We start from the raw sequence: 221,865 nt of genomic DNA, 5'->3' as shown, positions 1-221,865 counted from the left end.
CGCAAACATTTTTATTTCGACTGAGCTCATTTTACAGACAGTGCCTATTGATGCTAGCTAATCCACTCCAAATGCATATCAAAGTGATGAGACGTATAAGCTTTAAGTCCAAACCACGTTTTGAACGACCTGCAACTTTGGCGGTGACCGCGTTCTTTATAATTGCGCACACACCGACACATTCGTTTTCCAGCGCCGCGCCTGGTCACCTTATCAGGCGCACACTACTTTTTAGAGGAGAGCTCAGGCTCCAACGCGGGCTTGTGCGTTTTCTTCGGCTGTAAGCTTGGTCTTTGTAAGCTGGCTCTCCCGCATTGCGTTTTTCCGGTGGCGCGCACGGACACCATAACATCCCGGATCCTAGAGCCACAGAAGCCTAATGGGGGCACAGCTTCCCTCCTCCCCGTTTTTTGTATGACATATGACTCGTCGCACGCAACTTTCTCTAGTCTGAGGTCGTGAGATGCGTAGCAGTGACAGTAGTTATCGCGTGAGCAAACATTCTTCCCCGCACCAATTAAGTCTGCTGTCTGCTTACATGCTTTGAAGACGAAAGCCTGTTGATACGTACTTATCAAATACGTATTCACTGCTGCACTGTGCTCGCGTCTTTCTTCGCTTTTGCTTCTTCGCTTTTGCTTCTTCGTCTTCGGCGCGAATTACATCGGCAGGCTTCAGTACTGCTACATCGTTTTTTTTTTGCTTCCTTTTTTTTTGTATTTTGGCGCGAATTGATTCAACGAGAAGACTGGTAACACACGCCACGGCTTCCGCACAACCAGATTTCTTCGTGCCTGGGAAGCCTCTGCTCTGCTCACGTGCCATCACGTTCACGTGTCACGCGGAACGCTATATTCCAATTTTTAAAGCGAATCTTTAGTGTTCTCACTGATTGCGTCTGTAACACGAATACGCTCGGCAGGAAAGCCAACTTTCTCTGACGATGGTGATGATTGTGGGGGAAGAGTAGCAAAATTGAAACGCTTCCCTGCGAAGCTTGGCGACAACCCCGTTACGCACCCTCCGCTAAAGGTTGGTGTGCAGCAGACGAAGGAGGTGACGCAGGCGTGCGACAGCACGACGTAAATAGGCTTAACGTCATGCTGTGAGGTGAACATCGACAGCGGTTACCCACTAGCCGACGTAGAATGAGAATGGCGTTGCTCTGCGGTATACGCCTAACGTCACATCTCGGTGTTTCACGCCTTAAACTGGCACCCCCTCAAAAAGGTACTCAGTGAACGCCATGCAGCAGGTACCGATTCGCGCCGTTACACCCCTAACCCATACGGAGTGTATACACCCGAGAGTTTCTGTGGGTATTCTAGAAAAGTGGTGCGTACCTGCAGAGTATACAGTACATACTCGCAGTGCGGGATTGGCAAACCAAAGAATACATCTTTTCTCTCCTCCGCTGACCCTGCGGTTCCCCAGGCCTCAGACCTTCCTGACTGCTTCGCCATGACCGAAAATGAAAATACCACCATATCCCCGCCACCCGCATACACAGGTACAAACACGAAATGAAACTCCGACTCAAGCAATTTATACGCCGAGGGATCACGTTTCCAAGAACCCAAGAAATTTTAAATAATAAATTCTATACAGGTGCATCATTTTCCCCGAAACAATCCGCAAATAGTACTACCCCCACATCAACCCTAAATGTCCATACTGTCAGCAAGCTGTCAAGGCTGATTTTCACCACCTGGTATGCATATGCCCCAAATTATCTTGATACCGAAATTGCACTTCCCCACACCCAGATCCCTCAACCCATATCGATCCCCTCACACTAGGTGAAAATACCATGAACCTTATCAAACAGCTCACCACTAAGAGCGGTCTAGCGCGAGTTATATAGCCATGGCCTACACCAGTGAATATCATTCAATGCTGTACAACCCTCCTGTGACAAAACGCATGCCGCCTCCCTACGACCACGAACTGACGACGAACCCCTTTGATCCACGAATCCTACCCTCCCAACTCCTCCGCGACGCCTCCGGCCTTCCCGTTTTGAATAAAAGATTTAACAGCAGCATCACGAGAAAGCTTCGCGTTCAACCATAGCTGTGGTTAGACGGAGGGGTGCATGATCTTTGTTTCACCGCCGCCAACTTGTGGCTATAGCCCGGTGGCAACACACTCGGCTCCTGCTCTGGACACCCGGGTTCAGATCCCATACAGACTCAGCTGTGTTCTTAAGGCGATAGCCTTACTTAAGTTCCCCATTCTGTGCAAAAGCGCCGTTGTTTGTGTTGTTGTCCAGTCAATAAAATGGCTGCCGCAGTAACGAGTAGACCGATAACAAGGGTATTGTCCGATGAATTTTTAACCCGGGTGGGCATAGCAGCAGCCCAGTGCTCTCTCTCTGCCAACTGTGTTATCTTCCGCACTTTTCCACCTTAGAACAAGAACTGTTGTGGGTAGGTTAACTGGTTTATTCAGTGACGAGGTTGGAAGCCAATACGCCCCCGGCTTCTCCATTTCACGAAATGAAGAGTCATAGACCCGGTTAAATAGATCGTCATTGCTGCTCCTTTCTGCATCGCACTTGCTCACTTGGGGAATTATTGGCTTTAATCGGGAGCTCTGGGGGCCTAATGTCCAAGCTTCACAACATTCACACAACTGTGATTTGTAAACGGAAATAGTGCGTGCCGCGTGGCAGCAGAACGAGATAACACGTGAGTAGAACAAGTGCACACCAGCCACGCAGAATCCTGATTTTAGGGAAGCTGGGATGCGTGTCAGTCTGCTTGGTGACATGATTCGCCCCGTGAGACGAAAGGCCGCAAGCGAAAAAAGAGACGCATGCATGGTGTAGCAGAAAAGAGGGCGGTTGGAGTAATTTGCCCCAAAAGACAAAGCAAACAAAGAGATGGAAGCGATGAAAATGCGATGTTGCAGCAAAGAAGTTGATAACAAGTATCGCCAGGCTTGGGATTGTGTGTACTCTTCAGCGGGGGCCGTTGCCTGTAACGGACAACGAAGTTTTTTTTTTTTTCTTTCAGAATGGAGCAATTAAAAAGACCCTGCAACACTTTTTTCAACTTTTTTTGAAATCTGAAATGCTTGCAGAACACACCCAGTATGCGACCCAGATTATGGGGTCGCAAAGTACCTCAGCCAAAAATTACTGCTCTATGCCCATCAGAAAACTTGGAAACTCGCTCAAAAGATTTTTCTCTCTTTCCCGGCGTTGACGTTCTTCGATGGCCCGAATTACGTCACTGAGGCCATGTAGCGGCTGTTGGCCGGTTTTCCTGCAGTTGCAGCAATGAACGCTTTTCCATAGCAATTTTAAAAATAAAGCCACGAAAACAAAGCAGAAACGGAAGGCGTATCTGGTGCGACGAGCAAATCACGCAATGCCGCTCCGTGCTGACGATAACTAGCTTTCGCAGTGCTTCCAGACGCCAAGGGAAGAGTGAAAGCGTTTATCGAAAGTGTTGCAGGGTCCCTTTAAGGCTTTTGGTTTAGAGGGACACTGAGGTGTTTTTTAAACATTGTGCATCTGAGGTGTTTTGTAAACTTTGTGCATCTGAGGTGTAAACATCTGAGGTGTTTTGTAAACATTGTTTTGTAATCTCCTGCAGAATAAAGCCTCCATAGGCTATGTTTCGACCAGGCTGGGCGTGTGTACACTAATTTATGTATCTACAGAGGTTACTGTATGCCTAAAAACAATAGTTAATTCCGCTCTACAATCGTAATCAGGAATCGAATCCTGAAGCCGCGTCTGTGTTCATATGGTCAAGTGAGAATCACGAGTTAGTAACACAGCGGTCTTATTTGTGTCCTATTTACAATGTTTCTGGCTTTGGGATTCAGGAGAGGAATGGTGCGGGGAGGTAGCAGGATATTGTCACACGCTAACTGTAGTGGGGTGGGCGACGAGCAGTGGGGAAAATTTCCTCACGTGCGCCTTTTAGGTCATCTCAAAATTCAAATTCTGGAGGTTTAACGCGCCGAAGCTACGCCTGGGCTGTCTTTAGGTGCGCCGTAGTGGAGGGCCTTGGAATGATTTTGGCCACCTCGGGATCTTAAACGTGCTCCGAAATCTTGATGCGGAAGCGTTTTTTGCTTTTCGCCTCCATCTGAAAAGCGGGCGCCGCTGCCGGGAATCGAACCCGCCTCCCTGGACTCACAAGCACGACTCCTTATCCACTGAGCCACCGCGGCGGGTATTTAGTCCAAAACATAAACATAATCGTCATGCAAGACTTGTCGTTCAGTAGGTACACGCTTTTTTTCATTGTCTTCTCCTAGCTAAGTACTCCCCGCACCCCTCTCCAAGCTTCTGTCGAGAAAAACGGTTTCCTAGAAATATATTACGCCCTTCCATTTTATTTGTGTTCTTAAGTGTCTTTATTTTTTAATTGAAATCCTGCAAGTAAAAAACAACTGAACGATTAACACCCTATACAGATGGTGTTACATTGGCGAAGGCGTCCCCGTACCGAGCTTCGCCGCCTCTGTCATATTTATAGTGGTAGCATGAACGTGCGGCGAGCAAAGTGCTGTCTTGGTGCTGACGACAAAAAGGCGAGAGCAAAACTTAAATGGTTTACCGCATGGCGACGGATGAACAGCGACAACACAGGAACAGCATGGAGCCGAAGGGCCGAGCTGCGCTCTTAGTTTAGCTCCAAAAGTCGACTGATTCCAACCAGAGCCTAGAGGGTGGGATTTATACACAGAAGCGGCAACGGTTCCCCTACTTCCCCACTGTTTTCGCACACGGACTGAACAGAGCACAGACACACAAGTACACTCTTTCCCAGGTTCGTGAGAGCCGGCGCACGTTGAGTCTGAGGTCTGGGAAAGGAGTAAAAGGAGGTATCGGCGAGGGGAGTCTGCTCGCAGATTGCAATTCTCAATACGATTCTCGGTAGAACAGTTTGTGATTCACCGCCAGCGTGGACCCACGCCGCGGGCGCGCTCCAGCTTGTCGAAACGTGTTGGAGGAGGGCGGCTTCACCGCAGTACAAAGAGCTTCACTGCACTAACCCAAAATTGCAGCACGCACGCACACGGTAGTGGCGCGCTGAATCGCAACAACAGTTTCTTCATTCTCGACCAAGTCTGAATTCTGTAGATGGGGGAACATTTCACGTTCACACTGTTATCGAATACCGCGCTCAACACATGGGTTGGAGATCAGCGTCTGTTTCATTGTTTAGGGTATACCAACACTGACATTCAAACCTCGACTGCGGTATTCAAGGTCAACAAGCTGTTCCGCATGTCTGGTGACAGATGAACGCAGAGGCGCTAATGTGTCATCCAGGGCATTAGGAAGGCTGGACCTTCTGCCCTGCTAAGAATTGTCGATCTCGGCGATTGCAGCTCTGCTTTCAAATCAGTTATCGAGTTCTGGATTAGCTGCCGTCCGTCTATAAATGCAAACAAGAAACCAATCATACACAATAGTACATGTACCTGGACATGGCAGAGTGGCAAGGAACCTGCTACTAGATCGTATTGACAGTATTGAGCAGTAACAACTGCCTCAACGTAACGCGACGCGCTTGATAAACATACTGGACTGCACGTCGACGCGCCGCCGATTGTTGTTGTTGTTTGCGGTTATTAGAGAGGAAATGAAGTGAGGGAAAAACGCGGTAACTGTCTCTCAGAGAGGACACCTTAACTGGGTTTATGGCTAGGTGAGGGGGAAAGCGGAAACTTTGGAGACCGTGCTTTATAGGTGATGTTGCTGCTGTCGACCGAGGCGAGGCGTTGTGGTCGGGTTAAGCTCTCCGTACCTCGAGCAGAAGACGACCCGCAGCACCTCATTTGGCGCAGTACGAACACACAAGAAAGAACGAACAGCCGATATGCTGGTGTCGCAACGCGATAGAAACAGCCAAAGGGTACATTAACAAAATGTAAAAGTTTCGTATGGACGACGGGCAAACGGTTCACCAGCACAAACCGGCTGTATACAAGCGCGGCGACTGCTTCCGCGCTGTATGCACATCTTGTCTTTGTAACGACTTCAACTGAACACCTCCGGTGCCGCTCAAATGCAGGGTAAAAATAAAAAGGCGGAGGAAGACGGAGTAGAAGACACCGCCTTCTCGTTCGTTCCTTTCCTTTTAATCCCATCACGGGCACAATGAAAGTTTCTACTACTCGGAGCCCACTTGCGAGACCGTTTTGTGCGTGTGTGTGAGTATGTGTGTGTTTGAGAAAAAGGCGCGTTCACTCCACCAATGGAGAGACTCCTTTTTGTGGGGCCCCACGGCCCCCGCGACAGCATGCGACAGCGAACGCTTTGTTTTACATCCCGGCCTCAACCGTCGCATAACAATCCTCCCTGTTCTGTGGCATAACCTAAGAGTTGGCGGCGGGACGCTTAGCGAAGTGAAGGCCGGTGATACGACTTTGTCGGTGTTCGTAGACGCGAATTTCTGCCGTGTAAACTCCACTTGTGCCTTAGTGCCAGGAAGTGTGATGACCAGCGAATTGATGTGTTGTTTCTGTGTAGCATCTCCGCGAAACGTTCGTGTGTATATTATGACGCCTAGGATACGGCTTCAAGAGCCTGAAGATTCAGGTGATTCAGGTTCGTAGAGGCAAGTATTTGAAAATTGTGTCCTGTAACTGCCGAAACTACGATGAGTGTCCGTTGAATAGCAATTCGGGGTTCAAAAAATTTTGCTTGATATTTTTTTTTCTTCACAGCGTTCATCTGTTGACAAACGCGAACTTAAAAACTGCGGACGTTTTTGGACGTATATGTGCGTGAGGTTCATTGTTCACGCTTGTATCGCTGGACATGGCCGCTGGCCGGGCATCACCTCCTGTATGTTTTCAAGGACATGGTGGAGCGCACAACGGGAGCTGTAATTTTCCATAAATGGTTCCTCAGATTTCTTAGTGCCAGTGGAAAAAAAAAAACAGTTGGAATGGTGAAGATTGTTTCGGAGCTGAAAGAGTTGTACGAGTTGTACGTGATGTTCGTGCAATTTATGTTAGCAGAAATATTTTTCGCATATTTTACTAAAAAACTGTAGGGGTGAAATTGGGAAAGGCAAAACGGAAATGGCGCTTTGTACCGGGTTGAAACGGGAGGAAACGAAGGAGGAGGTTGGGAAGTCATACGACGGTTGGGTTCGGAACATTGTTTCAGTTCCTCGATTTGTCCTTTTCCATTAGGCTATATGTTCACACTTCTATTTTCCACACAGAAGTATTGGCAGTGATTTTGCCTCTTCGAAAACTTCAGCATAGATTTTTGGATGTTGTTATTGTTTCCGACTCCCTGTCTGTGTGTACAGCTTGGACGAACGAAAAGGGTCCTTCAATTCTCCGCACACTTCGTTCATTCGTTCCCCATCAGCTTCGTGGGAGTAGGTTAGTGTGAGTCCCAGGCCGTGCAGGGATCTTTTACAATGAAGTGGTTGACCAATTAGCCAGTCGTCTCTTGGTGGCCCCGCGGCTATGCGATGTCCAGTTGACAGCTTTGAATTGGGGGCGAGATTCAGCCTTTTTCAACTTCTAAGGGGTCATCGGCAAGCCACCCTTCTCTCTTGTACGAATTATGACCACCTCTCTCATTCATGGAAACCAATATGTTTTGTGAATCTGGGAAATGCGAGGTTGCAATCACTAAACTTGTGTAGAATTCGATCGTAATTTTTTTTTCATAAATCTGGGGCCTGGCTTCATCCCTTCGATGCTCTCTGTGCGACGAACCGGAAACTAGAACACTTTTCAATTGTCGCAGCTTCTGCCCAATGCCACACACGCATCTAGAAGCAACTTTCAGTAGGCTGCATCGCCTTTTTGCACTTCAGAAGTTCTTTTCACAGGCGCTTCCGCTCTGGGATCTTCACAGGGATCTTGTATCCGCCTTTCGTTCTTACGTTGCGGCGACTGGCAGGTCTTCCAGCTAGGCAGCTACTTCCTATTTATTTTATTCCCGACTGCACAGGATTTTTTTTCTGTGCTCTCTTTCCTTTCATTAGGTCCCTATATAAATTAGCCTGGGTCACAGCCTAGTTTGGCAGGCACCTCCTTGGCCAATCCCCCGCGTGGGTATGTGTCCATGACCTCGGATCACGGCACATATAGAGCCGCCTTCTTTAACGAATAAAGGTTTGCATTTTGTAACACACTGAAAGTAACCTTACCAACGATGAGAAATCGTCGAAGAAAGAAATGTAGCTGGAGCCGTCGTATTAACAGGGGGACTTGTCTGAATGCCAGTCGTCTTCTTGAAACATTGGCTTTATCGGTGCTTCAATTTTTCGTCGATTTGTCATTGTTTCAAGCCTATATTTTACGCTGCACATCGGTCTTAGTTTTTAACCGCAGAGATGTGCGTGGCATCGCTCAAAATGCTGTGCAGCAAAGTGGAGAGGATGAAAATGCTAGGCCAAGAAGTTGTGAGGGGAAGTGGCGAGGCGGTAAGGAACCGACGAGCACGTGTGGGAAGTGTGTATGCCGCGCTGTAGATTTGGGCCCAATTGAGCGTTTGGGGTTGTCTTTTTCAATTCCACTCATATTATCTATTGGCGCATCAAATTTGGGGTTTGCAAAAAGGGATATATATATAATTGCATTCAGAATTTTTTTTTTTGCTTCAGGTCGTTTGAATTGCTGAAGGGTGCTAATTAATGGGTAATTCGGGTTTAAGTTCCCTTTTAGAGCCTCTTTCCGGAAATAATTTAGTATTTTGAAGTCCCCACGTATTTAATAAACGATTTAGCCCTGGCCAATCCCCCCTTGTGGGTACATGCCAAATCTTTGAGGACATCATCATCATCATCAGATGTTCGGGTGGGGAGGCGCACGCCGGGGATTGGCTGCGATTAGTGATGTTCGCTCGGACGTGCTGGTGTTCTAGTTGAGACCACGTTAAAGATAGTGAAGACCAGCAGCTCCGCTGTTTCCTAAGGTGGCCGAAATTTTTAAAAAGACAACGAGGTCCTTGAAAATCCACGCACAGCCTTGAAAGTCCTTGAAACCCTTGAATTTTCGTTATATAAACCAGCATGAACCCTTGATCTGAGTCAACTAGCCAACCACCCACTGGAATGCGGAGGAGCGAGTTCTCGGCTGTGTGAATGGGAGGTATAGAAATTGGGTTCGTTGGTAGTGCGGCGTCAGCCGCGAACCCCACCGCCGGCGGGTTGAACCATGTAACCTTATTGTTGTTGTTCCTTTTTTTTTTGTGGCGCATACCCACTTGGGGGATTGGCCAGGATCGGGAGATATATTGGGGCTAATGTGCCCGATTTAGGAGACTAAATTTTGGAGAGAAAAAAAATATGGAACGGCGAAGTTCACGCGCTGGCAAGCTCCGCAGTAATCTTCATCGAATTGACAAGTGGGCACCACCTAGGAAAATGTATTACATACGACGGTATTTAAAAACCCGTTTTGTGATAAAAAAAAACATGCAATAAAAGTGCGTAAAAATGGTTACAACCATCACAGGTACCGTTCTCTGCCAAACGAAAAACAAAAAAACGACAATTTGAGGCTGGGTTTTTCTGTTGGAAAACATTTTTATGGCATTTATTTTGCAATTTGAAGTGAAATAAATGCTCAGGAACGAACACAGGAGACAGGGACAGGAAAAACAAATACAAAGGTTTAGAAAGTCTTTTTTTTTTAATAAAAAGAAAAGGCTGATAACACTGGTTGCTGACGCCGGCTGTAGCGCGTGGAGTTGACGTGTGCTTCTTTCACTGTTCTTCAAACGTCATTCGGAGTGTCTTGGTGCCCGCTGCTGCGTCCTCGCCGAGATGAACATCTTCAAAGCGGGTGAAGATATTCGGAAAGGGTCGACAGCTTATCGCGAACCGAGGCGCCTCGGTCCTGGTTTAATCCAGACCATGGTGAGTAAGCGGACATTTTTAGCGATCGCGGGGCCGCGGTTTAGAACACCCGGTATGTCTGCTAGGGTTAGTTGAGTGGCAGTTGGTGACACCGTGGAACTTAAAGTTTCAATTGCTGGTTGATTTTAGGCGCATCGGTTAATCCAAGGTTAGCGTCAGTGATGAGACTATGCTCGCGGTACCATGGTTCGCGCCAAATGTTTTTATGGAATTGCCGATTTACCGGCCGTGCCTATTATGACAGTGCCTATTCTCTCTAGAGCTCTTCTCTCCCCCGCCCTCCTCTTACGCTATTCTCCTTGTCTCGCTCCTGCCATGATGAACGCTGTGGAAGCTTTCTTCAATTCAATTTTCCCGCGCGTGTGATCTATTGGAACCACGGAGCAAGATGAACAGGAGCGCCGACTTCGCTCTCTCCGGCGGGCTCTTAATGTCCATAACTCGCGGAGCACAATGTAGATGGCGCAGCGAAAGGGACCTTAGCCGGCGGCGGCTAAGCGGCCGGCGTTCCCCGTGCGCCGGCGGGCGAGTTGGCGGAACGCATTCCGTCGGCTCTGTCGTCTGCTTCGGCGACGGTAGTTTTGGGCACGGACTGCTTTGGGCTTGCTTTGGCGCCGCTTCGCGTTCATTGCGCCCCTCCTTCGCACAGTTGATTAACTTGTTCGACAGCACCTTCCGGGTAACCCGGACCCGAAGGAATTGAGTGGCCGTACGGCAAAGATACGTTAAGGATTGGTTTCCATGGCGGGAAAACAAAATATAGAGACCACATACAAACATATGGCTGCTATACAAACACTACCTTTTGCGCGGTGCTTGCCGAAAATGTGGCTCCGTTTTGTAAATTTGGGAATACCAATTTGGCTCTGTTTTAACAGGTTTTACAAAAGGCGAAAGGAGTAACTGGTTCTGATCACTGGCGATTATAAAAGTTCCCTCAGCTTTCTCTCAGTTCTGCAACTTGCGTCCAAAACAGAGTGCGCCTAGAACACGGGCCGGCACTTATACGCTCATCAGAAAAGAATAGAAATGCGATAACATCACCCGCGACTGCCCGCGACGTAGCAATCTGCTCAAGATCAAGTCCCTGACAGTGCGGTCTTTTCACAAGCCTTCATTTCGCGATAACTCGCCGAAAGAAAAGGTTTAACGAGCCGGTTGTTTTGCTGGTCAGTCGCTTAACGAAAAAAAAAAAATGCCGGGAACCCTGGTAGGCCAAAAAATTGCAGCCATACAAATCGCAGCATTTTATTTGGAGACCGCGGTGTTATCGACGAGATAATACGACCGTACAGCGACAGTCAACATCGGGCGGTAAGTTGCGGCATGAGTTAAAATGAAGTATGCGTTTGATATTCTTGGGTTCCTTATCAAGCTGACAGTGTTTTTGTACAGTTGATACAACAGGGCAGCCGTCCAATTCAGTCATTGGCACAGAAATGTGCATCATTGCCGTTTGCCGATGGAGACTCCGGGCGACCCTCGTAAGCGTTGTTCGTGCGCAGAAGCAGCATAAATAATTAAGCACGCGGCCAGAGAGCGGGATAACAACAGAGGGTAACCTTTGCGCTGCATCGATTCGTCGTAAGCAGAATCACGCTAGACTATGTTGTGGCGTTCCATATTACTCTTGCTCATTTATTGGTGCTTCTGAAGTCGTCCTCGTTCAGTTGCGTCTTACATGTGCTGGGTTAGTACAATATTTTTAGTGGATATTCATAATGTCAGACTAAACGTTCCGGGAATAAGCGATCGCCATGTGTGCGGCGGCGTGCGCTTATCTGCGCCGTCTATTGCGGCCGCGCACGGGTGTTTAAATTCCGCGCGTGCACGCATGCCTCCTGCATAGTAGGACAGGCATAAGACAGACGTCGCTGCGCAAGAAAAGATGCCTCTGGGGAGAGCGAAGAAGGGAAGAGCCATGTACAGAGGCACAGCGACGAGAGGGCGAACGAAGGAGGAAGAGAGCAAAGGGAAAGCTGGGCGGCCGGCGGCGCGTGGACATTATCGGCCCGAGCAAAAGATTTTTTCTGGGCCACAGTCGGCGCTCCTCTTTATATCTTGCTCCGTGATTGGAACCTTTCGCTACCGTCTGATTTGGAATGCCGCCATTAGGATTAGGCACGGGCGCGAGCTCTTTTTGAATTTTTGGGTAAAAATATAACTTTCAACGCGTGTATTCTATTCGCTCTCGCAATCTCACGTCTATTTTGTGTCAAATATGCCTAATGTTTTCTTTTTGCTCAACAATGTTACGTATAAAGTATGCGCATGCGTGGGAGGGTGCGGGTTCGGTCGGCTGGCGATCAGCTGAGCGGCCGCTTCCGTCCCGGCCGCCGCCGCTACGCGAGGTGAACAACATAAACTGCGTTCCAATTCGCAGACAACTTGGTAGACAGCTTACGAAGCAGTCTAACTAGACGTCTAAAGGAATTCGAATTGGAACGGCGCAGCGGTCCCGCACGCAACACCAACGCAGACAACCTCGTAGCAGACATGTTGAGGAACGCCACCCGGAGGTTTCGTAAATATGACCGTTTTAAGTACAAAAATTACGTGAATTATAGATTAAGCAAAATAATTTTCACCACTAGTAAATTATACTTATCATTTCAATAAAAGGACGAGTGCTTTTGTTACATTATTACGCAAGATGGTGGCGCTGGCGTCACTTAATGTTTGCCAAGGGTGCGTACAATTTCCCCTTTTGACGGCTTCATTAACGTCTTCGCGGACAGTCCGCCAAGTTCCAGCAGTCTTCATTCCAGTGAACGAAGACTGCTTCGAGGAGACGGCATCAGTCAGCATCGACAACGATACAGGCTACCTTCCTGTCAAAACTAAGTGACGCCAGCCCCACCTTTTTGCGCATTATTGTTGTGACAAAAGCACTTGTTCTTTTATTGAAATATTTAGTATAATTTTCTAGTGGTGAAGATGTCTATTTATTTTTTAAATTCCGTAATGTTCGTAATAATAACGGTGATATTATTTACGAAACCTGTGGCTTGCGTGGCTCAACGTGTGTTACGAGGTTGTCGAAAATCCTCCCTGTTCTGTGGTTGTCGTCCTGTTCTGTGTTGTCGTCTGCGTTGGTGTTGCGTTCGGGAACGCTGCGCCGTTCCAATTTTATTGCTTTAGACGTCTACTTAGACTGCTTCGTAAGCTGTCTAGCAAGGTGTCCGCGAATCGGAACGCAGCCTTAAAATGGGCCTTGGGCGCAGCGCCAACAGCGGGCCCCGCGAATCACGCGATGCACTTCAACGTTCAAAGTATCTATAAACGTTGATGCACTTGGAGGGGCGTGTCGCCGGAGGTGTGTCTCCGGCACGGCCGCTGGATGAAAGGCGTGCGCTCTCATCCAGCGGCCGTGGTCTCCGGTCAAAAGGTTAACTTGCAGCCTCCGCGAAACCGCTGGACGAAAGTAGCACAGCTTTGCTTTAAAAATAAAAGCCGAATGAATGCCACCCCTGTCGCACGGGCACGGGTACAGGCGGCTGTCTCGTGAGAGTCAGGTGATCCCGGCATGTCCGACGGGTTAGGCGATTCAAGGTTGATTGCAGTCACGGTTTTCATTTGCTGGTTTATTCAGGCGCCTGTACGCATGTGGGTCTTCCGAGTTGCGGCAACTGCTACAAAATTTTCGGTTCCATAAATGCACTATTTTCCGGTAGTATTGCCCTAAAAGTTGCTACCTGCAAAATTTGGAGGCCGAAATATGCGTCGCTGCATCGTCAACGAAGATCAAAAACGCTCTTTTCAAACCGAAACTGGAAAGAAAGGGCGGCCATTACGGACGGCCGGAAGTGACGTTCTACTCAGGAATCGAGTGGGTGCAGCTGGTTTCTGTCCTGTGAGAAGACGGCGCGCATTCGATGTGTTTCGGGTCGTCCGTGTCTTCAAACATTTAAAACATGCACGAAAAGGGGTTGGGAAGTTCGTGCAACCGTTATTGCTTCGCTGTGAACTGCTGAGACGCGCGTATAGTCGTCCGGTAAACCGAAAACACAGGTATCGCGAGGCGTCGTGGAGGAGCTGGGAGCTAGGAAATGGGTACAGAAAAAGCAGTGTGGAGCGCTAGATGGGCGCTGGCACAGCCTGTATGCATTGTGCCGATCGAATCATCCTGTATTTGTGAGATAAAAGAGAAAAAAAAGCTACCGCGGGAGGAAAGCGTCGAAACATGCGGGCTAGCGCTCGGTTTCAGCGCGTTGTAAAAGTTCAAATCCAGAACTTTATTTTTGTTTACACGGGCACTTTTGTTCCTGTTAGCAGGGTGCCCGCGCCAAATCTTTAGATAACGATGCCTTGCAACGACGAAAACACCCCAGTGTCTTCGCTGGCGTCGTGAAACAAGTGACCTTTCCCGAGGCTGAATGCTACCAAATGTGCCCACCTTCTTTGTTTTTTTTTCCCGACTGGTGAGAGAAATGTTGCCCACAGCACTTAGTATGTATTTAATTGTTTTTTGACGAAGTTTGTTTGAACTGAACTTGCGCCTCGTTCTGTACTTGTTCCCGCCCCGACCGGCGCGATTACAGTGACAGCAGCGTATCGACTCGCGTCGGCCGTACTCGCGCTCCCGAAGAGTCGACCGGCCGCGATCGTGCAGTGGGCGCCACACAGCAGTCTGCCGTACTCGTTCACGGCCCGACCGGCCGCGACAACAGCGTCATCGTCTCGCGTCGGCCGTTCGTGGAGCCGCCCGGCCGCGATCTTGCAGTGCGCCTCACAACCGCCGTACTCGTTCGCCCGCCGACGCACTGACCAGCCGCGCCAACATCGCCTCGCGTAGGCCGTACACGCGACTCGCGTGCTCGTCGAGTCGACTGAGAGCCTGCTGCCACCGTCGCGAGCATGAAATCGGCCGTTGTGCAGCTGCTGTACTCGCTCGCCGACGGTGTATTGCCTCGCGTAGACCGGCCCCGGCACTCTTCGAATTTGCTCTTTACGTCTCGGTAACCGAGAACTACTTCAGCTTCTCGCATTACGGAAACACGTGAAAGCAATTATACATGCAAGTGGCACGAATTACACTGCTCACTCGCGTGAAGCCGAACGTAAAAGAAATACTGAGGAGAGGCGACGGCCGCACGGGAGTCCTGACTGGCACGTCACATCCGGAAGCTCGGCGCAGTGGCGACAAGTTGTAGCGATACTCCGCTAGGTGCTGTGTCGGCTGGCGTGTTTTTCGAACGGTTTTAATAAAAAAACTGCGCGTTTGTGGAGTTTAAAATTGGGTCACAAGATACTTTAGTGGTTCATACGTCACGTTGAAGCAGAATTTGGGGCAGGTAAATTTTCGTTGCAGTTGGCCTTTAAGCCTTCGGCTTGGCTGTAGGGTTAGCTCCACCTTCGGCAACGTGGCGGCGAGTCAACCAGCGTGCTTGGCGTGCATCGCAGAACTTTCGGTGTATTGACAAAAAGCGTAGCCTAGGCAGCTATGACATAAAGTTACCATAGATCATGTTGGTCGCGAGTTGGTTGTGTGATATGCTTTCATCGCTAGCCTGTTAAAAATATTCGGCTACGTGCGTCGCCGTGGCAGATAAATGTGCGAGCGTCGGCAGTGTGCCGTGTCGCTCACGGGCGGTCGCTATGTCTTCATTTCATGTCAAGTGTTTAGAGATACGCTTGACGGGCTTATCCGTAAACACGATATATCTTACACAGCACGGTGGCTGGCGCGATGTGACGGAACACTCCGATTCATCGTGGCCCGGCTCTCGCGCGCCAAAATGTGCTCCAGATAATTATGCTGTCGAGACTTACCATCAAGATCTGTTTCCGCACTTGGATCAACTGTAGTGATAACACAGCGTTCAAAATCGTGTCTTTGTGCGTCTCATCCTGCCATGCGTTTCATCCCTCGACGTGCCGTAGAGAGCGAGCCCACAAATGGCTCCCAAAACGTTGTTCTAATTTCCACCCCACCCATGGATATCTGCTCTTTGCGGCTGTCGAAGAGGCTCACTGCAGTTTGGGCCGGAAGCGCCATTTTGGCAGTAGGGCTCACTATTTGAGGCATTTAGCTTTACAGAGGCACTATTTGTGAATTAGCTTTGCTGCCTGTACGTGTTTTAGCCTGTTTGGTTACGATGGCTGCGGTGGCCTGAAGTTTTGCCTTTTTCTGTCGTTTATGTGATGGCTGAAGTTGTTCTTTTTTCTGTCATTTATGTGAAAGCTGAGATTGTTACATTGCGGGTGTATGGGTATTTCTGAAGCGCACAGGGGGTATTAAAAGAAATACGAACAGCACGCAGCCTCCGACGTGTGCTGCGCCGTCTGGCTGCAAAGTCGTTAAACTGCACGCATGCGTAGTTATTTTAGAGTGCTTGAGAGTGCAGCCTACTTTTATTGGAAGAGCTTGACCAGAAGCGACACCAATAATTTATTTTGGGGTGCTTTTTTATGCTGTGTCACGGCTGAGCAGGATGGAAGTACCTATTATCTACTATATTGTGGAGCCAAGCGCGCAGCAGGCTGATCGCAGCTAGCATGACACCCTTCAACGATCACCTTGTTCAGTGGCGACGTAGGGTGAAAAGACGCCTCAAAATATCATGCACACCTCCGTCAGGTGATGGCGATGGTTGAACGCGAAGTTTTCACGTGAAAGATTTTTCGGTTATCGTCTGTTTTCTAAACCCCTTTGACCATGTCGAAATAGAGCAGTCGGATAGACCAATGCCTCCCTTCTTTCTAGAGGATGCGGTGGATAGACGCTGGCTTCATAACGCGAGGGACCCAGGCTCGATTCCGGCCACGGAAAGCGTTTCATTTTTTTTCCACTTCGGAATTTTCGCGTTTGACGCCATCAGTGAGAACACCAAAGCTACGCTTAAATAAAAAACCGCGGTGGCTTCTTGATCAAGCATTTTACTTAAAAGTGGGCCAAACTCAAAGTTTATTGACCTTGCAGCCACATGGTGCAGCATGTGTCGGAGGCTGTGTGCTCCGTTGTTCGTATTTCTTTTAATCTCCCCTGTATGTTCTCTGGTTATTTGTTGTGTAGATACCTTTTTGTTTCCTTGGTTGATTTTTTTAAGGTTTGTTCGCTGCGTTGCGTATGTTAGTGCGGAGTGCTTTATATCGGCACGTGGGAAATTTGGCATGGTTGAGCCAACATATTTTTCCGTAGTTCCTCGTGAGTGTGTTTTCCCTAGTACTGGGCTAGTTCTTCCTACCACAAGGAGTGAGTCAGGGCAGAAAGAAGGGCCAAACTTGGGGGGAGACGCAGTGGTGGATGGCGTGTTGCAGGAGGTGCAGGAAATGACCGTGGTGTTCGCAGAGCATGCTCGGTTCGGTGCTGGTGGCCTGCCACGGCCCCAGTAGCGCCAGTTCTGGCATATTCCGGCTGTGGTGACCCAATTCGTACCAAATGGCGCAAGGCGCATCCTGTTTTCAATCAGTTTCAAGAACTTTTGAAGAGGTTTCAAAAACTTCTTGCAGAAGCCCCTTACCTACGGTTACTCAGGGCTTTCTCAGTGGTTTCAAGAACTTCTTGCAAAAGCCCCTTATCTACGGTTACTCAGGGCTTTCTCTGTGGCACCAGCTGTATGCTTTGTCAGTACACACAGGCTTGCCCGAAATATTGCTACAAGCTGTCCTCACAATTGTTACACCAGGCAGCTGCTTGTGGGATGCTCACTTCGAGTGCCCGCTGTTTGCCGAATAAATATCTTTGCTTAAACTGGTGCGCAGTTTAACAGATACTTAGTTGGAGAAGGGCTGGTCGCTGTCGAGTGTTCTGGAAGCAACCACTGAGCATGTCAATGGTTGACAGCTGGTGAAAGTTATCAGCCAGACAGCTAATTAAAGGGGCCATCTAGACAAAATAAGTTTGTTCTATTCGAAAGATTTCGTGCTTTGTAGTGCCCCAGTGCTTGTCCGGAAAAACTATGCTTTATTCACTGAGAAATTAATCATTTTAAGTTAAAATTTTGATTCTCTTGTCAAATTGTGCTTTCATGTCTGCAATGACATCACACGAACCGCTCTGCAGCCGATTGCGGAGCCTTGTTTACCGTTAGTCAGCTTAGATGGCGCCACCATACCGCAAATGGCCGTTTTCTGCCTTCACTTCGTTTTTGACCGTATTTGTACCTGGCTTGTTTTTGTTCAGGTAGAAAATAATCATTTCGTGAAGCATGGTGTTCGCTTGACAAATATGGTCACGTAAGACATCGTCGCTTGCGCCAATCGGCCAGTGTCTCCTAGCTGAGACAACCCCAAAGCGCCGTAGTACTGTGCAGCTAAACCAAGCAGAGTGTGCGCAGTACAGCTTCTATGTTTACATGTGCTTTCGTAACTCCCACTGTTTGTCCCACCAATCTTACTGATATAAAAAGAATGTGCCCTAAATTTAAGCGCAAATAGCTTGTTCGGCGAGCTTATAAGCTCTGCCTAATTTTCGTTTGCTTTTGCCGGCCACCGAAACTGGTCGATTAGCAGGTCACGGGTTCGATTCCTGGCCGCCGCGGCCGCTTTTCTGATGGAGGCGAAAAGCAAAAACGCCCGTGTGTACGAGATTTCGGCGCACGTTAAAGATCCCCAGGTGGTCAAAATTAATCCGGAGCCCTCCACTACGGCGCGCCTCATCGCCTGCGTTGCGTCGGCGCGTTAAACCCTACAATCAATCAATCAATCAATCAATCAATGGTCGATTAGCAATTTTCAGCCACATTTTCACTTTTTCGCCAGGTTTTTCATTCTGGTTAGCAGTAAAAAGCTGTACCTGGAGCGACCTGCGACCTTCATGGCTGCCATCTAGGGCTGATGTTAAATGCTGTAGGAGCACTCGAGGAAAAGAGTAGTGTCATGAAGATGGTCTTACTAAGGTACTCAGGTGCGGGTTTTGTTGAAACCGCTATGAATGACACCGTGCATAATTATTCACGCTGCAACAAGCCATCTATTGTGCCATTTTATGAATACTGGACCAAGAGGTACAAATAGCAGTTATTTACCTCAGGAAATGTGATTTCTATGTGTGGTAAATATTGCTAAGCCACAAGTGACAAAGCTCTAAGGTTTGCAAGCCTGTCAAATTGCCCTGCAGCTGTCTAAACAGCAACCCGCACACTATCGTCAAAGCACTTGATCTCCCAGATATGAAGCTGAAATTAAAACCTTTGCCACCTCCTGCTTGAACATCACTTTGACGGCACTATAAAAGACTCCCGAATACATATAACCCAGGACAAACCAATCAACGTAGCCATAAATATCCGTAGGAGCAATCTAAAGACACGAAAACTTGACACAAGGGCAGCAAGCACAAATTGCACACCTAAGGAGCATGAGGACTTGGACGCGCGTTTGCCTGAGGTGGCTTTCGTGACAAGGACTAAAATAGGTCAATGGGTTTGAAACCGGGCGCACCTAAACTTCGGAAAACTGGAAAATGCACTGCTGGATGCGACACCAGCTAACGCCCCTTCACTATCACAGTGCACGGCTGGGTGTCGAGAACGTCTTGTGGCAGCGTAATGCACGGCTCGGTAGAACCTTGGCGTGGCACGCACGGAGCAATCTGAGCAGTATAACAAAGGCCCTTGTCACCTTGTGTACAACATCGGTGACCTATAGTGCTAAGAAAAACGCACGCACTCGGCAACACTGCGCGCAGCTTCACTGCAGCGCTCGCACACAACTGGCAAGGGTCATGCTGAATTACGGCGTGGATAAATCTGCTCACGTATCAAATGCAGTCGCTGGAGTCACAAGCTGGTGGGTCTTGTGCACATTAGTGGTCTCAGTCCATCACATTCGCACGAGTGATGACAAACAGGTGGAAAGGGGGAGTCCCTCTTAGGAGTGGCGTTACCCGTAGCCGTAAAAGTGGTGTGAATTCAGCGCTTCGTTTTTTTTTTTAGTTCGGGGCAAAACATGCCTAAACTTAAAAGAATTGTTAAGGTGCACCTGGACTGCTTGCTGTTACAGGGAAATTCGCTTGCAAATGGCAAGAACGTAGCTCGATTGACTTCTCTACTGCCATTCTCCAATGATTGAAAAAGTTATGACTGTTCGTGGCCCATCACGGAATGGCCTTGTTGGAATGCCGAAATAAAAATGCCACCTGCCAATGATTTGTGTTAATTGGAACAGCTCTGGTGTAATCGATACCTGTTGGTGAGCGAAATAAATGCATGTAGCTGTTTCCTTTTAGTTGCTGCCGACGATCGAAATTGTCTCAAATTTTCCTTAATCCCTAGATATTTGTTTTTTGCATATGTGCTGCAAGCAGATCCTTTAATTGTAACACTTGGTTGTACCATGAAACGGCTTCATTAGCTTATAGGCTACAGTGCATGGCGATGCTAAGACTAAAAACTTGCATTCCAGCATGTTCCTTATGTTAGTGAGTAGTTGTTGGCCCAGCCCAGTCCCACTCTACAGGGATTCATTGCTCCTCTCACGGGGTTCTATGGCATGTTGTTTTACTCTAACTACTCATTCAGCACTGTCTCTCACAAAGAGTGGGATTGCATTTCCTTGCTTACTTCTTTATACGTGTTACTGGGGAGCAGCTAGGATGACTACCATTGCCTCTATTGATTTACCTGTTGAATTGTTGCAATCCTGTGACCAAATGAGGGTCAGCGTCGTTGGACAAAACATCATTGTGCGCCATTTGTTTTTTCAGTTGGAGGTAGGGAAGTTAACCAGGAGGGAGGTGCTTGTGTCGGAGCAGGAGGTGGAGGCTGTGCGTCAGCAGAGGGGGCACCTCTGGAAGTTTCGATCGGTGAGGCCCACCTTTTCAGCTCCCTTTATTTAAAAGCCAGTGGAAAATACCTTTTTATAAAAACTTGCAGTAGTATTCGGTGATGCCCAAATGTGCTAGTATACTAACAGGCATAACACATGTTGGAGTTATCTCATTACTTGGTTCGGCATGGAGTTGTACGCAATGAGGAGTTCCTATCTGTTGTCACTACATTGGCTTCTACGGGAGGTGTGCGGTTAGAGAAAATGGCTGGCGCTAGTGTTTCAATGGAACTTTCCTGAAACAAATTGTTCAACATTAGTCTGCTCAAACTACTGCAATTCTCAGCAGGTGCCGTGAGTAAATATCAGTCAGTTTTATAACAAACAACGTGAAGCCACTTCTTTTCAGCCATTTCAGTCACGTCACAAAGCTTCTGCAGACGGATGTTTTTGAGGATAACGGTGTTATTCTTTAAACTTTATAAAGTAATTCAGAAGAATGCAAAATTGCAAATTACAAACACTCGTTTTGTTTTTTGAAATTGTTTGGGCTGAGCCCTGACCAATCAAGAGTTGTCGGGCACTTTTTGACATTTCGGATCAAAGTAGTAGTGGAATAAATTATTAAATAGAATGGCGCGAGTCATGGAATGGCGCGCCCTAATTTGGATCCAGAAGATGGGCAGGGGTCCTTTATCTAACTTCTTTGGGGCCCCCAACTTATTTGGGGCCCCCACAGCCTTGCCCTCTGTGAGCAGTCGGGAGTTCTTGAACTGTTGGTCAATGAACTTGATGATTCTAGAGAAAGGGAGGCTCACTGTAAACAGACAAAAGAAAAGCCCCTGTTGCGAATATAATCGCCCACGGCGAAGTCCTAATAAAACCTTGATATGAAATCCTCCCTGAAGGCATAAAAAACTCGCGTTCATACATCGCACCCTGCTGTTTAACAGCCCCACTGTTAAAACGTATGAACACAGGAAATGTGTTCTAGCATATCACAGCATAACCTGGAATCCTATGAGGGACATCACTCATAGGTGGCGCCACAGTATGTCCTCAAGGCCAATAGTCATTAAATTCATTGGTGGCAAATTTAGAATAATGACAGGCAGTACATGCCAACTTTTGGACACAGTCGGTAGCAGACGAATTCAAGGGCTCCAGTTTTGAGGGGGGTGTGTTCCTTGTTGGGGTGAACTATGTGTAAACTGGAGTTGAAGCTGAGGGGCACTGTGACTTATAACTTCTTCAGAGCTGTGACTTTAGTGTTTCTAGTTGTTGCTATCATGTGCACAATAGCCATTGTTACCACTGATGTAATTGGTTTCAACTGCTCAGTAACTGCCAGATGAGATGGACTGACCCGCAACTTTGTCTGCTGTCGCGATATTTGCGTGGGAAAGAAAATACAGTCGAACCGGGATATATCGAACTACAAGGGGATCACGAATTAGTTCTATATATTGATAATTTGAAATATAAAATATGCCGATGTGAAGCTTATCCAAAAATTCCGCACATCACTTTCTGACAGCGGAAGAAGTATAGTAGCTTCCCGGTTTGTTCTTCAAAGCACAGAAAATACGAAACATAACGCGACAGTCACCGCACTTTATTTAGCACATAGAGGTCCATGAGCTTCGCTTGCTTTATCTTCAGCATCACGAACTGCCTTTAAGCTTACAAACGCCATTCAAACAAAAAAGCCCGGCGCCGTCCACCACGCTGCCGCTGCCACGAATTACGTTGAATGCTTATATAGGTGGTTGGGAACGTCTCAAGGGTCGCTAATAAGGACCGCTTATTTGGTAACAGCGATCCACACCGCGATCGCCGCATCGGTGTGATGTGCCACAGTCCGCACGTTGTCAACACTTATGAACTTGTGTGCTGTTGTGGCATCTGGAATGGCGCATGAAAATGTTGACAGATTTCTAATTCACTCTCAAGGCACTCAGCTGTCTTCTTTTGTATACGAACGCCTTTCGATTGGAGCCGCAACGAAACCACTTTGCTGAACTGTCTGGAACACGTGCATGCCATACTCCAGAACGGTCGAAGTGCGCTGCTGTCGTCTTACGTCAGCTTGTTCGGCAGTGTCGTTCCAAAACGTGCTGCGAGTCATTTCGAATGCCTTTGTAACCAACAAATACTTTTCTATGACCTGTACCGGTCTTAATGATGTCCGCCTTCGTCGCTAGAAATCCAAATTCTTCCGTTTTTCGTTTTTTCCGTGACCATGGCTCCGAAGACACGCTACCGCGAACAAAACACGCACCACATCTCACCGGTCTCCATGCCAGAAGAGCCGCCATTCGGTCACAACACTTCCATCACTTCCGTCGGTTTCCCCTCACCCTCCGCTTTCCCAACCAATCACTCCCTGCAGTCTCATTGTCATGAGGCTATCCCCATGCTAACGCATCGAGCAGGTGGTGAAGGGCACCCAAGCGAAACGACGCGCGTGAAGTCATCATCATCGCCCACACCTCCATCAGAAGCGCATTTGCACAGGCACTTGCGGCACGCCGTTCGATGCATCGAATGTGACAGTTGGCGAGAGTTCGATACATGCGTACAAAAGTGCTATACTTTCGCATTGCATTTCCCAGGGGATGCTTGGACTGTACAATACTTTGATATATCCGGGTTTGATATATCTGGGATCAACTCTATGCCTTCTGCTGAACTAGGGTGAATCTGACATTTGATACGAATGTTTTGTTATTGGGCATCAGGGCATCGAGGTAAACATCTGTTGTGAATTAGAGCTTGTTGATTTTCTAGCTTATATGATCGCATGGCATGAAGTGGAAGCAATGGGGGAAGCACATTCCCCTGGTCCTTCTCACTTACTCATTTTTACCCTCATTGTTGCTCTTCACGTCATGTGATCTGTTGGAAGGCTGAGTATGAAGAAAACATCTGTTGCATAGAGTGCTTAACATGTAAGGCAGTTTACACACAAAGGCTGTGGGATACATATTTCAGGTAACGTATTGGCCAGCCAGACGAAACAGTTTCAGTATGTAGAATTCGAAACTACAAGAATCGCATGCTTCCATTGTGTTGAAAAGTAGCAGTGAGAGCGCTTGATTTTTTTTTGGATAGCATGATTTTAGCCCAGTCTGCCACAAAAGATGTTTTATGATATGTGCTAACCTTGTGCGTTGTCCTTCTGCCTTGGCATGGAACAGCTGGGTGACGAGGAGGCCAAGTATGGACAAGAGGTAAGTGGCTGCAAACAAATACCGGGGTGTGGGCCTGACTTCTTGATCATGCTTGCCTTTGTGCTCTTCAAGGAGGGCTTTTATTTTAGTGGACACATTGGTTACTTGTCTGAGCTTGGTTACTTGTCTGAGCTAGTGGGGCCGTGTTTATTAATGTTAGGGCTCTTCACATGCTTGGGCTTCTTCAGTCGCTTGTAGGAAGGTGCCAACTGTGAGCTATGGAATGTTTTGTGAGCTATGAAATAGTTTGTGAAAAATCTGGGGACACATGTAGTACAGTGGAATCTGAAAGCCATCAGGACAGCTCCGTACACTTAACCAACAGGTGGCGTTGCTGTGTGTACAGCAGATTCTTAATTCTACCCTGTTGGGACCACTAAAGTGTGGCTGAATTAAACAGCAAATTCAGGTAACCAATGTTGAAGTACATTGTTTTACTATACACATCAGTACCTTTAGGTGGTGCTATTGACAGAAATTTGTTTTTGTATGTATTTTGGTTGAAAAAGAAGTAAAGCAACTGAAACCAGTCTTTCCCCTTGCCGTAAGCGGCCTCTATGAAGTCTCTTTTCTGTGGCAAGATTTGTCCCGGAACACTATTCGTGACTTTGCTTTGATTCTTATCGGATAGCTCCAAATGCACAAATGCCTTGGCTTGTGTACCTTTTTTGTTTTTGCAAGCAGGGGGTGTTGAAAAAATCAATTGCTATCGACATTTGTAAACCAAAGCCGCACTCAGAGAAACAAGGGTGTCGGTGTTTGACGTTTTTTCTGAAAACGGCTTTGTTTGGTTTTAGAGTTCACTGAAAAGGGGCTGCCTTTTGGTGGAAAGCCTTCACTTAAAAAATTTCAGTGTACATGCACTTCTGTTTTATACTTTCTGAGAGGATGCACTAAATATTCCAAGAGTTCAAGACTCCTTCATATCCTCCAAGCAAAGCCACGGAATTGTGTGTTTAGTCTAATTTTGGAAGATGCAAATGAGAACATTGTAGGTAATGGCGAAACCAGGCTCGCTGCAAAAAACCTGTGAGTTGAACATAGCGTGTTCAGATACTTGCAGCACTGAGAACTGCTTGTTGCTTAATTGGGCCAGTCTGCCATGCTCTTAATGTCACATGCGTGTGCACCTGTAGGTTCTTCGAACCCCCCGCCGCTTTTCCCCAGTCTTCTTCGGGAAGGTATGTCTCTAGTTCTTTCATCTGCCTGCAGTCATTAAGCTTGGCACCTTTGCTTACGCTCTTGCGCCCTTGTAGGGCTCTCAGGACGCTTGCTAGGCTGGTCCTGTTTGTTCTACAAAAGTAGTTCGTGACCGGCAGTCATGGTTTTTTTTTATCACATAGCAGAATAGCAAAAAAAAGTTTTGTTTTTGTTTTTGTAATTTTCTTTCATGTTTTGTGCTCCTGTGGTAACTGGGAAAGTTGTGTCCATTCACGCCTGTCTCGATGACGAAAGGGGCTCTGACCGTCGATGGTGGACGGTGGACTTGATGTTTCCCTTTTTTGGTGCTCTTATATCTTGCACCCAACTGCCATTTGACTGGCTTGCCAGGAGAACGAAAAACCTAGGTCAGAAGCTATTTGAGCCATTTTGTGAGCTATTGAAAAAAAAAAAAACTGCCGATTGAGGTAACTTTTTTACCTAAAACTTAAATGGCTTTCGACAAAAAAAAAAAAAGAGCAGAAGTAAGACTTAAAAGCTAGTTTTATATGAAAAAAAAAACCTACTGTAAAAGGGGGTAAGATGGTGAATTCAAGGAAACTTTACAGAGTTAAAAATGGGGCCTCTGAATTTTTAGGTCCCAGCGGGCCATGCAGAAAAAACACAAGTTTGGTTCATTCGAAAGATTGCCTCGTTAGAATCATACTGACACCACTTTTAACACACACTTCGCTCAAATCAGCGATAGAATTATAAATATAAATATAAAAAAAGGGAATGGCCATGCGACCCACTAGCTCATTTCGCAACAGAACCTAAGATGTCATATGTGCCCGGCTGTCCGATTGGCGTAGGCCGGCAAAAGCAAACGCAAATTAGGCACGGCTTGTAAGCTTGCCGAAGGAACTATTTGCGCTTAAATGTAATGGATATCCATTTTATAGCCGTACGAATCTTGCGGTAAGCAATGAAAGTTACGAAAGCTGATGCGCACTGCTGTTGGTACTGGGCGTACTATGCTTGTTTCAGCTACACAGCAGTCCACTGCTTTGGAGTTGTCTTAGACGACACTGGCCAATTGGCGTAAGCAATGTTGTCTTTTGTGACCCTGTTTGTTGAGGATACCCCATGTTTTATGAAACGATTACTTTCTGCAGTAACAGAAACAAGAAACAGTGAACAACGGTCCGTGGGTGAGTATGGTAGCGCCATCTGGACGACTGATGCCAAGCAAGGGTGCAGAGCCGAATGACGAGTGGAAGTTCGTTTGGATGCACGCACCTATGACTTCATTACTGACGTCACAAAAACCCATGATTTGGTGGGAGAATCAAAATTTTAATCTAAATTGATTAATTTCTCAGTGAATGCAGCATCAATTGCTGCCGGACAAGCACTGGGGGAACTATAAAACACGAAATCTTCCTAATAAAATTAACTTGTTTTGTTTGCAGAGCCCCCTTAAAGGGGCCATGCAGACAAAATACAAGTTTGTTTTATTCGAAAGATTTGGTGTTTTATAGTGCCCCTAGCACTTATCCGATACCAAACGATGCTTTATTTACTGAGAAATTAATCAATTTAAGCCATAATTTTTATTTTCCTGCTTAATAGTGTGTTTATGATGTCTGCGATGACATATCCAGGGGTAGTACTGAAGCGAGCGTAAGTATGCGGACAAGGGCTCCAGGGAGCGGCGGAATGCCTTGTTTGTTGTGAGTCCTCCTAGATGGCGCCGCCATACCACTCAGGACTGCTGTCCACCCTTACTTTGTTTTTAACTGTATTTGTGTCTGAATGTTTTCAATCGGTCGATAGTAGACGTTTCGTAAAATATTGGGTATGCTCATGCTCGACAGTCACAAAAGATGTCGCTTATACCAGTTAGCCAGTGTAAGCTCAAAGCGCCGGATGGCTGTGCAGCTATAACCGGCATATAGTGCGTGCAGTACACACTGGTGCTTCTATATTCACATGTGCGTTCGTAGCTTCCATTGCTTACCCCACCCTTCTTACTGCTGTACAAAGATTGTGCATTAAATTTAGGCCCAAATAGCTCGTTTTGCAAGCTTATAACCCCTATTTTATTTTCGTTGACTTTGCTTGCCGCAGCCAGTCGCACAGCTGGCCATAATACGTCATAGGTTCTAGCGTGGGAAATGAGCTAGTGGGTTGCTTGGCCATTCTTTTTTTCCCCCTAATTATATAGCTTAATTAAGCGAAGTTATCATTAAAAGTGAGGCAACCTTTCAAATGAACCAAACTTACATTTTGTCTGCATGGCCCCTTTAAAATGAGCTGACTTGTTGGTCTCAGCCCGAGGAGCGAATAACCAACTGGCCACCAGTATGGTCCTCCTGGCTTGTAACTTTATAGCCTCTAAAGTGTTCGGAGAGATGAGGGTTGTCCTAAAGGAGGGAATTATTGATCACTGGTTTCAGTATATGCATTGGTGAGTGCAAATCGAACTTTTGTCTTTTGTGTCACTTCTGAATTGAAGCGTGAAGTTTCCATCAGTGGAATTCCAGTGACTGCTGTCCAATCTGACCAGTGTCCGCTGTCCAACGAAGTTTGTTACTTTGAACTGCACTCAAAATTTTCGTTCTCCATGTTTGATCCAAACAAGTTTTTATTGTCGTAAAAGCATCATAGCAAAGTATTAATACCCACAACGCAATAATGTGTGACCTTTCCTAACCCTTCATGCAGTTTTTGAATAGCGCGTTGAAATTGACGGAATTGTTTACACATTGTTAGACTTCAGAAATTTTAGTGCGAAATTAAAATTAATGCCGCCTGTTTTTTTTAGAAATTCCTTGAGGTTACCCCCCTATATAAAACTGACTTTCATAAGAGCTGAAGGACATGCACCCCACAAAAATCGGTTGTCTGTCCCTTTAAGTTAGTCTTTACTATCTACTTCAGCATACCTAATAGTCCACGTGTAGCTTTGGTGAGTATCAGCTTAAGTTGACTATAGTGCGATGTGGTTACTGCTGCAATAGGCATTGGGTGTTTTAAAGCTGACCGCATAGGTAGCAATATGCGCATTTTCCTGAGCCAAAAAGTTTAAACGCTAATACGTACAGTGCTTCTACAGGGATAGCAAAACTTGGTAAATTTAAAAACATAATCGTTACTCCCAAGAATTAGTGTGAAATACACAGTTGCATTGTCAGATTACTGAGTTACTGGTTACTGAGTTGAGAATTGATTGGTTGATGCCCGTGCATTGCTTGTTAATTAGCAAAAGTGAGATGTTAACCAAGGAGTGGGCTAATTAAGTTGCTCTTCGATATCTTACGGAGAAACAGCGTTGTCAATTTGGCCATTTTTTTTTAACTTGCAACTCCAAGGCCTTCCCAAGCAACCACGGACGTCCGTTGGACGTCCGAAATACAGCCGGACATCCAAGGCCCAGTTTGGACGGCCACTGTACGTCCATTTTTGGACGTACATTTTCGGACGTACAGTGGACATCCAGAAACGGATGTACAAGTCCGAATGACATCCGCCAACGGACGTAAAAAGTTACTATGAAGCATCAAATAATGGCGTAAATTGAATATAAAAGCAAAAACAAAAAAGCTACTGCGCTTTTCAATTAAAAAGATTTTGTACATCAACAACCTGGCTTGTATGCTACAAGTTTCATTTGCATATTTCTAATATTAAGCTTAATTTTTTAATTGTTTTGAAGCACTTCACCAACTCCAAAGACGATCTCTTTGGGGAAGGATATATAAGAATTGAGAACCGCTAACGAAACGTGAAGCAAGTTCACTGTGTTCATGTATGCCGTCTGCCCGGTAGTGCGCTAGCCTTGCGCGGTGTACTGTACTGTTCGTTGTAAGAACATTAGCTTGTCATTATGTGATTCTGTAAATTTTTACTGAACATCCAAAATACAGCCAGTTTCGGACGTCCGACTGGACGTACGGAAGTGTTAAAACCGGACGTCCAACGGACGTACATGGTACGTCCATCGGCCCTGAAACGGACGTCATACGGACGTCCGCTAGAGCCGGTATGGACGTACGGCGGACGGACGACGGACGTCCGGTGGTTGCTTGGGTTCTACCCTGCTGAAAGTCGAATGAAAATGTAATTGCCGCATTGTCTACTTCGTTTCGGTTCGTAACAACACGATGTTGTTCTTTTTGCGTAGCTTCATTAGAGTTGGCAAAATATTGGTTCCAGCTCTTGGAGATGATGCAAAATTCACTGCCTGCCATGTGCATTTGGAGGATGCTATGAGTAGTCACCGATGCTGGCATGCCTGCTTCCGTTCTGTCACCCACTTCACATCCAGCTAATAGTAATGGCCACCTTTTTGTCAGTTTCGGTTATGAAAATGCCGATTTCCATCGGCCACTTGCAGCACGTGTGTTGCTTTTTCGAACGCAATGTTTTGCGGTTGCCGTTCCTCTTATGTGAACTACAGTATTTTTTTAGGTTGTTGAAAATTTTAGTGCAGTTGGCCTTTAATACCTTCAGTGGTGCTCAGCTCTTTAGGTTTTTCTTCATGTGCATGGACAAGCAATTAAAATCCTGATGGGGCTAAATCTTTAAATCTAGGGATGGGCGAATATTCGGTATTGTCGAATATTCGACCGAATAGCTCTCTATTCGTTATTCGCTTCGATCCGAATGCAGGTATTCGATATTTTCGAATTATTCGATGCTCCCGAATAGGCAGCTAAAAGCCAAGCTTTTCGGTCAAGCTTTTCGAGAGTTACCCCAGGCTTGGCTTAAGACCCACCAACGCGGACATTTTTATTATCAGTGCCGGCACTGCCGAGTTGCTGCCTTGCCTAGAGGTTCGACGAAGCTCTCGGCCGCCAGCACACTTTAGGTTAAAAAAAAAGGCGGCACTGAAACGACACCGCTCCGAACATAGCGGCACCAAGCCAGCAGACTTGTACAGGCCGCCATTTTGAATAGGCATGCCGCCATTTTGAATAGGCTCGCTCATTGCGGCAGTACGCCGCACTAAGCGAGCCTATTCAAAATGGCGGCCAGCCACTTGCGTTTTGCTTGGCTACGGCCGAGGATACTAGTGGCTACAATACTTCTTTTTTTAGCGGAGCTTCTAGGCGGCGCTTAACTCTGCGAGTTTCTAGGCGGCGCTTAAACTTGTGAATGAGCAGCCGGCGGAAACTGCTGCACCTAGAGCATGTGGCGCAACAGGCATTTCTTCATGAAAACTTGTGAATACAGCAAAGGAAAGCTGTGTGTAAGATTTTGCAATAAATGTTCAACTGGTAATAGTTTTACACAATGCTGTGCCTACGTGAGTTCTAATTATTAGAAAAAATTGTGTACATTAGTCAGGTCACAAGTTGCTCGTTTGTCTTTGTGATTTGCAATGTGTACTATTCGAACTATTCGATTCGAAATTATTCGACCAAATCACTATTCGCTTCGAATTCGCTTCGAACCTCAAAATCTATATTCGCCCATCCCTATTTAAATCTTCACGTTATGGAGGATCGGGCAGACTAACGGCGCAAATTTAGCAGTGTCCTCGAAGGGCCTAGGAGACACGGCATCGTGTGTTGTTATGGAGGTGATGGTGATATCAATGTTTTCTTGTGTCACTTGTTTGAGGGCTCCTTTTTGCAGAAGACTTCCTCATTCTGAAATATAGACTATCTTCTTTGGCACATTGCTGTGTACTGAATTTTTTGGGCCTGGGTTAATTAAAGGAGCACTGACACCAATTTTCGGCGTTAATATTATTGCACAGTTCGCTTCCTTCACTCAACAGAATACCCTGGCTGAAATATGAGCGGCCTGCGACGCGAAGAACATAGTTCAATTGGATCTCATTTATCGCGCCGACGGAGCAGCGCCCGGAGCGGTACTCGGCAAATGGACATCAGCGTGACATCACCCCGTGAAGCCAAAAGAAGGGACGCGACAGCGCTCGTCAAAAACTCGTGACGTCACTTCACGCGCGCGGCCCCACAAGCGGCGAGCGGGCGCAACACCCTCTCAAGCGGGCGCCTGTGACGGCCGCACAAAGCGGTGAGGTCAGGCCAGTATTCTGTCATATGCGCCGTTCGGGATGAAAGCGCGGGAATTTGAAACAAACGATTTAAAGGCCATTCAATGTAATTAGCTATCGCGTGCTGAAGTATTTGAATTGCTGTTTCATGTTCGCCAGACCATTAAGCATCGATAAAAGCAATAAAAGTGTAACATAAAATTTTCGTGTCAGTGCTCCTTTAAGATAAATGGCGTCTGTTAATTTTTCTTTTGTATTGGCGCAGAAAACTTCAGTAATTGTGTGCATCCCTAATTGTTTATTTTTTACCCCGCCTTCTGTCCCTACCAATCTTACCAAGAGTTCTGACTCACTGGATGCATAGTGGGAGATTCAGCATTGAAAGTGAAGAGATCCCTGAACTGTGGAAATGTTCCAGTTGCATTTTCAGCTGGAAATATACAACTGAATTCAGTTCAATAATCCCTGTTAGTGAGACACTTTACCGTTAAATTTTTAAAAATTCTGATAGAATTGTGGATTGTAACATTTCATTGTCAGGCTAAAGGGGGTGCTAGAATAATATCATTTAAAGAACCCTGTTTTTATAAATATGTAATGCAAGGGCAAGTTCTGCCGCAATTTTACTGTGATACATCAGCAGGAAGAGAGAAACTAGGAAGAATGATAACATGTGACCAATATTAGTTTTAGCAAGCCCTAAAAGAAGTTTTCACCACCTAGCGTTAGTGATCAAAAGCTACATAACAAATTCAGCGGCAAAAAAAAAAATGCTTATGATGGTACTGAGGAGCTCCAGCATTAACCAGTACGCACGTTTACTACTTCGCACTCTGCTGCAATATTTCCAAAGTGATTTTGAAAAAATTCAGCAGTGTTTACGGGTAGGAATGCAAACGCTGAGCAACTATGCCCCAGTACCTACACACCCCTTTACAGCGCTGTACTATCACAAATGCCAGCATACAAAGCAGCAATCAGCGTATGCAGTAGCTAAGCAATGGCGCCACAGTACTACCGAGCTGTTTCACTGTGCAGTTCCCATTGCTGAGGTGATGTGACTTCTAATATGATTTGTGTTGAGGCCAATGACGGAGGTCACTTTTCATGCTCACTTTTCACAGTTAATGAAACATATGAGGCTTTCCCTTGCCTGATAGCTCCTTGGTTTTGGGTGCAAAACATCTTTGGGCAGCAAACATTTTTTAGGCCGACCACATACCTTTGCAAAATGAAAATTGAATTATCTTGTCGTATGTGACAAGTAATTTGAACCCACTGTGGCAGCTCTGTGGCCGACTAATTGTGCTGCTCGGCACAAAATTGCAAGTTTGGTTACAGTCTGCGGTGGCTGTTTTTCTGGTGGGAGGAAAAAATTAAAACGGCTGTGTGTCATGAATTCGGCCCCAATGCCAAAGTCCTCAGGTGGTCATTAATTAACCATAGGCCTCCATGACAGTGTACTCATTGCCCAGGTCTAGCTGATAGCAGCATAGTTGATGTTGAATGAACTGTGGTATGCAGGTTCCATTGAGATCATTTTGAGAGGAGGTAGAAGAGTGAAGCAGAGACGAGTAATATATGCATGTCGCTAAAGCATGCAAAAGCTACGGCAAGCGGTGTGTGCAGCTACATTGCAGGTGTGGATGGAAAGCCCTTGTCCACATCCACTAGTAAAGAGCCAGCAGTTTCCTCTTTTTCCTGTGGAGAGGCGCTGAGTGTGTTTGTTCCGTGCCAGGTGGACCCTTCTTTTCACTGTTGTTCGGCCCACCAGCAGACCTGGGAGGTGATCGACCGCCAAAATGAAGGCCGGGGCGACACTATGGTGAGAGCCTCTTTCTCTTGCGGCCATTGGGCTTGTCGATATCCTTATTCAAGATAAGTGGCATGTGTGTTGGGCCAAAGCAACTTATCTTCTCGCTGTGAAAAGTAATGCAATTACAAAACACCATGGCTTCACTATACACGGCAGGGTTTTTGCATTACCCCAGCACATAAAAACACAGGCAAAAGTGTGCACAGCGGCTACTGTTTATCTCTCTGCTTGTCTCTTTCTTACCCTGACATGATTTTTGGTTGCCAGATATTGCATGACTGTTGGCCTCTTCTTTTGAAGCTCTAATTAGTTTTTGCTTTTCAACGTGTTTAGCGGTTGTCCTTAAAGGAGCCATGAAGACAAAATACAAGTTGGGTTTATTAGAAAGACTGCTAACAATGATAACAATGATACCAATATTATCGCAATCTTCAAACAAATAATGGAGATATTAAAGGAAACGTGTGAAGCAGTCGCGACCCCCAGCCAATTTCCCGCAACTTTTCTATGACGTCACACCTTGTTTGTGCGATTGGCGGCCGCCTAACTCACCTGTCGCGACGACACATGACTGGACATCTGTAATGGGGCCTCTAGTTCCATTTGACCACATCACTTGAATGCTAACGTGCAGTTAACGCACTAAAAATTGTTTTATTGTTGGCCCGTATGACGTCATTCTTGCTCATAACACGTCACTGTGGCGCAAAATTTGAAAGTTTTTAAATAATTCTTGCTTTTTTTTCGTTAAAAAACATATTTTGTGGCTGTAATGGAGCTGAGTGAGATACTGAATCCTAGTTCTTTCACATTAAACGAAGTTGTATTTTCTATTCATGGCTCCTTTGCTATGCTTGTTAATATCCATTCATGGTTGCCTTCATTCTACTGATTGCCTTGGAGGTGGCATGAATGAAAGACAAGCATTTTGCTGGACGAACGATGAAATATTTGTGGTTTATGATAGGTTCATCCTGCTGATTGCCTTCAAGGTGGTATGAATAAAGTGCAGGCATCCTGATGGACAAAGGATAAATATTTGTGGTTTATATGATCGGTTGTGAAATGTCGTTACCGCACTTATCACTTTATTGTTCATTTGCTAAGAATTTTGTAAGCACATTGTAAGCACATTTCGCATGTGCCAGAAAAACAAATGACGCTTAAGCCTAAGCTTTTCTTTTTTGCCTGGCAAGAAAAGCCATATTTTTGCTGGGTATTGGGTATGAGCACAACAGTTCAGAACAGAACAGAACAGCTGTTGGGAAGGCATTCTGTCAACAGACGTATGTGCCTTATGTAGTTTATCTAGTAGAGATCTGTGAATATTTGAGTTTGGAGCCAATCTAAGGTGATACCTCATCACTATGGCTTCTTCGTTCATTTCCTATTCTTTGAGTTGAAGAAGGAGAGTCATCACTATCTGGACCAATCAACCTGCAAACTTAATAAATGCTTCACCTTGGTCCTATGCTAATGTTTTTCACTACATTTTCTCCCGATGAATAGGTAGAAATTATGAGGGATGCTTGGAACTTCCTAAGAATGTGAAGGGGGAAAGCGTAGTTGGACCTTCTGTTAATCTGCTGTGTAACTTTCTGTTGAGCTTTCATGTTGCTCTTGTCAGGACGATAACCATTTCCTCTCGACGGCGGTCATGACAAGTGGCATCTTGAGGCGATGTTGCGACGATAATTGGAACACTTCATATTTTTTTCCTGGGTGAACCACTGCTCGGTTCGCTCTCAAACTTCAAACGAAGGTCGCATTTTGTGGTCTATTTTGTTTGACACCAGAACAACGGCAGTACTTGCCTGTTTATTTTGGAAATAAAAACGATTTTTGCCTATGGGAAAACGGTGGCGGATTTGGACGTGCGAGCCAGTGCAAGCTGATCTTGGGACTACGGCTTCGCCTGGGGTATGCAGAGTGAAACGGATGATGGGGATTCAAGCTCCTTCCAAAACAGGAAAGAGCCAAGTGGGATATCACAATCAGAAAATGTGAAAGCAGGTGAGGAAACAAATGCAACGTTTGGCAATGATGAACCGTAGGAATATTTTATGATTGGTATCAGCTGTTATGCAACTATTTGTGATCATCGTAAACTAGGGATGAAGGGGATTTTCTGATCGTCTGCTGCCCCATTTGGCTCCATCCTACCGTGAACCCCCATCTGTTTTGATCTGCATACCCTAGGTGGTGCCGTCGTTCCAAGATCAGCTTGCACTGGCTCGCATGCCAAAATCAGCCACCATTTTCCCGTAGGGGAAAATCGGTTTTATTTATTTTCAGAGTAAACAGGTGAGCCCCGGTGTCAAACAAAATAAGGCCACAAAATGCGACCTTCATGTGAACTTTGAGCAGGAACCGAACCACGGTTTGCTCACAAAAAAAATTTACAATTATCACTATAACACGCTGTATACAATCAATCAATCGATCAATTGATTTAGAAAGAGGTCATTCAGTGGAGCTATGCTCTGTGTTATGTTTGCCCATGGTTTGAAGGCTTCTGGTTGTGTAATGCCTGAAATGGGTGCACAGTCCCACAGGGTGTGCTGGACTCGCGCGTATTTGTTAGCACAAAAAATATGAGAACACAATAGAGTTAAGAATACAGACAGGACAGGCGCTAGGTCTGCATTCTTCTGTAGTACGTGTGAAAAAGACGAGAACACATTAACTCTTTCGCTACCGCCAGAAAATTGACTAACTTTAGGGGTCCAAGAAAACATTTTTTTTCCTGCTAAAAAATTGGTTAGGCACTAATTGCAGGAAAACAAAATGCAGATTATTTAACGGCCTTTCCAATAACACCAGTTTTCTAAAGGTTTTTATATACAGTAAAAGCTCGTTAATTCGGATCTCACTGTACCGGGAAAATTGTCCGAATTATCCGAATGCCGAATTAATGAACGAACCAGAAAAACATTAAAATCACGTTGGAGAAGCACACCTTTATTTGCTGAAGCATTTTGTAATAGTCGTCTGCTTTTTCGCGCAGATTCCGGCTGACATTACAATTTTTCTTAACTCTTCTAAGTGGCCAACCGCTCGAAAACTGTCGGAACTGCTCAGGCAAACGTCCTCCAATACTATCAAAAGCGCCTCCGAGAGTTCTCGTGAGGTGCGATGAGGTCGCGGCTGCACCTCCTCGCATGACTCTTCGTCAGAATCATGGTCTTTCTGGGCGCCCGTGACATCATTAATAATTTCTTCATCGGTCAAGAGACCAGCATTTGTTCGAATTAAGCGGTGCGGGGCCGAATTCTGACGAATTAACGAAGGTTTGGTCCCATAGACTAGCATGCGCTTTGGCCGGGACCAATAGAGCCGTCCGAATTATCCGAATTTCCGAATTAACGGGTGTCGAATTAACGAGCTTTAACTGTATCATAGTTGTAAAAAAAAATATCAAAATCAAAATTTTTGTCAAGTTGCCGAAAAAAAATGATTAAAAAGGAGTTGTGTTTGTCAAACCACCGGCAGTAGAAAAAAATTAGAATATGCATTTTGTAGGGGAACATTTCAAAAACACGCCCTAGAAAAAATGTCGACTTGCGCGGAAACGTTTGTCAGATATAAAAAAAAATGCTAGCATGCACGGTGCTCGTGTCATGCGGTGAAGCCCAACCTCCAGTTCAAAGTGTGCAATTTCGGGTGGTTTCCTGGAATAAACCAGGTGGTTTCTCATTATCAGAGGCACCAATTTGCCCCCACATAACGTAAAAACATTATGTCAATGGCTGACTTTTCATTTACAGCGAGCACAATATTTGGGACTAGCACGCGATGCGGAAAAAAAACATGCATGAAGTTGAAAACGGAACGCCGTGGCTGATGCTTGTTGCCGTTCACGGAAAACATAAAGCTGAGCTTTATTATCATCTTCTTATCGCAATTGTAGCCTTGCTCGCAAAAATGAGGTATGATGAGCTAGAATCGTGCCCTGCGATCTTTGGCCGAGTAGCAGTTGCGCGATGAAAAAGATCAGATCAACGAGCCTCCTCTATTGCAGCGCCACCTAACATTTTTCAAATGAAACAGTACAAAAACTTCTCGGAGACTCCGTCCGAATAGACAGTTCAACTAAGCAGAAACATTAAACACCCGGGTATACCCTCGCATGGAAACGAAACTGGAAGGCGAATAGCTGGCAGTGTAAGGCCGGTTTGAAGCGCTGTCCTTGGCGGAACAGATATCTGGCGACTGGGTGTGATCTTTTGACTTGCATCTGGAGTTCTTATCGCAGAAATCAGGTTAGGGTGGGGGAAATCAGGAGCGCCGTGCTTTGTTCGAGGATCAGTCGCGGACTCTCCAGGCGCCATGGCAGGTAGCCTTGAAGTTGGGTAACTGCGTAGTAGCGCTAAATATGAACTTCGGGATGCAGAAACGAAACCGAAACTGTTGTAAACTGTTTGCGAATGGTCCTGGGGTAAGTAGAACTACCACAGTACTTAGAACAACATGCGCAAAGGCAATAAAACTGCCTAAAATCATAAAGTAGCTTTGCAACCAGGCACTGCTTGACATTTTCAGACGACTTCTGGGATTATTACTGTCAGAGCGCGAACCGGACGATTGAAAATCGTTTGCTCGTTCACCATTCACGCTCTGATAGCAAAAAACGAACGCTGGTGCAGAGTAATTACGAGTGGCACACATTCTTCGTTGGTAGCGGTGACGCGCGATGACCACGCCCCTTTTCCACACCCAGGTGATTCAAAAGAGTGTCAAAAATCACATTTCCGTTGCAAAAATGAAAACAAAACTGATTTTGAAAGGCCATTTTCTGATCTAACTCCGAACAGCTTTACTTGTTCGAGAAACACGTGGAACGCTATGAACAGGCGCTCCCAAAAGTATCAATCAAATTGATCTATTTTGATAGGCGCGGTAGCGAAAAGTTAAATGTGTTCTAGTCTTTATTACGCTAGGAAATATGCATAAGTTATCCCAGTACCAATTTTCCACTTTCCCCTCTAATAACTGTGTTGTTCTTGCTAGGGAACTTGGTTGGCAAGAGTGTCCTAAGTGGTCAGTGCGTAGATGGGACCATTGGCTTGGTTTTAGGACTGTGCGTGGCACAATTCCCTCATCATTGTTGTGCAGTTTTGTGCAGTGTATAATATGCCTGTAAATTTGTTAAGGAGTATTTTGATGCGGTTTTACTGGGCATATAGTACCTTACTTTGTAAAGTGATTGTACAGAGGTATTGTCCACCTGCCAAACTTACGTTATTAATGCAATGCAAATAAAAAAGGCTGTGGCTAGCATTCCGTCCAAACGGAACGATATAAAAGTGCTAAAGTTCCGTCCAGACGGAACGGAGCGCTAAGGGTTATCCTTCCGTCCAGACGGAATACAACTGAGAGCTTAGCGTTCCGTCTAGACGGAGCCGGCGTGAAAATTTATACAGTTCCGTCCAGACGGAAGCAAAACCGGCTGATTAGACGCAATGTTCAGTCTTCAGATTTGGTGTAGAGGTTGCGCCTCGGATAATTGCGCTGCTGTACTGGGTTCGATTCCCCCCGGACATGCTTTTTTTTTTGCGTGGTTGCGCCAGTGTTTTGTAACAGATAACTTCGCGCCAACTTTACAATTGATGCGGTGAGAGCAGTTGGCCTTGATTTTGCATTCAACCGACCGCTCCGCTACCGCTCACTAGAGCCAAGGCCGACGTACCCATCGCCAGAGTTCCAATCATCTGTAGTTCGTAATGGGGATCACTAATTAACGGTTATTCCATCTGGACGGAAGGATAACCCTTAGCGCTCCCTTCCGTCTGGATGGAACTTTAGCACTTTTATATCGTTCCGTCTGGACAGAACGCTAGCCACAGCCAATAAAAAATTTTGGAACTTCTATGGGGTTTCCATTGTGGTAGTGTTCTGGGTTTGTATCTATGTGCATGTTGTATCACACAAGGAGGAACTAGCAGCCTTTAACTGTCATGCTCCCCCTTTTTTTTAAAAAAAAAGCCATCCCGGATGGCTTTAGGAAAGAGCCTTGAATCGTCGCTGCTCATATTCACAAGATACACATTGTGATAGGCTACCAGTACCTGAACATTTATAGGAGTGTCTTTTTGAACAGGTGTCACAAAAATTGGTGGCTTTTGGGAACATTTGTGCTGCACATGAATTTTGGTGCAAGCCTTCATTCTGAACCTCAATAAACCCTAATGCAAATGCCATGCTACTCCACTACATTTCTTACAGCTTTTGATTCAGATGTTTGTCGAATCGAATGATTGAGAAGGCAATTAGGGTGGTTAAATTCTTTTTCACACAGCCTTCACAGAACTTTTGGATAAATAATAATGCCTATGAAATAGTAGTTTATGTTAGAGAGGGTGCCGATAGCATGATTGGAATGTGCTAAGGCGTTGCGCTGCTGAGCACGAGGTCGCGGGTTCGATTCCCGGCCGCGGCGGCCGCTTTTCTGATGGAGGCGAAAAGCAAAAACGCCCGTGTGTACGAGATTTCGGCGCACGTTAAAGATCCCCAGGTGGTCAAAATTAATCCGGAGCCCTCCACTACGGCGTGCCTCATCGCCTGCGTTGCGTCGGCGCGTTAAACCCCACAATCAATCAATCAATCAATGATTGGAATGTGTCCTGAGCCCAGTCTGTCACAAGATGTTTTACGAGGATGACACGTGCTAACCTTGTGCATTGTCCTGCTACCCTTGCATGGAAGCCGCCGAAAGCTGAGGAGAGGGCCATACCCCCCGTACTTGTCCAACTGGTAAGTGGCTGAAGGCAAATATAGGCCAGGCCTCACTTCTTGAGCACGTTCACCTTTGGAGGGCTTTTATTCTAGTGGCCACATTGGCTACTTGTTTGTATCTTTCATGTTAGGGCACTTCAGCACACATACTTCAACTTCTTCAGTTGCTCACATCAACCTGCTGCTGAGTGTTCAGCTGCTGTTAACTGTAAAAAAGTGGCTTGCCATAGGTGCCCATACAGTTAAACCTCGATGTAACGAAGTCGGTAAAATTCAAAATTTACTTCGTTACATTGAAATTTCACTACATTGAAATTCGCGGTTATAATGAATGTTCATCCCATGAAGCGTTTTCTGCAAAAGAAAACGTGCTGCACATAAACGGCTGGCGCACTGTTTCTGTTTCTGTCGGAGCTTAATCGTCTACGCGGGCATCATCAGCGTGAACCGCATGGAGCGTTTTCTCCCCGCAAAAACACGCCCTGCAAGCCACAGGCGTGCTGACGCAGCCGCGGAGACTGCCCGCGCGATGTGGGTATAGCTCCAGCGACCGCTTCTAACCGCTCGCTGAGACGCAACTCGAGGGGCAAACGATGGATAATGTGGGGGAAATTTTCACTGTAAAACGTCATACGCGCCGCTTATGAAAGCGCCCATCAAATATTTTCCGTGGCGGTAAGCCTAATCGTCTGGCCAGCCGGCATCTCCGAGCGCTTCGAAGCTCCCGCCATAGGGTGCACGCCTCCCCATTGGCGAAACTGGTCAGGCTCCTCCCACTGCCGCGTGCAGCGCAAGTGACTTCCTGGCTGAGGCAGAAGCCGCCGCCGGCGCGCAATCGCGGATGCGGGTGGGAAAAAAAACGCGCGCGCAAGGCTCATACAGATTCACAAATGCTTGCTGGAACGATGAAACCCAACAAGCATGAGCGAACTCGAACGAAGGGCAAAGCGGTGGCAGCCCTGCCAGAGGCGATTAGGCTTACCACCACAGAGGATATTTGATGGGCGCTTTCGTAAGCGGCGCATACGTATGACATTCTACTGTGAAAATTTCGCCCACGTTATCGGCTTTTTTTTTCTCGTGTGACCCCATCATTTGCCCCTCGAGTTGCGTTTCAGCGAGCGGTTAGAAGCGGTCGTTGGAGCTATACCCACATCGCGCAGGTGGTCTCCGCGGCTGCGTCAGCACGCCTGTGGCTTGCAGGGTGCGTTTTGCGTTTTTGCGGGGAGGAAACGCTCCATGCGGTTCACGCTGATGCTTCCGTAGACGATTAAGCTCTGACAGAAACAGAAACAGTGCGCCAGCCATGTATGCACGCCACGCAGTTTGTAGGCAAGGGGCTCGCTCAGAGACTCCGTGGCTCGCGGCATCCACGGCATTGGGCCCGTGTTGCCGTTCGCATTTTATTGAGACCTATTTCGGCGCTTGCGTTTCGTGGCTAGTTCTCTACAAAACTTTGTTACATTGAAATTCCGGCAAACGGGACTTCTTGAAATACATGGTGAGAAATGGGAAATACATGGTGTGCATACACTTGAAGTTACGAAAAATTCCGTGGTTCGTTACATCGAGGGTTTCGTTACATTGAAGTTCGTTCCATCGAGGTTTAACTGGGTTCCAATGAGAATCTGAAACCCAGATAGCATGACTCTGTTCTTTGAAAACTTCTTTCTGCTTGTACAGTACTCTTGGTACTTCGACCCATGACCAGTAAAATCTGTCTGAATTGAGCAACAAATCCAGATAACCAAGGTCGAAGTACTTTGTTTTATATCCTAGTGGATCTCTAAACAGGGTTGAAGGAAGTTGTGGAATCTCATTTGCCAAAAAATTGCTGGCCACTGCTCCACTGTACTGAAACCATTATGCACTAGGTTTTCTTCGAGTACCAGCTGTTTTTTAAAATCTTGCTGCATGATAGCTGGGAATCCCTGAATATTTAATTAGACTTTATTTCTACTGATGGTTAAAAAGTAAGAAGGGGCACAATAAAAAACATAACTCTTTTTAGACAGGGAGCATTTGAAACGTTGAAGTAAAGTTTTTTTATTGCACCCCTTTTTCCTATATATATATATATATATAATAGAAACTGTCAGCTGCTGAAATTGGATATTTGCACAATCGTCAGCTATGCCACCTGACTGCTGTCAAGATTACTGAGTAGCATGCAAGCCAACTTTATGCCCTACAGATGCTCTTTGCACCTTCTCCTAGGCACCATGATTGCACAGCAGCTGTTTGCCTTTTATAGAGCCCAGTATGCTTCGTGTGCAGTCACGTGGTGTACTATTCTATGTCAAAGAAAAAATGGTATGTAAATGGGAGAAAGAAATGCCACCTCTGAATACCTATTTTTTAAACGAAGCACCGTTTATAATCAAACAAAATCCTGAGATGAGGTATCTTCACTTAAAAAGAGTTGTCCTTGGATTAGTCATCTGTGCATACAGCAGCTTCACTGAATATGGCTGTTAGGATGTCGTCATTATTAGGACATTATCTAAGTGGTTTTTACAAGCGCATCACCTTAATACCGCGTACAGTTGTAGAGTACATGAGGAGCTAAACTTGGGACCTTGGGGTTAGAAGCAGGATGCTTCGGCCACTGGGCCACCACTGAAGGGCAAACTTTTTATTATGTTCTTGCGAAAAAACACCCTTAGTACTAGTTCCACCCTCTAGCGCTTCATAGCCAAGTCAAGCTGTGGTGTGAAGCTCCAGTTACTAATAGCAACGTGTTCACTTTCAAATGAGCTGGTGCAAGCTGGTTAAATTGAATGTTTTTAGCCAAAGTAGTAGGTAGAGAGAAGTAAAATAGGTGTGTTGCAAAGCTTTGATAAGCGGTGTGTGCATGCAGCCACATTGAAAGTATGGATCAAAAGCGGTTGTGCATGTCCAGTAGTAACGAGCCAGCAGTGCCCGACATCCTTTTTTTTTCTGTGTAGAGGAACTGAGTGTGTTGTTGCATGGCAGGCGGAGGATCCTTTCCTTACCGGTCCCTCTGAGCCGCGGGACCTCTGGTGGAGGGAGCAAGCTCGTCGAAATGGAGACACCGGGCGCTCGTTGGTGAGGGCCCCTTTCTTTTCACTGCCTCAGGACCAGAATGTATTGTCATGCCAGCAAAGGGGCACTGGTGTTGGGCCAAAACAACTTCTCCTCTTCACGCAGTGAATAGGGAAATGATTCAAGGTACAGTGCTTACACATTACACCGTAGGTCCTTATGCATTTCCCTCCACACGCAGACAACAAAAAGGCCTGGCCCGACAAAAGTCTGCACAGAAACCACTTTTTTTCCTGTACTCCTTGCCACTTCCTGTCCTTGGTGTGATTTGAATGGGCAGGTATTGTAGGCGTTGTGGGCTTTTCTTTTTTTAAGCTCCTTTAGTTGGGGCCTAGGCTACTCAATAAGTTCAGTGGTCATCTTTTCTCGACTAAGCTTCACCTGTTGTAGTATATATCCATTTATGGTTCGCTTCATCCTGCCTTGAGCATCACAACCGGGATTAGCAAAGTAAAATATCTTTGGTGCAAGATAGGTTTTGAAGTGCCGTTACCACACTTTTAGCTCTTGAAATGTTTGTTTAAAAAATTTTTCTAAGCGTGTCCCATTCAGAAAAAAAAAAAAAATAAAACAATCAATTAAGTTCTGTTTTTCACTCAGTTTGGCTAATTGGACAGAAAAACCAGTGGGGCCAACTGAAATTTGTGCCCAGGTTATTTCAGAACCATGGAAGCCAGTCAAAACCAAACCGATTGGAACAACTCCAATATAGCTGACGCATTCGATTCGTAGCGGCAGCTGTGGCGTTCGAAGTGATTGAAGTGCTCGATTGTGGAAGTGGTTTCAGTTCTATTTGCAGCTGGACAGGCGTTAGTTCCAGCAGTTCCAGCAGAACTGAATCAATTCCATAATCTGCTGTTAACTGAATCATCTATGTCAATCATTTATGCGAGTTATCTTCCAAAGCAACCCTTGAAATCGGTATTGAAATTCCGGTCACAATTTGTTGATTACAACATTCATTATCAGTGTAAAGGCTGCACTACAGTAATTAAATTGCTTCATGGGCAGTCTTTCTTCAAATATTATCCAATAGCAAGTTCTGGTGCAATTTTATTGTGGTACATCCAGAAGTGACACTGGAGGAGAAAAAAATGAGTGTGGCGGTACCAACAATATTAGAAAGTTATACACGAAGGTTTTCGCTGCCTGGCATGAGTGATCGAAAGCTACAGAACAAATGCAGCGGCAAATCAGTATTGTAAAGTAGCTCCAGCATGCAGCAGTGAACATAACAAAATGTTTACCACTTAGCACTTCGCTGCAGTGTTTCGAAAGTTTTAGATACAAACCTTGTCTGCAAACCACTAAAATGCGACTGGATAATTTAATTTACCTTTCTCAAGGTATGCTTAAAACTTTAAAAAATTTGGCTGCCCAGCAAAGGTTTTGCATGCAAGACCAAAAAAGTTATGAGGTGAGGGGTTGAATTTTTTTTATTCGTAAATCACCTTACAGACATAGCATTACTGTGTAGAGCCACGCAAAACCTAGGATGTTCATTGGTTTATCCTGGAGCCACATAGGAATACCTCACATACCTTCAAGAAAGACGAATTAAATTAGCCCATCAAATGTCCGGGGGGGGGGGCTTCTCTGGTGGAGGTGAGAGGCGAAAAGCAAAAATGCCCGTGTGTACGAGATTTCGGCGCACGTTCAAGATCCCCAGGTGGTCAACATTAAGCCGGAGCCCTCCACTATGATATAGTATACTAGAAGGTAAGGTGTGTTGTGTGGGGGAGAAAAATCAATGGAGGGTGTGGGTCCCTTTTGCGATGAAAAAAATTGTATGGAGCAGCAGACATTTACCAGAGAACTCCTGTTGCAGCGAGCACCACCTACAAGTTTTTTAAATAAAAATAAAAGCTTTTTTACAGGTTTTATATATGAAATAAAGAAATAAGACTTTTTACCGCAATAAATAAGGATTCATTTAACGACCAAAACTTCTTAAACCAAATGGCAAACAGCGGCCGCCAGGGGCACTGCTTACAACAGGAGTACCTCGTTCATCGCAAAAGAGACCCACCCCCCCAATCGGCCCGAACAACGCACCTCTCTTCTAGTACACTGTAACTACAGCGTGCCTCATCACCTGTGTTGCGTCGGCATTTTAAACCCTCCAATCAGTCAATCAGCCAGTCAAATGTATTGTGGGTAATTTGAACCCACTGTTGTGGCTGAGTGGATAAGGCGTTGCAGTACTTTAAAAAAAAAAAAGTTATTCAACTTTTAGCCATGGTGGCTGTAATTGTGGTGGAAGGATAGAAATTGACTATATGCCATGATTTCGGCCCGAGTGCCGAAGTCGTCCAGGGATAACTTAATTGTAGCTGTGCACTAGAAGGTATTTATAGCCCAGGTCTAGCTGTGAAGCAAAGCCGCAACATTAAATAGCATGACCCAAATCCTGAAGTGGTCGCAAGTTAACCATAACCCAGCACTACAGTGCATTAAAAGGGGCCATAAAGACAAAATACAAGTTCGTTCTATTTGAAAGATTTGGTGTTTTATAGTCTCCCCCCCCCCCCCCCCCCCCCCCCTCCTCAGCAGCACTTATCCGGCAGCAAACGATGCTTCATGCACTGAAAAATTTAACATTATAGGCTACATTTTTATTCCCCTAAATCGTGTGTTTCGTGATGTTAGCGATAATGTTTTCTTTCAGAAAACGTGCCTGGGTCATTCTATGCCAAACGTCCCAGCCGTAAACTCGACCATCACGGATTTGTTCAGTAAAAATTGTGAGTCATCCTCGCATGACCCACAGTTCTCCCTCAAAGTGTTTTTGTCGCAAAATTTGTTCTTTCTGTAGTCGCCCTTTTATCTCCAGAATTTAAAGCGAAGTTACGTCCGTCAAAAAATTCATAAAAATAAAAAAAACACTTCTTTTTACTCTCCACCATTTTTTTTTGGACATCATGTTGAAAAATGCTGCTCTGTGCCGCATTTTTAAAATATGTTGGCTTTTTTTGCTGTGATTGCGTCATTCAGAAAATACGCGATGTTAAGCATCTTCAAACATCTCTAGCAAATACAAACACATTCTCTCAGCCAGTGAAGCAATTGTTTCTGTATTACACCATTGTGGACAATTGGTAAAGAATATATTCACACTGGAAAAAAGAGGAATGTGCAAGAAAACATTTGACAGAGAAATTCCTGTCTGGCCCATATTCACCCCAAAATTGCACATTCACCCCAAAATACGAGGCATTCGCTAGTACGAACGATTGCAGTTTAGTTCAGAAAGTTCAAATGGGCAGTTTTTGTTTTAGCAGAGAAAAAAAAATTTTCAATTTGTACACCGACACTACTTCAAGTTGTTCCACAGAGCGTCTTCTCTGCACGGCATGCGCCTGCCTGCATGAAAGACGTGCGAGCCAGCGGGTTTGCGCTGCAAGAATACATTTTTCCGCAATGGTATTTCGTAGCGTCAGAGCAGGAAATTCCTGTGTTGGTTGTAAAAGTACTACTGGGAGCTAGCGGTGGTGCGCCCATCTATGAGTACGCGTAACTCAATGGCTGGCTGGGTGTCAGATGTGCATTTCAAGTGTCGGTGTTTGTGATTCCCGCTAAAGCATACAAATAAATTCGTGTAACTCGATTACTCCGCCGGTATTCCGTAATGTTCGGAATACACAAAAGATACCACGTATAACATACCCTGATGCATTAAATGCCAGCCGTTGAGTTTACACGTGCTCATAGAATGGGCGCACCACTGCTAGCTAGTTCCACGTACTTTTCCCACCAACACGCGAATTATCCTTTTTCCCCGTTTTGACGCTACCAAATACCGTTGCACGAAAATGTATTCTTGCAACGCGAACCCGTGGATCGCGCGTCTTTCATCGAGGCAGGCACATGCCGTGCAGAGAAGACGCTCTGTGGAACAACGTCGTGAAATAGTGTCGGTGTAGAAATTCAAAGTTTTTTTTCTCTGCTAAAACAAACTGTTCTGATTAAACTTTATGAATTAAACTGCAATAGTTTGTACTAGTGAATGCCTTGTATTTGATATTTTTACGAGCGCAATAATGCTCAATTTTGAGGTGAATATGGGCCAGAAAGAAGATATTTCCAAGTTTGAGAAATGTTTTCTTGCACATTTCTCCTTTTTTTAGTGTCAGTATACTTTAACACGAAAGTGTTTTATGCCGGGATCCACCAAGATCTGCTTGATGTCATATCTGTCACGGAAATGACATCGCCAGAAAAACGCAGCTGCGCCAGGATTCGAGCCGGGTGCTCCGTTGCCTCAACGGGAGGTGCCAGACGCTTTACCGACTCCGCTACGAGCTGAAGCGCAGACAGCCCTGTGAATGTGCCATATATCTTTCCTATAACCTCCTCTATTTTGATGTTGCTGCCTTCTAACATAGGTGAAGCGAAGTAGTGCATCACGATGCTAATGAGCGCCCGACAGTTGGCGCCAGCTGAGCTCGTCGCAACGCAACCATCTGCCGTACACTCTCCACAGAGCAGGGACGCAGTGGTCGCAAATTTGCGAAAGGGACGCGCCAGCAGGTTGTCGCTCGCCAAGCACACCCACAAGACAGCCCGGCAAATCATGCTCTTTCGCTGCAGCGGACCGTGAGTTCACCAAAAGATTCGCTGGCAACCCGTTTGGTTTCGTTCGCAAGGATTGCGAGCGCGTGTGGTTTCATTCGGGTTTGCGCAGTGCTCTAGCGCGTGCAATCCAGTGCCTAATGTTATCTGACGGTGTCATACCAACGAAATATAAATAGCAATGTGCAAGTTAAAATCGATGCAGAATAAACATTCAACTGATCCTGTGAAGGCACATCTCACTTTCGCGTTTTATCAATTCCTATGAAAGAGGGATCAACCACACTTTTTTTGTCACCGATTGTCCATAATGGTGAAATACAGAAACAATTACTTAATTGGCTAAGCGAATGTGCTTGTATTCACTAAAAATGTTTAAAAATGCTCAACATCGTCTATTTTCGGAGTGGCTCAATTACAGCAAAAAAAAAGCAAAAATATTTTAAAAAGGCGGCGCAGAGCAGCCCAGGGCCTCAACATGATGTCCACGAAAAAATGGTGGCAATTGAAAAGGTTTTTTAATTAATTTTTTGACAGACCTAACTTTGCCCTAAATCCTGGAGATAAGCGCGGCTAGAAAAGTGAAATTTTTTTGGACCAAAACACTTTGAGGGAGCATTGTGGGCCATGCGAGGATGGCCCACAATTTTTACTGAACAAATCCATGATGCTCGACTTTGCAGCTTGGACGTTTGGCATGGAATGACTCACCTAACATCGGTATGTTGACTTTGGCTGCTGTGAATGGCGAAAGTCTTTTGTCATACATGGCGGCACAATACTGCTTGACGACTGCTGTCCTCATTTGCTCTGTTTCTGACCCGATTTGTACCTGTATTACTTTTGCTATAGTTGATAATAATTGTTAGTGAAAGATTGGGGGGTATGCTGAACAATATCGCTTCTGCCAGTTGGCCAATTTTGGGGCAGACAAGCGCAACTGGCCCGATGGCTGTGCAGCTTCAGCTGGCATAGTGCATGCTGTACGCATTGGTGCTTCAGTGTTCGTGTTCATTCGTAACTTTCATTGTTTACGTCCCCACCATTGTTACGGCTATAAAAATATTGTGCACAAAATTTAAGTGGAAATGTTTAATTTAGATTTTGTCAGCCTCAGCAAATCGCAATGAGCTACCCATAATGCATCATCAGGGTGTCACGTGCCTGTTCTCTAGTTTCTTCATTATACAGCTTATTTGCCTGAACTTTGTGTTAAATTTGGTGTCAGTGTTGCTCTAATGAGGCAGTCTTTCAAATAAACCAAACTTGCATTATGTCTTCATGGCCCAATTAATAGCCCAGGTCTAGCTGTGGCAGAAAGCCCCCATTTTTATAGCAGGGTATTTGCTGAGAAATGAACTTGGGCATGCAGGTTCCATTGATACTCAAATGTTTTGATAGGATATGTAAAGAAGTGCGAAGCAGTGAAAAGTAATATGGGCACATTGCTAAAGCACACAAAAGTTATGGTAAGCTGTGCGTGTAGCTTCTCTGCAAGCATGTATTCAAACCTCTTGCACGTGTCCAGTAGTAAAGAGCCGGCCATGCTCAATGTGTTGCTTCTCCTGCAGACAGGGGTCCAGTATCCTGTTGCGCGGCGGGTCGAGCTTCCCCAGAAGGCCCCTCCTGTACAGGACAACCGCCCACCCCAGAGCTGCCAGAACGCAGGCCAGGGCAACCTGGAGGTGAGGGCCCCTTTCTCTTTGATGCCATGGGATGAGCCGATACTTGCTCACTCCAACAAAGTGGCATGCGTGCGGAGCCAAAGCAACATCTCAAATTAGCACAGTGAAAAGCAATGCAGTTGCAAAATATACCACAGTGCCGTATGCATTGCCCAGCACACACATTGAAAACAGGCAAAAGCCCTGTCAAGTCTTCGCCAGACAACAGTGCGGCAGAGACAACCTGTTACAATGTTAGCTTATGTGCAGCGCCCTCACGCGGCACTGATGGTTTTGTGTTCAGCCGTGCAAGCCTGGCACAGCGGCGAGTGGCCGGTTTGTGAAAATAAACACAGTTCATTCTGGGCAAATGGCTCGGCATGTTCTCATGTCTTTCGCGGGCCTGATGGCCTACTGTTCGCGGTAGTCTCTTCCTACCGCTCGGCCATCCGTACTTCTACACACCTCACAACTGGCGACGAGGTTGAAAAAAAGTTAACGTGAGTCTTCGTTCCCCCACCGCTCTGCCATCGTTCACAATGCCAAGTTTCGGCAACCTCGAGCCATTCGAGGGGGGGGGGGGGGGGGGGGTGAGACGACTGGCCCTGTTACGTGGACCGGCTCCAAGCATTTTTCTTGGCCAATGATGTCGCCCCAGAGAAGTGTACTTCCGTATTCATCAGCTGCTGCGGCCAGAAAACGTATGCTTTGCTCCGAAATTTGGTCAAGCCCGCAAAGCCCAGTGACAAGACGTTGGAGGAGATTCTTTTAGTTCTTGGAAGCCATTACTGTCCGAAGCCATCTGCCGTCGTGCAGCATTTTCGTTTCAACTCGCGCGTTCGCGCGGAAGGGGAATCCGTCAGCAATTTCATCGCAGCACTAAAGAGCCTTTCCGCTGCAACTTTGGTGCTGAACTCGAAAACATGCTCCGCGACCGCATCGTATGTGGCATAAACAGCGCGGACGTCCAAACAAGACTGCTGGAAAAACCGGACCTCACCTTCGACATTGCCGTGCAGACCGCCCTGGCAATGGAAGCATCAAAAAAGGACGCAGGCGAGATAGCCCAAGCTAACACGAGCACCGCTTTCTCGACTCACCGTGTCTCGTCAGGCTCGGGGGGCGTCACCTGCTACCGCTGCGGGGACGGACACCTTGCATCGAAATGCAGGCATCTGTACTTCTAAAACAACTCAAGCAGAAGTTGTATGCCGACAGAGGGTCCCGGCAGGCCCCATCACTGCAGCCAGGTGATGACGTGTATGCGCGAAACTTCCACAGGGGGTACACCTTGGGTGCCTGCCAGTGTTGTGGACGTCACTCCATCATCAGCCAGTGTCCGTTTTGAAGATGGCACCTTGGGAAACCGACACAGCAACCACTTGCGCCTTGTGCCGACAGAAACACTGCTGACCTCTCCTGAAACTGCTATCGCTGCAGCTCCACCACAGCTGGAGCCGCCGCCTCTCCATGCACCAGCTGTTCCGGAAGTGCCTCATCAGGAACAGCCACCAGGAAATAGCTTCTCTGGGAGTAGCTGTGCCATGGACAGCGACGGGACTGTGCTCAATGGTGGTGTGCACGTGAACAGTGACTCTGTCGTGCCTACGCCTAGCACACCGAAGTTGCGACGTGGCACAAGGACTAGGAAACCAGTGCATAGGTACTCCCCATAGTCTTCCTCCTAAGAGGGAAGGAGTGTTACAATGTTAGCTTATGTGCAGCGCCCTCACGCAGCGCTGATGGTTTTGTGTTCAGCCGTGCAAGCCTGGCACAGCGGCGAGTGGCCGGTTTGTGAAAATAAACACAGTTCGTTCTGGGCAAACGGCTCAGCATGTTCTCATGTCTTTTGCGGGCCCGATGGCCTACTGTTCGCGGTAGTCTCTTCCTACCGCTCGGCCATCCGTACTTCTACACACCTCACACAACCTGTATCCTCCTTCCTTTCCCCTTCGTTTCCTGGATGGGATTTTAGCATGGAGCTATCCCTAGTGAAAATGTTCAACTGGGAATCCAACTGGTCCCAACTGGTCCCAGTTAAACTGGGCTATGGAACAATTCCCAGTTGGGACCAGTTGCAACTGGTCCCAACTGGGACTAGCTGGGAATCCCAGTTGGGACCAGTTGCAGCTGGTCCCAGTTGCAATAAATCCCAGTTGGGACCAGTTGAAACTGGTCCCAGTTGGGACCAGCTGCAAGTGGAATAGCTGGGAATGGCCGCAACTGGTCCCAACTAGGACCAGTTGCGGCCATTCTCACCTACTCCACTTGCAGCTGATCTCCGGCACTCCCCGTTCCACAATCATCTGCAGCGGGACGTTTCTCCCAACTGCACTTGACTGCGCAACCAGGTAGCACCAACAAATGGCACAAGGCAGCAGAGCTTCTTTGGTGTCATTTATTAAAACTGCATCAATATAGTTCCTCCTCATTGCTTCCTTGGCTCAGAACGATTTTTTCACTCTGCTTCGATGGTGTCCCCGTATCAGCAGGCGAGGGTGAGGTGGAAGAATGGCTTGCACTTGTTCTCAGCATCCGCCCCCTAGGCTCCGGTCTCTGAAAATGTGTAATTTGGCAATTTAGATATGCAGCACGACAACCTGACAAAATTACAATGCAAGGTGACCATAGAAGTAGAGGCGCTTTAACAATGCCATGAACATTTTCAGTTTTCAATGCGACCTCTTTGGCATGCACCTCCCAAGCACACAGTTTCATTACTGTAAACTTGTGTGTGTGTATGTACGCATGTATGTATGTGTGTGTGTGTACACACACACACACACAGTTCAAACCCCATTGATCCTCCCTTTGCTGAAAGGCTTCACACAGTGTCAATTACTGAACCCCTACACAAGTGTTGGAATTTCCTTTTGCAAATGCATAGCTGCATGGTGATTATTAAATCCAAGTCAACCAAAATTACCATCATACACAAAAAACACCACGCTTTTATGTGGCACAGACAGAGACTTAGCTGCTAAAGCATTAGCAAATTCAGAATTCCTCCGTCTGATTGAAGAGAAACGATTTTAGGCCCACAACCCTGGTCATTAGCATTACTTATCAGCTCCTGATTACCAGGTAGGAGAAAAAAGCCTTTAAGGCCTGCATCACGTTACTTTTGTTCACTGTAACCAGCAAACATCGCTGAAAAGTGTGAGATGTATAGCTGAAAGGAGAAAAATTACGAAGTGTAAGACTTCGTGCCCTCATGAAGGCCTCGAAACAGAAGCCGGTGACAGCAATTGGAAGTGGAGTTCAGGTTAATAATCCCTCTAACCAGACGTTATTTTTTGAGCTGCCATGTTCCTGCTTGCTTCCTTCTCTTGAGTTATGTGCACCTTATCCAAGCCCACTGTATTTCCTTGATGTCCACTTCTAAAATAATATAAGAAACATCAGAAAATTTATTTCCCCGCAGCTACGAAAAACTTCCGTTTTTGTGTAAACTGGCCTATGAGTAAACCAAGCGACTCATGATTAAACGCCATTTGACGAACTGGCCCTAAACTCCTTAGAATAGTGGTGACCTAGACGAGTCCTCCACAAAAACTTTACCCTAACTGCAATAAGCGCTACCAGGGCAAGTCAGCCGTTTTTGTTTCTTGTACTGATAGGTGCACAAGCAAGGCGTTCTAGGACATCGTTTCACTGTGCCACATCCACACATCAACCGCACCTAGAAGATAAAAACACACCATTCATTGCATTCAGTTTGACCTAACCACAACTTGCACGTGATGCAAAATTAATAAATTAAGGCAACCTTGAAAGCCGAAAGCACGAGTTATTTTTGATGTAGAACAGCAATGCTTTTTTATGCACAGAACAGGCAAGCTTAAAAAAATGTTTCTCCTTAGTTTATTATTAAAATAAATTTAGTTTTTCGAATATTATGGTAGTGCTGAGGACCGTGATCCAATGGACCACAATAGGCGCTTGATAGGGTATGTGCTCTCTGCTGCAAGGCACGTGTAAAAAAAAAACGCTTTGTCTAAAAGTACGTTGGACGTACCCGATACCCAGAGGCTAAAGAAAAGTATAGCGGGCTTGGCCAGTACAGGCTTGTCGGGCACATCTAAGGTGTTCTCTGAGCCACACGTACCAATTTTTGCTGTTGCACAATGCAGAGGGCCTTTACATTTGTCAGCTGACTTAAAATGACTGTGCACTGCAGAGAAGCTTTCTGGTTCCCTTTGTAAATGTAAGTCTGGTGCCATGGAGGAAGAGCCCCCCATGTGATCTGATGCGATTTACACTGGACGAGATTACCATAATGCAGGGGTGCCTAATGTAGAATAAATTCTGAACGGGACATCGGTCGCACGCTTGTTCATCACGTTGGGCGTCTTTTAGCAGCGCGATTCTGCGTCACTTCGTGTCGACGAGGTACTGATATCACCTCGAGCTTCTGAATGAAAGTCCTAGGTTTGAGTCCTCCTCCCCCCAATTTTTTAGACAACCAACATTGCTGCACCTTTTTCTGTCATTTTACAAGATGGACTGCAGTGCCATGTGTCATGCTGCTTTCATAACACGAAGCACTGCAACAATCACTTGCTTTTTGATGGCTGATGGGGATTGGTATTATTGAGTTATAGTCCACACAGCAAGAACAAAACATTTAAAATTCGGGAATTCAGCCAGTCATTCTGCTAGGGATTTGAACCTAGGACTTTTGTTCAGAACCTTGAGGCGGTACCTCGTTGCCACGAGCGGTACCTCGTCGCCACGGAATTGCGCTGCTAAGAGATGCCCAACAAGATGGACAATCATGCCACCAATCTCCGTGTATGGGATTGTACTACCTGTTCTATATCTGGCACCCCTGCAATACGGTAATTCCGTAAGGTGTAAATCGCATGGGATCACACGGGAGGCTCTTTCTGCGTGGCAGGTGATTTGCATTTACAGAGAAAACCACAAAGCTTCTCCGTAGTGCGCAGTCTTTCCAAGTCAGCTGTTGCATCGTACGACAGCAAAAATTAGTACAGTCGAACACGGATATATCGAACACGGGTATATCGAATTATTGTCTATATCGAACTCATAAATTATCCCCTTGAAAATTCTGTGTAAAAGTATAGGAATTCGTAAGTTTATATCGAACCGTATTTTTCCCGACATCGGGTATATCGAACGCCGCGGGGGCTGGTAGGTGCTCTTCGGCGGTCGCTGCACCCCCGATTGAGGTTGAGGAGGATGTGGAGGAATGCGCGGGCATGGCGAAGATCGGGTACAGGAGGCGACTCCTCGATAGGCTTTGGAACGGCAAGCGCTTGGAACGGCGTGAAGAAGGAGACCGTGGCCAACTGCTTCCGGAAGGCAGGCTTTGTGACGGCCGAACTTTCCGAAGCTTTCGAAGACGGCGACGACGACGACGAGTGCATGGGCGACACGTTTCATGAGTTGTCGTCCCTTTTCCCGGCTGCTGTTCCAGCCGGAGTGTCTGCCGACGACTTCGTGAACGCTGACACCAATGTTCAGGCTGTTTCGAGCCTCGGTGACGAGGATATTGTAGCTGTGGTCGCAGGAACCCAGGCCGATAGCTCGAGTGGTGAAGATCGTCCGGACGAGGTGGCGGCTACACGATCGTACTCCGCGGGTGAAGTGGCCGCTGCGTTCAGCTTGATTCGCCGTTATTGCGGCGACATGGAAGGAACTGGGCTGTCGCACCTGGACGGCCTCGAGAAGATTGAGACCAGCGTCTTTAATTTCATTTCCAGGACGAAGAAGCAGGCCAAGATCAGCAATTTTTTTTTTCACGGAAATAAAGCGTCCTGTTGCGTCGTGAGTGCGGAATTAGTTGTCATTCTTGAATGCGCCCATCGGTAAGTGATCGTTCGCCATAGGTGAGGTCTCAGAGCCCATATTTTTTATATCGAATTTTTCATATATCGAACTATTTCGCGATCCCCCTGGAGTTCGATATATCCGTGTTCGACTGTATATGCGAATCAGAATACGCCTGCGAGTGCGTCCGACAGGCCTGTGCTGGCATCCACAGGCCAAGCCCGTCGTACTTTTCTTTGCCCTCTGGGTATCGCGCACGTCCGACGTATCGTAAGATTTTATGGGTCAGCGTACGTCCGACGTATCGTTAGATTCTAGGATCGGCGTACGTCCGACGTACCTCTAGATACAGCGTCAAACAAACATACCTAGGACGTGTGGTTTGTGAAAATAAAATCAAAATAAAGTAACATTTAAGTCAACTTCATGAGCGGTCGCCGGTGCAATTAAGAACGAAAGCGCGTAGAAAACACGTTTGTTGAGCACAGTATATTTGTAGAACTAAAGTTCAAGCAGCAAGTACCACTTAAATGGTCAATTCATGATAGTCACGCACACAAAAAAAGAAAAAAAAACAGACACGTACCTGCACTGTCAAGAGTCCAGCCGAGGCAAAACCCTTTGTCCCTCAGTCTTATTCAACTTGCGATAGCTGCACCTTGCTGGGGAAAAATCCTTGAGGCCTCAAGCACAACTTGCTTGTTATAGAGCTTATGCATATAATCGAAATATTTAAACGTAGGCTATCAGAGAACAGTAGCGTTACCACGATTACTGCGATCACGTTTTACCTGTACGGCGCCATTTGCCTTTGTACGAAACTACAGAAACCGCACGACTAAAATTTTGAATAACTATGTCATTTAACATTTAATTAGCCCAACAAAATGTCAAAAATTACAGAATGCAATATTTTTTAGGTTTGTTTAAAATATAAATTGTACACCAGTTTGTTACTTGGATACACGATGATTGAACGCCTCTAAAACGGCTAACTCAACGTCGTAGTGGCGTATCAAAATGGACGCTACTGTGGCTCATAAACATGACGGAAAGAAAATATTTTCCTCCAGAAAATATTTTCCTCCATGCTCATAAATGTAGTTCATAAAAATCACACGTTGAAGGCAGTCTTAATGACGGGGTTTTTCTGCCACGGCCATTGTGGCCGCGGCATCTGCACTTTTGTCTGCTACCTGTTTCCAGCTGGCGTTCCTCGCGATTATGTTTGTATTCGCTTGTATGCCCGGTAAAAGCGCTCTTGCCTAATTTGCTTTCCCGCACATCAAGAAAAAAAATTTTCTGGCGCGTCGCAGGCGTCATGAAATCTCCCCACTATCCGAAACTCTAAATCCCTGCAGCGCGCCTCTCAGTTACCGTGCTCGCGAGACCGTCCTTCGCCGTAGCGACCGTCCCTCTCGCGGCCCTAGGACGGCCGTCTCGATCGCAAGCGCGCCCCTACATCATACGCGTCGACTGGGTGTTGCGGAGTTGTGCTGGAAGAAAAGTAGGTAATGGATGAGGACACAGGAGGAGAAGTTAAGAGGGATGATCATTTACAAAGCCGAGGGAGGAGAAAATATGCAACGGCAGGAAACGGTGAGAGAGTTCGGGCCACCCGCCGGTGCGCGAGAACGGCAATTTTACGACGTCTGATTTTGTTAATTAAGGGTACCTCGGGTTCAAAGCTGCTTTGTAAAAGCTTGCGCAAATTCAGAGGAAACAATGATCTGTAACTATATACATTGATTTTACATTCGATAAGCATGCCTACCACATGAGACCAGCTTAAGTCCAACTGGGACAAGTTGGCCCCTTTCAGATTCCCAGTTGGGACCATGCCTCCCAACTGGGACCAGTTGTCCCATTTCAACTTCCCAACTAGGACCAGTCGCCTCCCAACTGGGACCAGTTGCCCCCTTTCAGCTTCCCAACTGGGACCAATCGCCTACCAACTGGGACCAGTTAGTTCCCCACTGGGACCAGTTAATTCCCCACTGGGACCAGTTGATCCCAGTTAAGACCAGCTGAAAGATTTTCACTAGGGATTGTAGGCATTGTTGTGGTTGTTTTCTGAAGTTGCCTTAGTTGTGGCTGTTCTTCCAGCACTCCTGGGCTGACAGAAAAGTTGGCTTCACCCTACTGATTCAGCAGTTTAGCAGTCCTCTTTTCTTCAACTGAGCTCCGCTGTTTTCAGTGGCCATTCGGTTGGCATCATCCTGCTGATTTTCTTGTGGTTGGCATAAATTAAAGGCTGTGGCTGGCGTTCCGTCCATACGGAACGATGTACAAGTGCTAAAGTTCCGTCCAGATGGAACGGAGCGCTGCGGATTATCCTTCCGTCCAGACGGAATACAACTGAGAGCTTAGCATTCCGTCCAGACGGAGCCGGCGTGAAATTTGTACAGTTCCGTCCAGACGAAAGCAAAACTGGCTGATTCTCAGTCTTCAGTTTTCCATGCCGTATAAAAAAAAAAAAAATTTGGTGTAGAGGGTGTGCCTTGGATAATGGCACCCTTGTGCCGGGTTCGATTCCCCCAGGGCATTTTTCTTCTATTTTTTTGCATGTTTTGTAACAGCTAACTTCGTGCCCACTTTACAATTGACGCGGCAAAATCAGCTGGTCTTGATTTTGCACTCAACCAGCTGCTCCGCTACCGCTCACTATAGCCAAGGCCGACGTGTCCATCGCCAGAGTTCCGATCATCTGTAAATGGTGATTACTAATGAACGGTTATTCTGGCTAGTCAATGAGCGGAAGCAGTTCGTTCGGCTGGGTAAATATCAAGGAAGATTGCTCTCGCTGCTTGTTGTGAAGCGGGCGTGGTCGAGCTTGGCGGTTCATTTGACGGCCGATCATCTGTAGTCATTGGAAGTGATTATTAATCAAATGTGACTCTGGCTAGTTGTTACCGTGTTTGCGTTACTGTTTACCGTGTTACCAGAATCCGGAGTTTTAGCATAGTGTTAACGTGTTTACGCTACCGTTTACCATGTTTGCGGGAGTCGACTGTGCATGCGCGAGAGTTACCGTGAACGGTAACTTACCGGCACATGCTTTACCGTCGCCAGCGAGCTTCCTGAGCAGACGAAGTGTACCGTCGCGTATTGATTACACCAAATGCAGTGCGCTCAGGGCTGTATGCTTGGTACAGCCGATAAAAGTAATCTTAATACTTGATGCCATTTATTACGTGTTTCTTGTTAAGTAATGCTCAGGAAAGCGACAAACGATCAGATGCGCGAGCAAAATGGCCGTCCCTACTCGTGCTAAGCCTTGCCCACCTCAAATGGTTCCGATAAGTTTCTGAGCTCGCAAAGTGCTTTTAGGCCTCCAAAATTGTGCTGGGCAAGGTAGTTTAGGGTATTGAGTGATTACTACGCCATATTTTACTCATTTCTTGCCTAAATATTTAGCGCGGGGGCAAATTCTCTTTTACCTTGATTCTAACTTTACTCAGTAGATGGCGCCACCAACACGTTTTCTTTTTAAAGCTCTACAGGTGATGGCTACAGTATTCTCAAAACTACAGTTAGTGTGAATGCTTCACCCGAAAAGTGAAATATTCGAGTTACTTTAAACGAATGCAAATAGATATGAGCAACAAAATTATGCGTGATTTGCTTAGAAACTAGTTCATCAGAAGGATGGAAAGTTGGGCGAGTTGGTGTTGCGACATGGTGACTAAACAGCGCGGAAGACGAAACACAGAGAAGAGCAAAAACAGGACGAGCGCTGTTTTTTTTTTTTTTTTTTTTTTTTTTTTTTTTTTTTTTTTTAGTTCATCAGATGCCGCTACCTGCGCCACGGCGGCCGGAATACGCAAACCACAAACGGAGCGCTAAAACGTGTTTTACCGTTTTCAGCGGTAAACGGAAACTCCAGATTCCGGACGGTAACGCAAACACGGTAACGATATGCTAAAACTGCCTTATGTTTACCGCTGAAAACGGTGATTGTGGTGGAAGTAAAGAAAATGGCTATGTGTCACGATTTCGGCCCAAATGCCAAAATCCTCCGGTGGTGCTAAAGCATAGCCGCGCCTTACAGGGTATTTCTCAGTTCGGGTCAAACACCACCAAAACAAACTCATAGGAGGGCGCCGTTTTGTGGTGGTGATGACAATGCGGTAGGTCACCTTGCAGCAAGGAGGTCAACTTAGCCAAGCGAGAGCCACAGCCAATCTACGGTTGCCAATCCGTATCCATTATAGATCACGTTGTTATGGTGGCATAACGCGCTTGTGCATTGCTTGTGTGTTCGTCACGTGCGTTTGTTCAAGCCGACACGATTTCATGACAAGGAAGGCGAAGCGGAAGTTCCTTTCATTGGAGGAGAAGGCGCGGATCATCAGCAAAGCTTCAACCAGCAGAAAAAAAGGAGACATTGCAGCGGAATTTGTCATATCTAACAGCACGCTGTCCACAACTTTGAAATCAAAGGATGCAATAAGCAGTGCTCTTTCTTCAGGGACGTCCACCAAGCGCAAGAAGTTGATGCAAGGGGCACATGAGGATCTTGAGGAGGCATTGTTCAAGTGGTCCCTTGACATGCATGCAAAGAAAATGCCTATCAGCGGAAGCGTGCTGCAGCAAAAAGCACTGAACTAAGAGGTTCACAATAACGAAGCATCATCTGACGACGCGACTGATGCTCAAGAGGCATCGGCCTCGTCTTCTGAGGTGGATGTGAAGGGACCGTTTAATATTATTCGCAAATTCCTTGGAGCCCACGATGACGACGTAGCAATGCACCTGCTGACTGAGTGCGAGAATCGCACCACGACGCAGATGTCCGAAGGACGGAGGCAAACAAAGGTCGCTGACTTTTTTCGAAAATAAATGCCGTTTTTGAAGTGTGTAGTCAAATCTGAAAGTTCTTTGGGGCAGTCTTGAACCTGCATGATCCTACCTCAGTCGTGAGCCGGCGGGCTCGCATAAGTGCAAGCGGGCGCGGCTTGCTTGGCAAGGTCACATGCCGCTGTGCCCTGTCAGAAAATAAGATAACGAGCGCTGTTCCTGCCACAAGCGAGAGGGGAGAGGGGGTTCTGATGTCCTGGCAGCTATCTGCAAGTTATCAACTCGGTAGGTATGCTTTGTTGTACAGCAGTATGCCTGCAACTTCACCGCCCCCCCCCTCCTCTACCATAACGTGCGCTCTTTACTTGTGGGTAAAAGAGATAACCATTGGTACGTTTGTTATCCGAATAAACACCACATAATTTCACGTCACTCCTTTCTCTAAACGTTGTATTATGCTGTAATGTTACGGATAATGTACGGGGGCATTTTTCTTGCCCTTTGGTGATGTGTTGGGGCAGATTTCGCCACAACGAAATTTTCGCTTCAGCGAAATTTTTCGTGGGTCCAGTCAGTTTCGTTGTAGCGAGGTTCGACTGTATAATGAAAAGCAAAGCAGTGAAAGGTAATATGGGGGCATTGCTAAAGCATGCAAAAGCTGTGGTAAGTTGTGTGTGCAGCTTCTCTGCAAGCGTGTATTCAAAGCTCTTGCACATGACCAGTAGTAAACAGCCGGCCATGACCGATGTCGTCGTTTTCCTGCAGAGAGGCACTGAGCGTCCTGTTGCGGGACTGGCCCCGAACTCCATCCCGGGTGCCCAGAGTGCCCGTCCTGGCCAGGACAACCACCCAGAGCCGAACCACCTAATCGCAGGCCTAGGCTATCTGAAGGTGAGGGCCCCTTTGTCTTGGCTGCCTTATAATCGGTCGATATCCTCACTGTGTCGTACGTGCTGAGTCAAAGCAACCTATCTTCATGAAGTGAAAAGTAATGCAGTTGTGAAGGCCAGTAGCTGCATTATGCACCGCACCGCCCTACGCGTTGGCTCAGCACATGCGTCAGAAACGGGCAGATGTGCTGTCAAGTCTTGTCCAGCCGGAAGTCTGAACAGAGACAACCTTTTTTCTCCTTCCTTGTCCCATCATTTCCTAGATGCGATTTTAGTGTATTGTATAGGTTTTGTTAGCATTTCGGTTCTGAAGTTGCCGGAGTTGTCGCTGTTCTTCCAGCACTCCTGGGTTCACGTAAAAGTTACTTCGCCCGGCCGATTCAGCAGTTTAGCAGTCCGCTTTCCTTCAGCTGAGCTTCACTGGTTTTAATAGCCATTCGGTTGACTTCATCCTGCTGATCTCCTTGTAGGTCCCACATATGAAACACAAATTCCCGGCAGAAATTTGTGGTTCTGGATAGGTTGTGAAATGTCATTGCTACCTTGCTTTTGGCTAACGCAAAGTTATTTTCCTGAATATTTAGAAGGAAAATCTTTTGTGTGTCATAGAAAATATGAGGTTTGTGTGTAAGTTCTTAATGTGCAATTAAGGGCATTTGCCTGCCATTAAGGCTGCTTTAATTGCTGGTTCTCATGTATAAAAGTTCAGTTGCCGATTCTAGTTCATGTGCAAGGTGTTTTTCTGCTTGTGCTTTTTGCCAATAGCTTTTCGTAGGGGTATGAACGTTTGATTTTCTACTTCATCTGGATGATGTCTGTGGGGGGAATTATATCTTAAGCTTTTTCAATTATTGGACTCGCGGTGGCCAAAAACACCAAATGTGTGAATGTTTTATTATGTTTAAAAAATTCAGTACCGTATTTTCCGGTGTATAAGACGCAGTTTTTTCCAAAATTTTCGGCAGTGGGTCTTATACAACGGTGCATCTCATATGTATTTATTCTTTTTTAATTTTGGCAGATGCTGATAGGACTAGTGTTAATGCTGATTGAAAATCATTTGTCGAGCGCAGAAGTGTGGCTTTCTTAGTCCAGAATGCCACGAGCCAGCGCAGCAGCATGGGCGCAAGCAATGGGGCATTCCTCGTCTTCACACCGCGAGCTGGCTAGCTCATCAATCTTCAACAGCTCAGTGCAAATGACATGTACATGCACAGCCAACCCTGTCAAAACTAGAGTTCCACAACAAAAAAATTCATCGAAAATCAAGACCGCAAAAATTAGACGCATCGCTGTGCTAATTCTTGCGACACGGAGGCCGCACAAGCGGCGCGAATTTTGAAAGGTGCAAGCAGTGAGCTAAAAAGGCGAAAGATGGCGACAGTTTTGCTGCTCCCGACCAGTTCGGCGCTCACTGAGGCCAAGGCTGCCCCAGCAAGTCAAGCAAACGTCGCCATTTGCAGCATTGTGTGGTTCGTTCGCTTCGTTGACGTTCACCGTTCACCTGCACTATGCCGCCTACAAAGCAAAAAAGCTATACAGCGAAGTTTAAGCTGGCTGCCGTGGAATACGCTACGGAGCACGGAAATTGGGCAGCAGGTCGTCATTTCGACGTCGCGGAAAAGGTGGTCCGTGCATGGCGGCAGTGTACCAACTAAGGCAGTGTACCATTAAAGGCCAACTGCACTCAAATTTCACCCTGGCTAAATGCCTTCGAAATGTGTAGTAGGTACCATGAGAACTACTGCGACGCGACCGGTAGCTCTGTGCAATGCGTGGTTATTCAGGTTCAGGCATTCAAAATAACGCCCTTGCAGACAACAAAGCACCTGCCGGCGTGTCGCGCAAATAGCCATTTAGCGGAAGTGACATGCCAGCCATCCAGGCCGATCGGCCTGCCTCGCAGCGGGAGAATCCAGGAAACTCGTATTTCGCGCCGGTATGCCTGGCTTTCATGGCTCCGAAGAGGCTTCGTTAACTGTACAGTTCTCTCCTTTTCGAGTTTCATTGCGACATCATGCCTACGCGGTGTGCTGCTGTCGGAGTGCGCGAATAGTGTCGTGCTTGACGGACAAGCGCTCGCTTTTCCGCGCGCCTCCCACACCCCCGCACGCGCGCACTCACACACTCCTCCTGGCTGGCTGATCCGGCCGCGTCGGCCGGTCCGCACAGCTCGCGCCGACGGCTGATACGTCACTTCCGCCTGCCCGTAATGGCCGCGTTTTGCCCAGTTTCGGTTTCAAAATCGTTGATTTTTGCTGGTTGCTTGCGGCATAATTACGCACATTTTAGGAGTCATACTTCGTACATCGCGGTCTTTTTAGTCATACTATGTAGGAACAGTGATTTCGCGCGGTCGAAATTTTGAGTGCAGTTGGCCTTTAAGAACGGCAAGAAGGCTGACCGTGGGAAGAAGGCGCGATGGCCAGCACTTGAAAGAGGACCTCCATAAGTGGGCCTTGGAGCAACGTGCCCAAGGTAGGGCATTGTCAACTGTGCATCTGGGGCTGAAAGCGCAGATGCTCGCCAAGGAAATAGGCACTGTTGGTTTAGTGGGCGGGCCATCATGGTGCTCCAGGTTTATGCGCCGCAAAGCGTTAGCAATTAGAGTCCGCGCAAGCATGTGCCAGAAGCTTCCAAACGATTTCAAAGAGAAAGTGGAACGTTGTAAGTCTTTCGTAAAAAAAGAAATTGAAGATCATGGCATCACTGACAGCCATATTATTAAGTCCATCACAATCAAAACTACGGGCCACGAAAAAGTGCATTTCACCGTGGTGCTTGCTTGCTTCCTGATGGGAAGAAGCTTCCGCCGATGATAATTTTCAAAAGGAATACCAGGTCAGAAGATGACTTCCCGCCTGGCGTTCTGACAGAAATAAACGTGAAAGGCTGGTAGGCGAGGAGATGATGGGCAGGTGGCTCGAAAAGTGCTTTTCTAGGCGGCCAGGCGGCTCTTAATGTTAAAAAGGGCCTTCTTGTCATGGATAGCATGCGGGCGCACATTTATTCTGAGCTGATGCTTAAACACGTAAAGGCAAAGAACTGCACCACTGCAGTCATACCGGGTGGAATGACCAAAATTCTACAGCCTCTGGACATTGCAATGAACCGCAGTTTTAAAGATGTTTTGCGGCGCCTGTAGGAGGCATGGATGACTGAAGAGGGGCACAGCTACACAGCAACAGGACGCATGAGGCACGCTTCATTTGGCGTAGCCGCAAAGTAGGTCTGCGATGCCTGGAGTGCGGTTTCGGAAACCACCATAACTGCAGCGTTCCGCAGGGTTCTGCAAGGCAGGCCTGCTAGCTTCGTCAGCGTCTGTGACAGCAGCGACTCCGAAGAAGATACCTCAGCGGTGCTATTTCCAGAACTTGCGGAACTCTTTGAGAGTGCGTCTGAAGATGACGACTTTGAAGGCTTTGAGTAGTTAATAAATCATGTCTCCTGCAATTATGCGGGATGTTTCCTAATGCGTGGTAGTGAAATTCTTTCCCTGCAAATGTGCTTGATAAGTGTTGCAGACGCCAGTGCTTCGAGGCATTAACTGGCAAGTACGAAATTTCGCGACATTCATGCAACAGCATGTTTAAAGTTTCGCTGCAGCAAGGCAGTGAACATAGGTGCGTCTTATACAAGGGTGCGTCTTATATGCTACTTTTTACTCCGGAAGTTGCGAAAAGTTGGGGGTGCATCTTATACAACGGTGCGTCCTATAGACCGAAAAATACGGTACTTTTAAAATATTAATTGCAGTCTTACGTGCTTCATATGATGAATCCAAGTCTTTATTTATTTGTGCATACTTGCAGCTATGGCTGGAGTGAGCTAGTATTTAACAGAACAATTGAAATAGCAATAAAACTGAGCAATACAACAGAAAGCACAATAACGACAGATCATGAAGGGCCGGTACAAAGTTTTCCTGCGGAAGGGAACACATATCACCAGGCCATCCGGTTCCAGTTTTCAGCAGACAAAGTCCCTCTTAGAAACTAAAGTGACAGTGGCATAATGCGTAATAGCATAACAGGAGTAAATTGGCCCAATGGATTTTTTAAGGGGGCACACTGGTCTTAAACCAAAAATGTTTAATTTTACAGTCATGATGATAAAAATTGGAGGACATGTGTAGTTTTTTATTCTGGTTGTAGACATAAAATTTGTTTTTGTGTAAAACAACTACAATCACATTTATTCAGACTTTTATATTTATTTTTTGAGAGCTTTCGTGAAAGAACTGCTAGAGGGATGCAGCTGAACAAGGTACCAGGGAACTGTGGACAAAACAAGGAGTGCAATAAGACTAACAGTATCATTCTATCTGGTCTGTAGCAGAAGTTATGACTGAAGTTCGGGCTTGGAAAGTGGGAACTAGAAAAACCGGTTTTGCCTTCCAAGCCCAAACTTCAGTCATAACTTCTGCTACAGACCAGATAGAATGTACTGTTAATCTTATTGCACTCCTTGATTTGTCCACAGTTCCCTGGTACCTTGTTCAGCTGCATCCCTCTAGCAGTTCTTTCACGAAAGCTCTCAAAAAATAAATATAAAAATCCGAATAAATTTCGTTTTTTTACGCAAAAACAAATTTTATATCTACAATCAGAATGAAAAACTACACATGTCCTTCAAATTTTATCATCATGACTAAAAATAAATATTTTTGGTTTAAGACCAGTGTGCCCCCTTAAAAAGAAGCACAAATCAAAAAATAAAAATTGTAAACCCCGAAGGCTGGTGGCAATAGAATGAAGAAATTGTGAAAACGAGCAATTGTGGAAGTTCCTGCCTTTGCACAGAAGTGCATAAATTGCGTTAAAACTAGTATAAATGGGGTGAACAGAATTGTGAAAAAAAAAAATACACACATTTGAAAATATACAGAAATTTTTCCAGTACTCACAAAATAAAACCCGCTGGTCTGGCTGAGCCTTCTGCATGTGCAGGTATAAAAGCAAAAATCATCAGACCATGATTAGCTGTTTTTCACTTGCGGTTGTCTACGCTGATTAGCGTATACAAAGACTTCTGAAAACCTCACAAATACTCATATAGCACTGCAAAGGATGGTGGTGTCTGAATGTACCACAGCTGCTGTTTGTCGGAGTTGCGTGCTTATGATTTTCTAAGCCTTCCTTAAAAAGCCGCGGAAAAGAAAGCTATTGTGAGATGCATTCCAGCCAACAAAAATCTTGTGGCTGAACAATTCATAAAATTGTATGTACCGTATTTACCCTATTTACACGATTGTAAGTCGACTCGAATGTAGGTTGACCCCCAGAAATTGCATCTCTCAAAAAAAGAAAAATGCGAGCGCCGCCTATGAAATCGTATAAAAAGAGAAGCTCTTCCGTCAACCCACACGGCGGCTCTACCATCAACGGTCGATGCTCCCTCAAGAGCCGTGCGCTCACGGTGTGCGCGGTAGATGTTAAAAATGAAAAGCTTTTGTATAAGCACATGGAATAACCATGCGCTTTGGGTTGAGCGGGAAGAACACATTCGCTGCGTGATGACAACCATCGAAGCAACCGGCAGCAGCCACTGGCGCGCGATACCAAAACAAACAAAATGGCGGCTGACCATCCTCCTCCCACCAACCTCCAACCTCCCACCATCGCGTTCGGAAGTGTACTGAACAATGTGATACGATCTGGGCTACGTTAGCGCCGTGCACTGAATCAAAGGATTCGCTAATACTCATTTTATTTATTAGAGACGCGATTCGTGCGCGTCGGTGTTGCGCGGGCGACTTTTTCACGCCCGCGTCGACAATTCCGCGCGCGCGGCAGCTTCTACTGCTTTTAAGTTAAAGGAGCCATGAAGAGAAAACAAAAGTTTGTTTTATTCGAAAGATTAGGTGTTTCATAGTACCCCAAGCGCTTTCCCGGAAGCAAATGATGCTTTATTCACTGAGAAATAAGGCAATTTAAGCTAAAATTTTAAATCTCCCGCTAAAATTGAACATTCCGTGACATGTACAATGGCGTCATAGAGCCGGTCCATGAAACAGATACTTAGTATGTCGACTCCATATAGCACCCACACGCGGGAGTCGATCGAGACGGCGGCCATTTTAAAAATACTAGTAAAACCTAGTGCACCCGCAGCCCTAGTCATGGAATCGCCTGATCCGAGAACAAAACTCTCGCCGAGGAGCTCGGGCTTGCATTTAACAACCTCACACCACAAGAACGCTCAATGCTTCTAAGTGCACGAGCAGCAAGAGTTGTGGGATGCGCGGTGGACGGGAAAGCGACCATTCCGCGATAGCCACAACAGACGAACGCCCAGCCGTCGGCACCGCTGCCTCGTCAGCCCCGTCGCGACGGACGAATATAGACTGGTACGTATGTGCCGTATTTTGATTACGGTTAATAATAGTTCAATTTCAGTAGCAGTATCACTTATGCCAGTTGGCCGGTGTCGTATATGGAAAGCCATTCGCGCGAGCTCTCTGCTTCGACCAGAAAGATAGGAGCGTCCATGCGCGGTGTTTACGGCATTTTTTTCCCCAAGGTCAGAGCGATTTGACGAAGTCGGCGACGAGCGTCAGCATGTCCCAGGAGTGAGCTAACGTAAGGGTCCCTGCCGTAATCACTTCCTCGGAAATGAAGCGAGCACACTCGTACTTCCTTTAGCTCTCTTTCTCCTCCGTTTGCAAAGTTCACAAAACGTAGCCACTTGCTTCGCCTAGGTTCGTCGTTGGGCAGCACATGAACGGAGATCTCCTCACCGGCGGGGATGTCGCACTCCCTCGACGATTTGCCCGTACTACATGGGCATTTCAAAACGCAGCAACGAAATTTCATTGTAAAGTACTCGAACAAACTGAAGTTTTCAGTGGTTGTAAACTGGAAACGAGCTCGTAACGACAGCAGCAAGCCAACACCATTCGAAACTTACGCGACGACTGGCACTATCTCGTCGCTTCTTGCTGTTCCTTACTCCCCTCGTTTCTATTTTTACCTTTGCTGGTTGGCGATATGACGGCCAACCTCCTGTGAAGGGATTACGATACGAAGCAAGGTCGCGGCTGTGCGTGCTGGAACGGTTGGTTGGCCCCGAAGAGCCTTGAACCCGAAAATTCGTCTGCGCGACGGCGAGATGTCGAGCTCGGCCGGCGCTAGTTTCGTACGCATTGGCGCACACTCTTGCGAGTTCGTTCGGACCTTCAACCGTTTACTCCACCGTTCTTTGTCATAAAAAGAATGTGCAGTATGTTTCACGGGCATTTAGCTCGCTATGCAAACTGTAAGCCCTGCCTAACATGCGTTTGCTTTTGCCGGCCTCCGCCAATCGCAGAGCATTCCCAAGTGACATCACAGGTTCTGTTGCGGCAAATGAGCTGGTGGGTCGCATGGTCATTTCCTTTTTTCCTAATTATGTAGCTTATTTGAGCGAAGTTTGCGTTATAAGTGGTGTCATTATGGTTATAACGAGGCAATCTTTCGAATGAACCAAACTTGTGTTTTCTCTTCTTGGCTCCTTTAAACTAGCTCTACCGTTCTACCTCCGTATGACGCGCGACGAGCGCGGCAATGGGGAGGCGCGCTCTTTGATCAGTTTGATAGCGCCCGAGACTAGCCGGCTGGCGCCGCCGGAAATGTTTAGGCTTACCATGGTGGCGGATATTTGATTGGCGCTTTTTCTAGCGGCGCGGATAATGCTTTATAGTGTCGTTTTCGACCACATTATCAGCTCCTTTCCTCCACAAACGTCCTCGCTTGTGCCTTCAGTGACATCTTAAAGAGCGGTTTAAAGCGGCCGCTGGAGCTCTGCGCACCTCTTCGCGGCTGGTGAGCCGCCTTGTTGCCGCCGCCGATCGCGTAGCGCGCAGCATGCGGGTGGTATTCGCGGCAGCGTCAGCGCGGCGCATTTTTGCGAGCATAAAACGCCCCATGCGGTTATAACCATAGGAACGAGGGTGCGAAGCTGTCCCCACCTCGTAGCACCCCCGATTTCTCGTTTTTCTTGCCGTTACTAGCGATAGATGGTTCGACTTCGATTCTAGGTCGACCCCCCAACATTGAATGGTCAAATTTGAAAAAAAGGGTCGACCTACAATCGTGTAAATACGGTACTCGCATAATGATCGCACTCGCGTAATGATCGCACCCCTGAAGTTTGTCGTCAAAATTCGATTTTTTTTAAAATTTCCCGAGCAATGAGTGCACCCTGAACCTGCCACAGCGGTATGTCGTATGTGTGCCAAGTCTAGCTGATGATGGTCATTCTTACCTCTGTTTCCTTTCCTTTCAAAGCGGACGTGGCTACGCTATTGCCGCAGAGTTGCCAATATTAGTGATGTCGGCAAGCATGTGTTCAATATTTATGAGGAAGAAACTCTCCCTAAATGCACATAATTGCTCGCAAGACAAAAAAAAAAAATTAGCGCAGCTTGCTGCGGCCGCCCCCATGTCTGTTTTGATGTCCCGCACTGTGACAGCGGCAGCCACGTATTGGTTGCCCTGTTGTCACCTCGCACTAAACTCGTTCCGGCGCGTTCCGTAATTCTGAAAACACTGCATTTTGCGTCACTTTGCAAAGCGGCTGGCGGCTGTGTGCAGAGTTTTTATTATGTTTTTATTTACTATTTTTGTTATGTACATGAGACCTACCGTAAAAATTTTGACCCGCAACTTGCTTGCCTTTTCTGTGATTAAAGGCCAACTGCACTCAAATTTCACCTCGGCCAAATTTGTTTTTAATGCGTAGTAAGTACCCCCAAATAAGCTGAGACACAAGTGGTAGCCCCGTGAAACGCCTCGTTAATCAGTCAGAAGCGTTTAAAAAGGCTCCGCCACAGACCACTCTGCACCTGCCGGCGGATCGCGTAAACAGTCATGACGCGCCTGTGACGTTCCAGCCGACGGTGGCTTTTTCCTCTGGCCAGCCACGCAGCGGGAGAACCGGTCGAGCTCTGCTGCCCCGTGCGCGCGTAGAGCTTGCGCGCAGACATTCTCCCGAACTGGTGACCGTCCGGCCGCTCGCTGGACGACTGCAACGTCACTGCAATGGCCGCGCTCTCCTCGGTTTCGGTTTCAAAATCGCCGATTTTTGCTGGCCGCTTGCGGCGTCCACGTGCGTATTTCAGCTGTTGTATTTTGCATGTTGCTTTCTTTTTAAGCGGACTATACGGAAATGGGGTTTTCAAGAAGTCGAAATTTTGAGTGCAGTTGGCCTTTAAAATTTTTTCTGGAAAAATTTACCCCACGTAAACCCCTAAATTTTAATCAAATGTTTTGGCAAAAAAGTGCGATCATTACGCGAGTAAATACGGTATACGCAACAGATGTTTATGCAAGTCTCCACCCACGTAAATAATGTTAGGTGAGGACGTAAGAAGCTTCTTAGGGGCTCTGCGTATATCGCCACATAAACAAATTTTAAAAAGAATTAAAGAAAACCGACGTGAACCTGCAGCAGAGAGCGCCAAACCGGACTGCACTTTCTTTGGGTACGGTCACTAGAATATTTAAGGAACTGTACCTCGTGTGATCGCTGCCCAAATTTGTACTCACGGGCCTCATATTATTACGTTAGTGTTAATAATTATTGCTTATTGTCTTCACCCTTAATTTTAAAACTGGCTGCTGGACTGAAGCTGCAAAAAGGGTTTTTTAAAGCTTGCAGCAAACTGCTGCCCAATACTTGTTGCATACATGGTGAGCATTGCAGTGCCTCGAAAGACGCAGCCACGCCCCCTATTCAACTTGCGCTATCTCTCTGGCCGATTGAGATGGCCGGAGCAACACTTACTCAAGTGATCTGGCCCAGTTGTCACGGTCACTATGCACTGTACTATTTGGCCAATAAATCCTCTGGTTCGTCCGGGCTCTGTGGAGTCTGTCGTCACTTTGTTGGCGAGTCGAACCAGTTGTGGCGCCCTTCTGGGACGTCGTGTACTCTTGGGGATTTTGGGGGTTGCTGCTGCCTACCGTAGCTTGCTAGTCGAACTTTCAGCACTGTAGCTACAACCGGTATGCCCACATTGGCATGCAAAAGCTATGGTAAGCAGCTTCTCTGCAAGTGCGTATTCAGATCTCTTGCACATGTCCAGTAGTGAAGACCCAGCCATGCCTGATGTTTTGCATTTCCTGCAGACAGGGACCGAGTATCCTGTTGCGCGGCAAGTGCCGTTTTCCCTCCCCGCTGCCCAGAGGGCGCCTCCTGTCCAGGACAACCGCCCAGCTGAGAGCTGCCAGAACGCAGGCCAGGGCAACCTGGAGGTGAGGGCCCCTTTCTCTTTGATGCCATTGGATGAGCCGATACTTGCTCACTCCAACAAAGTGGCATGCGTGCGGAGCCAAAGCAACATCTCAAATTAGCACAGTGAAAAGCAATGCAGTTGCAAAATATATACCAGTGTCGTATGCATTGCCCCAGCACACACATTGAAAACGGGCAAAAGGCCTGTCAAGTCTTCGCCCGACAACAGTGCGGCAGAGACAACCTTTTTCCTCCTTCCAAATTTCCCCTTCATTTCCTGGATGGGATTTTAGCATGATGTATACGTAGGCATTGTTCGCGGTTGTTTTCTGAAGTTGCCTTAGTTGTGGCGGTTCTTCCAGCACTCAAAAGTTGGCTTCACCCTACCGGTTCAGCAGTTTAGCAGTCCTCTTTTCTTCAACTGAGCGTCGCTGTTATCAGTGGCCATTCAGTTGGTGTCATCCTGCTGATTTTCTTGTGGTTGGCACAAATGAAGCGCAAGCATTCTAATACAAATTTGTGGTGCTGGATAGATTGCAAAATGCTATTGCTACTGGACGTTTGGCTCTTGTAAGGAATTGTTTCCTGAAAATTCAAAAGGAAAATTTGTCTCTAAGCACAATCTTCGTGTGTCTAAAGGAAAAATTAGGTTTTTGTGTAAGTTCTATCTAAATTTGCCTGCCATTAAAGTGCTTTCATTGCTGGTTCTCATCTATAAAGCTGAGCAATTACCAATTCTAGGTCATGTGCGGGGTGTTTTTCGGCGTGTGCTTTTTTTCAATACTATTCGGCTTCCGTGTTTTGTATTCTGCGCGTTTGCAAAGTTTTTCCGCCAAAAACCATCGCAAAGTGGCATAAAAAATACTTTTGCCAGCCACGGGGACAAAATATCAGCGCAAAAGGGCGGAAAAAACGGCAACTTTTGGAGCGCTGTATCTCCGCAACGCTGCCACCGGGCGAGGCCATTTTGGCATCGTTAGATCGGCAGAGCGGTCCTCTTTCCGGTTCCAGTTGTCTATTTTATCTTTGTTCATTCACAAACGCATGAACACCAGAAAAAGAAGACACACAAACAAAGCCAGAAATAGATGCCGTTCGGCGTGCGCTTGGGCGTCGCTGCGGCAACACAAGATGGCAGCTGCCTGAACCGCATAGTGCGCGTTTCTGAGTTCATTTTCGTATCTTCGCTCGGCCAAGTTTCTGTTCAATCATTTTATCTGCTATGGTATTCAACACGGATGCTATCGCGACGGGAATGCCTGAGATCATGAGTCAAATTTCAGGAAGTTGCATGGTCATCGGCCGCTTCGTGGTGCGCGTGACTTTACCCCGGAAAGTGAAACGCGGTGTGTGCGCTTGATAGCGGTTCACAAAGTGAACTTTTAGTCTGATTTGCGATGTTTACACGGTTAGTTATTGCTACGTTTTTTACCGCGGAGGGTGAAACGTGGTGTGCACACTTGTGATAGAAGTTCAGAATGTGATCTTTTAGTGATTTGCGATCTTCACACGTTTAGTTATTGCCATGTTTGACAGTAGGCTTGGTAGCCTTGGGAAAGAAACGGTCGACACGTCAAATGCTGCGGCACGTAGGGCATGGCCTGATTGCGCTACCGGTTACGATTGCGCGAGTAGTTATAATTACCGTATTTACACGATTGTGAGGACTCGAATGTAGGTCGACCGCCCCAAAATTGCATTTCTCAAAAAAAAAAAAAAAGGCGAGCGCAGAAAGCTCGTTTGAACGCTGCTGTGAACGAGTGCCGAGAGAGTTCTTCGGGCCCAGGGCACTCATGACAGACGGGACCATTCAGCACAACACAGAAGTGACACAAGCATGCAGCAATGCAGCCGCCTAGAAAACCGTATCACAAAGAGCTCTTCCCTGAGACTACCAATACCCCGCCGTACGGCGGCTCTTCCATCAATGATCGATGCTCCCACAAGAGCCGTACGCTCGTGGTGCGCACAGTAGTTGTTAAAAGAAAAAAGCTTTTGCATACACACACGGAATAGCCATGCGCTGTGGTTGAGCAGGAAGGAGGAATCATTAGAACACATTTACTGCGAGATGACAATCATCAAAGCTACCAGCAACAGCCACTGCCATGTGACATCAAGATAAACAAGTGGCTGACGGAAACGGCTGCTCACGATTTCCTTTGATTCGCGAGTACGTTACTCGCATTCAAGAAGCCTTTTGTTCGTCTCTAATAAACAATATACCGAATTGCTTAAATGAATGCACGGCGCTTGTGTAGGCACAATCATATCACGTTGTTCAGTACACTTCTGAATGCACTGGTGGAAGGTTAGCCACTCTAGGTACGGTGGACTAAGGGCACAGATCAGGAATTCCAACTTTCAAAGTCGCATCACCTTGCTTCGACCGCAACCACAGAAATGAGGGTGTTACGCTTTCCCCAGCTTGTAGCACTCCTGATTTCTCATTTCTCTTGCCATTACAACGGCACAAAGTTCGATTTCGATTCTAAGTTGACCCCCCAACATTGGAATGTCAAACTTGAAAAAAAGGGTCGACCTACAATTGTGTAAATGCGGTAATGCCTGCGATGTCAGATCTGATGTTAGTACCGACTTCGCGATGTAGACTACGGTGTTTCAAATCACAATATGTTGTGATAAACGTGCGCCGCGAATATAGGGCTGGGCACCAAGCGCAAGAGTTGGATGTACACTTGCCGCATGGGTCTTTTAGCAATAACATGAATTAGTCAAAATTGCCGATGAGTAACTGTCGTCGGCATTAAAAATTTACTGTTCCCGCAGCATTATCTAGTTTAAAAAAAAAAGAACAATGTTAATGCATGCATATATATCCCTGTGCATATTGGCTGCACTGGGCAAAACGTTGGCTGGCTTGAATTGCAAGAGTATTAATAAAAATGTGCACGCATTGAAGTTGGAGCTATGCTGAATAGTATACCAAGCTTTCAATTAGCTCATTTTTATCCTTATGGTGCTTTGGATATAAACAGTTGAACACCTGCATGTACGAGTACTAAGTCGCTGCTGCAGGCAAGGTTATACAGTTAAACCTCGTTATAACGAAATTGAAGGGGTGCCGCGATTTGCTCGTTATAGCCAATATTTCGTTATAGCCGTAGCCGACATTTACTGCAAATAGTATGCATTGTAGTTACCTAACACAAAAAGCGGGCGAAATAGCATCTTGCTGCACGGCGATAGTAAAATAAACACATTCCGGAGGTAAAAAGGAAAAGTCAAGAACATACTTTATTGCAGTTCAAAACTCGTATTTCAAACAGACTTGGCTACGAAGAAGTCCGTAATTAGATATTGATGCACCTTCCTGATGCGAGCGATGGCCCCCTCAGCTGCGGCCGCTACGTTCACGCCATCTTCGCCGCCCCCGTGCGCGCCAAAGAAGCGACGCAGCACGCCCACCGCATCTAGTGCCTCCGACGCCGTCCTTGGCGCTTCTTTTCAAGCCATGTGCAACAGCGCTGACGATGGTGGACAGAGTACTCGTCTACACGTCAGTCTCTTGCCACCTTACCACGGAGTGCACCTTACCTTCCTTCGCGCCCGATGCGACGGCTTTATCATAACCGTCTTCTGTTCAAGCGTGATAGTCTTTCGCTTTCGCTTCCCGCCTGTCGCACTCGCGTTGTCGGAATCACGCCGGCAGAACGATAAAAGATAAGGCTGAAGACTGCCAAAACCCACGCACACACAACTACGCAGCGACGTCGGCGATACGAACAGGGGAGGAGTGAAGGGGGGAGGAAGGCGACGCAACCGCGCGCGCCGTGTGCATTGGGGGTTCTTCTCGGGCTCACTGCGGATAGTCCGCGGATTCCCCGAAGCCATAGGGATACGTGGTAAAATCGAACGTCGGACTACTTCTCGGGGAGCCCGCGGTGAGTCCGACATCGAAGGGCCCCATTGTCTGCATGCCGTGCGCAGCGAGAGGAGGTTGGGGGCTTCGCGGGCGCAGCGTCCGCATGGCGCGCCAGCCAGCTTCGCGCGCGTGGAGGGAGTTTTGAACAGCTAATACAGTTGCAGCGTCACGCACTGTCTCAAATCCGCGTTGCGCACTGTTGTAACATTAGCTCAAAATTTGATTTCTCAACGAAATTTGTTCGTTATATCCCGTAACGGGGAAATTTTACCTCGTTAAAACGAGGTTTTAAATACATTGGTTTCTATGGGGACTTTCAAGGGGAATTGCGATTTGCTCGTTATATCCATTATTTCGTTATAGCCCGTCTCGTTATAACGAGGTTTAACTGTACAACAAAACAAAACAAAAAAAGCCAACAGCAAGTTGTGGCATTTATGTTTGAAGAAAAAAAAAAAAGCCTCACTCATTGCCATTGTTAAAACTCTGCATGGAGAAGTTTCCAATTGCAGTGTGGGCAACCGGCTATCCTAGAGTAAAAATTATTCTGCACTGGGTATAACCTTCTGGGGCCCCTGTTGTCCATAAGCCTGCACAAAGGGACCTTCAGAAAGCCAATAACACATCCCATGTGCACCAAATGAAAGGGCAGAGACACCAAAGGTCATCTGCAGTCAAGGTCATAAAGAGCTCCAGCAACTTCAGAAGCCGTTTTCTTGAAAGCATACCGTATTTTCGCGCGTATAACCCGCGCCTGCATATAATCCACACCCTTACTTTCAGCCCGCCGGAAAATAAAAATATAGCCCTCATGTATTGCCCGTACATTGGTACTGGAAAGGCTGCACCAAAGCTACTGCTCAAGCAACGCATCACATACTCTGTAGACAGAAAAAACGTATACAGTTAAACCTCGTTATAACGAAATTGAAGGGGCGCCGCGATTTGCTCCTTATAGCCAATAATTCGTTATAGCCGTAGCCGACATTTACTGCAAATATTATGCATTGTGGTTACCTAAAACATAAAGCGGGCGAAATAGCATCTTGCTGCACGGCGATAGTCAGTAAAATAAACACATTCCGGAGGTAAAAAGGAAAAGTCACGAACCTACTTTATTGCAGTTCAAAACTCGTATTTCAAACAGTCTTGGCTACGAAGAAGTCCGTAATTGGACATTGATGCACCTTCCTGATGCGAGCGATGGCTCCCTCAGCTGCGGCCGCTCGTGCGCGCCGAAGTAGCGACGCAGCACGTCCACCGCATCAAGTGCCTCCGACGCTGTCCACGCCGTCCTTGGCGCTTCTTTTCAAGCCAAGTGCAACAGCGCTGACGATGGACTTTCGGTTGCTCACGATGGTGGACAGCGTACTCGTTCACACGTCAAAGTCTCTTGCCACCTTAGCACGGAGTGCACCTTACCTTCATTCGCGCCCGATGCGACGGCTTTTATCATAGCCGTCTTCTGTTCAAGCGTGATAGCATAGAGAAAGAGAAATACTGGTCGCTTTCGCTTCCCGCCTGTTGCACTCGCGTTGTTGGAATCACGCCGGCAGTACGATAAAAGATAAGGCTGAAGACTGCCAAAACCCACGCACACACAACTACGCAGGGACGTCGGCGATGCGAACAGGGGAGGAGTAGGGGGAAAAGCGACGCAACCAGTGACGCAACCGCGCGCACCGTGTGCATTGGGGTTCTCGGGCTCACCGCGGATAGTCCGCGGATTCCCCGAAGCCATAGGGATACGTGGGAAAATCGAATGTCGGACTGCTTCTCGGGGAGCCGGCGGTGAGTCCGAAACTAAATCGAAGGGCCCCATTGTCTGCATGCCGTCTCAACGAAATTTGTTCGTTATATCCCGTAACGGGGAAATTTTACCTCGTTAAAACGAGGTTTTAAATACATTGGTTTCTATGGGGACTTTCAAGGGGAATTACGATTTGCTCGTTATATCCATTATTTCGTTATAGCCCGTCTCGTTATAACGAGGTTTAACTGTATTTAGCAAGTACAATAATACACTGGCTGCAAGGCGAAAGTCACAATACACTAATGGAATTCATTTGTTACAGTGCGCTTGTCCTTGTTTTTTCTTCCTTTCCTTGTATGTTTTGCACAGTCGCTGCCATGGAAGGCTTAGTCAGTGTTACTGCGTAGAAGATTCACAGCACAACACGCATTCTCGTGAAGCTGCACTAAAGGAAAAACATCGCGTATTATCCGCACCGCTACTTTCCCACTGAAATTTTCGCAGTTTTGGTGCGGGATATGCGCGCAAAATTACGGTATTTTGAGCCTCCTGCTGTGTCCTGGACACATTTTGACCCCGTTTGTGTTGCTTCAATCCTTAGAGTGTGCTTGATGTTGGGACAGTTTTAGATTGTTCGTTTATGCTCATAATTTTTAATGCCAAGGCAAATAGCCCACCTGAAGTTGTAGTGAAATCTGGAACAGTGAGTATGATGTTGCGTATAAAATAAATGAAGCTATTAAAAAAAAATTTTGGGGCTGTCACGGCATAAACCATACCTTGAGGTAATCGCATCTTTCTACCATGTCGCATTACCATATCATAAGCAAGCTACATGTAAACCTGTGTAGAAAAAAAGCACTCAATATATCTTGGTGAAACTTCTTAATATTTCTCTAGTTAATGCCATTTTCAGTGTGCCTACAAAATTTTATCGCTCTAAGCCAAAAAACAAAAAGTTTGCATTGAAAGCCACCTCTCCCCTTAAGTGCAAGCTGCAAAAAGGTTGTTTTATAGCTTGCACCAAACTGCTGCCCAATACTTGTTGCACACATGGCGAGCATTGCAGTGCCTCGAAAGACGCAGCCACGCCCCCTATTCAACTTGCGCTATCTCTCTGGCCGATTGAGATGGCCGGAGCAACACTTACCCAAGTGATCTGGCCCAGTTGTCACGGTCACTATGCACTGTACCACTTAGCCAATAAATCCTCTGGTTCGTCCGGGCTCTGTGGAGCCTGTCGTCACTTTGTTGGTGAGTCGAACCAGTTGTGGCGCCCTTCTGGGATGTCGTGTACTCTTGGGGATTTTGGGGGTTGCTGCTGCCTACCGTAGCTTGCCAGTCGAACTTTCAGCACTGTAGCTACAGCCTGTATGCCCACATTGGCATGCAAAAGCTGTGGTAAGCTGTGCGTGCAGCTTCTTTGCAAGTGCGTATTCAGATCTCTTGCACATGTCCAGTAGTGAAGAGCCGGCCATGCCCAATGTTTTGCTTTTTCTGCAGGCAGGGACCGAGTATCCTGTTGCGCGGCAAGTGCCGTTTTCCCTCCCCGCTGCCCAGAGGGCGCCTCCTGTCCAGGACAACCGCCCAGCTGAGAGCTACCAGAACGCAGGCCAGGGCAACCTGGAGGTGAGGGCCCCTTTCTCTTTGATGCCATTGGATGAGCCGATACTTGCTCACTCCAACAAAGTGGCATGCGTGCGGAGCCAAAGCAACATCTCAAATTAGCACAGTGAAAAGCAATGCAGTTGCAAAATATATACCAGTGTCGTATGCATTGCCCCAGCACACACATTGAAAACGGGCAAAAGGCCTGTCAAGTCTTCACCCGACAACAGTGCGGCAGAGACAACCTTTTTCCTCCTTCCAAATTTCCCCTTCATTTCCTGGATGGGATTTTAGCATGATGTATACGTAGGCATTGTTCGCGGTTGTTTTCTGAAGTTGCCTTAGTTGTGGCGGTTCTTCCAGCACTCAAAAGTTGGCTTCACCCTACCGGTTCAGCAGTTTAGCAGTCCTCTTTTCTTCAACTGAGCTTCGCTGTTATCAGTGGCCATTCAGTTGGCATCCTCCTGCTGATTTTCTTGTGGTTGGCACAAATGAAGCGCAAGCATTCCGGTACAAATTTGTGGGCTGGATAGATTGCAAAATGCTATTGCTGCGGGACCTTTGGCTCTTTTAAGGTCTGTTTCCTGAAAATTCATAAGGAAAATTTCAGTCTCTATCTTCGTGTGTCTAAAGAAAAAATGAGGTTTTTGTGTAAGTTCTATCTAAATATGCCTGCCATTAAGTGCTTTCATTGCTGGTTCTCACTCAGCATAGATGAAATGATAAATGTAGCAGAACAATTCTGCCAACCAGCAGAACTGCTCATAGGGGAATGGACCTTTTTCCAGTAGCGCGCAGCGTATGCACTACTCTTGCGCCCAGCGGCTGATCTTCCATTATTGGGGGGAAAAAATGTAAACAAAACAGCGCCATATTGGATTAGCCAGTTGTGAGCGCCGAGCCAGCTAAGTGCTGCTCCGTTGAGCTCTGAAAACAGCTGACAGGTAGGCGCTATGGCTGCCATCGGAAAGTTCCCGTGCCACCGAAACCATGCGTGGCGCCTGGGACAGCTTCCTCAACTGCGCAGAGCAGGTGAAAAAAAGGGGGCATGTTCTTCTATAATCCCCCAAGTGGTGTTTGGGCTGCCACCACTAGAGGGCTACACTACTGGAAAAAGGTCCATTGCTTATGGAGCACTTTTGAAACACCCAGAAGGCCATGCCATCACAAAGCGAGTGCCACGCATGGGATGCCCATGTGTCGACTGTCGCGTTCGAGAGCCGGTCTGTGCAGGCAGCTAGGCGTGTTGGGGTTGTCGCCACCCATTCACTTCGTGGAGAGGCCGCACAATGGTTGGTGTGAAAAGTCGCCACCTTGTCCTTCAGTTCTAGTTGCACAGCGCGGCACCCACGAAATGAGGTCTTCCAAGCGTTGCATGCCGAGAGCTGCCTCTTAGAGGGGTTGTGAAGAGATTTTAAAAAAAATTGTGTTGTGTGTGCGCTTATAACCGTGGAACCTTGATAAACAAACAATGCATACCCGTTTCGTTGCCCGATATCGGCAAATAGGAAAACAAATGCAGCTACGGTTTCACCGAGGCTTTCCTCCTCCTCAACTCGTGAAGTGACGTTTCAGTAAGTCAGTAAGAAGCCAATCACAGTTCTCCCTCGTCTGCACAATATGTTGGCATAGAGCGGGCTTGCAAAGAGTCAGAGAAAACTACAACATCGGCGCCATGATGAAACTCGCCCTGCAACTTAACGGGAGATGTCTGATCTCTGATACGACTGATCAACATGTTCGAACTTTCAGTCAACAACGCGGGCGAGTGGCGCAGGCAGAAGTAACCACGTTTAATCTAAACTGGGCATTCGTAAACTGTTTACGCTGTTTCGCACGAGTCTAAACTGTCGTTTTGCTAGCCGATATTCTTGCACAAGCTTGCCAACGTCTGTCGCACGTAGCCTGTAATGTGAGTTGCGCGAACGTAAAACTTCGGACCTGACGAGATAAATGGCCGAACGCTTAAAATGAGAATTTATTATATAAACACGTTTATCAAAGGAACTTCGAGTAGTCGGAACTTAAAACCCATCCATCATTTATCATTTACTCATCAAGCGCAAAAATAACTAGCGAGAAGCAGCGATACAGCGCCGAGTCCCACCATCACGCAGTTTGATTGCTTTCCTGTATATTGCAATAAACAATGCTGTTAACGCTGTTTTGTTGACTGTATAACCTCCCCTTTGGCTTACTGCAGAAGTGTTCAACAGTAAGTTGGCGGTTAAAGCTCTGGGTTGATTAGAATTTATGAAAACACGACAGAGTTCAGGGTTACAAATGCAAAGAAGCTTTTATGCAGCACTTTTTTGCTGCGCGCGCTTCACACGTCGATAGTGTAGTGGATAAAGTGTCTGACTAGGCTGGCCGTAACGTTGGGCTGACCCAACGGCTGCAAGTTCGAATCGCACACTGAGCACTTTTTTTTTTTTTTTTGAGCGGTTTTGTGCCATTTCATACAAAAAAGTAAGATTTCGAAGAGAATTCGGCAAAACAATGTGAAATTCAGCAGGGAAACTGGCTGCAAACTGTACAAGCAGCCAGTAGGTCTGAGTTCTGCTGCAATGGTTGCCAGACAACTGAAGCAGTCACGGCACCGCTCACGTGGATAGGAAATTGTTTTTGGCAACGAATAAAGGATGCAATATTTTTAAAATATCAGGTTTGCAGCTTTGCAGAATAATATACACAACAAACGTTGAACGCGTTGAACTCTCGAAGGCACTTGTCGTGACGTCACTGCTAGTTGCATTGCCGACTGACGACGTGCGCATGGTCGCTTGCGATGCGCCTCAAGAGAATTTCAAAGGCACCTTCTAAATTTTAGAAGAAATAAATTGTGAAAATATTTGGGATTTATGTTCTTAAAAGGTCGTTCAAGCAGACAAGATTAAGCAAAGAACAATGCATTTTCTCTTCACGACCGCTTTAAGCTTACGCCAATAGCGTGAACTCTTTTTGGTGATATGGAAACGGTGGTAGTTGGATGTGTTACCATTGGCTTGGGCATACTATCTGATGTTTCGTTTGAATGCTCTGGTTAACTGGCATCAAGTACCTGAACATATCTTGAGCAACAAGAAATTATCAGACACTCACTGACAGCGAGAGAAGCAACAGAAAAAAAAGACGGCGGCAAGTTGAATTGATGTCGATGGCAATGGTGCTTTTGCGGTTTGGATGGGCTCTATGGGATGCCTGGTTGCCAGATGACAATGTTATGCCAATGACTGGTATATAGGTCGAGAGGTGACTTTTTAGCAAATTATTTTATAAAAAATCTCGACCTGTATTCCAACTTAATACGGTATGTGGAGGCTAGAGAAGTCTGCCGCCCAGAAGAGGTTGGTATCTGAAATCAAAAAGCTATGGGACAAGGGGTTGAATCTTCATTCCAAAATGACTTCATAGATGTTGCAGTACAGTGCGGAGCAGTACACATCCTTGGTTGTTCTCTGGTTCTTGCTGGAGCCACTTTAGAATTTTACTCATATACCTTTTTGAAAGGCATATTAAATTAGCCAGTCAAATGGGAAATATATAGGTAATCTGCACAGTTGTAGTTCAGTGGCTAAGTCATTGCAGTACTTGGAAAAAAATTTCAGGTTCAATTTCTAGCCATGGTGGTGGTTTTTATGGCAGAAGTAGCTTTTCGAAAACAACTGTGTGGTCATGATTTCAACCCAAATCCCGAAGTCCTTGGGTACCATAGCCCTGCAATACAATAAACTTCATAGCTCAGTTCTATGGCACAAACACCCAATTTTATATAGCAGGGCTGAAGTCGTGACGTGGTTCTAATTTCACCATAGCAACCCAGGTCGGCTGTGGGGCCAGTTCCACATTTCCTGTAAAATGAAGTGGGCCACAAAGGTTCCATTGAGAATGTTTTGAGACCAGGTATAAAGAAGGCTGTGGCTAGCGTTCCGTCCAGACGGAACGATATGCCATTGTGCTAAAGTTCCGTCCAGACGGAACGAGGCGCTGCGGGTTATCCTTCCATCCAGACGGAATACAACTGAGAGCTTAGCATTCCATCCAGACGGAGCCAGCGTCAAATTTGTACAGTTCCGTCCAGACGAAAGTAAAAGTGGCTGATTAGACGCCATGGTGAGTTCTCATATTTGGTGTAGAGGGTGCGCCTCGGATAATGGCACCCTTGTACCAATTCCCCCCCGGGCATACTTTATTATTTTTTTTATGCGTGGTTGTGCCAGCGTTTTGTAACAGGTAACTTCGCACCCACTTTACAATTGACGCGGTGAGAGCAGTTGGTCTTGATTTTGCACTCAACCGGCCACTCCGCTACCGCTCACTATAGCCAAGGCCGACGTGTCCATCGCCAGAGTTCCAATCATCTGTAGTTCGTAATTTTGATTACGAATTAACAGTTATTCTGGCTAGTCAATTAATGACCGGAAGCGGTTCGTTCGGCTGGGTAAATATCAAGAAAGACTGCTCTCGCTGCTTGTTGTGAAGTGGGCGTGGTCCAGCTTGGTGGTTCGTTTGACGGCCGATCATCTGTAATCATTGAGAGTGATTATTAATGAAATGTGACTCTGGCTAGTCGTTACAGTGTTTGCGTTACTGTTTACCGTGTTACCGGAATCAGGAGTTCCCGTTTACCGCTGAAAATGGTAAAACATGTTTTAGCGCTCCGTTTGTGGTTTGCGTGTTCCGTCCGCCGTGGCGCAGATAGCGACATCTAATGAATTAGTCTCAAAGCAAATGACGCATAATTTTGTTGCTCATATCTATTTGCATTCGTTTAAAGTGACTTGAATATTTCACTTTTCGGTTAAAGCATTCACGCTAACTGTTGTTGTTTTGAGAATTATGTAGCCATTACCTGTAGAGCTTTAAAAAGAAAATGTGTTGGTGGCGCTATCTACTGAGCAAAGTTAGAATCAAGGTAAAATAGAATTTGACCCCACGCTGAATATTTAGGCAAGAAATGAGTAAAAAATGTCGTAGTAATTATTCAATAATCTACAATACCTTTCCCAGCACAATTTTGGAGGCCTAAAAGCACTTTGTGAGATCAGAAACTTGTTGGAAATATTTGAGGTGGGAACGCTTAGCACGAGTAAGGACGGCCATTTTGCTCGCGCATCTGAGAAAAATGGTCGTTTGTTGCTTTCCTGAGCATTATTTAAAATAAGCAGCATCACGTAAGATTACTTTTATCGGCTGTACCAAGCATAAAGCACTGAGCGCACTGCATTTATTGTAATCAATACGCGACGGTACACTTTGTCTGCTCAGGAAGCTCGCTGGCGACGGTAAAGCCTGTGCCGGTAAGTTACCGTTCACGGTAACTCTTGCGCATGCACAGTCGAATCCCGTAAACACGGTAACACTCTGCTAAAACTCTCCAATGAGCAGAAGCAGTTTGACCGGTTGGGTAAAAATCAACAAAACTCAAGAAAGGCGGGCGATCGGACTAACTCCGTCGAACGGAACTCCAAGCCGCTACCTCGACCACGTCCGCTTCACAACAAGCAGCGAGAGCAGTCCAGCCGAACGAACCGCTTCCGCTCATTGACTAGCCAGAATAACCGTTAATTAGTAATCACCATTATACTACAGATTATCAGAACTCTGGCGATGGATACGTCCGCCTTGGCTCCGGTAGCGGAGCGGCCGGTTGAGTGCAAAATCAAGACCGACTGCTCTCACCGCATCAGTTGTAAAATGGGGGCGAATTTAGCTGTTACAAAATAGTGGCACAACCACACACAAAAAAAAAAAAAAAAGTATGCGCGGGGAAAATCGAACTCGGTAAAGGGTGCCATTATCTGAGGCGCACCCTCTGCACCAAATCTGAAGACTGAACATGGCGTCTTATCAGCCGGGTTTGCTTTCATCTGGATGGAACTGTACAAATTTGGCGCCGGCTCCGTCTGGACGGAACACTAGCCACAGCTCATAAAGAAAGCGAAGCGGTGGAAATTAGTGTAGGTGTGTTGCTAGAGCATGCTAAAGTGTTTGTGTAGCTTCTTTGCAGGTGTGGACTCTTGCACACATTTGTTAGTAAAGAGCCAGCAGTGCCTCATGTCTTCCTTTTCCTGCAGAGGGATGTTGAGCTCGGTACTGCAAAGTGTCTCCAGTGCACCCGCCCTCTGCACCGATATGGACATCCTGACCCGGACTCTTCGGTACGGGCCCCTTTCTGTTTGCTGCAATTAAATCAGCTGATGTCCTAATTCCAGCAAAGTGGCATGCGTGCTGGCGCTCCTGGGCCAAGACAACCCATCTATGCACGATGAAAAGGCAATGGTAAAGCCCAGTAGCTATAGGTTCGGGGGAGCCTTCTCGAATGTAACAGCAGCAAGGGCACTCCTCAGGGTGTGGAACGTTTTCGCGGTTCTGAACCCAGGCTTTCCGCACTAGAAGAGGTCCGCCACGGGCGGTGGCCTAATCATTAGCGGCTGAAGCTCGTATACATCATACACCACAGGGCCTCATGCCTTGCCCCAGCCCACACAGAGAAAAACAAGCAAAAGGGCCGCCAAGTCTTGGCCTGACAAAATTGTGCCCACCCTTTTCTCCCTCCTTGCCACTATATTTCCTGGCCGAATGGCCGAAAACTTTGAAAGTTTTAATGTATTTGAAAAAGTGCAGTACTTTTGTGAACCATCACTGCAGTTTCGTGAGCCTGATATGATGAATCCACGTCTAATTGATGTAGATGTAGCTGCCTGCACAAAAACGAGTGTCTGAGACTCTTAAAACACAAAATTGTCGAGGAAATACTCTGGTTGAACTTGCGGAGAGAAATAATCTTGGAAGATAATAAACATTTTCTTCTGCAAACAAATGGGGAGTGCACTTGAAGAACCCTTGCAGTACAAGTTGTTGTTGTTGTAGTCCTTTATTAATCAAGATAAGGCATGCGGCCAAAATATGCGTAGAGGAAGAAGGGGAAGGGAGAAGTAGCCCAGAGTAAGAAATAATGCGTCCATAAAGACCACACAAGACTTCCCTTCAAACCATGGAGGCCAGGTTAAGGTGAAGGTCTGCCATTGGGGATTTTGTGGGTTTGTGGGTTTGTCCGCTTGCTTCAGCCATTCGTTGTACAGAGCCCGGACGTGGTCCTTGAAAGGCTTGTTGAGGGATGCGTCGATCGGCTGAAGCATCGACGTCATCCCCCCCGGGATTACGACAAGGTCGCATTCGGCGTTGGCCACAGCCTTCTTGACCCGGTCCGTCATGTGGCCGCAGAAAGAGTCTAGCACAAGCATGCTCCGGGGCTTCAGCAGAGTTCCGAGACGCCTGCACCACACCATCTGAAACCATTCCAGCACAGTTTCTTCATTGAAGAAACCCTTCTCGTTCACTCGCACAATGACCTTGGGCGGGAACGTCTCCTTCGGCAGGGTTTTCCGCTTGAAAACAATGAAGGGTGGCAACTTGTGGCCGTCTGCCGTACAGCACAACATGACGGTGAAGCGGTTGTGCTCGTTCCCTGTTAGGAGGTGGACCTGACGCTCTCCCTTTTCGGCGATGGTTCTACTGCTCGGCACACCGAACCAGACCAGCGTTTGGTCGGCCTTGCCGATCTGGCCGAGCAGGAACCCCCGCCGCCTCCTCAGGTCCTCGACGTACCGCCGAAACTCGAGCCGCTTCTCGTCGTACGTCTCCGGGAGCTTTTGCGCAACCGTTGTGCGACGCAGGAGACTTAGCCCGTTCCAGTTCATAAAGTTCGTTATCCATTTCTTGGATATTTTAAACTTGTCGCAGTGGATGTTTAACTCATCTGCGACGTCCTGCGACTTTATTTCGATGTCATCGTCGGACACACTGAGGCTTTCTTTCCACTGCAGCTGTACCCACTCAAGCACTTTCTCTTCAACGACGGGGTAACGTCCCTGCTTCGGCCCGCGAAACGACCGACGCGTACCAGCGCACGCGAAGATCCGGTCTTTCTGCTGCCGCCATCCTCGAACACACTTTTCGGAGACGCGGAACTCTCGTTCTGCAGCGACGTTGCTCTTCTCCTCAGCAAACGAAATCACCTTGCACTTGAATGCCGCGCTGTACTGGTCCGAGCTTGCGTAGGCATTGTTACGGCAGGTCAGGAACGGTCACCAGTGCCTCAACTGTGCCGCCCGCAACACAGAGTGCTTTCCAAAATGGCGAGCAACTCGTGACTGGCTAGTGCTGGCTAGCCTCCATGCTGGCTAGACAAGGCTTTGTATTGGCTCTAGTTGGCTCCAGAAACAACTTTTGACCGGCGGCAAATTTGAATTTTTAGTGTATGGCAGCCCACGTATAGGTTGACTCCACGTATAAGTCGACCCCCCTAATTTTGGAAGGTCATTTAAAAAAAAAAAAAAAAAAGGTCGATTTGTACGCGGCAATATACGGTAACCACGTGGAAACCTACTAGACCACACCGCTGTCTCACTCACTTCCAGTCGCTGTTTTGGTCACGCGAAACTTCGTGAAATCGTGCAGTAAGAATGAGAGAAATAAACACGTTTTTTAATTGGTAATTTCTCCACAATTAAATCATTTTTCGCCGACGAATAAGTGCTTAGGGGGCTATGGGGCAGTTGAACTTTTGTCTGAACAAAACCTGCTAGTTCCTTTCAGTGTCCCTGTGAGCTTGTAAGCATTTGAGCTACGCATATAATGCCTGACAATCCCTCTAGCTTTCTTGCAAAGTGCAGCAAGACCTTTGGTCATATCCTTAGCATCATTGCGGGCCAACTGCAAAGTTTGTGAAAAACAATTAAGTCCTCCCGTGCCATGACAGTTCACAAGTGGCTGCCCTCATGTTGCCGCATTACTTGTGACAACATAAGAAGGACAAACATTCACTGGTATTTCCCAATCTGACATCGGCTGCTCAAGAGCCAAAGCAATCTTTGCTGTTTTGTGGTTCCGTAGGGAAAGGCAAAGGTTCAAGCTATACCTATTCAACTTGAAGGTCTGATCAACATAGTGGCACATAGGGCTAGTGTTCCGCTCGTTAGCTTGAGATGTTCAAATGTCGGTTGTAAATGAAAGTGATTCTGATCCGTGCTCAAAAGCCTTTGGCAACTCCAGCTGAACTTTCTTCCTTGTGTCATTGTATAACTTGGGCACCAATGTTCCAGACAGGATCATTCTGGAAGGCAGCTGATGTTCATGAATGACCTTTTGAAGCAAATCTTCTACAATCGTGTACGGTTGCAAATTTAGCGCAGTCATTCTCTATCTTCTGGTCCAGGGCATGCCGTTTCACCTTGGTCACCACCATTTTCTTAAAAACATCCATGACGCTTAACTGATTCACATATCAAAACCGGTTATATCACTCGCAAAAACACACCTATCAGTTCGATATAGGGGATAATTTGATATAAGCAAGCAAACGAATTGGATGTCATAAAAGCATATAACATTTATAAAACACTTTATTAATTAAACTGTCCTACTTTTGCATGAAATAGTCCTGCATCGTCTTCTGCTTGAATGTCCTCGCTGCCCAAGACACTTCTCCACACTGTAGAAAGGGTCAGAGCAGCTGAGCCTGCAACCATTTACATTTATTTGCGAAGAAGCATCAGACTAGTACAAGTGCACCCATCACTTTGGAGGTTCTGGGCATAGGATCGTCGTTGCTTTCCTCGTTGCGCCAGTATCACTTGCGCTCGGCAACATGGTCATCCAAACTCTCTTGTGGTCCCGACACCATCATCCACTCTCACAAACACGCCGACCGTTGATCCGGCAATGGCGTCCAGAAATTCCGACAGCCTGCTCCACACTTTGGCAACACCTGCGGTGGCTTCGTTGCACTCGTGATTTTCAGTCATCATTGGCACACACAAGCCAGCAGCCTTGAAGCAATTTCCAGTGGTTTCTTTAGTTACACCTTCCAAGAACCTACTTCGACAAAGTGCTGTCGGGAATCTCGTGCCTGACGGGGACATCCGACTTCTCACCAAGTTCGACTCTGATTAATGATTGCCAGCTTCATGGCGAAGCGAAATTTGGCAGCTTCGCGCTAGTTCTTCTCTAATGAACTAACTTCTTTAGTGACACTAACGATAGCTACCACAGCAAGACTTCCGGAAAAGCCCACCAAGTGCGAACGATTCAAACACAAGGAACGAAAAGAAAAAGCATGCTGGGCGGACCGGGCTCATTTTTTGAAAGAGGGAGTGTCGATGGCTGGCCCTAGATGGCTTGATAGCGAGAGCAAGGTGAGGGAGGGCAGAGAGGCGCCCACTGCCCGTGAGCGGCCAGGCTAGGCCACTTTGAGGGGTGCGCCGGCGGAGCTTCTCCTCCGCCCCGAGGGAAAGCCATCTTGGGGGGGAGAGGGGCACTCCTGCAGCATTTCTCGTTGGATATAGTGGTTGTTGCTGGTATTTTTGTTCGATATGAGCATAGTTTTTGCTATATATTCTTATTGTAAATGTACTCTGTCAAGAAATAGTTCGATATAAAGGATAATTCGATGTAAACGGGTTCGATATGGGCGGGTTTGACTGTACTTTAATTTAGTGGGTGCTTCAAATTCCACATACAAGGCTTTATGCTGCTTTAGATGGTTTACGAGCATGGTAGTTGTTGATGTTGGTGTTTGCAGTGATTCTTCACAAGAGTTAATTGCATACAGCCTCAGTTTGACAATTTTTTTTTTTTGATGAAGTTACGTATACAGGCAGTAGATCTCGTAGTAGCCCACAAACGTGACCCTTGACACGGCTCCACTGGTGCTGAGGGGACTATTGTAGTCGCACTCGCTTTGTGCCAGCACAATACGTGGACGAGAGCTTGGATCCCTAATAACTGCTGTGCGGACGATGGCCAGTTTCTTTCATTCATGACAAGAGTAAATATTGATGTAAAACCACTCTAACAATGGCTCGCATAGTTTGTCTACAGCGGAGTAGCACATCTCCAGTCGAACCAGACTATATTGAACTTGTTTACATCGAATTATCCTTGTAAGAAAAGGAGCCGTGGACTCCGTGATGCGCTGTGGCCCTCCTACATTTATTCAGGTGCGTAAGGCCCGGCCGGAACTTAGAGAGCGGCATAGACATGCGACCGCCCAGACGCTCGGTTGTGTTCGATCTTGTGGCGCATGGCACTGCTGACGCTGCCGGGCAAGCACCGCTGAAGGTGATCGTGCGCTCATGATGGCGATGACGATGGTGTCGCTACATCATGTATATTGAACGGTTTCTGGGCATGGTATATTTACAATGAGAATGTATAGCAAAAATTGTGCTTCCATCGTACAAAAATAACAGTAACCCCCAATATATCGAACAACAAATGCCACAGAAGTGCCCCTTCAAGTGGGCTTTTCGTCGCAGCGGAGGAGAAATTGTGGCACACCGTAAAAGTGGTTTAGCCCAGCCGTTCATGGGCAGTGGACTGCGCCACTGCGCTGTAGTGCAAGCCGTCAACATACCCATGCAAAGAACGATCTTTGCCCACCCGCCGTGCTTGTTCAGATGGCCAGTCGCAGACAAATTGTTGCAATGCTTTCCTCATTCATTGTATTTGCATTGTCTGCGCTGTGTGGGATCCCTTCTCAAATGTAGCTGTGGTGGCTAGCGTGTATGTCACTGACAAAAGGCCTATTGAATGGCTCTAGCTATCATATAAAGCAGCAGAATGTTTCTTTTGCTGTAAAGCTGGCAATCATAAGTCGTGTCAAACGCGGTCAGAAGTTGGATGTCCCCGCGTCACCCGAGATTCCCAAGAGCACCCTCAGAACACTCCGCAGGCATGCCTACTTGCACCTGCTGGTGATGAGTTTCAAAATCCTCAGTGAAACAAAACCATTGCCGCTGTTGCTGAAGTGTGGAGCAAGCTGTCGGAGTTTCCGGCCACCGTTGCCAGATCAACGGTCGGCGAGTTTGCACGTGTGGACGATGGTGTCGTCACCATGGGAGGGTTTACGAGGAAAGCAACGACACCCTTTTGCCCACAACCTTTAAGGTGATTGGTTCATTCACATTAGTGCAGTGCTTTTTCGCAAATGTGAAAGGTTGCGGCCTCAGCTGCTCCGAATCGTTAGACAATGTGGAGAAGTGTGTACTGTCGCAAGTGGCAAAGCTACCGTATTTACTCGCATAATGAACCCACTCGCGTAATGAACCCTCCCTCCACTTCTTGAGAATTTACTTTTTTGTCACTTTGAATAAAAAATGCAGCGGGGATATGTTTTTGTCTCAGCATGGTTTCTGATGCCGTAGACGATCGCTGTAACTTCACGCCACAATACGCGCAGGAATGCTAAAAACGCATTCCAACAAAAAGAAATCTCAACACTAGCCAGAGACGTGAGCGGGAATGCTGTGGTTCACAATTTAAAAATTGTGCGCATGCAGTGCGCCACCTGCTGAACACAAAACAAACCTTGCGCCATAAAAACATTGCGGCGTGCGAACAAAGCGCAAAATGCACTCCACACTCCTTCCCTGATCTTTGCCGTTCCGACTGGTTTTGGCAGCGTGTGAACAAAGCACTAAACGTACTCCACACTCCCCTGCTCTCGGTGTTCCGCAACTTCGCCATGACGCTCTGTGGTGGTGTTGTTCAGCTGTGTTCCGAACTTTTTTTGTGCTCCTGGTGCGCGCCGTATGATTGTCCAGTACATGAGCTGCACAGACGGTTTTAAACTGAAGGTGGTGGAGCATGCGTTGATGCATATGGAAACCACACGGCTGAACGGCACTTGACCCACTGTGTGTATGCTACGGGCGAAAGCAACGTTTTTGGTCGGTGAACAAGGATCGCCATGTGTTTCGTGGGCCCAAAAAAAGGAAGTTTCCTGGTGTGAGAAAAGAAGTTTTGGAGTGCCTTGACGGCACGGAAGACGGTGCACGGAAGAAGCCGCAAGCGACTTCTGTGAGGACAGCTCCGTAGCGAGTAGGGGGCCACTAGCATGTTCGGAATAAAAAAGAAATTCCCAGGTGTTTTTACGAAAATGGTAAGGCTCTAAAGCACTTCTTTTAGCAACTTTATTGTTTGGAATTCCAACTTTTAAAAAATCTGTTGCAATTTTTTCCCGCATAATGAACCCTCCCCCCAAATTCATGCCGAGTAAAAACGGTATTCAAGCAGAAGACACTATTTCGTGTGAAACTAAGGCAGTTTCATAAATACCTAAGTGTTTTGATATATAAAATGGTGTGCACTTTTACGACATCCAGTTCTGTACCTGCCTATATCGAATTATGGCATATATCAAACTGATATGAGATTTTTTTTTTTTTTTTTGCGCGAGTTCGATATAACCTGGTTTGACTGTACATTCAGACACAGATGGGGGACTGTCTCCACGTGTGCCCCAAGCATTCTGGCCATTCAAGTTTTGCTTCAAATATTTGATACCATGCATCTTGCCTCAAAAATTTAGTTGGTAATTTTTAACGACTGTATAGTCTGTATGAGCGCACACAATCACTGTGAATGCCGAAAGGTGTGTTTGACCTGTGGACGCCGGCGCTTCCATGAGTGTGCTGCATTCCACTTTGACGCCAAGCATTGGCAGGTGATTGTTGTGGTGTGTGAAGGGCCTGCCTGATCCTTCAGGGTGCAGCCCTAGCAAAAATTCTGATACAAATTCTAATACACGTATATGCTTATTGCCACTAATAGACCTATCAGTCTCTATTAGTCTATTAGGTCTATCAGTCTGTATTAGCCTATTAGTTCTATCAGTCTGTATTAGTCTATTAGGTGTATTAGTCTATTAGGTGTATCAGTGTGTATTAGTCTGGTAAGTCTATCAGATTGTATTAGTCTGATAGGTCTACCAGAGTGTACCAGTTTTATCAGAACCAGCGGCAAGTTCGAACAAAGCAATGAAACATGGCAACACATTTTATTATCATGGTACACAGGCAAATTTCTCTGGCTGACAGAAATCTGGTTGAATAATTCAACGATACAAAAGTTCGTAGCCTGATTAAGAACGAACGAATAAATTTCAATGTGAATCCACAAAATAGCTGCAGCATGCAATCAAAAAAGCTTGTCAAAGCTGTACGGTCCAGCCATAGGTACATATCGAGCGCATTAATGGCCAATTGAACACCATTACCGTTGCGATGCAACTTCAAAACGGCATTCACCCTTCTGCAACACGTGATTAGAGTTGAGTCTCTTCTTCGTGAGGCATTCCCTTGAGAATGAACAAAGGAGTCCGAAGCGGCGAGGTGATGGGTCAAAAATGGGTCGGGCGGCGGCCGGGATCATACTTGTCAATGTTAGGCGGGCGCTAGACACATCGCCAACACTTCTGGATGACGTGATGCACACGCTTTCTTCAATGCAGACAGAGCAAAGATGTCCGGAGCCGCGAGGTGACTGGTCCATGATGGATCGCGCTGCGGCCTGTTTCATACTTGCCAAAGTTATACGGGTGTTAGACACATCTCCGACACTTCTCGATGACGCGATGCACACGTGTCTGATGTGAAATAATGCTACAAGCCGCTTCCTTCTAACCCGAACGTACACACACGCCAGCCGCACTTTGACGTTGTCGCCATATTGGCTACTCAAGGAAGACCATTGATTGGCCTGGCTTGGCTTGACTTCGTTGCAGTTTTTCCGGCTTAGTTAGATTTCTTGCTGCTCTTCTTGCGGTCTCGCAGGTAAGGTCAGGTGAGGTGGCTTATCGCAGGCGCAGCACTTCCAGCTACCGTCAGCTCTCTTCATGTATGGTAGCAGCGCACTTTTTAGGAGCAAAAAAAAAAAAAATGTTGACCTATTTTGCATAATAATTTGGTTGGAGGTTTACGGAGATTTATTATTGAACAAAACGCTTCATAATACGGTACCAAATAAAAATAATTGCTCAAGGGCGATCATTTCAACCTTTTGTCTTGTGATTTTCGGGAAAAAATAAAAATTCAGGAAATCGCGCTTTGCGGGTCCATTTTTATTAGTTCTTATTTAAACCAATATGTCTCTATTAGTTCGTATTAGACTCAGGTCTATCAGATCTATTTGTATTTGTAAACTAATACAAACTATGTTCATTTGTATTAGACTAATACATCTGATACATGAAACTTATAAAACTGATACAAAAGACTAATACATGTCTTATACACCTAATACAAAAATGTATAAGACTAATACAAGTTTCTATCAGAATTTTTGCTAGAGAGTGCACTTCCTTTGTGTTGTATTCCTGGACCACAGCTTCTGGCCAAATTATTCTAGTGGTGGCGGTGGCCATGCTGTAGGCGAGTCCTGGGTCTTATATAGCATGACTGAAAATGTCATTAGCATGACCATCATCGGTGCAACCTGTCACTTCGCCTGAAGGGCCACTACAGGAGAGGCTGTCACTGCGATGGTTTTGACGTCACGATCATAGGATCCCTGTTCATACCTTGCTACGTAGCTGGTTTGCAGCGAGCGACATTTAGTTCAATACACACTTTATAAATGCATGCTTTTGTTCATAACGCACTTTGTGCAGTACACGCTTTCAATCTGCGTCTCAGGAAGGGACCGCAAACTATTTGTCTCAGGAACTGAACGCTTCTTCGTCGAGTGCATCCCGGCACAAGCCGCTACAGCGTCGTCTCGCATCGCGTCCCCACCACCCAGCATGTCTCAGTGTTTCCCCTTCATACTTTCACTATGCATTGCCGCCGTGGAGCGTTCGCACCGCTTCGGCATACCGCCCTCCCACCTCACAGTTTCGTCACACTTTCCTCCTCCGTTTTCCTCATTCGTTCGCTCGGTATATCAAGGCCGGTGGGGACACTAAAGCACAGTAGTGGACAGCTTAAGTACTGTGCACTTTAAAGTGGTGGTTGTTTTTTGGGGGGAAGTACAGGAAATGGCTGTTGCATGATTTTGGCCCAAATTCTAGTCCTCTGGTGGTCCTGAATTACCCATAGCCACGCACTGCAGTGCACTTCATAGCCCATGTGTAGCTGTGAGAGAAAGCCCTAATTTGAAATAGCAGCTGGGGCCAAAGTCCTCATGTCATCCTATTTAACCTTAGCTCGATCTGCACTCATAGTCCACTTCATGGCCCAGGTGTAGCTGTGGCACAATGCCCTAATTTTAGTACTAGTAGGGTGTTTGCTGCGATATAAACTGGGGCGTGCAGGTTCCATTGAAGATGTTTTGAGGGGATGTGTAAAGAAGTGCGAAGCAGTGAAAAGTAGACTGTAGTATTGGGTTAGTTGGTGATTCATCGTAACAATACAGTGCAACAGAAACAAAGACTTCAGCTAAGGCACACAGGATGAGACACAGCAGTGCTCGTCCTGTGTGCCTCAGCTTAAGTGTTTGTTTGTGTTGCGCTGCATTGTTAAAGTGAAAAGTAGTTACTAAAGCATGCAAAAGCTATGGTAAGCTGTATGTGCATCTTCTTTGCAAGCATGTATTCAAACCTCTTGCACATGACCAGTAGTGAAGAGCTGATCATGCCCGATGTCCTACTTTTCCTGCAGAAGTGCTGCGACGGCTTTGGGTGGCAGGAAACCAACTACTCTCGCTCTGGGCCCCAGAACCAGGACAGCCAGCCAGCCACAAACTACCAAAATGGAGCCCAGGGCAACGCGAAGGTGAGGGCCCCTTTCTGTTGATATAAAAGTGGCATGCATGCTGAGTCAAAGCAAGCTATCGCATAGTGAAAAGTAATGTCTTCCAGGAAATATAAACAAAATAAAGAAAACATCAATGCCACTTTGCACAGGGGACACTTGAAAAAAAATTTTAAAGTACAATTTGAATGTAAGGGCATTATAAAGTACAGTTAAACCTCGATGTAACGAAGTCGGTAAAATTCATAATTTACTTTGTTACATTAAAATTTCGCTACATTGAAATTCGTGGTTATAATGAAGTGATCATCCCGTGAAGCGCTTCCTGAAAAAGAAAACGTGGCGCGCAACGGCCGGAACACTGTTTCTGTTTCTATCGGTGCTTAATCGTCTACGCAGACGTCAGCGTGAACCGCATGGGGCGTTTTCTTCCCGCAAAAACGCACCCCGCAAGCCACAGGCACGCTGACGCAGCTGCGGAGACCACCCGCGCGATGCGGGTAGCTCCAGCAAACGCTTCTAACCGCTTACTGAAACGCAACTCGAGGGGCAAATGAGAGGGGTATGCGAGAAAAAAAGCGGATAATGTGGGCGAAATTTTCGCTGTAAAACGTCATGCGCGCCGCTTATGAGAGCGCCCATCAAATATCCTCCGCGGCGGTAAGCCTTATCGTCTAGCCAGCCGGCATCCCTGAGCGCTTCGAAGCTCCCGCCATAGGGTGCGCGCCTCCCCATTGGCGAAACCATGGTGAAACTGGTCAGGCGCCTTCTGGGCTCTTCCCACTGCCGCGCGCAGCATGAGTCACTTCCCGCCGCCGGCACGCAATCGTGGACGCCGGTGTGAAAAAAAACGCGCGTGCAAGGCTCATAAAGATTCTCAAATGCTTGCTGGGACGATGAAATCCAACAAGCATGAGCGAACTCGAACGAAGTGCAAAGCGGCGGCATGCGGCGGCGGCGGCAACGCCAGAGGCGATTAGGCTTACCACCGCGGAGGATATTTTGATGGGCGTTTTCGTAAGCGGCGCGTGTCACGTTTTACAATAAAAATTTCACCCACGTTATCCGCTTTTTTTCTCGCATGCCCCTCTCATTTGCCCCTCGAGTTGCGTTTCAGCGAGTGGTTAGAAGCGGTCGCTGGAGCTACCCGCATCGTGCGGGTAGTCTCCGTGGCTGCGTCAGCGCGTGCGGGGTGCCTTTTGCGTTTTTGCGGAGAGAAACGCTCCATGTGGTTCACGCTGATGCCCACTCAGACTGTTAAGCTCCGACAGAAACAGAAACAGTGCACCAGCCGTGTATGCACGCCACGCAGTTGTAGGCAAGGGGCTTGTGCACAGACTTCGTGGCTGGCTGCATCCGCGGCATTGGGCAACCCGTGTCGCCGTTCGAGTTTTATTGGGACCCCATTTCGGCGCTTGTGTCTCCCAAAATCTACTTCTACAACTTAAATTTCGTGCCTAGTTCTCCATGAAACTTCGTTACATTGAAATTCCGGCAAACGGGACTTCGTTACACAGAGGGTGAAAATACATGGTGTGCATACACTTGAAGTTACGAAAAATTCCGTGGTAGTTACATCGAGGTTTAACTGTAATACTGCAAAAATGAGCTCTACAAAAGTTTTTTAGATACATACCATTATATAAACACTAGTGCCTACCGGTTATTTTGGGGTAGTCTAGGTGATATATTTTTTCTTGCACAGAAAATAGTGGATGATAAAGTGTAGGTTATGATATGATAGAGGAAGAATGGGGCTTTCCAACAGCAATAATTTCAAGCAGACGCATTAGCAATCACAAAAAATTGTGAAAGCAAAAGTAACAAATAGAAAAAAATTGATAGCCTGAATGCTACTTTGCACAGGGTAGACAAAAACAATTTGAAATATACACTTTGACCATAAAATGCTTATAGAGTAATACTGCAGATATGAGCGGTGTAACTCCGAAAGTTATTTGCACACAATAATATAAACATAAACAGCCGCGTGCTGCTCCAAAGCACTATGCCAAGGTCAACTCCAGGCCATCTTTGTGGCCCGTCTGTAGCAGTCGGCGCGAAATGGTCTCGTCCGAGCGAAGTCGATGCCCTGCTGATAAGAGCTGTGGCCTTTAGAACAGGGCCGGATCTGTTTACAACAACGCATGCCCGTGATGGAGCGACCGGAGAAGAAAGCGAAGCTCAAGGGCGCACACCTGGTGATCGTGGGGTGACTTGATGCACTTTCGCTGACCGTGTGAAAGTGTGACGAATCGAAGTCATCTTCTGTGCCTGTGCTGCTACCATCATGCACAGATTCAAGCTCAGTCACATTGGCCGAAGTTTGCCGAAATTCGCCATTCGCGCGGACTATCGGTGATTGGCATCAGCGAATAACTGAAACCACGTGATCTTGTCTCCCTGCCAGCGAAGAACATTTCAAAATCCCCCACGCGGTGAAAAAACGAAACTCGAAAGCGAAACTGGTAAACTGCTTCCTTCTGTACCATATTTGAATGGCGTTAGCGGTCCAGAAGCATACGGAGAACGCCAAAATTTGAATTTTTATTCATAGATAGCATACTATCAATGGGATTAGGCGCGGTCATGAAAGCATTAACTGCTGTGCACTTCAAAATGGTGACTGTTTTTGTGGGGGAAGTAAAGGAAACGGCTGTTGCATGATGTTAGTCCAAATTCTAGTCCTCTGGGGGCCATAAATTACCCATTGCCACACACTGCAGTGCACTTCATAGCCTGTGTGTAGCTGTGACAAAAAGTCCTAGTATGAGATGCCAGTTAGGGCCAAAGTCCTCACATCATCCAATTTAACCTTAGCTAGATCTGCACATAGTGCCTTTCGTAGCCCAGGTCTAGCTGCGGCACAATGCCCCAATTTTAATTGATTGATTGAGTGTAGGGTTTAACGCGCTGACGCAGCTCAGGCGATGAGGCGCGCCGTAGTGGAGGGCTCCGGATTAATTTTAACCACCTGGGGATCTTTAACGTGCGCCGATATCTCATACACATGGGCGTTTTTGCTTTTTGCCTCCATCAGAAAAGCGGCCCAATTTTAATACTAGTACAGGGGTGAGACAGCTGCGCATATTGTGCACTTTTGATACAAATCTGCTTTCCTGCGCCAGGCTGCTCCAAAAGCTTGAAAATTGCAAAAATTGCGCCAAACTGCTCCAAAACAGTCTGAGAGCCAAGGATTTTAACGCTCCCGCCAGTTTCAGTGGGGCAAAACGCTTACTGACGGCATAATTTTCCAGCACCCCCACGATGATCTTGTTTGTAAAGGTTTAATTGATTGATCATTCAATAAAAAACCCGCATAAAATTGTCCCCAAGATAGTTTTTTCGAAGGTCATTGATGAAAAGACGGCAATTTTCGGAGCGCCGTATCTCCGGAGCATTACTGGGCGCCGCCATCTTGGTGATCTTGGTGTGATGAATATTGGAAAACATGGCCGTCGTGCGAAGCCGTTGCTCGTGGTTCAGGCAGAGTGCTGTTCGCCGATTTCTACTGTGGTTTTGGTTATGTGGGTGGCTGGGTTTTCATTTAGTCGTTTGATCTGTTGAGGGAAGTTGCGTCACTCGAAGAACGGGGTCGCGTTCATCAAAAGCAACATGGGGCTCTCGAATTCGCCGTGTTTCGGCCTCGAGTGAGAGGCGCGGTGCGTGCTTGAAGTGAAATTTCGGACTCATTGCGGTGTTATAATAAAACGCTGAGTTATTGCTGCCTTTGACAGCGAGCTTGCGAGTGGCGGAAATGGGACGATCGACACTGCAGAAGTGGCGGCGCAGGCTACATCGCCGCAAAATGTTCTAGCAGTGGCCGATAATGGCCACTGCCGATAGTGGCTGATAGTAATGGTTTATCTATCTGAAGTGAAATTTAATGCCAAGAGGGAGGTGGCTAAACTATACCAGCGTTATTCAAATTGCGACCGAAGTGAATACGCACCTTGGGGATTGAAATGGGCTGGTGGGGTGCGAAGATTGTCATCTCGCTTTGCGCAACTTTTGCCATGCCTCTACAATTGTGTGTAAAGCAGAGTCTGGGATTACAAATATAATAATTTCAGGATTCACATGACAATGAAAATGCCTTACGATTGCTTAGTTTTTCGATTCGATGTTTTCAACGGCACTCCATGCTATCTATGCATAGAGCCTAAGAATTTATAAATGGCTTAGTGCAGTTCGCTCCTTAGTAGAAAAAACTTTATTGAAAGGCTGTTTCAGTGTTATGTACGTTCAAAACCCATTAAAAAGTGCACTCCTCCCCCCCCTTCGCCCGAGTTGCCAAAAATTTGATTTTTAGGCGGCTCCTAAGGTGACATAATAAATGTCATCATTCTGCTCCAAATCAAGGTTCTTCTGCTCCAAAATCGAGATTTCGCTGCTCCAAAAACTGCTCCCAAATCTGATTCAGCTGTCTCACCCCTGCTAGTAGGGTGTTAGCTGCGATATAAACTGGGACTGGGACATGCAGGTTCCATTGAGGATGTTTTGAGGGGAAGTATAAAGAAGTGCGAAGCAGTGAAAAGTAGACTGTAGTATTGGGTGAGTTGGTGATTCGTCATAACAATACAGCGCAACAGAAACAGTACTTCAGCTAAGGCACACAGGACGAGCACACAGAATGAGACACAGCAGCGCTCATCCCATGTGCCTCAGCTGAAGTGTTTGTTTCTGTTGTGCTGTATTGTTAAAGTGAAAAGTAGTATGGGTGCATTACTCAAGCATGCAAAAGCTATGGTAAGCTGTATGTGCATCGTCTTTGCAAGCATGTATTCAAACCTCTTGCACATGTCCAGTAGTGAATGCAGCTGGCCATGCCCGATGTCCTACTTTTCCTGCAGAAATCCTACTATGGCTTTGGGAGGCAGGAGACCAACTACCCTCATTCTGGGCCCCAGAACCAGGACACCCAGCCAGCCAGGAGCTACCAAAATGGAGCCCAGGGCAGCACGAAGGTGAGGGCCCCTTTCTGTTGACAGAATTAACTGATATCTTCATTCCAGCAAAGTGGTATGCATGCTGAGCCAAAGCAGCCTTATGGCATAGTGAAAAGTAACGTGGTTGTAAAGCCCGCTCGCTGCATTGTACACCACAGGGCCTTGCGCATTGCCCCAGCACGCACATTCAAAATGGGCAAAAGTGCTGCCAAGTCATGGCCAGACAAAAGTGTGCACAAAGGGAAAGTTTTTCGTCCCTCCTTGCCCTTTCATTTCGTAGATGTTATTTTAGCATGGAGCTATTATTGTAGGCATTGTTGGCATTTCTTTATTGGGAAGTCACTTCAGTTGTGGCTGTTTTTCCGAGGACTCCCGGGTTCACGTAAACGTTGCTTTGCCCTGCTGATCGTGCAGTTTAGCAGTCCTCTTTCCTTCAACTGAGCTTTGCTTTTTATTAGCCATTCTGGCTGACTTCATCCTGCTGATTGCCTTGTAGGTCGCACAAATGAAATGCAAGCATTAATGTAGGGACAAGTAAATATAAAATCAGGGCAGACTTTTCCAACGCATTTTTTTTTTTATTAAAACCTCAAACTTGTGTTTTTAAGCAGTGCCAAACATGGTGGCTTATGATCACTGGGCAGAGGCTCCTCATTGGTTTCTAGTTTGGTCATATGGTCACACTTGATGTGAGTGATCATGAGATTTACTATACCTGCTTCCTGCGCTGTGCAGCAACGGGCTACGTAGAGGACCCTTGATGACTTGTTTATGCTAAGGGCCTCGTCAAAGAGCATACAGCTGCTTTAAGTAGAGACCGTGCTCATCCTCCTGTTCTGCAGAAACACAGCCATCAGAAATGTTGTCTTTATTAGGCCATTTTTTAGCTGTGGTTCATTTACCGCGAAGTGGAGTTTGCGTGACATTTGGGTTCATTTTAAACTGGCTCAACTTACATTTATATATGTATTAGGGGTGTGCGAATACTCGAATATTCGAATACGGATTGGATAGTGCCGCCACAAATAATTCGATTCACAATTGGAAGATCAACTATTTCGTTTTTCTAATAGTCGAGTGGAGTTTCCGAACGCTTCTTGGCTTTGCGAAAGGAAGAGACGTCGACGCACGCTAATTCAGTGCGGCTACACCTTTTGCTCGGCAAGTTTCATCCAAATCACGCTTTCGACAAGCGCGCCTTGCAGAGGCTGTAGATTTTATCCCACTGCACGGAGTAATCTGCGGTTGCGTCTATAAGACCTGTTTTTCGAGCTTTCGCTGGTGGCTCCGGACGACAGTTTGAATTCTGCGGCCGGATGTTTCACGTTAAGGCAGCTTCCGGTAAAGACCACCACCGTTTTGACAGCGCCTCCGTTAATTTAAAATTAAAAGTGGTTCTGGCTGTTTTGGTTACTGCTTGTTTACTTGTGTTTTATACCAGAGTGGATAGCGCAGGCATCCCTGGCGACTGCAGTGCGAACTTTGAATTCCTTCCGCTACGCTTCACGCTTAGTGTTGCCACCTGCCCGGTTTTGGACCGGCCCAACCGGTTTTTTAATCAGCGGGCCGGTTGCCGGTCCATACTTGAAACCGACCGTCATTGGCCGGTTTTTTGGCCCTCGTGTCGTGATTATGTCTGTTTTGGCGTTTGTAAATGTCAATTCAACAACTAAGACGACAAACATGTGTCGACAAGCTGCGCAAAGACACGCGAGCAGAGAAAATACGCGGGCGCACGCGCTGCCTGAGATGGAGGGAGACCTAAGGGAGGAACAAAACAACGAAATGCTGCCGCCGCGGTCAGCAATTGTGATTACTGCAGGGTGCCACAAAATTCACAAACACCCTCTAACAGAGGAGCAGTGGAGTGAGGCACTGTCTAGCGCCGACTACAACGAGCAGTGCCGAACGATCGCCAGAGCAGCCACCGGCGCCCTGGAGACTGGAGCCCCGGACTAGGGGCACCCACCACGTCCAACTACCCAACGAACATAATAAAGTTATTTCTCTCTCTCTCCCTCTCTCTTTGTAGTGAAGCACATACAGAGCAATAACCAAGCTCTCAATCACTTTCAGTACAAACGTTATGTTGATTTCTCTCTAAGAAAATGCTACAATATGTCAAAAACATGGTGTCTTTTTTTTCAACACAAATTAAACATTCTATATACCCCCCCTCCCCCTGAAGGGCCGGTTTTTTTTTTTTTTTTTCGGGAAAAGTGGGCAACGTACCTATTCACACTCCCGATGTGCTTCCGAAGAAGTGCCTCATTGAGGTGCATGATTGTGATTGTGCCGTGTTTTCACTGCAAAGCGCTCGCTTTGATTGCAGTAGAGCAACTCCAGTGTCATCCCCCCCCCCCCCCAAATGCGTATCGTGCCCGCCCCGGTTTCCTGGAGAACCGCCGATGCTAGTTGAAAAGTGCGTTCTTCGGTTTGAAAAAGAACATCATGTCTCCCGAACATGCAAAGTAGCTTCTCTTTTGCACAAAAACCTATGAAAATTCAAGGCCATTAAAAAACTTGATATTCAATATTCGATTCGATATTCGGCTTTTTACAAAATCCGATTCGATATTCGATTTGAAAGTTATATATTCGGCATCCGCACACCCCTACTGAAAATCCCCCTAGCTATCTTGCAAAGTGCAGTGAGACCTGATGGTCATATCCTTAGCATCGTTGAGGGCCAACTTCAAAGTGTGTGCAAAACGTCCTCCCAGTTCACAAATGGCTGCCCTCATGCTGCATGCATTACCTGTGACAACATAACAAGGACACTGACTGGACAAACGTTGACTGGCATTTCCCAATCTGACACCAGCTGCTCGAGAATCAAAGCAATCCTAGCTGATGTGTGGTTGCCTGGGGAAGGGCAAGTGTTCAAGCTGTACCTATTCATCTTGAAGGTCTGATCAACGTAGGGGCGCGTGGGGCTGGGGTTCCTCTTGTTAGCTCGGGATGTTCAAATGTCAATTGAAAATGCAATTGGTTCTAATCCGTGCTCAAAAGCCTTTGGCAACTCCAGCTGAACTTTCTTCCTTGTGTCATCGTATAACCTGGGCACCAATGTTCCGGACAGGATCATTCTGGAAGTCAGCTGATGTCCATGAATGGCCATTTGAAGCAAATCTTCTACACTCGTGTACGGTTGCAAATTGAGCACAATCATTCCCTATCTTCTGGTCCATGGCATGCCGTTTCACCTTGGCCACTACTACTTTCTTCGAAACGTTCGTGACGCTTGGCTGATTCCCATACTTCACCCAGGAGAAAATGTAGCTGGTCCCAGCTGGTCTGTGGTTAAATTCCCACCTGGAACCAGCTGGGAATTTAATTCAAAACCAGCTGGGAGCAGCTACCATTTTCTCTTGGGCAATTTAACGGCTGTTTCAAATTCGACATACGAGGCTTTACGCTGCTTCAGATGGTTTACGAGTGGTAGTTGACAATGGTGTTTGCAGTGATTCTTCACAAGAGTTGCATACAGATTCAGTTTGATAATTTTTTTGGATGAAGTTATGTATACAGGCAGTAGATGTCGTACCAGCCCACAGGCATGACCCTTAATTGACACGGTTCCACTGGAGCTAGGGTGTCTGTTGTAGTTGCACTCGCTTTGCACCAGCACAATACGTGGACGAGAGCTGGGAGCCCTAATAACTGCTGTGCGGACGATGGTCACACTTTCTTTCCTTCATGACAACAGTGAATATTGGCGTAAAACCACTCTGACAATGGCCCGCACAGTTTCTCTAAGCAGAGTAACACATTTCCAGTTGAACCCGACTATATTGAAACTGTTTACATCGAATTGTCCTGTTTATTGAATTGTTTCTAGACATGGTATATCTACAATGAGAAAATATAGCAAAATTGCGCTTGCATTGAACAAAAATACTAGCAACTCCTAATATATCGAACAACAAATGCCACAGAAGTACCCCTTCAAGTTGGCTTTTTGTCGAGGCAGAGGAGAAATTCTGGCACACCGTTTAGCCCAGCCGCTCATGGGCAGTGGACTGCACCACCACACTGTAGGGCAAGCCATCGACACCCCCCCATGCAAAAAAAACCCGCCCGCATCTTCCCACGGGGGGAACTCGAGTAAATGCGTCGCAGAGTGGTGGGGGTATCGCGTGAATGCTGCGTAATTGGGTAGGGTTTGGGAATGCTTAATTGTTATTTCGTCTTTATTATTCTTATTTATTGAATGAAGGAGAAGCGAAGGCAAGGAGTGTAAAGTTAAAGTCTGTCTTATTTGCTTGGTGCCATCGTTGTATTGGACGGAGAGGATGACTGCTTTGTGGTCGCTAAAGTGCAGTGTCAAGGGGTCTTTGAGGAGCGGTCGTGCGATTGCATAACTGGTGAAGACGTTGCTTCCATCGCATCTACTCGAGTCAAGCAAAGCGTCAAGTCAAGTGAAAGCCAAGCAAAGACGCCCTTGACTGAATTCCGAACGCGTGCTCCGCCGCTTATATACACACCGCCCGCGTTCGAGGGAGAGGAGTACGGGGGAGAGACGCGCATGCACACACTTCCGTACACAAGCGCACGAACTTTCCACGCACCCACCACGCCGTTATCACGTGTGCACGCCCTGCCGCCGTTACTGTTGAGCGTGACGCAGCGCACGGGTAGCTACGACGCATGCGCGCACAGACGCGCTCCCCCCGCACCGCCGCAGCTGTTGTTGAGAGCGACGGAGCGCACAGGGTACACACGCTCCTCCCGCACCGCCGCACCTGTTGTTGAGAGCGAGGAGGGTACGGGGGAGAGACACGCACCTGCGCCTCGACGCGACGCGCATGCACAGTGAGCGTGTGGACGGCGCCGACGCCGAAGCGTGACATCGTGCGACTAAGAAATGCTCCGCATTTAAAACAATCTTTGCCCACCCGCCGTGCTTGTTCAGATGGCCAGAGTTGTTGCAATGCTTTTCTCGTTCATTGTATTTGCGTTGTCCCCTCTTTGTGGGCTTTCTTCTGAAGTGTAGCTGTGGTGGTTAGCGCTTACGTCACTGAATAAAGGCTTATTTAATGGCTTTAGCGATCATATGAAGCAGCAGAATGTTCCTTTTGCCATAAAGCTTCAGACATGCCAGGTTGCGTGTGCTGGTGATGAGTTTCAAAATCCTGAGTAGTGCAACAAAGCCATTGCCGCTGTTGCCGAAGTGTGGAGCGAGCTGTTGGAGTTTCCGGCCGCTGTTACCAGATGATCGGCGTGTTTGCACGTGTGGATGATGGTGTCATGACCATGGGAGTGTTTAGAAGACAGCAACGAGGAACGCAACAACAATCCTTTGCCCACAACCTTTAAGGTGATTTGATGCCGAGCGTTGGCAGGTGATTGTTGTGGTGTGTGGCGCGCCTTCCTGATCCTTCAGGGTGCAGTGCGCTTGCTTTGCATTGTATTCCTGGACCACAGCTGCTGGCTGAATTATTCGATCTTGTGGCGGCTTGGCCGTGCTGTAGGTGAGTGGTTGTAATAGGCCTGGCTCTGACCGACAATGTCATTAGCATGACCGTCATCAGTGCAACCTCTGTTACTTCGCCTGAAGGGCTACTACAGGAGAGGCTGGCACTGCGATGGTTTTGACGTCACTTCTAGGATTCCCGTTCCTAGCTTGCTGTGTAGCTGGTTTGCAGCGAGCGACATTTTGTTCAATATGCGCTTTCTAAATGCACACTTTTGTTCAATACGCACTTTGTGCAATACACGCTTTCAATCTGCATCTCAGGAAGGGACTGCAAACTTCGTCTCGGGAACTGAACGCTTCTTCGTCGAGCGCATCACGGCACGAGCCTCTACAGCGTCGTGTCGCATCACGTCGCCAACACCCAGCATGTCTCACTGCCTCCCCCTCATACTTTCACTATGCCTCGCCGCTAAAGAGCGTCTCGCACTGCTTCGGCATACCACCCTCCCCCTCACACTTTCCTCCTCCGTTTTCTCCCTTCGTTTGCACGTAACAAGGCCGACGAGGACACTAAAGCACAGTAGCGGGAGCTTAATGTGCTGTACACTTTAAAGCGGTTGCTGTTTTTTGGGGGGAAGTACAGGAAATGGCTGTTGCATGATTTCTGCCCAAATTCTAGTCCTCTGGTGGTCCTGAATTACCCATAGCCACGCACTGCAGTGCACTTCATAGCCCATGTGTAGCTGTGAGAGAAAGCCCTAATTTGAAATAGCAGCTGGGGCCAAAGTCCTCATGTCATCCTATTTAACCTTAGCTCGATCTGCACTCATAGTCCACTTCATGGCCCAGGTGTAGCTGTGGCACAATGCCCTAATTTTAGTACTAGTAGGGTGTTTGCTGCGATATAAACTGGGGCGTGCAGGTTCCATTGAGGATGTTTTGAGGGGATGTGTAAAGAAGTGCGAAGCAGTGAAAAGTAGACTGTAGTATTGGGTTAGTTGGTGATTCATCGTAACAATACAGCGCAATTAACAGAAACAGACTTCAGCTAAGGCACACAAGATGTGCACACAGGATGAGACACAGCAGTGCTCGTCCTGTGTGCCGTAGCTTGTGTTTGTTTCTCTTTGCAAGCATCTATTCAAACCTCTTGCACATGACCAGGAGCGAAGAGCTGGCCATGCACGATGTCTTACTTTTCCTGCAGAAACCCTTCAACGGCTTTGGGAGGCAGGAGACCAACTACTCTCACTCTGGGCCCCAGAACCAGGACAGCCAGCCAGCCAGGAGCTACCAAAATGGAGCCCAGGGCAAGGTGAGGGCCCCTTTCTGTTGATAGAATTTGCTGATAACTACATTCCAGCGAAGTGGCATGCATGCATGCTGAGCCAAAGCAACCTTATCGCATAGTGAAAAGTAACGTGGTTGTGAAGCCCACTAGCTGCATTGTACACCACAGGGCCTTATGCATCACCCCACCCACTAGCTGCATTGTACACCACAGGGCCTTATGCAATACCCCACCCAGCATGTACATTGAAAATGGGCAAAAGTGCTGTTAAGCCATGGCCAGACAAAAGTGTGCACAAAGGCAATGTTTTCCCTCCCTCCTTTCGTTTCCTGGATGCGATTGTAGCATGGAGCTATTTATTGTAGGCATTGTTGGCATTTCTTAATCCTATGTTCGCTTCAATTGTGGGTGTTCTTCATGTAAAGGTTACCTCGCCGTGCTGATTCTGCAGTATAGCGGTTCTCTTTCCTTGAACTCAGCTGGTTTTAGTAGCCATTCATGGCTGGCTTCATCCTGCTGATCGCCTTGTAGGTCGCACGAATGAAACGCAAGCGTTAAGGTAGGGGCATGTAAATTTAAAATCAGTGCATGTGGAGACTTGTTTCAACACATTTTTTCCTAAAACCTCAAACTTGCACTTTTAAACAGAGCCAAATATGGTAGCTTATGATCACTGGGCGTAAGTTACTCATTGGTTTCTAGTTTGGTCATATGGTCACACGTGATGTGAGTGATCATGAGATTTACTATACCGACTTGCTGCACTGTGTAGCAACAGGCTACATAGAGGACCCTAGACGACTTGTTTATGCTAAGGGCCTCACCAAAGAGCATACAGCTGCTTTAACTGGAGACCGTGCTTATCACCCTTGTTCTGCAGAAACACAGCCATCAGAAATTTTCTCTTTACCGTACTTACCCGATTCTAACGCGCCCCCGATTCTAACGCGCACCCAATTTTCCTGTCAAAAAAACCGAAAAAACTTGCACCTCCGATTGTAATGCGCACGGAACTTGAGCAAGACAAACGATGGTGAAAGAAACTGGCGATTTATTTCCCGAAGTAATCTCACTCATCTCACTTCTCGTCGCTCTCCGCTGACACATCTCGTCCTCGGTGCCATCAAGCACGTTTGCGATGCCACAGTTCTGAACGAACGTTCAACCATGGTCGATGGGATCGTGGCCCACGCCTCGCATGCCCATCCCGCGAGTTTCTCCGGAGGCACACGCTTCAGCCGACCGCTCGCTTTGAACGCGTGAAAGCCGCTGTTGCCATTGCTGTTATCAAGCGCGCAAGTGGAAAAATTTTACAATTTGTGTGAACGCCGATAGAACAGCCTCGGCGCCTATGCTATCCTGTGCTTCTGGCGTCCGAAAAATCGTTTCTAGAAGCTTTGGTGCCATCTTGAGATGGCGATCGCGATGGGTGGCACGAATTTTCCGCTGTTTCGGCAGTTTTGGTTTCGTATCCGATTCTAACGCACATGCGATTTTTCGTCCTATTTTTCTGGAAAAAAAGTGCGCGTCAGAATCGGGTAAATACGGTTCTAAGCCATTTTTTAGCTGTGGTTCATTTACTACGAAGTGGAGGCCTCGTGATGTTCAGATTCATTTTAAACGGGTGCAGCTTATATTTATAAATGTATAATGGGTGTGTGAATACGGGAATATTCAAACAGGAATCGAATAGTACCTCTGCGAATACCTAATTTTATTCGCGAATCAAATATCTACTGTTCGATTTTTTTAATAGTGGAGTGAAATTTGCGAACGTTCCCTGGCTTTGCAAAAGCAAGAGACGTCGGCGCATGCTAACGCACTGCTGCTACATTGTCTGCTCGGCAAGTTTCATCCAAACCTCACTTTCTACAAGTGCGCCTTGCAGAGGCTGTAAATTTTATGCCGCTGCAAGGAGTTATCTGCGATTGCATTAGTAAGACTTTTTTCTTTGAGGCGTCACTGTCAACTGTGGCCACGATTTTGAATTCTGCAACTGGATGTTTACATGTTAGGGCAGCTTGAAGCGGTAAAGACCTCCACCGTTTCGACAGCACTTTTGTTAATTCAAAATCAAAAGCGGTTCTGGCTGTTTTTAAAGCTGTTCGTGTATGGTTACTGCTTGTTTACTTGTTTTTTAGACCACAATGAATAGCGCAGGCTTTTCCACTGCAACTGTAGTGCAAGCTTTCATTCTGATACGTATATTCACGCTTCACACTGTCCATGTGCTTCCGAAGGAGTGCCTCATCGTGGTCCATGGTTGTGGATGTGGCGTGTTTTCTTGTCCTATTGTTCATGCCTGCAAACTGCTTGCTTCTGAGTTACTTAGCATTGTATAGTTGTTACCCATGATAGCAGTACAGCAACTCCAGTGCGAGTCGGATCCCCCCCCCCAAAATGCGTATCGTGCCTGCTCCGTATTCCTGGAGTACCGCCAATGCGAGTTGAAAACTGCGTTCTCCTTCTTGGAATAGAATGTCACATCTCCAGAACATGCGAAGTAGCTTCTGCTTTTGCACAAAAACCTATAAAAAATCGAGGCCTGTAAAAAAAATGATATTCAATATTCGATTCAATATTCGGCTGTTTTTCCGAATTTGATTCGATGTTCGATTCGAAAGTTACTATTCAGCATTTGCACACCCCTAATATGTATATACTGCAACTAGAAGAAAAGAAAGTGGACAGTTGCACGTAGCGCTTTGGGCATTCTCTACCAACGATGAAGAGAGGGAGGCGGCTTGGCTCGAGCTGTCATGGCTGAAACATCGTCGACTTCTTGTAACTAGATTGCTTAACCCTACTCTATGGTTCGTGTCGTTTGTCCTGCCACCACGTTACATTTTGAGCAAAGATGTTACATGGCGGCCGAACAAATGAAAGGAACCGTTGCAGATGGTGAAGTGATCTACTGTTGAACCCAGATATATCGAATCATTGCATACCGTATTTATCCAGGTAATAAACCCTTTTATGTAACGTAATGAACTGCCCCCCCCCCCCAACAGAAAAGGTACTGTTTAATGTTTTCATCTCGGCACAGTTGCTGATGCCATTGACGATCGCTGTAACTTTATATCATGCCAAGTAGGGGCAGAAACGCTAAAAAGCCTTCTAACGAAAAAAATAATCTCAACAGTAGCCGAGGATGCGAGCGTGAATGCTGGGGTTCACAATTTAAAAATGGGGCTCTCGCGGAATGCCACCTGCTGAACACAAAACAAACCTTCTCACGTATAGTGCCATGAAAGCGGTGTGACTTCTATGCCTAATTTTTGGAATAAAGTGGGTTCATTAAAGGAGCCATGAAGAGAAAACACAAGTTTGGTTCATTCAAAAGATTGCCTCGTCAGAATCATACTGACACCACTTTTAACGTAAACTTCGCTCAAATGAGCTACATAATTAGGAAAAAAGGGAATGGCCATGCGACCCACTAGCTCATTTCCCGCAACAGAACCTATGATGTCATACGAGCCAGTTCTGCGATTGGCGGAGGCCGGCGAAAGTAAACGCAAATTAGGCAGAGCTTACAAGCTTGCCGAACGAGCTATTTGCGCTTAAATTTAGGGCACATTCTTTTTAAAGCCGTAAGAATGGTGGTAAGTGTAAGTTACGAAAGCACATGTAAACATAGAAGTACCGCTTCGTACTGCTGTTGTTGGTACTGCGCGCACTATGCTTGTTTAGCTGCGCAGAACTGCGGGGCTTTGGGGTTGTCTCAGACGACACTGGCCGATTGATTGACGCGACGGTGTCTTACGTGAACATATTTGTCGAGCCAACACTATGTTTCACGAAACCATTTTCTCCCAGAACGAAAAAAAGGCAGAAAACGACACGCCACGGTATGGTGGCGCCATCTAGGTACAGTAACGTAAACAAACGCGCGAGTACCTCAGTGCCAGCACCAACGTACAGGGTGGAGACACCCTTTGAACGGTCCCGTGCCGCTGCAGTTGGGTCAACGTGCACAACACGTCGTTCTCGTTTCTGACGAGACCCAGCAACGCAAAACCGATAAGATGATTCAAACTTCGCCAGGTAATCCCGTTGCGGCGATAATTTTAGCACAGTTTTGATACAATGACTTGCTTTATCAGCGAGCGAGTGGACCAAAATGGCGGCGCCAGCGCATACGTGTCTCCACCCTGTACGGCGGATGCGTGAATCAAGGGACCCTAGGCTGCAGAGCGGTCGGTTCCTGTGATGTCATTTGGGACCACGAAAACACACGATCGAGCGGGAAAATCAAAATTTTTACCTAAATTGATTAATTTCTCAGTGAATAAAGCATCGTTTGCATTCGGACAAGCGCTGGGGGCATTATAAAACACGAAATCTTTCGAATAACACAAACTTGCATTTTGTCTTCATGGCTCCTTTAAGCAAGTAAATACAGTATATCGAGCAGTCTAACATCCATTTGTAAATCCTATGCAAAAAGTATAGCGCTTTTGTACGCGTCTATCGGACTCCTGTTCACTGGCACATTCCATTTATCGAACGCCATGCCGAAGGTGCCCCTGTAAGTGGGCTTCTCCTAGTGTGGCTTAGGTGATGATGACGTGATGCTGCATCACGTGGTGTTTACAGGGGGACGCGGCTTTCGAAATCAACTTTATTTCTTTGAGGACAGTGATGAAAAATGGCGCAGCAACTGGAAATGCCTCTGTGATAACACCATAAAAATTTCATAGTAATATTTTGAAAACTTTTATGAAATTGTCTTTCTGTTCACCTTGTATCGAGCTTCAGTGGCTTATAAAATGTGATAAAAAACTTGTTTAAAGTGCTTCGCATTCCCAAACGAATGGACGAGGTCATGACAGTCTTAGATTTTTTTAATTACTACACAATTTTTTTAGTTTTCAGTTTCTCAGAAATGAATGTACAGCAAGCTTATAGATTATGAACGACTACGTGAATAAAAAATTCACAAAAATTAAAACTGGAAAACCAAAAGTGTCACGACCTGAACTGCTCATCAAGGAGTGTAATTGAAAACACGAAATCAAAATAGACCTAGCGGTCATGAAATAATCGCCGTAACAAGGGGGACAGGTGGCATAAAACTGCTTTAAGAAAACGACTTCTGAAGTTGCAACATATATGTTGTCATTGTTGTAGCCTTTTGTGTCCTTTTGAACATGGAGCTTCTGGAACGCCTTTCCTTGCAATTGGAGTGCCTTTTCCAGGCCCCCCCCCCCCCCTTTCTTTCTTTTTTCTTTTTTTTTTTTTTTTTTTTTTGCACAAAACATCATTTTCAGCGCCTCTGGGAAGAGTGCGTAGCCCAGTTTTCAGACCAAATGGGGGGGGAGATGGCTTTCAATGCAAAATAGGTTACCTGGTTGCCTGTATTGCACTGGACAACTTCCCTATGCAGTGTTGTCACCATGGCAACAAGTGACACCTCGCCTGGAGCAGCAACTTAGTACTCGTACGTGCAGGGGTTCATTGCCAAAAATTTACATACCCCAAGGATACAATATTCTGCCTAACTCCAACTTCAGTGCATGCCCATTTTTTTAGTACTCTTGAGATTGAGGGCATCCAGTAATCCTCGCATCGCAGCCATATGCACTAAACTATTGATGTATGCATTGGTATATTAATAATTTCCCGAAAAATTCAATTTGTTATGAAATGCTACGACAGTAAGGTGTATTTTTAACACCGTGCACAGGTTTTTTATTCCGAACTCGGACCTGTTTGCGTGATTATTAGAAGTGCACGGGAAACGTTGCACAAGAAAGGCGATATGGCTGGCACGCATCACCGCGCACGTTTACTGCAGATATCACACTTTGATTATCTCTGATAAGGCTCGTCAGGTCGCTTTTAAGATTAACTCTAATGACATAGGCATTATATATAGCTACTGGCGTACAATCGTAACCAGTTTTGCAGTCAGGCGAAGCTCTAACGTGCTGCAGCTATGCTGTGCACGCCGTAGCTTTAACGCATCGGCAGTTTCTTTCTGAAGGCTGGGATACACCAAGATTTATTCATGCCGGGATACAGCAAGATTTCAATGACGTCATATCCGCCACGGAAATGACGCCAGTGCACCTTTACTGAAGCAACCCACCAGCACGATGTCGCTCGCCAAGCACACCCACAAGACAGTCGCCGACCCGCAAATCATGCTCATTTCGCTGCAGATTTCACTGCACATTTCACTTTTGGGTTTTACCGATTCCTATGATGGAGGAATTGACCAGTTTTTTAATTGGTAATTTCTCCACAAATAAATCATCTTTGCCGACGAATAAGTGCTTAGAGGGGTATGGGGCAGGTGAACTTTTGTCTGAACGAAACCTGCTAGTTCCCTTCAGTGTCCCTGTGAGCTTGTAAGCATTTGAGCTACGCATATAATGCCTGACAATCCCTCTAGCTTTCTTGCAAAGTGCAGCAAGACCTTTGGTCATATCCTTAGCTTCATTGGGGGCCAACTGCAAAGTTTGTGAAAAACAAGTCCTCCCGTGCCATGACAGTTCACGAGTGGCTGCCCTCATGTTGCTGCATTACCTGTGACAACATAAGAAGGACAACATTCCCTGGTATTTCCCAATCTGACATCAGCTGTTCAAGAACCAAAGCAATCCTTGCTGATTTGTGGTTCCGTGGGGAAAGGCAAAGGTTCAAGCTATACCTATTCAACTTGAAGGTCTGATCAACATAGTGGCACATAGGGCTAGTGTTCCTCTCATTAACTCGGGATGTTCAAATGTCGGTTGTAAATGAAAGTGATTCTAATTCATGTTCAATAGCCTGTGCCAACTCCGGCTGAACTTTCTCCCTTGTGTCATCGTATAATTGGGGCACCAATGTTTCAGACAGGATCATTCTGGAAGGTAGCTGATATCCATGAATGGCCTTTTGAAGCAAATCTTCTACACTCGTGTACGGTTGCAAATTGAGCACAATCATTCCCTATCTTCTGGTCCAGGGCAAACCGTTTTACCTTGGTCACCACCACTTTCTTCGAAACATCCGTGCCGCTTGGCTGATTCACATACTTCAATTTAGCGGCTGTTTCAAATTGGACATACGAGGCTTTACGCTGCTTCAGATGGTTTACGAGTGTGGTAGTTGACAATGGCGTTTGCAGTGATTCTTCACAAGAGATGCATACAGGCTCAGTTTGATAAATTTTTTGGATGAAGTTATGCATACAGGCAGTAGATATTGTACTAGCCCGTAGACGTGACCCTTGACGTGGCTCCACTGGCGCTAAGGTGACTGTTGTAGTCTCACTCACTTTGCACCAGCACAATAGGTGGACGAGAGCTGGGAGCCCCAATAACTGCTGCGTGAAACATGGTCACAGTTTCTTTCATTCATTACAACAGTAAATATTGATGTAAAGCCACTGTAACAATGGCTTGCACTGTTTGTGTCTACAGCGGAGTAACACATCTCCAGTTGAACCCGACTATATTGAACCTGTTTACATCGAATTATCCTGTATATTGAACTGTTTCTGAACATGATGTATTTACAATGAGAATACATAGCAAAAATTGCGCTTGCATCGAACGAAAATACCAGCAACTCCAGTATATCTAACAACAAATGCCACAGAAGTGCCCCTTCAAGTTGGCTTTTCGTCGCAGCAGAGGAGAAATTCTGGCACACCGTAAAAGTGGTTTAGCCCAGCCGTTCAAGGGCAGTGGACTGCACCACCACACTGTAGGGCAAGCCGTCGACACCCTTGATGCAAAAAACGATCTTTGCCCACCCACCATGCTTTTCAGATGGCCAATCACAGGCGAGTTGTTGCAATGCTTTTCTCGTTCATTGTATTTGCATTGTGCGGGCTTTGTGGGCTTTCTTCTGAAGTGTAGCTGTGGTGGCTAGCGCTTATGTCACTGACATAAGGTTTATTTAATGGCTCTAGCTATCATATGAGGCAGCAAAATGTTTCTTTTGCCGTAAAACTGGCAATCATTATTCGAGTTGAACGCGGTGAGAAGTTGTGATGTCCCTGCCGCACACGAGATTCCCAAGAGCACCCTTAGCACGCTCTTCAGACATGCCGGGTTGCGCGTGCTGGTGATGAGTTTCAAAATCCTAAGGAGTGCAACAAAGCCATTGCCGTTGTTGCCCAAGTGTGGAGCGAGCTGTCGGAGTTTCCGGCCGCCGTTGCCAGATCAATGGTCAGCGAGTTTGCACGTGTGAATGATGGTGTTGTGACTGTGGGAGTGTTTAGAATACCACAACAAGGAAAGCAATGACAATCCTTTGTCCACAACCTTTAAAAGGGGATTGGTTCAGTCACACCAGTCCAGTGCTTTTTCGAAAATGTGAAAGGTTGCAGCCTGAGCTGCTCTGAATCTTTAGACAATGTGGAGAAGCGTGTACTGTCGCTAGTGGCAAAGTTATTCAAGCTGAAGAAGATACAGGAATATTTCGCGTGAAACTAAGGCAGTTTCATAAATGTTTTTATATCTATGACGTCCAGTTCTGTAGCCTGCTTATGTTGAATTATTCCCTATATCGAACTGAGTTTTTTTGCGTGTTCGATATAACCGGGTTTGACTGTACATGTAGACACAGATGCGGGACTGGCTCCACCTACGCCCTGAACATTCTGGCCAAGCTTCTACAAGTTTTGCTTTGAGGATTCGAAACCATCTTGCCTCAAAAAGTTAGTTGGTAATTTTTAACAACTGTATAGTCTGTATGAGCACACACAATCACTGTGAAAGCCAAAAACTGTTGACGTGTGGAAGCCGGCACTTCCATGACTGTGCTGCGTTCCGCTTTGACGCCAAGTGTTGGAAGGTGATTGCCGTGGTGTGCGGCGTGCCTGCCTCATCCTTCAGGGTGCAATGCACTTGCTTTGTGTTGCATTCATGGCCGACAGCCGCTCGATGAATTATGCTATCTAGCGGTGGCGGTGGCAGTGCGCTATGGGCAAGTGGCTGTAATAGGCCTGGGTCTTATATAGCATGACTGACATGGTCATTAGCATGGCCGTCATCAGTGCAACCTCTTTCTGTTTGCTGCAAGGGCTATTACAGAAGAGGCTTACACTGAGAGGGTTTTGTCACTCATAGGATCCGCATTCCTACCTTGCTGCGTAGTTAGTTTGGAGCGAGTGACATATTGTTCAATAAGCACTTTCTCAATACACGCTTTTGTTCAATACACGCTTTGTGCAATACACGCTTTCAATCTGCATCTCAGGAAGGGACCACAAACTTCATCTCAGAAAGTGAATCCTTCATCGTCGAGCCCATGATGGCATGCGCTGCTCTGGCGTCATCTCGCATCGCGTCGCCACCGCCCAGCATGTCTCACTGACTCTCCCTCATACTTTCATGATGAATTGGAGGAGCCGCCGAGGAGTGTTTCGCACTGCTTCGGCATACCGCCCTCCCCCTCACACTTTCGCCACACTTTCCTCCTCCCTTCATTTGCACGGTAACAAGGCCGGCGAGGACACTAAAGCACAGTAGCGGGCAGCTTAATGTGCTGAGCACTTTAAAGCGGTGGTTGTTTTTTGGGGGGAAGTACAGGAAATGTCTGTTGCATGATTTCTGCCCAAATTCTAGTCCTCTGGTGGTCCTGAATTACCCATAGCCACGCACTGCAGTGCACTTGATAGCCCATGTGTAGCTGCGAGAGAAAGCCCTAATTTGAAATAGCAGCTGGGGCCAAAGTCCTCACGTCATCCTATTTAACCTTAGCTCGATCTGCACTTATAGTCCACTTCATGGCCCAGGTGTAGCTGTGGCACAGTGCCCCAAGTTTAATACTAGAAGGGTGTTTGCTGCGATATAAACTGGGGCATGCAGGTTCCATTGAGGATGTTTTGAGGGGATGTGTAAAGAAGTGCGAAGCAGTGAAAAGTAAACTAGTATTTGGTGAGTTGGTGATTCATCTTAACAATACAGCGCAACAGAAACAAAGACTTCAGCTAAGGCACACAGGACGAGCACACAGGATGAGACACTGCAATAACGCTCGTCCTGTGTGCCTCAGCTTAAGTGTTTGTTTCTGTTGCACTGCATTGTTAAAGTTACATGTAATGTGGTAAGCAAAAGCGATGGTAAGCTGTATGTGCATCTTCTTGGCAAGCATGTATTCAAACCTCTTGCACATGTCCAGTAGTGAACAGCTGGCCATGCCCGATGTCCTACTTTTCCTGCAGAAACCCTACAACGGCTTTGGGAGGCAGGAGGCCAACTACTCTCACTCTGGGCCCCAGAACCAGGACAGCCAGCCAGCCAGGAACAACCAAAATGGAGCCCAGGGCAACGTGAAGGTGAGGGCCCCTTTTTGTTGATAGAAACTGATATCTTCATTCCAGCAAAGTGGCATGCATGCTGAGCCAAAGCAACCTTATGGCATAGTGAAAAGTAATGTGGTTCTACAGCCCACTGGCTGCATTGTACAGTGGGGTCCACTGTTAAAGGGAAACGGCGAGCGTGTGGATGCTGCGCTCCGCGAAGCGCCGGCGCCGAGAAGTGGCGAGAATCGGAGACAGCCGGCACATGCGCACTGACCGCACGAGGCGGGCGAAGACGCTCTGTCGTCTGCTACAGTGCTTCACTGTGCCGCCTACATCCTTCAAGTGTGAAATCCCTCAGCAATTGCAAGCTGAGTGGCACAGCAGAGCGCCGTAGCAGACGACAGAGCGTCTTCTCCCGCCTCGTGCGGTCAGTGCGCATGTGCCGGCTGTCTCCGATTCTCGTCACTTCTCGGCGCCAGCGCTTCGCGGAGCGCAGCATCCACACGCTCGCCGTTTTTTCCCTTTAACAGTGGACCCCATTGTACACCACAGGGCCTTAGGCATTGCCCCAGCATGCACATTCAAAATGGGCAAAAGTGCTGCCAAGTCATGGCCAGACAAAAGTGTGCGCAAAGGGAAATTTTTTCCTCCCTCCTTGCCCTTTCTTTTCGTAGATGTTATTTTAGCATGGAGCTATTGTAGGCTTGGCGGCATTTCTTAATCCTGAAGTCGGTTCAGTTGTGGCTGTTTTTCCTGTAGTCCCGGGTTCATGTAAAGGTTGCTTCACCCTGCTGATCGTGCAGTTTAGCAGTCCTCTTTCCTGCAACTGAGCTTCCCTTTTTATTAGCCATTCATGGCTGACTTCATCCTGCTGTGCCTTGTAGGTCGCACGAATGAAACGCAAGCGTTGAGGTATACAGGGGCATGTAAATTTAAAATTTGTGCATGTGGTGACTTTTCTAACACCTTTTATTAAAACCTTAAAGTTAAGGTTTTAAATAGTGCCAAATATGGTGGCTTATAATCACTGCAGGCATAGGGTACTCATTGATTTCCAGTTTGGTCATATGGTCACACTTCATGTGAGTGATCATCAGATTTGCTATACCGACCTGCTGCGCTGTGCAGCAACAGGCTACATAGAGGACCCTTGACGACTTGTTTATGCTGAAGGCCTTAGCAAAGAGCATATAGCTGCTTTAACTGGAGACCGCAATCATCACCCTTGTTCTGCAGAAACACAGCCATGAGAAGTTTTGTCATTTTTTAGCATGTGTTCAGTCTGCGTGACGTTCGGGTTCATTTTAAACGGGCTCAACTTATAATTTATATGTATTAGGGGTGTGGGAATACACTAATATTGTAATACGAATTCAATAGTACCTCTGCAAATAATTCGATTCGCGAATCAAGTATATGTACTACCGTATAATGCGGAATATAGGTCGAGATTTCTTACAGAAAAATTTGCCAAAAAGTCACCCCTCGACCTATATTGCAGTCACTGGCAGTTGTCATCTAGCGACCAGGCAGCCCATCGAGCCCATCCAAACCCCAAAGGCACCATCGCCACCACCATCAATCGGACGCGACGCCTACTTTGTTTTGTTGCTTCTCGCTGTCGGCGAATGTGTGCGTGCAGTTTTCTTCTTGCCCAAAATGAGTTTAGGAACTTGGTGCCAGTGTACTGTAGCATTTAAAAGAAAAGGGGCGTTTTCCAAGGCCAATTACGTGTCCGCCTTGCGCCAGTTCGGTATCGTTAAAGAAGTGTTGCTAGTGGCGTTAGCTGAAGGGGCAGCTCTCGGTATGCAACGCTCGGAAGGCCTCGTTTCATAGGCGCTGCTCTGTGCACCTGTGCTGCTGTACAAAGGGGCAAATTTTGTCCGCTAGCGTCGTGCGATGTCTCTACGAATGGATAGCCCAAGACCGCCTGCTCAGACTGGCTGTCGCTCCGGTCTGCACACGAGTGTGCCATGCTTTGCGCTCGCTTCACGATGACATCGTCTTGCGAGTGTTTAAGAAGTGCTGCATAAGCAATTCCCTGGACTGCACCGAGGACAATCTGCTGTGTGGGCGACAGCGAGCCAGAAGCAGTCATCTGACGAAACAAGTTATAATCTCAATAAAACAGTGGTTGGTACTAATTATTATTTTTTACATTTTTCGGCTACAAGGTAAGGGGGTCGACCTATATTCCGCCTCGACCTATATTCCGCATTATACGGTATTTGATTTTTCGAATAGTGGAGTGAAATTTCCGAACGTTCCCTGGCTTTGCAAAAGCATGAGACGTCGGCGCACGCTAACGCACTGCTGCTGCACCGTCTGCTCGGCAAGTTTCATCCAAATCTCACGTTCGACGAGCGTGCCTTGCAGAGGCCGTAAATTTTATGCCGCTGCACGGAGGAATGTGCGATTGCGTCACTAAGACCTTCTTTACATCTTCAATAAGCATCTTCTTTGCAAGCATGTATTCAAACCTCTTGCACATGACCAGTAGTGAAGAGCTGGCCATGCCCGATGTCCTTCTTTTCCTGCAGAAATCCTACAATGGCTTTGGGAGGCAGGGGATCAAGTACTCTCACTCCGGGCCCCAGAACCAGGACAGCCAGCCCGCCAGGAACTACCAAAATGGAGCCCAGGGCAACGCGAAGGCGAGGGCCCCTTTCTGTTGATGCAATTAGCTGATATCCTCATTCCAGCGAAGTGGCATGCATGCTGAGCCAAAGCAACCTTATCGCATAGTCGCAAGATGCACAGGCACCTTGTGCAGGCATTGCATTAAATGAGCATAGTTTCATGCGATTACTTGCTTTATTTCAACGTCTGTGGTATGATGAGTGTGACATCCGCAATAAAATGGCGTAGGCCGCAAGAAAGAGATTTTTTTATTTAGTTGCTGTTGTCCAAACGCAGAATTTTTTTTTTTTTTTTTTTTTTTGCTGATAAGCATTCTACGCCCGATCACGTGGTGTGAAATGGGATAACAAAGGTCACGATAACGGGCACACCATGCGACAGCCGCTACCTCACTTAGAGTTGCGTGCCTGTAGATGAAGCAAACTACCGTATTTACTCGCATAATCCTCGCACTTTTTTTCCGGAAAAGTCAATGCAAAGTTAGGGGTGCGAGAATTATGCGGGAAAAAAAAAATCCGGTGCACAGTGTTGCCAATTTGTCTTATGCCAATCCCGCTAAATGTAGCGGTCGTTTTTTGTATAGGTAAGCTCAGTGTTGCCAACAGCAGCTATTTCTTTTTATTTTATTATTTACAACGTAAACATTCTCCCGTCGATGAGCGATCATGAAATTGCCGGCTTTGCTTTCTGGTGCGCGCCTTATCTCGTCGTCGTATGTGCGTGCCCTACTCCAGTAACGCACGTTGAAGTCGGTGACGCCGAAGTGCCTGCCTGCGGCACGTTTGCCGTGTTCGATCGCGTACTCTTTCGCTTTCAATTTGAAAGCGGCAGTGTAGCTGGCGTTCCTCCCCATGGCGAAGCGGCACCAAGCACAAAACAATTAGATCAAAAAGTTCTCAAAACGGCAGCGAGCTATCCACCACTGACGCGAGTGACTCACTGACTGCTGCCGCTCAACGGCGGGACCACGACGGCGACACGACGACACGACAGCGGGCTGCGCGAACACCGACTAGTTGCGCGCACGCGAAACATGCGCGAAACCGGCTGAAGGACAGTGTGAGTAGCGTGTTAGGGCGCCTGTTAGGGAGTAGCCATGCAGGTTGTTAGGGCGCCTGGATGGCCTTGGATACACAGCGCTCTCCGCCGAACGGAGAGGCGGCGGGGGAGGGCGCGCGTTGGAGAGCGCGTGCACCATGCGGGTTTCGTGAGCAGGCAACTTTCGCCGCTGCAAAGTTGGGGGTGTTAGGAATATTCGAGGAACCAAAAAATTCAAGTTTTGGTGGCTCACATTAGGGGTGCGAGGATTACGCAAGTGCGAGGATTACGCGAGTAAATACGGTACTAAAACTGCAGCGAGAACAAATATATTTTTTAAATCTTTAACTGTTCACGTAATTCACGGACAGCAACACTGTCCCGATGCACTTTGAGTAACCTCGTCAACTTCGTGCATCATAGGATATTTAGGCGTTTATATGAGTAGAATTTACGTTTTCTAATTTCTCTCTTTTTAAGTTACCTACCCACTTTATAGCGGGCGCTCCTTTCAACAACCAATTCAAGAACAAATATTGCATTAGAAATAAAACGAGATAGAAATTCTTTGGCTCGGAGACATAAAGGTACTGTGACATCGTGTAGGAAGTGATTATTTAAATATTAAAATACACAGTGGTCACGCAAGGATAAATCAGGGGTCAGGGGAAGAAAATGACTTACAATTGCGGCCTCTTTTGTGTGTTGCATGGCACTTTGAGTGTGAGCTTCCCAAAGCAAGGGCACTTCGGCCCTTGCACCGTTCTGTCATGTCGGCGTTTTTGGGACTAAGGCCCCTGAATATGCACTGCTCTGGGCAGCCGCCGCCCAGGCAAACAGCGGCTGTGGATGCAATGGAGAGGCTTTTGTTGTGACCGAGGTCGAAGATGGCCATCGGGTATTTTAACTTTGGCGAGCGCCATCTGCCTATAACAGGGCTGGTGACCCTCAAGCCTTCACGTGTAGGATAAAGCCTGGAACTCGCTCAGCGAACCGCAGCGTGCCCTTTTCGTCAACTCCCTGTTCCCCAGTTTCCTTAGGTTAGTGAAAAATACCGCCGAAGAAAACTGCCTAATCGCGGAGGAGAAAATTACTGTCTGCAACACCGCTTTCTGAAGGGGACACGCAGTGCGCACAAGCTGAGCCCATTCAATTATCCCACGCCAACACCCTCCCGGGCTCCACAGAAACGTGAAAAAGAATGAAGGGGTGACGCGCAGAAGAGTGGCATACTTTGCTATGTGCCTCATCCACAAAGGCCCTCAGCCCAACCACGACATTCATTCAGCTAAAGCACACGTTTCGCCCAATACGCAGACCCTTCGCTTTCTTCAGTTACCTGCATGCCACTGCCGCTTGCACGTGGTTCTGTTTACACATACAAAGATCGTCTTTTCCCTTTCGGCCCTTTATCGTACCAGTCTTCACTCATCAATGGCGGGCGGCCTCTTTTCTTCCACCGCGAGTCAGTGCAGACCAATCCTTGCTTCCCCGGTTATACCTTGACGAGTCAATCTCCACTGCTGAGAACGACTCAGCCGGCCAATTATTCTCTGTGTAGTGACATGCCACACACAAAGGGGCACAACGTGGGCTGAGCTTACCACGAGGGCGCCATCACTTTTGGAGCTGCACCCCTCAGCAATTATCCTAACCCGGGCGCTTCGTTTTGTATAAGCACCAATGCGTTAGGACAGGCATTGGGTCGTGAATGTTTTTAATAGTGGCACATCCGAAGGATATGCGCCTTTGTTCACAGGCGACATACCAGGCATAACAGGCAGCACGGTGCCGGCCGAAAAAATTTAAAAATTTCGGGAAGGGGGGGGGGGGGGGGCTGAAGGTAGCTCCTTCCCCCCCCTCGGCTACGCCACTGGAACTTGCAAAGGGCAGATAGAGGAACCCGCGTGAGGGAGGCAAACTAGACAAACTGGGAGATCACAACAGCGTTTAGAACCCAAACCTTGATCGAGATCTTACCGAAAGTCGCAAGAAAATCGCCGTCATTCATAATTTTCTCTTGCTAAGAGCCTGGGAAGTTCGCCAATTTGGTGAAAAGGAGGCACTATGTGCGGCGCAGTGGGCAGAATATGGTTCCTTAAAAACTACGGAGTGACGAGGGGGGTGCAGTAAAAATTTCTGAGGGGGAGGGGGGGGGAGGGGGGGTTGAACCCCCCAAACCCCCCTCTGGCTACGCCACTGCCATCGGGTACCCAAATGGGAACAGTCCTAGTCCGAGTCAGTGCTGCTAAAGTTGCTAGCCGTTGCCTCGTCATCACCGCCAGTAGCCTTCAGAGGTTTCATCTCCATCCCACACCGGGCGGTCTTCAGTCGCATCCAGGGCATTGGGTGTGCCCATCTTCTTGAAGCTCTTGACGACGACGTCTGCGATGATCATTCCCCACGATTCCGATATCCAGCTGCACAGCATCTCCACCAACGGTCTCCTTATCTTGCCAGCTGGCGTGAGAGCGTGCTTTGAATGGCTTGTTCAAAGACGGTTTCAAAGGCTGGCGCATGGACGTTAAGCCACCTGGAATGACAGTGAGCTCAGTGCGTAGGTCGCCTTCAGTTCCTGGTGTGGCCGTCTCCAGTAGCGCACGCTGAACTCGTAGACACCAAAGGGCCTGCTTGCGGCGCGGTTGCCATGCTCTATAGTGTATTCAATAGCTTTCAGCTTGAAAGCAGCTCTATAACTGGCATACCGCCCCATGGAGAAGGGGCACCAAAACCAGCGTGGTTTCAATACCGGCAGCTGGTCTCAGTTCGTCTTCGTCACTGGGTCACAGGCTGGGGACACTGGACTGGAAACATCGATGTGCTGGACTGGCATGCAGCAGGGCAGGTGCAGCCTGATGCGGCCCACGTAGCCTCCACAGTCGATTAAAGCCAAAAACAGCGCTGAGCTGGAGGACAAGGATGGGAATGAACACTGCACCCTTCACCAAACACGTTATGCGGCGACAGTACAAGCGAGATGAACCGTGTAATGGGGGTGAAGCGATCTATTTGGGAGAAGTTGGCGATGCAATCCTTTTACGATTTAGCCATGACAGCTCAATCCATGCCTCCCCGTCCCCCTGTCTTAAATGTCCAATAAATGCTTATAAATAAATAATAACAAATAATAAACTGGAAAACAAAATTGACATTAGATTGGATTGGAAAACATTTATTGAGCATAAAGGTGGGTGGCTTTCTCAGTCCAGATAGCCGCGAGCTAGCGCAGCTGCTTGGGCGCGAGTGATGAGGCGCATAGAGTTTCTCACTTGGTCCTCGCACCGTGAGCTGGCCAGCTCGCGCTCCCACTGCTCAGGGGATGGGGAAGGGAGGGGGTTTGGCGCGTAGGGGCATTCCCAGACCAGGTGGCAGGTAGTGTTTGGGACGGAGCAAGAAGGGCAGTTGTAAGGGTAAGTGGAGGGAGAGATGTAGTGGAGTATCGTGGTGTTGTAGAATGTGTTGGTCTGCAGTCGAAAAATAGTTATTTTCACTTGGCCTCACACCCGAAGTGCACACATCATGGTTGTGCTGTTCTGTGCACTTATGGCCGCCTCTACCCACACACTTGCAAAAGAGAATTCTTGGGGCTAAAAAAAGAAATTTCAAAAGAAAGCATACAATAAAAGAAGGAAGATGTACGTAACTGAGTGAAAATGTTTTGAGAGGTTAGAGGTTAATCCGAAGGAAACACTGGTTAAAACTATGCACAAAGAGTGTTTTAATTTAAAACTATATGTAATGCAAAATTTCAGGTAGGGTTTCTCTAACCACTGGTGCTTCTAAAATATTTTGTGAGTTGCATCACAATGCTTCTGACATTTCCTGAACAGATAAACGATTAAGCTTCCGGCATGTACATATTGAAAAAAAAAAAAAGAACAGTGGTTATGGCTGGGTTTTCTTTTTTTTTTTTGGTTCAGCCATTAATGATTGTTCAAGCCTGCTGTACCATATGTACTTAGAGGAAGCACTGAACAGTGCAAGTTTTCAACTAATCTTTGTCTTTTAATCAAGGCCACCGATTTGTTTTCTTCAGAGTTGAAGGATTTTAACCAAACTAGGCTCACTTTGAAAAACTTTTGAGGTTGAGGAACACACCGCATGCTGAAACTTGTACCACTACTTGCTTAGAACTGTAGCCAGGCTGCCGTGCTCTAATTCCTCGTGCTTGTGCACCCATAGGTTCCTGAAAACCGCCGCAGCTCCCAGAACTTTCATGGCCAGGTATGCTTCTAGTTTGTGTCTTCATCTGCCTGCGAAAATGGTCGTGTGTTTGAGATTTCAGCGCACGTTAAAGATCCCCAGGTGGTCAAAATTAGTCCGGAGCCCTCCACATTGGTGCGCCTCATCACCTGTGTGGGGTCGGTGCGTTCCAGGGGCCACGCAGACAAAATACAAGTTTGTTTTATTCGAAATATTTCATGTTTTATAGTGCCCTCAGCACTTGTCAAGATGCAAACGATGTTTTATTCACTGAGAAATAAATCAATTTAGGTAAGTTAAAATTTTTATTTTCTCGCTAAATCGCCTGTTTTCGTAGTCTGCGATGATGTCACAGGAACCGACCGCTCTGCAGCCCATTGCAAAGCCTTGTTTACCATTAGTGAACCTAGATAGCGCCACCATCCCGTGGTAAGTCGTTTTCTGCCTTCAGTTTGTTTTTGACCATATTTAAAGCTGGCTTGTTTTTGTTCAGGAAGAAAATAATCGTTTCACCCGCCGTGGTGGCTCAGTGGCTAAGGCGTTGCGCTGCTGAGCACGAGGTCGCGGGTTCGATTCCCGGCCGCGGCGGCCGCTTTTCTGATGGAGGCGAAAAGCAAAAACGCCCGTGTGTTCGAGATTTCGGCACACGATAAAGATCCCCAGGTGGTCAAAATTAATCCGGAGCCCTCCACTACGGCGCGCCTCATCGCCTCCGTTGCGTTGGCGCGTTAAACCCTACAATCAATCATCAAAATAATCGTTTCATGAAACACAGTGCTCGCCTGACAAATATGATCGCGTAAGACACTGTTGCTTGCATCACTCGGCCAGTATCGTCTGAAACAATCCCAAAGCCCCGCAGTCCTGTGAGCTAAACCGAGCATAGTGCGCACAGTACGAACAGCAGTACGCATCAATACTTCTATGTTTACGTGTGCTTTCGTAACTTCCACTGTTTGTCCCTCCATTCATACTGCTTTGAAAAGAATGTGCCCTAAATTTAAGCGCAAATATCTCGTTCGGCAAGCTTATAAGCTCTGCCTAATTTTCGTTTGCTTTTGCCGGCCAGAGTCAATCGCAGAGCTGGCTGGTGTGACATCATAGGTTCTGTTGCGGGATATGAGCTAGTGGATCGCATGGGCATTCCTTTTTTCCCTAATTATATAGCTTATTTGAGCGGAGGTTACGTTAAGTGGTGTCAGTATGATTCTAACGAGGCAATCTTTTGAATGAAGCAAACTTGTGTTTTGTATGCTGGACCCTTTTAACCTCGTAATCAGTCAATCATCTACCTGCTGTCACAAAGCTCGGTGCTTTTGCACTTGTGCACCCATGTGACTCTCAGGCCACTGGCTTGGCTGGGGCGATTTGTTCCACAAAAGTGGTTCATGGCTGGCCGTTGCAGGCCTTCCTTTGTATACGTATGTCTAATTATTTCTACATGGATTCAACGAATAAATCGATCTTCTGTCTGTGTATCTGTCAGCTGCAGTAGTTTAAAAGGCAAATGTGAGCTCTATAAAAGACAAGTGTACATTTGCTGTTGGTGCAGATTGTATGCTAGAGATCCCTGCTAGTGTCAGTTAATCCATTTCTGGTGAATTTAGGCATTGTGGTTATGCAGTACCTGTCAACCAAATGTGCAGTCTCGGTAGTAAATTAATTTGAGGGCTGTAGTTTGCATCAGGTAATGCAGTCCTTGTTGCCACTTAGTGGGAAATACGTTTGAACTATGACTGAACCTGATTGACATGACTCACAACTCCTCCAAACAGAGTTGAAACTTTCAAGCTTCTATTTGTTGCTATCGTGGGTACAGCGGGCCACTGCCACCACTGCCATAATTGATTTCAACTGTTGGGTAACTGCCAGATGGAATGGGCTGACCCAAAGCGCTGTCTGCTTTCTCAATATTTTTACGAGTGGAAATATATGCCTTTTGCTGCTGTATGGTGACCTTAACATTTGATACAGATATTTTGTTTTTGTGCATCAGGGCACGAAGGCAAACATCTGCAATGAAGTATAACTTTTTCATTGACGGGACTACTATAGTTTGTGATCCCATGGCAAGATGTGGAGCAACTAAAGAAAGCACATTGTCTTGGTCCTTCCTGCTTTCAGATTGTTGAGCTTCAGATTCGTGGGATTTGTTCAGAAAGCAAGGGGTATGAATCACACACAGAGCTGGCACACAGGATTTGCTTAACACATATTTCAGATAATGTAGCCAGCCATATGGAAATTAAGAGATTTACCACTGGCATCTAACGGTCACAATTTGTGACTACAACAATCACATTTCCATCATTGCATTTAGCTGTAAGCATTGAGAGGGATTGATTATCATGAGTGGCATATTGAAATGTGTCCTGAGAGCAGTCAGCCACAAAAGATGTTTTATGACGATGACATGTCCGAACCTTGTGCGTTGTTGTGTTGCTTTTGCACAGAAACAGCCGGGAGGTGAAAAAAAGCCCAAGCCACAACACGAGGTAGGTAGCCACAGGCAAATACAGTGGTGTGCCTGGCTTCTTGAGCATGTTTGCGTTTGGGCTCCTATTCTACTAGGCATGTTGGTTAATTGGTAAATTAGTGGAGCTGTGTTTTTTCATGTTAGGGCACTCCAGCAAAGTAGAACCCCACTGTTGCGTTCCGGGTGGTACGTTTTCCCAGCTGCAAAGTCGGGCTTGATCGGTCCCGGCATCGCCCCCATAGGAGCCCATATATTAGGAGCCCCCTATTTCGTTGTAATCGCAGGAACGTTCCTGCATGCTACATTGAAAACAGGCGCTCTGATCCGGCCTGACCGATGGGCTCCGATAGAGGTTCAAACGAGCTGCCAAAAATGAAGCAAAAGCAGGGTAACGAAAGGGGATTCCCCTGAAGTCTTGTGATCATCTCACCGCGATGCGGTGGTCAGTGGCAACTTGAGTTTCTGCATAGATAATTTAAAAACAAACAAATCAATAGTCATAAAATTATATAAAAATATAAACTAGCAAATGTTCATTTACATAAACTGATTTTTTTATTACTACTGCGAAAGTTAAAAAGAATTCCCTGTGCCTCTTGGGATGGCGTCGTCGCCGTGCGATGGTTGGCAAAAACTCTCGCTTTGTCTGCTAGATAAACTTCTGCGACGTGGAGCCGTTGCATGGAAGATAATGCACCCCGTAGCTTGAAGACAGCACATAAATATTAAAAACCGGGCGGGAAGGGAGTATTCCTCTGGGCTAAAACATGCACCGGTAGCACGGCAGTTGCCAATGTTTCTTCTCCTAATCTACCCTTGATTTTTCACGGTTGACAAAAAGCGCTGCCAAGCTCAGACTAGCACCTCACTGCATAAACACGCACTTATCGGGGAAAGATTCAGTGAATGTGATATCGCATAGAACAAAAGTATATATAGGCATAGTTTCATACAATAATATTTGTATGAAACTCTGTGTTTAGGTAGACCTATATGATGTATTCAGTGCTAAGGAAATTGTGGTGCTGTTTTTTCTTATAATCGCACACTACAAATTTGCTCGTGATTGTCTGTTCTATGGAAGCATGAATATTGATTTCACTGTCAGAGTATGCCTATGCACATCGTGCTGAACAGAAAATAAGTACTAAAGGCCGATATAGTAACCCTTAAGCGTAGTTACCTAACATTTCGCAGACATTAAAAGAGAAAAACTGACAAAAAAGTATAACAGTACAGCACTGGTGGGAATCGAACCTCGGCCGTTTGTGTGTGAAGCGAGTATTCTACCTCTGCGCCACATTTTGAAGTCTCGCGATCGCAGCGCCCCTATCAAATTTTACCCATTTTTGGCTTCACTTTGAATGTATTAAAAGTATGAACATTTGGACCACTCTGTGTTCTAATTCACTCTAGCGCTGACGGCCATGTTGGCTTTTCATGAGGATTGGCCTGGCTTGGCTGTGAGATTAGTAGCACGAAGTGGTGACATTTGCTTCACACGGAAAAACTGCAGAGGGCGTCTGGGAAGGCTGCACTAAGTTATGGTCCCTAGAAATATGTGCTAGTCTGCCGACCGTCGGCCGCGAAGGGGGCTCCTCCGTGATGCATGCAGCGGCGGCGCTGCAGTCAATCGGAGCGCGGTGGCCGGCCGGCGCGATGGGTAACGGCGGACGGGGCTCTGCCGTGCCGCTGCTGCCTTCGTATTTCTGCCCTATTTCTGGGCGGGTTCAGCCCATTTTAACTGCCCCTTTTCGAACCCTATCCGTTTCTGTCGACAAACCAGATTAGCCAAATAAGTTGGCTGTTACCAGTACGAAGAGTTTTAACCGAAGTGTGAAGTGACAGGAGTACGTTTTCGCGTATTATGAAGGATCGAGTTTTCTCAAAACCGCGGAATCGTGTCGCTACACTATTTCGATTTCGACACATACCGTATTTATTCGAATATAGGTCGACCTTTTTTTTCCGAAAATGTGCTTAAAAATTGAGGGTCGACCTATAATCGTGACCGAAGAACCTCGACCTATAGTCGTGATCAAAAATGGCGGGCGCAACGAGCGATCCGTTTCTCCGTCGCGCCCGGCGCTCCTCAATTTGAGGCGGCAGCGCGGAGCATCTAGAACAAAGACAGGCAAGAAAATAAAGGAAAAAATAACAAAACAATCAGCGTAAGAAAACCACCCACAGTCACTGCCGGCTATCGCGCATTACCTGCGGCCGAACCGGACACGAGCGAGCTTACGTACTGGCTAGAGAGCCAGATTGGCTTGGCTTGGTGTCTTTGGCTTGGCTAGGTGACTTTCGCCACCTAGCGTAGCCACCTCGTGAACGGAACGGCGTTGCCTGCTTCGCTCGCTGTCTCTACTATCTCCCGTTCTCCGTTTCATGCGCTTTCTTTGTGTTTGCTTCGTTGTGATTTCCGCACACAACGTTTTTCTCGTGCGCATTTCGCGATGTCACGTCGGACTTTAAGCGGCGGGTGATCCTGTTTGCTGAGAACTTGAACAACTGCGCCGCTCAGCGAGAGTTAGTCGTTAATGAAAAGCTGATCAAGGGATGGCGGAAACAGCGGGACGAACTTTTTGCTTGTAGGGGACTGCGTCGTGCGTTTCGTGGTGGGAGGCACGATGCTCTCGAGAAAAAACTCCGGCTGCACGTGGAAGAGAAGCGTGCGAAAGGACACCGAGTGTCCTGCGAAGATATTCAGACCAAAGCTCAACAGTTAGCGCTGCGTGGCGGGATTGGCCGTTCAGCCTTCAAAGCCAGTCGGGGGCGGGGGTGGGTAATAGGCCTCCTGCGCTGGAGTTTCGGCGACATGCAGCGCCCCTAGCGGCCGACGCCTCTGGGTAGTACAAAAGCAGACGACCCTCACCGCCCTCCATGTGTTTCAATTACAAGCCAGAGTGGAAGTTGGTTGTGGCGCTTTGTGTCGTGTTTAAATGACTGCATACTGTATGAAATAGCCCTTAAAGTAGTTGCAGAGGCTAAACAAAATAATATCCGCTAAAAGAAGCCGATTTATCGGCTTTGTTTTGAGCGAGCTGTCGCGGTGGTCGCGGCGTGGGACAGTATCGCCAGGTCGGGTGGTTTAACTGTTTGACGACAGTTACAGTTTTTCTTCTTGCGTGTGGTCGACAAAGGAAAGTTCATGAGTAGCATAAACACGGAACGCTTCTCATCCTATATCCTGAGGTAACTGCAAAAGGTTGATTCAGCGGCAGCATGCAAGCGAACGCAAGAATTGCGCAGCCGACTCAGCTGACACTGCTGGCCTGGCACCGTCTTTGAAACGAGTGGAAATTTTGTTTCGTATTTTCGCAAACTAAATGATTCTTGTGTAACGTTTTACGCCGCACGATTTACGAACGGCAGGGCACATGTATACTAGCGAGTAGCTGGGGCAATAGCGCCAAATAAACAAATTAAGCGCTATTAAAGGACGCAAAACATGCACCAAATCACACGCCCGCTGCCTGCAGACATGTCACAGCATAACATAACACAGCCGCATACACGGCGCGAGGCCCCGAATATTTACATACGACCATCACTGACTGTGTTGGTTTTCTAGTGCAGGGGTCATCGAATCTGAACGCCGACACGCTGCAGTTTTGACTTCAAATGGCGTTAGACAGCGAGGCAAGAACAGAGAATTGGCGTCCTCCAGTTCTTCACACTTCGCCAGATTATTGTCAAATATTATTAGAAATTCGCTGAATTTTTTCTCTTGGCATTCAAAGCCCCCCTCCTCCTCCCACCCGATTTGCCGTCCAGCCCTCCGCCGTGTCGGCTGCATGGAACTCGGCCGTTGCTGACCCTCATTCTAGGCTATTAAGTGCGAACTGGGAATGTATGCTGCAAGAGCGTATAATTACGTAAAGTGAGAGCAAACAAGGAAAGCGAGTGGCCTCTTAGTTCACCCGACCACTTTGTTTTACGGCCACTAATTTCGGAATCGCAAAAGAGATTTCACGCTTCTGACGGTCGCGGCATTTTGTCACTGAGACACGCAACAAAACGGCAAGCTAACGCTGCACCATGTATTCGTAACGGCGACGCAAACGATCACTGTTTAATCAAAGTGCACGTGTAGTGTGCAGGTACGCAAAAGAGCGGCGCACCGCAGCAGGAGAGCCTGCGGTCCGCCGGACTCGCTGGCTTTTTAAAGCGCAATCATCGCCGATTGCGTCACTCTTCTTTATTTATCGGCTGTTTTTGAGAAGTTTTTGTCACCTAGAGTATTTGTTTAAACTAGAAATTTCACTTAAAATTTCACTTCGTACGACCATCGATCGGTGAACCTGCGAGTAGCAGACGCCGTCACGGCCCCGGCACTTTCGTCGGCGCTGTAAACGTGTTTAGCGCTGCAAAGCTTTTTCCCCTAATGCCAAGTTGATCGCTGAAATAGATCGGACGCGTCGGGGATGGGCTGGTGACCACGTCGCAAAATAATCGGGAACGTCGAGCTCAGTTTGCTTCTGTCAACACGGGATCCTATGGGACCCGCGCAGCTTTGTACTACCCGGAAGTACTGCCCGGAAGCCGCTTGCGCAGCGCCCCCTGCTCAGCGGCGCATGCGGCGCAAGTTCCGACGACGACGCATTGTGTGGCTCCGACCAGTGAGGTGACCGCGTTGTAAATAAATGGGAGTTTTAAAAAGTTTCCTCAAGTTTTTTTCTTAAAAGTATGGGTCGACCTATAATCGAATATATTTTTTTTTTTTTCGGCGACTTCAATTTTTAGGGGGTCGACCTATATTCGTGCTCGACCTATTTTCGAATAAATACGGTACTCGGGGGCTTCGGGAACACTGCCGGCACGGCATCGTTTTCCAGCATGGAAACATCATGCGGGACTTCAGCTACATTACCTAGCAAACAGTTAACCGTTCTTTGTGAATATCCCCGCCGTTGTTAACTGATGGATTAGTCAGCGCCTGAAAATGTGTGTGTGTGGTGTCGGCGCTCCGCTCTTTGGAACCGTCTTTCTTTGCAAGTTTCCCAAGATGTTGTCCCCTGTACGTGTATGTAAATAAAGCATCTCGAACCGGTGCCTTCTGACCTTTCGCATCGTTGATCTGGAGGCCCTTAAGCGCACGTCGTCGCGGCCCCCTCAGTTACGTCCAGTCAACTGGGAATCTGTTAAATGTAAATGCCGAATAAAAAAAACAAGACGTGTGCACATTCATACGAAGTTTTATCACCTTCAGTCATCAGATACAGTGCATGATTTCTCCATAACTCGAACTCGGATATCTCGAAATACCGGTTAACTCGAAACCTTTTTTTGCCGTGCATATACAGTTAAACCTCGTTATAACGAGACGGGCTATAACGAAATAATGGATATAACGAGCAAATCGTAATTCCCCTTGAAAGTCCCCATAGAAACCAATGTATTTAAAACCTCGTTTTAACGAGGTAAAATTTCCCTGTTACGGGATATAACGAACAAATTTAGTTGAGAAATCAAATTTTGAGCTAATTTTACAACAGTGCGCAACGCGGATTTGAGACAGTGCGCGACGCGGCAACGGTATTAGCAGTTCAAAACTCGCGCCACGCGCGCGAAGCAGGAAGGCGCGCCATGCAGACGCTCCGCACGCGAAGCCCCCACCCTCCTCTCGCTGCGCACGGCACTATTTACAGTCTCGCGGACTCACCGCGGGGCCGCGGGCTCCCCGAGAAGCAGTCCGACGTTCGATTTTCCAACGTATCCCTATGGCTTCGGGGAATCCGCGGACTATCCGCGGTGAGTCCGAGAAGAACCCCAATGCACACGGCGCGCGCGGTTGCGTCGCCTTCCTCTCCCCCCTCCCCTCCCCTACCCTGTTCGTATCGCCGACTTCGCTGCGTAGTTTTTTGTGCGTGGGTTTTGGCAGTCTTCAGCCTCCTTATCTTTTATCGTACTGCCCGCGTGATTCCAAAAACGCGAGTGCGACAGGCGGGAAGCGAAGCGAAAGACTACCACGCTTGAACAGAAGACGGCTATGATAAAAGCCGTCGCATCGGGCGCGAAGGAAGGTAAGGTGCACTCCGTGGTAAGGTGGCAAGAGACTTTGACGTGTGGACGAGTACGCTGTCAACCATCGTGAGCAACCGAGAGTCCATCGTCAGCGCTGTTGCAAGTGGCTTGAAAAGAAGCGCTAAGGACGGCGTCGGAGGCACTAGATGCGGTGGACGTGCTGCGCCGCTACTTCGGCGCGCACGAGGGCGGCGAAGATGCCGTGAACATAGCGGCCGCAGCTGAGGGGGCCATCGCTCGCATCAGGAAGGTGCATCAACGTCCAATTACGGACTTCTTCGTAGCCAGGTCTGTTTTAAATACGAGTTTTGAACTGCAATAAAGTAGATTCGTGACTTTTCCGCTTTACCTCCGGAATGTGTTTATTTTACTTACTACCGCCGTGCAGCAAGATGCTATTTCGCCGGCTTTTTGTTTTAGGTTACTACAATGCATAATATTTGCAGTAAATGTCGGCTACGGCTATAACGAAATATTGGCTATAACGAGCAAATCGCGGCGCCCCTTCAATTTCGTTATAACGAGGTTTAACTGTACCTGCATAGGCGACATTTTCCACCCTTTGTCTCGAAACGTCTATTCGGGGATCACGGATATCTCGAAATGTTCACAAAGAGGACGCAATGCCACATCCGCTGCAGGCAGCTGATAAGCTCTCGGTTAAAGCTTAGCTCCCATTACCCGCCGAACACCGTCGCGAACGGCAAATTTGTGCGGGGTACGCACTGTGCACGGCCGATGTCCCGTTAGCGGAGTGCTGTCCGACGCCTACATTGTTGATATAGCTGGGGAAGACGCTTCTGATCATGTGGACAACGACGGGTCTCAAGAAGTGCCAAAAACGGCAGGAACAAGAAAAACATTAGCTTTGCCTGCTTCACAGCAAGATAGAATATAGCGTTGGTGACCAACAGTTGATGTGGCATTGAGAAGCTCGAAAACACTTTTTTGGGACCAGATGCGAAGGCGAAACAGGCGTGCATCACGCAGTTCTTTTCCCGCAATACCTAAAAAAATTGTTTTTTTTTTCTGCAAATTATTTTGCCTGTATTCCGGAAGCGTCTCTGTGCATTGGAGCGTTTGTTACCAGCACTATACAGCTCTTATTCCAGTGATCTGGCCATACATTTTTCGCATTTCGCTTAACCCAACACTCCGCTTACCTCCAAATTTTCAAAAATTTGGGTACTATCAAACCTCTTTTGCGTGCCTGTAATTTTCGTGAATACCACGATTTGAAACATTCGCCAGCATCGGGTACGTGAAACTGATTTTTATTAACACCCAGCTGCAAATCAGTAACTTCGCTTGCATTCCTCATTGCACAGGTTCTTTTTGGTCACCCACACACTCGGAGGGAATTGCGAGACGCACGCGGGGAAAGCAAAACGGGAGAATATTTGTGTTATGGCCAATCATTATAATGGCGGCTGTTTGAAACCAAGGAGTAAAAATATTGAGGTTTATTTATACTGTCATGACCATATATACCTTGCTTTATCCCCCCACCCTCCGCACTTTGCCCAAAGTATATTGGAACAAGTTTTTGCTGGCACAACATTTTACTCAAGCTTTCGCTTTTCTTTTTGTCAGCCTACCAGCCGTCTGCGTGCTTGTCACCGTCAATGACGTTCGGGTAGTTTCGAAGTGGAACAAACGCAGCTTCTGGTGCCGCAGGGAGCTCTTTTTGAACGGGATCTCACTGTCTGAACATTGATGGTTGAACGCGAAGCTTTCTTGTGAGCGATTCCTTGTCGTCTGAGTTTTGAATTTGACTCATTGAGCTTTCACTTTGACTCGCACGCATTTTGGACTTATGATCATGCCGGATTTGACATCGAACCTTTGCCCTTTGATTTCACGCGAAGAAAGCTTCGTGTTCAACCATCGTTGCAGAGTGGAGTGATAATTTTTCTGACTGCACTCCTCTCCAAATGCAAACTGCTTTGACCATGTTGGAAATGCGCATTGAGATAGACGTCGGCTTCAAAACGCGATGGAGCCAGCTTCGATTCTGACCACGGGAAGCGTTTTTACTCACATACATCACCGCCTTCAGAGACAGTTGGCTTTCCTGCAGTGCTTTTTCGAGGCGATATACGCCATCAGTGAGACATAGAAAGCTTCACTTTAATAATGGTTCAAGCGATGGTAGTGAAACGGCTACGCTAGTTGCTGCGGTTTCATCCTTCGGTCTCACTCGCGAAATTCAGCGGCCGCAAAGAGGCTCCAATTCGCGAAAAACTCGAGGCGTGAAACTAAAAGGTCTTATAGTACTATCGCACTTTCAATTGTGAGCTGATGTACCTCGTACCATTCCATTTCACCGCTTAATTAGTGGCCGACAAACCCCGATGCGCGCTCGCGCTCCGCGGCAGCAGCGCGCGGCACAGGCCGGCCGGCCGCTCTCGCTCCGGCCGCTCGGGCGCTCCGATTGCTCGCAGCGCCCTCTGCGCAGCGCTGTGCGTGCATCAGTGGCGCGGACACGCCTTCCCATAGAGAAAGCGCGCGGACGGCAGACTAGCACAATTTCTAGGGACCATAACTAAGTCATCGATTTTGTCAATGGTTGCGTTAGTTGCACTCATCATTGCTTTTTGTGAACTAGTGCCTAAGACATGATCAACTGCTATCAGCTTTGTGTTAACTAGAGCCGCACTCGGGAGAACTGCATTGTCGGTGTTTAGTAGTTTTCACTGAAATCCGGTCCTTCGCTTTTAGGGTGATCTTATTTAAAGGGTGGCTGCTGTTTGACTGAAAGCCTTCTCTTAAAGAAATTAATATGTTCAGCCACACTGCACCGTACTCTCATAGAGCGTGCACCAGTAATTGTTACCCACCAAATAAAGCCACTGATTTGGGTTTCCTAAGTTTAAGGTTGAAGGAGATAAATGAAACTGGGCTCACTGCAAAAAACTTGTGACAAGCAAAATGGCTTGTTACTTGTGCATCGTGCCAGCCTGCCATGCTCTCTCATGCTTGTGCACCTCTAGGTTCCTGGACCCTCTCACCACTTTTCTCCGACTTTCTTTGGGAAGGTATGTTTCTAGTTTGTACATTTTCATTGAAGTTAAAATTTTGATTTTCCCACTAAATCATGCGTTTTCATGTCTGCAATGACATCACAGTGCCTTGTTGTTTACCGTTAGTGAACCTAGATGGTGCCACCACACCGCGACAAGCAGTTTTCTGCCTTTGGTTTGTTTGTGAACGTATTTGTACCTGGCTTTTTCATGGAGACAATCGTTTTGTGAAACATGGTGCTCGCCTGACAAATATGATCACGTAAGACTCCGTCACTTGCGTCAAACGGCCAGTGTCGTCTGAAACAATCCCAAAGCCCCGCAGTCCTGTGAGCTAAACCAAGCATAGTGCGCACAGTACCAACAGCAGTACACATCAGTACTTCTATGTTTACTATGCTTTCGTAACTTCCACTGTTTGTCCCACCATCTTAGGGCTTTAAAAAGAATGTGCCCTAAATTTAAGTGCAAATAGCTCGTACTGCAAGCCTATAAGCTCAGCCTAATTTGCGTTTGCTTTTGCCGCCCTCCGCCAATCGCAGAGCTGTCTGGTATGACATCATAGGTTCTGTTGCGGGAAATGAGCGAGTGGGTCGCATGGCCATTCCCTTCTTTCCTAATTATGTAGCTTATTTGAGCAAAGTTTACGTTAAAAGTGGTGTCAGTATGATCTTAACAAGGCAATCTTTTGAATGAGCCAAACTTGTGGTTTGTCTTCATGGCTCCTTTAAGGATTAATCATTTCTATGTGGACTCAACGATTAAGCCCACCTGTTTCTCTGTAACACTTTGTGGGCCACGCTTTCACTGCACATGAAAAGGCTACTAGTAAACGGTCCTAGGGCCTTCATATTTTTATGTATGGTTGCTTATATACCGTATCTACTCGCATAATAAACCCACTTTCTTTTTTTTTTTTTTTTTTCAGAAAATTTGGCATGAATTTGGGGGGAAGGTTCATTATGCGGGAAAAAGTCGCAACAGATTTTTACATGTTGAGATTTCTTACAATAAAGATGCTAAAAGAAGTGCTGTCAAACCTTACCTTTCTGGTAAAGACACGTAGGTAATTATGTGATCAAATTTCTTTTGTATTCGCAACATGCTAGTGGCCCCCGACTCGCCATCATCCCCCTACTTGCCATGGAGTTGTCCTCCTCACTGAAGTTTCTTGCGGCTTCACGTTCGTCTTCCATGCTGTTGAGGCACTCCAAAACATCTTTTCCCACACTGGGAAACTTCCCTTCTTGAGGCCCACGAAACAAATGGCGATCCCTGTTTATCACCCAATCCTCTTGTTTTCGCCAGTAACATACACGCACTGGGTCAAAACTGAAGTGCTGTCCAGCCATGCGGTTTCCAAGTGCTTCAACGCATGCTCCACTAACTTCAGTTTAAAACCGGCTGTGTAGTTCATGGGCTGGCCCATTGTACACTGCGCATCAGGAACACGAAAAAAGGTCGGAACACAGCTGAACGAATCATAGAGCGGAATGGCAAAGCCGCGGAACAGCACAGATCAGGGAAGGAGTGTAGAGTCCGTTCGGTGCTTTGTTCACACGCCTCAGCGCTTTCGTGGTGCTCTACGCTAGAAAGTTGGTTTTATGTTCAGCAGGTGGTGCGCCTTAAGCACGCAATTTTTAAATCGTCAGCCACGGCATTCGCACTCATGTCTCCGGCAACTGTTGAGGTATTTTTCGTTAAAATACGTTACAGTTGAACCTTGATATAAGGAACCTCAATTTAACAAAATTCGCGATATAACAAATTTTTTCAAGTTTTCGATCAAAATTTTGCTAAATCCATGTATTTTCATCTCAATTTTATGAAGTAATTTTGTGCGGCGCTTTCGATTTAACAAAGTCACGGCGAGAAAGGAAGAACGAAATTCTGGTCGAGGCACGTTTTATTTTGCCTCTCAGAGCCTACATTGAAAACATTCAGTACTCACATAAACTCTTAAAAGGCTAAAATGAAAGAAAAGCGGTGAATTATGTGGTTGACAACAATTAAAAGCGATGAAAGAAGCTGCTCAAAAACTGCTAGCGGTCATGGACGGTTTGATAGTGCGGCCACCATTTTGACGTCTCCATCGTTGCCTACACTAAGGTGGCTAGAATGGGGAGGTGTGAGTACCGCGGCGCCTTTCTTCGGCCGCGCGTGACTCCCTTGCGCACGGATGACACCAGGGAAAATGTGGCGCTGCCCGTCGAGGCGCAGTAGCCGCAGCCGGCCGCGCCGTCCTGCCCGCGCTCGCCGTGCCCTTGCCGCGGCCAGCTTTGTCGTGCGTTGTGGACTGTCTCGCGTCGTTCTCCCATTCTAGGCGCGATGCAGTCGACAGCAAAGAAGACGGAGCAAACGGAGAAAACAAGCTAACTCGCGCATTCAGCGTAACACGTTTGCATGCTAAAGCGGCGGCAGAAATTTGTAGTCAACGGGTGATGTGCCGCAGATGCATGCTAAAGCGGCGGCAGAAATTTGTAGTCAACGGGTGATGTGCCGCAGATTGCCTGCCCAGGGCATTCTGGTGCCCTGACGGCAACTGTTGTACGGTTTTATTGCATTACGAGGATACACTTTATACTTAAGGTGTAAACCAGCAAGGTAATTAGAAGAAACTGAATGCAGTGAAGCCTTGCGTGATGTAGGCTGAATTTCAGAAATTCTTGTTTGTTTTTTTTTTGTTTTTTTTTTAATTCTTCACCTGTAAAAAAAAATCAGGGTAGCTTGCATTTACGCGCAACACTTGAATGGTGAAGCTCTTGTAGGTGGACATTGACGGACCCATAGTGAAGTTTCATTATCATTGTTTATTTGCATAGTTGCGGAGCTAGTAATTCGTCGTCATATGCATTGAAGAGGTCGTTGTTTTCTTCGCAGCGAGTAATAGATGCAAAGTCATCCTCAGCATTGCAGACTTCCACCATGCTCTTCTCATGCAGTGGTGGCGGGATCTGCAAGTCGTCTCGGGAAGGAGGGGCACACTCCTATCCATGTGTCCTATTTCCATAATGGCTTATGCGGCAGCCCCGGTGACCTCTCCCAACAGGGTCTTTTAAGTTTGACATTGCGATAAAGTTTTTATCTATTTTTACATGGGGGTAGCGCTTGACGACAGCGCTGTTTTTATTTTCATTATTATTAAAGCCACCGCGCGAGCCGAAGGCGCTCGGTGGTCGTCGCGAGGCACGCGCTCACGAGAGCTCGGCATTTTCTTTGTATCTTTTTCCTGCAACGGCAAACTTACGGCTTGCACAACAGCTCCGCTGTTAATACTTTTTATTTTTCCCCCTGTAAATATACTTTGTTCTCTCTTCACCTGGAAATACATTTTATTTCTTCATCACCTGTTAGTAGTTTGCTTTTCTAGTTTTTTTTTTCTACTTCATACTGTTTTGTTTCTTCACTGTAAAGATTTTTTTTTGTTTCTTTACCTGCAAATAGTTATTCCCCTCTGAATACTTTTTGTTTTCTTTTCACCAGTAAATGCTTTTTTGTGTTTCTTCATCACCTGTAAATATAGTGTGCATCTTCTTCACCTGCAAATAAACCTTTTTTTTTTATTGTAGATGAACGATTTCATGACGAGACCAGATGTGTTGCTTTAATGTGTACTATAATTTCTGATGTGAGCGGGAAAACTGCTTGCGGGCTGCCAATTTGTTACGGCCGGGTAGCAGAAAGCATTGCAGTGTCCGTCGAGACGCCTTCAGTTCGCAGGCTCTACAGTAGTGCCGATCTGGAAGACGGCGGCGGTATACCGAGGGAGGCGAAATGCATGGCGCCTGTGTACCGGGTGGTGTCAGTGCATATTATACAACCCCAAGCTTTTTTTTAATAGAACCCGGAGCCACTTCACGTAATGCGCAAACGCTTAAGAAACTGCAATGCGAACTGGGCTCATAAAACTACACTTCACGGGTGCAATGAAATGGGCTGACAAAAATTTTTGAGTGATAAATATTCGTTCTTTTACTCTTCCAGAAAGCGTGCGATACCGCAACGGGTTAGTTTTCACCTTGATGGTAGAAATGCAGCCGACGCGATGCCGGCGGTGTGCTCATTCCAGCCGCGCACCTTACCGCGTCCTACCGCGCCTTGGTCAACAGCGCCGCCCGTGGCATCTGCGCGCTGTGGAGTCACGTTTCCGCCGCCGGTACTCACACCTCCCCAATCTAGCCACCTTACCTACGCCAGCGCCCTCTATGCTTAGGCTGCCGACGCCTACTTTAAGTGTTTTTTTTTTTTCTATGCGTCCTAGCTCACGGTGCTGCTGCTCAAGGTTGTGCTCGCTGATAACCACATTAATATTTTGTTCGTCCATCATTAGATGAGTCTTATCAGCAGCATGAGCACTTCAAGGGAAAGAAAAGTGTTCCGAACAAGAGCCTGAGGAAGTGTCGGTGAAACCGAAGGCCACTGAAGTGATGGATGCCATCGACGTTCTGCGGAGGCACGCAGGCGCACGCGAATATTTAAGAGCAAGCCTTGTTAGCGCTGTCAGCATACGAGCGTCACGGAAAGCCCACCCTGGTCAAGAAACGCCAAGCACTGCTTACGGACTTCTTCACTACGGCTTGAACATCGAGTGCTGGTGGCAATCAATTGCTCTCCGAACGTGGTCAAAACGTGTTCATTAGACAGCTGCGATGCGGAGAAATCGGTTTCTTCTGCAGCGGGCATAAAAGTAATTGCTTAATAAAATTTGGCCAGAAGATATTTAATGTAAGCTTTCCGCTTTAGCGGGAGCACGTAAGCGCTGCTCCACAAAGTGAAGCGGTCCGTGTGTACTCCGCTCAACTCTAAATCATGGCTTTATCTCGAGTGTCGTGGTTGCATCACTCGCCCGTACTGCAGAGCCTTTGTGCATGAAAAAAGTCTTTCGAAAGCTTTATAGCACCCTTCCGCTGTTGGCCCGCCGCACCCCTCAACGCCTAAGCCTACTACTGAACGGACGAAAAGAGGCGTAACTTCGAACCAGCACCTCGCCGGGGTGAAGTTCACGGGGCATGGACGCGGGCTGAATTGACTAACAGCAGCGTTTAGTAGTGACCGAAATGAAAAAAACAAAAAGTGAAAACCTAGTCTGCTATCATATCGTTGCGGAAAAAGCACCGGTTTTACGACGTCACGAACTACTGTCGGCTATCCGAATTCCATTGCCTAAGTGTTGAAGCTCTTAATTTACACAATTTTTGCGGCCAGTTTTAGTACAAATTTCGCTTTAAGTGGAGAGGTAACTACAGTTGTTTCTGAGCGATGGGCAAGGTTTTGAAACCTCAATAACTGGTTAAATTAACTGTAAAATCAAAACCTCGATTTTACGAAATTCTCGATTTAACGAAATTTTTGCCCGCAAGTACGACTTCGTTATATCGAGGTTTAACTGTATTAGCGTTTCTGTGCATACAGTGGCATGATATCAAGTTTCCGCAATTGTCAACGGCATTAGCAACGATGCTGGGAGAAAACATATTGAAGAGTACCTTTTCTATTCTCGCTGCACTTTTCATGCAAGGTAACAAGAGAGTAAATTCTAAAAAAAGAAAGTGGGAGGGCGTCACTACGCAAGTGGGTTCATTATGCAAGTAAATGCGGTATCCCCAGGAAAAAAAAAAGTTCTGATCAATGCATTTGGGTATAGTATTAAAGCTGACTTTTAAGGGAATCTGTGCACAGCCCTTTATATGCATACAGTTGACCCGATAATTCAAAGTCGTTAGTTGGAATTTTCGGTCAATTAGAAGTGGCGTGCTGGTTCCGTCAAGTTTACGTGCAATCCACTGGGAGAAAATGCTCGACAGTCCGAAGCTAAAACCCATTATTTTGGTTAATTAGAAGTTATTTTGAATAAAAAAGCATCAAGGCAGCTTTGCCTCTTGATAATCCAAAATTTACAAAACAGTGGTGTGTTCTGTACTGATGTCAGCGCCATGGTAACTGAGGCAGGGCACAGTTGACAAAGTAGTAGTACCAGCGAATACATCTCTCTTTTGAGGCCCTCAACCTTCTTTTTTGCAGAGAGCACCATGTGAGCAGTGTGAGAGCACCATGTGAGCAGGCTTTTATTTTAGAGATAAGTCTCAATCATCGTGCAACCTGTGTTGTATGCTAGACTTAGCAATGAAAGTTGAGATTCTGAACGAAATCAAGAAGGGAGGCGTGTTGCAGACTGATGACAATGTTGTTGTCATGCTTTTTGTTCAATTGGAAATTCGGTTGATTCGAAATGTTATGACATTGCATTGATTTGAATTGTCAATAACAGTGTGTCTGAAAATGTAGTACGCAAGATCAAGTTCTGCGATTCCGTTGTGGTACAATGGAGCAGGAGACAGGGAAAAAATGGCACTAAAACGTCACCAATATTATTACCAAGCCGTAAAAGAACAGTGTGCATTATCCAGTTTAACTTATTAAAAGCTGTAACGCAGATGCAGCTACAAAAGAATAATTTCACTCACTTACAATATGAAGTTGCTCCACTATGAACCAGTATACAGTCGAATCCACTTATAACGATACCGCTTATAACAATATATCGGATATAACGATGGACAACGATTGCACCGTCCAATTTTGTATGCTTTCTATGGTAAAATAACCCGCTTATTACGATGCTCCCGAGCCGCGATATCGGATATAGCGATTGAATCCGCTTACCGCGCGCGCCGAAAATCACGAGGAGGAAGCAGGCGAGGAGGAAGCGATCCCAGGGGAGGCCACGGAAGCACCCGACGATGAAGGGGTGCCACAGTTATGGTCGGCGCTTCACGAAGACGCGTCGGGTCTCGACGATTTTCTCCATGCCGACGATGGTGTGGAAACGTCCGAGTGCCTCAGTGACGAGGCGATCGTTGCGAGTGTGCGTGGTGCAGCGGACAGCGGTGAGAGCGACGACGACGACGACGCTGCTGAGCAGCCTACCCAGGTACCGTCATCGCACGAGGCCCAACGAATGATACAGTCCCTACGGGACTTCATTTTCGCGAAGGACCTCCCGCTCAGCTATGTGGAGCAATTAGATGCTCTCGAAAAAGATGTGCGTCAGCTTCGCGTGAAGCAGTCAAAGCTGACTGTCTATGGCTTTTCTGCAAACGAGTAGTTGCACTACCGCACTTGCATGCTAATAAAATGCTTTGATCTCTCTTGTGGCTTTTTTTTTCTCGACCCGCTTATAACGATTATCGGTTATAACGATGGGATTTTCTTGGCACTTGGATATTGTTATAAGTGGACTAGACTGTACACACAAGATATGAGGTGACATCAAGGTAAAAATTTAGTCCCTTGTATTATAGCCTTTCTTTTAGAGGGCAAAGTGTGTATAGGCAGCAAACAAACATTTTTGAGGCCTCCCACATACGTTTAAGAAGGAAATTAAATTGGCTAGTCACATGTGGCAAGCCATTTGAACGCATTGGGACAGCTCAATGGCTAAGTAATTGCACTACTTGGCACGAAATTGCAAGTTTAATCAGTACACTCTGTGGTGGCAGTATTTCTGGTGGGAGCAAAAAAGTAAAACTGCTTTGTCATGGTTTTAGCCTAAATGCCGAAGTCTTCAGGTGGTCCCAATTTAACCATAGCCCTGCACTACAGTGCACCTCATAGCCGAGGTCCAGCTGTGACGGGAGGCCCCAATTTTAAGTAGCAGCTTACTTGCTCTCAAATGAACTGGCCCGGGGCATGCAGGTTCTATTGAGAATATTTTGGGATGAGGTGCAAAGAAAGCGAAGGAGCGAAAAGTAATATGGGCGTGCTGCGAATTGCAAAAGAAATGCTAAGCTGAGTGTGAAGCTACATTGCAAGTGTGGATTGAAAGCTCTTGTCCACATCCAGTACAAAAGAGCCAGCAGTGCCTGACGTCCTGTTTTTCCTGTGGAGAGACGTTGAGTGTGTTGTTGCGCTGCAGGTGGACTCCGGGTTGCATACCGGCCACACTCACACGCGGAAGAACCTGTGGGAGATCCACGGCCTGGAGGTGAGGGCCCCTTTCCATTCCCTCATAGGTACAAGCCCAGTATTTCCTGTGCGCACCAAGCGCCATCTATTGCTTTGCCTGGAACACTCCTTCAATTCTTTCATGCTGCTGCTAAGAGATCCACTGTTGTCCCTCAGTAGCCTACAGTAGAATCGTGGATTTTGGAATGAAAGCCCTGGGTTTGGGCTCCAGCAATGCCAATAATTTTTGCGAGAGAGAGAGAGAAGATAATTGTTTATTTATCTTAAAGGAAAGGGAGTAAGAGCGGAAGCGTTTAGCTTCCCAAGTCCAGGAGGCCACGAGCCCGCGCCCGTGATTTTTTTTATTGTAAAATATTCCCTTGCAAGGGAACATTCTGCATATCTTTTTCTTAAACGAAAGTTGTTTATCATCTAGGTTGGTGTAGAAATGGGGCGCAGGATATCAACACACTTTGTGAGTGCCTTCTGACACCCACATTTTTCTTACTTTGCAGGAGCCCAACCTGTGAGGAAATGGTCAGATGACGATGGCGAAATGGTTGGTATGTCTCCGCTTTTGCCACAAGGGTTGGATTGTGTGCCCAAATTTGCGACCAAGTTTAGTTTGCTCAGCTGTTGGATGCTCTGCATTCAGCAGATTGTGTGCCATCGGCTTTTGACTGTGGCAGCCGGTACATTTCTTGTAATAACACAGGGCACTCACTATATTTAACTGGCACCTGCGTTTATGTTAGCCCCCAAAACTTTACTAAATGGGCACATTCATGTACATTAGTGACCATATGACCCATGTTACAGTTGAATGTGACTATAACCGGCTTACATAAAATTATCCTTTATATTGAACTATTTCTTGACACGGTACATTTACCAATTTATACAGCAAAAAGTATGCTTGTATCGAAGAAAAATACCACCGACAACTGATAAATGGAACGATAAATGCAGCAGATGTGCCCCCCCCCCCCCCCCCCCTCCCTCCCTTCAGTTGGCTTTCCCTCAGGGCGGAGGAGAAATTCCTCCGGCACACCCCTAAAAGTAGTTTAACCTGGCCGCTCATGGGCAGGGGGCAGCTCTTTTCCCTCCATCTTGCCATGTAGGGCGATCCATCCATCGCTCCTCCCGTTCCCCCCCCCCCCCCCCCCCCCTTTTTTTTGCAAAAAAATAATCCCGGCCCACCCGCCCTGCTTTTCTTTTTTTTTTTTTTTTCCATTCGTTGTTTGCATTGTTCGCACCTTATGTGCTAGCGCTATAGGGTCACTAAATAAAGGCTTTTTTAGTGGCACCAGCGAACGCGAAGCGTCCAGATGTGCCTTTGACCGTGAAGCTGGCAATCGTAAATAGAGCAGAACTTGGTGAAAAGTCGGACGTCCACGTCACGCATGAGATTCCTGAGAACACTTTTTTGAAGTAGGTTCTGGGCAGATCTTACTAAAGAAACCGCTCACTATTACTTCAAATCTACCGGCTTGTGCGTGCCGGTGATGACTGAAAATCATGAGTGCAAAATGAATTGTAAACGAGCTTTGTTCTCTGCTAGGATAGGACTTTTATGATTGACGGCAGGATAAATTAGTGGCGAGGAACGGCATTGTGTGGGGACATGAAAATTGATGGCAGTTAGCAAATTGGCGGAGTCAACAGCACCATCAATTAGCTTGTAAAGAAAGCACATATCGAGGAGTCTTCTGTCACTCAATCTGCTGAATCCAATGTGCTGAAATATTTTGTCGTACATGTAATATATTCTTCTGAAAAGGCAACGATCATAATAGGTTCGAACAAAACTCATCTGGACTTGTTCCAAGTGACATTTAGACTCGCTAAATGGGACTCATTCCAGGTTGCAGCTGTCGCCAGAGGTTTTTTTTTTTTTTTTTTTTTTTGGACGTTTTGCATACATTTAAATGAGTTGACATATCCATTTTGTTTAGTTATTTTCAATAAAAAACTGGTAACTTGAGAAATTTTCAAAAATTGTGAAAATGTTGGGCCCTGTTTTTTTGCATCTAAACAAGCTAGGGTGTACATTTGTTTAGTGTTATTTGTCTATACTTTTCATTAAAGGAGCCATGAAGAGAAAATGCAAGTTGGTTTTATTCGAAAGATTTCGTGTTTTATAGTGCCCCCAGCGCTTGTCCGGATACAAACGGTGCTTTATTCACTGATAAATTAAACAATTTAGGTTAAAATTTTGATTTTCCCGCGCAATCGTGCGTTTTCGTGGTCCCAAGTGACATCACTAAAACCGACCACCGCTCTGCAGCCTAGAGTACCTTCATTCACGCATCCGCCGTACAGGGTAGAGACACGTATACGCTGGCGGCGCCATTTTTGGTTGCTCGCTCGCCGCCGAAGCAAGTCATTGTGTCAAAACCGCGCTAAAATTATCGCCGCAACGCGGTTTACTGAAGAAGTTTGAATCGTATTGCCTGTTTCGCGTTGCTAGGTCTCGTGGGAAACGAAAAGAATAACGCGCTGAGCCCATTGGCCCAATTACGGCGGCACGGGACCGTTCGAAGGTTGTCTCCACCCTGTACAGCGGTGTTGGTTTGTTCCCGCGTTTCTTTACGTTCCGTAACCTAGATGGCGCCACCATACCGTGGCAAGCGTTTGGTTTGTTTTTGCCCGCATTTAAACCTGGCTTGTTTTTGTTCTGGGAGAAAATATTCCTTCCCTGAAACAGTGCTCGCTCGACAAATGGGGTCACATAAGACACCGTTGCTTGTGTCAATCGGCCAGTGTCGTCTGAGACAACCCCAAGCCCCGTAGTGCTGTGCAGCGAAACCAAGCATGCTGTGCGCAGTACGAACAGCAGAACGCATCAGTACTTCTATGTTTACATGTGCTTTCGTAACTTCCACTGTTGGTCCCATCATTCTTATTGCTTTGTAAAGAATGTGCCCTAAATTTAAGCGCAAATCGCTTGTTCGTCTAGTTTGTAAGTTCTACCTAATTTGCGTCTGCTTCTGCCAGCCTCCGCCAATCGCAGAGCTTAGCTCATGTGACGACATAGGTTCTGTTGCGGGAAATGAGCTGGTGGGTCGCATGACCATTCCCGTTTTTCCTAATTACGTAGCTTATTTGAGCGAAGTTTACGTTAAAAGTGGTGTCAGTATGATTCTAACGAGACAATCTTTTGAATGAACCAAACTTGTGTTTTCTCTTCATGGCTCCTTTAATGACAGTTTTTATAACTTTCAAGAATCGAAGCTGACGTTGTTCTCTATCACATGGGTAGAAAACATGTTGCATAATTTTTGTAGTTTTATCGCTACAAAGCATCAAATATGACCATGTAGCTGTATGGCGGTGATACTGGAGTGGTCTGTAACAAATTCCTGACATCATCAAATGGAAATTCGGGGGGACAATGCCTTGTTGAAATTAACTGTGAATAAAGTATCCCACATTTTACAGCTAGTGTACTCGCATCTTCTGGATGTATCTATAAATGCACCACTCGCAGTTTTTGTGTGGGCCCCATGAGTTATGCCTTTTATCATAAACTGTTGCTCATTAAACCATTACTTGGGAGCAACAGCATGCCCACTCGTGCACATGAACACTTCAAGGCATGACCACCTCCAAGGCACAAAAAAAAAAAAAAGAAAAAGCGGCACTAGTGGCCATTCATACATAGCACGTTCCCTTCTTACATACGGGGATAGGGAGTGCCTATAGGGATAGAGAGTGCCTAGGCAAGTTCAGTCACCACACACTGGGCTTTAGTGAGCGTTTTAATGGTCAGCTGCAACTGGCACTGTTCACCAGTACCTCAGTGGTGGGACGATATGCCAGCCACAGCTTATACTTGTCTGTGGTTGGTGGGGATGCTTTTGCTTGCTCATGCTATTAGCGGTGGAGGACTCAGGAGGGCTGTGGTAGTGTTCTGGTGTTCTGTGCACCGAGTTGAAGAGAGCAGGCCTGACGTGAATCTCTTCATGCGAAAGTGCGCACCTTGATTGGATTTACCCACACAGGAGTGAGGCCGTGGACCAACTTGCTGCACAATAGCGGGCATCCACTTGTTGTTGACACGAAAGTACACTTTCTGGCTTTAGCTAGTAAAGGGAAGTGCTTCTTGCACTTATCGCTGTGAAGGTGCTGACACCCCTGTTGAAACTTTAGCCTTACCTGCACTATCTTGCAGTTGTAGTGTGGTTGAAGTTGCTACGGTGCTGTTGGCTTCAGCATCCTGATTTTGCGTTCCATTATCAGCGTGGAAGATGATTGTAGGCCATCCACAGGAGTGTGTCTCTGCTGCATCAGGACAACTAAAATGTCTGTACCATGCTTCAATGCTTTGATGAGGCTGTGTGTGACAGTCTGCATTAAGCGGTCTGAAATTCTATCGGACTGAGTTATAGTGCAGAGAGAAGGGGTCGTTTAAAATCTCCCAGCTGCGAGACATTGCTTGAAGGATAGTGAGTTAAGTGGCAGGCCATTGTCGCAGTCTATATCTGGTGGAAGGCCAAATCTCTCAAAAATGTACTTCAGAGTAGAAACTGATGTTTCATTAAGCTGTTTGCTTTCAATGTATTTGCTGAAATAGTCAACAACAAGCAGATATTTCACATTTTGCGAATGGAAAAAGTCAATTGCGACAACGTGCTAATTAGGTCGAGTTGGGAGAGCTTTATCCATCATAAGCTCATGTTGGTTCAAGTGCTGATGCTGCTGGCAAAGTTGACAATGCAGATTAATCTTTCCAATGTTAATGTTCAGTGTTGGCCAATGCAGTGTCGCACAAGCTTTGTTCCTTGTTGCAACAATGTCTTGGTGAGTGACATGCAGGCATTGCAGAGAATCTCTCTGACAGAAAGCAGGAATTGCCGTCAGATAAGAGGGTCGTCTGAATGATGTACAGTGTAGACCGCTTATAACGTATGTCGCGGGAGCCGCGAAAATCCGCACTATAAGCGGTACCGCACTATAACCAAAACGTGCGCGAATTCAACCAAATCGCCACGTACCTCTCAAGTCATCCTAAATTTTTTATCACCCAAACGCACAACGCCTAAAAACGAAGGAAGGGTCTTTATTTCGTATTATTTTTAACATCAGCCGCTGCTGCCGGGTCTCACACATTGCAAAAGCGCGGTCTTACAAACGGCGAGTGCGGCTTTAACTTCCGTTGTGTTTGTGTTTTGAAAGACTATGGCTGCGTTTTTTGCGTCTATGAAGATGCCCCAGGACATGATAAGAAAGGCCAGCAGGATTTTTTTTTACCCCACCTTGCGTTCACGATGCCGAAGGCGGCTGCTTATCAGCGCAACGTACTGGTGGTGGAAATCTTCGCGCGGCTCGCTTGTTTGGGGAGAGCGGTGGCTTATCTGCACAACGTTCTAAAGCGTGAACCGCATGGAGCGATTTCTCGCGAAAACGTGCAGCGCACGCCGCAGGCGCGGCGACGCCGGCGCGGATACAACTGACGCAATGTGTGCGGCGCGGTAAGAGGCGGCAACATTGGCAACATGGCGTCGGCACTGGCCGTGAAGCGGTGCAGGCAGCTCCAGCGACCACATCCAACCGCTCGCTGAAATGCCGCACGAGGCGCAAGCGAAGATGCTCATGCAAGAAAAGAGCTGATAATGTGACCGCAAAGTGGAATATAAACTGCCATCCATGCTGCTTGTGAAAGCGCCCATCAAAAAATACCGCGGCGGTAAGCCTAAACTAAAGTCCCTTCATCTGATCGAGGGACTTTAGCCTAAACACCTCTGGCGCGGCTAGCCGGCTCGGAGCGCTTCGAATCTCCCGCCATTAGGTGCGCGTCTTTCCATTGGTGCAAGTCGTCAGGCTCCTCCCACTGCCACGCGAAGAAGCCACCGCGAGTCCGGAATCGTAGACGCGAGCATGAAAAAAACGCACGCGCAACGCCGACGTGCACAATTCGTGTGCGAAAACGGGCCATGCGGTTCACGATTTATAGAAACAACTTGCCACGCGCGGACGGGGAGCCGGTCGCTATCTTCCGAGGTGCATCAAGCAAGGGCAGCTGTGGTTATCACGTACGCGCGAACTAAAGGGTGCCTATTTTTTGCTTCTGTGTCGAAGTTAGAGGAGAGCAAGGGGTGCGCGCTGCGTCAGATGGCCGATTTCATCATTTCTTTTTTTCTTTTGCTACCCTAAAACGATGCCCCAGCTGCGCCGGTCGATGAGCAGACCCGCCGAAAAACCGCACTATAAACGGTATTGTGCTTCGGCCAACCGCATCTTAAGCGGTATGCTCATGCATTTAGTTCTATGGGAGGCAAACCGGTGGTCACGAAAACCCGCGTTATATCCGGTCCCGCACTATAAGCGGTTACGTTATAAATGGTGCTAGAAGTCTGTGCTCACCTCTCTTGGTCATGGCCAACCATTACAGAGGAAGCTGACACCACAAGTCGATGTAAAATGAAGTATTAGGTTTGGGGCAACCTGAAGGGGGGCTCTCAGTGTGCAAGATGCATGTTTTCTAACAGGAAGGAAGCCACACCGCTCTGCGCTCATCTGTGGTGCATCTTCCATCTTCCCACCTTTAAGGAAAGAGTAGTCGATTCTTCACAGTCATGCAATTGCCATAAAGGAAAAGACCTCATTTACTACTGTCCCTCTGGTCTTCTGCGGCCCTGTGATGCAGGCTAGGAGAATGTGTTTACAATGTCTTCTAGACGAACATTCTGCGTTGTTATATTATATTAGGATAAACTATATACTTATGGCTCTTGTGAATCACGGTCATAATTTTCCTGCACATGGCATTGAATCTGTAGGGGTGCACATGGCTTCGTGTAGGTCATAGTTGCATTTTGGGCATGATAAATTTTAGAAGCACTTCCCATTGTGGTTACGATGATATTCCTTGGAATATTTATACTGCTGTAGGAGGTAAACTTCATGCTCACATGTGTGTATGTGTGTGTGTACTATATTATGTAGTATATGTACGTATATATTCTGTCCCTTCCCACATTTTCCCAGGTTTCCCTCTTGGAACCACCATGGCTTCAAGGCAGGCACCTCTCTGGCGGGCCTCAAAGGGTTGTCCAGGACTTTAGTGGGGCGCATGGGTAGCAGTGCCAGCGCCCACACCGTGCAAAAAGAAGTCCAAGTGTGGGGAACGGTGTCGTCGTTGGGGGTTGTGATTTTTGTTGTTCTGTTTGTGGGGAAAGGTGCCGTTGTTGGGTGGTTGGGAATTTTGTTATTCTGTCTGTGGGGAAAGGTGCCATTGTTGGGGGTTGTGATTTTTCTTATTCTGTTTAAACTTGGGTATTTTCAAAGTGTTTCCTTATATTTTTCCCTTTTGTTATGGTGCCCTTTCGCAATAAACTTCCTCTTGTGTGCCATTTGCATTGCCTCGCCACTCGCTTGAAGGCAGAAACAGTGGGTATGAGTACTTTGCAGCCATAGTGCAGGGTACACACAAGACCAGCTGGGCAGCACATTGCTTGTGCTGGTTAATTTTTGTTAAAGGGACCATGTAATGCTTTTGCTTGGGGGGCTTTTCAGGCTGTACATCTGTTTGTGTCATGCAGAGACATAAACAAAAACAAGGACCATGTTCATTGCTGAAATAAGAGATGTCACTACAATCGGTTGTTTCCAATATTGATAAGTGCCATTTGGCTTAATTTTTCTCTAAAATAAGCTTGAAAACTTCATTATAGACTCAGAAAATGGGAATAAATGAATAGATAGTAATACAGGGCCTTAGACCAAAATAAAATAATACATGTAGTAATACATGTAGTGAAACCTCAGTAATTTCAACAAGAGGATTGTCTCAATTTGAATGCAAGGCGATGGGGAAGCAGTACGACATGTCAATAATGTATTTTTTCGAAAACTCTTGTTGACGCCTGCCTTTTGCCCTGTAAGGTAACAAAGCCTCCTCTTTGGCTTTTTCAAAACTTAAGAAGAGTAGTAGTATTCCATCTGACCTCGACATTTGAGCGTATGGTGCTGGGTCGTCCTCTTCGTCACTGGCAGCGACAGGTTTTGCTCTTTCTAACCTAATTATGTCCTCATCTGTCAGCACATCACACTCACGTTCACACCAATGTTGTCCGCAAAGGTGTCTTCGAAAGCATCCACTATGCAAGTCTTAATTGGTTTTGCCCAATTTTACCTTCTCTCTCCATTTTTCACCTTTTTCCGGAGGCAACGCAGCAATGTTTGTGGGCAGCGGGGGTTCCTGAGGCTGTAACACAGGCACCAAGCCGGCAGCATGGGGCCGCGTAGTTCAAATTATCGGTGGTGGAGCCTTCTTGTGTTCGCATTAGCGGGTTTTTTTATACGCAGGCCTCTATGGGAGCTTGGCCAGACAAAATTGTAGAGTTCAAATTATCCATAAATTGAAATTACCTGCTTAGTGTTGAGTCCGTTTCAATGGCATGTTACGATGCACAGCTGTCATCAGCACGTGTCATCAAATGCATGCAAACTTGTCCATTTTCAGGCAATTCACTGGTGTGGTTAGCAAGCTTCGCAAAGCGGATGGCAGCTTTCAGGGCTTCAGTTCGTCCTGTAGTTTGGGGACGTGTTTTACCCTGTACAGTGCCGTGCTGTTTCCGAAAAACAGTAATTTCAGCACCAGCTGAAAATGCGTGTCCTTTCGTCTCCATGCACTTCAGTTGCTGCTGTGACATGTAGTATTCCAGATGAACGCCGCCTTTATTTTTTTTAATGCCAAACGCATCAGCCCCGAGTGGCCAACTACGACCTTTCCATCTACTTCTGCCACTCTCCCTCAATTGCAAGGCTTCCCAGTGCTTTAGTCACGTGACCGGTTAATTTCGGAGTGAGGCATGGTGGAAAGCAGCAACGTGGGCAAAACGTGCTTTGCCACAGCGCTGAGTTTTCTTTCGCTGGCCAGAGCGCCGCTATTTTGGCTATCTTGAACATTGATTGCCTTGGCAACCGGTCACAAGCCGCTCTTGAATTCGGTTATGGCCGGGTGATCACTGATCTTGATTAAGCTCGGGGCCCCACCTTACGACGTGGCCAAAATGGTCGACCCACTTACTCCCAATTGGGAAGTGGAGTTTCCAGTTGGCAGCGATGACGTATTTCCGTGGACGCTTGATGAGCACGGCTGATAGTGGATGGCTAGCAGCCACGGAGAAATCGAAAAAAATAAGTGTAATAGCGTGGTCACGTTAATACCATGCGACATCTGCGGTGGTCACAACATCTAACAGCAGTGACGCCTATTCGTCTTGTGATATGATTGGACAATATCCAAGACGAGTTGAAACCAGTGGGGGTTTCAGTTCCGTGCGACAGCATGCCTGGCATCCGGCGTTATTGTTGGTTGGGGATTCTTGATGCCTCAGGAATCGGCATACCGCACTTCTGTTATGTTGTTGGCTGTATAATGGGTCAGATAAGCCTGCCAGTACCACCTAGAATCGTAACATTCAATAGCCGAAGCATGGCTGAGCACCATTCGAGTCATCGGAGATGCTCAACTGCGAGGTGCTTCGCCCCCACCTTTGGAGCTTCCTGGCTCATCCCTGTATCGTAAAAGGCATGTTTGCACCAGGCCAACAATCCACTGATTTGGCACTGCCGGCAAGCTGTCGGTGCTTATGTCAACACCACGCCAAGGAGAACTTGCTAGCGTGTAAGTGTCAGTCTGCACGCAGTCTGCCAACTTGCTCATGGCGCAATGAACGCTGCAGCACAAAATGGTGAATGCAGCATAGAAAACGTTACCTAAATAAAACGAAATCAACTAAAAAACATGGGAGCTCTGGGATTCGAACCTTCTTATTGCGACAGTACATCTAGTTCTTCAGACCACTCAGCCACAGCTTAGTGTCCTCTGACAATACAAGGACACTAAGTCAAGCGAACAAGAGGATACACTATATTTAGGGCAAACACAAATACATCAAAAGTCAGGCAAATGCATGCAAGCGTTTAAATGAGGGAACCAGTCAGGTGGTTGGTTGAGAGCACTATACGAAATGTACAAATGCCAGTTTCTCGAAAATATGACTTGATCTAGGTAACTCGGCATGCCTTTCACAGAAGTGACACTGCCACAGACTGTACAGACCAATTAAAACAAACGTCATATGGTGGCAGCCAAAGGGCAAAAATCGGATTGAAAACCCGTGCACCCTACCCGGGGGTGTCAGGTGGAAGAAAAATGGAGTAGGGTATATGTCGTACCTGTTTTATTTATTTTTTCAGCATTCTTGGCAGCCTAGATTAGTATTTCCTGTATGACGCTTGTGGAGTAAGCATCCCCCAAATCGCCACGAATATATTATGACTATATAGTGACTGCATCCCTTAGGCAGGAAAAGCGATCACAAATGTGCGGCGCGTATGAACATTTTGGATTTTGCTCAGATAGAGATAGAAAGAATACCTTTGTTCAGGAAGAAATAGGGGCAGTGTGTACAGAGGGGGACCCAAAGTCCAGAGCCCCGGATGCAGCAGCTGCAGCTTGTTCCCTGACCTCTCTATCTGCTCAGGCTGATCTTGCGGTGACGAGCTGGTCCAGGCTGACTCCCATTCCTACACAGAAATGGAATGCGTAATGTCTGAGTTGTTCCCCCTGAGAACACCCTTGAAAATGGCTGGGTTCGTGGAAGATGGTGCATGTTTTCCGCATTTAGCAGCTTTTCTGTTCACGTCGCATGTTTCCTACCAAGCATCTTTTCCGTACGGATTTGTGAATATAATAGTAGAAAACGTTTATTAGAGCAAAAGTGTGGGGAGGGTCATGTAGTCACAAAGAATGCCAGGGTAGCCCACTGCGACGATTGTTGCCTGGGTACTTTCGTAGGTTCCGGCGTCGGGGTATACTGTGTTTGCATGGTTTCGGGATTTTATTCGGTGAAATTTTATTCTGGCATCTCACCTGTCCTTGTTTAGGTTTGGACCCAATGATTTCGGTTGGGAAGAGTTTTTATGAAAAGCTCACTTGATCGCTGACATGTCCATCATGGTGTCCAGAGAAAAGCGGCGGGGGAGGGGGGGGGGGGGGGTGCAGACGACAGCTCGTGACGGCTTTTTTTTACAGCCGCTTCCTCTGTGCTAGGAGAGTGCCTTGCCTAAATATACAAAGGTGTTAAAAGATTCAAATATGGACATTTTGGGCGACCATGAAAATTTAGAGGTTGAGGGCTGCCTTATATGCTGTCCTGGGGAAGGCGTTTATTTGAAGGCGATGAGAGGAAGTTTGTTGTGCGACAGGTTTTACGATATCTGGCTCATACTAAGTATCTACACAAGTGTTATCGTTTCTTCTTTCACTCTTTCAGTGATGTGGCCTAAGTCGTTAAATATTTTCTTTATTTTGGCGATTCTGATAACAGCTCCGATGCTTCTCGGTAGGGCTAGCTACGGCGAAGGTTATTGTGTTTGTGTTCTCTGGGACGACATTCTTAAATATTGTGGGTGGCTTTTTTTTATTTATCTTAGTCGCGTGGTGCCATCATTCCTTAGCCCCACACACCCTGTGCACTAGCGACGGAGCATGGGAAAATTCGAAAAGTATAATAAAATTAGTGTAATTTCGATGTAGGTAGTATATAGTTCAATGTAGTGTAGGTTCAATTCCCGGCCCCGGCGGCGCGGCCTTTCTGGTGGAGGCGAAAAGCAAAAGCGCCCGTCTGTTGGAGATTTCGGCGCACGTTAAAGATCCCCAGGTGGTCAAAATTAATCAGGAGCCCACTACGGCGCCTGTGTAGCGTCGGCGCGATATCAATCATTTCCGATGAAAGGAGCCACGGTCAGTTGCGGGCACGGCTGGCGATGGTCTTCCGAGCATTCTACCCTCGACCGAGCGTAGAATTAACTTCGCTGCGCACATGCGGCGCCTGCTGAATTTGCGTGCCATTTCTTTTGTCTCGGTCGTACTGTCATTGTCCTTTCCACATTTCAGTTGGCGCTGCGCGTATTCGAGATCCAGGCGAGCCTTCGCATCTGCATGCATGCATGCGTGTTTCAGTCGTAGCTTCCGATGGCAGCGATAACATAACATATTTCCGCGGGCACTTCATGAGCATGGCTGACAGCGGAAGGCTAGGAGGCACGGGGGAATTGAAAAATGATCCAAATAACGCCGTCGCGTTAATAAGCACTTCGACCCACTGACAGTAACGCCTTTTTGCTGATATTGACAGTCGCAATGTTTCCACATCTTAAGCCACACAAGTGTATTGTGGCGTAGCTGTCTTTTATGTGCCACGGGGATCTAAAACCGTTGAGGCTAGTCTGCTCTCATGGCTGAGCTTCAGTGCTTGGAAAGCAGAAATGGTAAACGCAGCAACGATCCGTTACAAAAAGCTCCTTCGGCGTCGATGTAGCGCTATCGCGTCGTACATCTCGCGACCTAAGCGTAGATGTCACAGCAACTTATAAGTGCAGAGCTATGGTCCCTAGAAATATTTGCACATATTTCTAGGGACCATAGCAGAGCACTTTAGGTGCTCGCCATGTCGTCCTAGCTCGCTCGCTCGACGAAGGCCTAGGGACCATAGCAGAGCACTTTAGGTGCTCGCCATGTCGTCCTAGCTCGCTCGCTCGACCAAGGCGGCGTCCCGGAGTAACTCTGTTGTTCGCGGCGTACCGGCGTACCCCAGAGGCTTCGAAAGCCAAGCGATTTAAATAGTCATAAGCGTTCGAAATTCGTGAAACGCTGGCGCTTGTCATACATCTTCCCGTTGTTTAGCGCAAAGAAAACTATAGGTACATTTGAGGAAAAGTATACGTAATTAACCGGCAGCGCCCGTGTTCCTTTAGTTAAGGACGGCCGTTGGGTTGGTTTTTACGACAGTAAACGCAAAATGTGGCAGTGCAACGCCGGCACGTGCGGGGAGAAAAGCACAAAGAGAACAGAACTCCCGCTGGCGCAGGTTCAGCTCAGGCAGAGGGCGCGCGAGCACTGCGAAGGCGGGAAATTTGAATTGCATGTGGTGGTAGCAGTAAGCGGATAACGGCGGTACAGCACATTATTGCGAATCACTGCTCTGCACTTCCAACAGCTTTCATGTTAAGTGGAACGGCTTTAATTTTCTTTGTATTTTTGCAAGCTCCTCACGTGGCGCAAGCCGGCGCGTAAACCTGAACGACGCCGGGCGCTACCCACGAGGCGCATCCTTACGTGCACTCAGGCTGAGTTTTCTGCGTGGTAACGCTTGACGGCGGAACTAAAAGCTTACAATACCGAGCTCACGTGAGCGTGCGCCTTCTGGGGAGCGGCCGGCGTCGGCCAGCTCGACCTTCGAGTGGACCGTGTGCTACCGCGGGCTGACGCGGTCCACTTTGGGAGGGATGTGAAAGGCTGCGGACAAAGCGATCCGGACCTGCATTCATGAAGAACTTTCAGCGGCAAGTTCGGAAATTCATGTGAGGTGCAACAGCCGCGGGTCTCCGACGAAGCGACAGGGGCCGCCAGCTCTGTTATTTCTCCAGCCTTGCACCAGTAGTGCAAGCTGCGCCATTTTTTTTTTTTCTCGAACCTAGGAAAATGAATTTAACGTCGACGCAGAGACCTATCGGCGTATGCGTACATCAGCTGGTATACGTCAGATCAACAGCGAGCTGTAATGTCGGCCGTGTATGCGCCGTTGGCCCGCCATTGAATATCAATATATAAACCTTGACGGTCCCGTTGACTGCTTTGGAAAAGGCGAGCATTTCCTCAAGCAGGCTTTGTGGGAAGACAGCAGCACCTTATTTAAGGTATGGCATTTGGTGAGTCATGTGGCATTCGACAGCGCCAACATGTTAATTGTTCCCTCTGGCGCGTAACTGGCGTCAGGAACAATGCGCGGGAGGTAAAAGAACAATGAAAATAGCAGCCATTCCCGCACCGCGTGCGTGTAAGCCTTGTAAGGGGTGACTCCAACTAAAAATAAAGGACGGCAAAGACAATCAAAGTCTACGAACTAGACAAAGATTCCTTAAAAGGCTGGCCATCTGGGCCGTTATTTGTTCTGGTTTCCAAATTTACAATATTCGCTATTTGATTTCAAGATTTTGCTTCATTTCTTTATTACGACTAATATTTGTTTGCGCGAAATTTCTGTTTTAAAGTTTTATTTGCCTTTAAAATAGAATAAGCATTTTATCCAAACGAGCATGTTAGGGGCCAGATGGCAAGGAAAGCAGCCATTCTGCAGCTGGCTGTCGTGGCTCTAGCGACGACTTCCTGTTGCGCCGCAGGGTCGGAGCTTCAAATATCTTCTCCAATGTTTGCCTGTTTCTTTGCGGCTTGTTTTCATTTGGTAACATAAATTTCCTGTAAAATGGCTAAAATATTCTAGTTTCCACCTTCATCTTTTGTAACAAAATCTTAAATTGATCTGTATTGTCCCTGTGATTAAGAATTGATTTTTTCTTACTTGCACCCGCAAAACGTTGCAAATAAGATAAATATGAAACGTGAGTTATTCGGAATAAATACAAAGATAACAAATAATTTATAAATAAAACAAAAAAGTTGTCAGAAACTATTGATCAGGATCTCAAAATGTCATTGATCAATGTCCAAACTCGCAGACATTGGTAATGTAATTTTCAGAATTCATTTATTAGTATGTATTTCAAAATGTCATTAACACATCATATCCAAACTCAGTCATTCAACGATTCCGCCTGTACATCTCCATTTCGAGAAGGAAATGCGCGGGAATGAAGCGAAAATGCCCCTTCCGCACTCCTTGCCTCTTTTCCCTACCTCCCCTTTGCCCCTTTCTCCCATTGTCCTGCTGTCTGCACCTGTGCAGACAACCCAAGGACGTGGGTTCAATCCCGGTCGCGGTGGCCGCTCTTTAGACGGAAGGCGAAAAGCGAACACGCCTGTGTGTTGAGATTTCGGCGCACGATAAGGTCCTTAGGTGGGCAAAATTAATCCCGAGCCCTCCACTGCGGCGCACGTCATAGCCTACACGCCTTAAAAAAAGGTGGTGCATTTACGAACAGAACACTATAAACCAGTTAGCAGCTATATCCAGTTATAAACCAGTCATAAACTAGTTATAACCAGTTACTTGTCGCAGCATCCACTAGGTACTTAGTGCTTTTACTAACTGGCCATGCATAACCTAGTGGATCGGCTGAGCGGCTGAATGTGGATCGGCTGAGCGCGCAGCACGACGTACACACATTCCACACGCACATATCACTTAGGCAACAAATAAATTGAGCAAGAAAAGCAACGGGGATGGAGAGGGGGTGGTAAAGAGAATTTATTACAGTAGAATCTCGATAAACGGAAATCGCTTAAACGGAATTGCCGCTTAAACGGAACAGTATTCGGTTAAACGGTTTTGTATTCAGATAACGTAAAAAAACTCTCGGTAATCGGAACTAAAGTTTCCACGTCACCGTTTAAACGGAACCAGAAATGGAACTTCTTGTGAAACCAATTGGCATGAGAATCAGGTTTTTACAGTTCCGGCTGTTTTGTGATTGTTTTTTTTTCCCTCCCTCCTCGTAAGCCTCGTCTCGTTAGTGGTCAGCCGTGTTAGCGCAATGAATGCAACATCGCAGTTCTTGTTCCAGTCGTATGGTCTCGATTTAAGACGCCGAGATTACGGGGCTCTGCTCTTATTGCCTCGTTCGTGCCATCGTGGTGCTATACGCGCTTCATTACCGCGTTGCCGTCTTCTACATTCGGTGGCTCGTAAGCACTCGCGAAGTTGAGGCCTCTAGCCTCCGTGAAGATGCCGTTGCAAGGACTCAAACAAACATATTTGATGCATTTGATGCTCAGGGACTCATTGTTGCCAAATTAACTTTGAGAGTGCTGTGCCTAAACCTCTTTTAGTTTTCATGCTTTCTGAAAAACTATCAGCTGCATTCACCTTCTGATGCTTCGAGTTCCATGAAATGGTATTGATAGTGTGTACGCACATAAATTTGCGCTTTCATACATCGATCTCGGTAAACGGAACTCCTGTTAAACGGAACTAATTTTTTCGGTCCCTTGAAGTTCCGTTTATCGAGAGTCTACTTTATAACCACATACCAGGGCGCAGCGACTAGTGGTAACAGCGCTGTCCTAAGAACAGAAAATTATCCAATCAGTGATGCACGGGGAGAGCGAGTCTAACTTAGTTACCCTGCTCTCCTAGCTTTTATACCGAGCAGCGGAAAGTCCTCTGATAGAATTGATGGGCTTGTCACAAAAATCAGATATTTTAGCGAAAATTTTAAGTTATGGATTTTAATGTGAGCATATATACAAATCAGCATGTGGCTTTGCAAAAACTTTTTAATCGTGAGGTGGAGTGGGAAAAGTGCTGTAATTATTATGTTCAATAAGTCGTACAATTTTGTTAGTATCAAGGAATGTTAGTATCAAATAAGCAGCATATATACTTAGTGCAGGACCTACGTACTCTACTCCGGGGTAGTAAAGCTCGTAAAAAGTTGGTAAATACAATCCATTACTACCGTTTTTGCTAGCCTTTTGTTGTAGGTGTAGCTTCGGCGCGTAAAACTCCAGAAATTAGATTTTTTTGCACCTGTGCAAATGAGTAAGTGGGGTGTTCTATTTGTTTCTTTGAAGAACAGAACGAAAGACAAAAAAAAAAAAAAACAAGGTGGAAAATAAAGGGGCGGAAAGAAAGGCAGGAGAAAATCAATGGCCAATACGCTGACCTGCCGCAAATATCAGTTTTGCCGGAATGATGTCGCCCATGATCTCAGAAGTTCACGTTACAAATTCCTGGTGGGGAGTTTGAGAGTCGCGGTCACGCATCCATTGTCTTTTTCTGCATTGTCCATTGTGTATTGGTCCCGCGGTGACGAATGCCTTCTCAAAGCCAACGCCGATACTGTGTTTGAAGGTCGTTTTCGATATAAAGTCACGATTTCCAACCTCTTCGCTCATCCCTTGATGAGTCAACTTATATCCAACTTCATGATGTACGTCGAAAGCAGAGTTGATTTCAGCATGGCGCTGCAGGTGTAGTTCTATCAGGGCTAGAATCAGGGATATCAACTAGGGCTAGAAGTAAATCAAAGGGCGGAACGTCGATTGGCATTAGGAGCACACAGTAAAACAACGAATGAGGCAGTGCAGGGAGACATAGGATGGGCGTCCTTTGAAGTGAGAGAAGCACATAGCAAAATTTGTTTTGAAGAACCACTTAGAAATATTGATAACCAGAGATGGGCGGCCAGAGTGTTACCGTATCTTTGCATGAATAGCGTGGACACACAGTGGAGGAAAAGAACCAGAACGCTCAGGACAGAGTATATGAAACCTGGAAGCGCAGGGGAAACGACCAAGGTAATAAAAAATGAAGTGAAAGAATCAGAGACAACGACCTGGAAAAAGAGGATGGACACAGCGAAGTCCTTGGATATATACAGAATCGGAAAGCGGGGAATTACATGGAAAAGTTCTTTGATAATACAAAAGGGAGTGCATTGCTTTTTGAAGGCGGGGCGGGTTGCTTGCGAACAAAAACGCTTATCCGTGAGCCGGTACAGGAAGAACTGTGCGCAGGTTGCGGCAGGGAGCCGGAAACCATGCGATATATTGTAACGGAGTGTGAAGATATATCCGTCCAGTCCTCAGTGAGGGAGCCATCCAGCTTCCGGAAGCCCTTGGCTTTAAGTTTAACGGAAAAGTGAATTGGACAGCAGTAGAGGTTAGTAAAAGGAGGTTAGAATGTTGGTGGGAAAAGAGCAGAGAACAATCGGGGAATACATGCGAACATAGAAGTTAGGCTAGCACAGAAATTCCATATAGGTTTTTTTTTTTTTCTTGGCGAGGTATTTGTACAGTGGCGTTACGACTAAGGTCGCTGTGCAACGCCACCCCGTTACAAAGGGGAAGCCGCTAAGCATCATCTTTATCACGTAGCTTACAGCTTTAACCGATTCTTCGGAAGAGTTAATGCCCCATGCGATGTGGCCATGAGCTTTAGCGAGTGTCGGGAATATTGGATTCAGAAGGTCTCGCAACAGAGAGTGGGGCGAGGTGGCGCATGACTACCTGCCGGAAGGGGTTTCGCGTCAAGGAAACAGCTGGCATCATACACCATGACCGAATGCCCCAAAAGTTTTCTTTTACTTATATTGAGCCGATAAGCTTGTGGCTGTTTCTGTCCCGCTCTTCCCTCCGAGGCTTGACATGTTATAAACAAATGACGACGCCTAGAACACTGAGACCGTGGCATAGAGGGCGCGGTAAGCCTGAAGCCAAAGGTGAATGAAGTCCTATCCGTTATAGTCTTTACGGTCCGGAGAAAAGCAAATAATGTAAGTCATCGATTTCACTTTAAGCACATTGATTTCGCGCTCTCATGAGGGCCACAATCGAGTCACCGAATATTTCTGTGGCTTTCTGATTGAACTAGCGCCGGCGTAAAATAATCAGAGCAGTTAAATTGTAAATTAGGCTTTTCGTCCGTGTGACCGAACAAAAGGCACGCTTACCGATAACAACATGAAAGGGGGGGGGGAGCTGCTTTCTTTCCTGGGCATTATTCTGCTAATCGTATCCACAACAAACTGATATGAATTTGCCAGCTTCTTTAGCAGTCTGGGAGTTAGGGGGAATGGGTGGTATGACACTTTTGCGATGGTGTGATTCGAGCGGCATATTTATTTTACAATATCGAAAGAGTTCGCAAGTCATCAAGATTCTGACGAGAGAAATTCGACCCGTTAGTTCTATCTGGTACAGACTGCTGGTCATACAGACAGTGGATGATTTTTAAATGGACGGAGATTACACTACAGCCCCGGTTTACTACAGCCCGGGGTTACTAACACAACAGTGAAGGACCACAGAGGCAAGTTTTGGCGCTGTTTGGTTTTCGATGCCCTTGCGACGCACGCACGCACGCACTTTGATTCGCTACAGTAGCTCAGTGGGAGGGGCATTGCGCTAATGAACACGGGGCCGCGGTTTCGACTGCCGGGCGACACGGCCGTTTTTTTTTCTATTGCGGTGGGGCAAAACACCCGCCTGTCAGGGTCGTGGTTGGTTGTACGTTTGTAGTTTACGTGTATGAGTGACGAGCTTTGTATTTATAAAAGATCGAGCAAGACTAAATACATTTACCGAACTTATATCAATTGTAGAGAACGGTACATACCATAGTGAGCGCTGTCTGCCGGTCCGGTAGCAGGGCCGCTCGCCGCTTGGCCATCTGCGCGAAAAGACTTGTGCAGCTTCGCACAAGCTGAGCTTGCTTATTTATAACGTGCTTACAAGTCAAGGTGAGAATCAAGTTTAGAACGCACTCGGCTAGCTGCAGCGCGGCCTTTTTATCTACCCGTCGTTTCGTGGTTCCCTTTTCCAGGCAGTGTTCACTAACAATTCTGCCCAATCGGAAAAGTGAAAGTTCCCCTCTCTGTAGCACCTCCCTCAGAATGGGGACACGCCTTGGGCGCACGGCAAGACTGCATACCCACAACAAACACAGTGTTGCATCTGGGAAGGCCGACCCGAGCCGAGCTCCGTCGCCTCCGACATGCGTGTGGTAGCGTGGTTTGAAGCCAGCGGCCAGCCAGTGTTGCAGCCGTGAAGAAGTCCAGAAGCCGTAGGCAAAATGAAACTTGTTTACTTCATAGCGAGAAATGAGCCGAAGCCAAAGAACAATGCCCCGACGGGCGAGGTTACAGTACAGGACTCTAGCAGAGTGACAGGAATGAACTACAGCGCTTGGAGGGGTCTTATTTATACCCAAAGCGCCAACGGTCGAAACAAGCGTTCCCTCTAGATTGTGCACACGATACGAACGGCACAGACATACACAACACTCTTTCCAGAGTTCGTGAGCGGTCGGTAGTAGCGGCACACGCTGCGTCCGAGAGAGGGGACAGAGGAGGTCTCCGTGGCGGCTTCTGCGTCCTTCGGACAGGTTGAAGCCTGCCTCGTCTGCCAACGCCGGTTTCAATTGCCCCGATAGATAGCGAGGCGCCTGAGATCCAGGCCTGTCCCAGCTTGTTTGAATTGTCGGCTGCAAGCGTGAGTCACCGACAAGGGGGGCCTGCTCGAAAGGCCCACGCAGTGGAGGCTTCGCCGCACCGCCGAGGAGTATTGCGGCGGGCTGAGTCGTAACAACAGACAACGTTCTTGCCGGTTCGACACAGCGTGGGAAACAAGTGACGAAGAGGTGACACAGTGCAACAACAAAATCTTACAGGTGGTATTGAACGCCGCCGCGGCATCTTTTGCTGTTTGTGCCATTCACTGAAGCTCAAGGCCCTGGCCCCCGTATGAACCCTTCCTGACATTACCCAAGCCACTGGATGCCTTGACCTAAAGTCCTTCCATACGCGTTTTACGTGGACCCACACCGTTCCTCGTCCACTTCGGAGAACTAACACGCCTGGCTTGAACGTCCGGACTGCACACCTGCAACATGCACACAGCACTCTTGCGGTTTTGACAAAGAGATGGAACAGAGGCGAGGAAGGGCTGGCACAGTGCAAGAGCTATAATTTATCGGTGTTGTTGCACGGCGGCGCGGCATCTTTTGCTGTCCGCTACATTCACGAAAGCTCAAGGTACCTCACCACGCATATCTTGCCGCCAAACCAGACATGCCGGTGGGTGCGTTTACCTAAAGCCATCCATGCGGTTTTTACGCTCATGCACCGCACTCCTCGCCCACTTTTCAGAGCTAATAATGGTCATCCATCGATCGCAGGCATGTTCGTTTGTCGGCCGTCTCTTCTGGGTATAACATTGTCCGCTCCGTTCGCCCCTTTCGGTGCAAGCGCACACACTATACTGCTCAAACCGGCAGATCTCGACGGTCCCCTTTCCTTTCAGCCTCTACCAATAGATAGAGAGTTTTAGCTTACCGTGTTTGCCGTGTATTCCGTGTGTATTGTGTGTACTGGGACCCGGCTACCCCTCAGCAGAACGAACGCGAGGGCACGGTAAGGGCCGGCCACCCGTCAGCGGAACAAGCCACCCCACCGGAACGAATGCGCACGTGCCCAGTTGGGTCCCGGCACACACGGTACGCCCGGTACACGCAGAAAGCTAGCACTCTTTATTAGCAGGTGTACCTCGTTTGCAGCCTCTGCTTACTAGCGGGACGAAGGAGAGTTGAGTCGAAAAAGACAGGTTTTTTTCAACTCGACCCATCCATGTACAAGCGAACGGGGCGAGTCGAAAAGCCATCGGGGCGAGTCCGGTCGACCAGCCGGCAGGAGCGGGTTGGCTCGCTCGTCGGGCTGAGTCGGCCGGCCCTGAGGAGCTGAATACAGTAAAAGCTCGTTAATTCGAACTCTAAGGGGACCATAAAAGTGTTCAAATTAAGCGGAGTTCGAATTAGCGTACGGGCGCTAGAATGAATGGAAATCGCGCCACACAGCGCGGGCAGAACACAAGGAAACCACCTCCGGACTCGTTATCGTGAATGAGGTGACGCTACACGTTTGTGGCAGGTTATTTCATAAATAAAATAGCAGCATCTCCACTCCGTGGACGATGGCGAGGGTGCGAAGTACGGGGTCCTCAAAACGACATACAAGTTGCGCCCCGTGTGACGTCCGATTTGCGCTCGTACCGTCATTCGATTTGAGCCGTGCACGTTGCACCTTGATTATTCCCCAAATGAAACTGCAACTCACGGCTCAAATCGAATTTCGCTTGATTTTCGCTTGATGGTGGTGTGCATACTGATGGAAGCGGACGGACATTGGGAGGTCCTAAGGTACTCCGCACCGGTACAGGCGAGGGAGTAAGCCGTTTGACTCTCGGGTACTAACTCACGGTCGTAGCCCAGTTGGTAAGACGACTGACTGTAACTCTGTCTGGGCTACCACACACAGCTTCGAATCCTGCCGGTGCTTGTGTGATTTTTTGCGATTGTAAATGCTAAGCGCACGGACGCGGACGGACATTGTGAGATCCTAAGGTACTCCGCACCTAAGAATGTTACGTATGTTGCGACCGAGTGGGGGCACCCGATCCGATCTCCGTGGCCTCCGACATACGAGTGGTAGCGTGTATGATGCGAGCGGCCAGCCGCTGTTGCAGCCGTGAAGAAGTCCAGAAGCCGTAGGCTAACGTAACTGTTTACTTCATAGCGAGAGGTGAGCCGAAGCCAAAGAACAATGCCCCGACGGGCGAGGTTACAATACAGGACTCGAGCAGAGCGACAACATCGATTCGCTGCTCTAACAGGAATGGTTTACAACGCTTGGGCAGCTCTATTTATACCCACAAGCGACAACGGTCAAAACGCAACAGGCTGGAACACGCACAAACGTCACAGACACACGCAACACACTTTCCAGAGTTCGTAAGCCGTTCATAGCCTCGGGCACGTTGAGTCCGAGAGAGGGGAGAGAGGAGGACTCCGTTGCGATCGACGGGGCCTCTGTGTCTATGAAGAGCGTGGAGACGAGCCACGCAGGCAGCCGCCGAATGCGCAGAGAGCGAAGCGTCTGACGAGGCTTTGTCGCAACTTGTTCCCGACATGATTGCGCCTGTTTTCGAAGGGGCACGAGTGGCTTCGCCGCACAGCCGAGGAGTGATGCGGGGAAGTACTGCGGCGCTGGCCCATTCGTAACAGTAAATAATGGAATGCGCTGGAGCACTGGCGCCGGTGGCGCGGCGCCCTCTGTAGAAGCGAAATAAGCTGTTGCATAGCTTCTTTTCCAGGAACCCCTCCGGTCCCCTCACCTCGATTCGTTGGATGGAGTTCATAACGCGAGAGGGGTCGAGGTGAGCTGAACCCGCCTGTCGACTCGACTCTCCCTCGTCAAGTCCACGTACCCGAAGCTACTGACTGCAAGCCCTTGTTTCACCCGCCATAGTGTGACGAGTCAATCTCCTTTGCTGATTTGGAGCCGCGCGCTTCCTCTGTTGCTTTGTCCCTTGGGGAGGACGACCCCTCCGGGCAGTTGTCTACCGCGTCGCAGTCTGATACTGCAGGGCCACGGAGATTGGCAAACGGCTCCTGCGTTCCTCAACCGCAGAGGCGGTTGCCGCCAAGTAGACGAGCGTAAGCGCGTCAGTTCGGCACTCCGTGGCTGCTTTCGTGTTTCGTGAGTGTTACCAACGCAAAATTGGCTACTATCCCGTCTTGGAAGCAGCCAAATGTATAGGAACGTGGAGATCGTAAGTTGCGCAAAAAATGTCATTGGGGCAGGAAGTAGGGGTGGGGCAAGCCCGCACACAAAAATATTTGTTGGGGGTGGGGGTGGGGGGAGGGAGCTCTGGCCGTCCTGTCTTCCCGGTTTCGGCGTCCGTGCTCCTACTGAGGCTCAGGAGGAGAGGGTGGGGGATCGAGTTCCGTTGCGAGGCGCTGAGTGCCCTGACCGTGAAGCGCTCTCGAAGCTGGCGATACGAACGTATACCCAGGACACCTATAGGCTAGGAGCACTTCCCGGGAATGTTGACCTGGTGGACGGACCCATTGAGTAAATGTATAGCTGCAACAGTTGAAGGGCCAAACACATGTGCGGAGAGCAACGCGTTTGTGAGCGCGTTTTCTTCCTTCGGAAACCGATCGGGCAGCGGTCGGGAACACGCATGATGGCTACAGAGCGGTTTTGGAGAGGGAAAACGAAAAAAAAAAAAACGTGTGCGGAAACGCGTCGCTCTTCGCACATGTGTTTGGACCTTGAAGATGCCGTACGGGGCTAGGTGGGAGAGATGGGCAGGTGTCTCCTCCAACCTTTACCCCCTCCACCCCTAACCAAGTTAAATGCAGGTGAGCCCTCATATGGGCACAACAATATCCTTGGTTGAACTTTCCGTCTCTTATTTCTTAGTAAATTCACTTGCTGCCTCCTCCCGACCTCGTTGTCGAGTGGGCAATCATGAAGCACGTGGATGGAGTCGTTCAATACTCTGCACAAAAGAAAAGGGATGGTGATTCGCGCATGGGCGTCTCCGCAGTTTGGGACTCATACTGGTGAGAGCTGTGGTCTTGTTTGGAGCCTTCGAATAGCAGTGACTTGCACTCCTGTGACGTCACCCGATCAAGGAAGATACGAGGAGAGAAGCGGCTTGTCTCGTAACCAAAGCATTTTGTTGATTTCTCTGCGGAGCACGTTAAGGATGCCCCCGGTCAAGCTGAATCCGCATCCCGATGACGCGCCCGTAGCCGAGGTGTTGTTGTTGTTGTTCCTCTTCTATTGGCACTTACCCACGTGGGGGATTGGCCAAGAAACGGGGTGGTTTTTTTGGGCTAAAACGCCCACCTCGTGGTCCTATATAATCAGCCTGTAGGAATTGGGGAAACGGTTACCGAATTATATAATAGATCTAAAGAAGAATCAGTGAATGATGTCATTTTTGGGAGAAAAGGCTAAAAAAAATCTGACCGGGTTAGCAGGACATGCGTCTGGTATCTGATATGTACGCGTGAATGGCCGCAATAATCCCTCCATGACAAAACCCCAGGGATGTGGCCCCGAACGAAAGAAGCACCGGCATCGACAGAGGAAGGCCAATACGTTGGATTGGTGCGGCTAGATACTGTTTCCGAATGAAAGAAAAACTGCGGCAGTACAGGAAGAAGTGTTCAACGGTTTCAATTTCACCGCAAGCAGCACAAAGACCGGAGGAGGTGAGACCAGCGCGATGAAAATAAAAATTAATAAACAAAAATAAGTAATGAATTTTTTGGAGATGTTAGCGCGGTACAAACCGACAGGGAATCAGAAATAATAGCAACATTTAAATATTGAGGAGGTAATTTTTTAAGGCCATAAATATTGCAAAAAACTCAGCTTCAAATATAGGAGTAAAATCATGTAAACGATAAGAAAATGACCAATTAAGTTATGGGCTGAAAATTCCCACGTCCGCCCTCTCCGCACGTTGCGATGTATCCGTTGCCACTACCACATGTGAGCGCAAGTTCCCCAGATGCTCATCCAGCAAACCCATTAGTATCCGTGTGGATAGCAGTTGGGCGTTATGGGGGAATAATTTATTGAGGGACATAGGAGCAGGTACGACTTCAGGTAACATCGGAAGAATTTCCGGAAGACTGATGTTGAGCGGTGAAAGCAAGCTTTGGGCATACACACATTGAGGATGATTGTATCGAGGCCATGGATAGTTAAAAAACAATGCTGGCTGAGCCACCATCAATGACAAAGGTTTGCTCAGAGGAGACTCGAAGATTCCCATCATAGTCTGCACTGTTAAACGATTAAATCGAGGCTCTAGACACGGCGAGCGGGCCTCTAAATACAGAATGTTGTTTGCCACATATCGCGGAAGGCCGAGGCACAATCTCAGTGCTCATCGCTCCAAAATAAGATGACGGGGTTTGTACGCTGCTGCACCCGAAAAGAGGGCACACCCAAATTCTAAAATGGGTCTTACATAACCACCGTATATAAAGAGTAGGGTGTCCCTTCGCATGCCAATTTTTCTGTTGCTAACTCTACGCAACAATGCTAGAGCTCTTTCCCCTTTTTTCGAAATGTGGTTTATGTGCGGTCGCCAATCAAGCGTACAGTCATAGATAATACCCAAGTACTTCAGAGCAGTCACCTGAGGAATGTTCTTCTCGCGATAACTCAAAGAAAGGTTAACAGGAGTGGACAACGGAAACAACAGGACCGCGCATTTAGCGACGTTAATGGACAAATTCAAACCTGTAATCCACCTCTCGATAGAACCCAGATATGCCTGTAATTGTTCATATAGATCGTGAATATTCCGCGCAGCAGAAAAGAAGGCTATGTCATCAGCATATAGATAAGAGCAAACTGTCTGATTGATTGGAATAGAACTCAGCAGTATATTAAAAAGGATAGGAGAAAGAACGGATCCTTGCGGAACACCCCTTGTCTGCTGTCGAGTCGATGAATTAAAACCATTTTAAGAAGAAAAAAATTGACGACCGATTAAAAATTGTTGTATCCAGGAAATGATGTATATGGGAAGACCACAATTCTTGAGTTTGGCAATCAGGGTGCTATACTCCACGCTGTCATGTGCTTTAGCCACGTCCAGTGTGACCAGCGCGCAAACCTGCTTACTTCTGCGGGAAAATTGTATTCTGCTCTCCAAGTAAATGTGAGCTGACCAAATAGAGCAGCCTGGGCGGAAGCCGATTTGATGAGGACTAAGGATATTTTCTTTAGAGAGGAAGCGGAGTAAACGGCCATGTAAAATTCTCTCCGCCAACTTGACCAAATTGCTAGTCAGAGCGATTGGACGAATGTTGTCCCGGATAGTTCCTAGACTGGGGTTTTTTAGCAGAGTAACAATTTTCGCAATTTTCCAACCTGCGGGGATCCATGATTTTTCTAAGTATTGACGATATTTAACAGATCCTCAGGTGATTCCTGAAAGAGGAGCTTTATGCAGGTGGTAGAGATACCATCGGGCCCTGGAGAGGAGTCCGAGAGACACATGATGGCATCAGCCATCTCTTCCATCGTTACCGCGGAAAAGTCTGAACCTGGGTCTATTTCAAGTATATTAGAAGGAAGGGTTGCAGTAAACCTTTTTTGTAATTCCCTAGATATATGTTCGAGGTAATCTAAAATTTCCTCCGGCTTCTCTACAACTGAAACAACTGTACTTGGATTGCCAGTACTTTTACGGTTGCGCAGGAATGCAAACAACGCACGCCGGTTTTTCTTTTCTGAAAGCGCGGAAAAGCGACTTTTATGAAACTCCTCCTTCGCCACAGATATAGTTCGGCGGAAAATGGCGGAGTAGTATTTGAAATTCACCCAGTTATCAGGGATTTGATTGTGTATAAATTTCTTCCATGCCGCCTTTCTACGACGATAATCCCTGGCGCAGTCCTGATTCCACCAAGGACTGACTCCGTCTTTTTTGGTTGAAGAAACAATAAATTGTGAGTTTTGTGGTGAGCTTTTTAGTACGGTTGTTACCTCCAGAGCCCTCGTTTCCGCAGGGTCCTTAGGTAGGGAAGAGAGGGATGAGCGTAGTTTTTGTTGCATTACCTGATAGTTTATTAAAGTGCGCACTACATGATTTGGTGCGCTCGGGGAGACTGCTACATTAAAAACAATGGGTACATGGTCGCTACTCAAGGGTCAGTCAATGGTACTCCACGAAGAAATTAACCTTCCCTTTGCAAACGTTAAATCCAAAACTGAATGCGTTTGACCCCTAAAGAATGTCGCATTGCCCGAGTTGAAGCAGACCAAGTTATTTTCTGCTGTCCAGTCCAATAAACGGCAGCCGCTCATGTCTGTTTTGAAACCCCAACTAACATGATGGGAATTAAAGTCTCCTGCAACTATGACGGTTTGCTGACAGGACGACATGGCCAAATCAAGAGGATTGGTGGTAAGCACATCGTCAGGGAAATAAGCATTAAGTAACGAGAAGGCACACACCAAGGGAGGAAGATATCAATGGACATGAGTTCACACTCTGACGAGAGGTACTGGAAGGACAACTTGGCTTTGCGGCAAAAGTTTAACGATATGAGAATCAATAATCCACCACCTCTTGTTGTCCTGTCTAGACGAAACACTCTAAAATTTGGAAGCATGAAGTGCTTGCTGTGAGATAGCCAGGATTCTTGTAGAATAATAACATCTGGGGAATGATTGTGGATAAGATATTTTTAGATACGCGTGGGCCGCTATTACTGATCGACAATTCCACTGAAGAATGCGTAGGGACATTTAGGGGAGTTGATGGCAGCCACAGCTGCCTCCGAAATGCTTTCTTTGAGTTTAACCTCGGATTGGCCCTTTTTTGCTTTTTTCGAACGCACTTCTGAAGGGGACGTGGGCGGTTGTGAACTGGAATGTGATCTCTTACTTTCAGGGCGTCTTGCCGACATTGCGGAATTTTCAACTTCCATATCAAATTCATTATCTTGATCAAGATCGGAGCAGGATGGCTGAACTTGAGGGGCCACAGAGACAGGAGTCGAAGCCTGAACAGTTGATGTCGTAGCTGCAATCTGCCTGCCATCCTCGTTGGGAGCAGACTGCTGGAGTGCGGTGGCCGATGGATTACTCGACTCGGACATGATTGTCTGACCTCTTGAAGTCTGGGGTACATGCTCTGTGGGAGTTTTGGATGCCTTGTCTGCCTTCCTGGTGGAAGGCAGACAAGGGTAACGACAGAACCTGCGCCATTTGCTGTGTAAGTGCCGACAACCGATTTGATACCGGTTCAGTTACAGACAACACTAGTTGGCCGGAAACTTCTGGCAAGATTTCTTTCAAAGCAATACCTATGGCTTTTGCTAGAGATGCTTCATTTGATGGGGATTGACGGGCCACTGCCCCGGCGTGCCCATAGGTCCTCTCTTTCACTATTGCCATTGCTCCTTACGAGAGCATCGACGTTTTTCCAGTACTTCGAGAACATTAATTTCTGATGCACGAGCCGGACAGTTTGAGTAGTCGGCTGGATGCGCAGATCCGCAAAGGCAGCACGAGGATTCAACAGCAGTACACTGGCTAGCCAAGTGCTCGCCCCCACAGTTGCCACAGCGGGTAGAGGATTTGCATGACCCTGTATTGTGACCGAAACGCCAGCAGTTGCGGCATTGGTGAGGACGGGGAGATAAATGATCAACCCTGTACACCAAAGGCCACCAAAGGCCATTTCTGATGGGCATGCAGTGCCAGCAAAAGTAGCTATCACAAACTCAATTGGAATGCGAGTGCTCTCAACTACCCGGGAGCATCGGTAAACTGCGACTACGCCAGCATCCAGGAATTGGTCTAGCAGTTCACTGGGAGAGATGTCCACGTCAACACCGGGGACAATTCCTTTAGAGCATGCAAGGTGAGATGGCACAAAAGGGCTCACCGGGAGCGACCCAAAATTCGTGCACGTAAGAAGGTAGGCCAATCAGGCCTTGTCTGAGGATTTGCAGATGATTCCACCCTTTCCATACGGTCGCACCTCCTTCAAGTTCTTGCAGTGCTCACTTACCGCTTGAAGGTCTTTTTTAATTGTCTTGAAGTTTTTAAGCCGGATCGCCCCGCCATTCGTAGGGACCAAAGCCACCGGAATAGCCGTGACGCCATTCCGCAGGAAAAAGTCCGGAGGCACGTCCTGCGCCGAGAGACTATCCGACCAGGGAGTGGTTCCCTGGCCGGGAGACGAAAATGACATGGTAGCTTCGGCGCGTGAGATCAGAACTGAGTCTAATCAGAATCAGAATTGGACCGAAATGAAATATAATAAAATATAGAAACATGAGTGGCTGCGGAAGCCCCGCACTTCCGCAGCCCGGTTGGCCCTGTTCATCAGACGTCGCTAATCTCCGGTTGCAGCGTGATTAGTGCGCATTGCCACCCCCGAGGAGATATGACGGGGATGGGATCGGGATGCAGTAGGGAGAACCATACGGAATGGCCGGTTGTGGCGGGTTGATTTTTTGGAAGTGGAGATTCTCACATTGCACTGTGATTTCCTGGTTCACGCAAAACGGTTCGACCATACATTGTTTATAATGTTCGGTCAACGTCGTTCGGTGCTTTTCTGCAAGCTTCACGCATACTTCCTAACCGCTCACGCACTTTTTCCCCTTCGGATGAATCACAACATTCTCAACGCTCTTTTGTGGTCACAGCTAGAGGAAAGTATGCGTACCAATATTCCAATGGTATGTTGATGGTGGTCCTGTGAGCGGAGTGGAGGCCTGCGCAAAAAAAAAAACAACAACAACAAAAAAAAACGTCACACTCTTGGCACCCTACAAGCGGTATATGAACACCTGCTTAGGCCTTCCCTCGCTGCAAGGAGAAGGCCGCAATACGGCTGCACTGCGCAACGGCGAAGGGCCACACCCCAAATGTACCTCGCTCACACGCAAGACTTGAATGGCGAAGCTGTTGTATAGGTGCGCATTGCCGAACACATAGTTAAGTTTCAGTATCGTAGTTTATTTGCCTATTTGCAGTACCAGTAATCGTCGTCATATGCATCGAAGAGGCCGTCGTATTCTCGCGGTGAGTGGTGGATGCAAAGTCATCCTCAGCATTATCGAATTCCACCAGCTCTTCGTCATCGACTCGAGACAGCGGTGGGGGGATCGGCAAGTCGTCTCGGGTAGGAGTGGCACAGCGTGTAGCCATGTCTCAAATTATCCGTAATGGCTTCTAGAGGATGCGGCGGCCGCGGTGACCTCTCCCAAGCGCCGGTGTCTGTTCAGCGCTAATGCTATAAAGCATTAGGGCTTGACGACAGCGCTGGAACTTTTTTTTAGTTAAAGCCACTGCGCGAGCCGGGGACTCGGCGGTCGACGCGAGACCCGCGCTTACGAGCGCTCGCCATTTTCTCGCTCATCGAAGTTTTTGACAGTTTTTTCTTTGTATTTTGCTAAAGCCACTGCGCGTGCCGAGGACGCTCGGCGGTCGCCGCGCAAGTCACGCGCTCACGAGCTCTTGGCATTTTCTTGGCATTTTTTTCCTTCAGTACGGCGAACTTACGGCCACTAGCAACAGCACAGCTGTTAAAAAAGTCAACCCATTAAATATGTCCATTGCTGATGTACGGAGCTGACGCGCCTGTGCGCAGGCTTAGCTCTAGGGGTTTAATGCCCAGCGTGATGGGTAATCCTATAGAGAAGGTTATGATTTCTATAGAAAAAAAAAAGGAAACGGAGGAAAAGATGTAATGCGAGGGCTAATTGGCTCTACTTGAGTGGTAGCTTGCACGAATAGTTTCTTGTTGCTTCGAATCGCATACGAAGCGAGGACTAAATTTCTTGGGATGATTGTTTCGATACCAATTCTGAGACACGAAGCGGCAGCAATTCGGTAGGCGTCCTGGAAATCGGCAAGCTGTTTGGCGTGGTTTGTGCGCGTCTTTAAACAAAACAGGAAAACTCTGATAATGCATCCTGAACTGAACTAGTTATCATGAAAGAAGCCTTAGGCTGATTCACAAGGAGCAACATTGACTTTGTGCGTGTAATTGCGCTAGACATTGACGTTATTTTAAAAAAAAAAGTGGAAAACATCGAAGAAGAAATTATATTCTACTCTACGAAATGTCAGCCGTGAAGTAATATTAGGGAAATAAAGGGCCTCTTTGATTTACCACTCCCGGACGGTTCGCGGACACTCCGAGGACTGCATTTGGGCCAGAAGTCCCACAGGAATACATAGGAAAATCCAGCGCCGGATCGCGTCACGGGTAGCCCCCGGACGATTCGGGACTGATAATCGAGGAGGCCCGTTGAAGCAGAGTTTTCAGTGTGCGCTAGTATTGAAGTGGTATATATGATCAAACAGAACATCGTCCCCTCAAGAGTCAAATCGTCAATTCAATCAAAATTCATTCATTCAGTTAAGGAATTTTGAAATGTTATGAGAAGAGGAGAATGCATGGACAAACACATGCGCCTTCGAAACAACCTTCGAAGGTTGTGGGTTCGGATCTCACTTGGAGCACATATTTTGGGTCTCTGCGGGATGGCGTAAAAACGGTACTGCAAAATAATGGCTTTCAATTTTCCGCAGTTGATAAACATATCAACTACAATCTTAAGCGGACTATTATTCGTGCAGATCCGCAATTCAGCTCCCGCTATTCAGAATACCTCAGCTTTAGGTTTTATCTCAGATTTATCCAGTGGTGAACGCAAGAAGGTCTGCAATTAACCACAACTTCATTCTACCAAAAGTTCCTGCTACATTCGCAGACACCAGCAAGCTCTACAAGGCTCTCGCTCTGAAACATATATGCCACCGATAATCAAAAAGTTTTCGATGAATGGGGATCAGAATTTTTTTTTCACGCCGTCTTGGTGTGTCGGCGCCCCGGCAAAGTTGGTCATCTTGCCCCGCCTACAGACCGTTACAGCGAGCACTTGGGCTCACCTTCAACAGCTGACGCTAGCGCCGCACTCGCCATGACTGGCCTTTAGCACGGGGCGGTTTGGCTTTCTGCCGTAGGCTGCCAGGGTGCTCAGCGATGTGCGCAGTGTTACATTCGGGAAGGCGCCCCCGAACCGGGCTCCGTCGCCTCCGTCACGCGTGTGGTAGCGTGGTGGTGAGCGACCAGCAAAAGTCGCTGCCTTGATAATGACGACAAGAAGCCCAAGGCAAACTTAACTGGTTTACTGCTTGGCGAGAGATGAGCTGAAGCAATACAGGAACAGTACCCTTACGGGCAAGATTACAGCATACTCGAACAGAGCGACAGCATTGATTCGCTGCATGCTCCAAAACGAAGGCGAACTATTTACCGAGAGGGCGATTTTATATACACAATAGCCGTAATGGCTCCGCGGCTTTCAATTTTCATAACGCCACTGTGCACAGGGCCCGCAAATAGTACAGACACACACTACACACTTTCCGAGTTTGTGAGGGCGGGCAGTATAGGCACCGGACAGCGCCCAGAGGGCGACACGGAGCCTGCGACACCCAGCGCCACCACTTGCTCGCTCGGTGCTAGGAGGTTTATACGACGCATTTCTGCAGCCAAGAACATAGGGATAGCGGGTCAGGGATATTCCCACAGCATCCTTAATGCGTGATCACAGATAACGTCCGAAGTAATGGAAATGTTGTACGGAACCGAAACCGAAACTGGTGTGAACAACTCTTCTAAAATAAACCACAAGAACTGCATCCCCAAACATGTTCTCGACGCCAACAGTACTAAAGTTTGCCCTAAAGAAAAAAACATAACATTCACACGCACGAAAGTACACATACACAATTTGTAAAATCATGCATATCGTGCAATTACATAACCAAAAGTGTTCGCGTCATCTCGCGTCGCAGTTCTGGTTGCTGTGGCCGCCGCGGACGTCGCATGGTATTTTTAACACGAAAGTGTTTTATTCCAGAATACGCAAAGGTTTCACTGACGTCATATCCGTCACGGAAATGACGCCAGTACAACGAAGCAAGCGGCCTGTAAAGGGTGCACCGCTGCACTCAGGGTCTTATTGCCGGGAAGCAACGTTTAGTACCAAAGAGTACGTTATACTTAGGGTTGTTCGTTTTCGGGTTTTATATTTTAACACGAAAGTGTTTTATGCCGGGATACGCCACGATTTCACTGCCGTCATATCCGTCACTGAAATGATGCCAGTGCACCTTTGCCGAAGCGACCCGGCAGCAGGACGTCACTCGCCAAGCACACCCTCAAGATAGCCGCCAACCCGCAAATCATGCTCAGTTGCAGATTTCGCTGCACATTTCACTTTCGTGTTTTGCCGATTCCTATGACAGGGGAAACAACCACAGTTTTTTTTACCCGCCATTCTCAAGATACTGTGTGCTCACATTTAAAGGATGCATGCGGCTTTGCGCACTTCTGCATGCTTTATTGGTGTTGAAAACGCCGCCCGCTCACATTCCGAATAATGCTCGCTTTTGAGGAAGCAAAAAAAAAAAAAAAGAGGACGTTGGGTCAAACGGGGATGAGCGAAAGCTGCGTCGATCAATGAACCGCATGTGGCCTTTAGCTAAGCGTTAGCGATGCTGCAGTTAGCCCAGGTGAGCAGAATTTTGCCCCAGGTGTAGACGCGAACCTTTTTGTGTCAATATTGCGATTGCATAACGGGTTTCGGAAAGGAGATATTGCTTTTTTCCCTTTTTTCGGGCTTTATAACTTAAATAATGCTTTAGCGACCGGATAAACGATGAAAAGTATGTTTATGTGAGCCCACCCATGCAACGCATACAGAATTAGAGGTTTGACAAATTCAGTTACTCACTGAAGTCTAGGCAGTTAGCCCACTTGCATTAGTTGACGAAAGGCGCTTCACCACTGGCCGCTAGCCTTGAAAGGTACACAGATTGCTAGTTCCGGTACATGCAAGTATGTAACGGAGAGATGCCATTACCCAGCCCATCGCTGCACTGGGCATGCAGTAAGCTCCGTCACTCGGAATTCACCAGGCAAGGCCGCTCTCAGGCACGCTTTTTACGCCTTCGAGATACAACTGCTGATGCAACGCGGGTGCAGGCTGAAAACAGAAGCAGTTGACAACTTCAGAGCTGAGAAGTCCAATGTCCAGCACAACTGATCCCTCACTTTGCCAATCCAATTGAGTATACCAAACTCTATGGCAGCAGTTGCGGATGCCTAGCGCCCACAGTAAAAAAATTGGCCGCGTATCTACTCCTTATGTTGCAAATGTCGAGAAAAGACGATAGTCTTTGTCAAAATTTGCCAAGTAGATGCCTCCCTTCTGTTTCCCGTTCACCTCTCATGTTGTTGCTCTTGCGTCGCGCTCCTCCCAAGGTAAATGCGCTAAAGGTTTGCTCAAGTCCATTTAAGCTTACCGCGTTCCACTGCTCCAGGCCGGGTGCCTCGATGCCAGCGCTGCCGTACGACGGAGACGCGCGTGAATTGAGTCTTCCTGCTACAATCTTTGTAAAACCGCGTTGCCCGAGTCCACGTGCGTTCCAAGAAGAACGTGGAACCTATCACTGGAATCTTTCTTTAATATTGCGGCTTGATTGCTTAAAATTCCGCCAGAAGCTATATCGGCGCGGGCGACAGCAGGCGACAGTGTAAATTTTTTCTGCAGTGAATGTACTATTTCATTTCGCAAAAATCGAGCATCTGTAAATATCCCTTATATAATAAATATCCCTCTTATAATAAATATCCCTTATATAAATAAATATAAAGGAACACTGTAAATATCCCTTGTGTATCAATTTTCGGCCTTATATTTGCAAAATTTCTTGTTTTTGTTCAACAATGTTGACAAGTATGAACATATAAACTGGATTTAGACGTTTAGATTTGGCTGTGAGTATACGACTTGCGCGGACTTCGTTTCCCTTTGGCCGGGTGGCTGAATCGAGTCACAGACAGACAGACAGACAGACAGACAGACAGACAGACAGACAGACAGAAATTTCTGGGTTTAAGTAGCCCAAGAAAGACTATCGTCTTTAATAGCTCAATGAGCCTAGCAGCACTCTCGCGTTGAAGTAACGATGATCGCGGCTTCATCCCCTTGTTCTTCATGGCAGAAACTCATACTCACACAGTGAGATTGGCCGAGTCTACTTCATACTATTCTTTCTTTTCTTCTCTCCTTAATAAAGGAGATAATTTGCGCTACCGTCATTACCCAAGCAGCACTTCGTGTGTTATAGATGAACAGCTTGTCAACAGGGCAAGATATACGCCAGCCCCCGCGAGAGGATTCCCTAGTAGTTAAAAAAAAAACCAAAAATTTAGGGAAAAAATAGGTTTGTCTTGTGTTCTTTTTGCCACCAGGATCAAACTGAAAAAAAAACATTGTCTGGCGATTACGATACTTCCTTATGCGATATTTGGGCGCAGCAGCAGTGCGCTGAGGCAGCACTCACTCGAGGGTTCTCTCGAGGGCAGCGATGATGAGCCTCTGTGTCGGCAGCGCGAAGTGCGTCTCATGAAGAGACTGCGACCCACGTCTTAGGCAGGGAACGCACACCATCGTCACGCGCACGCCCGCGTCACGTTTTTCACAGCGTCGCGCAGACGAGTGTCTCCTGCGGGCGCAGCATACTGCCCCCCTCCCCCCCCCCCTCACCCAGCACACACTATCGGGGAGCGCTCGTGCCGCCACAACGACCCGCCCTCCCCTTACAATTTCGCGACACTCTCCTCCTTTGCTTTCTTTCACTATTCGGTCTTGCCATCGTTCACTCGGTATTTTCACTATTCGGTCTTGGCATCGTTCACTCGGTTACGACGACGACGCGGTTGAGCCCAGAGACGGCCGCCTAAGGGCTGCGCCCTAACAAATTAATAAGGCTTCCCCGATGAAGTCTGTTGCGATGCTATTCCTTTCGACGTGCTTGAAAGTTCCTAGTTCACATTGTAAGCGAGAGTACCGTTTTAGTTATGTTCTCTTTCTTATATCTCCTCTCTATCTCGCGTGTGTAAGCGGCCACGCCGAACGAAAAGCAGCAGTCAGTCACAACCCCAAAATCTGGCAGTCATGAAATCTGTGCACAATGGACACTTTTCGCCTAATCCCTCAGACCCCCATACGCGCGACCCCTTTTTCCATATACAGGCCACGGGAGCAGTAGCTCCTTCCCGAGACTAATCTACTTTCTGAAGTGAATGCCTCGAATAAATTTCGTGCACGTATTTTGAGACCGGAAGCTCTCCTGGGACTTTTGTGATGGAGCATGTAACAGTTACGTTCTCTTCAGGGTTTACGAAAATGCCCCGGGCAATTCAGTTTGCTTCCCTGATTTGAAGGTGAAAACCAGCGATTATTAGACTCATCCACTGCTGCATCGTGCTTGCGTCTTTTCGCTTTTTAGATGAGAACGCATCTCATTCACTCGCCTTGTCCCTGCATCCATCCGGCGTTGTCGGAGTCCACCCCTCCCCCATTCTCCTCGCCGCGCCAGCTGCGCTCTCCGCCGCTCACCCCCTCTCCTCTCCGATAGCGAACACTCTCTCGCGAGGGGCATTGGATTGGATTGGCTTGGCTTGGCTTGGATTGGATTGGATGGGATTAAAGTGGATTGTGTTGGGTTGTGCTGCGTCATAGCCGCGGCAGACGCACTGGCGCCGGCGCATGTGCAGTACTCTCTCTTCCGCGGTCTCCTCTCCTTCGGGCGCGCTGCGCATATAACCGGTGTGCCGTTCTCCGGCGGCCTTTCGGTCGACGGTTGCTCTCCGCTTGCGCTTGAACACCCCTCAGCGTCGCATCACACCAGGGTTCCCGCGAGGAGAGGTGGGCGTAATTTTTTTTAATTCGTCTTTTCACGCGAATTCATCCGACGGGCAGACTGGTCCCAATTCACGCCGCAACTTCGCCGCAGTTAAAGCTCTCCTCCACGCGCACCTGTTCTACGCACGTGCCGCCACGTTCGCCAATCACGGGGCGTGCATCAGCCCGATTGTAAATTGTTGTTCCATTCTGGCACGGTGCCGGGTTATCGCTGTAGTTACCGCACTTGGCTGCTGCCCTAGCGACCGCGCTTTAAATCCTTTTCGAACCCAAGTGTGTTTTTATTTATTAATTTTCTTTTTACAGCAGGGGCCATTTTAGTACCATTTCCCATTTTCGCCGACAACTACGGTAAATTCTGGAGTTTGATGAGATATCTGAGGCTTTCGCCTTAATAAATGTGTCAGGCTTGTGATATTTTTGTGCTCAATCGTCTTTTTTCATTTTTTTCCTCTCTTTTTTTTTCAAAAAGCATCAAGGAGACCTTTGTTTTTCCAGCCTTAACAATTTCGTGAAGTTTTAAATTCCTAACTTTCTCACGAGGGGGCGCCTAGTGGGAATTCGCGTGCCTTCACGTGCGGTGGCTTTTCGAACGGCGTCGTTGCTGTGGAACTAGGCCTTTCTGCAACGCGCCACGAGGCGATTCAGCTCTCTGGAGAATCGACGCCAGCATGTCACGCAGCAAGAAAGTGACGCGGAGCGCGTCGAAGGAGTCGGTGTCCCGTTCAACATTACGCTCTCGGGCGGGCAGAAAGAGCTCGCATGGCGACGGTCGCAAGAAGAGACCGAAGAAGACTCCGAAGAGAGATATGTCGCCGGTCCCTTCCACTAGCCAGGGGCGAGACACCACCGGAGGGCACTCGCGCATGAACGCCTCCGCAAGGCTCGCGCGCTCCAGCAGCAGTTCTCGAACGGCGGACAACAGCCCAAAGAAAACAGCCTCCAAGGCTGGCAAGACGCCGAAAGCCCGGGCCTCCGGAAGAAGCCCCAGTCGACGTGCTAGACGCATGACGCCGAAGCGCTCGACGAAGGCAACCGGCAGGCGTGAGCCCTCCCGCAGTCGCAGCCAATCGCAACGGCGGAGCAAAGACCCGAGGAGTGCGGCGACGAAGGCGGTCAACAAGTCGAAATCCGGGATCTCCAGCAGTCACTCTAGCGCCAGGGCTAGAAGCAAGACGCCCAAACCCGCCACGAGAACCACCAAGAAGCGTCACCTTTCCCGCAGCCCTCCTCCAGTAGCGAGGAAGAAGCCCAGGATGGCAGGAAGAAAGAGGCGAGACGCCGACAGCAGCCAGAAAGCCAAGGATTCGATGAAACTGACGCCCAAGGCCAGAAAACGCGCTGAAAGTTCCGGCAAAAACGACGGTGGGCCAACAGCCGCCAAGAGAGCTCGAAAAACCCGGAAGGCTGCCCCTGCTGACGTGGCCTGACTGCTGTCATGGCGTGTCGAGGAACGCGAGAAGGTGCGTCGAGGTCTTTTTCAAACGTAAGCACCACATCTGTGTTATCCCAATGTAGCGTCAGTAGTACACGATCCACATTATTTATTACTACTATAATTTCCTTTGTACTGGTAACAGGCTCATAAATCTCATACTGCGTTCAGTATTTGCCAAACTGCGTCGAACTTAGTGGGGTTCGCTATCTTAGATGCGCGGCAGCGTAATGCGAGACGAGTATTGCGTATTGAGTATTGCATTGTAGTGCATACTCTCTAAAACGTTTCTATGTCTTACGCGAGTAGTGTGGCGGCTGCTTTGATGTAGCGATTTGCGATTAGTAGACGTTATGCGCACTGGCCTTTTCTTTAAAAAAGTTGCAGAGATATCTACGTTTGTATCCTAATATGTAAGGTGCGATAGCGATACTTCGACTCCCACGGAGAGTGTTCGGGCGCAGCTGGTGCATTTCCGATCTATGCTTATCGAAAAGAGAAAGACTAGCCACCAGGCTTTGTAAACAACGTGTCCCAGGAGAGACAAAGGCTCTCTGCGCTTGTGTGGCTTAAAATGTTAGCGTGAAAGGTTGCAGATGCGAGGTGTTGGTTAGTGTGAGCAAGGAGGAGTCAGTGTCAGGTGTATCGAAATGTTTATTCTGTGATGTCTAGGCCGGGTTGAACAATTTTTCTTTTTTTCCAAGAGAGAGAGAGAGAGAGAGAGAGAGAGAGAGAGAGAGAGAGAGAGAGAGAGAGAGAGAGAGAGAGAGAGAGAGAGAGGGGGGGACCACTGTATTTGGACCACTGTATCTTTTTCCAGGAAGAAATAGCTGTGGTTTAGGAAAATGTTGCATAGAGAGGACAGGGACCTCAAAGGTGGAACCTGAGTCTACGGCTCCAGATGCAGCCGCTCCTTCCCTTGCCCTCTTAATCAGCTCGCGCTGATCTTGAGGTAACGAGCTGGTCAAATCTGCCTCCTATGCGTCGAAGAAGTGGAATATGTTATGTTTGAGTTGTTCTCCCCTGGCCATACCCTAGGACATGGCTCGGTTGCGCGCAAAAGGGTGGATGTTTCCCCTATTTTAGCAGAGATCTAAGTTAATGTTTGATGTTCCCACCGAACACCTTAACGCACATGGATTTCCAGATAACTGTGTTGTATTTTCGTCCATAGAGTTCGTGATTCTTCGGCATTGAGACCTCGTTGTAGCAAGGGAAAGATTGTGTTCCTAGGCATAGGATGAGGATTCGTTCTTAACGTTTTTCGAAGACGGCAGTGTGGCAGTCATGGTGAGAAGGAGCATTGTATGCGAGTTCGTGTGCCTCTTGCATAGCGTTCGCTTCCAGACCATTGGATCCGGCTCTCCAGGTGACGTTGTTAACTTTCTGCATTATGGATTGGAATAGTTTACCGAAGCTCTTGGTATTCTGCCTCCAGAAATCTGTATAATGTTCTTTTTGATGATGGTAATGATGGTACGCTTCTATTTGATGCTTCCGCTATTCGGATTGCCAAGAAGATGGCTCCAACTTGCCCTTCTTTGTTCCTGTATGTTGGAGGGTCATGCAGTCACAAAGATTGCCAGAGTAGTCAAGTACTACAGATGGGGCCTCCTGCTTTCGTACACCCCGGAGTCGGTGTATACTGTGGCCTCGTGATACAGAAACTTTCCCAGAATGAACTCGAGCCTGCCATACCGCCCCTTTTTTGTGTAGGATTGTGTTAAGTTCGCGCACCTCACTTAATTAATTAAAACCGCCCGGCAACTACATATCTGGGGTTAGCGTGTTTACCTGTATTGTGTTTGTTTCCCCGCCGGCCGGGCTGAGTTGGGCGCGAGGGGCGTAAGGAGAAACCGCGGAGGTTTCTTTGTTATTCGCCGCGCTTTTGTGTCCACCCGACGAGTCACTCCATAATTGTTGAAAGCGATGTCAGCTTTTGAAGAAGGATTTCCTTGCGTTTGTTTGGGAAACTGGCGGAGGGGGACCGTTGACATTTTAACGACCGCGATTACCGCCATGAGAAGGCCCGAACCGGACGGGAGCTGGAGGTCAGTTAAGGGGTTAAAGATAGGAAGAGGGCACCAGACGTTCAGTCTGTGCAGTTGCACTACTCAAAGTTACAGGGCGAAGATTCCGTTCGTCACGCGTCTGAACGTGGCGACTCTGCGGCTGGGATGCGTCAATAGGTAGGCGACCAGGCTTTGTTAGGCGCTCCACGTGTCTTCAAAAGAGAGGAATTTTGGCGGCACGGAGCACAAACAAAGGCGTGCACGGTATGACAATACTTTAAGACGTGCCGCCCGAGAAACGATTCCCGTCGTTAGGTCGGCTTTCAGTTGGTTGGTTTTCATTTCTGTTATATTTGTGTTTTGCGGAATACCTTTGGGTTTCTGTATGAGAGTGAGAGAGATGGGTCACGTGACTATTTCGTACCCCCCTATCTTTGTTTGTCACGGTGGCCAATCAGTGGCCTAATGTGGTGTAATCAATGAGCCATCCTCACTCTCAAGTTGTGACGTCCCTTTTATGGGCGTGGTTTTAATGGTGAAACCGAGGAGTTTGATGTTTTGGGAGAGAACAGGACAGAGGTGGAGAGCGGCGAGCTCCCGCTAGACGCGGGCCTTGCCCGGCCTCTTGTTTGCGATCATGAGCCTTGAAAGTTGTAAATAGGGTACATATTGTACATTTTGAGTTCGCTTGGAGTAGACCGTCGTCAGCTATGTGCCGTCGGCCAACGAGCCAGCGAGTCGTCGTTTCATCGCATCATCTCTTCATCGACGTCGGCCGACCGATCCGCCTTCAAAAGTTTAACTGATTGTATCCATATTTTTGGTGGAGGAGAGTTTTTATGCGGGGTCGCTGGATCGGTGCCATGTCTATTATGGCATGCATTGGTTTCCTTTCAAGGAGGGGGGGGGGGAGGGGGGGGTGCCTGTCTTTTCTGTTTGGGGGTGCCTGTTTGGAGGTGCCTGTTTCTTTTCAAAGGGGGTACGATGGACCCTCCCGATTTTCTTTTTACATCCGCATTCTTGGTGCTAGGCGAGTGCATGATTCTCCGATTTCTTGAAAAGCGTTAGGAATAGACAAGTTGAGGACCTATTCATCTTCATTATCACCAACGTCCTATTTAGGACGACTGCAGCGTGAAGGCGTCGCCCATTGACATTCACGCGCTGTTGTCCTGCGCTTATCTGGTCTATTTGGTCCGAATACTGCTATTTCATCCCTCCATCGAATAAATGACCATCCCCTTTTTCTGCAGCCGTCTATGCGTGTTCATTCTGTTACCCTGGTGGTCCACCCTTGGTTAGTTCGCCTTATCGTCAAAATTGCGAGGTTGAAGGAACTGCCTTACATGCTCTCCTAATGATGGTGTTTCTTTTGCTTTCTTTAGTGCGGGTATATTTGTGGTGCGGTAGGTTGTGCAATATTCTCGTCGTGATCAGTAGTTGCCCGAGTCTTATCGTTTCTTTTCTCTTTTTATTGCTGTTCTCTTGGTTGGATGTTTTTCTTGTGGGCAATAATAGTTTAAAGAGTTTCTGTATTTGGCGATAGTGAGTTGGGAACTACCAGCTTCTCTGGAACCTTACCGAGCGTTCTTACGTGGCTGTTTTCTGGGAGGATATTCGTACCTATTTTAGGGTGTATTTAACTTGGCCGCGTGGCGTCATCTGTCGTTTACCAAAGCGAGCTTGCAACGCAGACAAAAATCGTGGGAATATTGAAAAGTATTTTGAAAACTTGTCTGATTAAACGCTATATAATGGGCTTTATTTTAGCTATTTTCGGCTTATAGTCTATGCCTTCCTTGATTTCTGAGAGATCGGCGTTAATCCTTTGTCCCCTGTTGTAGTTAGGTCACCCACTGTTGGTGCCAGCATAAGTCCCGGGGGAAAACACAGCGCGCTGGCTCAGTGGGTAAGTCTTTGCGCTGCTGAGTGGGCGCTGTTTCAATTCCCTGCCGCGGCGACCGTTTTTCAGCCGGAAACATTAAAGAAAAACGCCAGTGTGTCGAGATTACCGGCGCACGTTAAATATGCTGAAGAGGTCAAAATTCTTCCGGAGACTTCCACTAGGACATGCCTCGTAGCCCACGAATCACTTCGGGGCATGTGTTACCGGATACTTGTATTTTTGGTCTTCTGGCGGAAACACGCTTTGGTGTGATGGCGTATCTTGCGGGCACGGCTGGAGACCGTGTCGGCCGAGCATGCTACCACCGACTGGGCATAGAACAAAATTCACCGCGCAGGCGAGGCACCTGGTGAAAACGCGTATCCTTTCTTTCGTATCCGACGTTGTATTAGGTGCGGAGTACCTTAGAGCTGCACAATGTCCGTCCGCGTCCGTGCGCATAGCATTTACAATCGCAAAAAAATCGCACAGGCACTGACAGGATTCGAGCCTGTGTCTGGTAGACTAGACAAAGTTAGTGACAGTCGCCTTCCCCATGGGGCTACGACCGTGAGTAAGCGAGAGTCTAACGGCTTACTGCCTCGCCTGTAACGGTGTGGAGTACCTTAGGACCTCCCAATGCCCGTCCATGTCCATCCGTGCGCACACCACCATCAAACGAAAATCAAGCGAAATGCGATTTGAGCCGTGAGTTGCAGTTTCATTTAGTGAATAATCAAGGTTCAACTCACGGCTCAAATCGAATGATGGTAGGAGCGCAAATCGGACGTCACTCGGGGCGCAACTTGGATATCATTTCGAGTCCCCGTACTCCGCACCCTCGCCATCATCCACGGAGTGGAGATGCTGCCATTTAATTTCCTTTTTTCCGAACTTCTGTTGACGTAGCGCAACATTACGAGCCCTCGAATCTTGCTGCCTCAGTCATAGCTTCCGGGTGGCAGCGATGACGCATTTCCGTGGACGCCTGATGAGCACGGCTGATAGCGGATGGGACGGGGAGAATAAAAAAATGAGCCCAATCACGCTATCGCGTTAGAACGATGACCTCTACAGTCCTCTTGCAGTGCAGTTTCGAGGTGGCACGTGACGCCACCTGGCAGTGGGGGCAACATCTGCTCTCTGATGGAAATAAATGTTTTCAGCAATTTCCGATATCACCTCATTTCAGCCGAAAAGAAGAAGATTTAATGTATTATTATAAGTCCCATAATAGCTATAAATGTCCGTTCATTAAAACTAACCGGAATATACGTGGAAATGTTTCTATACCGTGAATTCGCTAATAAAAGCCGACGACAGTACACCGATCAGCTTCCTGCGACGCCGACATGCACAAAGCACATAGCACAAGTGAAGAAATAAAAAGAACAGAATCATAGGTGTATTTGGGTATCTGCACAGTACTCGGCGTGCGACCGCTGCGAAAAAAATGTATCCAGCAAACGGAACGAGTGTTTATTTTTGAAGCTCCGCAAACAGCGTTCTGGTGTCAATGTAAGTGTGTATATGCATCAGAAAATACATTGAGCAACCCACGTATATGCATGCTTCCATTGTACGTAGTTATGCCGGTAAAATATAAATCTTCAAAACGAAATCACAAGAAACGTCACTGCTTACGCTACGCAGCAACACAACAATAAACAGATAGACACACCAGACACAATTCGGATGCTTGCATCTTAAGTTTTATTGAAATGACTCTCAATCCCAAACATATGGTCCTGTACAACTTCTAGAGCGCATTTCTGCCAGAGTAGGTTCAAGGAAACGAATTCAAGTGGACCTTGTTGAACAAAATACTTTTGTTGACACAGATGACATGAATGATCACAACTGCCTACTGGGACGTAGTTACTCGAACATATCATACAACTCTATCAGCTTTGAAACGAGCCATTACTTCAAATGGTCATTTATTTTTGTCGGCACTACGAATGTCAGAGGAATGTAGAAAGTTATAGCTCCCGTTGTGCACACTACCATGCCCGTGCCCGTGGCCATGTCCAGGGATACAAGGGCAAACAAGTTAAACAAACGTATAGAGGCTTTCTTGAAACCTTTCTCACGCGCATCTACATCCAATAATATTAGCATCTTAAGTAGGCATTTATCAGTATTTATGAAGGCATTTAAAAAAATATTCAAGCGACATTTTTCGAGCCCATCCAACGTACACTCATCGTAGTTTCTGCAGTTTCAGGTAGAGTTGGTGTTTTGCCGGGCAGTTGCGTTTTCAAATACCTGCCTCTACAAACCTGAATATTCGGTATCTTGTAGCGGTATATCCTGGGTGTCACAAAATACACACGCACGTGTCGCCCTATTCCACACACACAACGGACACGACGGGTATCACAGACCATCACGGAGATCAGTTCCTGGCACCGACAAGGCGCGAGTTTACGCGGGAGAAATTCGCTTCTACAAGCACAGCGACAGTCACGTCCCCCAACTGCTGGGTTATGTCTGTTATGCACTGACCGGGGTCAAACTGGACAATTCAAAGTGTTGCGGGCGCCGTTGGTACGTCACGCCGTCGTGCTACGCTCTCGCGGCGGCCAAGGGCCTCACAACAGAAGTTTCTCGATTGGTGGAGCCATCGCGCTTTGCTTCTAGGAGGCCATGCACACACACGCACACTCCTACACTCCTGTTTCTTCTCGTAAGTGGGGCCGCGGGTTTTCGACTTCTTATTTTTAAGTTTCATTAGGATGGCGCAACTGTTGTTCAGTTGAAGCTGTTGCGAAATGCCAGCGTGTTCATATAGCGCGGAAACAGTTCCGCGCTTGCATATAACTGGTTTTGTTGGGGAGAATCGCTTTCCTGTCGCTCTTGCGAAACGTGTTCACGTTATTAAGGTACTGTTTGGCTGTTTGTATTGCATTGCAGCAGAATAGCGCCCATTCTTTCCTTCTCGTGCTGATATTCATACTGCGCCGAATGCAATGGACGTCGCCTGCTCGCGAAACAAATTATTCTTTAGTTTCCGGATTCCGGTCACAGAGCAAGCCCTGCATACTTCTCAACAAACGCTGCGTTAGTTTGTAACCAAATAAGAGCGAATGGCTCCATTTTCAGCAGTTCGGAGCACAGATCAGAGGCCGAGGAATCAGATTTCTCGAGACCCCGATAACACGCTCACCAATCTACAAAAAAAAAATCATTTGTGTTCCTAATAGAGTGAATCCGACTTCCGGGCATCCCTTATCTTAAGCCATGCAAAGCATAATCCAAAATACAACCATCGCGAACCTCCGCGTAACACCCGTGGCCACAAAATGTATTACTACGTACATGACTACAATAAAGACTGGTCCTCCAGTCGAAACGTCAGTAAAACACTGCGTTTGTTTTTAATCGTGGGCCAACCATTTTCTCAAATATATATATATTTGAGAAAATGGAGGTCGTGGGTTCGGATCCCACCCGGCGGGCATTTTTTCTTCACTTTCTTTCTTTCTTTCTTTTTTTCAAAAAATATATCTGACCTACCACATTTTTCCCTTTGGCTTCCTTGGCTTTCTTGACTGACTGCCTTCCCTTATTTCTGTCTTCATTCAACGAGCCCCTCATTTTCCATTCTAATTCGCTATATATACATATGTATGTATTAGTGTGTGCGTGCCTGTACTTGTCCCCGCACCAACCCGCATGCATCTTTTGTGACGCAGGATTTACAAACAGGAATTGGCAGGGACACCCGGCGGGCGGGCGACCATGGTCGGTGAGCTGCAGGCGAGGATGCGACGCGGATGACCTGAGCGAAACCCGTGGACCGCTTAATAACGCACCACGGTGTGGGGACTGGCTCAGTTTTCAAGTTAAAACTGAACCATCTTGAAAGTGAATAAAATCGTCATCCTACTCTTGAATTTTCTATTTCATTCTCGAATGGTGTAACCCAGAGCAACACCAATAGCGGTGACGTCATGCTCATAAAACGTGACATTTCCCTAGTAACCTGCACGCCTCGGCTCCGGTAACGACACGCCGGCCAAACTCAAAGAAACAGCGCCCGTAAGTCTTATCTGCGTGTTCGCAGTGCGGGGAGAGTGAGCCGAGTGGCCGTGTTGAAGGCTGCAGCAGCCGCAGCGGTTACGGGCTGTTTATAGTCTCACAAAAAGACCATGAGAGGCGGCGGCGATGGTTACAGAACATCAGTAGTGACGACTTGGCGCCAGGAAACGTGCCGAGCTATGCGAGGTAAGAGCGCAGTTATAAAATGATGCCTCTTGCGCGTGCTTTACCACCGCTTAGTGATAAGCGTACACTCCAATCAGACGAACTCCGCACAGAGCGGGGCGTGTTCATTGCCGCCAGGGTCGCGTAGTATGTACGAACACTCACTCTCTAATTTTGGAATTAAGATTAGGGCACCCTAGCTGCATATTAATACCGGAATAGAGCGCCCAACGTTACGTCGAAGTGGTGAACGCCGAACGGAACTCATCAGAAGGCTCATCCCATCGACCACTCTTGTGAAGTACAAAAATTTCCTTTCAGACGCATTCTCTTTGCTAGAGTAGCAAACATACTTCATGCATTTCATTTCTATCGACAAAATAGGCGAAACGACACATTTCGTTTTTCCTAAATGTTCTAAGCACTTAGTGCTTTTGAAATCTTTCAGAGGTTTGGAAGTTTGTCATGCTCTAAATTTGGGTTGGTAGACCTTATCCAAGGTTTCTCATAGTAGAAACGTAGGCTGTGGGATTCTACATTTCACACACTAGTGATTTCCCACCCCGCAGCCATCCGCGCTCAGCAAACATGCCTTGCGAGCGCCGGCTGCGGACGGGTCCGTTGTTTGCGGAGACAGACAAAGGCAGGAGGCGGCGAGGGCAAAACATCAATGGCAGCATTTATTGCAAAGTGCAAATCAAATACACTGCATACAGACTAATCGTAGGCCATAACGGTAACCTTGGGAGCGAGGCATTAAACAACGCTAGAGATCGAGATGGTTCGACTCACCGATGGCATACCGGAGCAGCGAAGCGCTGCTGATTGCGAGCGCGGTTGCAGTCTCCCAGCTCGTCCGGACGCGTCCTTTGTGGCGCGTTCCCCATGTCAAGACCAGCGCGCCGAAACGTCCGCGCGCTACCGGATCCCCAAGACAAGAGAGCGTCCTCTCGTCATACGACAACCCACCAGACCTCGCCTTTTGGTGGCGCTGGTATCGAGGAAGAACTGGTTCTCCGGGTAAGGCAGAGGGGAAAAGGGTCAACGCCTCCACCAGGGTGACAACAACCCGTCCGGTCGCTGGCGCCCTCCCGTATGGCTCCCGTCGCGGCGCGTGTGCACGCCGGCCGCGATAGGAAGCTAGCCAGAAAGGGGTTCGCGTGAAAGTCGCGATCCCCACAAGGCAAAGGTCTAAATATTGTTTCATCATGGCGGCCATGAGCAGTCATAGTTGATTTTACTCAAACGGCCCCACCGCTTCCGCTCATTCACTAGCGAGTGTCACTGTCAATTGTTGATAGTGAAGTGACTCCACGGCTGCTCGATGGAAACAAGGTTTTCATCCAGCGGCCGTGGTGGCTCTGGCGAATAACTGAGCGGGAGCGATTGCGCCGGTTGGGTAAAATCACGACAGACTGATCGCTTCCTCGCTTCCAGATGCGGAACGACACCAGCGAGGATTTCCGTACCGGGTGGGAGCAGTATGTCTGGACTTTTACCTAACCGGCCAAACCGCTCCCGCTCACTGACTAGCGGAGTCACTATGAACAATTAACAATATCTCTGGCAAAGCAGTGAGCAGAAGCGGTTCTTCCGGTTGGGTAAAATCAAGTATGACTGCTCCTGCGGCCGCCATGATGCTACGTCCACAAGTTTAAAACATGACAAACTGATAATCTTCTAAAATATTTCAAAGCACTACGTGCTTCTTTAAGAAAAAAGAACTCTGCCTTCTTCCTTTTTTTGTAGATACAAGTCAAATACATAAAATATGTTGTGCTCTAGCTAGGCGATGTGTTTGAAAGACATTTTTTTCTAATTCACAAAAGTGGTTGACGGGATTAATCTTCCGATGAGTTCGGTAATTCGTTCACCTGTACTAAAACCATTTCGACGTGGGTTTGGGCGCCTTATGTTTGTATTAATTTGCAGCTAGGGTGCCCTAACATCAATTCCAAAATTTGTGTGTATGATGAAAAATATACACTGCCATAAGCACACGGGGTCGCGCCAAGGGCCGGGGCGATGTACGCTCTGTGGAGAAAGGGGCGAGCCGCCATGACCAGTTCTGATGAATGGTTGAATCGAACTTGACAATGATGATGACGATGATGATGATGATGATGATGGGCACGAGGGAGGCGAGGCGACATCTTTTTCAACATCCTCCTCCACGCGAAGATGGCTACAAGTTGATCTATGTGTTTAGAGTCCATGTCATAGAAGTAGTCCAGGTGGCGCGCAAATGCCATTCGTGCCCGTAGACGCAAGCAGTGTCGGGCATCACCGCTTCTGCTTCCACCGATGATAGCAGTGCTTCTTACGACGACGAAGCGTAGAACTGTTGCCTGGGTGAGCAGCCGTTGAACCTTTCGCGTAGAGGAGAGTCCTCAAACTGACGAATTCACCACTGCTTGCGGATCCAAAGCACATTGTTCGCCAGCAGGACTGTTTGTTCTTCACAGAAGTTTGCTTTCTTCGTTCGTTCTTGCGTTCTGCAGACTCTTTTGGAATCAAAGGTACTGAGATAACTTCGACACCGCTAGTCATGACGAAGAATAAGCCTTCATTCTGCGCTGACTAACTCATATATAGGACCGGTGTGACGTCACTGGCCGGAACTGATAACAGCCAGGTGGCTAAACACACATGGAAACCAACAGCGTCCGGCGCTATCACCGCTCCTTGGCCGTCGCTATCACGTTACCATATCTCGTCCCTCCTTAAATAAAGGAATCATTTCACTTGCGGAAGTCCTCATGTCGGAAACGGTCTGGTGGCTTCCGCACCTTTGGGCTACGCCGAGGCGCTGGGGTGTCCGTACTCTTCGGCGAACTGGCCCCTACCGTAAGAGGAAAGTCACGTCGAGGTGTGCCGGAGCCTCAGGAGCCGTTGTGGCTTCGACTGCAGCATGGTCACTCGGTTCACTCTCCAGCGTACGTGGAACCGGTGGCGAGGGGGCTGCAGTCGCGTGGTCCGGGCTCAAAGGCACCGGGGATGCGGGAGGAGGTTGCTCTGGTGGACGGATTCGAATGTCGGGTCTCTCCATGTCGCACGCTCTTGTGGTGTCCGCATGTTGAGACCACAGGTGATCAGCATGTACAAACCGGAACTGGTTGTGCACTTTCACCACATAGGTCACCGCACTGGCCACCTGAGTCACCACTGCTTCCTGCCACGACACATGTTCTCCGCGCACTGTTTTCAAGTAGACGCGGTCACCCACACGAAACACACGTTCCGCACCACGCCCTTTATCACACTTTTTCACATGCTCTTGCTTATCCCGCATAGCATGACCGAAATCAGGTTTTAACAGAGAAAGTTTTGTGCGCGGTTGCCTTTTCAAAAAGAACTGAGCGGGCGAGTGTCCGGTGACACTGCTGGGAGTGTTGCGATAAGCACAAAGAAATTTGTCAACGTGTTCTTGGAATGAACTACTGCTATCCAAAGTGTTCTCTTCCAGCACTTATTTAAGCAAGGCTCGCTTGATAGTCTGAACCATGCGTTCGGCTACCCCATTCGATGCAGTATTATAAGGAGGAATGCGAACGTGTTTCACACCATTAGCTGCCAAGAAGTCCGTAAATTCGGCGGACATGGACTGCGGTCCGTTGTCGCTTACTGGCGTTTCTGGGAGTCCGTATGCGGCGAATGCGCATCGAATTTTTTCAATGGTTTTAGAGGCAGTCGTGTAAGTCATAGGCCACACTTCCACCCATTTTGAGTACGCGTCGACAAAGACCAAAACCCCGTTCGCATCCTTTACAGCAAAATCCACATGCACTCCCGACGAACATTTTGCTGGGTACGACCACGGGTGCGACGGTACCGGTTGCGCGGAAGGCTGAACTGCCTGGCAAATCTTACATCGCTGGACATACTTTTCAATGGCCTGGTCCATTCCTGGCCACCAACCAAAACTTCTTGCGAGCATTTTCATGCCGCTGGCCTCCGGGTGTTCCTCGTGTAACAAGTCTAGCACACGATCGCGCGGGGCGTCGGGAATAATAACTCTCGAACCCTATGCTACACAGCCTTATTCAAGCGACAGTTCCCACCACCTGACGTAGTAAGGCTTCAGATCGTCTGCGTATTCGCTAGGCCAGCCATTCAATGTGAACTCGGCCACGCGAGACAAGTTTAGGTTCCTCTTTGAGGCCTTCGCTATCGCTTCCGCGGTTAAGGGAAAGCACTCAAAAACTGCCAAACCATCGGATGGCTCTTCTCGGCTGTCATCTGCGCGTGGGAGCCTCGACAGAGCGTCCGCCACTTCGACATTTTTTCTGCGTCGATACTTCAGCACATACTTGTAAGCCGCAAACGTCATCGCCCATCGTTGCATGCGGGCTGCTGCTATGCTAGGCACTGGCTTATCTTTCCCTTTAATGCCCAAGAGTGGCTGGTGGTCTGTGTACAGAGTGAACGACCTTCCGTATAGGTATCGGGGAAATTTTTTCAGCCCGAAAATCAAGGCAAGGGTCTCGCGTTCACATTGCGCATAGTTCTTTTCTGCCGCAGTTATCGTTCGCGAAGCATACGCGATCGGCCGTTCGCCTTCCGCCGTCTAGTGAAAGATAACTGCCCCGAGATCGTATGCTGACGCGTCACACAACATGCCTATCGGCTTTCCTACATCGTAGAAAGTTAAGACGCGGGAATTTGTGAGTAGCCTCTTCGTCGCGGCGAAAGCCTCTCTGCATTCCTTCGTCCAGGGCCACTTTTCATGCTTTTATTAGGAGCCTGTAAATGGGCTCTGCGATTGTCGAGATGTTGAGGATTTTCGCATAGAAATTTATCATTCCCGAGTACGCCTTTAGTTCCGTCTTGGTACCCGCCGCGGTGGCTCAGTGGCTAAGGCGTTGCGCTGCTGATCACGTGGTCGCGGGTTCGATTCCCGGCCGCGGCGGTCGCTTTTCTGATGGAGGCGAAAAGCAAAAATGCCCGTGTGTACGAGATTTCGGCGCACCGTTAAAAAACCCCAGGTGGTCAAAATTAATCCGGAGCCCTCCACTACGGCGCGCCTCATCGCCTGCGTTGCGTCGGCGCGTTAAACCGTACAATCAATCAGTTCCGTCTACGTGGTAGGCTCAGGGGCTTGCAAGATTGCTTTTTTCTTTGTGTCGGTGGGGTAGATTCCCTCTGCGTTTACGTTGTGACGTTGTGGGGTGATTCCCTCTGCGTTTACGTTGTTTACGTTGTTACGTCGTTTACGAAGTACGTTACGGAATCCCGGAAAAAGCGGCACTTGCCTTCATTTAACGTGATATTGTATTCACGGAATCTTTCCAATACACGTTCGAGTGTCTTTTGGCAATCAGCGGAGTCCGAACCCGCCACTATGACGTCGTCTATGTAACATCCGACATTCGGTATGCCACGCAATACTCTATCCATTAGAATTGCGGGCGCACTAGCCACCCCATACGGAAGGCGCTGGAACTCGAACAGACCCAAGCTTGTGTTAATTGTCAACAGTGGTCTGGATTCCGGGCTGAGAGGCACTTGTTGATACGCAGACGACAAATCTAGAATGCAGAACACTTTGCCATTTGCAATGCTTGAGTACAAATCCTCCGGTCTCGGCAGGGGGTAATGATCGGTTTTTAACACCGGGTTGATCTTTATTTTGTAATCCCCGCATATTCTGCAACTACCATAATTTTTCTGAATATTCACGATTGGAGTTGCCCAATCACTGCGAGGAACTTGCTTTATTTTGCCCCTCTCTACCGTGCTCCTTAACTGTTTTTATGTGGACTCTTGTATTGCGAAAGGAACAGGTCTTGTACGGCAAAACACAGGTGTGCAACCTGTCTGGAGAAGCACTTTCGCTTCAAACCCTCGTATCTCGCGAAGTTCACTCGAGAAAACAGAAGGAAAGTTTTTCTTCAGTGCCTGGATCCTGTCTTCGCAAGTTATTTTTCCGATTCTTCGCCGGTCGAGCTTGATACGTTCTAGCCAATTGCGGCCCAGCAACACGGGAAGCCGTCTGCCTTCGTCTAACTACAACAACTGGCAATGTCACTCTCTGGTTGTTGTGGGGGACGACAACTTCACACTGTTCCTTAAGCTGCAGCTGCTCCCCCGCATACGTGCGTAACGTTACTTTAGATGGCGTGCACCTGACGTGCGGAAAAGTCGCCTTGTACACGCTCTCCGGAACTATCCTTACAGCTGCGCCCGTGTCAATCTGCATCTGCAGCGGTCTGCCTTCTACCACCACGCTGACTTCGTAACAGGAATGCGTCATGTTAACAAAATGATATACTTCCTGCACACTTTCTTCCTCCGAACATTCTACCGCGTTAGTTCGTTGGTTTCGTCTAGGCTCATTTTGACACATTTTCTGCAAGCGCCCTAGCTTGTCGCACCTCCGGCACCTAAACTCTTTGTACCAGCACTTACTTGCAGAGTAGTTCTTGCCACATCGCTTGCATTAAATGTTCGGACGAGACTGACTAGGCTGACTAGAAGTGTCGCAGCCCTCCCTTTTCTCCCTTCACCGACTCTTTAGAGCATGTATGTTGCCATCCGTAGCCTTTATTAACGCCGAGTCTCCGGCTGATAACTCTCGGCCCAAAGCAATTTTGCATGCATTCTCGAACTTCAAGTTTTCCTCTGCGAATAGCGCACGCTGGGTGTCCTCATTTCTTACTCCTGCCACGAGCCTGTCCCGCAAAGCATCATTCAAAAACTCGCCAAAGTCGCATTTCCTGGCTAGGTGCTTCAGTTCTACAATAAAATCTTCGAAACTTTCTTGTTCGTTTTGAACACGCCTATTAATTTGCACCGGTCAGCTATCACTGAACTCGAAGGACTGTAATGCCCTTGAAGCAACGGTTTCACCTCGGCAAATGTTTTGTTCGCAGGCGCGTCCGGCACAACCAAACTTTTGAGCACTTCATACGTTTCTGCGCCAGTTGCAGTCAGAAACACGGGCAAACTTTTGAAATGGTGCCCGTAAACGTCATAAAACGTCAAAATGACGAAGACACACACAACCGCTTTGTAAACCGGAACCGAAGCTGAAATCCAGTCAGAAAAGACTTCCGGCAAATTCCCAGTTTCCCTGGGAATTTGTGCAGTCGACAATAGGGTCCCTGGTGCATATTCTCTCGCTTCCTGGGCGTTCTGCAAGCATGAATGGCATGCTTTTAGTTAAATGCGCACTAAGCGACATACGAAATGTCGCTCGCTAGTCGAAACCGCCGAGGCTTTTTTTTTTTTTCGTGCATTCATGCATCGCTGGCCGCTCGCTGGGATGTCAGTAGACCTATTCGACTTTAAAAAAGTGTGATCAGCGTGATAAGCGGGATAACTGCTTGGCTTAAGCCTCTCGCAAGCAAAGCCTTCCAGACCAACCGCAAAAACCTTGTGTCTGCTCCCTGTACATAGGGTCGGCGTCATACTGAGCAACACATAACACATTGCAGACGGCTGGAGGAAACTACAGGCATGTGTTAGAGCAGTATTCCGACGAAAACTCAAAGATTACACATCCCGTAACAGCGCGAACATTACGTGGGCATATGCATCTAAACCATGCATTTCTAGCCAAAAATGTAATTCAGGCAGTAATGAGCCCCTCTTGCTGCACCATACGTGCTTAGTTTTGTTTTGCATGTTCCTTAGGTCAGTAGCATTCATGAGGGTGGAGACGCATGCTTTTGGTGCCTCATACGTCTGAATCGAGACTTATGTCCAAAATGAGAGTCCATCGTGGCAACGCACCGATGTGACCACGATGTTTGTAATTGAATTCACTAACAGCGATTCCACCTGTTACATGGAAGGCTGACTCCCATTTCTTTTCTTTGATTTGTTTTTTTATTCTTTGTTTTATGCTTTCAGTGAGATGGCCTGCAGTATAGATGTCTGGGTTGCTGCAAGCATACCGTCGCAGTGGGTGGCATAAGCTTTTACTGTCCTTTTTATCTTACAGCTTGATTAGCAAAGCAATGCTCCACTGGAGGCTACATTCTTATGACCTTGCTTAGCATCAAGTACCAGTGCAGAGTTGGCACCATAAGCATTTCTACACGGCTAGTTTTCATCACATATTTAAAGCGTCTGCACAAGTCCAACGAAATTTTGGGTCGTCTACAAATCCCACCGCAGTGCTAAGCTTGGTTAATCTCTTCATTGGTGAACGGACGTGTTGCAAAAAAATTTCTTGAGGTACTTGTGTGCTGACGTGCTTTGAATGCATCCGTTTTGTTACTTGTTTAAGACTTCTTTAATGCTACATTGTGTTTCCTTCTCTTTCCCGTGTTCTTTTCTTTGTCTTTTGACTGCCCTCCTCAGCATTCTTCCCCTTCTGTGCCCCTTGAGTCTCTGAGGCAACGCTCTCTTGGAGGCTTTGAGGCTTGCTGGAGCCACGATTGTTTTTTACCTTGCTAGCTCTACGCACATGCACAAGCTCCACCATGGTACACAGGAAGAACGTTTATATATTGTTTTATAAGCCACAGTAATTGGCAGTGTGTTCTCTCATGCTCACATATTAGAAGAGTTTTTTCAGTAAAGAGAGTAGCCGAACGTAAACTTATAATTTCGCTGAATGTTCACTCATAAGCTTGAAATAATAAAAAAAAAACAGAGTAAAAGTATATGAGAGTCACAGTTACGAGTGAGGCTGTTGTCAGCGCACCACAGAAACAATACATATGCACGAATATATACAAATACATTTGCACGAGACTTAAATGCATAATTAATATACTTCTAAAATCGCGTGCCACTTCCGCTATGTTTACGTTATCTGTAAACGTGGAACTTCGCAGGCCGTATGGAAAACACGACGGGCCGAGCGCGAACAAGCGAAGCTGAGGGTCAAATACAGTGCCACCTGAGGGCGCCTGGCGCTAGGTCGAGCCCACGTGACATTTCTGGGGATTGGAGGCGGCTGCGTGAGCAGGTGGTACAAAATATTGCCGGTCGTGGTTTCACGAAACGATTATTTTCTACCTGAACAAAAACAAGGTAGCTGCGAATACGGTCACAAAGCAAAGGCAGAAACGGCTCGGCGCAGTATGGTAGCTCCATCTAGGAGGACTCACGGTAAACAGGGCTCCGCAGTCGGCTGCAGAGCCTAATGGCGCACTGGGTTTCACTTGAAGACCTGTTCTTGGGACGTCATTGCAGACGTCACGAAAACATGATTTGACGGGAGAATCAAAATTTTAACTTATATTGATTAATTTCTCAGTGAATAAAGCATTTGTTTGCTTCCGGGCAAGCGCTGCGGGCACTATAAAACACAACATTTTTCGAATATAACGAACTTGTACTTTGTCTTCAAGATTTTCAACAAACATTCAAGATTCGTGAGGTCGCCAAATGCAGTGCAGTGCCGGAAAGTGCATGCATGGGGTAGCGATACCCGTGCAGCTTGCGTTAATACGTAACTACTGCTGTATGCGAGGGGCATGTAAGCATTCACGAGGAACTTTTAGAATTTATTGTCCCTTTAAGCGAGAGATGTGACGACCAGAGCCAGTTATCCACGGCGGCTTTTGCAATACTGTCACATTCATTTCTGTTCTTTTTCATCTTCAATTTTTTAGCAGCGAAGCTGTTGTTACTGGCCGTACGTTGGACGTTGCAGGAAAAAATGCCAAGAAAATGCCGAGTGCTCGTGAAGGCGTGCCCCGCGGCGATCGACGGGCGTCCCCGTTACGCGCAGTGGTTTTAGCAAAGGAAAAATAATAAACTGGCAAAACCCCCGCGGAGCGAGAAAATGCCGAACGCTCGTTAGCGCGCGCCTCGCGGCGACCGCCGAGTCCCCGGCTTGCGCAGTGGCTTTAGCAAAAAAAAAAAAAAAACCCCAAAACAAAAAAAATCTCCAGGGTTCTACGTAATCGTGGCGACACTTGCTCGGAACGAGAAAGAACGTCCTAGCGTACTCCCCTCGTTCGTTCGTCCTCGTGTCCTCGTGCGCATGCGCTCGGTACCGTAGAAAAGCCCTCACGCGCGGCAGGCAGCGTCTGCACTGTTCTCGACATGGGTAAGCCGCGTATAGTTCTCACGGCCGAGGAAAAGTCCGCGCTTCGTGATACTCGGCGTGCCAAAAGAACGAGAACGACAACGTCTACGAAGATCCGACCCTCAATTTAATTCGTGAGAGTCTGCAGATACCGCCACCGCTGCCTCGAGTCGACGACGAAGAGCTGGTGGAAGTCGACAAGGCTGAGGATGACTTTGCGTCCGTCACTCGCCGCGAAGAAGACCTCTTCGATACATATATGACGACGACTACTAGCAGCGCAACTATGAAAATAGACAATGATACTCGGTGTGCCCGGCAATGCTCACGTACAACAGCTTTGCAATTCAAGACTTGCGCGTGAGTGCAAGCTTCCCTGAATTTTTTTTCATTTCCGTAGGTGCGCGGCCTTTTCCTTCTCACCCTTTAGAACTGTAATTTCTCTGATTTTTTGTCGATTGTTTTTTACCTGATTTTTAAATGATTACACCAAATTCTCCTTGGCCAGTCGCACTGAGTTGGTATGCGACCTTTTATAGCGGCCGTCATCGTTTCATCTCGGAGTTGTTTCGCTGGCCCACTTGCTGGCCAATCCCCCGGAATGGGCACGAGACGCCTATTTGCGGCCCCACCATCACAACTGTGTCTCCACCACCACCGGGCAGCGGGGTGCGGCCGAAAAAAAGGAAGAGAAATGGAGAGGAGCAGAGGGGCAGCGTCTGCATCCAACAAGCTTACGGAGGCGTCGAAGACCGCTCCGCGGTCAAAACGAATACCGGGAAAGGAAGCAGCGAGAGTGGAAAGCGCAAGCACGCCTGAAGGAGAGGCAAGCCCCCCAGCTGGAAGCTGGGCTCCTCTTTTTGAGTCGGACCGCAAAGGTGGACCGAAGCACAAAGACGCTTTGAAGAGGCTCAAATCCCGGGAAACGAAGCATCGCCCGAAGCACTATGTTTTCGGTAAGTTCTACGTCCACTCGGCGGCTGGCATCAAACGCGAACGCAGAGATGCGTGCCACAAGACGCAGCTACGAAAATTTTGACTGATGCAGCTAAAATAATCATGTCGGTATACGCCCTAACGACGAAGCAAAATATCCGCTCTCCGTATTTATAACTGAGCCCCGTCGTCATTTTGTTTGTGTGGGATATTTGACTTGATGTTTCAGCTTCTCCTTTCCATGTTCGGGCTTTATTTCGGGGTGGGAGGAAGGTGGAGGGTTGACTGTGGTAGTGCGGAAATATTATCCTATCCATCGTGAGTTCCTGTTCAACATATTCACACGCTTTCTTCATGTCGACTGCCAGGATCTTCCCCCACCAGTTACCTTCGGTCCTGCTCTTCCAAATAAAAGAATTCATCAACCAATCTTATCCGTTAATAAAGGGAGGCATGATGCTACGCTGCCCCACGTAAACACGCCTCATCCCGCTTCAACGCAGCCCCGAACCTGAATAAAATCAGCCTGCGTTTCTTTTTTAGAGGTTTAAGCCCAATTACCATAATTAGCGCAGAAATAATTACGATGATGCCAGAAATAAGGGAACAGCAAATTGAACGTGATGCCGGACTACTTATACACATAACACGAAAGGGACAACAAAACAAATAAAACCTGCTTACGATAGTGTCCTCCTTTATCAGCTCCTCAAAAAATCTCATTGGTTGCGAAAGGCCCAGAATGCGTTTCACATGAGCCGCGCGACATGAGCTGATTATTTTTTCGTTCTTCGAGCGCGAATAAGCGACGTAATTGGTTGTTTTAGTTCACAGTGTGTACCGACAGCTCCAGCATGCAAGATTTGCTAATAACGCAATACTAAACAAAGAGGCATATCTGCAACAACCAACATATACATCCGGGTGTCGCGCTCACCCACTGAAGATTAAAAAAATCTGCGCGCAGAATCACTTACCGAAATTTCGTTTTACCCCGCCCAATATGCCAATAGAATCTGCTGCCACTTGACGTAATATTCAGGTTGCTTCTGATGAGAAGGTGCCCACTGTACAACGCAATTATGTCTGTAGATGAGATTGTACTCAGCATTTAAAACATCCATTGTTTTGCTATGCTAGACAGCGTGCTGTATTCTTCACAGTATCTTATGCCTTGAGAAGCATGCGCCGTGTACTGGGCGAAACTTTATTCTTGAGCGCTGTGTTATCCTATACTCTTTGGTAAAATGTACCATATGTATGCTTAGTACCCTAGTCACGGACTGAAGTGCGCAGCTACGTAATATTTGAATGCTATGTATTTTAACACGAAAGTGTTTTATACCCGGGTACACCAAGATCTGAGTGACGTCATATCCGTCACGGAAGAAAAAGTGCCACTGACGTGGCGGCGCCCTGATTCGAGCCCACGAACTCTCTCGCCTCTCGCCACAACGGGCGGTACGCGGCGCTCTGCCCACTGCGCTATGAACAGAGACGGGAACAGCTGTACGAACGCGGCTTATGTCCTTCCCTGTGACTCATTCAGATGGTGATGCCCTCTAGGAGAGGCGAAGCGAAGTAGCGCATCATGACGCTAATGAGCGCCGACAGTTGGCGCCTCGATGTCAGGGGGACTAGGGACCTTAAGGGGGACGCGCGTGAATTGAGGCACCCTCCGCTGTCGCGTTGTTCCCATGGCAGTTATGTGCTTCAAGCTGCTGTTTCTGTGCATGTCATTTTTGGTTTGGTTGTCCCGGAATAAACCGGTTATTTTTTTGTTTCTTGCGTGTCGGCGTCACTTCGTCTGGCGGGGTCAGGCTCGCGAACCCTTCGCACATGAAGGAGGTTCCTTTGACATTCAACTGCTCCTGTGAAGGCCCCTTTCACTTTCGTGTTTTACTGATTCCTATGAAAGAGAGATCAACCACGATTTTTGCCTAAGATTTTTTCCCACCTTTTTATGTATGTGCAAACTTGTGTTCAATGTCGGTCAACTGTCCGCCCTACTATCATTGCCAACGGGCGTTGTAGGTAAATAAATAAATAAATAAATAAATAAATAAATAAATAAATAAATAAATAAATAAATAAATAAATAAATAAATAAATAAATAAATAAATAAATAAATAAATAAATAAATAAATAAATAAATAAATAAATAAATAAATAAATAAATAAATAAATAAATAAATAAATAAATTTAGACGCACCCGACAGGCGGATTTTTGCCCGTATAGCGCCAGCCAAGAAGACGCTGGTACCGCTGTGAGCGCCAGCTTTGTCGCGTCCTGATTTGAAATATATCTTGAAATTATGCAGAATAAATGCGTAACTCGGCACACCCCGAAAGCCTTATTATTAATTATAGCCATATTATTCTTAATAAGTAGCCATATTCATGTTATTGGCATTTCGCAAACACGACTTAACCATTGGAGTCGACTTGCAGAGCTTGCGTCACAGAGAGTGCGCAAAATTACTATACGGTTAATGCATGCGGCGTTGTGTCAAACGTTGCAAGTTACTATCTTTAAGTTTCACGTAGCCTGAAGCCGCGGACGAAATGAAGTAAACTATGCGGGAAAATATTGAACTAAACAGCGTTTTAAAAACTTTAAGGATTTTAAAAGGAACAATGTTTGGCACATGATTTTACGGTGCGACTTCGGGGTGTTGCTAAGTTTATTCTGTGGATGTCGGGGCGGGGTCATGCGTGTTAGCATTTTGGTGAGGCGATTGGACGCGTGGTGCCATTGATCGTATGGCAGACGGCTTACGGCGGCGATGGCCCGGTGAAAATTGGGAAACTAATTGTAAAATTTGTGTGATTAGACACTTTGCATTGGATTTAATTTATATTATACGGACATATTTTAGTTTCTGTTAATAATCTAGGTTTTGTAGTCGTATTTGAGAAGAAATAAAGGCACCCCCCTCTGTGTGTTTCTGTGTGTGTGTGGGGGGGGGGGGGCGCTTTGGGGTGATGGCGTTATAGTTACAGGCTGGCAGGCGGACACGGCTGGCAAGCGCGCCGGAAACAGAGTGCTAGCGTTCCCGCTAGACTATCGCGGAAGCTATCGCGAGTCAAGTACTCAGAGCCCTAGACGGAGCAACCGTGCTTCTCTATTCTTCTCGATTGAATCACAACTCACTAATGATGATAATGCGCTGCATGCCTCTATCTGGTTTCCACTCTTCTTTCTTTTCAACACAGACCATCTAGGTCACTCTGCACTTAAGAAATCACCACAGGTGCCCTTACCACAATGGCACAGGACAACCAATCAGCGTGACCAAATTTGTCGAATGGCGAAGCACAGCATGCCATTAGTATAAAAATTGGAATTTGCGTTGAAACATGCGCAAGGTGTGCATGTGCGCTGTTGTACAGCGCAGATTGCATATTTTTTACTCTAATCGCATGCTGGCCCTCGTCATTCGCCAAATTCTTACATTTGGTCACGCTGATTGGTCGTCCTGTGGCATGTAAGGGTACCTGTGGCAACTTCTGAGAGTGAGAATTTATAGCGCCGGCTGTCGACAACGCTTAAACGAACGAGTGCAACAGCGGCAACCGCTGAGGATCAGTCATGCAATGGAGAACGACGTTACGTAGTTACGATGACCGAGACCAGGCCACTGCATTGTATGGCCTATACGTCAACATGTATCCAAGCGAACATTTTACAGACATTTCAACAATCCATAAAAAACACAACAGCTGTGGGTGTAATTCTTTCTGAAGGCAATTTTTTTCTTGAGTGGTTTTTAAACGGTGAAAATATGTCTAGGGACCTTCTTTTACGGGTGCTCCGCGCGGGAAAAGGGCTACAGCCACCTTTGCTGTACACTGGGCTTATTTGTGAAGCATCGCCGACTTGGAAACAGAGTTACGAGGAACGAATTGCACCCCGTCAAGTCGAGCCATGACACAGTAAACTACAGCTACGTAGTAATATTAGCATTGTCAATCTGAAGCGCTTTTTTTCCCTGTTTTCCTGTTTTCTTCTTTCTTACCTTTGATTGAAGCACTAACGCTTATTTTTTTTTTTCCTTTCCTGATGTAGATGAAAAGGACGAGAAAGGCTATAACGCCGCCACCCGGGGCTCCGTGTCAGGAGATATCTCAGCAGAAGCCTTCACACAAGGAGTCCAAACGCCAGCCTTCCTCCAGGTGCCAGTACCCAACTATTTGTTCGAATCAGTGACATCCCTGCCGGGTGCGACACTGAAAGAGCAAAAGAAATAGATTTTTTTTTGGGTTCACGTGAGTGCGGCAATTTACCACCCCAAAAATTCTACTGCCGTGTTCCAGTCTGAAAACTACGGGCCGATGACAGTTTGGCCTCACCGGACTACACTATATTAGGGCGATCCCGAGGTACAGCTTCAACACGATCCATTCGAGTGTCCAATCCGTGCCGCCAACAAATAAAATTCGGCGAGTGACAGCAAAGTGCGTACCATTGGACTCACAAATGTCATCCGCCCTGTGGCACTGCGCAGTACAGAAACGCAATATAGAACAGCATAGCCTGATGCCCCAGCGCTGATTGAACTTCGAAGTCAAATCGTATGCTCGGTATTGCCATTCGCCGAAATTTCATTATGGGCTCACCTAACTATAACTGTAACATCGACGAAATTCATAACAGCCTTCCCAAACGTGAGGGTGGTCTGCAGTCAGCTTGATAAATCCAGCGTTTCTGCGTGCTGCTTTACACACGTTTGAGCAAACACGCCCAACGAACACCCCGCCGTTGTTCCGCTAGGCTACGTGTGTTACGGTATTTAGAGTGCGCGGTAACTTCCGGGGCACGCCACAAATCATGCCACATACATAAACTGGCAAACCCGCAACCTTCATTTCGGGGCCCTGAGACGTCAACACGCTAAATACCTTGCTCGCATGCTTGTGCACACGGTGGTCGGCTGTGGCAGAAGTGGGATGTCAAAACAGGGAAGGGGGGGGGGGGGGGGTGCTGATTACTATACTAAGGCCTTTGGAATTCCTCTAGTTGGTGTCGCGGCAATAGCGCGTCTAACGGCGAATTGCCGTATGGCCGAGTAAGCCTTACCGAAGAGGTATTGCATATATTGAGGAGGGATGCCAATACAAAAAAAATGCCGTGTATTGTGGGTCTTCCCGGCACAGAACACACAGCCAGTTTTGCCAGGGCACAGGTAGCGAATATCATACAATAAGGCAAACCCTACCTCCACAGCGTTCTTCTTTCCCGGTCAATGTACCAGCTACGCCAATTAGCCTGCGCGGAAGTGCACATTTAATCTTTTGGCTGAATCATGTCAACAGGCAGTAATGCAACCCCCTCCCTTACACGCGCTCCCATGGACGCACCAGATAGAAAAATACGAATCTTTCACCTTAAGATCCCATACAAAAGAACCGCATTTGAAAAGGAGGAAGGTGTTTTTTAACGCGAAAGTTTTTTATTCCTGGACACACGAAGATTTCCCTAACATCATATCCGTCACGGAAGTGACGCCTGTACATTACAACGAAGCAAGCGGCCTGTAAAGAGTACACCCCTGCACACAGGGTCTTCTTGCGGGGAAGCAACCTTTAGTACTAAAGAGTACGTTATACTTAGGGTTGTTCGTTTTCGGGTTTTATATTTTAACACAAAAGTGTTTTATGCCGCGACACACCAAGATTTCATTCATGTCATATCCGTCACGGAAATTACGCCAGTGCACCTTTGCTGAAGCGATCTGCCAGCAGGGCGTCGCTCGCCCAGCACACCCACAAGACAGCTGCCGACCCGCAAATCATGCTCAGCTGCAGCTTTTGCTGCACATTTCACTTTCGTGTCTTACCGATTCCTATGACAGAAGAAAAAACCACCGTTTTTTTGTGGAATGACAGAATGAACCGCAAGAGATTCCCCCCTCCCCCCCTCAAAAAAAAAAAAAAAAACCCTGACAGGCAGCGATTGAATCGTCGGCTGTATAACTGCGACTTTGCGCAACCTTCCATTCTATCTGCGTCGAAATGCACCTCGTATCGCGGCACACTCCACCCTAGATAACCAAGGACAAGGACAACGTTGCGCAATACCCCCCTTGCGGATACGCTCAGTATGTCGGACGTCGCGCCACCCCCATAAATCACCGGAGACGGCGGTGAAGAAACCCCTTTGCCCACCGGTTGGCTGTTTGGTTCAGGCTATTAAAACCCTGTTTGACCCCTCCCACTTTGTTCAAAGCAGGCAAAATCTCGGAATTATGCTTTAATTTTATCTCTCGCTTGGGTTCAAGAGGCAAAGCCGGCTTATTAAAATTGAGCTAGTCAAAAATAGCGTACAAATTCCAATAACGGACGGTGGATTAAAACTCGCATTTCCTGTTCATATCGACTTACAAAATGAAGCATGTGAGAAAAACAATTGTTACTCAGGTCCTTAAAACATTTTACACTTCAACGAACAAATCTGACCTCAATTTAATGCGAAATTTTCCCTTATGTTCTGAGCAAAATCTCGAACTGCGAACCGAAATTCAAGTAGTAAATAAATTTTGCGGTAACCAGGGGTGCATGTAAGTGCTCCTCGAAAACAATTGTCCACTTGGTGAGCGGGACAAATATATGACTAGTATTAGAATTTCTTGTTGATGTTCTCTTAATTGCATCATTATTGGCCTTTTCTGAAGTCGGGGTGGGGTGGGGGGGTTACAGCCACCGGGACCACTCAAACCAGCCGAGCCAGGGGCAAAAGTATATGCGTGATTATAATTTATCGCCCATACAAAAACTGAGTTTACCAGACAACGTGAGCAATGGTTGACGACGATTGAGGTTGCTGATATGACAAAAAGAAACAAAGCTCTTGAATTGAGATTGCGTCTTGAAAACTCTCCCGTGGATATATCACCGAATAGGCTGCGAAAATGTTTAAAAATGCGACAAAATGTAGTATGCAAAAAGCACACACAAGAAAGTTACGGGGTCAGAAAAGCTTTCTCTTATGGTGTGCGAATGGGTAAACATCACTTTTCGTTGAGTTGGGCAAGCCTATGTGTGTGTGGGTAGGCTGATGTCACTGCCATTAGGAATTAGTGAATCGTCAATGACTTTGGGGCGGCTGCTGTCTGCAGCCAATGGAGACGTTAGAGCGGCACATACGCGCGTTCCCTCCAAATGGGAATTTTGATAACAGGTTTCTGGTTGCTCTCAGTTAATGCGAATTTTTATGGCAGGTTGTGGCAGTGGTGATGTGAGGACGCCGCTTTTTTCGCTGACTGGACCAACTGGTGCGTCTTTGGTGCTCACGTGTTAGAAACACGAATACATTAGAGGAAATTAGCCGGAACTTGGAAAGTAACAGCCAAGCGCTGCGCAGAAATCGAAGTGGCAGGATCATGGGCTGGCTGGCCATGCTGTGTCACTTGGGCCTTCGGTTTTTGACGCACATGCACACATGTGCGTGTGCGCTGTTGTCTCAACGAATATCCTAGTTTTTACTTTAATCGCATGCTGGGCCTCGTTATTCGCCAAATTCGCACATTTAAGCACGCTGAATGGTCGTTCTGGGGCGTTGTCGTGAAGCCCACCTGCGCTGATTTCTTAGAGTGCTCTTAGTGCTAAAGGTTGCTTCCCCGCAAGAAGACCCTGTGTGCACGGGTGCACTCTTTACAGGCCGCTTGCTTCGTTGTACTGTACTGGCGTCACTTCCGGGACAGATATGACGTCAGGGAAATCTTCGTGTATCCAGGAATAAAACACTTTCGTGTTAATAAGAGGATTCCTGGCATACTGGTAGCCTTCGACCTGCGGAAGGCCTGCGATTCCGTAACGCACGATGCAGTAACCTCCGCACTCGAAGACACGAAGCCGCATCCTTGACATCGTGAGATCATTTCTGGAGGGACGCACCTTTGAGGTCCGGAGTGACAATAGGAACCCTTAGATTTACAGGAGCAGCATTGGCGTTCCCCAGGGGGCCACACTGTGGCCCACGCTACTTAACCTGGTGATGCGAGGGCTGGCTACACGTCTGCCGGAAATGCATGGTGTGTGCCTCCCCATGTACGCCGACGATGTGACGCTGTGGACGGAGCCCAGTGACCCATTACAGGCTCTCGGAACAACAGAAGAATCAGCCAATGCTATACAAGACACCCTTAATACTTTAGCCGACTACTTGAAGAGTACGGGAATTGAAGTGTCTCTGAAAAAAACAAAATACATTCTCCTGGGTGGCTCGACGGCAGAGAACGGAAAGATCAAGCTCTGCCTTGCAGGCCAGACACTCGAAAACGCTCCATACCGGCACATCAAGATTCTTGGCATCCCGATACACGAAAGCGGAGGCGTGGCAACGTGGCTGTGGCAGCTAGAGCCTAAATGGGAACAGCTTCTGCATCTTGTAAGAGGCATAGCCCACAAATCCGGAGGAGCCAGCACACGCACAGCTCGTACCCTCATGATGGTAATACTAACGTCAAAAGCTTGCTACGGACCTTTGTGTTTTGACCTGACAAAATCGCAGCACGACAAGCTGGAAAGACTACACCGAGAATGTCTTCGGGTGATAGCGGGCCTGCCCCGCCATGCCCGGGTCGAGAGCCTGCACCGGTACTCTCGCATCCCGCCGCTCAGAGACATCAACGCAGAACGCAAGGCAGGACATGATCGCCGCCGTCTCTACACGCGAGCGGGCCAGTCGTTTCTAGAACTGAACGGGGAACAGCTGGGTGAAAAGAAAGAAGTGCTCCGCGCGATCGCTCCCTGGGACGACATCCAGGTTCGTGTCTGTCACGAAGCCAGTCACGCGCCGACACACGAAAGGAGTCACACAGCCCAAGGAATCGCCCTTGCTGAGAGTGCTCACTTCCTGGACAACGCCATCTTCATGGGCGCCGCCTTGGATCCAGATACCTTCGGGGAGTGGTTGCTGCCGTCCGAGGACAGCAGCGGGACGCGCAGGCGTTTCAATACTGCCAAGAGCAACCTGTGAGGTCACTTGAACTGCAGGCCATCCTTTGTGCACTAGTGAAGTTTACTGAATGTGCACGGACCAGCCCACTTTCTGTGCGAGGAAAAACCTTCACTGTTTTCACCGACTCATTGGACACCCTAAAATATCTGACGAAGACAGCTGGAGCCGTAACTTTGGCGCACAACGTGAAAGTCGCTTGTGCAACCATTCACGAGCTCTACGGCGTGACGGTGCGGGTGGACTGGGTCCCGGGGCATGCGGGCAGCATCGCTGACGGCGCCGCCCATGACGCGGCGAGCGAGCTGGTAGGTTTCCGCTCGCCCCCCTTGCCCTTGACGTAGTCCCTCAGGCTCCGCTGCTCTTTGACCCGGAACAGTTACGCGAGCGGATAAAGGTGCAAGCTAAACGGGAACTGAGGGCGAAGGTGCCGCACAATCCGCACCCACTTCCCAAAGGGCTTCCGCGCGGTGTGGAAGTGCTAATCTAAAAGGCTAGGACAGGAGCTACCCTTACGGAAGATGCTCTGGAAAAGTGGCGAGCACACGCTGCATCCAAAAGAACTCGTGGCGCTGACCCACAGGCGGACAACACCTATCTAAACGAGGAGGGCGACCAGGCAGCCGCTGCGACGTGCAGCACGTGCAATACCGGTGCCTCTCCAACGCTAAGACACCTACAGTGGGACTGCCCCGGCCTTTCACCGCTGTGGAACAGGCACAAGGGTGCCGGCGTTAACGTATACCTCATTGGAGGAATGGACAATTCCGTCCCCTCACTTGGACGCAGCGAGCACGATCCTTTCCTTGTGGGAGTTCGTGTGAGAGGAAGACCTGACCCGACGACTCTGACGGCCATCCCACTCCCTTTTCCTTCTTCCCTCTTCCCCAACTAGGCTACCAAGCCCCCCGAATCATTACTAAAGTTTCATTCATTCATCTTCGTTAACCCCGCAGTGTGGGGAAAGAGGGATCGTGATATGTGTGTGAGGGTGGCTCAAGTGGGGAGGGAGTGCGTGGGGTGTTGTCTCCAGAGTGCTGATTTTACGGGGGATAACGAGGGGTGACGGGGCGGAAGGGTGTTGCGTGATAGCCTGTGGTGGAGGGTGATGTCACGGAAGGTGAGTAGTGCCTCTCGGTGTGGAGGTCATTGGGATGCAAGGAGGGGGCTCTGCTGAGGGGTCCGGCGTATCAAAGCTGGGGCCGCCTCGTGTGCCTAAAGCCCATATGGCCAGGAGTCCACAAAAAGGAGATGGAGTGCTCAGGAGGGGGGTGGGAGCAGAAAACTTTGTGGGCAAGGGGCGAAATGATGCCCCTGTTGAAATTTCAAACGGCCGTTTGGGGATCCGTTAATATGAGGGTAGGGGTGTGGCGGAGGGTGGTGGCCAGGGTGATTGGGGGCCGAGGTAGAGGGGGTTGGGGTGTGGTTCACTGCTGCTATGACGCAGGTATGGCGGGGTTGCTGTTCGAGGCGGGTTATTTCATATTTTGTGTTCCCTGCCCGGAACCGCAGACAGCGCTTCTCGCGGCGAAATTAGGAGCGCGGAGAATAGCGAAGCGGCAAAAGAGACGGCAATAGCGTTGACTGGGCTATGCATGCTCACATAGTATACCGGTCTGAAATCAGGAGATGCCACCCGCGCAGTAGACAGCAGGCCGCTAGAGTGTTTTAGAAGAGCGTTTTGCCGGCTGCACGCAAGTCTTTCCTCAGTCGATGCGATGAATGGATGCCAAAATATTTCTTCGATGTATGAATTTTCGAACGCCGCTGACGTTCTCATACAATGGAGGAATTTTTAGTTCTTAACCTTGTGTGTTTCAGAACCACCTAATTCCGGCCCAATTTCTATGGCGTGTACAGCATGCGACATCATGGAACATGGCATTCTACAAGCATGGTTTCTTTTACCGATGAAATTAGCCGTAATATTCAAAATCAGCATGGTTTTAGAGGTCTGTCGACTACGAGCTATTATCTTGAACTTGTTCATGATACTGCAACTGCAATTGGTCATCGCGACATCTTTCTTCGCTTATTTAAGCCTTCGAGCGCATCTGTATATCATATGGCGGTCCAATATATATGAAACCAAGTGAATAGCTAACTAAACGTATTGTGTACAATTACTGCAACTCTTGTGGCACTGGCTTATGGGTCATTTGGTAGGTTTTCTCGTGTTTAGTGGAAGTAGCGTGGAGGCGAAAAATTATCTACGCGAAATATAACTGCGGTGATTTTGGATGTCAGTTCAACCGTAGCCCCAGCCTACACCGGACTCTATCTAAAACTTGTGAGCTAGGTTGAGGTCACGAAAGAGTTTCGCCATCCCTGACATCTCCTCAACCTCATCCCCTATTGTGAGTTTCTCTTCATTGAAGATTGAGGGGGGTTTATGAAATAGCAATCTTATAAAATTTCCTCAACCCCACAAATTTCGTCTCTATCTGGCAATATTTTTCGCAGGATAAGACCAACGACCGACTTGAATCTGAGGCGTCCGAAAAAGAGAGCAGCACCCCAATGCCAGTGAGGCCATTCACCGCCGAACCCTGGGATACGGCACACCATCACGCGTCCATGTCAGGACCCACGCACCAGCGGATTCCATTGTGGTCGGAGGAGGACTCGCGGCCGTCATCGGCACCGGCAAGTCTCGGCGAGGCAAGCGACATGACGGACCTGCAACAGATGCCGTTCCCGACACGTCGCACAACCGCTGTCCAAAGCCTGGTTGATTACGAGGAGCCAGAGATGTACCGGGCTAAGGGAGGGCGGCAAGGGCTACGTGGGCATCCAAGGGCGTTATACTTCGGCCCCAATTGTTGCAGCGCCTGCAGGCGCCTACAAGCGCCGCTCAATACCGTAAGTTAATCGTATACAGCGGGAATGCGGTTGGCGACCAGAGCGAAAGCGGGGAGGCCTTCGCACGGCAGATAGCGACCGGCAGGTGCGTAAAGCCCGGCAGACTTGTATCGTAGAGGCGACCTCCGGCAGATTGCGGACGCCGCCGCTATTGACAGCATGACACACTGGCGTCGGTGGGCTTCCGAAAGTAAGGCAGTCACTCTCAAGTGAGGCGAATGGATAATAGGCCACCGAAAATGGTGGGCATTCAGACCTGATCAAACACGGTCTAGCAAAAGCGACCATCATTTGATCGCAAAATCAACAGTTCAATGGGCGAATCATACGAGATATCGTGATGACCCTAGTGATGGACAACCACTCCTCACTAACGGAGAGGGTGTGTTGTGTTTTGCGTGTTTATGAATGCACCTATCATAAAAGATTATGCTGTTACGAATTGCTTCGGAGAAGGATGTGGGCCTCATTTTTTTTTCTTTCTACGTATACGACGTTCCACTGAAGATTCTAGCGTCAAAGAGTGGCCATGCCGTGTCACGCGACCGTCTAAAATCCTGAGCGGGTCGAGGAGGGTTTAATATTTTGTTGTCTTTTCGGGTTGAGGAGTATGTTTTCTTTTTGTCTACACGAACAACAGGCTCGGAAGATAAAAAAAATGTTAAAAAATTAAGGCGTACTGCGAAATAACTACTCGACAAGTAATACGGGATACGCGTTTTACCGAAAGTTCTTAGCCGTATTTCGCAATTTGTTGCACGTCACTTTTGTGCGTGTGTGCACGTACAGCGACGGGAAAAATTCCTGCTGCTCTGGATTCGCAGCCGGATACATTAAATTGCACGTGAGGCCGTCCGTTCAGGTGCAAACCGAGTGAAAAATGTAGGCACGCAATTCTGGGAGTAGGCACCAGAGAAGATAGCGATCAATCGATCGGCTAAACCTTGAAATTACAGATTGTGGCTTCTTAGTTTTCATATGAAGAGATCGAGTTCCTCCAAGAACATTATATATACCAATTTCTCATGCAGTTTATTACGGCAGTTATTTGCTCATTTTTACCGTACGTGATCGCATACAGCCGCTGTTAATGGAGACAGGGACACACAATTGTTTTGTACTGGGATATGTTCTCGCATATTTGTACATTGCACTAACACAGGAATACACCCGATAAAAAGCCAAAAGAGCAACCTTATCACAATGATTAGCACGAGAAAACAATAAGGTGTATCCCAAAAATGAACTGGTGCCACCAAATTAAGATTTTATTGGACGAAAGGTCCATAATGACGTCGTGCACGTGGCTTGTGCTCCTGAGGTGGCTTCCTGTGAGAAAAAATGCTGGGAGTGGAATTTGGTTTGTTTTTTAACGTCAAGCTTCTCCAAAATCCGTTGCCCAAATTGTTTTTTCGTGAACTGACCCTATTGTGAAAGAAAAAAGTGCACCACCGAGACTGAGACGCGCCAGAAACACTCCGCAAGTATAGCCAATAATGCATGCAGAGGAGAGTTAGCGACCGTTCAACCGCAGCCTGGTCAAATTCGTGTTCGCGCATCTGCTCAACGCCACATCCACGTTCATTTCGCGGTCAATAAATTCGTTTAAAAAGTGCCTTGTTGGACAAAAATTGGTCTGCTGAGAATATATTTGCCCACTGTGTTTTGGTTCACACCGCTAATACCGGATACGCACGCCGTTTACAATTAAGCTGAAGTAAGCCACTGCAAATGCACGGCCTCACGTGTAAAGCAAACGTTAAGACTTAATGAACCGTTCTCTGTGCAGTATGCATACACGGAAGGAAGGGCGTACAGCCGTTGCGGTGCGAATATGCATTTCAGGTTTCCCCTGAAATTGCGAATCAAACGTACATAAACGACGTGGTCACTAAATTAGCTGGCCTTGAATTTTTTACCTAGCCGCAGTGTGCGCCGCACCGACCAAGCACATATTACGCAGCAAATCGGTCCAATGTCATAACAACGGGCTTAGAATACTACACGGGCCGCGTACACACAAAACATGACTTCACGCAAAGAAGAGCCCACACGCACTCGGAACCATAGGTCGGTAGGCTCACTCACGAGCGCACTCAAACACCCCGAAATCACCACTGAAGAGTGAGTGGTGAGCGAGCTTCGCCATCGTTTTTGTACTGGCGAATGTGAAGGCGAGTGAGGGGGGCCCGCGCGCAGTGAGCCCCACTCACCACTCGCGAGAGCACTCGCGCTACTCGCGCCATTTGCGGGATTCGTTGCAGGAGGCGCTCGCTGGGATGGTTGTTAAAGGGATACTGAAGCACTTTTTACAAAAAAAGAGCTTTTGCTCCCATTTTATCATTTTTCATACGGCGAACTCGAAAATCAAGTCAAAACTTGACATAAACTATTAAAAAGCACTTAATTTTGGCAAAAATGAACAACGGGTGCCTAGGGGCATGTGGCGAACCTCACCGCCGTTCGTGATTGGTCAAGTCTTCGTGACGTCGTCGTGAGGACCCTCGGAGGAGGCGGAGCATGAAACGCGTTCCCAGCGGGTCGTCGCGGTAGAAAACGCTGTATTTGCATTTGTGTAATTGATCCCACGATGGCCAGTCCGAGTAGTGAGTTTATCGTACACCCGTAGTGAGTTTATCGTACACCCGTAAAGAAAACAGACTTGAAATTCATCGGTGGGATCTTTGTCGTCGCCACCATACCTCATTTTATCACGTACTTACCCCGCGATGGTTTCCACCCAGACCCTGTGCGTAATCGTTCCGCTTCATTAGGAGGTCTCAAATGGACGACCTTTGTGCTTTCAACGCACAGAACACTGTCGCCAGAGAACATCGCCATCTCTCATACTCCTCAAGAAGCGCGCAACATGCCTGGGTGGCACGGTAAAACCAGCTCCTCATCTCACACGCCACCACCACATCAAATATCCTCGCAGCCTTGGGTGAAGACATTTTCGAACTCGTGCCTAGGTCGCTTCAAGCAACGGAGCAAATAAGGAAATCGGCGCACGGGGATGACATGTACACCGATCGAGATAGCGCGAAATCGCCAAAACGGACAGGGCTATGCACGCCGCTGTCCGCGCCTGTCAATCCATCGGACAGTTGCATTCGTCGCGCGAAATCATACCGTCTTCAAGCACTGCCCTGGCCTTCGCTTCGAAACAACAACAACAACAAAAACGGCGCGCTTGCTTTCGTCATTCGGCCTGCTTCGGGTCTGCGGTTGCAGGAGACGTGAACAGCGCATCCGTAATTTCGCAGCGAAAACAATGCTGGCTATTCGTTACGACGAGGCATTCTCAAACACACGAATCACACGAGAAAAACACCGTCCACACACGAGAAAAACACCGTCCACACGAACGTTCTTGCCAGCACCGCGCCGCAAACAACGTTTCTCGTCGGGAAACGCGCTGCCCGCGCGGCGGAGTGCAACCTCAAGTATGGCGGCGCCGCCGCCGCGCAGGTAGCGCCGCCGCGCGGTCCAAGGCCCTGTGAATACACCCTATACGTGTCCCAACCGGCAACGTTCACCCGCCTGGGAAACAGCTGAGTCGCGAAGCCATCGGCCAACTGCCGAGTTGCCCGACCGCGCTGTCATACTACGCCGACGGCGAAACAAACACGTCGGCCGATGGAAAGTCGCCGTAGTGTGACTGGTTCGCCGACCGAAGAAGCCAACAAAATCGGTCACCCGACCGGTCGCCCGACGCGTCGTCGGGAATCGACCGAGAAGCGAAAACTGCTCCCCGACAACATCTGTGCTGCAATGAATGCGGCTCTATTTTGATAGTTTCTGGAGTGTAATAAACTCAGTTAGGTCCACGAAGCCCATGCAACTCAACACTAGCGCTAATGCAATCCGTATTTTGGCTTTCGACGCTTCGGCTGTGCTCTTCGGCGCCGCCGCTACCCCGGAGCTGCAAGCTGTAAATGGTGTGCGAACGGCTCGCCTGTAGAAAATGCAAGGTCAGTTTCGTGCAGAAGAAGAGTTACGTAGGGTAATTTTGGTAATAAGGCATCAATATCGGCCAAGGTTTTTCATGTGAAACGTAAAACCAAAGTACGACAAGCTCTATCCCCGCAGTGGGAAATCGCAGTCGCAGCCGCGCACACACATTTTTGCGAGCGTTTTCGCGAAGCAGCGGAGTTGATGGCGATAAGCTGTTGTGGGGGCTTCGGGGAACCTTGCTGTGCAAGCGCTATTTAAGAAATTTCAGTTTACCAGCCAGGAATTCTGTAAACCAGCTAGTAAACACCGACGTATGACACGGAAGGATGGGCCTCCATCTATTACCTAGGCTATTTTGCACCGTGTCGCCATTTGCGCGGTGGCGCAGTGCTCTCGGGCATCGCGCCCGTGCGCTCAACTTCGCGGGTTCAATTCCCGCCGAAGTCTTTTTTTTTTTTTTTTAGGGGGTATGGTTTGCGTATGCAATTTGTGAATCATTTTCTGCGCTGATTTTGAGAAGCAACCACCTTCTCAATGGAAAATTTCATTCGAAACATGCAAGTGGCGTCTTGAGCCACAACAATTAATTTCCCCTTTCTCGCACCGTGCTTCTCGAAAATGCGGTACCATGGTGCAAAGTATATATCCTTCTTTATTAGAGGAGGTTAAATTTCTGCTGACGTACGCACTAATTTATATGCAAATTTTAAGTGCTACAGAGGTCTTTTCACCGGGGGTTCATCCATAACATCCATATTATTACTGTCTAGGCACGAGCGCACAGCTCTTTTTTCTTTGTCCGTGATCCAACAAGAAGTTCAGGAGTACATACAGTACAAGCAGCGCACACGCCAGTACGCACCAACGGCTTCAGTCGTGCAGCGGCGACACGATACTCCAATTTTGATTACAGAGAGCCGCTCCTCACATGTTTTTTGCGACGTCACCACTGCTGTTCCAGATTTTAGAGCCGATATACCGCCGCTAGGGCTTTTGTAACTGCAGTGGCGTCGTCACTTAGTTCAGCATGAGCTATATTGAAACGCTTTGGTCAGTAGTGGTCCCTTCTGAGGCACTCATATCACGATAAGCATGTTTTCATAACAGGTGTTCATGCGCGCACTGCGTTACAATGACCGACGAAGAAGATTGCTGCTGTTGCCAGGAGATACGGGAGGTTCGAGAGAGGCAAAGGCACCCCAGGTGCGCCACAACCACCAGAAGACTCCAGCACAGCCCTCAACAGGGCTGTGCTGGAGGTTGCACTTCGACAGAATGGCATCCCGATACTGCCTAGAAGCAGCCTGTCTGGGAATGTCTGGAACACAACACACTCGCCTTTGTTGGCTTGAAGTGTTCCCTCCTTACAGTAGCAACCCACTGAGCAGCGAGTTTCGGCTCCCGCGGGAAGCTGTGAAAGACCACTTTATCGCGGCCATAGGTGCTGTTGCAACCGAATGCCGAGCAGAACCTCGGCATGGTTACTCCGCTTCCTCGGCACGATTGTGAAGCAGTACAACGCAGCACTGAAAAAGTTTCCACTACTAGTTGCTAAATTAAAACAAAACACAGCACGGGGCCCAGGAAAGCTAACGCTGGCGGACGGCACGCTGAGAAAGGCAGCAGCAGGGGCCGAACACTTGCCGCCAGTGTTGCGGAATGGGCGTCCCCATTTCATTCCAATTCCATTCCGGGGAATGGCAATTTGCCTAAATTCCATTCCCTTCAATTCCTCGGAATGACAAAACTTTCCCCATTCCAACTCCGGGAATTGCCGGGCAATTCAATTCCATTCCTCTAATTTCTCAACGTAGGAAAGGCATGTTGATAGTTTTATCGGGTTATTATAAAGTGAAGGATGATGTTATCTTCAACTGGCTTGAAACCACTTTCTCTCGTTGCAGGTACTCGCGCTCGTGTTTTCTTTTCAGGTGCCGAATTAGACAAAACTTCGACTGCAGCATGTACCGTTTTGAAACCGAGCTTGCAGCGTGCAACTTGTTCGTTTTCTTCGCGGGTAATATCAAAAAACTGTTTCCAATGTGCCATGTTGGTGGACTACTGCGTGCGTGAGCCGCTGGGCGCAGGAGCCAATGTGCGACTGTGCGGTATGAAAGCGGTTTTTATTTGCCATAAAAAGATAGGAAGAATAGGGGAGGGGGGGGGGGTGTAGCACAGAAAGTCAAGGGGGGAGCATCGCCCAGCTCTTACGGTACGAGTGTGCTCCTAAACGAACCTTTGGGCTTTTATAGTCGTCCACATGCGCCAGCGCGGAGGCATTTCAAGTTCAATTTGCAACAAGACTCCCCGCCCCCCCCCCCATCCCCCCTTTGTGACTCCTCATTTTCTCTGAAAAGACTTCGGAAGGTGGCGGGCCTCAAGAAGAAATGTACTGGGACCGTGTCATCCGGCCAGCGCCGCCAATTTCGGTAACCGGCCCTAAAAGAGACTAGCGCTGGTTCTAATCTTGTACAGGGCCAGTGTATGTGTGTGCGCGTGTGTGCATTGAACTTCTAAGGATCGGCGACGCGGCACCGGTCTTTGACCCTGACGAAAGCCGTCCTGCGCGCCACACGGGCACGGCGTCACCGGGTCAGCAACGGCAGTTTCGGAAGCCTGCGCGGAGAAACGAGAGGAAGCGCCAATGACTCACCTTGCAGAGGGCACCTTGGTACCGTCTTGGACACCACTCAACTCCCACTCTCCACCCTTACCCCCCCTCGATAACAACCCTTTGTGTGAAAGCCTAAGTGGCTCATGTCCCTGGCGGACACGAGGGGAGAGCGGTCACTGACGGCCTCAGAGGAATAAAAGAAACCGATGAGGGGGCCAATCGAAGGGGAAAACGACCCGTTCTTCGAAAGGCCTTTCGTCATAGGCCGTTTCGTAATAGGCCGAATTGCGCTAAACATAGGCCGAAAATTGCGCTAAAGGGACATGCAGAGGAAGGAAGACAAACAATGCGCAGTTGTGAGTTGCACATTCTTTGTCTTCCTTCCTCTCTATGCCCATTTAGTGCAATTTTCGTAATTCGTAATGCACCAACTAGCCCAACAGCACATTTTACAGTTCGTAAAAGGCCGTCCGTTTGGTGACATAGGATCATTCGTCATAGACCAGTTTGTCTCGTAAGAAAGTTCGTCACAGGTGCAGAAAATGAATGTCCACGTGTTCTTTTTTTTTTTTTTTTGTAACGCAATTGGCTTTCCGTGAAGTAGGCAGGACGGTTTGACTCTAAATAGAGAAGCCAAGCAGTTTTTTTTTCTCTTTTTTTTTTTTTGGGGGGGGGGGGGGGGGTGTACATCTGAAAACCAGCAAAAATGCAAGCCAGAGTGGGCAAGTAGGGGGACGTGTTTGGAGAAGAATATACATGCGAGTTTAACAACCCTAGACAGGAAAGTGAGACAGGGACGTAGCTCAACAAAGTTCTTTGAAAACGGGCCACAAAGGAACCGCGTCCCCGTTTTCACTGTTTCGGCCAGCATGGGCGCCCCCCCCCCCCCCCCCCTTCCCCCCTTCCTTCTCCAAGGGAACAGCCGACTCGTGATAGAACTTTTCGAAGAGGCATCTGGTTCTAGGTGATCCCGTACTGGGGAAGGTGGTAGCACCGACCTTCTTGTTTTTGGAAATTTTGTCTGGAAGTTTCGTCCATCTGGAAACTTCGTCCGCGAATCGCCGCGTCTGAGCTGGGAGGCGCAGCCGTGGCCGCCGTTTCTATTACATGGGCTCTCCTGTTTCGGCTGAATTCCCGAACCAATTTTAGGCCTTCGTCGACGCTGCTTCGGGCAAAGGCGTCCGAGTGTCTAGACAGAAGGGATAGTGTTGCAAAAGGTCCTGGGGGATGAGGGGGTAGAGCGAGGTGAGATGTCGCGTAAGCTGATATGCGAAAGCTTGCGGCGAACACAAGCATCGCGCCAGCGTCTTGCTGTCGGCGAGGTGTGATGCGAGTTGCCGAAGGTTCCAGAAGCAAAAAAGAAACTTGAAGTGTGGGGAGACAGCTCGCAGCCGGGGCGAAGATGCCGCCAAGGCAAACAATTACAAGGCGCAGTTGGTGGGAGAGGGGGATGCCAACGCCATTGTTCCCCACGACGGACACCAACGGCTTAGAGCCGCGGTTATTACGCGGAGAATCGCGACGAACTTCGTATCAGCGCTGTCGGAAGACAGAATGGACCTTTTTCCAGTAGCGACCTGCGCATACGCGGGCTGCCCGTCCGCCATTCTTGGCAGGCGCCTCGGGCAAAATAATCAAAAGGGAGCCCCTCAGTTCTCTGCTTAGGGAGCGGCTATACGGTCTAGCGCTGCTCGCTTTCTTTTTTTTCTCTCTCTCTCTTTCGACACCTCGTGGTGGGTTCGTACGTGCCCACAATAATGGCTTTCTACGAAAAGGCGCAAGGACTTTTGAGGCTGACCACTCTGCCAGCACATGGCTGCCAGTGAAGGGGTTAACCAAAATGAAAAAAAGAAAAACAGAAAGGGGCGCTTCGAACACTGCAGATTAGTCACGAGAACATGCACCTGCTACCGTGACATTCATGTGAAAGGTACGGGTGACGGGTCAGCGCAAGGGGGGGGGGGGGGGGGGGGGGTGGGACTGCAGGACCAGGATATTTTATGCACGAGTTCTCCGAAAGGCAAACTTTTTCGGGGGCGTGCCTTACTGCCATTTTTTGTTCGCCATGGCGGCCGCTAGAGGGACTGGTACTGGAGGAGGAGGAATGCCTTTATTATCAGAGGGGGCATGAATACCCTGTTGGGGAAGGAAAGGGGCATGAAGGAAGGGAGGGAATAATCGAAAAAAGAACAATGTTCAAGGTTCAATCACCTGAAATGGTGGCTAGCATTGTAAAGTCCGTGAAAAAAGGTCCATTGTAGTGGGCTCGCAGCTTATAAATATACCATGCTTGTAATCAGCCAACCCATTTTAACAGTACTGCGTTATTGTTAAATTCAAGGCTCTGGCTTACTAATGTTTGAACTTGGGCTAGTGGGTTCTTTTGCTTATTTTTGCATATTTTGGAACAACAACGCATGGAAGGAAAAGCGCTTTGTTTTTGGAAAAATACACGTAATTCCATTCCCATTCCATTCCGGGCAAAATGCTCTTAATTCAATTCCCATTCCATTCCTACAAGCATTACCGCCATTCCATTCCCATTCCATTCCGTGGTCGCGAAAATGTGGAATGATTCCGGAATCATTCCAATTCCGGAGTGGTAATTCCGCAACACTGCTTGCCGCGGCGGCCGATCGCTCCTCACGACGACGTCACCACGACCCCTTTCACTCTCGTGCCGTCCTCCTCCCCTGCGCTCCGCGCGTCGCGGGGGCGTGGCGATGGCGCTTGTTTATTCGCCTATTACGCCGCTATTTCAACAAAAAAAAAAGAAAAAGACCTCGTAGGTTAGGTGTTTAAGGTCAACGTTTCCGAATTTCTGTGTATTCAGCAAATTGAAAA

General features: G+C 47.5%; 2 protein-coding genes and 1 long non-coding RNA gene across 8 annotated transcripts in view; 2 read left to right on the top strand and 1 right to left on the bottom strand.

The window, feature by feature from the left end:
- Positions 1 to 9,703: 9,703 nt before the first annotated feature.
- On the top strand, positions 9,704 to 151,199 carry LOC144139582 (uncharacterized). Of its 6 annotated transcripts, none has more exons than XM_077671910.1 (22): positions 9,704 to 9,860; positions 20,509 to 20,607; positions 23,771 to 23,803; positions 24,940 to 24,984; positions 32,713 to 32,799; positions 39,496 to 39,543; positions 42,502 to 42,594; positions 48,735 to 48,848; positions 60,189 to 60,314; positions 70,423 to 70,548; positions 77,671 to 77,796; positions 83,853 to 83,936; positions 94,218 to 94,331; positions 99,164 to 99,277; positions 105,886 to 105,993; positions 116,135 to 116,248; positions 118,756 to 118,869; positions 124,076 to 124,117; positions 126,550 to 126,591; positions 135,593 to 135,637; positions 143,538 to 143,606; positions 144,082 to 144,181. In XM_077671910.1, exons 1-22 carry the CDS (start codon positions 9,768 to 9,770, stop codon positions 144,094 to 144,096), a joined length of 1,851 nt encoding a protein of 616 aa, XP_077528036.1. In that variant the 5' UTR covers positions 9,704 to 9,767; the 3' UTR covers positions 144,097 to 144,181. The 6 variants fall into 6 exon arrangements, with proteins under 6 accessions (XP_077528036.1, XP_077528039.1, XP_077528023.1 ...); XM_077671893.1 differs by lacking the exon at positions 9,704 to 9,860 and adding an exon at positions 150,557 to 151,199 and having other exon boundaries at positions 13,508 to 20,607; positions 144,082 to 144,125; XM_077671890.1 differs by lacking the exon at positions 9,704 to 9,860 and having other exon boundaries at positions 13,508 to 20,607.
- LOC144167375 (uncharacterized) lies at positions 51,212 to 55,427 on the bottom strand. The gene is made up of 2 exons (XR_013321977.1): positions 55,210 to 55,427; positions 51,212 to 51,383 (listed from the first exon to the last, which is right to left on the bottom strand). It is a non-coding gene; the product is annotated as an uncharacterized LOC144167375 (long non-coding RNA).
- A 53,505-nt stretch (positions 151,200 to 204,704) lies between the features above and the next one.
- Positions 204,705 to 221,865, top strand: part of LOC144167364 (neprilysin-1-like) — a 32,581-nt gene continuing 15,420 nt past the window's right edge. The window contains exons 1-2 of the mRNA XM_077696653.1: positions 204,705 to 204,805; positions 212,052 to 212,450. Coding sequence (XP_077552779.1) covers positions 212,109 to 212,450 — 342 coding nt within the window. The 5' untranslated portion in view covers positions 204,705 to 204,805; positions 212,052 to 212,108. The remainder of the gene's footprint in view (positions 204,806 to 212,051; positions 212,451 to 221,865) is intronic.

Source organism: Haemaphysalis longicornis, unplaced genomic scaffold (assembly GCF_048455015.1).
Source record: "Haemaphysalis longicornis isolate Haplotype H1 unplaced genomic scaffold, Haemaphysalis longicornis Haplotype H1 scaffold_1, whole genome shotgun sequence".
NCBI classification, from domain to species: domain Eukaryota; kingdom Metazoa; phylum Arthropoda; class Arachnida; order Ixodida; family Ixodidae; genus Haemaphysalis; species Haemaphysalis longicornis.
This window is presented reverse-complemented; position numbering and strand designations above follow the sequence as displayed.

Bases quoted from the DNA above. Each gene is read 5' to 3' on its own strand.
- LOC144139582 (XM_077671893.1), top strand. From the start codon at position 20,209: ATGTTCCTTATGTTAGTGAGTAGTTGTTGGCCCAGCCCAGTCCCACTC. The intron at 48,849-60,188 runs GTGAGGGCCCCT...GTTTTCCTGCAG, and splicing joins CAGGCCAGGGCAACCTGGAG to AGAGGCACTGAGCGTCCTGT. The intron at 60,315-70,422 runs GTGAGGGCCCCT...CATTTCCTGCAG, and splicing joins CAGGCCTAGGCTATCTGAAG to ACAGGGACCGAGTATCCTGT.